The sequence below is a fragment of the Lineus longissimus genome, chromosome 2 (assembly GCF_910592395.1).
Source record: "Lineus longissimus chromosome 2, tnLinLong1.2, whole genome shotgun sequence".
NCBI lineage: Eukaryota > Metazoa > Nemertea > Pilidiophora > Heteronemertea > Lineidae > Lineus > Lineus longissimus.
Window position 1 is genome coordinate 20,081,187 of NC_088309.1, and position 204,228 is coordinate 20,285,414.

General features: G+C 40.6%; 14 protein-coding genes and 1 long non-coding RNA gene across 27 annotated transcripts; 7 read left to right on the plus strand and 8 right to left on the minus strand.

The window, feature by feature from the left end:
• Positions 1-244: 244 nt before the first annotated feature.
• LOC135482772 (probable G-protein coupled receptor B0563.6) lies at positions 245-25,819 on the minus strand. Of its 2 annotated transcripts, none has more exons than XM_064763123.1 (2): positions 25,565-25,819; positions 245-3,542 (listed from the first exon to the last, which is right to left on the minus strand). In XM_064763123.1, the coding sequence occupies exon 2, from the start codon at positions 2,274-2,276 to the stop codon at positions 1,200-1,202; it is 1,077 nt and encodes a 358-aa protein (XP_064619193.1). In that variant the 5' UTR covers positions 2,277-3,542; positions 25,565-25,819; the 3' UTR covers positions 245-1,199. The 2 variants fall into 2 exon arrangements, with proteins under 2 accessions (XP_064619193.1, XP_064619194.1); XM_064763124.1 differs by lacking the exon at positions 25,565-25,819 and adding an exon at positions 14,314-14,442.
• A 3,065-nt stretch (positions 25,820-28,884) lies between these two features.
• Positions 28,885-33,015, minus strand: LOC135482771 (nuclear speckle splicing regulatory protein 1-like). The gene is made up of 6 exons (XM_064763122.1): positions 32,939-33,015; positions 32,626-32,776; positions 31,737-31,874; positions 31,193-31,400; positions 30,729-30,843; positions 28,885-30,396 (listed from the first exon to the last, which is right to left on the minus strand). Exons 1-6 carry the CDS (start codon positions 32,962-32,964, stop codon positions 29,457-29,459), a joined length of 1,578 nt encoding a protein of 525 aa, XP_064619192.1. The 5' UTR covers positions 32,965-33,015; the 3' UTR covers positions 28,885-29,456.
• Positions 33,016-33,019: 4 nt separating this feature from the next.
• LOC135482773 (DNA repair protein complementing XP-A cells homolog) lies at positions 33,020-37,378 on the plus strand. Of its 3 annotated transcripts, none has more exons than XM_064763128.1 (7): positions 33,020-33,154; positions 33,610-33,733; positions 34,676-34,776; positions 35,093-35,198; positions 35,601-35,763; positions 36,251-36,368; positions 37,016-37,378. In XM_064763128.1, the coding sequence occupies exons 2-7, from the start codon at positions 33,621-33,623 to the stop codon at positions 37,165-37,167; spliced, it is 753 nt and encodes a 250-aa protein (XP_064619198.1). In that variant the 5' UTR covers positions 33,020-33,154; positions 33,610-33,620; the 3' UTR covers positions 37,168-37,378. The 3 variants fall into 3 exon arrangements, with proteins under 3 accessions (XP_064619198.1, XP_064619195.1, XP_064619197.1); XM_064763125.1 differs by lacking the exon at positions 33,020-33,154 and adding an exon at positions 33,170-33,373; XM_064763127.1 differs by lacking the exon at positions 33,020-33,154 and adding an exon at positions 33,408-33,492.
• Positions 37,379-41,238: 3,860 nt separating this feature from the next.
• On the plus strand, positions 41,239-43,707 carry LOC135482992 (dopamine D2-like receptor). The gene has a single exon (XM_064763481.1). The coding sequence runs from the start codon at positions 41,239-41,241 to the stop codon at positions 43,705-43,707; it is 2,469 nt and encodes an 822-aa protein (XP_064619551.1).
• Positions 43,708-46,149: 2,442 nt separating this feature from the next.
• LOC135482769 (active breakpoint cluster region-related protein-like) lies at positions 46,150-65,140 on the minus strand. Of its 3 annotated transcripts, none has more exons than XM_064763120.1 (16): positions 63,175-65,140; positions 62,153-62,322; positions 59,512-59,628; positions 58,914-59,099; positions 58,541-58,694; positions 58,081-58,253; positions 57,543-57,738; positions 55,062-55,148; positions 53,709-53,890; positions 53,299-53,437; positions 52,921-52,982; positions 52,420-52,635; positions 51,857-52,122; positions 51,358-51,497; positions 50,785-51,025; positions 46,150-50,331 (listed from the first exon to the last, which is right to left on the minus strand). In XM_064763120.1, the coding sequence occupies exons 1-16, from the start codon at positions 65,018-65,020 to the stop codon at positions 50,121-50,123; spliced, it is 4,386 nt and encodes a 1,461-aa protein (XP_064619190.1). In that variant the 5' UTR covers positions 65,021-65,140; the 3' UTR covers positions 46,150-50,120. The 3 variants fall into 3 exon arrangements, with proteins under 3 accessions (XP_064619190.1, XP_064619189.1, XP_064619191.1); XM_064763119.1 differs by lacking the exon at positions 55,062-55,148 and adding an exon at positions 57,159-57,266; XM_064763121.1 differs by lacking the exon at positions 55,062-55,148.
• A 617-nt stretch (positions 65,141-65,757) lies between these two features.
• LOC135482774 (clathrin heavy chain 1) lies at positions 65,758-89,840 on the minus strand. 4 transcript variants are annotated; one of them, XM_064763130.1, is made up of 28 exons: positions 89,670-89,840; positions 84,740-84,947; positions 84,339-84,488; positions 82,513-82,631; positions 80,919-81,080; positions 80,692-80,805; positions 80,213-80,386; positions 79,668-79,865; positions 79,228-79,521; positions 78,841-79,023; positions 78,541-78,678; positions 78,110-78,202; positions 77,441-77,693; positions 76,969-77,132; positions 76,556-76,681; positions 76,193-76,335; positions 75,755-75,989; positions 75,249-75,517; positions 74,666-74,692; positions 72,999-73,182; positions 72,651-72,843; positions 72,327-72,484; positions 71,823-72,144; positions 71,388-71,506; positions 70,643-71,206; positions 70,299-70,520; positions 69,932-70,007; positions 65,758-69,505 (listed from the first exon to the last, which is right to left on the minus strand). In XM_064763130.1, the coding sequence occupies exons 1-28, from the start codon at positions 89,709-89,711 to the stop codon at positions 69,360-69,362; spliced, it is 5,076 nt and encodes a 1,691-aa protein (XP_064619200.1). In that variant the 5' UTR covers positions 89,712-89,840; the 3' UTR covers positions 65,758-69,359. The 4 variants fall into 4 exon arrangements, with proteins under 4 accessions (XP_064619200.1, XP_064619199.1, XP_064619202.1 ...); XM_064763129.1 differs by having other exon boundaries at positions 82,498-82,631; XM_064763132.1 differs by lacking the exon at positions 74,666-74,692.
• A 1,156-nt stretch (positions 89,841-90,996) lies between these two features.
• LOC135483740 (uncharacterized) lies at positions 90,997-95,170 on the minus strand. Of its 3 annotated transcripts, none has more exons than XM_064764762.1 (5): positions 95,025-95,170; positions 94,270-94,347; positions 93,461-93,583; positions 91,964-93,065; positions 90,997-91,602 (listed from the first exon to the last, which is right to left on the minus strand). In XM_064764762.1, the coding sequence occupies exons 4-5, from the start codon at positions 93,050-93,052 to the stop codon at positions 91,294-91,296; spliced, it is 1,398 nt and encodes a 465-aa protein (XP_064620832.1). In that variant the 5' UTR covers positions 93,053-93,065; positions 93,461-93,583; positions 94,270-94,347; positions 95,025-95,170; the 3' UTR covers positions 90,997-91,293. The 3 variants fall into 3 exon arrangements, with proteins under 3 accessions (XP_064620832.1, XP_064620830.1, XP_064620831.1); XM_064764760.1 differs by lacking the exon at positions 95,025-95,170 and adding an exon at positions 94,448-94,512; XM_064764761.1 differs by lacking the exon at positions 95,025-95,170 and having other exon boundaries at positions 94,270-94,356.
• Positions 95,171-95,418: 248 nt separating this feature from the next.
• LOC135482775 (uncharacterized) lies at positions 95,419-100,762 on the plus strand. Its single transcript, XM_064763133.1, has 3 exons — positions 95,419-95,850; positions 96,305-96,599; positions 96,825-100,762. The coding sequence occupies exons 1-3, from the start codon at positions 95,518-95,520 to the stop codon at positions 99,995-99,997; spliced, it is 3,801 nt and encodes a 1,266-aa protein (XP_064619203.1). The 5' UTR covers positions 95,419-95,517; the 3' UTR covers positions 99,998-100,762.
• Positions 100,569-116,007, minus strand: LOC135482778 (monocarboxylate transporter 14-like). Its single transcript, XM_064763138.1, has 6 exons — positions 115,868-116,007; positions 111,880-112,293; positions 106,463-106,606; positions 105,480-106,232; positions 104,916-105,087; positions 100,569-104,578 (listed from the first exon to the last, which is right to left on the minus strand). Exons 2-6 carry the CDS (start codon positions 112,274-112,276, stop codon positions 104,392-104,394), a joined length of 1,653 nt encoding a protein of 550 aa, XP_064619208.1. The 5' UTR covers positions 112,277-112,293; positions 115,868-116,007; the 3' UTR covers positions 100,569-104,391.
• Positions 114,552-122,795, plus strand: LOC135482776 (monocarboxylate transporter 13-like). Of its 3 annotated transcripts, XM_064763137.1 has the most exons (7): positions 116,003-116,130; positions 117,680-117,941; positions 118,175-118,318; positions 118,537-119,301; positions 119,773-119,941; positions 120,244-120,489; positions 120,852-122,795. In XM_064763137.1, the coding sequence occupies exons 2-7, from the start codon at positions 117,698-117,700 to the stop codon at positions 120,874-120,876; spliced, it is 1,593 nt and encodes a 530-aa protein (XP_064619207.1). In that variant the 5' UTR covers positions 116,003-116,130; positions 117,680-117,697; the 3' UTR covers positions 120,877-122,795. The 3 variants fall into 3 exon arrangements, with proteins under 3 accessions (XP_064619206.1, XP_064619207.1, XP_064619204.1); XM_064763136.1 differs by lacking the exon at positions 116,003-116,130 and adding an exon at positions 114,552-114,641 and having other exon boundaries at positions 120,244-122,795; XM_064763134.1 differs by having other exon boundaries at positions 120,244-122,795.
• A 3,040-nt stretch (positions 122,796-125,835) lies between these two features.
• LOC135482779 (sarcalumenin-like) lies at positions 125,836-173,206 on the minus strand. Its single transcript, XM_064763139.1, has 12 exons — positions 172,880-173,206; positions 171,096-171,207; positions 168,633-168,726; positions 167,487-167,541; positions 156,117-156,257; positions 154,956-155,116; positions 136,170-136,271; positions 134,983-135,125; positions 133,196-133,367; positions 132,588-132,700; positions 132,142-132,226; positions 125,836-128,747 (listed from the first exon to the last, which is right to left on the minus strand). Exons 1-12 carry the CDS (start codon positions 172,992-172,994, stop codon positions 128,694-128,696), a joined length of 1,347 nt encoding a protein of 448 aa, XP_064619209.1. The 5' UTR covers positions 172,995-173,206; the 3' UTR covers positions 125,836-128,693.
• Positions 173,207-173,577: 371 nt separating this feature from the next.
• On the plus strand, positions 173,578-176,938 carry LOC135482781 (uncharacterized). Its single transcript, XM_064763142.1, has 2 exons — positions 173,578-173,678; positions 174,555-176,938. Exons 1-2 carry the CDS (start codon positions 173,578-173,580, stop codon positions 175,228-175,230), a joined length of 777 nt encoding a protein of 258 aa, XP_064619212.1. The 3' UTR covers positions 175,231-176,938.
• Positions 176,939-180,210: 3,272 nt separating this feature from the next.
• LOC135482780 (4-hydroxyphenylpyruvate dioxygenase-like) lies at positions 180,211-186,923 on the minus strand. Its single transcript, XM_064763141.1, has 12 exons — positions 186,891-186,923; positions 186,762-186,788; positions 185,883-185,945; positions 185,425-185,529; positions 184,953-185,081; positions 184,612-184,805; positions 184,204-184,281; positions 183,750-183,912; positions 183,469-183,540; positions 183,111-183,227; positions 182,790-182,912; positions 180,211-182,466 (listed from the first exon to the last, which is right to left on the minus strand). Exons 1-12 carry the CDS (start codon positions 186,891-186,893, stop codon positions 182,392-182,394), a joined length of 1,149 nt encoding a protein of 382 aa, XP_064619211.1. The 5' UTR covers positions 186,894-186,923; the 3' UTR covers positions 180,211-182,391.
• Positions 186,924-188,534: 1,611 nt separating this feature from the next.
• On the plus strand, positions 188,535-194,025 carry LOC135483741 (beta-1,3-glucan-binding protein-like). Its single transcript, XM_064764763.1, has 12 exons — positions 188,535-188,660; positions 189,372-189,473; positions 189,888-190,013; positions 190,209-190,403; positions 190,778-190,893; positions 191,303-191,377; positions 191,567-191,627; positions 191,830-192,012; positions 192,521-192,598; positions 192,773-192,962; positions 193,279-193,420; positions 193,618-194,025. The coding sequence occupies exons 2-12, from the start codon at positions 189,383-189,385 to the stop codon at positions 193,825-193,827; spliced, it is 1,467 nt and encodes a 488-aa protein (XP_064620833.1). The 5' UTR covers positions 188,535-188,660; positions 189,372-189,382; the 3' UTR covers positions 193,828-194,025.
• A 3,410-nt stretch (positions 194,026-197,435) lies between these two features.
• LOC135483742 (uncharacterized) lies at positions 197,436-203,798 on the plus strand. Its single transcript, XR_010446372.1, has 5 exons — positions 197,436-197,525; positions 199,084-199,213; positions 199,721-199,839; positions 200,356-200,477; positions 201,592-203,798. It is a non-coding gene; the product is annotated as an uncharacterized LOC135483742 (long non-coding RNA).
• Positions 203,799-204,228: the final 430 nt, after the last annotated feature.

The window sequence follows — 204,228 nt, forward strand, 5'->3', positions numbered from 1 at the left end:
GCCGAATTTGATTATACCACTTCATCACCGTGCCATTGTCGACTAAGTGGCTGAACGTGGCCTCTCGCAAAGCAATCACTAGCTGCACGGAAGTTTGCTGGGGGGAATTTACAGAATACACTGGAATGAATGGAATGTACGGGGAAATGACGCCAATTATACCTCGAACAGTTAGTCGACTAACCGTTTGAATGCGGGTGGCGTTCACATTTCAAAGACAACAACTTCCATGCCCACTTCCATGTCTGTCTATTATTTTCATTATATCAACTGAGTCTCTTAATATAATCATTGCCGATACTACGTCTACGATAAATGCTAAATAGTCCTCATTTTTATTTCGAAAAACAACCTCGCATGCGTGCCCACCAGCGCGGCGTTTGCCCCTTCATTAAAGGTGGCGTCTCTATACCGATGAAGGCACGCACACCCAGTTCTTATCTGATGCTTTTGGAATTCGCGGCCGGTTGTTGGGTCCCTTGCTTCTTGGTGCTCTCATCGAATTACCTTTGTTTTATCACAATTTGGTTTGGCCGCGCTCACCAAAAGAACAAACATAATGATGTTTGGATCATACATTATATATTGCGATTTTCCTTGGTACATGAATTTGGCCTCTGTTATTGGACATGACATGTGCTTCTGAGGTCAAATAGACTGTTGGAAAGGAAGGAGTAAATAAAGAATGCAAATTTGTGCAATGAGTGGAAACCTTGGTCATGCTTATAACCTTGACACATGAGCATATCAAATCACCGAAATAAATCGACTGGGTGTAATATAAGTTGCTCATAGCAGAACAAGTGCTGATTGCAGTGCTATTTATGAGTATACTAACAACTTGAACAAATTACAAACTGCACCAGCGGGTTTCTCTCCACTCCAATCTCCTAGCAGATCGACTGAAGGGTATGCAGAATGACGTCATAAAAACCTCTAATCTCAGGCATCACTTTTATACGGGTTTCGATACTTTCATAACGGCTGGTGGTATCCGATATACTAGTGTATTAACTTCATCCTAACTACCCGTATTGTCATATACACTGCATTCATGAAGGCACTACCAACTTCTGGTTCTGGTGACATCAGAATCAGGGATTTTGTGACTGATCTGACGTACATTGTATTATTGGTGACTGATGAAAAACCAATTAATTTATGGTAATAGCTACTAACAGTTCCATCAATTGGCTACTTCAGTTTCTCAAATCTACAAGATTCATATTGGAATTAAAAATCTTACTATCGATTTTCTCGTCATGATTGACATTGTTATGGCCGTTGATGACCGATAAACTCTCACTGTTCCCAATTTGTGGGAAGACCGTCCTCTTTGCCTGCTTGCAATGAAAAATCCCAATGAACGTCCGCAGAAAATGGCGGTTTAGCGAACAGTAAAGCACGAAGTTGAGAGCGTAGGAAAGCATGGAAAGACAATGAGTGGCGACCCTGAATGTTTTGTACGATTGATTAGTAAAGTTTGGGTTGATGGCTCCATAAATCCCTTGATACGCAAAGGCAACTGGTATGTTTCCAATCAGGAATAGGAATATGACGGATATCAACATGATCGTGAGTTTTGCTTGCGCGCGTATTCGCTTGTTCTCCCGCGTGTTTTGGAATACCATTTGTCGTCTGCGGATGTCTGACATGCGCACTGAGTGTATCAACATCCCGTTCAGGATCGTCAGCAGAAACAGCGGCGCAAACTGGACAAGCGTCGCTCGAATCCAAGAAAATATTGTATAATTCAAAGAATACGTAAATTCTGTCCTCACCATTTTGGGCTCGTCTGTGATGTAATAAATGAAAAAGTAAGGAAAGTTTAGCCAAAATGAACAGATAACGAAAATCGCTATGATAATCTTTGCGTTCTGGGTGGTGCCCTTTGTTTTCGCCAGGGCGTGGTATTGCATTGCGATGTATCTCTCCGCACTGAGAGCTAACGTTATCCAAACACTGACGCATTCTGTGATATTTGTGATAGTACCGTAGAAGTACACTTCATAAAACATACGAAAATAAGCCGCGTTGTCCAACATGCAGTCCCCGCATCGGCTCATTCCAATGGGGGCTGTAAACAGCAGAGTGCAGAAGTCTGCCATGGCTAACGCTGACATCAGCAAGTACGAGGCGCCTGTGAATTGCTTTCGAGTCAGGACGAATAGATTGAATAAGTTTAAGATAACCCCCACGCTACAGATGACGGGCATGACGTAAACATACCCGACCATCTCGACGTAGAATTCCGTGGATCCATTGTGCGTAGCCATCCTTAAAAAATACTTTCAATTCAGCACAACAGGATGTCAGTAGCCAAATTCCTTCGAATCAGTTTTTTACGCTTAGCGTATTCCTATCATGATAAAGGTGCCCCGGCGTTGGAGCTTGGGTAACAAGTCAACACACAACAACGCAGAAAAATTAAGTCCCGGCCTCCATTAGGGATATCGCGGTAACACCATCAAAAATATAGGTGACAATTATTCTTCTGGCAGGGGAGGCTTAATAGCTCTGCGCCGGACTGAAATATGATGAAAGTAACACACGAAACCACCGCGATATCAGCAGCGTAAAATCCACTGAACGCGACGAAGACAAAGTCAATACAAGTATAAATCCTGGTCTCCGTTAAAAGGAATATTGCGGTCACACCACGCTATCTATCAATGATAGGTAATCCCCCTCATAATTCTTGCACTATTACTAAGCTCCGCGCCTCAATGAAAATAGTGAAAGTCACGAACTTGCGAACGAAAAGTGGGGTAGTATTCCAAACACGACGGGGACATTAGCGTAACGAGTCCATACAGTGATACACAACGACACAAATTAATCCTAGACTCCCGTTCGGAGTAGCGGTCACATCATTAACCTCAGAGAGATGGGTAATGACTAATAAAAAGTCTGCCATGCAATATCTGCGAGGAACGCTGCTATCAGGACCACGTTGTAAGAAGATGAATCTAATTATCTGAAGCAACCTTCATGTTCCGTCCAGTCGGACTAAACTTCCCAACAGAATTCGCATTAGCCGAGTCCTCACAGTCATCTGTCAGTCTAGACAGATCGATGCAGGCAATTTCCTTAATAGATCATCAGCCCGCAAGTTTATCGACGATTAGTGGTTATCCGAATGCGCCAAGATCGTACACTAATGGCCGCCAAGACTTACAGTATTTCCATTATTCCGCTATTTTTTCTCATTAGCTATTGTATTTCCATCAGCTGTTTCTGTATTTCCATCAGCTTTTCTTGTATTTCCATCAGCTTTTCTTGTTTTTCCATTAGGTATTATTGTATTTCCATCAGCTATTATTGTATTTCCCAAAATCCAAATAATATATTTTCATAGAGTCCGCCAACTTACTGATTTTTTACAGTGAAAACCACTACCAGTGTCGTACATGTATTTCTAGAAATCCGCTACAGTATTTCCATAAATCCGACGCTTAGTTATAGTATTACCATTCGCAGGGTGTCCACTGGTAGTCTTCATATAGTTGCAAATATCAAACATGAAGTAGCCGATCCGTATGCTGAAAATATAAAATGATAATAACGTGTTATTTTAAAATGCTGAAGAAGAGGAATAGACAGTATTAAAGTCTTCCACTTTTGATACTGTGACTAAATCAGCATAGATTTTGTTGATCTCGTCTTGGCCGTTACCAGCATGTCTCATCCCAAAGTTTACAAAATAGTTGCAGAATGCGGACTCTTGTATCAGCTCGATAGCATCATATGCTATCATACACTGCTGAATGTAAGTAGCACAAAAATTTACTGGTATATGATAAGACGGATAGCCCAAAGCAGTCAAAATTAGATGGCGTCGTCAGTCTCTTCGTAATCGCATCCTAATTTCCACCTTTAAGCTACACGAAGACGTAGCTCACCCAACACACGTGGGAGTTGCTTCCCGAAGAACCAACCTGGCAAACGTATCAAAAGCTTCCTGTTGCAGAATCCCATTGGTGCTATTAGGGTAGCGAAAAAGCCTTGCCTCAAACCAACGTTCTTTTAGCTGGTCTTAGGGAAGTCTGTCTCAGAGTCAGTCAAAGTACAGTATAGAAGTCTTTGCGGCCTTTAACAATTCTTACCCATACAGAACAAAGGGTTGTTTTATTCATCATTAGTTTAAAATTGAGAAGTCGTCTCGTGAGATCCACTAAGTATCAACACTTCAGTCTGAGATGATACGCAATGTAGGAGATACTTTCCAATATCGACTGCCGTGAGATGTTGGGGAGTGCATCTGAAGTTCAAGCGCGCCGATACAGCGGAAGATGAACTCTGATGAACAACCTCTGCGCGAACTCTCATCAACAGACTTCCCGAGCAACAACTTTACGCGAATGCCTTCCAGTAACGGCAAAATATTACAAATATTGCATACACCGATATCCTTCGTTCAAATTAGTTTCAAGCCCGAAATGTGTTACGGGCAAAAAATATCTCTAACAATCCCAAAACACTAGAGCTGGGAGCTGCAGCCATTTATAGTCAAGGTTGGATACAACAGCCGAACTCCTTTACTTGCGAATGGGATTGACATTTCGAGTGAGCAACAGTTTGCTTAGGAGAAAGTTACCCAATAAATGTTTATCCTAGCATGACTGAAATCTTGAATACACCACAGTTTGCCTCCAGATATCTCGCTGATATCTTGCCGATATGGTGTAAATTTCTTACTTATATTGGTTTCCTGTTCTTGTTTACGCAACACTCAAAAAGACCATTAGCGCGATACGTCGATATAAGTGGCATTTCTCGGAGACAGGGTATGTTGTCTGCCGCGGATGTCTCAATTGTCTATTCGCATTCCCAGAAGCGCAGGCCAGTGGTAATCCACAGTTTACAACTGGAACTGGTGTCACCATCAGCATTACAATGACGGTACCGGTCCCTGGGTGTGTAGTCGAGAATGCTGTTCTCGTCACCATCAGCCTTGCATGGTTGGTTTATGCGACAGGGGAATACCCTGGTCGCTTCGACAACCGCGAGAACTAGCCATTTACATGCTGCTCAGAACTTGATAGAATGGCCAATGTGCTAATCATTGTAATGATTCAGTTAAAGCGCCGCTTATCGGTTTTTGGCAACAAGTGATAAAGATGCATTGGACAGGTTTATGCCTGTTTCGCCTATTCCTGTTTTGCCTATTCCTGTTTCGCCTACAAAATTCCTGTTTCGCCTATTCCTGTTTCGCCTATTCCTGTTTGGCCTATTTCCTCTTTGGCCTATTTCCCGTTTCGCCTATTCCTGTTTCGGCTACTTCCTGTTTCGCCTACTTTCCAGTACCCCTACAATAAATCGACTCTCCCAGGGGGAACCTTGGGGATGCATGTCCATTTTATGGGGAAAATGTGAGGCGACAATTGGATGATGTTAACGATGTGATGACAATTTGACTAATCAAATGCCATCAACTTTGTTAACAGACCATGCCATGACCGTTTTGAAAGAGTCACCTTGAAAGCGGGGACAGTCCGGGACTAATTTGACCATATGACCATACTGACACACAGTAAAAACTAATAGATTAAGTAGAGTAAAGCAGTCGCTTATTTTATAAAAACAGGAATTCATGACTTTTTGATAAAAATACATAATACATGTACTGTACATTCTCATAATTATTTGATCAAAATCAGCTGTAAAACCCATGTCATAGTAAAGAACAATGTAGCTATAGGTATTCTTTCTATTACGAAGCCAGTTACTGACTGAGACAAAAGAAAGAGAATCCACAATATAAAATGCAGGCCTAAGAAACCTTTCTCAAATCTAATGAAAGGGTAAAACTTTCTTACTATTTTATTTCTTGCCTTTTAAAATAAGCTAAAACATAAGCCGATGTAAGCTATGTATAATTTTCCAAAGTTATTCCGAATAATACTGAAATAATTGACATGTCGCTAAATCCATTATTTCAGACTTTATTCGTAATGATAGCCTTTAACACTATAGTAAGGGACGGTTCATATTCCTACTTCTGTGGGGAGGTTAGCAATACATTTGAATAGGCGAAACAGGAATAGGCGAAATAGGAATTAGGCGAAACAGGAAGTAGGCGAATCAGGAATAGGCGAATAAGGAATTAGGCGAAACAGGAATAGGCGGAACAGGAATAGGCGGAACAGGAATACACCACTGGACAGGCACGTAGTCCCTATACGCATTGACGACAATCAAAGCCATTTCGGAAATTCTTCTTAAATTCACATTGCAAATAAATTCATATCATCCATTTGGCCTCATGTCCTAGATCAACATAAGCGTTTCACGCGGCGTTTATCTCACGTGACAATTGTCGTAACGATGTCAGTGTTGCCCATGAGCCAAGACATTGTGCGTGAAACGCGGTTTGAATGGCCTTAATGGAACGAGAAAGGTGTGACATGAACTGCTGCATACTACCCTAATAAACTGGAATTTGTCATTCGAAAATTAAAGAAAATATTTCCCAGATACACACAGAAACGTTATGTGACGGTTAGGAAACTGATAAAACAACTTTGTTTGAATATATTATCTTATTTTGTATACACAGGCGTTCATCTGCTGCGTGATAAAGATCCAAAAGATTACTGATTTCGAGTGCAGAGCGGCGATGATTTAATGGAAACGCCATATATGACACTCCCCAGCGCGGTATTTCAGTTTTTATTAACTCCCAAGTCGGCTATTATCCAATAAGATAAATTGAAATGTTTCCATTTGGTGAACCAGCACATTTCCGCATCACGTGCCGCCTCCATCGGATCGGACATGGTTCATCCCGTGATTGGTTACCGAAAGGTCCTTGTCCTTAGGAATTTTAACAGAGAATGCCATCGGGCAATACTGGCCGATATTGGCATGATTAGACTCCAGTGTACGCAGGGGATGGTCGTGATATATGAATTGTCTCATTAGCTGACGACAGGCAGCGATTCTGCGGGGCATGCAATTCAATCATGAACATAACTTGAGACACAGCTTGGACTCCGGGGACGTCACATGGTGGGTCTGTCAATGAGGGCGACTGATCCCAGCACGTACGTATTTGCTTGATATTTGGGTTCAAAGCAACTCGAGCAGACAAGACCAATAATGGTCGCCACTTGGTGGCTCGCCAATTACCTGCCAAGTGCTTCGTTACAGCTGCTGCATTTCCACGTCCACGTTAAAGGTGATCAATGCAATTCTAAATAACTCTTCCATTGGGCAAATATCACGATTTTCCGTTATCCCTATTGTCATAAGATCCGCGGTCAAGCCTGGAGTACAATTATCGACGTCTGAGACTTGGGGGAAAATGAACAATAAAACTCGATGTGAGAGGGCTATCAGTCATATCTTTGACCTCGACTTCGTGCCATCGAACACAGCAACCGCAAATCGATGACGCATAAAAGTTGATCGTTAAATCGAGATAGAGGCGTTGACTTTGTTTTAAAGAAATCCAGTCGCAATTCATGCCGACTTACCGGCGGTGTGTTGATCCTAAATGTGGACGCACAGCGCCGGTAGATCGGCATGTTCGGTGGGGAGGGGTTCTGCAGAGATACTAAACCATTTTTCTCCACATATTTTGCTATCCTCCGTTAGGAGAGACACTTGTCACCCAGAAATGTAGGACAGCAGGCCGGCTGGACCAGGTGAGCTGGCATTAGACCAAGCAAGAGGCGTCTAAAATTACTCAATTCATATTGTCTTCCACCGTCAGAGACCCAAATATAGGTCTGACAACTTTGAACAGCTATTCTTATCTCAAGTAGGAGCAATCTACTTTATCCTTTTATGAGAATATCGAACCACAATGTTGGCGCTTTGTAAGCACAATTTATTGTCTATTGACACTGTGGGATGACTTTGTGGCCACGTGATCCAATAACTATCATGATGTTTACATTCGCAAACTAGTTATCCCTGGTCATTAAAGATACAGCGTGTCACAAAAAGTCTCTCTGCCTGTTCAACCACCGCAGGGGAACGACCATCCTCAAAAACCAGAGTCTGAGTCGTATCCTCCTCCCCTCGCACACGTTACTGACATGACTGAGCTCGGTCGTTAGTGCTGAGTGTTGGCCTGGGTTCAGGATAGGGAACAGCATTTCCTAAACCATTATAGATGTCTTGCCTTTTCAAAGCTTCAAAGAATAATCTTTCTGTGAGTGCACAGTCTCGTACTGATGATAAAAAAAATACCGATAAAACATGAAGCAAATCAGGAGTCAAATGAGATTCAAACTGAGTCGTCATCATGAAAAGTTGATACATTAATCACAAAAATCCATTAGATCTAGGTGATACAACTAGTGTAAATGGATTTCCGCACATTGCTCTGAGTGTCAAACGTCTGTTTCTGTTAAATAAGACTGATGGTTCATACTTTTTATGTCATTGACGCCAAACACCATGGTGGTTCGATAGTTCTCTCACTTTCAGAAGTAAAAGCTTTTTGAGCTTTTGAAAAAGTTCTTATGATTTTCGACAAACACAAATATGACTCCGTCGGGGTTTTTCGGCGAAATGAAAACCTTAAGACTTTTGCAGAATCATAAAAGCCATGAAGTGTGTTTCTTTTTACCGAACAACTTCGTCATCAATCCAATGGATTAGCCTTATACTTGAGTTTGGTACACTGATTCACGCGGTTCATCAATCAATAACTGAAAATAACATCATGTTTTATATTCTCCTTCTCCTCAGATATTGCATGTACCAGCATGCAGTGTATGCATTATTAGAGTCTTTCGAATAATCATTTACATAATTTATTGGAAAGACTCTGGTAAAATCGTGTACTGTACTTTAAAAAATCAGTAGTTCTTCCAAGGGTATTAATCAAGTCGGCAGATTGCTTTGTATATATACACCAACATCGAAGTAGCTTCTCAGCGTGAAGAGCTGATTTGCCAAGTATATCAGGCCAGATATAGGTGCAATTTAGACTGTTTTATTTCGCGGTCTTGTGAAATTGCAACTTTTTGCTTACTTTAGCGTTTTGACAAACGGTAATTTCAATAATAAATAATCATGACATTGTTGGCCAAATTATCGAGAAAAGAGACGAATTGACCTCACTGGATTATCAAAGGAAAACAACTATACAAGAACACCAATAATGTGAAAAATTTGGTCAGTTGAGTTTCCAATTATCACCAGTGGTAGCCGATAATTGAGGTTATATCAAATATAGATTGCTTGGTAAAAGGAATTGGGGTTACCTCCAGCTTAATTAGATCTCACAATAATTGCCTTAAATGTGTTTAAGAAGCACTTGTGGTAAACAATAAAGAAATACTATCCAATTAACCTGAGAAACTACACGTATGAGTAACTGATACCCGCCAAGGTCCTTTTGTCCGCTGTGCGAAAATTACTTGGCCGATTTCTTCAAAGTTTGTTTTTGCTTAAATCTAACTAAGCTTGGGACTCAAGACTTTATTTCAGTCACCATGGTTACGAAATAAAGTTTTGGTATGTATTCGTGTACATTGACGCAGTGCATTCATATTGACCGACATTTTCCGCTCTGTACCGCTTATTGGTAAAATTTGATGAAATCTTTCAGGTTATTTTTTCATGTATCTCCTCGAATGTGACAGTTTCGTTTTGAAATTCGGAGTAAGGGTAATGTATTATAGGTGCTGTCAGGAGGAAATAATGTTATTTCTCTTGGTGCTGTCAACCTTTTTTCCTTAGAGTGCACATCCTACTCACTTTGTTTACCGGTTTAATGAAAGATCTGTCAAAGAGAAACAAATCACGTCAAATTCTAATCGAAATTGGATCTTGATGAGATCCAGGGTAGAGCACATGTGGTTTTCCTTTGTAGAGGAGTTCGCAATTAGCATTTTGGTGATTTTCAAAGACTTATCGCAGACACAGTATATCTATGGTGACTTGTTGCAAACAAATACGTCGAGGTTCCGCTTTTTACCGTGCAAAAGAAGAAGCCCCACATTGACTAAGCCATTTTTCTCAAAGGCTTTTAAACGGAAATACTTGTATTTGCCTCTCTAGCGATCGGAGTTTACAATTGTATGTCCTCTTTATGGTAGATTTACTAACAAACTGTAGCGATGCTGAATGGTCGTATTTGTTCAGTTCTCTGATTAAAAAAATGGATAAAAAGGCCAACAGCTCCCAATTCATCCATCAAGGAGTCTATAGGCCTGTGGTGTAAATAAACCTCATCCATTTTGCTGAAACCACTTTGCATCATCTCAGGATCCAACAATCTCAACTCACAAAAAGACATCATCCATTAGCCGGATGTCTCCAAGCAATGCCGCGCTCGTTCTGGTGGTGGTAATCACTACAAATCGCCACTTTTAAAACTAAAGCACACATTTAATGGCTACTTCAAACGTTACGATAATTACTGGAGTCTGGGGACGAATTTATTCGCGTCTCCTGATAAAGTAGTAAGAACGCTGTTGTGTCCTGCAGGCAACAATTTTTTATCATGAGGTTAAATCAAGAGGAAATGCATAACTAAAAGAGAACCACTTAATTGTCACTTTCTGAGATATGAACCGTGTAACCAAAAAGGAAGCTGAGTGCTCTATACTCCAAAATCTCAACTATACCGTTAAGATACCTAACTACAATCATCAACCTATATACTCCTGCTCTGATGCCGTAAAGGGAGTCTAGGCAAGATCCAAGGAAACGAGGAAAACATTTTGTGCTGTATAAAATACCCCCTCCCCTCAGCCACGCCCATGCATGCAATTGTGCATTATACTGTCTGCCAAAGATATCAAATTTGACCTATCGTCCTCCCATAAAGACATAACCACTCTTGTCGATAATTTAAGCATAAATCCTGCCATTCTTATCTCGTGTTTAGACAGCTTCAGAATATTGATCAGTTTCATTAAAAAGGGAATTGTTCCGGTCATCGAACCGGGTTACTTCGTACGATTGGATCTTGGCGGCTTCACGGGGCTTGTACTGTCTAAAGATGATGTATCGTTCTCATCAATTACACCTAAAGCTTAAGGAAATCAGAACATCTTTCGCATTCGTAAAGTCGCATTCAACACTGCACCAATCGCCTTTGGATTTTAGCAAGAAAGGTTGAGTTCACTGGCCGCTGTTCAGGGAGATCAATGACAGTGGTTAAAACGCCGGGAATAGTAATGAGACCTTGAAAGAAGAAATGAAATGGCCAGGGCCATTGTGCTCACCTCTTGTGAAGGGAAGATGGATGAAGCATTAGCATGGTTTTAAATGTAAGAAAGAAATGAAGTAATGTTTTACAATGAAATTACATGAGTGACAAAATAATGCGTAAGTTGAATTTAATTGAGGTTACTACAGGTATGACAAAGCAGAGTAGACAATTTTGTGATCTGACCAGTAATTGTCTATTATATCGACCAAGTCAATAGTGGCAGATGGAGTAGGATTGGTGAATACAAGGTCCAATTTGGACTGATAGCTGGTGGTGTTTTTGGACACGTTTTGTCTGAAGTTATATTCCTAGGGCTCTGTAGAGGTTAATTAATCCAGCATTTGCCTAGGCTTAGACTATGACATCCCACTTAGCAGCATTTCAAGGCACCCTGAGGGGAGAGTCCACTATTAACATTTGGGGCCCTGCTGGCCAAACTGAGAATCAGAAAAAGACTGCAGTTTAGTCTAAGAGTATAGGGGTACATTCGTACCAAGTTAGGGATCTGTAGCTAAAGCAGTGACAAAACGTGCCGTCATTGTAAAATGGCGGTGCCATAGGAAAACTTTGACCTCTGTGACCTTGAGAAGTAGGTCAAATCAAAAACCCACATTTATGAAATGTATCCTTGCTAGGAGTACCTACCATAAAAATGTTATGAAAATCAGACCACCATTAAACGAGCAATCAAACATTTTAACTTTGGACATTAAATTTGGCCCCCGGGTGGCCAAACCAAGAATTTTTCAAGATGCCCGCCTGGCACCCATATTGGCTATCACATTTGATAAAAAATCAAGGATTTAGTAGAGAGTACATAGATATACATCCAGATCAAATTTGGTTGCAATCCGATCATTAGTTTTGGAGTAATAGTACTGTGTTTATTTTTCAAGATGGCTGCCTGGCAGCCATATTTGATGTCCGAACGGCCGAAATTTTAGGGGTGGAATAGAGAATCCCCAGATACATGTCCACACTGGTTTAAAACCTTCTAGCTAAAATAGATAGGAAACATGCTACTGTTCAGTGAATCAGCAAACTTTGACCTCTGTGACCTTGAAAAGGAGGTCAAATCAAAAACCCGGAGGATATATGATGCACCTTTGCTAGAAGTACCTACCATATTTTTTTCAAAATTTCCCGACTACTATTAAGGGAGATATTGCATATTTTCACTTTTAACGTTTGGCCCCCTGGTGGCCAAACCATGAAACGAATCGGACCGAAACTTGGTCTCCAAGGTGTCATTACATAAGGGTACATGTGTACCAAGTTTCAACTCAATAGCTCTAACAGTTACGAAACGTGCCCTGCTAACGGACGACGGACGACGACGACGACGACGACGACGACGACGACGACGACGACGACGACGACGACGACGACGACGACGACGACGACGACGACGACGACGACGACGACGACGACGACGACGACGACGACGACGACGACGACGACGGACGACGGACGCCACGGTATGGGATAAGCTCACCTCTGCTAAGAGGTGAGCTAAAAAGGACGTCAAGATGTTGTTGTTTTTTCCGATACATTTTAAGAGAGGCGTGCAAAAGTAGATTAATGTGTTAATGATGTTTTTCCTAGTGCCGAGGTCGTAGACCTTCGGTAAAGCTTTATGTATATTGATGATGTCTCTTTTTTGATTTCTACAGGAAATATAATTCATTTAGTCCATGAATATTTTACATTATCTATTATAAGTGATAAGAATGATAAATAGCCAGCAACAAACTGTGATAATTTCATTATTTTTTTCCCATATTAATCCAAAAGCGTATTCCATTTCGTGACGATGATGAATCGTCGTGACAATTCATTAGTCGATGGAAAGTTCATCAAGTTAACGTAGACATACTATTTTCGCTGCCTTTCTGCAGCCCGGGGGTTGCCCTTCTGCAGCCGGTGGGATTGCCTTTCTGCAGCCGGGGGGGGGTTGCCTTTTGCAACCCGCACAGCCCCATGCCGTTGTTCATTTGCAGCACGGGACTGCACGGGACTTGCTGATCGACATCGAACATGTTGGGTACAGGCAAACACTCTTCGGGTCGATGGGCCGTCGCTGAGGGGAGCACTCCTTGAGGTTCCTCGATCAAAGAACCCCTCCAACGCTATCATGTAGATTGACCTTTCCCACAAATTCCGCCACCAGCAAGATATAATAGGCGACTCGATGGGGAAAGGTTCTGACTGCCACGCTGAGAATGAAATATCCGTCACGTCGCACTGAGAGTTTTTCTTGGGACTTGCCATCTCAAGATGCTGATTGACATGACACGCCAACGTAATGCGCATACACGATCACACGATGTAGGTATCGGAAATATCGCTTACCATGCATACTAAGATTTCTATGCAGCGTTCATGTATACATCTTTTGTTTAAAACGTTGATAGGAACTAGAAATAGCTAACTGTCATGAAGACCAGTCCGTCCTTTCGTTGGAGATAACATCGGCGTGATTATATGTTGCAAATAAACATATCAAAGACAAATGCTGAAGGTCAACTAGCCGTTTATACCAACTAATGCATTATTGACTGACCAGCAAAGCTCGACTTCCTGTAGACGTCTAGGGATATGGACAGCTGCCATAAAAAAAAGTTTTTATCGGTTTCCCGCTGTATCGGGAAAGGCCTGGCATGTACATTGCCATCGCAGGTTTTTTAGCGCCATGCCGCGCCCATCCGGACGCTTTAGTATACGAACGGAAATTATAGCTGTTTTGCCCCTGTACCTATAGTCGCTAAAAATTCGCACATTTTGTCATATTATTCCAACAAAAACGTTTAGTGTCGCTTGTAATCTACAAGACCCTCCCAAATCTCCACCGGGTGACAGGGGTCTGGACTTTACATCAAATAATAATAAAATACGACCCGACATAATCTGTATCTGATGGTAAGGAATATTCGGAGGAGGCCGAATGTGTCGTTGGCACACATCGGGAATGATCGCTTTCTTCGGCCTTTATCCCATATTGAAAGAAACACAAAAAAGAGCTTCACAACAGACCACGTTTCAGATGTCGATTTTGTGGCAGCATAATTCTAAGCGAAAGAGCGGTAGATGATGTCTCTCAAAACAGAGGCAATTCACTATGAATTGGTACTTACCAGTTTGGGCTACATCCGTTGGACAAAAGGGCAAAAACCGAAAGCTTCCACATGAAACACTGAATCGAATGCCTTCAACAATTGACCATAACTGTTCGCGAGCACAAAAATTGATCTGCGGCAATGACACCTCCAGCATCGCCGCTATTCGAGCAATTACATTATTGCATTTGTCTTGTTTACAATAACTAACAATATGATGGTAGGATGGGTATTGTTGATTGACAGGGCAAAGGCGGAGGTGTGATGGCGCATAGACCGTTATAACATGTGTTTTGGTTTGGCAAAGGCAAATATCCATTTGGTAATGCCGGCCATCGTTAGAAACAATCATATTTTTCTTTTGAGTATAGCATGCTGTTAATACCAGACACATTACAGCATGACTATCTGCCATAATCTGCCCATAATCAGACTTACATGTAGTTCGGTACATAAAGGCGGCGAGTCATGAATGTTTGATATATGGCATCAAAGAGGACATGACATCAACTTGTTGTGGACTTGGTTTTTGACTACACCGTCTTCTTGACAGTCTTTAATTACCAAAGCGACACAATGTTTACACTATACTACGATAGCGAGTTGAAATAGTGAGGCTCCGAACGGTGACAGTATCTGACTTTGTTTCGATAGATATGCACTACCTCCTTCGCGTCCCATGATGGTGTGATGCCCACCCATTACGGCAATATACTACGAAATATTACATCAAGTACGAATCGTACTTCCGGATTCTAGTCACACCCATTACGGCAACACTACAAAACGTTACAACGGTACGAAACGTTAGTTGGCTATTAAACCTGCGGAGAAAGACCCACTGTGGGCAAATAGAACATAAGCAGAATTAAGGTTTTTTTTAAATCTGTTCAATCTAAAACTACTTCACAGAGCATTCAGATGCACCTGGCACCAAACAGGAATATCTTGAAAAAGATTCGGCATTTCAGTTCCATTAGGCTAATATCTATCGGGTTGGCAACCTTTCTTACTGTTTTCGTTTCAAGTCCCAGAACTTAAAAAAAAGCAGGTCCACCTCGTCAAAGATTTCCTTTTCATTTTGTTAATCTGACACTGGCACGATAGCCTCGAAGACAAGCGCGTTGTAGATTCACTCGTGTTGCCCTGGACACAAAGACAATCTTCTCAAAGAAACGATAGGAGCGAAGGCATTTCCCTGGAGAGGCAGTGGTTGAATTAACCGCATCATTTGGTTTAGAATGGAAATTCGGTGAGGGAAGTGACAGCATCGTGTGATAGAAGCGGCTGGTTCTTAAAAAATTCATATGAGTAACTGGCTTGCCTGCATGGAGGTATTAAACGGAGAAAGACAAGTCTGTTAGATTCTGGAGAGCCATCGGAGAATCGCATACCTGCATGCATGGCCCATAAAGTAGTTTACCAATTAGATATGGACGTAAGAATTTAGTATTGAGTACACATTAGGTTCGTATATACGTGTTTAAGATAAACATCGAAAGTACATCGGAAAAGTTAGTGAATACATCAATCAAATACAGGTTTCCCTGATGCTGATAAGAAACTCGATTCAAAAATTATAGAAAATTGTGTAAATCTGTAGCCATGTCCGGGGTTTTTCAAATAGACATGGTATATAGATGTATTTTATACATGAAAGTTTAATCTTAGCGTATCCTATAATCATAGAAAATTTCCCCATCTATACATGAACATGATGAAGTACATAAATTGTGAATTTTTTTCGACTGTTAATAACGGTGCACCGTGTATAATTTTGCAAGCAACGGCCAGTGATTTGAAAGGGACATGAACGAATCTGAGGATTACATCACCCTGCATGGTGGCATGGTATGGTCCAAAAGGCACTCTCCCCGTACGGCGGTTCAGCGATTCTGCAGCAATGCTCTGGAATGCCAGAAACGCAACCAGGATTATATCTCTGTAGCATTTGTAAGGCCCCCGCATGGCACCAACCATCAGCCTGAAATATTCGCCGGCTTTAGAAAAATGTGTGTATGATGGTGATACTATACCCAATCCTCATCATTCCTCCTGCAACAGCTTGTAACAGCTGAAAACGGTCATGCGGTATAATTTCCATAATATATACAATCAAAAATTGAAACTCGATCTTCGCAGGATAATGAAATCGGTAACGAACGACAAAAGTGAGCGGAAAATGCGTGGAAATGATCTGTCACTTTGCATTATTTCACCAATGGAAGTCTTAGGATGGCAATATCGTTATGATGAAATGCAAGACGGAAAGAAACATGGTGACAAAAAGCATACTCTATAGCTTTGAGCTTTTGAAAACCCTTGCAAGGTCTGTCAGCCAACATAAACGCGAAAATGATAAGCCCATACGTCATTCCGCATTAGTCTCAAAAGGTTTTTATTTCGCTGAAAATCCTCTGCTTTAGGGTACATTGTAGATACAATCTCCCCGCAAATCATCTCAACACAGCTTCCCCAACCACCCGCCTACCCCACCCCATCAATTTGTTCAGTGACCGCAAATGCGGGTTTTGTCTCCTTTCAATATGACTTGCACTTTACCGTCAACACCAATCCCTATGCACCTATAAAATGTTCCAATGTATGTCTTCTTCAATATCATCTGGCATCTCAATTTCTACCTAATCGAAATTGAAAAACTGGATACGATGATAATGACGGACATTGTTTATGGCAATCACCATCGGGTGACAAGACTCGGATAGAAATGATGGACGTTTATTCCTATCAGCGGGAAATAAAGGCCAACCAATTAATCTTCATTTGCATTATTGGTACATCGTTCATGATTAAACTGTCGCCTCCGATAATATTCGATGTAATTGTCATTTAGGGATGGCTATATGTACAATAGGCTGAGTCATTTAGGAGACGAAGCAAGATTGTTGTTACAAGTACAAACGAGCGAGTGATAGCTATTAGGCGAAGTGAAAAAACAAACATCCTTTTTTATTACGGTTCGGATTAATGTTAGTTTTCGACCTGAATGTCTTGTCTCTTTATGGCCTTAGCTTTAATATAGTAGAAAAGGTTCGAGTGCGCGTCAATCCAAGACATTGGATGGGCAAATGTATTGGTCTTTGGATGCTAGGTCGTCGTGAATTTAAAAAAACAGAGGCAACTAATCACATGAACCTGAATAGAGGTGGCCTGAATATGATAAAGGCGTGAGTTGCAGCATCGACTGCTGTATAGACAGATAAAGAACACCACGGCATTTTCTTCTCAAGCAGATAAGATTTTTACCTTCGGCAAAAACGCCAGCTTCATTTGTTGCTTTTTGCCAATATTGGATCGTGTTCTCCATGACGTCCGTTAACGAGATCGTCATATAAAAAAACAGACACAGTATACCAATATTGGAATTCTCCTCTCTTGTGATCAGCAGGAGCAAAAAACGGCGCAAATGTAGCCTATTATCATGAGACCGACTTGACTCACCAAGATACGGTAATGGGGATAAAGAGAATGGTTTAAACGATTAGTGGCATCTGTGAAATTTGAGATGGTCCCCGAGATATTCATACCGATCGATGTTTCTTCCGTCTGAACGGAAGTCTTGGGAAATCTATACGAGGCACGAAGGACGTTTCCAAGTAATCCCCTGCGGGTAACGCTATTGATCTTGCTGTCCGATTGGTGACAGATGCTGCATTTTCCCTGAAGAAAATGGAGTACATTGTCAATTCGGATGTTACAAATACGGTAATCGTTTGTTTACCATTAACTACCGAAAGTGAGACGTGATTAAAGACATATTGTCCTTCGGATGGAGTCATCATTATCAGTAAAGCATACACTGTCAGCACCATGCACTCTTGCTAGCTCCGTAGTTTTGGAAATAATCTCTGTCTTCTTTTTATAAACGTGAGGATTCACCCTGTTCATTGATCCGTTATTATACGACCACGCACTGATGTGAGAGAAAAAAATCAGACAACATGGAAAATGTCTTAGTCGAATCGTGATGTTCATGTAGTAAACATTGTATACGCAGGCAGCATTCTAACGAGCCTCCGTCGTCTGAAAGCTGAGCAATGTCAATACATTGAGGGTCAAAATGCATTCTAATGACCTATGTCGCATTTGACAAACGCCCGAGAATCCCTCTACCCGGCTTTGTCGGTGCAATTTTCAAAAGTTAACCAGTTATAGCTGATAGACGGGGAGAAACATTTTCGTGAGCATTCCGGTAAATTTTACTCGGGGCAGGCTCGTGATTGCATTTCTCATGGACAGCATTTCAACATGCTTTTCTCTAACGTCTTCAAGATAACGTTATACACCATTCACTTGCTTCAGAAGAGAACGCAAACTGCCCTCGTTAAAATAATCCTATAGTCAGATAAAACATACTTGGAGACAATATCTGACTACTTAATGGAAATTTATTCGGCCATCAGGCGCTCTTCTTTGGAACATGGCATTTGATTACAAAACATATTGATTGATGAGCCTTAATTTCCATGGATTTATACCTAGTTCGGCTCATGCAGGGCCACTGCCTATATCATCATATTTGGTTATCAAATAAAGTAACTGGATTTTCCATCCTATAACAGAATATCCGAACATTCATGTTTTACTGGGAACCACTCTCCAAAGCAGACATGATATTCAATTCAAGCAGTATACGCCTCATCACACTGCGCCGGAGTATGAGCGAAACCAGACACTTTATGGTATTACCAAGGATTGTAATTAGAGATAGATTTACCAGGCCGTAACCTGGCATGGCATAACCAGTCCAGTGGTCACTCCGCCTGTCGATATTTCAAACACGTAGGAGTAAAGAAAGCCTTATATCAGGATGGCCTTGGGTGAAGATCCGTAATGGCAGATTTCATCCTTCAGATCACCCGGACTGATGGCCATGGAGATTCATCAGTTATTGCACGACTGCTGCAGATTAAAGACTCGCATCCTTCTACAAGCGCGTGCTGCAAGAGATATGAAGGGCCTATATAAAGAAAGCCGACGGCTAATTAGAGGCCATTGTAGTACATGTACTTTTAGACTGGCAATAGTCATATCAAAATACCGGTCATAAGTGATAAAATGAAAATCATTGAGTTAGCTTTCGATAGCGCTTATTCCATAATTGCTCACTGGAAGCGCTTATAATATATTTAGTTTGCTCTCAACAAATACTCCATGTTGACCTCCTTCGACATTATTTCAGCCGACCAGTACGCTGGGCTGAATTTTCATCCGTTTCAGAAATCCAACGAGTTCAAAAAGCAGCACAACAAACGCTTATCGGCAATACTAATAGCTTCATCATAAATTCATCATGGATATTTGGATAAAAAAAATGGTAAATGGTTGGTTTGTACGACGAAATGAAATCTGCACCATTGCCACGAACATGTGCCAATAACTGCGCCGTGAATCGGAAACATGATTGCAATTACCAGCGCACGTTCAAAGAATAAATTGGAATGCTGAAAAAATCTTTTGCCATGCTTATTAAACCTCAAATTGAAGCCTCAACGATCTATCGCGAATGAATTCGTCACTGAACGGAATAAATGATCACTTTGGGTGCAGATTTTGTGCCATGTTGTTTAAAAGTGCACCGAAAAATAATTATTTTAAAAATTTGTCGTAATCTCATTTAAAGGGAGACTATATTGGCAGCAGCCAAATTGGTCAGATAAAGGTGATGATGACGATGCAGTTTGAAAGAATAACCTGGGAAATTTGTTTTTTACCCCATTCTTCGTCCATGATTGCTCGGTAATCGATGAATGTGTCCATTGGAAAAGAGATCGGCGTCCTAACCGGTGTTTGTATAAGAGACCATCGAGCAACCGAACCAAATATTAAGGTTGCTTGTGTGCATATCTGAATTAACAGTGTTATTTGGAGAGTTCGTAACCTGATAACCAAGCGATCATCTCAGATCACTCTTTCGAGGTCTATCTATACTCGTGAATGAACCATTTCAACATGACCGAGCCGTGGAAGTGCCAAGACAGACTTCAATTAGGCTGTCTGTCTGTCTTACGTGAGGACTTGCACATGTACTATTGACAACTTTCCGTATAATGATCCGATGATACCCCTGTCTGGTTCGTGGTCATAACGGATCACTCCTCGGACACCTTCCCATCACTCCTCTAGAGAATGAGTGAAAAAGATATCATACCTCTCGTAGGCGCTAGATTTCGAAAGAAAATTTCTAAGCATCTAACCGTGATATTGTATAGTCGCATCAGTTCATCAAGAACTAATACCAATTTCCATCATATTACGTCGAAATAGCTTCGGATATTCTTGAATTGATTGAATCAATTGTCTGCTACACTAATGAACTAACCGCAAACAAACATGCATTAATATATTCCTGTTCTGATTGGATCGTCTGCTAATAAAATTCGACTCTTTCATCTTCGGCCGTGAAATGGAAATCAGACGCGCATCATGACAGAAACATTTAAACATCAATCGTGATACGAAATAACCATTATCATCCCCGATAGTCCACCTACTGGGACTTCACATAATACACAATCAACACTGTCATGACAGGCTTTGTTCGGGCACATCCCGTGCTGTTAATATTTAAACAGTAGCGGTGAAATCACAGTTTCATGTTGTTCTGATTGCCATCTGCGTGTTTATCTTTGTTCAGCAACTTTGAATCATCACCGGTATACATGGGGCCCTCTGCGTGAAAGTGTTTTATACTTGTAATAACCAATGACATGGTAACAGGGTTGCGGATGGCGGATATCAAAGAGGACGGAAAGTTCCGTCCAAACCGGACAACAGGAGACGGTCCAGCCTGACCGCGATTATGAACAATAATAATTCTCGTGAGAGGAAGCTGCGAAGGCACGACTCTAAACATCCGCCGATTATCTCTACATGTATTTGGAGACATCTGTGATTTCTTTGATTGAACCAAGGGTACATTGTATATTGCAAATATTTGTCTTCCGATATTTCTCACTGACAAATATTTGTCATTATGGGACCATGGGCGACTACTCTGCGGACTCATTGGACCGTCCTCGTCCTGAGATCCAATTAGGCCTATAGGATGACTCAAAGGACTGCCCCAGGAGTCTATGGGTGACGGGCATGATAATCATAGAGATGCAAAAAGAAACTTATTTGAAACACTTGTGGTACCATCGATTTTGCATCTTTAAAAAATAAAATTTGTCGGCGTACACTCGATCACAGAGGAGTGGATTTAGCGTTGACGTAGGAGTCCTGCACTCTGGTATAAGGAGGTATACGTATTCTTGAAATGTTCTCAAGTTTCTGGTGTTTGCTTTCCCATTTCCTATTATTATTTGAAGTAGCTGTGGGTTTTGCTAGACGTGTGGATGGGAAGGCAGGGGACATTGGGAATCTGTGGATTGTATATCTTCTCGTCATAGGCGGTGGGTGGAAGGGCACAGGATATAAGGGAATCAATACGGGTTCTGCTAAAGGTGGTGGGCGGAAGGGCAGAGGATGATAGGGAATCTACGGGTTCTGCTAAAGGTGGTGGGCGGAGGGAAGAGGATGATAGGGAATCTACGGATTCTGCTAAAGGTGGTGGGCGGAAGGGAAGAGGATAATAGGGAAGTCTACGGGTTCTGCTAAAGGTGCAGTGGGTGGTGGAAGGGCAGGGAATATTAGAGAATCTACGAGTTCTGTTAAAGGTGGTGGGTGCATAGACGAGCAGAGTTTACACACTACGGATGCTGCTAGAGGTGCCCTTGGTGGAAGGATATGTATATGACCTGATCACTGCAGGTGGGGTTCTATAGATCACCATGGTTTTACAAGAACAACCTAGAAGAATTGCAACCACAGAGAGAAGAAAATTAAATATCACCACTTCGATTTCGCTTACTTCATTGTTACAAATTCAAATCTTATATTCTCAGGTTAAGAATGTCCAAACCGTTAAACGGTTTTTCCTTTCGAACCATCTGCTGTAACCGAAACTGAAAACACTACATAAAAAACAAAAATTCACGTTCATCGATTTCAGTTGTTATCTTGGAGTTCGGAGGTAGTCTCGAAATCGAATGTTCTTAGCAAGAACACATTGAATATTTCTAAAAGGATCAACGTTACTGCGTGATGCAGCATCTGTTGGTTTGAAGTGGATGCTTTAGTTGAACAAAATCTGAAATTGGCTTCGGGTTCTTTCAGCGTGTTTTCAATTGGGACCTACTTTTCTCCTCTCTCATTTGAACCAATTAATTAGTGCTGTGATCGAAGAAGAAGATGCACTAAATGTAGATTGGCCACAGAAGTAACACGATTACAGATATGTATCTACTCTGGGATCAATTTGGAGAAGAATTAGTGCAAAATGCTCTAATCAGAAAACAGCTCTAACCGTTTACAGCAACAACTGGAAGGAAATCCTCGGGACGGGTTGCATGGCAGACCCTGGAGATATCTGCGCATAATTGGTCGAGAGCGGGAGAATGTAATTCATCACGCAACATGAAAGCCTCTCCCAGGCGCTTGTTGCCCTAAACCAATCAGGGCGTGATTGTTTTCGGAAGCTACGGATCGGATGCTGTTAAGACACTCCGAACACGACTCGATCGATGTGAACTCGATTATGGTAAAGTCTGAGGATAAAGGCTCTCGGTGAGTTGATCGATGCCGGTGGTTATGCACTCATGCAGCTGATGATGTTTGTTGTGCCTTAAAGGGAGACTATAGGCAGGAGACAGGTATAGAGATTGAGTTACACGAAGTCGCCGAGAGGTATCACTTGTCTCACACCAAAATTATTCTCGCTTCTGACCTTTTTTGATTTTTTCTCCAGCAGGTGGCTAAATGATCAATGGGATCATGCCTGGTTGAATGCAACGAATGCACTGTTGCCGGAGGGGAAACTGGCTATCTTTAAAGGTGACCATGGCTATAGGAGGACAACTCTGATATAAAACCCTGGGGTACAGTATACCTTAAAGATGCAGTATCAGGCCCATCTGGTTTAGATGCTCTCTGATCGAATAGCGCGCCGAAGACGGAATGGCCAATTTGGCGCATAATTTGGAGGCTACGCCGGACATACTCATATGAGAATGCAGATGAAGACGAAGACAATAATTTAAGGTAATTTGCGGAGATCGTAGCAATGTTGTGACATATTGGAGCAGGAGCAAACTGTCAAACAACCCATCGCGGATTGCCGCCAATGTCCATAACGAAAGCAACACAGTATCCAATAAAGAAAAAAACCAAGCCACAACAGATCTAACGTCATGTTGCTGGGTTTTATTAGTCTATCTCTCGTATAGGTGTTGGTCGCTCTAAATGATGGATGGGACCATACCCGATTAAGTGCAATCATTTGTTAACACTAGTTGTTGATTTATGGTAATTGGCGGAGATATTGCCAAGTCCCACAGGACAGACATCAGTTGCAGCAATAGTGAAATTGTGAAAAGGGACAACATATTATGTATTGCCATATGTTCCCATGCAGGTTGTCTTCGGAATCCAATCAATCAAAAATCTGACCAAGTTCGGTCCGTCGACATTCCCATGAGAATTCCTTCAAAGGCCAGGGCGTGTGATGCATGTATGCAGCAAAATTATATCCGAGGCATGAATTTCATTTTGCTGGCCTACCGAAAGGACTCTTTACCCTAGAGGGCATCTGGGTGTAGTTGTAAGGGATATCAATTGTCCGAAATCTAATATAAACTTACGTGCCAGATTATCTGATGATTTTCGGTCATTGGGTGGTTCTGTCATAATTTTGTAGATGCTGCAGTGTGGTGTCGGGTCACACTACAGATAAAAGATTCGCAACCTCATACGCCATGTACGTGCCATATGCGGGCACGACAACATAATTCGTCAAGGAGGTTGTCATCCGATAGCCTCATTCAAAGGCGAAGCTGCCGTCAACAACCTCATTCACAGGCAAGGCTGTCATCAACAACCTCATTCTCAGATGAGGCATGGGCCAACCATCAGAACACGGCGCAATTGGTAAGAGTACATGTTATTGTACAGCAAAAAATTTTCCGCAATGATTTTTTTCAAATGGACCTCATCCTGTAGCTTTCCCATGTAGGTCTTCTGCAAACTGTAAATTGTCTTTTGTAGTGTCTTCAGCAAACACGTCACCATCTGCCACTGTAAATACCATCGTCTCATCCGAATAATCCCGCAACTTACTATGTACTTTTGAGATGTAAACACCACTTCCCCGATATAAGCTGCCGATAAAATCAATCATTCAACGTAGAGCTGAACAAATGAACTGTGTTTGTTTTCTTGGTGTACTGAATAGGAAACCGACAGCCGACGCAAACCATTTTTTTTCTTTCAAATTGTCATGACTACACCGAGTCCTCCTCAGTCTAGTCACGACCTATACCATTAGGCACACAGCTCAGTTAATTGTCCACGAAGTCATGTCGCAGTCGCAGAACCACATTACATGCGATAGAAAAACGCACGCCGGTTTTATTTTTCACATCATCAGTAGCCTTATGTCATCTGAGTACATGTACCATGCAGACGACACATTGCCAAAAAACAAAACGTTCGGATTTCTAAAAAGACACATTTTCTAAAATCAAGCATTAAAAAGCTCGATCTCGAGGTCATTTACCTCTGTGCGTGGTCCAAGGATTAGGCCGGGAGTCATGGACTTGATATCACAACCCCATTCAAATTTCAATAACATCAACACATTATCCGTTCCGAGGCATGTCTCATCATCAATCTACCCCAGGCTCCGGAGAAGATTTCCCTCTTGACATTTCGCCTCCCATTTTCTCGATGATGCGACTGTTGATGAATTGGATGGTTATCATTGTTATTGATGATGGACCAAAAACACGACATCAATCATAATGGCAATTGTCGCCGGCTGCTGTGTCAAGGTAACTTATTGACTTTGCGTTGTATCGTCTTGTAAAAGCTTTTGCTTTATCTTGTATCATTGCATATCGATTTACATGTATAATGTGTCTGTTTATACTTACGTTTATATCTGTAACATCCGGCATTAAGGAGATAATAATAAATTGAAATTGAAATTGGTTAGCCTCTTGTGATACAATTTGTCCCGGAACCTTTTTAAACATAAACTTGATCCGGCAATGATTTTTTTAAAAAGATAAAAAATGAACGGCAAGTTGACGACGAAAATCGTACAAGTTGCCGCCAGTCGTTCATGAAAATCTTGCTAAACGCTCTTAATACTACAATACTAGAATGAGAATAAAGCTACCTGTTATTGTGATGAGGTTATAATTACCTGATGGCTGTCTCGTCAACGTCCGTTCCGGCTATTCCGTTGTCATTACTTATCCGTTTTTAGAATGTCATCGCTCGGTAAGAACCCCGTCAAGGGATTTATTCTGCTTCCCAGTCGGTGACTACTGGATGACTTGATGAGGAGACAATCCCATTGATAATATTTACACTGGAGTGCGGGTGCCGAGCCTTTTACAAATTAATGTGACAACGCTAAAGTCTGTTCTTGCAGACGAGTATCGTATAAAGATGGAAAAGAAAGAGTGTGAATTTTAAATTTGAAGTGTATCATGAAAATTACGGAACTTTGACACAAATCTAATGATTAATAGTCCGGTATTGGCTTTGAGCTGATGGGTACCCACTCCTTCCGCTGCAAAGAAAATACTACATTGCACTATCCTTGGTATTGCTCTCAAGTTGGAAACTCACAGCGCCGTCACAATGAAAACTCAGGAAGCATATAGATGTATGTGGTATCATATCTCTTCCAGGCACCTGGAGCACCTGTCGCCCGGGACCTGTCGCCAGTATCTTCTACCAGTCGTCTATACCGTCCTCCAAAAACCGTCTGGAGAAACAGTCGCCAGATTGTACCTTGTCTAATCTACACTAAGCGTACACAGACCGTCCTCCAGTCGCCACGAGGAAAAGGTTTTCGCCAGGATGTTTCTCAACGCCTAAAGCCACCGCCCTCGAGCCGTCTTCCAGTCCGTTGGTAAAAATGTCGCCAGAATGGACAATGAATTATCTTCTACACTTACTGTTCTCGAATTGGTCCCTGGAGAAACTGTCGCCAAACTGTATGTTCTATACTAACTATTCTTGCACCGTCTTCCAGTCCCCGGGAGAAACTGTCGCCAGAATGAACCATGTTCCTTCAGCCAAGAGTCTCCTTCAGTCGCCGAGAGAAATGGTCCCAAGAATGTACCATGTCTCCTACAGTCAACCGTCATCGCTCTCAACTTGCCGAGACAAACTGTCGCGAGAATACACCATGTGGCTGTCCCCTTAACGTACATGTACTTAATCTTCTACAGTCGCCACTCTCACGGCCTGTCTTCCAGTTGCCTGAAGAGACTGTCACCACAGTGTACCATGTCCTCTTCAGTCAACCACCACCGTCCTACAGTCGTCGCAAAAGGCTGTCCCCATAACAAACGTACTTCATCTTATATAGCCGTCATCAACGACCTGTCTTCTAGTCGCCCGAAAAGACTGTCGCCAGAATGTATCTTATCTTCTATATCACAACGTTCTCTGATCAAACTTACCGCCACCAGAATACCGTCCACGGGCCGTCCTCCATTTGAGAACATGATGCCCGACTGCTTCTTAGCCTCTTCAGTCACTGCCATCGGGTTGTCTTCCAGTCGCCGAGAGAAACTTTACTGTCCCCCATAATTTTTTAGGTCCAAAGACAGTTTTCAGTCAACCCATTCGGCGAAGACAGAATGCTCCAACGAAGACCACAACGCCAGACGCGTGTTCACAGACGCGCAAGCTTGTCCTCATTCGTTTCAGATTGTGATGATGTGGAATTGGTTTCAATAGTTTGTTTGCAGGGTTTTATCCCCTCTGTCAGAATATGTTGACAAAGTTGTAAGACACTCTTTTGATATTTGTATTTTGCAGTTGTACCAATCAAGCAAGCAAGCAATTAAGCAAGCAAGAGAAGATACGTCTTCATGGATGTGTACGAATATTTGATGGAAATATAAACATTTGAATAATACGATTGCGTCCTTATCAGTGCATACCAAAGACGCCCATTATCGTCATTGGGGCGATAGCACTACCGCCCTCCCTTCACCGGGAGAAAATGCCCCCCGAATGAAGAATATATAGGTCCCTACTGTCTAACGTTCTCGGACCGTCTCCCCGGCAAAAGAATGTACCATATCTCCTTTTGATACCGTCCTCCAGTCGCCGAGAGAAGTTGTCCGCAGAACGTATCATATCTTCTTCAGGCACCGTCCACAGCCTGTCTCCCAGTCGTCTGTCAATAAAATGTGACCTGTTCTATTCATTGGCAAATCAGGCCATTCAGTGTGTACAACATCGGAGACGAATATTTGATTGACCCGGAGCACGGCTGGTAAAGACTAGTCTGGTGTCTCCTCCAGGGTTGCGACGGACGCAACGAAGACGTTTGTTAGTCAGTGGTACATTTTGGCGACAGTTTCTCTAGGGAACTGAACGACAGTTTCAGATGACGGTAAGTGGACATTCTGGAGGACGGTTTAACAACGCAGGTTGTCAAGGGGACTAAAGGACAGCTTACGAATGATAAGCGTGTGTTGTGGATGAATGTACGACATTCTTGTGACAGTTTCTCGAGGGGATTAGGGGACAATTCGAGAATGGTAAGCGTGGAGGATAATATACATTCTGATGACAGTTTTTCGAGGGGACTGGGGATTGCTCGAGGGTGGTGACTATAGGAGATAGGGTACATTCTGTTGACAGTTTCTCCATGCGACTTGAAGACAGGCCGTCGAGCTGACTGAAGGAGTTTTGATTCGTCCTGGAGACTCTTTCTCCAAACAGGAAGGCAGGCCGTCCAGCTGACTGTCGGAGACATGGTACGTTCTGGAAACAGTTTCTCCAGGCGACTGGAAAACAGGTCGTGAAGGTGACTGTAGGAGATATGGTATGTCTGGAGAGAGTTTCTCCAGGTGAATGAAAGACAGGTCGTGGAGTTGACTGTAGGAGACATGGAATGTTCTGGAGACAGTTTCTCCAGGTGAATGGAAGGCAGGTCGTGGAGGTGACCGCAGGAGATGAGGTACATTCTGAAGACGATCTTCCCAGGCCAATGGAAGGCCGTTTTGGGGTGACTATACGATATATGGTACATTCTGAAGACACTCTCTCCATGCAACTGGAAGACAGGCCATGGAGGTGACTGAAGGAGATATGGTACGTTAGAAAAAGGAAGGCTTGAAAGCCAAGCTGGCAACATGGAGATAGAAGTCACTTACAACCTCATAGGTAGTCACACTCACACTTTGATTCAAATTGAGGACCAGAGGAACCAAAAGGGTGCCTTTAACTGACAAAAGACCCTGGTGGATCTTTTGCGGCCAGTAACCGCTCAATTTTACCAGCCACAAGGATTCCGGTAAGTCTTTTGTGGCTCGTAACCAGTACATGTATACCATTGAAGCACCATCGTACACAATGAAGACAAGTTAGGAAATTGACGAGCGAATTTCCTAATCTTCCTGGTGTCTTAGCATCGAGCAAATACTCTTAGCATGATATATCCATGTGCTAAGATTACTGGCACCACAGTCATGAACAAACTACGTATTCATATTTACAAAGTTTTAATTTTTCTTCTGAAAAGTACTCTCTCTTGACCGGCAGTAGAAGAAATAAGGAGGTTAAAACTAACTCAAAACAGACTTCTCTGTTAGCATGATTCCATGAGTTTGTCCCAATCTTAGGGACAAAATGAACAAAATTGAAAGCTCTCCCATGGGAAAAGTAATTTCACCTCAAAATAAGTTCACTAAATTTCGTTACCTAGAACATATGGTACATTGTAAAAGAAACTAAAAGGAGGAAGCTCTAGATTACTGTAGAAATAGCCATCTCCACTAAACTGCGTGGGCAATGTACAGTTTAAATACTTGACCAGCGCATACAAGTATAGCTCAATATAATTATCCTCTTATTTCAAATTCATCAATATATTCAAAGAATTATATATCATAATCGGTCGGGGAATTACATATTTATGGAACAGAATAATGCCAAAACATGGAATGCCATTTGATTTCGAAACCTGAATGTCTTAACTGAAGTAATACACTGAACTGAGTGCCATTCTTCCAAATGTCGTAAAATATTGTAAAAACTGATTCATCTTAAGATTAAGTGAAAATTTAATCAGTGGCATCTTGAGCCCTTGCCTGTTTCCGAGCCAGATATCTCGCCTTTGCATCACTGATACTCTGCCCAGTGTTCCTCTTAGCATACTTTTTCAGAGGATCAGTTTTTGGAGGCTCCTCATGGGAGTTGGATGGAGGTTTTGGCAGTGGACTGTCTTCATCTGAACTATCATCTCGGTCTAAATCTGAAAAGTTTCTTTTTTTCACATCTGTTCTAATGTCATTAGCTTTTCCCTCAGATATGTCCTCACCAGTATCGCCGTCTTTTTCACATTCAGAATCCTTCTTATGCTTTGCCTTGTCCTTATTTCGATGTTTCTCCTCTGGAATTCCATCAGCACCCCTGTGCTTCTCCCCTCGATCTCGATCACTGTCCCTGTGCTTTCCCTCTCTGTCCCTGTGCTTACCCTTTTCATCCCTATCTCTATATACATCCCTACGCATTTCATCACGATCTGAGTGTTTTTCAGAGTCCCTGTATTTTTCTTTCCGTTTTTCCTCCTTATTTCTGTCAACATCTCTATGTTTTTCATCTCGATCCCTGTGTTTTTCATCCCTATCTCTACGTCTTTCATCCCCACCCCTACGTTTATCCTCGCTATCATCTCGGTGTCTCTCATCCGGATATTTTTCATTCCGACCCCTTGATTTCTCATGACTGTCCCTGTGTCTGTCCTCCTTATGCTTATCACCCCTATCTCTATTTCTATCATCCCTGTGCCTGTCCTCCCTATCCCGCGACCTATCAAAGTCCCTGTATTTATCATCCCCATTCCTCTTTTTATCATAGTCTTTGTGTTTTTCCCTCTTTCTATCCGAATCATCTCTGTCCTGGTGTTTCTCCCTCTCTTCATGTCTTCTGCCTTTATCGTCTACACTCCGATCCCTGTGTTTCGATCTATCATCATCTCCTTCAACTTTCACCTTCGTTTCACTGAAAGATTCAAAAAGATGTTATTTTAAAAGTTTCTCTACGAGCAGTTTTCTAACTTTTGGCACAAGGAAACACAAAGGTTATTTTCAATGTTGTTCTACCAGCTGTTTTGTCACTTTTTCCATAAGGAAACAACATGCCCACCCCCTACACTAAGAGATGAACTAGGAGGTCTGGCCTGAACTTTGTACAGAGGTCACCTTCAAGTAAATGGAAATGACAAAGACTAGTGTCCTTTCTAATAGGGTGTCTCACTAATAGGCTGGCTGCTTTTTAAGAATGAGAAGCCCAAACACCAAAAACCTGAAATTCATGTTGCCCAGAATGCGTACCTTTCTTTCGGCTCCTCTTTGACAACAGATGGCACTGGCTCCTCCCCTGTCATCTGTTTCAGCAAATGGCGATGGAATCCACTCATATCCTTCTGGTTCTTCACGTCTAGCTTTTCTGAAAGAAGATCAGACACTGATTTAACATAAGAAGTGAAACGATATGATAAGGCGATACACTGACCACAGACATCATGCAGACATCAACTTTAGCTGTTCTAATATTTTCAGGTGAAAATGTTGTCGGATGTCCTATCTGGAATTTCTCCAACATGTACAGGCAGCATCTGGTGGGTCACACACAGATATCACAGAGCTCATGGTTTAAAACAGGTTAAGGACAGCCAAAGCCTCGGAAATTTGCCAGAATTTAATCAGAAGGCAAGACATCTGAGACTGTTCTTCAGGCAGCATCCAATGCTCAGGGATCCAACACTGGCAACAGGACACTCAGGGTTTCTGCCTACCTTCCATCTCTTGTGCCAGCTTCTCCTTCTCCTCAGCCTCCTTCATCTCTTGCAACTTCTTCTTATAAGCCGAGGTCACGAATGCCTCCTTATCCTTAAATTCATCGCCCTCTTGTTCTCTCTCCTTCTGCACTTTCTTCTGGGTTCTGCGCTCTTGTTCTTTCTTACGCAACTCTGCTGACTTCAATAACTGCTGCATGTACTTAGGCTACAAGATGAAACAATATTCGAATGATAACATTTGGTCGGTTTACAAAGGTGCTACAGGTCACAGGTTATAGTATTGGCGATGATGACGATGAGGATGGTGGAGGAAGCCTTTCTTATTAAAGTTACAAGCTGAGATATTTCCATAAAAGTTGTTGAAGTGTCTTCATTACTTTCAAGATCGCTTAGTTCTGTACAATGTGTTTCAACCCCCTTGATTATCTCCTTTTAAAGTTGTCAGGGCTAAAACTACAGTTAAAAATCTTCAGACTGGATTATTTTAGACATCCCAAAGAAGTGTATAAGACGTCCAGTACTTCATCTCAACCCAACCTACCTTATTTTTATTATCTTTTTGTATCTCCTTAGCTTTGGTGAACTTTGCTGCCTCATCTTGCTTCAGTTTGTCATAGATGTTGTCATATTCATAGACTGATGGATCATCTGCCAAGGCCTTCTCAATCTCAAGCTTTGTCTGAAAATTAATTAATTAGAACCACATTATCAAATATATAGGGGGAAAAAATACAAGTTTATATTAAAGATCTTCCAAAAGGTTTATTTGTTTTTCTATCATTTGCCATTTAAACTTAAATTTCATGGCTCTCTGTACAAATTAAATAACAGTAACTGTAAGTATTTTTCTAATGTTTACCACCGGTTCATAAGAAAGCAGGAACGGACCGAAACGAACCAAAACGGGCCGGAACGGAGTTAAAATTTGCCGAAAAGGAACTTCTGGTGGTTTTAAATGGCATCTATAGGCAAGATTGGGCCCCTGAATTATAAATTATGTTCATATAATGAAGATCAGACTTCTTTTCCATCGTGGTATTGATGATATTGCCTGATTTGGTCGGGGCCGATTCCAGTAGCAGACAGCGCTTATACTGCACAAGAACTGATGACGTCACTTCAGGTCTGCGTGAAAGTAAATTTAGTCCTCATTAAATATTTAGGGGCTATCATGGAAAAGAAGTCTGATCTTCATTATATGAACATAATTTATAATTCAGGGGCCCTATCTTGCCTATAGATGCCATTTAAAACCACTAGAAGCTCCGTTTCGGCAAATTTTAACTCCGTTCCGGCCCGTTTTGGTCCGTTTCGGTCCGTTCCTGCTTTCTTACGCACCCTGTTTACCACCCCTGCTTCTAGTTCGATTGTCATGCATGACAACCATGAACCAGGCATATAATTACATTACCGGTACAGTATTAAATTACCTGCTTCTTGACTCTGGCATCACCAGAAGCCTTTTTCAAAGGCGCCAACTTAGGCTTGCTCTCATCATCACTGTCATCACCAAATATTGAAGGTCGACCTCTGATTGCCGCAGTAGCTTTCGAGTTTTTGTTGGAGATGATCAGTCCATACCTGCAGAGAATAAAATCATTACAGAATTTTAAACAGACCTGATTTTTGACATGATTTTACAAGTTCATATGATACAGCACATATTGTAGAGTGTGTTTATAACATGAGATTGGGTAATTTGACATCATTTGGACATGAAAAGGGGAATTTGAAGCCACTAACTTTTTTCCACCAACTTCGGCCGCCATGTTTCCTTTCGTGATAGAGGATAAACTGCAGCCAATTCTTCTTCATAGTTTCATGCAATGTGGTCTAACTAGACCTTTATGATACAAGTAATTCCTGTCAAAAATAAGTATTGAACTCAATTCAAATAATTTTGGCATTGTTTTGTCCTAAAATTGTAGCAATAGACCAAAATTTGAAGAAATAATAAAGGTGATGGTTTGCTACTCTGTCCATAGAGGTCGCTTTCCATAATTGGGAACTTTTCATTTTTGATGTTTCATAAATACCTCATTTCCTTAGAGTCAAAACAATATATTTGCAAAATCTTTACATTGTTGAATTAATAACATCATCTGTCAAAAAATAACATCCAAAAAATGGAGGAAGACAGTAAAACAAGTGCTCTACAACCTCCTAAAGATTGTTCATGTAAGTGCATGCTTTCTTTGACATGTGCATACACAGGGTGTCTCAAAAAACTGCATTTCTACATAAAACATCAATGTGAAATGCTACCATTGAACTGTTCTTCCTGTCTGTATAGCAAGGTATGCTTATAACACACTTGTCCACGGTATGTGAATAATAGTAGAAAGCGTAGTTTGTCAAGAAGACCCCCAGTATGATTGACAGATTGTTTATCTGTCATTTCAATTCATTTTCAGCTGGTTCAACAATGATAGAGACAGCTCCAAAACTGACAGATGCTCAGAGAGCCCGCATTGAAAGAAATCGACAACATGCTTTGTTGTTAAAACGCTCAAGAGAATTGAAGAAAACTGCAAATAGGTGAGCTTCAGTGTGATGCAAGAGCCGTCTGTCCTCGTATCAATAAATCAGAGGCTTAGGTTCAGAACAGCTTAAAAAAACATCATTTAAACATGAAATGTGTGAGAGTCAATCAAATGTTTTCTACTGGTGGTCCAGAGCATTATACCTCAAGAGATTTTCTGGTCACCATACTCAGATGCCAGGAAAACGTATATCTGACACTTGAATATCCAAAATCTCCTGGGGCAGACCCAAGACCCTTCTCACTTCAAAAGTTTCATCTTCTCTCCCCTCTGGGTTGAGCTGGCCTCCCTGGCTTTCTAAAATATCAGGATCTCAAACCATTTTGTACTGTAGTGAATTGTATTGTTGTATAGTAATTGTAAAACCTTTCTTATGAGTAGCACTGTAATGTGTAATTCTTGGAATTAAGTGTGCGAGATTATTGGAATTGGGTATCAGATAAGATACCTGTGAAAATTCCCACGGTCTACTTTTAATCCTCCATTCTCCCCAGCGTGATCAATTACGTCAGCATTGATGCGGCTCCTCATTGGATGGAGACGCATCAACGTTGCCCCCTGATTGGTGCAGACAAAGCTGCGCGTGAATACAAAACAGCTGTCCGCACGCTCTCGGCAGAGAGAGAGAGAGAGAGAGAGAGAGAAGAGAGCGATAGAGAGTTATTCCAGTCTCCCGAGTATTTTATAATCACGTGCACGAATCGTCATCCCGACGAACTATTTTATCAATTATGACTTTGGTGTGTATAATTTTGTGAAGCAGTGTTAGAATAAAGGATCCGGACGTTAGAAGGCAAATTCAGGACTTATTACGTTAATAACCTGTGCAAATACAACAGTATGGATCAAATTTCAGCTCATCAGAATGGCAGAAATCAAATCTTTGCAAAAAATGCATTTTATATTTATATGTACATGTAATTGTTTCCAATTCTAGGATTGAGCCACCAAGCAAAAAGAACTGCGACTCTGGGGCAGGCTTTGTGGTGGATGATGAGGAGGAGGAACAAGGGCACACAACTATTGTTCATGACCCAGGTCAGAGATGATTTCTATTTAATTAATCGTAACTTTGATTGCTACTTTAGTTAATTCTACTTAAATTGATTCCTTTAATAGCTCGGGTAATATTATGAAAAGCACTTTGAACGATGTAACTACATCAGATTTACAATGGAGTGCTAAAGAAATCGCATCATTAATGGACATTATTATTATCAACATTATTACCACTTCATTTGTACCTAAGAACCTCATGCTTACATTATCATACCCATGAAGTGGTTTTACATACATGTAGATACTGACTGGTTTGATGAATTATAATTTTACACTGTCGCATTTTAAATTTCAGCGCCAATAAATTTTGGGGACCGCCTGATGTGTACAGAGTGTGGAGGAGAAATGCTCAATTCCTATCTATATAAACAGTTCAATTTGGCTGTGTGCGACAAATGCAAGTGAGTGTGTTTTCTTAGCTTGAATACTCATCCTATAAAAGTCCTGTGGATGAAAACGTCCCTGACGACAAGACTACAGTCCTAGGCTTCCTGTAAAGAAGGGTGGAGATGTTTTTCGTAACGAAATAGGGGACTGTCTTGACTCTAATCAGGAGAAAGTATAACAGAACTGGTGTACCACTTTTAACACCTATTTATCGGTAGAATATTCCACCGGGAACTTGACATTGGACATAGATCTCCTGCGTGGCGTAATGTTGGACAAATGAAAAAATGAATGGAAAACTATTGCATAACCATTGGAAACCTTGTCAATTTCCACCAGTGATTGTGCATGCCCATTCAGCTTTCCACCATAATTCACCTGTAGTTAGCGTTTTCACATATTGTGTTCTGTTACAGAGAGGACAATGATGAATATGACCTGATTACCAAAACTGACGCCAAAAAGGAATACCTACTCAAAGATCACCACTTTGAAAAAGATCCGCCATTGAAGTTTATAGAAAAGAAGAATCCGAGACATGACAGATGGGGGACGATGAAACTATATTTAAAAAAACAGGTTTGTGAATATTTTTCATGGATCAGGTAGTTTTCAGGGTTTTCTCTCCTCCTCTGTCTGAGGTCATCCTATCAGCTTGTAGAATGACTTGTCAAAGCAACAGAGAAATTATGTATCATTCTCTGAAGTATAAGAGGTGCATTGCGGCAGGATGCTAGCTTGTGGACGAGCTGACGTTGTCGAAAGAGAGGGAAGGTGTATCATACTCCCAACTTTAAAAGATGGCCAAGCATCCACTCTGTGAAAGAATTTCCTTTATGAAGTTGTCCATGAAGTTGACGTTCTCAGCCCCGTCACTGAAGTTAAGCAATGCCGAGAGCAGTTAATTGGTGGATTGAAAACGGAGAAATATAGTAAATTACATATTGCCGGTAGACTTGTAGAATACTTACCCACATTGCTGGTATACATGTAGAATACTTACCCATATTGCTGGTATACATGTAGAATACTTGCCCAAAATATTAAAGGTTCTGTGTTGTCTTAGGTTATCACCAGGTCTCTCGAGGTGCATGGCGGAGAAGATGGCTTGGAGGAAAAGAAAGAAGAGAGAAAGGAAAAAAGGGAAGAGGGCAAGCAGAAAAAGTTTGACAAGAAAATGAAACGTGAGGTTCCTTTGATACCGTGTTGTCTTGATATTTGGACTGGACTTCATTACTATGGAATCCCTATGACCAAGTATGGATTGATCTCATCCATATATCCATATGACTGATATTGTCACAACTTCCGTCATAACCGTTGGCGTGTAGGTAGCCAATTAAAGACAGCACAGGCTGCTGCCTTCAATCATGATTTATTATTTGGCGTGGTCATCTCTTAGACATCTTGCCAGCAAAGGCTATCTATTATCAAGTGATGTCTTCCTAGTTTTGTGATCAGAGTTTTCTACTTACCAGATGCTTTGCCTGCCAGGGCTGATCAAGTGGCATCTGCCTGATTTGTGATCAGAGTATTCCATCTACTAGATAAGTTCCCATTACGTGGCTGATGAGCTGCATCCACCCAGAGCTCTCTGGTGCTGGGGCAGCAGTGTCTTGCCTTTTTCACAACCAATTAGTCAAAGAGAACGAAAGGTCGGAGCTTGACTGCCAGTGGCTGTACCAGTATGTAAGCCATTGGAGTATTAATATGGAGAACTCATCCTCTGTGCTTTCTCAGCACTTGCATACCTCAATGAGAACTACCAGATCTTCTCTTCTGAGACATTGCTATCTTTTTACAACACTTATCATAACTTTATCTGTTGCAGAGTTGCGAATGACGGTGCGATCAAGTCTTTACAAGAAGGAATCGGCAGCACATGAACATGTCTACGGTGGTGAGGAATACGATGAAGAAGAGGATGTATATACAAAGACCTGTCAGTCATGTGGACACAAGTTATCTTACGAGAAAATGTGAAAAAATAGTTTCAAAGATGACATTGAAAAGAAAGACAATGACTCTCTGATAGAAGTGTACTCCATTTCGCGAAGAAGTGTCACTCTGATTTTTGGTGATTATGCACAGTGTGGTGTAGCGCTGGGCCAAATAGATATACATGTACACGGAAGACAAAATGTAATTAAACATGAAACAAATCAAAATTCCATTTACAATAATTACATGGCTAAAAAAATGTTCATAACAAACAATCAAATGACTCTGAGGTTGTCTATGAAGTTGCCGATCACTGTTGGCGTGCTCTGACGCTTGGTGCAGTGTTCTCTAAAGCTCCTACTGCTGCAGATGTGGCATCAAACAAGACGTTTACAAATGCTAGACGCATACACATACTGGTTGTACCTGAAATGACAACTCCTACACACTGTAATGCTGTACAAGATCTCTGCATAGACGTTTTCAAGCGACATTCTCCGCTGGACGATCAGGCAGTGACACTGTCTTTGGTATGATCTGGCTGTGACATTGTCCTCCGTATGATGAGGTAGAGACATGCCCTCAATCTGTCCGACAGTGACATTGTCTTCAGTATAATTAGGAGGTGACATTCTCCTCTGGACGATCAGGCAGTGACACTGTCTTTAGTAAGATCTGGCTGTGACATTGTCTTCCGTATGATCAGGTAGAGACATGTCTTCAATCTGTCCGTCAGTGAAATTGTCTTTAGTATAATTAGGAAGTGACATTCTCCTCTGGTCGATCAGGCAGTGACACTGTCTTTAGTATGATCTGGCTGTGACATTGTCCTCTGTGTGATCAGGTAGAGACATGTCCCCAATCTATTGGCAGTGACATTGTCTTCAGTATGATTAGGAAGTGACATTCTCCTCAGGACAATCAGGCAGTGACACTGTCTTTAGTGATCTGGCTGTGACATTGTCCTCCGTATGATCAGGTAGAGACATGTCCTCAATCTGTCCGTCAGTGACATTGTCTTCAGTATGATTAGGAAGTGACATTCTCCTGAGGACAATCAGGCAGTGACACTGTCTTTAGTATGATCTGGCTGTTACATTGTCCTCTGTGTGATCAGGTAGAGACATGTCCTCAATCTGTCCATCAGTGATATTGTCTTCAGTTTGATTAGGAAGTGACATTCTCCTCATACCTTCAGGCAGTTACACTGTCTTTAGTATGATCTGGCTGTGACATTGTCCTCTGTATGATCAGGTAGAGACATGTCCTCAATCTATTGGCAGTGACATTGTCCTCAGTCTGATCAGGCACTGACGATGTCTCTCATCGTGATGGCAAGACGGTGGGTGTGCTTTGTCCGATTTGGTCTAGTTGTGAGCGTCTCATCTCTCCCACCATTTTGACAGATTGTTAGGTGCCTGGCAGGCAAGTCGGTCTGGTTGTTACCGTCTCAACTTTCTCACCATGTTGACAAGACGGTGGAGGGGCCAGGCCCACTTTTTACTGCATTGGCAAGATGGCAGAGCTATCAGGCCTGATTCGGTTAGTTGCGACAGTCAACATGTTGAGAAAGGTGAGACAGTCACAACCAGACCGACTTGCCTGCCAGGCATCTGAGTTGGCGTTTGGTGTTGTTGTTGCAACATATCAGAGTTTTTACCTGCCAAAAGAAAGGCTTCCACCTTGTAATCAGATCAGTTCATCAACTGTACTCGGCGAGTGGGCGTGAAGTTTTATAAGCCTTGTTGAACACACCATGGAATGAATTGTGATGTGAACTAAAGCCTCGAGATTTACTGGGTTTGTTCCCATAGCAACCTAGTCTACGAAAGTGTCTCTTTGTTTTGATGGCATAAGGGGATTAGCTCATTTTAGTTAAAATATTATAGTCTGATAGGCCCTAATGACAAAATGGCTCCTGACGTATGTTCCTTGTTTAATGATGATCGCTACTGGTGGATGTTACTGTAAGGTCGCGATGGCTCCTGACGAAGACCTTTGAACAGTCACTGAGGAATCTGTCAGGAACAGTCGCCATCTAATATCTGCCAAGAGTCATTTCGTTGTCAAAACCACAACACAACTCGTCACTATCTGCGTGAAAACGTACGTTGATATCAAAACCATTTAACTTTATGCAATTACCAACACAGCCTATCTGTTTACAACAAGTATCTAGGGCGATATCATACCGGGAAAATCCGTGAATTATTAATCCGACTCATCAAACGCAGAGCCTACTGGGCCTTTCCGATATATAGATTTTCAGCTTGTAGCTAAGTAACCGTTCGATGAGCTCAGCATCGTTGTTCATACCTATGCAACACAAACATTTATGCAAACCAGCTACTTTATGGACCAGATTGATCTCATATGCATTGTTATTCAATGAGATTTGAGATATTTTTGACCAAGAGAATTCGTTCGAGGACGTGATTGTGACACAATACGGGATTAGGAATTTAAGGTAATTATCACAACTGTACGTCTTGCAAATTACAATTTGAAAAGGACACATTGAATTTTGATTTCTATATATGTTTGTGTACTGCAAGATGGCGACCATGTTCATTTTAGTGATGAAGAACTCCAGCACGGAGAACAAATACAGTATATGAAATCCGGTACAGAATTATGGCATACTCGTCAAGCGTACGAAATGACGAAATTACTGTCGTGTCTCCAAACAAGGACTGAGATCAAACGACTCTTAAGAAGATGAAGGCTTATGCTTATAATAAAGACAATAATGTTCAATTACAGATTAATCCAATGCTAATTATGCATGTAACAGATCTGGTATCATTTGGCCTCCTTCTCTCTATTTCCTTTTAGAAACAAAACCCTGTCTCGAGCGATGGTTAAGTTAACCGTCCATATCATCCGGCAGTGAGTTGTACTGTTGAGCTAAAAGTGAAAGGGACAACATGAACTGGGCACTGGAGCGACGGCGGTTTAAGGACTCCATCCGTCAACAGATCTGCTGACGAAAACAGTCTTCTTGGTCAGTTTTACGCAAATGGATTGCAAATGCACTCCATTAGAAACAAACAAAACGGCTGTGACATAAGGACACCCAGGACAAATCGATGTTAACTAGGTACATCTGCGACTAAGATATATTGGTCGTGATTGGAGAAAATCAAGGATATTGCCTGAGGCCCAAGGGCATGTCACAACGGGTAGGCTTCATCGGTTGTGACCCGAGGACACGAAAGATGTTTCGATTGTAAACAGAGGAAAATTGCAGGTCAACTATTTTGATTGTGACAGGAGGACACTAAATATGTATCGATTATGATCCGAAGACAACTGCGGGTCAACTATGTTGATTGTGACGGGAAGGCACACGAGGTGTATCGATTAAACCGATGGGACAAATGCGGTTTAGCTACATTGGTTGTGACCCGAGGACACCTAAGATATATCGATAGTATTCAGAGGACAACTGTGGGTTAGCTACAGTGGTTGTGACCCAAGGGCACGCAAGATATATCGATAGTATTCAGAGGACAAATGTGGGTTGGCTACAGTGGTTGTGACCCGAGGACACCTGAGATATATCGATAGTATTCAGAGGACAACTGTGGGTTAGCTACAGTGGTTGTGACCCAAGGGCACGCAAGATATATCGATAGTATTCAGAGGACAAATGTGGGTTGGCTACAGTGGTTGTGACCCGAGGACACCTGAGATATATCGATAGTATTCAGAGGACAACTGTGGGTTAGCTACAGTGGTTGTGACCCAAGGGCACGCAAGATATATCGATAGGAAACTGATGACATCTACGGTTTGGTTGTGACCCGAGGACACATAGGACGTAAATCGAGGACATGCTGTTTGGCTATTAATGTCGGTTGTGGTCGAGTCATCCAACTTGAACCTATGAAATCTGCGACTCTGCTATAATTTGATGTGATCCAAGTGCATATCCATTTCAAATCGATGACATTGTAGGATGGTTATGCTGGCCCTGTGCCGAGGACACTTCCGACGAATCGAACGTAAGTCGAGGACATTGTTGGTTGGATACTTTGGCTGTGACACCAATACAATGTTGGTTGTCTTGTATTACGAGGGGACACATTCCGACAACTTTGTTCATGAATGATGGCGACGAACGATTCAAGGATGGATGTGACCAATGGGATAGTTGATGACGTTAACGGTACCTGGACCAATGAGTCTGTCGCGGTCTGGCGAATCACACCAACGGAGTATCAGGTCACAGCAACATTGATCACTTGTCTCATCGTCGCAACAGTCATTGGAAACTCCTCAGTCGTGTTATGTTTTATTCTTGAGAAGCCAGTTCGGACATTTAACAACATATTCATCTTGAGTCTGGCCATGGCTGATTTCTTGGTGGGCATGATCATCATGCCTTTGACCCTGACCTATGACATGACGGGTCAATGGAGTTTTGGCGGTCCCGTCTGCCTGATTTTACAGTACATGGATGCGGTGTGCTGTTGTTGTTCCATTCTTAATCTGTGTGCTATAAGCATGGTTCGATACCTGTCCATCACACATCCCGTGAAATACTCCTCGCACGTCAAGACGCCTTCAAGGGCTGGATACATCATAGCCATGGTGTGGGCCTTGGCGCTTGTTTTAAACTTCCCATCGCTGGCTGGGTGGAATGTAGCAGCTCAGTACGAATCGCACTTACCCTTGAAATTTATCATAAAACACGACAAGGGTTACATAATATACACCGTCCTCACAACATACTTTCTGCCTTTGTCTCTAATCATATTCGCCTCCGTCAGTATCATATTGGCGTTGAGAAAGAACCGGAGGAAAATTGGGATCATGGCACCTTCGAGTAAACAAAGCGAGACCAACAAAGACGGATCTGGAATGTCTGTGGACTTGTCAAGCTGCGCCAATGACAGCAGCGTGAGTGGTGCCGCAGCGTCTATCGGAGACAAATCTTGTTTCACAGTCTCTGGCAACATGGAGCGACCTCCACTCTCATCGACATACCCAGGTGCTTCAAACCCGAACCTGCTGTCCCCCAACGTATTTATACAACATAACGCAGCGAGGAACACGAGCAGTAACTTATTGTCTCCTCTTGCGCTAATGTCTCCGGACAACACGCATTCGCCCACGAATTCAACTGGCGAGACGGTTCTGTCTCCAAGCACCCAAACGTCTGTGAGTTCGCGCCAGTCTCCTTGTAGCTCTGGAAAGAATACACCAATTGAAGCGACAGGTTCTGATCGTCGTTCGAGTGAGGGCCAAATGCGGACGCCAGGTGCTCTGACTTCAAACAATTTTGTGCAGTCTCCGCCAAGTTCCTCCGATATTGATTTGGAGGACAATAATGTATTTGCCACGTTAAACGAAGACCAGTATAGTTTGGATGAATTCCTGGATGCTAAAAGTCGCCCGCCTTCTGCGATTGGGGATCAATCGGAAGACAAGCAGGATGGCTCGTCACCTCCTGTAGTCAGAATTATTATGGTTGGGGCAGCCACACTCGGGATAGCTGGTTCGTCGCATTGTAGCTCTCCTTCTACCAGTCACAATGATGACACGGCCGCAGTAGAATCTCCTGTCTTACTTGACGGAATTTCATTCGTCACGAACACTGATAATCCTAAAGAAGATATGATGGTATCGGACATGGACGAAGGGTTGATTCTTCCTTCAGTGTTACAACGTGAAGGAACAGTTGCGTCATCAACTCTGTCAGTGAAGACAGATAGAAGATTTCTCTCACCTCCGCCGAATGTGCTCGACTCATCGGAGCGACCACCGTCACAAGTAGAACAGGGCCGTCCTCCCAGTGTTGTGATTTCAACAGAAACGTCGTCTGCAGCAAAACTAACTCGAGATTGTCCAACATCGTTCCTTCCGGACAAAATAATTTCTGAATCACTCTATGTCCCCAATGACTACCAATTGCGAGAGAAAACACAACTTTCGGAATCTTCTCTCAAAACTAAACAGTCTCCAATCGGGATGTTCCTGTCGCCTCCGAGTTTATTCACGTCTGCTGATCGATCTTCTTCCGCTTGCAGTTCGACCAATGGTAACTTCTTGTCACCAGGGGCAGGAACCAGCCGTTCGCTTTCATCCGACGCGTGTGACTCCGTCTCCGCAGTCCGACTCAGTTTCATCAGCAAGGCAGAGACAATTATTTCAGGGGAATGTAAAACGATGGGTAGCAAGAACAACTTGACAATGAACGCGATGTCCAAAAAATTCAATCGCAAATTAAAAGTGACCACCGATGTCGTGATCGGCGGCAACAGGATGACTGGCCGTGCTGGACACAGAGCGCGTTTCCGTCTACGAGATCTCCGAGAGAGACGGGCGGTGAAATCACTTGCCGTCATCGCGGTATTCTTCACCGTTTGCTGGACTCCGTTTTATGTGATTTATGTTGTGACACAGTTTTGTCCCTCTTGCAAGGTTCCTAGTCACCTGCTGACGTTCACTGTGTGGATGGGTTATAGTAACTCGTGTTTGAATCCCATTCTGTACACAGTCTTTAATTCAGCGTTCAAGGACGCTTTTTTAAGTATTTGGAGGAAGATCAAGACGGCGTGTCGGTTAGGACAATAAAGACGTGTGCAGGGCACACCACAACGAAAGCGGGAAATTGACACGGGTTTTTCTTGATGAAGTATAATTTCCGTCCATTCAAAATTGGTCTTTCGATGACAGAGTCACAACCAGAATGCAGGGACATGCTCACTTTAACCTGACCTTCGGTTTGTAACTTTGTCCTCATCACTTTGACTTGGGTGTATCACATGGAAACCACATAACCTCTGTTCAGCAACCATTTTACTGTGCTATTACTATGGTTTTTCAGCCTCCTTTTAATCTATTTGGAGACCAATAGTTATGCTGATTGCTACTCCTCGTGCCCATTTGTGCAGCCGCCGAGGTTGCGGTACGGGTTGTGACGGAATCGCGGACCATGTTATACCTTGTCTGATTGTGACGCAATTGCGGACTTCCAGTACGTTGAATAAACAAAATTTAAAAAACAAATGCAAAATTTTTATATAGCTCTTTGTAATGTTCAATATTTTTGAAGCGCTTTACATTTATTCCCCAGACCAAGCTGAAACATTTCAGTACAAGACAGATGAGCTGATGATGAGACAAGCTGAGCATTTCAGACTGGTACCCATTTAAAGACTTGGGCGGAGTTTGGCATGTATCAAGACAAAGAGACCTGCCCATGGTCTCACGCTGACAGTGGGGACAGAACCAGGGACCTCTGGAAAACTAGTCAGAGCCTCGAGCCACAAAACAAGCATCGCGGCTCCTTACGTTATGTTGTTGTTGTCCAAGTTTAAGGAAACCTCATCTCTTGTTATTTCCGTCGTTGGAGTTGGTTTGTTCGTGAAAACTTGGACAAACCAAATAGTTTTATTTGGCTTTTAATCCGTTGTGAAATTTCATTGTTTCACTGCAAGTTCTGTGCAAAGCGGATTGATATTTTGTTGTATCGTCTACCTCATGCATTCTATTGATTCGTAAACAGATGCAATTGCATAAAGCCGGCTTTTCAATCATCTTGTATTTTCTTGGTTCCTGTGTCGTCGCTTATTGGAGGAAACTTTAAGACTGATTTTCACCGCCGATTAGTCGGCATGTCAAAAACCCACCGACCGCAGTTAAACTGCCGTTGTAAATTTTATGGAGTGCTTCTCTTTATATCGAATTGAAACATTGACAAGGCCTTATCGGGCGTTACTGGCAGCAGAGAATAGGTATTTCTCCAGTATGAATACAATCGTGTTTATTTACCCGATGACATTGCGCAAAAATCTGAAATGTTTTTCTCCCTTATTAATGCTTGTACCTTCCCTTACGCTGCATGGCACTCACACGAGAGACTGGTTGCGGCGCAAATGGTCTTTCTCCCGTACAGATGCATTTATGTATGTGTCGCATGTTCTTTCCCATGTGGTAAGTTACTTAAAACGGAACAGCCGGTCACGACACTGCATGGTAGCCCTGTCAACATATTAAATGGTTTTTCTCCCGTACGGATATCAACAGATACCGTAGGAGGTTTAGATTCTGTGATGTCGTTTAATCGTACATGAGTTCGTGAGGACCCGAGGACAACGCTTTTTGCTGTTGATATGCAGGCAATTAGGACAGCGTGGTTTCGGTCTCGCTTGTGACCTGGTGTCAGACTCATTAACCGATTGCTGGGTTGACCAGCTAATGGCCTTGGATGGTGTGGCTTTGGATGGTCTTCAAACGATATGTAAAAGACTCATCCTGAACCCCAGACCAACACTCGGCACTGAAGACCGAGCTCAACGTATGCGAGGGGAGAAGGACACGACGGACTTTCGAGGATGGCTACATGTGTGAGGAGCTACCTAGCCCATTCAAATCATACTGAACTTCCACTGCCAGCACTTTTGCCTCCGTAAATTGACGCGCGTTTTCTGGAAGCTGGGCAGTGTCAGTCAGTGAGGGTCAAGATTCAATCCACTAGAAGCTGTACACTTGTAGTGGGGCGGGCTGGGCCAGGTCCGTCTAACACTGAGCTCATGATGACTCCCTCCCCCAGCAAGGGCGGCGCCGTGGCTCTTCTTCATGACTATTTGCCTTGGAGTCCGAGTCTATAGCTGACACCTAGATAAGAGATGCTTTTGACGGTAACAGGTGGGAAAATGAACCCTGCACGCCCTGTGATGTCAGCCAACTGTTCTAAAAAGTGATGACAGTGTGCCTCGCCAATCATGGTTCAGCGCCAATGGGTTATTTTGCAATACCAGGACTCCAGCCAGGGATTTCCATTTGCTCTAATGAGCTAAACTCTGCATGGTTGCAGCGGAATAGGCCTCATCCCTTCCTTCCCAGAGTCAGAACGCAGTGGACTGTCCTGCACATGGAGGGAATTCCTGCTACCTTTCGTCAAATCAGCAATGCAAAATATGGATACATGATCGATGTATTCCTTGGTAGAGGCAATACTGACCAGCCTCTATGTGGTGGCAGAGTCATAATGAAACAAAACTAGCAACTGAATGAGTTATGCTAAATTTTATTTCCTCATCCATCAGCAATTGTATAAAGCATGCACCAGCAAGTAGCTGTTTCCACCAACATGGATGGCAAGGTATTCTGCCAATACTAAATAAATAGTAATAAATGATGTTATAAGCAGCAAATAAGATGGAAGCACTCTGTTACACGTATGCTTGAAAAACCTGATTAAATGACACTAGATTTGTATGATTTCTTCAAGTAGTATTCTGAAGTGATTGAAAAGCTTCTGCATGCATATTCACTATCAAAGACTAGTCATTAACCTGTGAATTACTGTTAAGTTGGTCAGGGGCCATCATGACATGTATTCCCATTACATTGCCGGGGCTACTACCATCCGAAAAATCATGATGGCTCCTGGCTGAGTTTACAGTAGATTATGAAGGTCTGATGGCACTGTTGCAACTTTCTAGATGTCAGCGTCTATTTGTGGCTTTTGACATTCCAATACAAAGCAAACATTGTGGCACCTTCTTAACCCTTCCCCAACCAAACTAGAAGGCTTGGGAACAAGCGTACAGCAACATGCAAAGAACTGCATCAGGACTATGGTGATGATTAAACAACTAGTCACCTCATAACTGCAGTTTCTTGGATTACAATGGACAACATATCTTCACAATGTTCACATGCAAATTATGGTATCAGAGTTCACAATTATGGAAGATTTTCGTACCCCTCACGAACATCACAAAATAAACCAGGTGTTGTAACAGGTGTAGCATCATGTTTGTAATGACCTTATCTATTACAATGCAGCATAAGTTGGGACAGCTCCGAATTGAGTTTACAGTACAGAAAAACAAATGATCTGCATCAGTATCAAGAAGCTACTACAAACCACCAAATTTTCGCAGCTGTTTCATTTTTGCGAATAACCCGGATTCATGAAAATTAAAATATTTTTTTCATTCTCCAACTGTCATGTACATGTAGTTTACTTTATCCCCATAACGCTCTCAGGCCTAACATATCCTTCAGTGTATAATCGCAATATCGGTACATATACTTTAAATACTAAAGACACTTACTCAAAGTACCTTATAAGCAAATGGCACTTGTATGTAACATCGAAAGCAAATTCCTAGCTCAGTGACTGGTTGTTCAAAACAAGATATGTAAACAATGCTGGCTTTAACTCAACTTGACATTATTTCTTTCAATTAACTCCAGTAGACTTAATGCTAAGTTGAGTTAATGTCATCATTAAACACGAAATCTGCTTTGACCAACCGGCCCAGGTTGACAAAAAAACTCCTTGCAACTTGAAGTTAACAGCACGGATGGCATATTTTTTCACTCCAAATGTAATTTTTTGAACTAGCACTTTCACATATAGCTCTTTTAACGATAAAAATAATTCAAAAATCTCCTATTAGTCTGTCATGTTGTCTATGGCCTCTTATTGATCTATCACAGTGAACCTAACATCACTACTAGTATTTAAAGGGACAACTTGGGCTTGAAATATCTGGGTTTTTCATACAAAAATGGCTTCCAGCAGGACCGCAACTTCCCCAAACAGGATCATTGAAAAATAATTAAACTGTAACTGAATAAACAATGCATTGGAGCACGACGTAACTGCTTGCCTGAAATTCACAAGCCATGTCCAAAACTAGCTCGCATCATTAACTGGCGAAAATCATTATTAGAGATCAATATTAGTGTGATACCGGTCCTACATGTGACAGCAAATGGCGACAAGTGAGGGTATTGTCCTCCTGGCCAGGTGAATCCCACGCCAAAGTTGTCCCTTAAAGATGTCTACCACATTTGGTCCCATATGTATTTCTCCTTAGTGGATTTCATAACTTTCACAACACAATGCCCCAAATTCTTTTCTCAAAATCTCAGTTTTAAAAGACTATTGCAACCTAAAGGCCAGCATTAGAATAGCATGTTTCTACCCGAGAAGAGCTATGCCTATAGAAATGCATGAGAATGCAGGCTCAAGGCATTTGACCACAGACTCTAACTATCTACTGTTTTTATCATGGAATCAGCACTCCATTGATAGAGTATGTGTCTTTATAAATGTCCAACTGCAATTGGTTTTCGAATACATTTTCAAAAGTTTGTGCCCTTAAATCTCAGTAACAATGCACATTTCAGACCCAATTTGGCCCAGGTTATGAAACATACATTCAAGAACTACACATGCAAATTGCATCTAAATCCATAAGTTAGGTCAGATATATTCTACGTGAAAAAGAAAAAGCTGTCTCTGCTCTGAATTACACAAATTATTAAAGGATGTTGCCATCTTAGATTCCGATTAGCCTTTCATACTCTACTGTCGGCCTATAAGCTTCAATCTATCTCTTTCTTAGTTACCACAATAAGTTCCCTAACTTCCTGATAGTTCAGCAGATTATCTTTGAAAATAAGCATTGTCAAAAAAGGAAATCAAGAACATGTAGAGTCCAAATTGCGCATTGAGAGGAATGTTCAAGATGTAAGGCATAGAAAAATACATCAATGACAATTCTTAAGCATTAGACATGCATGAGCAAATAACTTTCAAAACTTCCCACCCAAAGCTTTTTATAAAGTATTTACAAATTGAGCAGACAAGGAAGGGAGGGTTAAACTCACACGACACATAGAATATCTTTCATTAGCTACGTTATCCAAAGAGTTGTACCGGTACTTAGGCCACATCAATATAATACCGTACCTTGGATAGCTGACAGACCTATTTCCCCAATGTGAAAAAAAACTGTTTTCATAACAGAAATTGACCACTACCTAGGTCAAATGTTGACACAACATGAAACATATAACAAAAAACTAGTCTTGCTGGAGTTTCGCTGGTCAAATCATCTGTGATGTGTTACAAAGTCAAATATGCTGACACAGTCTTGTTCACAATATATTGCGTATTTAACAGTCTTGGGAGGTTTTTATTTTCATTTTTACCCCTGTCTCCCAAAAAGAAGAATTTCCCTCCTCACCTCCTCAGGAATTAAACTGGTGTGGCTTCAGTGCAAAAATTCATACATAAGAAGAAAAATGCCAATCAGCATCCTGGTAAACAAAATGATGTAGGCAACATCAGGGATTCTTGAATATACGTCTAGAATAATTGTGTACCGGTACATTGCTTTTCAATATCTCTCCCAACAGGGCCCGGTAGTTCAAAACAATATTTTGTCCCTAAGGCTGGTGTTGACTTAACTTGGCTTAACTGAAGGAGATAACATCAAGTTAATTCAATGCCAGCGTTAGTGTCAACATTGTTTTGATCTATTATGCCCTCAAAAGTCGTCAATATAACTTGATGTTATATTTCTGAATATTTTCACAGACTACTCTTTTATTTCTAACGTGTGAACCCATCCTTATTGAGAACCCCCCTGGGTATCACACAACCCATTCGTTGTATTAACACTGAAAAGAGTTAGGATCAATTTACACACATTTTTGGTGTTTGGCAATGCTTAGAAATGGAAGTTTATTTTGACACACCCTGTGTATAAATATAAGAATTCGTCTTTCACTTTAAAGAATGGTAAATAGATCGAAAAGGAAGTGATATATTCTCTGTACTCCTTACTTGTGCAAACACCCCACAGTGAAGTTAATTTAATCACCATGAAGAAAAAGTGCTACCTTATTTTTCCATGACAGATACAGGCGCATGTCAAACTAATAGCCATAGATCGTGATCTTATAACAGACACTTTTCATATCTCAGACTTTCTCTCCAAGGGGCCTACGATTCCTTTCACACCCCCATCAAGCACACACATGTACAGAAACATTAGAACACACACATTCAAAATATTAAGTTTTCTCATATGCAAGGTAGGGTGCATGAGTAACATGGCTAGAGTCAGCACAGTTTGAATCGCTGCCAAGCATAAAATATACTACACGTAATTCAGTGTCAAATTATGTTTTTGTTCACTTGAATAGGCAACAAAATATCACAGTTTTTTATTCTCTCAATATCTTGAGAAGTCATGGTCCTCTAAACGAAGCTCCAAGAAGTATAATAAGATTCCCGACTGGTCGAACACATCCCGCGTTCCCATTGAGAGCAAATCCTCCGGCGTGGCGGCCACATCATTGAAAGCAGGTCTGAGCAGCGTCGGGCCAAAGATCGTGGCCAGGTTCTTCACCGACATTTTGTTCTTATCTTCATTTTTGCTGACACTGAAAAAACAAAGGAGAGACTATTGGTTTAAGAGGAATCGTTCATTCTCATAAACACCCCAACATGGGAAGTTTCCAAAAGATCTCCCTCAACTCTCATTGGAGTTTGACAATAGGAATGATCCCTGGGTTAAGAGGAACCATTTCATACCAAAGACAATGCGATCAATGGCGGACTAACAAAAGGGTAGCCATGTCAATGTACCCCAAAAACGAATCCCGGTGAAAACCCAGACAGGATAATTCTCAGTTCAGATAAGGATTGCAAGTAGATAGATGTACAGGAGAACCTCTCTTACAAATGCTGTCCTGAATTAAGAGGTGTCCTCATTACAGAGGCCAAATTCAACTCAAATGACCAAATATGAGACAAAATGCAGTGTCATTGATAGATAGGGTGTCCTTGATACAGAGGTGTCCGCTTGGGTAGGTTTCATCGTGTATTGTGCTTACCGTAAGAGATGGTCAATAATGAACAAGATGCATCGGTGGTTTGGTTCGGGAAGTGACTTGAACAACGTCAGCATACACCTCTCCTTAGAAACAGGGTCAATCAAGCCTAAACCATCCACAAATCGCCGGTATAACTTATCAGTGAAGAGGGCCTCTGGTAGCTCCCTGAAGTAGAGCTTTAATAGTCCGGTCACAGCATGAATATCTGCCTGAACTAGCTCATCGACTGCCACCTTGCTACCTGAAAAACCAACAGAATCTTAATAAATGTTATCTCCTAATCAATTTCGTTCATGATTTTGAAATTTCTACTAGTACAACCTTGTGACTGACAGAAGTTTTCCAGAGAGGTTTCCCAATTGCTGAGGTCGCATTGAATGGAAATGATCCATCTGGGACCTACAGGTACATATCTGAAGAGATATGCTGTCAAGGTATGCCCCAATGTCTATGAACTCCCACAGTTCCTGTATCTATTGACTGACACAATTCCTTGACTTGCCCAGAGTAAGTTATAGAACATCCAAAGACTACTTAACTTAACAGAGATTCAGAAACAAGCAAGTAACTTACTTTTCTCAAACAGTTTCTTCAACCGTTGTATTTCTGAAGAGACTCCCGAGACACGGTATATCCCCACATCATCAAGGCCCCTCTTCTCAACCGCAGCAACACATGCTGTCACTATTGTGGGAAATTGGCTCCCTTCTCTCCTGCAATGAAAGAAGGTAAATCATGTTATAGCCATTTCAAGTTTCTAGATAGCACTCTCAGTGGCAGCTGCTACTAAGCATATCAAGACAGACCCTGATCATTAAAAAGTGCTGTATAAAAGCCTCTGTTATTATTTATATAATCAAAACTCTACTGCTTATATCTGTTTATGTGGCTTTTGCAGCTGCCATTTTACAAGTATGTTGCCATAATGTCGTGAATTGCTGTGTTACTGCGATATAACATGTAGTTTTAGCCTTGCTTGACTTCAGGGTTATTTCCTGTCAAGAAATGTGCCAGCAGAATTGCCAACAGCAGCTAAAATATTCGATAACCTCCTGATGATAAATATACTCACATCAAAACAGTTTCCAATTTGACTCCAAACACTCCAGTATTCATCCTCGACTGGACTCGCTTCATAGTTTGTTCCCGGCTCACATGTTGTACCGAAAGAAGAATGGATGTTTCTCCCATGGACAAGGTGACCTCCTGGAACTCCTTCTTGAGCCAGTTCTGGTTCAATTCCAGCGCACACTTGCCCAGCAAGCAATCACTCTCCGACATCTGCTTGTAGCAAAGCACGCGCAATGTCTGAGAGCCATCAAGTGAAATCTCAAAAGTCTGTGAAAATAAAGTTCATTATCTTTAAATTTCTTTATCTTCTATAAGGACAAGCCTTCTGAAAAAGGGAGGCCGAAACTTGTATCAGTAAAGTCTATAAAATCAGTGTTCTACTTCTGAATTCCCCATTATAAACTTCTCAACATTTTTAGGAATTCGGTTTCTATCAATAGTAATGGCCACAAATCAGCATGAAAGCCACTGTTTTGCTTGGAAGAACACATACTAATTGAAATTAATGGAAGTGGAGCTATTCTTCTGCAAATAAACCACAGGTGCAGTCAAAGAATGTATTACCTCGTTCCATTTTGGTTCAATGGAGTTGCAGATGAGGTTGGTCTTGGCCTGCATGGAGAAGTTACCATAGGAATCCACCTCCAGGGAGCAGAACGTATCGACCGGGGATACCAGGCCCATCAGCTTCTTGACAGTCACATTGAGCATCCCATGCATGATCTCCTCATCCTGGGCATGCCTCATCAGCAACGTGCCAAGGACATTCACTCGAGGAATCTGGAAAAAAAGCCGAACAAATCAATATGAATTTGACTGTAGTTAATTTTATGTGAGTTTCGTAATGCATTTCCTCAGAAATGCACAGGCTATAGCATTGACAGAGCAGCTCATCCGAGTGCTACCAAAAGGTTTTGAGCAGCCCATCTACCATAAGGTTTCATGATAGACCTGGTTTCAATTGGTACATGTCAGTCAGATGATATACCTCTACCATATTGATATTAGACTATAAATTCAACTTTAACTCTGTCAAGTCCACTGTAATAAACCAAATGTATTTACCTGTCTACAAGAATTGACTAACGATTGCACATCAAACACACTCAAGTTTGGCACTTTTGGGTCTGGAAATAGAAAACATATGATACATGAAAAAGAAAATGAAGTGACCAACCATGTAGACAAAGATAGTCTGAAACCTGCTTGGTAAGAGGGAAGACCTGTAACCAAATTAATGTAAAGGACAGAGTCTATTTGCAAAAACTTTATTGGCTCCAATTGGCCCCAATGGCTCCAAATAGTAACAGAACTTCAGCATGGAAAGGCACTGTCATTTCAACTGACCTTTAAGCAAGCTGTATGAATTTAGAACAGCCCAGCACATAGAATTTCCATTTTAAAATGGTTTTTAAGGGTTTTTACAAGAAGGTTTTCACCAACCTTTAGACTGCACGGATCGAATCGCCTCTCTCCACTCATCCCTCTCATAATCTGAAGACATCAACAATGAATACACCTTGTTCTGTTTGTAGTGAATTCTGAACACAAGTTTGGGGGAGGCGAGGATGAGAGCAGCTTGCTGGAAAGTAGAAGAGAAAAAATTTGAAGAAATTGGAGTGGTTTTTCCAGTTTAGCTTAGCTATAGACTGTCTTCAGTGCACTGTGTTCTGCAGCTAGCCAACTCCTAGATGTGGACTGTATGGTGAAATAGAAATTCACCGCCCCTTTCAAATTAAAGCATTGAAGTGGTACATGGTGAAATTTATATTATATGACGAATACTACGGTATGAACCCACTAAATTGTACGCTCTTCAGGAACTGATTCTTTTTATTCTCTTAAATACTTACCTGTTCGACAAGCTTTTTCCTGATCTTTTCCACCGATTTACCACTGAGACCCCCAAAGAAAGCCTTATCCTTGGAGATGTCTTCTTTCTGCAGCTCCTTCTTTAGGTCATATTTCAGGACGCTGACACGCTTCTTCAGCTGATCGACCTCAAGTTTTCGTTTCTTCTCGAATTCTTGCTCGTCTACAAAGGTAAATAGACACATTTAGAAAAGTGATAAAAACAACTAAATCTTCACTCATATAGTCATATTTACCATGTATACTAGTATGCTTGGGGTGCAGTGGGCTTTCAAGACACAACTGATAGGACCAAGCCTGACTACATAAGAATAAGTACATGTATGGGTAAGTTTTGAAATTTCTTTCCAAACTAAACTTAATCATTGATAAGGAGTCCATATTCTATTACCATAACTGTTGATGGTTTTCAAAATTTAAGGTGTGCCCGAGGTCTGCAATTTGTTGCCACTTGAGTACATGGATATCAAAATTAGTGAAATCCCAAGAAATGGAAATTTCGAAAGAAATAACGAGGAACAGCACTGCATGGAGAAGCTTGGGGAGAAACCGCTGCATAAAATGACAAGTATCACGCAATCTTGAAAACAGTTCAAAAATACCAAGCAAGAAATATCATTCAGTAAGTCACGAAGGACCAAACTCAACTCAAAAGTGACTTGAGAGAGGGCCAATGTTCAGCAACGGCTGACTAACCTCAACCTATAATTAAAGGCAACTGCACCATAACTTCCCCAAATTAACAAAATTAGAATTAGAAAGGTCAGCAGTATAAAATCATAGAGGTTAGGATCTTGGACAGACAACTTGTGTTAGGATTGAGGGTTTTATTAGCCACTGATGACAATACAGAGTTAGGTTCATCAACTGCCCAACTTCAAAAAAGCGTATTTGAAGTTGTGACAAGGATTTGAATCCTAAGAATCATTCAACATGTTCATCACTGACTAGAGTCCAGGGCCCAGTTGCTGAATGGCTTTAGAGACAAATGCCAGCGTCAGCTCAACTAATCGTCATCTCTTTAGTAAATTTAATTTACAAGAGTAGTGTTAACATCGATGCAGCCACCAGGCCCAGAGTTACAATACATAGGACTCTTTTTCTCAGGCCCAGAAAGTGTACGGCAAAAAACGTTGATTTCTACATCAACATTTTATGTTACAGCGTACAGAGACTGCGACTTCCTCCCCCTAGTGTTCCTTTTGTTTCGTTGTGAAAAGGCTGAAAATGTTGAACTGAGTCTTATGGATGGAACTCCACCAACAAAAACAGCATGCAGGGTTAATGTTGTCAGAGATTATTGATAGGTAAATTAAATACTTGAAACGGACTACCTTTCATAGTAGGGGAAATAAATGGTACCGTAGGCATCCACAATGCTGCACTGTTTCGCCACTGCCGGATCATATCAGTGTTGGGTTCTTTTGAAAAGATAATTATGAGTCAATACTTTGAAATCTCATGCTCAGAGGGATCAGAGCTACATGACTATCTATTTTGTTGGCATTATTGGTTCCATATTTCAGGAGAGAACTTTTCAATCCCCAGTCTAAGATTATGAGAAGAATCATATGTTTCTAAAGGGTGCTGCAGACTGGTGATTATTGCACTGATAATTGCAATATTTATTTCTGCGATGAGTGATAAAAAGGTAGCTAGACTAATCAAAAGACTATGGGAAAAATAAGTCATCAATGATGCGACTTGTGATGATATCAAATAGGTTTGATATTATTCTTGCACATCACAGTCAAATATCAAAAGATTCTTCTTTGATAAACCTGCAATGACCAGGTCAACGATAAGGTGACTGCAAGATGGCATGCCCAGTGAGACAGTTCCAAAGAGGACACACTTGTGATGGAAGGAACTTGCAATCACACATGATTAAAGACACACAGTGAATTGAGTAAATTTTAAACCGGAACCACAGTGAGGTAGACACGGCCTTGAAGTTAATACACAAACAAATTAGATGTCAATTAAAAGGAAGCAATGATTAGGGATAGGTGTTCCTAGTGGTGTTCACGAATTCTCCTCACCACGCCTGTAATCCATCCAATACTTCAGCACCTTTCGGGAGACAAGCTTCAGATCCACTTGAAAAGGTCAGTGAAAAATGATATAAGAAACATGGAGAATGCAATGCAGATCAGAGCCTCGTAGCAAAGGACACGCGATATGAGAATGATTCCTTTCTAGGGTGATCCTACCAAGAGTTTCAGTGTTAGAACACATTATGGGTATAAAAGCTTTCAAGGAAATACTAACTGAATGTACTGAAGAATGATGAGATGGCCTATCACACACTGTCATACAAGTGACCACAACCTGATGCTCTTATCCAAAATAAAACCTACTTCCTTTTTCCAAGTTGTAAAATCTGTACGATGCAGTACTGTTAATCAGGGCAGAGGCGGTACATGTCCTTTATTTTTGTATTTTTTTTATTCAAAATTTTTTTATTGAAAATTTATTGAAAATTTAATGCCGAAGTTAACGCTGATATGTACCTAATGCTATTTGATCCACCCAAACATGATAAACGAGATAAATAAGATTTAACGCTAGTGTACTGCTGATGCTGATCAAGAAACTGACCCCAGGAAGAACGAAGCAGAGAAAAAACAATCTCCCATTATACCAATCACTGAAGTTCATATTAGTAGAAAATACTTAAAGCAGCATGCTGTACATGCAATGACAATGATTTCATTTTGAATTCACCTAGCAATGTGCTGTTAATAAAGCTGCTTACTTCATTCAATCTTGAATTCTCAAGGGGACTGACATTCATTCTGTTGGCATGCATCTATTAGTTGAAGTGAAAACATATTTTGGGCATGACAGATTTTTAAACGACTCACTTTTCTCCAGTTCCAGAAATACATTGTATACTCCTTTAATGCATACTTTAAGTTTGATAAGCCAAGTATTCTCCAATAAAGTGTTGATGTATAAAGACAGACAAGTTCGTCTTTCTAGCGGGGTTCCAGAGAGAAATGAAGCGAGTGCATTAGTTTTGCCTCAAAGTAATTTTGTCATGCTCCCTGAGATACCATTAGTTTTTAGGCATGATATTTACAGCATTTCAAAACACCTAGCACTGAGTTCGCCTTGAATTCAGTATGGCACTAAAACTGTATGAAATGATATATGAACATTTCCCATTTATAAGCATCCACAGGACCACCAAAAAAGACCGGAAATAAAGCCATAACTCTAAAAACTACTAACAAATTCAGAGAAAAAATACCTCCAACCATGAAAAGCCTTCCAACCCTTTTGACAAAAACATTTAGGCACACACTGGATATTTCTACAGGGTGCAAATTAAGCCCAATTTGGGATTTAAGGTTGGGAAGGCATCAAGGCTACAAATTTGGGGGATATAGGGTAAAACCCGCCGAAATAAACGAATAGATTATTACAGGTTTCCTCAGATTCAGAACCTCCCTTTCCTGACAGCGCGGAATTAGATCGACTGCGAACGGACGACGATCTCCCTCTGAAGACACTCAGAGATTTACATATATCGACTGAAAAAAATTGTGAGAGTAGACCATAACCTTGAAGAAAATTTACAAAGCTGCAATGTTATAGGTGGCCCGCGTGAGATTTCTGTAGCTGCGCTCTTTTTGCCGCTAATAAAGTTACGTTGGGGTCCTCGGTGCATCAAGAATAGATTACGCTGAAAAATCTAATATATATCTAATATAATATGTACATTTCACAATGATCCTCAGATAATGACAGTATGATAATGATGATGAAGACAAGGATGCTCGTCGAAATGAATTAAACTTTCAACTAACCTTCAGCATGTATGAAGTCGTCCAACTTAATACAAGGAACAGGAATGAACCACTTGACTTCAAAGCCGAACTTGCTGCCCATCTTGGGTTTCGTACAGACAATAACATCATTGAAGAGGAAGACATGTCTTAGCTTGCGATTGCCTTGGACCTGTTCCACTATCAGACTGTTCTTGACCAGGTGACGATCGCAGGACTGCGAGAAAAGAAATCAGAATGATAAATAACCAACAGCAATGAATGACATTGTATACCACTACTTGTTCTTCTGCTTCTCTAGCATTTGCTCCGCATTCGAATATGCTGTCCTCCAGGGAGTATTCCTCCTCCAACTTGGGATGAGTGTTCCTGCATGCCATTATGGTTAGGCATCAACTGAATTCCTTTGCCTGGTGACTCCATCTTCAGTCAGAGGTAGAGTCCACATCGTAAGCTACTGATGTTTCTCAATCGGGGGGGGGGGTCTTTGGCTTGCCCTGGAAGACACCAGGAACAAGGAACTGGCAACCGGCAGTTGATCTATAACAAATATACTTACCTCAACTTTACCATCATTGGTTGGGTCAACCAGATTCTCTATGTTATGATAGGACAGCTTCAGAGCACTTTCTAACACTGGCCTATCAGGATGACTGAGAGGCGTCCACTGCACCAAATCTTCTAGCACCAAACAATTCCTCTGGATTCTCAGTACAGGTTTGTGGAGAAGTTCTGAAATGCCATAAACATTACGTGTAAGCTAAACGCTTTCTTTTCTCTAGTTGAACTCCAGCTTTTCCTTAATATGACAATGACAGCAGACAAAAGCCTTTTAAAAGTGTAGTTTTATGCTTTAGGGCCAGGCTGCTAGTCGACCTCGGCAGTAACGTTGACATTAAGTCCTTCAAGGCCACTTTTGCAAATGAAATTTACTGGAAGAGATAACACTCAGGTGAGCTACTGCAGACATTGATCTCCGACACCCATTATTAAGCAAAACGGCCCTGGATTTGACTTACGTTCCAAACTTTCTGATCCTTGTATGCCCTTGCCCTTGATTGACTTGGCAAGGTCATTGAACTGCTCATTATCCTGGGAACACTTCTGCACGGTAGCTACTGCCTTCTTGTAATTGAGCAAGTATTCCTTATATACTTCAAATTGTTGGACAACCTGTGAGGAGGGGCATTTATTAGCAAAAATCGAATTTCAGAGGGTCTTCGACTGCCAAGCTTTTGAATTTGAAATGTTTACTTCTGAAACTTGATAACAGCCAAACAGCCCAAGTCCAAGAGCGTGCAATCACTTTTTAAAAATTATCACTTCAAGACATGAAAATAAAGATTGTTTGGTTTTTTTGAAAATACATGTACATGAATATCAAACACTTACCAATTCCTTGAAAAGGTTAGCAACCTGAGAATCAGCATTCCATTTTCCCACCAGTGGCTGTAACTGGTCATAAAATGCTTCGTGTATATCATAAATCTCTGGTAAGCGGAAGAATATAACTGAGATGTCTTCTATTGGAAGCACAGGTTGGGAAGTTTTCTCAGCAGCTTGGAGTGACTTCATATACTGGAAGAGCAAAGGAGCCGAGTTTTGTAACTAAAGTCAGTAATGGAAGGAAGTTTGTATCACCACAATTTGTATTTTGTACCAATTATGGCAAAATACAGATTCACAGGTTGTCCTTATAGAGAGGTGTCCGCTAAAGGAAGTCCCACTGTTCTTTTTACACTTCAAAGGAGGAGGAGTGGAACTTACTGGTGATCCGGCACCAATATGTAGTTCAAAGCTCCAGTGAAACAAATGTTACAGAAGGGACATTCAGACCTTATTACTTCAATAACATACTTTTAATGGAAAAGTGACATACTTTTAAAGGAAATGTCACATACTTTTTATGGAAAAGTGACATACTTTTAATGGAAAAGTCACATACTTTTAGTGGAAAAGTGACATACTTTTAATGGAAAAGTACACTAACCTGGCGTAAGATACCCAAGCAGTCGAGATAGAGTTTCTCACTCTCTAGGATGCTGGTGATGACCCACTTTCTCATCTGAAGCTGCTCTGTGTCCGCATCACTCTTCCCTGATGGAGACTAAAATGTAACATCAAAGGATGACATTCTCCGAATTCAAAAAGCTTTACAGAGAGAAAGACGAAAACTCAACAGAAAAGACAGTCTCCATAAATTGACTTCTTACATATGTTTTTCAGGGAACATGGACAATGACTTTATCCAACTGCTTCTGACAAATGTGGATTGGGACCCACTGCACAGTTACAGTTTGATGTCCCAGCTCCACACGTACAACTTCCCACCAATCTGAGAAAGCAGCAGAAGAAGCTGCAGAGAATGGGTTTGAAGCAAGACAGTACAACCAAACTACTTTCAAGAACCAATAAAACAGGATGTTCATCACGAGCAGAAATATTTCATCCATTTCTGAAGCTATCTTGAAGGACAAATGTATCATGAAGAAAGTTTGGCATGTTTGAAGGCAACTTCAAGTCAGTTATTTACACTTTTTCCATTCCCCATCAAGCATGAAAAGGTAATCCAGTTTTCAAGTATTCCATCGGTCAAATTTTCCAGTGCATTCTATCAGTCTGATGGTTCTCAAACATCAGAACTCTACAACAACATTTAGGATAGCTGATGGCATAATATGAGAATTTTGGCAATAAAAGGGTCATATTAGATACAAATAATGGAACAAACATGCAATAAAGTATTTTGAATGGTTAGCAATTGCATAATATGAGAAAACGAGGCATATTCACCCGTGTCAAGGTTTTTGCCGAGATATTTTGCAGCTCTTCAATTGCGTCTAACACAGGAGAAACCCGTCCATTGAAGGTCGATGTCATTCGTTTTGGTTTGTTTTTAGACTTGTCTGCGTAGGACTTGCAAGGGTCGGCGAATGCTCTATAATCCGGTAGTGTTTATATTGGTATATATAGTATATTTTTAGTGCTAAATATAGATCACTGTGTTGTCCAGTGTGGGTGTTCCCACTCATACAGATTCTCTCAGTCACATTGCCAAAATATCATAGCGCAAAGTCAGTTTCTGCTTTCCCTCAAAAACTCACAGTCACACTCAGTTTACGACAGTCTATAAATCACCTAATATGTCTTGTATGATCTCTATGCCCTTGTTTAACCATGGCTAGGAATCCGATAATTAGTAGTCAAAAGTTGCCAAAATATGCTAGTCTTGTTATGACGTCAGTTTTTGTTTTACCCTCTATACTAATAGCTGCACTCAGTTTACATCAGCATTATGTCTTCTCTGATGGCTATGAAATCACTATTTCTTCACAGTGAATCACTTTTTTGTTTCAGACCGCTCTGACTGACGTCACAAGTCCTTTTTTTCTATACCTCACGATGAATTGAATGACGTTGGGTCAATGTTTAAGGGCACCCACTCACTTGATCTCCGTACATAATGATCAGGTCAACCATCCTGTCATCTGATTGGATAATGACGGAGAAATATTTTACAAAATAACCGATCAGCCAAAAATAACACCTCTCGTCACAAAATCAATATTAAACTCTGACTGATATCGCAACCAGGTCAAGATGATCAGCAATCTGAATTCAGCCTACTCAGCTACTGTACTGTGAAATTATCAAGGGCAGTATTCATTACTCTGATATGCAGCTCATACCATCAGTCATAACAATATGACTTCATCCTGACATATTGGCATATTTAGGCCTATACAAACACAGAGTGAGTGGGCTACTGCAAGTCCAACTACTTCTGTCTTTCAGAGGCTTAGTAGTGGATATTCGTACATCTTCAGAAAACGGGAATTCCCAACAGCAAATCTATAGACAAGTGCCGAACAACTTCACCACCGAGACCCTTTTTCATCATTATGATTAAGACCCTTTAGGTGATGCTTTGAAATAATCTCTGTCATGTCAACAAAAATTACAATCTGATCAACAAAGAACCAAAATCAGTCTTATTGTATTGTATTCTGTATCACACTGTTTGTCTCATAATGAAATCAAGATTTCCCAGAAGCTATTTGACCTAAGTATGATACTGCCTTGCCCTGTACCAGAGGCTAAATGTCAAATAATACATTTCATATGTTGGCTAGAATGTACATTCACAGTACAAAGGTGCATTGTTATGGTTTGTGAAATAAAGAGTAATGCCCTAATTTTGTCAGTATATGTCATATCCAGAATGCCTCGGGAATAGGCATAATGAATAGGAAAGACAAATACCCATGGCAATTACTGACAGAGTAACATGGTTGATGTTAACTCTTTCAAATCTAGGAAAAATTTTAGGCAAAATATCCACAATTGTAATTTACAATTCATTGGCAAATGGTGTATATTCAGGGTGACCTCAGTCAGAGTCTGTTCTGATTGTATTTTTCATGTTTCTGGCCAGGGGAAAATTTCTGTTGGAAAAACCAGGTGGCGCCACCAATATGAGTCCGAGATAGTAACCCACCTGTCAAAAGGCCTACAACATCTGATATTCCTACATCCCTCTTGCATTTCCTTGACATTCACAGCTTTCTATATCCAAACCACAGCAACCTTCACAGTGAGACAAAAAAATTGCTCAACTGCAAAACTATTACCTCTTCTCCATCTCTCTCATCCTGACTTGTATAAGACCTCTGCGTCCATCCGGGTCGCTCTACATCTAGGTAGGAATGCCCAGGTACTGGACTAGCGGCACGATGTTCAGGAACGCCTTCTTCAGGAGGCACGCCAAGGAACACACTGTCAGAGCCGATGCTAAAATGACCTGCAAAACAATTGAGCAACTGAAAAAATTCATGACCCAACAAGGTAAGGTTTGGTTGTTTTTTAGAAAGAATTCCTTTAGTGACACCATGGTCAGGGAGTACTGTCCTCCTGAGTCATTCCCCCGTGTACCATGAACGTTTTCAGACCAACTTATGAACTAACGTTGATTAATGATTTTCAGCATGACAGAAGACAACAGCCAAAATTAAAAAATAACCAGGAAGGGGATGTATCACTTTCAATTTGACAGTAACATTCGAAATTACTTCTTGGATGTATTGTATGATCATTCTTCCATTAAGTACCACATCACATGATTTTTCAAACACACAAAAATAATATACAACCAAGGAAGTAGACAATGACAGAGATGACATTATGTGGTCTCTGACCAAGATTTAGACTTTTATTCATTCTTGGTTAACTCAATGTCTCAATGCCAATGGAAACATCATAGTTGAGGCAATGTTTTGTCTGGCATTCTTTCTCAGCCAGTTTTAGTATCAACAATACAAGATAGTACGGAAGGTCTATTTTCATTCACTGGCAGGTAATAATTGTACAAAGTTACATTTACTGAAGGAAAAATTGTTTAAGCTTGGCATGTCTCGAGGCTTTACAAAATACTTCTTTCAAAGAAGTCTTTAGTTTAAACAGATGATGACATATCTTTTTAAGTTTCGATAAGAAAATTGTCAAAAAGAAGATCAATTGCTATTTCCTAGAAAGAATAGAAGATGCTATTTGACCGAGAAATAAGTCATCGCAATGAAATATCACCATATAACATTTGCCTCAGTTTGATTAGAGACACGGTCTCATGAATAAACTTGCAAACCGATATCCTCACCTGTCTGTGTTGGAGATCTCCCCCCTGGACCGGCAGGGGTTGCATCTATACTCAAACGTTGATGAATCGTCCTTTTCACCTTTCTCTCCAGAGTACTGAGGCGAAACTTGACCGCTTTTTCTTCTCGTAGCTTTCTCATCTCGTGTTTACGCTCCAGGATATCTCGTGGGTCCGCATAGATGCTCTCCTCGATCTCAGTAGCATCGGACGACATTTGAATCAGCGGAGGCTTCATGCGAACGAGGTTGTAATAAATGCGATCATCGTCATCACTAGATGAATCCCCCAGCAGATCATTGGTCACATCCAAAACATTGTCATAATCACCATCATCGTCATCACTTGATAATGACGCCAATTCCGCCCGATCATAGTACTCATCTTTTGAAACGCTTGTCCCACCTCCGTCATTCGGATTAGTTTTACCCATTTGTCGAAGAACTTCATCAATGTCTTCATAATCATAAGCAACACGACTGGCTTGGCTGCTCTTGCCTGGTAACTGAATACCAGGTGAATTGTTCTCTTTACGAAAAATCTCAACTTCTTCATAGTTGTGTTGGCGTTGCCATGGTCGCATTGGAACTTTGATACCACGTGAGGGGTCCTTTTTGTCCTTATCCAACCTCTCTAAAGTTCTTTTATTCTCATCAATATCAATTTCAACATAAGACTTATTTGTAAAGCTGCTTGGTCGAGCCTCATCAGGCTTTTTTAATCCTTCTTTCTTATCGAATATTGCAGCGAGTTCTTGATACATCCCAGCTGAGTCAGATGGTGATTTCCCTACTCTGCTATTAACTGGAAGATGGTCAGGTTTAACGGCAAGAAGATTTTCTTGGCTCCCTCGTCTCTCTGACAAAGGTTTGGGAGAACTTCTGTTATCCAAGTCTTCATTGCTACCCTTTTTAAAAGTAGAACAAGGCCCTCTAGACCCTCTCTTTAAAGAACTCGGTAAGTCCTTTGCCCGAGGAATATCATCAAGCCCTTGACTGCCACGACGTTCACCCTGTTGTGCAAGCAATGGATGATCTCGACCAATTTTAGAGCCTTGTCTGTCAGCAGTTGACTTTGGCGACGATTTTGGCGATACTTTTGGCGACGCTTGAGGAGCATCTAACTTTTCTCGACTGTGACTTCTACTTCGTGGAGGAGGAGGAGATGGCGAATCAGAAGTTGTTTTACCATTTGCTGAGGCTTCACCCATACTCTCAAGGAGCTGATCCATCTTTTTCGTACGTCTTGGTTTTGGTGGCACAAGCGGATGATCAGAATTTGTTTGTTGCACTGGCGCATGGCGTTTGGACACTTCAGGGCTTTTTGCTGCATTCATCGATGCCGATCGAGATGGAATCGAAACAGCGTTATTAGAACGGTTAGTAAATGACGCGCTTGGAGCATGTTTGGGTTTGAAAATTTTTTCTTTGTTCTTGCGATAGCCTTCCGGCGATTTTGAATATTTATCATCTTCATCTGATCGCTCACTGTCATTACTCTTTGAACGCCAATGCTCCACATTCTGGACGAGGGGACGTCCTCGAATAAGCTTCGGCCTTGCACTACCGTCATCAGGAACATTCAAATGGTTTTCTTTTTCACCATTTATGGTAGACTGTCTCTCTTTCAGAACACCTTTTAGATATTCCAGCACAAATTTTTCCTTGGCTAACTCATCAGTCAGTCGTTTCACGTATTCTTCTCTTTGACAGATGGCACTTTCAACATCTGTCAAAGAACAGCCATCTTGCTTTCTTGGGGAAGCCTTTCTGAACACTTCCAAATCTGGGGCCGTTTCTTGTGGGAATTGCTCATACCAAGCCCTCGAAAAAGATTCTACCGAATCCATACTTCTTAATATTCATGACACACACATAGATTTCATTTCTGCCCTTTGAAATAAGGAAATATCAACTAAAAATTGGATCGGTTTACAACACGGAAGTGAAATGGTGCATGTTTTCACAACGCCTCGATATCACCTTCATGACGTCATTTGAGGTGTTTCCCATTATTGGTCATGTGCGTAAACAAATTACAGTATTCAGCGCCACCGCGCACGTGGGATTGATCTCCAATGGTGGGAAGTTTAAAAGTCCAAGGGAAATTTATAGGACAGTGCATTTTTCGGATCTGCTTCAGGGGGTAGATTAATGAATTTGGTTCTGCAATTCGGTTATGGGGTTGATCGAACAACAGAGAAGACAATCGCCATTAATTGGGCAGTCCCTTCTCCCAGAGAGGCTGATCCGGACGCAGGCCAAAATTCATTTTTTATAGGGCCTCCAGATCCCAGGACTCGCAGCCTGGACAAGGAGGACATAAAAAATATATTCAGAAACGATTTCCCCACTTCATTCTTTGCAATAGGGTGTGGGCATCCCATCAACGCTATTTTTTCCACATTTTGTTGGGTTGTCTTAGACAAGGTAATCTGTAGATTTCATTCTTGGTGCTCAAATAAACATCCAACACTGAAGATATTGTTCAACTCAGATACTGGCACATCCACTTCACATGACTTAACAGGTCCTGCCAGCTTGGGTGTGTAAAGAGGAAGACCAAAAATAAGAGACAAGACAGTCCTTAACCATACAGGAATTATTTATTTAAACCTGCAGATCATTTTACATGGATTTATATACTTCACTACAATCATACCTGGGGGCTTCTGTATTTATTGTGTGGTGTGGCACTTTCCATCATCAGAATATTCACACGATATACATTTTAAGTCATAATTAAATCTGTAGTCACTTTCATACAATAGACCTAAAGGAATATGAGAATTTATAAAGACTACCACATTCTCGACTGCTATTTCAAATTAAAGGTTAAATCTCAAGGATTTCAGAACTGATGGTGCAAACAATCGAAAAAGATTCAAATTTCATAACTCACTAAAATTTTTGCAAGGGCAAAATGATGGATTCAATGTCAATGTCAACACCAAAATCAGTGCAGCTAAAATATTTGTAGCAGCTTGCATCCATTACCGACAGTAGGTTCTGCTGTTATTTACACCAACAGTCCTGTTATGAGTGAGTGAACAGGACAAAAAATAACTTTAGTAAACAGAGCAAAGATATAAGCAAGACCAACAATGGATTTATATGATACACAGTAAAGACCAGCATTCAGGTGTCAAAAGTGGTTGTCAACTGAAGCAAGGAGGCAGCTACTTTCAGTTGAATTATGCTAGTCTCACAAAACCGGGTTTAATTCCAGAAATGCAAGAAAGGTCCGTGTGGATAGTTCAGCATATGACCAGTACCAAGCAGGGATTGGTGTAATTTGGCGAGTTTCTTCACTACCGGAAAAAAGTCATAACGGTTTCTTCGAAAGTTTAACAAGCCTAAACAGCTGTAGTGAACACTGACATGAACAGATTACTAGCATGTTAGCAATGGCCCGATTTTAAATGGAGAGCCTTTTTGTTCACATAACATCTTTTTTTCTGAAAATATGCTGCCCTATCCAAGGAACCACGATCCATCACAGGATCAGGAGATTTCCCAGCTAGCAAAAGCCAGATATATCCACGACTTTCAACCAATTACTTGGCTAGAAACATCAATGAAACAATCAGGTGAGAACACAGCCATGTATACATGTTCAGCAAACATGAGATGACGTGCACACTGGCTGGACCTTTTCAAAATTATGCCAATGTCTCCTAATCCTGCAGGGTTAAGAGCAGCTCTTTTGTACAAATAAAATCTCTCCTTGAAAGAGAAATAAACACAACAAATCATCATCATATATGGTAACAGCAACTACCTGAAAATCAACATCTTCAAACCCTTATGACTCGGGGTAGAGCAGAGGAAGCATCCCATGAGGAATCGATCATCTTATCCTGGCCGAATTTCAACTATTTTAGTTGGGAGAATTTTTTAATAAATCATGCAATCCATCATGTGTTCAACACATGGTGTTGTATTCCTCTCTTTGCCTCAATGGGTTTTCAAATCTATCCTATGTGTTATCACATCTCGTAAACCAGTATCATCTTGTATCTGAACATGTACAATCTACACACCTGCCTACGACAACTTTACATCCACTCTAGTTACATTCACAATCAACTTCCGGTCAACTTTTACAACCAAACTCAATTCTATAGATTTACACAATCAACTATAGAAGTACATGTTTGTACCATATCCGTGAAATGTCCCCATCATTAAAATAGCAAGTAAACATTGTGAAATTGATCATATGCATGATATACAATGCTCAATACAGCAAAACACTCAGAACATTTTATACTTTTTGATTCCTGCAAAATTTTTAAAGCCGTCCACATGCACACCTTAGGCATGTAAGGTTGTTTGAACTCTCCCCAATACCACAAGCTCCCCTTTCCCGTTCATTGTGTCTTAGCCCTGCTTTTTCATACCAACATTTCATTATACAACCACTGGTTAGGTGAACATAAAAATAAACATATTAAAATAGATACAAATTAGTGACAGTTGTTGTAAATAGAATTCTATGCCGTTTCATGTAATCATCTGCTCTAAATCAATGTTGACATTTAATGTTATGCCCTTCACATATTTGTCTATAGCAGTCATCGATAATCTGTTTGATTTCAGAAGTCAAACCACAATCTATTACGGGGACACTAATCATGGATACTCAAGACTCCCACGCAACTTTTTGACAACTTTTTCAAATGATCAATGATTATTCACTCATACCAAGAATACAAGCATACACTCTTTCATTGTTTTTCTCAGCAAGCACTGGTTGGTACTACATTGTCTTAGTCAATATGAACAAAATTGTGCTCAGCATAATAACCTACTGTACTATATCATGACCAAGGAATATTTCAATTGGACAGGCCTCCTAGTTTTCCAACAATACTGGCACGATATTTGAAGAAGATGCCAAGAAAGCTGCCTGCAGTCTTAAAATACAATGTTTCTATTTACTTTGTAACAATGTAAGAAACAGTTCAAGAACCAGTATATAATTTACAGGAGACCATGGTTCTCTCAGTCTCAGCAATAGTATACTAGGTCATGCTATGCACCAAGCATGGCAAGATCTGACCTGGCACTATACAAGACTTGGAGTGATTGAACTGTTTCTTTCCAATAAATATCTAGATTACAAACTTAGTAACAACACGATGGAACGCTTCACACACTATCTCCAAACAGATTCTTCTTGGTTGTGGCCCTTTTTGTACACAAATATTTCTATGACATTCTAAGTGTACCCTATCTACAAGTAACAACAATCTGCTGAAGACCAAATCTACATGGTGAATACTATGAATAAGTCACTGATGTGACTGCCAGGAAATCGTGGAGCGAGCCAATCATATCACTAATCATCACCAGGTTAACTACAGCACAACCCAAGCAAAAGGTTTATACACAGTCTATCAACTACCAAGGATGATATTGAATTCTTATGTGCTTTTGAGTTAAACAAGCCAAGGTGGGTGATCTTTTCGTCATGTTTCACTCTTAAATAAGTGGCAAAGCGAACGTTCACTGTAACTACAACTGACTTGTTCCACAATTTCATGAAGGCAGTCATGAGAAGGAAAAGCACAAATACAGCACATGTAAACACAATCTGTATAGAGAGCTAAATCATACATAATTTATTCTGTCTTTATTTACCATGACAATAGGAATGACTCATTTATCTTTATGATAATCAATGGAATTGCTAGAGAATATCCAGCTTGTTTTCCACCAATCACAAGCCACCAGGTTGCATCCACTCGAGTTATCCTCAGATCTTGGCGATCAGAAAGGAAATGGCCAGCTTTTCCTGGGTGAGAAGATGAAACATTCATTGACTGAAAGCATTCTACCCAACATCTATCACCCCATACATGGAATAATTTTGTCCGAAGAAATAATTCTATTTCATCCTTCTGCTGTCACACAAGAAACAAGCATCCAGAAATGAAAATTTCTTGAAAATAAACAATTTTTTGAACAGCAGGTCTTTGTAACTTCAAAAGATCTTATGGAACAAAACAAAAGCAAGGAATACTTTGCTCTATCGCAACCATTTGAAAAACAATCGCACAAGTGCCTCAGCAAAAAAGGGTTTACGCCAACAATGAATTCCCTGAGAACTGCATTCTGTTCCTTTCAACCTGGTGCCTCCCGATTGATAAGATTCATTATGAGATGTCTAGTCCTTTGCTATATTTACATGCCCCCATAACCTGGCATTGGCCCAGCGAATCCACCAGGTGCCTGGAATCCAGGTTGTGGAACTTGGTATCCTCCTTGTGGTGGGGCGGCTGGCATCCCTGCCATTCCTTGGCCTTGCGTCAACATTAACTGAGGTTCAGCTAAAATTAGGAAGAGGACTAGGGTCAGATAAACCAGTTTCAGAGGTACAGAAATAATTGTGCGAGACCGAGGGAAAAGAACAATGTATACCAAATTGACAATTTCCTTCTCAAAGAACAAATGCATTTTTAAGTGACTGTCTCGATGTCCTAGTTGTTCAAAACAACTTAGGTCAGTGACTTGGCGCAAACTTTTCACTTGACAATATTGGGTGATATGAATAAAGACTAGCAAATGCTTTTATCTAAAACTCCATGTACATTTACACTAGGCCTTTCTGTACAAAATTGAAGTAAAAGCATTTGCTAGTCTTTATTCATATCACCCATTGTCTCAGTCAGTTGAGCCCATTTGACTAAATGCCAAGTTAAAGTTAAACCAAGTTAGTGACTTTCCATTTCAAATATCCAAGCAGTTGTACGTACCAAAAACAAGTGGCTTCTCCTCTGCTTTCTGTTCTACTTCACAACGGATTGCTTCGGACTGTTCAAGTTTGTCCACCTGAAGAATAAAACAATAACAATAGTAGAAAACATAACAAGCCTTCGTAGGGGAAATTTCTAATCCCAACCAAGTCACTTCGCCATCTCCAGACAAGGGCATGATGCCAAAGGCTCACCCAAGTGCTAAGAACAATACATGAAAGCCTAACCAAAGGAAAGTATTCAATTCAACAATACTATACCTATTTGCAAAAACTTGCTTTGGATTGTTTGACCATTCTGTAGTTTGTAGTGAAACTGGGTTAATCTAGAAAGCTACAACGGACAACAGTATGGTATAAGTACTAACCTTTGAGATGTATTCTCTCATTACTTGAATCATGTAAGGCATGGTGAAGTCCATGATATTATGTCTCCACGCAAGTTCTAAGATTACATCCGGCCTCAATAGATCGTAACAAGCAAAGAGACATGCGGCGAAACACTCGGGATTCTTCTGATCTAAGAACCATGCGATGAGCTCCTCTGCGATATCGATATTCCGGGATTCACACGCGTATTGCATTGCATCCTGAAAGAAAATAAAGGGTAGAGTCCTTCAGAAATCTATTCTTCAATTAATCCTTTGCCTCCATAGCCTTCATGAATATACAGAACAGCAGAGGTTTTTTTAAACGAGGATGATAAACATACCTTGAATAACTTGTCTCTTTTGCACAGATCCACCGATTGTTTCCATCTGTTGTTACCCTTGTATAAGTAGGCAGCAATACGACGGAATTCTATTAACTCATGTGTCTCCATCTTCTGTGCCAGCGCAATATTGTCGAAGTTATTGAATCCATCAATGCTGCTCCGTAAGCCCTGATAATCCTCTTCTTCAATCAGTAAATTGTTCAATGCTTCATTGATAGCTTTATTATTATTGTTTTGCACCGAGCGCAGATAAGGCTTGACAAGCGGAATCTGATTCAGCTTCATGAAGAATGTGACGGCACGAGTGTGGTCCATCCGTGGAGTTAACACCAGCAAGAGGTCATTGAGTAGCAATGGCTTGAAGTCGAGATAGAACTGCAGCGCTTTGTAGTAAAGCTCAATATTGGCAACTTTCGTGATGATATCTTTGAAGTGGTTTTCTTTCCATGCGTCTGTGGGATGGTTCATCATTGTGATTATAGCGTTGTCATATTCTTCGTACTTGTCGTAGAGGAACACCAATTCGGACCATAAGTGTGCCTGCTCAGCAGCGCGGAGGACCTGGAAGCAAGAATTTTACACTTATTAAATTTCCAACAATGAAACTTGCTGTATTAGTGACAAGTTCCTCGAAGGCAACATGCAGGAATGAGCTTCTGTTCAAGTAGATACAAGACTAGGTGGCTCTACAGCAGCCGAGCATTCATTTCTTTGAGAACAATCTTTCCCCATTACTACGTACCTTTGGAATGTTGACTCTCGACCAGAAGAGCTCCAAGTGCTCCCTCATCTTTTGTGGTTTATATTTGGAATAGAGGATGGCTAATTCTGTGAACATGCCCATGTGGGCTCTTTCTAAACCTGAAAATATATAGAAGTTGTCAAGTTAGACAGATCCCAGGTTGATGTCATATCTTATCTTGCATTCAGTGATCTTGAAAACAATTCAGACAACTTCACCTTCAGGCCGATTTTCTATTTGCACCAAACACAAGTCCCAAAGTAAACCCCAATAACGTCTGGTGGTACTCCAAACTTGTTGCCGGCATTTAAAGTATAATGCCATGTGTCACAATTCCATTTCCTCACGCAGCATTTCCATTTTCTGCAAAAGCGTTCTATTGAATGAACAGGACAGGTTCCAACTCTGGTTTATCAAAGTCTAGCTCATACTAACCTAAGGCAGCTTCTAGTAGGAGGATGAGTTCTTCAAAGTAGCCTCTGTCTTGATAATAATTAATAAGCTCTTCTAATTCATCGGCATGGACGACTATGTGAAGTCCACACATCTGGGCCAGGCGGAATTCTTCGTTGTCTACACATGCGAAGCAAACCTCCTTCCACGTTTTTGTACTATTGGCTTTCCTAGCACCATCGACAGCTCCTTGGTATTCGCCAAGATGCACCAGGGTGATGGCTAGTCGGGCAAAGTTGGAGACATTGTTGTATAATAATTTGGCAGCGTCATACATTTTCTGGTCAAAGCAACGGTCGGCCACCTGAAGAAAGAATTGAGAAATGAGTGAACTGGCCAAGACCTCCAGAGCTGGAATTTTCAATTGGAAAATTAAGAAGTCTATGTGTTTAGTACCATGCTATTGGCTTGCATCAGTGGAAAGAAATTTGGGACTTCACTCTCAATGGAAAACCTGTTGTATCACCCAACCCCACATTAACTTACCTGTGTAATATTAGCATGATTAGGCCCAGATATAAATTCTTCCAAGTCGGCCAATCTGTTGGTCTTGGCGTAAGCAAAGATCAGTTCAGTTTCAATGAAGGTTTCCCTGGCCTTCTTGCGAGCCATCTGCAGGTATTTGACTAGATCTTCCCAATTATCTGAAAAATAACACAATACACATAATAGCACACTATCCACAGAAGGGGAAGACGAGCATATATCTGTTGTACTCAGGTGAGGGAGATGACCTCACTTTTGGAATGCAATGCAATACTCAAAACTCTTTCTACTGATATTCGCAAAACTCTGAACACTGTCACTTACTGTTCCTGCTGGCGACATCAACCACTTCCATGTATTGCGATGGGTCGTCAGCCTTGATATAAGAATCAATTGCCTCCTTGACTAAACTGCCGTTCAACTGGGCGCGAGCCAACTGACTCCACACGGCTGGTTCGTTGCAACGCTCGGCAAACTCGTACGCACGGTCTAGATTATTGACATGATCGATCAACACCTGGAAAGAAAATAGAGAAATACAATGTATAAACGGTTTACTAATGTTTCAGGGTTTTGGAGGCTCTGGGGCGTGCAGTGTTGAACAATGGCCAAGAACTCATTGTATGTAAGTCTATGTGAGGTCCTAAGACTATTCCGAACAGTTTTGCTCACCTGGATAGCTGAAGTGTTCACTTCGAACTTCTTGAAGATAGCAAAAGCCTCTTCATACAGCTCGCTGCTGATGGCAATGTTGGCTATATCCGGGGCGTCGTAGTTATCCAGCCTGTTGATATATTCCATCACTCGTGTGCGGTCGGCCTTGATTGCGGTCAGAATCAGCAAGTTCTGAAGATTCCTGCAACGAGAAGGAGTTAGAAATGTGAAAATTTGTCGCAGATAGTTCAAGCAGTGAAACCCAAAGGCACTTTTATGATTGGTCTGCTGAGGGCCAGATGGCAACAATTCTGAAAACTATAAAAACAAGTTGTAAGATCTCAAAAGGTCTTTCATACACGCCAGTGGCTTTTAGCTCGACATTTTCCCTGCCTGGACACTGTGCCTGTTGGTTAGTCTTAGACTGGAGCAAATGAAGCGACAAAATAAGACTAACAGATTTTATTCATTTTGTCCTCGGGCAAAAGTTCCAAGTTGACTCCACTGACCAGTCCAAAAGGGACTGAAACCATGCGGGTACGACATGTTGAAAAGGATATTGGTTCAAAACATATGGCTTGGCTGGATTATCATGAGCAGCCATTAGACAACAATTGAATCTTTAGAATGGGGCATGCAGGAAGGCCTATCAGAGGCAATGAAAATGCCACTGATACCGCCACCAAGCATTCAAACCATTTGCAGAGGAATGAAGTGACAGTGAAACTGCCTAGTCATCAAATTAATTCAACTGAAGATGATTTAGCATGATTTTATTCAAACCTTTCAGTCCATCATTTAAGGTGCGCCCTCATAACTTGTCTCTTTGCGCTTAAAACTTGTGCGCATTCAGATTACTGGAAGTGATACGTAGCTATGCTGTCTGGCACTGGTTGTGGCATGAGACAAGGTAAGAATCTGTCATTCAAAGAAGTAATTCTGAACCCTCACTTTCTGCTGACTACAAGCAAACTTAACCACAATTTGGGCCGTCGTGTAATCAAGGATTCAGGTGGGGGGTAAAAAGAACTAAACAGCGTATTTACAAAAAGATTGTTAAGAGTAAGATGCCAACAGTGTTAATTACTGTTAATAATGCATAACAAAAAGCAAGAAACGGGGCAATATGATAGATAATCATGAATATTGATTGAACAAACTTAGGTTCGGGATGTATTAGTAATGAAAACCATTTCAAGGAAACACACATCGTGACCCACTTGGAGAGGGAAATTGGTCTCATTATCATCGAACTACACAGCAAGAGAGGAAGCATGGTTACCCAAGAGAACTACTCGAAACATCACTCATCAATGTGGCCAAATAACGAGACTGTAGTGTGCATTCACCTCAAATATTGGACGCTAGCACTCATCACTTTTCAGAGATTGTCAGAAAAAGTGAAAGGTTTGATTTTAATGCCAACTTCATACATGTAATTTTTTTTTACCAGGATACTCTGTATAAGAAAAATTGGCAACAAGAGACTCAAGACAGGTTGACTAAAGAAAACAAACGTGATACTGTCAAGACATTTCAATGGTCTCCTTTCTTTCGTTCTAGTTAGTAGAGAACACCAGCGCTGCAATGCTATCTTCAGTGATCACACCCAAAGAACCAACCAGCCTAGGTGTACATGTATGGAAAGCACTAAAATGCTAATGCAAATAGAAAAGATGACTTGCTTGTTTTGGCCGAGATCAGAACCAGAACTGAAAGAAAAATACGGCCAGATAACCCCCAGCAGCGGTGGTATTATATAGATTCATAGAGATAGGAGAGTGGTAATCAGAGCTAGAATTTTGCCACTTCTCATGAACTAAGCCCATGTTGAAGTCCCGTCAATAAAATCAGGTCAACTGCACGGTGGAAACAACATGTATTCCATTATCCCACCAAATACTTAACTTGTATCTCGGTTCCTAACATAAGTAGCATGGACAGACGAACAGCAAAAAGCATCAAGCAAAATGAAATGTATTCCAACTACACCTTCTCCCTAACATGTAACTTCCAATCAACATGAGAGGCAACACCAACATTTTCTGTGTAAAGTGAAAAACTTCTCAATGGAAGTACCTCAAATTATGTAGCTCTTTTTAACCAAAAGTACAGAAAATGAAAGGCTGGGTGTCTCAAACTAAATGATCATTTAACACTTCAGATTCGATGTTAACTATTGTCAATGGCTGGCAAAGCATTTGACTCGAAGTACATCAAGTCACCTCAAAAGGAAGAGAGGATGATATGCATCTCCACTGAACTTACCTGTGATCACTGAAGACTGAATTCTCCAAGACGATCTTCTCGAGGAGCTCGATGAGTTCATTTGGTAAGTCTGCCGTCATGAAGGCCTTGACAGTGACTGATATGTCTTCGGGGTCCTGGGTCTCGGAGAGGGCGGTCTGGACCACTTGGTCAATCAGAGGACGCCTGTACTCGTTGTCTTCCTTCAGAACATTGGCCCACAGGTCAGGGTCTCTCCTGCGTACCAGGTAACGAGCTTCACTCTTGAACAACGAGTTCTCGTTGCAAACCTGAAGACCAATCATGAAACTTTATAAAAGAGTTCATTTTCAAGGCAGGATATGTATGTGATTACATCAATGTTATTTACCTATAAAAGTGCGACCACCTTCTGTTATAGTGTTCTTATTTGAAGAGTTCTTTGGTAGTATAATCGAAACCGCTGAGGCCGGAGCAGAATCTTGACATACCAATTAATCTGTTACCCTGTAGCCAAGGCCCACTGAAAAACACCAAAGCTAACTTACGTTAATGAGCTCCAAGTCACAGAGACCTCTCTCATAAGCGACACAAGCAAGATGAGGATCTCTTTTCTCGCAATATTTTCCCACCACTTTGCTGTCATAGTACATGTTCTCTCTTAGGAATCTCTCAGGGTTGTTATTGCTGTCGATATAGATCTTGGCGAGGGCGTTGTGAGTGGCTGGTTCATTGCAGCCTTCATGGATACGAGTTTCCAACCACGGCAAGAGCAACTTCAATCTGAAAAGAGATGAACAGGGAATGAATACGATTCTAAGAGATGCACCAGTCTGGTGAAATAAGGTTTATTGTCAGGTCTGATCCAGCAGTTTCAGTGAACTTATGGAGAGAACTTATACTGTCCTCAATATCACAGATGACAAATCCTGTATCAAGTTTTCACATTGACATGAAGCCAGTAAAGTGTTCTGCTCAGGGCTTACCTATTTCTCTTTTCTACCTCAGCGACCAGCTCATCAGTGGAGAACTGTCCCTTGACCACCATGATCAACTGTTTGATTACATCTTCTGTGCAGTCGACATCCAGAAGGCCGCCAATCACAACAGGCAGACGCGACGGGTTCACCTAAAATTGCAATGCAGAATCGGTCAAAATCAGCAGGCCATGCAGAGTCAGGCATACCATTTGATAATAATTCTTTTCTTAGCACTTACAATTATAAGAAAGAAGCTGCAGCCAAACTAAACGATAGTAATCTCTGCATTTTCTTAAGGTTCAGTTATGTTTGAGAGGAAATTGGTTTGAATGTACCTCAATACTTTACCTCAGTAACATATTAACTCACCTTCTGCACATAAATCTCTATGTACTTCTGTAGGTTGTTTCTGTACAGGTAGAGGACAAGATCATGCACGAAGTCGTATCTGTCGCACACAATAATCAGAGGAAGCTGATCAGTCAACTTGGCTTCCTGCAAGTAGAATAAGCGCCAACAAATTATGATCTATTTGCAAGTATTGAGTGTGGCAGGATGTATTAGGAAAACTGCAAGGGTCTTTACTCAGCAGGATTAACAAAGCATTCTTTGGTTGTATGTTGTGTTGCGAAGCAGTGACATACCACACAATGCCAGCACTTGTCTAACAAACAAGGTCAATCTTGGAGACACTCTGCAATGCTGCACAATCAAATGGGCAACGCATGGAAAAAGAGCATCTCCGTCAGATGAATTCGATGAATACAGGAAAGAAATAATACCTTGAGGAAATTTTTCACTCTCTGTGGATCGTAACAGTTACTCTCGCGGCAGATTCTCTCCACCTCCTTGATCTGGCCAGTCTTACATGCTGACTGGATGTATTTGAAGTGAACCTCAGGATCCTGGCTGAAGTTAACAATCGAGCCAAGGAAGTAGAAAAGTCCTGAAAAAGACGGAATGATAAATTGAGAAATCCATATCTCAAAAGACCTGAAGTTGTAGCGTAGTTTTCTTTGAAGCAAAAGTGTACAGAACATGAACTTGCTCCCCAGTGCATTACAACTTGGTTCAACAAAATGCCAATCCAGGTCAATCACTTCCGTCTACTACATCAAGTTACTGACTAAATTCAAAAGACATGAACGTCAAGAACCTTAGAATTCAAGTGCATGCACTCTCCTGTGACTTCGTTTTACGAATGAACCAGCAGCAGAGTTCAGATATTCTGTAAGTCAACATGCAATCGCTTACCTTCGTAACTTTTGAACGATTCGAAAATCTCAGTAAGTTGAGTAGTTCCCAACTGCTCATGATACTTGGTGGCAATCTGTACACACACTTGTAAGTTCTGTCTGATGTTGGCCTGCAACATTGCTTTGAGGCATTCAAGAGAATCCTCTACAGATAACGAGCCAAAGTAATTGACAAGCCATTCTGGATTGAGTAAATGGGTGTGGACGACAGCTCTCTTGATGTCGTACAAGTCAGTGTAGTGCTCCAACGCCTGCAAGAAGATCAAATATCATTTCAGGATCACCGGGCTGATAACATGTAACGACTGATAAGATATTATGACTGTTTTTAACGTGAATGTATGTTGATTTGCGAAGCAATGACATACTGAACAATGCCAACACTTGTCTAAATAACAAGGTTATTCTTGGAGATGATCAAGAGTGATTAACAATCAAATGTTAAACACTCAGAGAAGAGCTTCTCCAGAGCCCAACTAAGAGTGATCCCAAGAATTCAAAACAAACAGCCAAGTGGGGGAATGGTCACTCCTTCAAGTACTAAGCAAAGATGATGGAAAATGCCTCTCGATTCCTAAACATCATGACATAAAAACAGCGATCAAGTACGATATATGATACTCTAAACTGCTTTAGTTCATATCATATTGTACTAAATAGAACTTACCCTTTGTAGAAGACCAGCCTTCTCACAGAGCTGGGCGATGTGGGCACGATCGTAATGAGTAAACATCTGATTGCCAAGAATAGCATCAGCAACCTACAAGGAAAAGACATGGTCATGTTATTTATCTATAAATGATTAAAATTAGTGTTCGGTGAAAGAGACAATCACAGGCTTGTAAATAAACAAATCGTTATCAAAATTGTATGTTATGTTGCGAAGCAGTGACATACCACACAATGCCAGCACTTGTCTAACAAACAAGGTTATTCTTGGAGAGCTCTGCAATGATGAACAACCAGATGTTCAACACTTTGAAAGCAAGCACCTCCTAACAAATATATTGCTGCTTTTACTTTTAGGGCAACAATTTCACTAGTGTGGCCAAATCATCTTGACTTATGTCTGCATCAACGATTCTGTTATGAACCTACCTGCGGTGCTGACATGAGGTTCATTTCTAGGAGCCTGGTCTGCAGCGGTGCGTCGCAAGGTCGGTTGTTCTTGAGGGCATCCAGTAGGAATGAAGTACATTGCTGCACCATGTTTGATTCCATAAACACATCCACGATCTAAAACGGAAACGTCGGGTTACTTCACAAGAGAAATGTTTTTTTTACTATTTGAACAGTGTACTGAACTTGTTTTCAGGTGGCATTTGATCTGAAACAGAAACATTGATATGAAAAGCTTCACCTAATAATAAACGTAACATAATAATAAATGTAACATACCTGATTGATATCTGCCATTGGTTCATCATCAGCTACCAACATCTGGGCGAACTGCGCCCCCTGGTCTGGATTGATGCGCATGATATTACGCAGGAGGAAGATATAGTCGGGAGTGTAGCCAACTTTCTTGGCATACAGAACAATCTTCTGGAATTGACCAGTCTCGGCAAAGCATTGGATGACCTGAAAGAAAAATGAAAAACATTCAAAACATACATTACATGGCTCAGAGAACTGTTTCAAAACTTCACACAACATCTAACTGATCAGTAATCAGGAAATGCAACTGCTGAGTTTCAATGGCACCAGAACAGGAAGATATAATCTCTTCTTGAAGACTTCTATAGCCCCTAACAAACCTGAACCTAGCATGAAACTACTACCTACTTTATTTGGTACATTAGCGCGGAGGTAAACAGACAGAGCAAGGGTTGGGTCGGCCTGTTTGACCAAGTCACCCAGTTCTTCGCTACATTCCAGCTTCTCCTCCTTGAGCCACTTCTCCAGTAGTTGCTTCCTGCCCTGTTGAAGGACCGGCCGGCAGAGTTCCAGAGATTCATATTTGTTCAACTGGCCCTGGTCCAACAGGATACCAAAGTACTGCAGTAGTGGTGACGTCTGGCCAGGCTGAGCTGGAACCTGTTGGAACCTCTGAATTGTCTGGGGAGTACGAAGAATACCCTGAAAAGAAAACGAAGATTGCAATGATTTATTCATCAGAACTTGCTGAATGATGAAACACAGCCCATTAGTGCCAGAACAGGTACAGATAGCACATATAAAATCATGATTTTCATCCAGATATGGAACTAGAAGATGGTTTGTACCTTGGGAGCACCAGCTGCCACCTTTGCTGCCTCTGAATACTGTCCATTCTGGAACAGATTGTTGAATTTCCTGACAAAGAGATCCTCGGCACCAGGCAGATTGTTACGAGATGCCATACGCAATGCCAAATCGGAATTCTGGAGAGTGTTGGTTATGTACTGGATGATATTGTCCTCCTCTACACACACAGACAGAACCTGGAGAAAGAATAGTACAGGAAGGATGAAACAGGCAATATCAAATATTTGGTAAGGATTTATGCGAATAGACATGTCAGCAAGTCACCCTCGCATGTTCTCGGCCCTTTTCAGTTAGTCTTTGTAACCAACATTGATCTTGGAACTTGGATGGAGGTGTCATCTTACAACATGTCTCCCCAGTTTGACAGCACGTAAGATAGGGTAAGGTAATAAGGTACTGGTCAATGCATCATAATCACTCTACTAGTGGAACACACTGTAGTAGTAGTTACCAGCTGAATGTTATCGCAAGGCATTAAAACCACTGCGGACAGATCACCAACTCAGCCTTTGCAGTTTCCTACCTGTCCTTTCCTATTGACTCCAATGATTCCAGATGTGGCATCATGAGGAGCTGTGACGAATATGGTGTCACCGCTGATTCTGTTCATGTAGATGCACGTGCCAGATTCGATATCGTAGAGATGGATGTAGCCATACTTTGTGATCAGGAAAACCACATCATGCTTTTGGCTCATCTGGAAAAAAAACAGTGCGTTACAAATGCTAGACACTATAGATAAAGCCTTATTGTTTCTGAAAAAGAACCGACTCCAGATGCTTTACATTATTGTTTGGGAGGCTGGGGGCTATCAAAGAATTAACTCTGTTCTTCCATATCTTCTTTACATTTTCTCGATTCAAACTTGGCAGTCAGATGCCCCAATGCTCTGTGGTCAAAAGAATTTACATTGGTGGTGTGAAATTTCATACGAGAACCAACTTCTTTTCTAGTCCTTCCACACTGCATAAATGAGAAGAAGACAAGTGAGGAAAAACGAACCTGCATCGCAACAGGGAAATCATTCTGTGCCTCCGGCGGGAAGAAAACGTCCACTGCCTTTTTCTGATATGGGCTGTTACCTGCGGCTGGTTGGCCAACCTCGATAATATGGAGCTGAAAGAGACATAGACACTTTTAGATTAATTTCTACTGAAGGACAGAAGATATTACCAAGATAGTACACCTCCAAAATTATTGATGCAACAGACCACAACAAACTAACTCACCTTTCCTCCTTGTGCTCCTCTGACAGCGAAGCAGAACAGTGTCGACTCCGACTGATTTCCGATCATTTTGAAAACACCGAATGCTGCAGCATGTCCCTCAATCGGCTGGCTCACTTTGCGCTCAACAGAATACAACTGCATCGCTCCTACAACACGATTTTGCTAAAAAAGAAAACATTACTCCACCTATCAACATGTGCTCTGACAAATTTTAGCCAAATATAACGTACAGGGCAGGGGAGGGGCATCTAAAAAGAACCAAAAATCCTCAAAATCAACATTCATTTACGTCATAGCACTAGCAGCGATATTTTGTGATTTCCCAAAGCATAGGTTGTTTCACTTCAGCTTCTAAATCTAAATTCCACTTGACGAGCTTCAAATCCTTATGATCACCATCTTTTGCTGAATCAGTCATCATTTGCCCTTTTCCGCTCGTCTAATTTGATGCTCCTAGCCATTGCTGCAAGTTGAGTTGGCGTTACGACCCAAAAGTGGTGTGGACAGAAACAGGTGCCGTTCTACTGCTGGCCATCTAATATCAAAATGCTTTATTGACTATGGTGCCTCACTACTTCTATCCAACAGAATCATGTGATAAAAATTCGGTATATGCGCTCAGAAAATCGAACAAAATTGTGTATTTGGTTCAGGTGGAAAAGGGGGCGATTCCTGAAAGCGAAAAGTGTTACAAAGCACGCTAGAAACTACAAGACAACACACTAACAGTTAGGCCATAACCTCCATGCCTTTCGAAGTAAGGATCCTTAATACCTTGAGACTGAGAGGGAAAGAACACTGAACATAGATTGAGTTCTTTAGGTTAGGAAACATCAAGCTGAGGAGTTGAAGATGTAAGCTGAAGGTTGTTCATGCTTCATGAAGGAAACACCTTTGAATTTGTTTATCGGGCTCCCGTAAACATGGTTTCCATTCAAACACAAAATTATTTTATTCACAAGTGATGTTGTTCATGCAACTAGTCGCCGTGGCATATTACAGAATCAAGTAAATGGAACAGTTGAATACATAATAACCTGTCATCCCTCCTATTTCCCTCAACAACTGTAGTTTTAGATTAGCAAAACCGCTAATGAAAAAAACCTTTCTTTGGTTTGAATGGGAACCTTGGTAAAATACCTTCACCTCAAAGCACAATGAAGTCAAAATTCTGCCCCCATGAACTTGAGAAAACGATTGATTTGTCCAGAACATGTTTAAAGAAAGTGTCTATTTGGGGATGTGGTTTTTAAGATTATAGGTATCAAACCACATAGTACAAGTGAGAAGTGGGGAAAATGTATGAAGCCAGTGCAGCTTTCTCCCAAATCACCACCAACACTGCAACAGTACCACTGAACACCACCTGATGGCAATCACAAGAGACTGCTGCAATGACGACGAAACACTGTCAATATGACAACTAGACTCAGTTGGTTTTTATATAATTTCGCACAATGCACTCGATTGCGAAATCCTCCTCTTAGATGTGAGTTACTATGTTTCAGGCTGGCACAAACCATGCACAAACATGGAGGGAGTGGGCCAACTGGGTCTAGAATAATACAACAGCGTTTACCTGAGCCTGCCCTACCTGCGCTGATATACCTATCAGCAGGAGCCACTGGCCGCTCCCATCAGTTCGGTAGTTGATGATTTGACAGCCAGAGAGGCTGGAGTGGCGGTCAAAAACCTTCAGTGGCTGAGAATCACCTGAAATTGAAAAAGTGTTTAGTTCTAGGGATATACATTTCAAGTCAGGAAGCTTGGTTCAAACTTTAACTTACTGTTGTTCACGTCACAGTCATGCTTTGGCATCTGCACCATGAACGCTACCAATAATACATAAGGTGGCTGGCTATATTCAACATATATCAACAATACTACCCTCCCTTTTTTTCAACCTTTTCTCTAAGGCAACTTCTCTAACGCATCACAATTCTAAATCTTACGTCCTCCATGCCGATGCGAATATGATCAACCAAAGCATTTTTCAGAAAACTGTGCAAGACGAGGCCTTGTGAGGATTTCTTCAGAGAAGCAATAACCTCATGCACTTCAACTTCAAGATGCAAGAAAATAAGCAGACTTTCCCAGACAAAACAAGGCTGAGAGGAAAATTAGGGGCGTCACAGATCTAAAGATATTGTCAAACAATTCTCAAGTTCGGAACACAGAAACCTCATGCTGAATACGACATCCCACAACCGGTGTCAACAATTCTTCTTTCACGATGGCCAACATGTTTTAAAGCATGCAAAGAAGTGTAGCAGAAGCCTTAACAAAGATAAAGCCCAAACATTCTAATAAATATTCTACAAAACACATAGCAAAGTAAAATGCAGGAAAACCAAGCCCAGATTTTGAATGCCAATCATTGAGCCTCAAGAGTCAGATCTGCATCTCACCACATATGCTAAAAGTTACAGCCCAATGTGAAAAAGAAGGGTTCTTCAAAGATTTGAGTTAGAATGACATATGTCATAAAAGAGACACTGCAAACACCAACTACAGGAATTCTGCTGCAAACCTCTGTTGTAATCAAAAGTTCCAACATTCAGCGTATCAGGTGTCCCCTTCACCGCCACCTCCTTAATTTCATCATGAAAACTAGTAAGGTATACAGCCACAGCAATCAGAAACCCTGGACAAGGACTAAGGCCAATGGCATTTTTTTCAAATTTAAAAACCTAATTTGAGTTTAATTTAATAATAATTAAAGGAACTTTTGAATGATTTTTTTAGTTCGTATCATTAGTCTCACTTGGAGCTTGCCAGTCATTGGCAACAAACACTCTTCTGGTTACAACACTGATTGAGTCTTTTCGACCTTAGTCTTTTTCCAAGGGAAAATGCCCTAAAACCACCACAGGTTTTCATAAAACATCTCAATACAAAGCCTTGCCAGTATAACTAGCTTTAAATACTAACTTGCTCCTGTCAGGGAAAAGAAACAACATTGCAATGAACCACACAAACAGTGACAGAAACAATGCCAGGAAAATCAGTTCCCAGTTATTTAGTGATCCACATTAACCTTTGCATTGTTTTTTCATCATGGAGAACATTGTTTAGATATTAGTCAGGTATGAAGTATCAAAAGGCAGTGACTTGGCATAAACCCATAAGGCATATGCTTAACCCGGCCACAACACCTAAATGATGATGATGATGAAACAATTTTGTTATAAATTATAACCTTTTTTTGTTCTGTATACATTTTGTTATGTACTGTTGAAGTTTATACTACAACAACCTGACTTTGACTGCAAGTGGCCATCCCACATCCTGTGAACACTGAGGTCAAGATGTCCTTGGCTCTCATATTCTGCTCATATCTTTCTCAGACTGTCAACCATTAAACTTGCCACATTACATATCATTAGCCATGGATTCGTCACCAAATTTCATAAGTCTCACCTTCCATGCTCCAGTGGTAGCATGCATTATCTGTCACCAATGCAACGGTGTTGACAGAGATCCATTTCCAGAATGTGACGTCATCGGTCATCGTATGAGCCTTCATCTTGCTCTTCATCTCAAGGTTGAAGATCTGTAGGGTTTTGCCAGCTGAAAAGGCACACATGACATCATATATCGACCATAAGACAAGTTGAACTGAAGTTTGAAGTTTTAGAATTTGGCATGCTCCTCAATATGCACCATAACTTCTCATACAACAGGAGCTGGAAGCGACAGTCACTCTGTCCACATATCCTGCTGTACAATGGGAACTTTCATTGTGGGACATTGTAATTCATTTGGAGTTAGACATGAAGGAGTGGAATGCCCATTTTATTCATCTTATTCTTTTAACTTACCTTTCAATGCAATGACTTTGCTGGCAGGGTTCATAATGGCTGAATCGGCAGAGATTGGGCGCCTGACGGGATTGGCTGTGTCGTTCATGTCAATAATGACCACCTGCGCAGTCTCTCCAACCTTCTCACGCACACAGATGAACTTGTCAGACTCCATGGTGAGAGTGCTGAAGCCAATGTTGGCAGCATTGATGCCAACATTTTGGAGCTGAAAATAGAAAGAGCAAGAAAACGTTCTTAATTTTACCAGATTACTAAATCTTTTATGTCAAATCATTAGGATACCTCAATATTCAATTTAAAACTTCTTTGAATATTGAGCTGAAGAACCAGAACAAAGGGAGAAACCAACAAGGAACGACTCCAGGATCTGCAATCAACATAGTACAAGTACATGTAGGTCTTTTGTGCTACATGCCTCCTATGTCAATGACACAGTCACAAGGCCACATAGTTTTGTAAAGTGCAGTGACACCATGGCCATTGATGATTGTCAAGGGTAAACTTCCTCGCTGACTGTTAAGAGATACTCAGATAACTTCTTCCCTGCACTAACAAGTGACTGAACAAGTAAATGGCTGTATAATGAGTATAATGTTCATGGAGGAAACATGGGAAAAGAATACTTGGAAGGAAGTGGCCCAAGGAAGTAGACGCTTGGTCTGGCATCGAGGTTACAACCAGTTGAATTGGATGGAAGTAGCAGTTTACAATTTCCTACAATGTTGGACAGAACGGGCATTTGTAAGGATAGGCCTTAATTTCCCATTTGGAAAAAGAGGCCAACTCGGAATCAGAACCGAGACTGTGCCAGGCTTTTTTGATGACATGAAGCCATTCCAATCCGACCTCAGTTACACACAACCATTGTGTACATTTGGTATGACAACCAATCGTTATCATGCAAATGGCCAGCCAGATCAATATACTGTGATGAACGCACAAGCCAACTTAAGAGAAGGGATTGAGAGGCGCTTTCATCTATCACTGACACAACTATAGATTACAGTTACAATAATGGACCAAGAACAAGATTTTATTCATGACTCATGGTCATACTCATGGCTCTTCTTAAGCACATTTTGGTGCAAACTTGTACAACACAAGAAGTACAATTTGTGGTTTTTGCATTTTTAAATGAGGCATGTAATATCATTAGCAAAATTGATCCAAAGTTTTCAGGTTTTAAATAATACGTTGTGCCCCCCCCCCCCCCGACCAAAATGCTTTAGAACAGTCAATAGTATCATAGTTTGGCAAATCTCTCAGATCGACCAAATAAGTGAAGCTGTCAAATCAATAGAAGATCAACCAGTAGTGCAACTACTACACCAGAGCATGATGATTCATTCCCACGCAGTTAATAATGCACACCATACTGCATAAGGCGCTACACTGGTTGAGAAATCAATATATAAACTATGTTTAGGGGCAGTTGTGTGACACTACATGTATTAGGCTGATATTGTGTACATGCACAATATTTGAGATGCGTCACACAGTTGCATACCAGAAGCCAGAGATAGAAGGACGCTGGAAACTTCTATTATTAATATTAGCTTCTCACTAAGAAATGTACTGTGACTGTCAACAAGATGGAGGGCAAGTTCACCACAGTTTCATGAATGAATAGAACTTCTTAAATCCATATCACTGCAAGCTAGAAGTTAGACATCACAAAAATTCTGTCGATTGTTTCTTAATCTTATGCAATCTACTGCTGCAACGCTCACAGAAATTCCTCCAATCCAAGTGCAATGTTCGAGTTACACACAACAATTATTGATTTTTCAACAGCCTTGATCTGGAGATGTGGGCTTAATAAAGAGACAGCATGCAAGGTAACTGTGATACAGAACCCCATACAGCTAATCACAATGTGTTGTGCGTGGGCTACATAAGAAGTGTCTGTCATAATGTTTACAGCAAAGTACATAGTACGTATAAGTATTGCTTGTACAGTAGAACCTCTCTATTAAGGACACCTTCTGGACTGGCAAGTGCTGTCCTTAATAGAGAGGTGTCCTGATTAGAGAGGTCAAATTGAATAGAAAATACCAATTTGGGACAAAAACTAGTGTCATAAATGGAGAGGTTGTCCTTAATAGAGAGGTGTCCGCTAAGGGAGGTTCCACTGTATCATGTATTGTTACCACAACAAATCTATTATTTTCATAAGTCATGGCACAGTCATGTACTCTGAAATAGTGAAAAATGTCTTTCAAGCTTGTCCTTTTCATAAAACACAAAGACTACAATTTAGGGGCCCATCCACTCAGTCAGTGATGGGATGAAAATGTAACTTTTCTTGCAATGCAGTCTTTGAGAATAGCCAAGCAAAAGGGAGAAATAAAATTTATTGTAAACTTGGAAGTATTCAATATGATATTTCTGATTACAAGTATACAATTGTTCAGATCATGTGTTTACATACATTGTACAATACAATGGTTGGTGGTTGCTCATTTTCATTTTTTCAGTAACAGTTTAGTGGCCTAGTATGCAGTTATGACCTACCAACACTTGGTGCCAATAATGATGAAGCACTTAACTAAAAACATGGTACAAGGCTGTACCAGGAAACCATGTGGTACGTACTATTACTAGGACAAAATTGCAGGTGATTCAACAAATGGGTGATACCGTTTCATTTTTATTGAATATACATTGTGTTTAGTTTCATCATAATTTTATCAAGTTCAGAGAAGAGGAGCCACAAATGACGAACACGCGCAGGGTAATTTTAAAATCCAATTTAGCAAAATAGTTCATTGTCATTGATTCAAGTGAAGTCATGAATTATACAGCAACCACAGGTTTTCAGCAATGTCATTTACAACATGTGGGATCATCACTGAGTAAAGCACTGAGTAAAACAACATACGTGTAGTTGTGTGCAGTTTCAGTTAGCTCTGATGAACATCCTTAAAGTGAAATGTATAAAAATATATTTTGCTCTGCTTACTGAATAAGGCCAGTGACAGGGTTGAGGAGCCCAGAGAGGAAAGTCAGTATTCTATCCAGTATGTACTGAAGGCCATTTCATTTACCCTTTGGCACACTTGAATTGTAAAGTAATTCAGAAGCACATTGAGTTTAACATTAAACATCCAACAGGTACATGTCGGCATTGATCAACGAAATCCATGAAGAAGGCACTACCAGCTGATCATCAGGTGATCTGTAATTTACCCAAGCCCATGACACAGCATACAGGTGGTTGAAAACTCAATCAGACTGTTGTGGGCTTGGTGATGTAGGCTTCAGAATGATTACATGCTGATGTAGGCCATTGTGGATGATAACATATTTCAAGTCCATGATGCCAGAACCAGGAACATAGTAGACAAGACAAGACCAAGCATCAGCCAAAGATCGTTATACCTAAGTTATAGCTAATCAATATCAAAGGCTTGACTTTATTTTTGTCTCAGGAATTAGATTAGAACGATTACATCCAATCTAATAAAGAGTAACAGATTTTATTTGTTCATTTTATCCAACATGTATATAGGTCAAGATATCAAATAGCCAACAAGACCGACTTTAGATTTGCTTTTAGGTTAAAATGGTATCAATAGTGGGTGGTTCCTATTAGTCTGAAAAAAAGTGTGAGCCAAACTGTATAGTGTATATCAACTTTGTTTAAATGAAATGGAAAACGGACCACGCAGCAGCCAACAGGGAGCATGCTCGATGTCAAAAGATGTTTGGTTGGCCATTAAAATTGGGCAGATCCCTGCAAGGTTTTATACCAAAACTCATGAATGTCTACTTGTCTACAGGGCAACTAATTTACTGAAGTAACTTGTCCATCCAATAGCAAATTGGTTGTCCAGGGCAAGCAATGTCCACGAATGCACCAAGTGGAAAAATCAGACCATGATGACAATAATAAAGAATCTGGGAACACCCCTGATCAAAAGGTTGTCACAGACAAAGCGGGAAAGACAAGAAACGATGCCTCCCACTGCCTTGCATTGTCGACTGTGAAGACCTAGGGCCGAATTCATAAAGGGCGTTTAAGGGTTAGACGCGTGTAACTTCTCTCTAATCAGTTTCAGGGTCTATTCATATTCTGTGAAGATTTACATGAAGGACCTGAATCTGTCTATTCAGAAGTTAATCGCTGTTTTAAGCTAAACGCCCTTTATGAATTTGGCCCCTAATGTTCAGAGCCTCATCGCCATTTTCCGGCAAGGGGTCAGCAGCAACGGCGTCATTTTACTTGTATTCCTCTAGTATAAATTTAAATAATAGACTAGGCCCTCACACCAGGTGGGGGAAACCACTGCTGGCCACAACGAACAAGCAGCAAACAAAAGACTGCATGGTCGCACACCACATGATCTCTTGTTCGCTGTGCCTGTATTTAGGTGTATTGGGCCCGCAATGACTTTCTTCACCCGGTGTAAAAGGGTCTAAAACCTTGCTCGGCTGTAGAGAACTTGTCAACTGTGACTTTCGAAAGTCGGCCAGCACCATCCCATCCCAGTGGGTTAATTGAACAAATGCTAATGCTGTCAGTGCATCCGACAGTACACACAGACTCTGTCACGATGACTTGGCTTCTCTGGATTCTGCTGTTCTGGCGTAGAGTCCCGAATCTGATGAGATGACATGTCCGAATGGATGTCATGAGTGTAATGTGGGGGAACAGGCTGTCCTACTCCAAAAAATCAAAAATGAAAGAACAACCTGCAGAATCACAGCCCCTTTAGAACTCATTATTTACTTACTAGAAAAAGGGAAATCATTCTTCGTAAAACAGACATTACAAAGGAGTACTAGTGAAGGGAATGGCCAGCAGTACATTATTTTATTACCAGAATTGGGGATATGGACAGTGAAAATATTCGGGGTTTTAGTCAGCCATTTTTAGGGGCGTGTATGCAAAGAGGGCACTGGTGTCGCTTCATCACGTACTCACCTGTAGATGCTCCTGAAACCTAATCGGTAACAACTGTGTCATTTTATGTCTCTTGATATATTCTTCTCGGTGTTCTTGGGGGTTTTATAGGCGAAAACTGAACAGTACCGGTGCCCGGTAGATTTTTATTACGGACTTATGAACCTCCAACTCGACCAAGATGGCGGCCACCGGCAGAGGAAGATGAAATATAGTCCGGCGAATTAATGCGCGCTACGTTGCAAATCAGAAATAATAGGAAATCTCTCATTTCGGGAATAATTTATTTGAGAAATAATACAAGTCAAATTACCTAAATGATCCCTGCCCAAAAAAAATGTATTCTTTCAAAACATTATTTTTCTTTGGTGAAAACCTGTCTGCACTAGATATATTTAGACCTGGTCACAACATGACATTTTGGTATTCATTCACAAATTTATGAATGTCATAGGTCATTTCCAGGAAATTTGCTAGGAAAAATGTTGGAAAATATTCGTGAATAGTAATCCAAGGAATCAGTCAATGGCTTTACGTCATCAAACGTGCTGTGCAAAGGCATTCCCTCATGTGGATCGGAATAGATATGACTAATGGTCATGCGCCCCAAAGTTAGACTCCCTGGGCAGCCCATTGCGTCACCCTTGTCCTTAGGGTGAGGAACGAGGCCGGTCGCATCCGGAGTGTACCCAAAGTCTGTCCTCCACTACAATAAAATAATAATTATGTGATCTACCACATGCCCGTTGTGCCATGGTCGCATTACTGAGGACATCGAGACCGCAAAACCTTAATAAATATATAGAATATATATATATAATGTGTAAAAGGAAGGAATTGAATGACACTAAAATGTAACTTCATTCACACTTGTACCATGGTATTTCCACTGCTGTAAAACGGTCAGGGGCCGTTGCGATTGCCATGACTTCTTACGTTCCTGTCCTTGGTGTCGTGACGGCTCTTGGCAGAGTTTGCAGCATGTTATTTGAAATTCTTATTCTGTACATACATGTATAGTTTTTTACTCTGTAGTCAATAAAATAATTGAATTTGTCATGCATGGAGTTCAGTATACAAGCGATTGGAGACGTCTCCGGAGATCCCGCCTGCCCCGTCGAAATAGGCCAGGGCGTGTCTTCACCTTCGGCCAGCAAATTGCAGAAGTGCAGGGTAAATCTACCAGCACAATTTAGACCTTAGCATAAGTCGAGAAGTCCTCTGTCTCTGTATTTAAACAAATTTATACATCACCCAGTCAATTGAAATGAACGTTTATTTATTTTCCTACAACTGTAATATGCATACAATTTTTATTACGACTACTTCAGCAAAATATGCTTTGTCTCGTGATAGTGTCACATCTATATTATCGGCGTCTTCACGTTACCTTAAGCGAATTCGCCTAATGTCAATTCGCCTTATTGTCATTTCGCCGGATATGTGATGGCCTCTCGACACACATACGAGTGTGCTGAATACGACCTATCTATACCAGTATGAAAAGTTGCCCAGTGCGAATACCATGGCATCATTGGAACCTCCCATCGCACTCTGTTAGTCTACAGTGTCAAAGGAACTTGTTCAGACAGAACAAATGGAGTCACCCAATTAAAGTCTTTGCAGCTTCTTTCAGCTTTTAATTTTAAACAATGCAACTCTCCTGCCCGCTGCCCCGGCGAATCTGAGCCATGTGCGCAGAATTCTGCATAATTGTATGCCAACCAATCAAGTTTGGAGCAGTCATTTTTCTCTGCACATATCCTATTTGTTGTCCAGGTGACCTGCGTTCGAGACGTCTGACTTTCTCTTGTGTGACATTTCTTATAAACATCTGTCGTCTGGGCTCGTGAAGATATTTTTGGCGGATCCTCAAGGAGACACCCTTTTCGATTCTCGCGTTGGTTGGCGTTGTAGGTTGTGACTTGCTAATGTGTCTGTCCTCATCTTGAAGCTGCAAAAACAGTTATATTGATAAAGTGGTATTACCTCTGGTTGTGACTTTGTCCTCGAGACCAATTTGGGATGGTCCAAGGTCTTTCCGAGACAAAAATGGTCACTATGTAGGTTCTAGGCATATTGAATGAACAGAAAGGAGGTACATTTTCACAGCCCAGAAAAATTCTTTTTGAGGAAAGCATGATTTTATTTGCATGGCGTGAAAAGGACTATCGCGCAACTCTTTTATGTTTTAAGTCGTCGCTTATACATTGGTCATGACAGACGTCAATAAATCCCCGCCCGTCATCATGCCAGTGCGTGCAAGGGATATCACTTTCGACCAGAACTCTATGCTCGTGAAACCAATCATTTACCTTGGTTTGAATCGTTGTTCCGGCCGAATAAGAGAAGGTGCGACTCCTCTGCAGCAACTCCCCAACTGCCCTCAGGACATCTTCGCGCTTCCTTCCGTCCGGAGTAACCCGCAAACGACGAGAACTTGTAGCCGGTTTGCTATCAAAATCCTGTTTTGTATGAACTTCACTAATGAATCTCTCCCCGTCTTTTTGAGGGCCTTTTTTGTCTTCTTCTTCAAATAAAATATCATCTTGCAATGTTACTTTTTCAATCTTCTTGTCTTTCTCGGTCTTCGTGAGGCCGTGATTGTTGTCTGCTCCACCGCTTTCTCCGCAATCTACCTCAACCTGATGCGCTTCGGGTTCATCGGCAAATTGAATATCAACGGCTATACCTTCGTTGTGGCTTCTCTTTTCCGTCTCCTCCTCTTTTTTCAGCAATGTGTCTACTGACAAGGATAATTGTCGTCCGCGACGACGCGCACTCTTCCTCGCCGATCGTTGACGCCGGAGATACTCCCGCTGTCTGAATGAAAGACTGGGGTCAAAGGTCATATGCTCCTTCCTATATTGTTCTTTACATTCATTGGTTGTTCTCATGAAAGTAATGTTCTTCTCATGAATCAAACGATCCACGGACTGAGCAGGAGTGAGCGGTTTCTCTCTGTTTGGTAGCACCAACGCCATCAATCCGTGCATTAAATTCTCTTCAGGAGACGATCCATCGAATACGTCACCGCAACCTGTTCCTTCCCGCGACAACCGAGGAAGATGGGTGTCTGTATCATGAAACAAATCAGGGAACGCTCGTAATAATGTCAAAATCAATTGTCTGGGAGCATTTTCTAAACCAAGTCGGCGCAACTTCGGCAAATCAACTGCGTCTAACTGTATTGTCCTTGTCCCGACTCTTGTCCGCAACTCTTCCCTGATGCTCCTTTTCTCCATGTCGAATTGTCTCTCCACATTCAGTCTCTGATAATCGAGTTTCTTTATAATGTCTTCCAGTTTTCGTTGATCTTTGTAAATCTTTTCCTTCGTAGCGACAGATGTCTCGCTGATCAGCGGGTAGCATTCAACGACCCGTTTTGTCCGATTCCAGGCCATTTGGGCAGGGTTTCTGAAACATATGATCAGAAAGGTGAAGTGAATATCTCGACAATCTAGCCCGCAATATTTATTCCCGTTAATAGGCGGGCCGCGTGTGCAAAACAGTAATTGGCGATTATAGATGGGCCTGGAAGTGTCATTTTCTCCCCGGGCCATGCAAATATTCCTCGCTCGTTACTTATATGGGTACGAGGAGAGGAGCGTGCAACTGACCCTATTTTCGATAAGGATATTTCATATAGAATAGTCCATTTTTGTGGGCAGTTAAAAATGTACTCACAAACCGATAGCCTATTATGACTGCTGATTATAGTTGTACAAAACTTAGATTCTATGGTGTTTGGTCATAAATCCAAATTTTTCAGAGCCAACAAAAATACAGTGCAAGATGAAAAAACTACCCACCTGTGTCTTTTTGGTCCAAATTGTTTCCAGTCCACCTCAGAGATTTCAATAAGCGGGCTTTACTCCAACACTGTTGTGTCTAGTTCAGTGCAACTCTTTTTGAAGTCGGTTATAAATCTCAACCTACATATAAATAAGAACACCCACTTATTTCATAATTCTATGAATTCGATCGAAGATGGCTAATAATGTCATAATCAAGCTAATTTCAGCAAGTGTTTAGTTTACAGTATGACAAAGCCGCTGAAACTAAGACGTCATCTGCGGTCCGCAAAAGAAGTAAAAAAACCCGGAATCACTCCCCCGCCTTGCAGCACTGACATTTGAGAAAATTAGCCTGCTTGTTGCTCTGCTGTCTATAACGGTTATCTGTGATATTTCGGTCACAAACGCGACCCTTTTTCTGATCTTTGCCATTCGGCTTTTGCTTTTAGGTTAATATAGCAAACATTTAGCGCTACATAATCTTGATTCGTAGAAAATGCTATAAGTTAGATTATGGAAGTTTACGCCTTAACATATAATTGACGTCGTCGGCAGTTTACAAAATAGAAAATGTTGTCCTTTATAAACAGTTACACTACCACAAGAATCCGGAGAGTCAACATATATCAGACATCAAACCTGAATAACCTTTTTTGCTCATGTCTGATAATCATAATACCTCACACCGAAAACATTAATTTACTCAATTATGTCTATTTGAATGTGCTAAATTACACCCTCCTGTTTGTCTTTCATTATATGTTCACTCAACCCATCAAACCAATTCTCTTCAAAAATATATTTCTGATGTAAAGTTTACTTACCTCATTCTTAAAGCTGTAGAAAAACTTTGATTCTTTCTCTGACCATAAGAATGATGTCGGACTCTCTGCAGTTGCTCTCTAAAATATAAGAGAAGATACGATAAGATAATGACTGATTGCTTTACAATTATCGGAAGAAAACGCCCCAATTATGTATACATGTAGTTCTTAGTGAGACCTTTATGTTTATTCCTTTATCATACCGCCACGTCAAGCTTTCTGTTACCACATTGTCGAGAATGCTAGAGTTCCCAAGTGAATTTTACCAAGATTTTAATGTTTAAGCATTTAGTGGCACATCTTTTCATCTGACCCTAAAAGGAGGTCCGGACATCACACAACTCTCACAATAATGACAATAAGGACATAGAAAATATAGGTGTAATATAAACATGAAAGAAAAATGATAACCCAAAATATTAAGTGCCTTCATTATCCCTGTTATTTACCAAGAAACAGTCTTATAGGTGCCATCTTCCAACTAAACATGTCATGGGCCGGTTAGAATAAATGCACAATTGCGTGACAAATTTGTACCATTTTACTTCAGCTTGTATACAGTGTTTACATGCAACTGTTCATGTTCTTTTGGTAAAGATTTTTTTAAAGAACAAACACGTCTTGCGCCTTCTGATGGTCAATGATCTTTATTTCGTCTGCCCATGCAGAAATCTCAAGAATGAAGCTGGAAATTTGATATAACATTCCAAACATTGAATGATCAAGTTCAGTTAGGAATTTCATTATCAAATTACTATTCAAACACGTTGAATATTCCTTTCGTCATAGAATCATCCTTAGTCCTACTTGTTCTTCATTATTCGATCGCCTATTAACAGACAGGTTCCACAACCTTTACGAAGAGCTACGAAGTACGAAGTGTAGACCTATGTGTAAGTGTGTAAATGAACATTATCGACGACTTTAAAAAAAGCGAGAGAACATTCATGCTCCTGCATTACATGTGTCCGGCATGCATAAAACTAAAATTTATCATATTTTCAAACCGGAATTTGAAAATGATAGAAACATCCACCACTTCTAATTATTCATGCTATTAAAATGATGTGTGCGCACATGTTTGTATCTTTATTCATTATATATCATCCGGGAACGCCTGTATATATTGCAAAATGGCGGTGATAACGATTGCCTGTAGTCGCATTTTATAGAAATTGAAACATTCAGCGAAAACACAGGAATTTTGCTACTTGATTGTGTTGGAACTGGTTGCCGAAGAGAACAGTTATGGTGGACGCTCCCAAGGAAAGCGCCAATGGTGATGTGCCCATGGTGGACGCTCCCAAGGAAAGCGCCAATGGTGATGTGCCCATGGTGGACGCTCCCAAGGAAAGCGCCAATGGTGATGTGCCCATGGTGGACGCTCCCAAGGAAAGCGCCAATGGTGATGTGCCCAAACCGGTGCCAAAACCGGTGCCAAAACCGGTGCCAAAACCGGTGCCAAAACCGGTGCCAAAATCGGGGCCAAAATCGGGGCCAAAATCGGGGCCAAAACTTAAACGTTCACGCGCCTTCCAGGTCGTTTCAGTTATTATAATAGGTGTAATTTTCCTGACAATGGTAAATATCAGGCATCTTATTCCCATATTACCCCCCCCCCCCTCCCGATATCATGAAGGTGGCTGGTAACGGTAGTTATGCAAAGGCTATGCTATCTGCATGTTAAAACGTCGCTCTAGACTCCCTGAGCAGCCTATCGCGTCATCCTAATTGGTCTCCTTACGAGGCTGGTCCACTGCGTCCGGGGTGTACTCTATGTCTGTCCTCATGGCAATAACCACTTTGTTTAATCAAACAAATCCAGTTTGTGTCCCTTTATGATGGAAGCAATATCTTTCCATACGTACGTGTCCAAAACGCCAGTCAGCTCGTCCTATCTCACGCAATGGCTACTGTTTGTGTTTATAGGTCTAACATAGTTGTTCAGTGTTCAATCCCGGTTCACTACGAGAAGCACAAAAATGATTATGTTAGTTTTTCCAGTTAAAGACATCGTTGACAACACTTTTTACAGGGAACAGCAGTGGCATTGACAGGACTCACTCTGGAGAATCTTCAGCATGTAACCAATTCAAGCCAACCGATTACAAGCCTGGTGTTCTGTGGGCGAGGCGGAGGCGTCCTTGCGGGGACACTTATTGCCGGGCTGCATGCCTGTGCCTGTGGGGAACGATTCCGCGCACTTATAACTGGAGCTGTATTGTTTCCCACGGCTGTGGCCACAGCGGCTATTCCGTGGTCCCCCATCATCTACAGTACTATATTGATACATTTCTCGCAAGGACTTGGAATAGGATACGTGAAAACAAGTAAGAATCTATAGTATAGCTCATCGTTATTTAAATCTGTTTCAGTGTCAGAATACTTGTAGCTCATCGAAAATTTGCGTCCGTGAAAGAACATTACAATCCAAAACGTAAATGTGGAGTCAACAAACTGTTGGAAATGAGAATCGGGTTTGAGAGTTACAGAGCAGTATCTTAGCTGAGAACCAAACTGCATCCATAAAGTTAACCATTTCTTTGTTCTTTCAGGTTGTATAATGCTGCTTACACGCCAGTGGGGCTACCTCTCTCCCTCTGTCCTGGGCGTTCTCCTGACATTCTTCAACGGAGGATGCATATTGGCCACACTTTCGACTCTCGTCTTATTACGAGAAAACAACTTTGGTGAGGTCTACAGCAATGCAAGTGCCGCTGGGATTTACGGCTACAACATAACGAGTGACCTCACCAATGGAACAAGTAACACCACCAACGCAAACATGACACACCTATTCCCTACGATCGGAATTGGCACTTTATTTGATGCCAACAATTACACTGATGGCGCCTCCAACGAAACCAGTGATACCGATAATGATGCTTACAACGCAACAAATGGCATCGCTAATATAACGAGTGACATCACTAATATAACGAGTGACATCATTAATATAACGAGTGACATCACTAATATAACGAGTGACATCACTAATAACATTACCAAGGCAAACATGACACACCTCTTCCCCAACAGAACAAGTGGCGTCTTCAACAGAACGAGTATCGACCACAACACAACGAGTGCAGGACACAACAGATTGAGCATCATCTTCAACAAAATCAGTGCCTTTTGCAACAGAATGAGTTCAGCTCCCAACATAACGAGTAAAATCCCCAATAGAACGAGTGTCATCCTGGAAGGTTTGAGAGACATCTTCAACAGAATAAGTGCCCTTCCCAACACAACGAGTTACATCCACAACAAATTGAGTGACATCTTCAACAGAATGAATGCCACACTAAATACAACGAGTGACATCGATAACGGGACGAGTCACATCCCCAACAGAAAGAGTGACATCCACAAAGGAATGGAAGATACCTTAAACAAAGGAAGTGTCATCCCCAACAGAAAGAGTGACATCCACAAAGGAGTGGAAGATACCTTTAACAGAGGAAGTGTCATCCCCAACAGAAAGAGAGACATCCACAAACGATTGGAAGATACCTTTAACAGAGGAAGTGTCATCCCCAACAGAAAGAGTGACATCCACAAAGGAGTGGAAGATACCTTTAACAGAGGAAGTGTCATCCCCAACAGAAAGAGAGACATCCACAAACGATTGGAAGATACCTTTAACAGAGGAAGTGTCATCCCCAACAGAAAGAGTGACATCCACAAACGATTGGAAGATACCTTTAACAGAGGAAGTGTCATCCCCAACAGAAAGAGTGACATCCACAAAGGAGTGGAAGATACCTTTAACAGAGGAAGTGTCATCCCCAACAGAAAGAGAGACATCCACAAACGATTGGAAGATACCTTTAACAGAGGAAGTGTCATCCCCAACAGAAAGAGAGACATCCACAAAGGAATAAAAGATACCTTTAGAATGGGAGCTAACCATAAAACATTGAGTGACATCTTCAATAGAATAAGTGCCATCCCGAATAGAATGAGTGACTCAAACATCGAATTTAGTGATAGCCACGACAGAATGAGTGCCATCACCAAAAGAATGAGCATTATTCCCCCCAAAACGAGTGCCATTTACAACAGATTGAGTAACATTCTCAGCAGAAAGAGCGCCATCCCCGACAAAACGAGTCCCATTCACAATAGATTGAGTGATATATCCAACCGAAAAGGCACCATCCCCAAGAGGCTGAATGCGATCCCAAAAAGAAAGATCTCCAATCACAACATAACGAGAACCATCCCAAATGGAAAGAGCGAAATTCCCAAAAAAACGAGTTCAGTTAACCCCAACAGAACGGGCATACAACCCAACAAAACGAATCCCAATCACTATGGAGTGGCCAATGGTTTCAACAGAACGAGTGTCATCCCCAACAGATTGAATGCAATCGTCAACAAAACGAGTGTCAAAAGCAACGGAACGAACTCAAACAAAACTAATGACATCGCAAAGAGATTCTGTGAAATCTTCAAGAAAATGGGTGAAATCCAGAACCAAATAAGTGACAACTTCAACGCAACACATGGCGTCACTAGTATATTGATTTACCTTTTTAATAGAATGGATAGAATGAATGTGGTCACCAACAAAACGAACACCATCGCTAACAGAACGAGCGCTGTTAACAACAGAACGACTGCCATCCGCAACAGAACAAGTGACATGACAAACGGAACAAGTGACATCCCCAATATCTTCAACAGAATGAGTGACATCTCAAACATAACAAGTGAGGTGACCAACAGAACGAGCGACATTAACAATATAACAGGTGATATGGCCAACATGACAAGTGACATGACCAACAGAACAAGTGATTTCACCAATGGCACAAGTGACATGATAAACAGCACAAGCAGAGAAAACATAACCGACCATTCGTCTGCAACTTCATCTTCTTCTTCTCCTGCAAAATATATTAGTATTTCACACATTGTTGAAGAAGTCCATAAACTTATCAAATTAACAGGGTTTGATCTATCGAATCTTCGTCTGCTGTACATTGCCCCAGCAATACTGATGATCGTGGCGGCCATCTTTACGATATTGTGTTTCCCAGTACTAAGTAAGATACCGACCACAATAGTTACTCCGATTGAAGTCAACACGTCCTTCCGCATAAAAGTATGCTACTTTGTCTTCCTGTATTTCAGTGTAGGCTACGTCAATTTCTACTTTTTTCAAGGACTGGAGGCCTCATTTGGAGGACAGGGGTTGACATTCGTGCAGTTAGCAGCCGGTTGGACTCGAGTGCAAGGTTTGGGTTTAATGTTGGCATTTTGGAGCGCCAATGCGTCCGCTTGCTTTGGGGCGGTCATATTGGTAAAGTTCCTTTCAGCAACGACTATCAATATTACCGGGCTTCTTCTAATGGGTTGTGGTACCATCGAAATCATTTACGGCGCAGCTTATACTGTAGTCTTCCTAGCTGGGGTTTGTCAGTTAGGAATAGGTCTCGGATTATTCAACACCTGTATCATCGTGTGGGCAGACTATTACACCCGTATGGACCCACGATACGTCTCGACATGGGTGGGGTTACTTTCAGTCGGGGAGATTTTTCTGCCGGGCGCAATCGGTTTTTTCTTTGAGGCATACTCTCCTTTAATGTTTCAATTTCTCATCGTTGCCATCATATTTAACGCTGTCGGTTATGCATTTATAGAATTGGTGGGATGCGTCAATAGCCCAACTACCCCAATTTGGCAGCACATCGGTCTCCGAGAATTCCCGACAAACTAAGCCAGACGTTCGCCGGTCTGTCCTATAGCCACAGCTTGAAGCCAACACTGCGCGATAGGCTAATGCGGTCATTCCCAGGAAAAAAACATTTACTGTAAACGGGCCACTTTTAAGACAATTTTATCTAGAGGCTGATAAATGTAGATTCCATTAGCCATGTGCAATATAGTGAGGTAACTGGCATTTCTACATGGGAACGTAACACTAAATTGATATCGGTTAATCATGTGCCCTGTTGGTACATGTACATGTATATCCCAAAGCCGAATTTACAGTAATCAAGCATTTTTGATGAACCAACTGTATGGAAGAAAGGTACTGTATAGGACGGATAAAAGGCCTCTGATTTACCCAACATGGTTTTAGTTATCGATATTTTTTTGATTCTAAACTATAACAATGTAACTGCAATGCGGACCAGACACTGACGTGAGTACATGTATTTGCATATGACGTGTAATTTCCTCGAAAAGAGTAAAACCGACATCACTATTTGATCCTACTAATTTTTTTGCCATAATTTTGTTTGAAGCAATTACAACTGGGAAGGAAGATAAACGCAAGATCGCTATAAACAATATCAAGATAATTTCTTTTATTTACAGATACAATACTATGCACATAAAGTGGTCTAAAACGACTAGCTGTACAAGATACAAGAGTCTCTTTTAGGAAAAGGGCTGAGATCCTAATCGCTTATCAAAACCAATATGATTACTTACGATACCGGTATATATGCACATCACATGTGCATTTGCGAACAGAGTCGGGGTCAAAAGCTTAATATATTACAGCTGAATCGAATACAGTTAAAAAACACATCGTCATTGAAATTTACAACGACGTTCAAATACTTTTGTTGTGCACCTATAAGATGCATAGTGCTTAAGGTATAGCGAATAAATGCCTCGATGGAACGGGAGCGGGTACAATTGAAAACATTGTAAATATTCAAAAGCATTGTAAAACTTCTCAAGTTATGAGGGGCGGATATTTCAAGATATCTCACTGCACTTTTTACGAAAGTGGCAAACTTTTCAAATATTATCACCTAATCTGTGTCTCTCCGTCAAAAAAAACCATAGAACAAATTAGCAAGTGAAAATTCTAAGTTTCGGATGGGGGCAGGCTTTTGCTCAAATTTTACAATGTTTTTGATTGAAGAATGACACGATCCCTAACATCAACGGTACGACCATAAGCATCTCGAGATCCTGAGTTACGAGTCCCTCCATCGACTCTCCGCAAAAAGGGCTCTCTTCCAAAAAACCTGCGTACGATTTACTTAGCTGATGTTTGCATTCGGATCTAAATACTGGGCCTGTTGTGGACTGAGTTCAAACACCATTTTAGCTCTGTAATTATAGGCCGGGACTGGAAAATATACAACGAATTGGCTTAACTTAATTCAGCCTATACTGGATGGTGAAACTTTGGCCACAGTGGTCCAAAAAAGAACCCCAGGTCCACATACCCGAAAACCAAGAAAGAATGAATGTGAGTATTTAAAACAAGAGCGAGTTTTCGCCAAGACATGGTATATCGGGGACTTGTAAACTCAAGAACACGAGATGCTCGGAACCGTGCTGTGGTTTTATTCTCCCGGGAGTTATGGAGGAATGTCTCGAGATAAGGCCGGGTCGGTCCAAATTAAGTTCACGTGCTTTGAGAGGTATATGTAAGAGATGCGCCGTCGTCAACGAATTGTTTGAGCACACTTTCGAAATGTTACCTCTTCGTAGCAAAATCCTTCAAATCTATCCTGGGAAAGGGTAAATACACACCTCAAAATGTATTTGGTGGAAAACCCAGCACATAGGCGTTGGAAGAACATTATAAATCAATTCAAAGCAAAATTCATTGACTTGTTTATACACTGCAGTGCATAACGGTGTAGAAGTTTGAAATAACCTGGAGTAAAATGTCTCTGAAACAAAGGATTCTATTTTGTTCTCTTGACGACGGCAATGGCCTCTACAGAACCAAACACAATGATCTGTCAGAAAAACAATGGTCTGATACTCTCATTTCAGGGGGACAATTTCTACTTCTACACCGGCATATACCAAAATGCATGACCCTGAATTCTGGTCCCCATGCAAACACGTTTGATTTCGACGATACATACATATCCTGAATAAAAATATATAAAGCCATGTGGCACCTAATGTATGGCGACGAACTCTCACGAACAACACACACACAGTAACGAGTAACAGAGTAAACAGTAACATGGAACCAGCTGACCTGGCAGTTGGACCAGGTCTTACTTTAAATCAAATTTACATCATTCCTTTCTCACACTGATAGAATTACAATGGCAAAACATTATTCCAAATAAAAAATATGTACACTTTGACTCATACTAAAATGGTTTTCAATAAACGGACAGTCTCCAAACCAGCAAAATAGCAAAAAAATATAGTGCTGGAATGTTGATCTCGTTCATGTCTTGGTCAGTGAAAAATGACCTCTGGGTACTAAGTATGACCACACCCCTTTTTAGATGCAGCTCCATACACCCTAAACAATCTGGTCCAAGGTGCTAGTCTCGGTAAGCTAAATAAGCGAAATTCGCCGAAACCTGAGATACATGTACCACGAATGAGACCAATGCGATTTAAGAAAACATGCATTGATAAAGGCATGACCCTGTTTCTAAGCAATTATCTAGTTATGATATTTTAGCCATTCTCTCAGATAAAATCACATTAATCGTGTTTGGCATGTCATAGAACCTCATCGACTAGTTATTGGTTGCCCAGGATTTTTTGACACTTGTTGTGACATACTGTATAAAGTCTTCAGGTGCCGTTCCGTCTTGGAAATAGCGGGTCCACATTTTAGATGTAGCCCTCAATAAATATGGCTGTCTGTCAGCATCATAATAAACAAGTTGTTTTACCCATATTTCATCCATCAAATATCTGGCGTGGCATTGCCATCCAGATCTCACACTTGTGGTACCAAGCCCTAGTTTCTAATTGCAAAATTATCTTTCTTCACCCTCATTAAAGTATATTGTACATAGCCTAAAATGTATATGATTATTTCGAACATTGTATTGCAGTTGCAGCATTAAACTCGATGAGTTATGCACAAAGTAAATACAGAAGCTATGAGATAGATGGTAAAGCACCAAAAGATCTAGAAGTAACAACAGCATGGGAGCCAAGATATTTTATGTAAATGTATTAATCCAACTGCAGACTGCCACTTTTAAACCACCATGCTGCTGAAGGCTGAGATCAGAAACTAACCATACGGACAGTTTAATTCTTTACCGTATTGGCTAGTCATACATGTAATTAATAGATTGACTTACAGGCCAGAACAGATCTGCCAGAAGCTTTGTGGCTAGTGAAATAGAAGGGATGAAAGCACTCTTAACCTCGTTGAAGATTCACGGGATCTGCTGATAACACACATTCAACATAATTACCTGAACTCATACATCATATTTACACATCTATATACATATTATTTACATATTATTTACAGTCTCACTCAACAGATCATCATCTCGTTAAAACAATATAAAAACTCATTAAGCAGACCATGGCAGATATATCTGAGAGGAATCAAAACGGTTTGACTCCTCAGATCATATACTTGAACCATTGAAATGGTTCAATCAGATCTCACAACCATTTAAAGGGTTCAATCAGATCTCACGAACAACAGAAAAGGATATTGATAATTACAAATCTGGTACAAATATCAGATCTAACAAAAAATATATTTTCCATGAACCTATGTATCCCAAAACATCGTCAAGAAATCTTAGATCTGGTAGTTTCACTGTGATGTCAACCATATATACAGAATACCATAATGACGAAACGAACTAAAGTGACTTTGGCAATAAAATGCCACAATCATATCCACACCAGCACTCGCAGAATGAGCAGAAAATGCAATTTTTTTGGTATTGACGTTTGGACTGCATGAGCACGAGGCTAACATGTCGCTACATGTTTACTGTACCATGTTTGCTGTTATTACCCAATAAAGAGATCATTCACTTCAACTTTTCTCTTTGGTAAAATATATGAATAAAGTGATGTTAGCACAAATACGTGCATATCTGATGAGAGCGTGTTGTGGAGAACACTCGCAAGTGCCTCTAACTATACCCTTAATGAAATAATAAAAGTCTTATCAGAAAAATCACAGAAGCCTTCCTTTGATCACAGCATTGAGTATGCAGCGACCAGCACCACGTAGCTTATCAAGGGGCAAAGCAATACTTCCTCAGGAACAGTTTATGGAAGGAGACATCATGGCCTAGTGTTTAAGGGTTTGACCTCATAAGGTTTCCTGTCTCTTTGAGCACTTCCTGGTTGCGCCCCCTGATCCAATGTGCGTTTCACGCAAAGCCAAAGTAATGATGTTCAAGTTTCCATCACATCACCGGTTATGATATTGCTGCCAAACAGCATATTGGGCTGAGTTCCAAAGTCGTACTGGCTCCCAAATGCATGGACTCGATGGAGGTTGGCCTTGGAATCAAAGAGTGCTCTTCTCACCGTAAGCAAAGAATTTTGTGTGACACTGTTTCCAGATGACTTCGTCCTTTCACTGAAAGAGAACAGGGAGAGTTCAGTACAAGGGCAATGGTTTAATTCTTGAGTGTTGTTTTTCATGGTTTCCAAGAAAACGGTTCGGATTAATCGATCAAATTGTCATTTCTATGGCACAATTGTCCAGCCAAACAGGAACCTTATTGGTTTAACCCGAGATGTTGCCCGTCGCAAGAAGATGAGAAATTTTATGGTTACTCAAAGAGGAAGTTTCTAAATTGGTTGTGGATATACTGGTAACATTTCGTTTAGCCCACGTTTAGCCTAAAACAGCCAGCCCGTCTGTCAATACAAATGTAGCCAAAGAGCCCACCATTAGCCAAGTAAAGTCTTACTCATTGTTAGTATAAAGAAGGTTGCTGTTCATCCATCCACTTTCTTCATCGGTCTCGTACGTCAGTGGCAATCTCTTCAGGGCTGGAAGTAGGATGACCTTGCTCAAGATGATAGCAGTGCCACCAAGGTAGAAGGAATAGGAATACGTCCCCGTCGCATCGCAGAGCCAACCTGAAATCAAGAGGGGAGATATCGATGAAGAGAACTTGAGGAGATATCTACGAAGATGTCAGCGATAAACAACAACTGCTCCATATCCTATGTATACATATACATATGCACGATTTTCCGATTTTTTGGCGACTCCTCCCAATGTCCGCATGCATTCATAACCAAGCTGCGTACGTAAATAAAACTTCGACCGATTTGGGCTTAAATTAGCGATTCAATCTTTGGTATTTGTGTTTCAAATGTGGGATAGATACATACATTATAAACCACAGGTTCTTGCCAAGAGGCAATAATCTAATCTGCCACGAGGACATCCTGATCCCTGGTTTGACTTCTAAGCTTTTACTCTCATGGTATCCTTTTAGTGTACATGTACTTTCCTGACAACGTACCTGCTACTGGTGCCCCGACAAGTTGTCCTATACCCTCAAATGAGATGAGGTAGCCGAGTCCATGAGCAAACCTTTCCACCCCGAGAAACTGGATGAGGATATCTGGAGTCAGCGGTCCAACTGAGGCAGAAAAGAAGCCGAACAACACTGATATGACAATCAGACCACTGTAGGTGTGTACCAGCGGGACAGCTTCAATCGGTATGCCAACAAGCATGACTGATAGTATGTATATAACAAGGACATTCACTCTGGGATTCAGGGCGGAGAACCCCCAGAATAGTCTTCCTACGAAGTTTGCTAGTCCGATGCAGGAATATAGGATGGCCGAGTTGTCGTCGCTCACCCCTTCATACTTGGCGTAGACAGCCAGATGCATGTAAACGATGCCAAATCCAAATGCCTGCATCAGAGAACTAAAGCATATCAACACAAAACGGTAGTTTTTGAAAAAGGAACAGCCCAGTGTTTCGTAGAGGGACTTCTTTTCTTTGTCAGCATCATCTATAGTCTTCTGTGGTTTTGGTTTCATAATCAGTGAGGTTACCAACAGGTTTAGCGTGATCCCGGCCATGATCAACAAAGAACCTCTCCAGCCATATTCCTCATCCAAATAGCGAATAAGTGGTGGGTAAACCACTGTGCCAAATCCTGTTCCAGTGGCTGCCAAACCTAATGCCATGGTACGATGCCTGTCGAAATACCCGCCCAAAACGGACATACAGGGCAAAAATGAAAGGCCGATTCCACATCCTGAAATGATAAAGCAATAGTGTTCAGAATACATTAAACTATGATCTTCTAAAAAGCTGATAGTCGCAATCAAACATCATCACGAACAGTTTAAAATACCACAGAACCATACCACTCCTACCAAATTCTTGTCGAACAGTTTGTTTGCCTGAAATTGGACTTTCAGAAATTGGGTGGACTATTTGAAAAAGGGAGTCAACCCAAAGCTCGTACACTATTTAATTACCTACCTGCAACAACTCCAAATGTGGCATAAAGTTGATATATGTTAGTAGCCATGGCACTTGCGATGAGACCAGCGACAGATAAGAGACAGCCTATTATCATTAGCACACGATTATCGAACTTCTTCATCAGCACGCCTGCGAGGGGACCTACAACCAAAAGAAAACTATGTAAGATGATGATTTGATGCTTGGGGCATGACCATTAATACCCCATCCAATTCTGTACTGTGAATTATTGATTGAATAAAAAGAGTATGAAAGTCAGAGTGTCCGCGTCGGACCACTCATCCTCTGAAGAGGCAACAACAAACTTGGGTTCGAGCTGCAAGCGTTAGTGCAGAGGTACAATGTAGGTGCAAACAATAAAACTGCTAGCTGCATTAAAGGGATTTGAAAGACGGAAACAGGCTGAACTTGCTATAAAATTGAAATTAGCAAAATGTTGGTAAATTTAGTCAAATGAAGGCTGAACACTGAAATTTGGGAATAGGCGACATAGAAATGTGATGAAAGTAGCTTTCCACCATGTGTTGATGGTGATTCGATATTGAAATGGTCAAGGAATCCTGGATGTTCGTGATGTCATAGTGCCACTGCCACACCAGACCAAATGGTGGCAGTGGAGGTTTTCTTGGTCGTCGTCTTCTTTGCATGTTCCACCACCATGCAACTAAATGAATAAAGGGCACTTATCCTGGTAACAGCTTGGGCAGCTGCTTTGGCGGCGAAGAGGAGAAAGTTCTCCACTCCTACTTACGATCCAACCATGTTCTTCGTTCTGTAAAACAACGCTTCCTAAAGGTCCCTTGGACACTTAAATTCAACCAAGTTGTCCATTCTTTAAGGATAGTCCATAATTTATCATAAGGCCGAGGCCGATCCTAAGTAAGCATGATACCATCTTTTCGGTGTGCTTGTTCAAGTAAGGTAGGAACCCAAACGCCTGAACGAGGTCGTCGAACAGTCGCTGGGCAGTTTCTCCAGGGCCATTTTTCCTTTCCCTGTTAATGAAGAAAGAGTTAAAGGTGCTGCTGCCTGAAGAGGGATACAATGATTAGTTAAAGAATGCTTTTTGTCCTCACTAGTTCCGCTACACGTTTGCCGACTGGATAGAGTAATGATTCTCTGTTCTTCTCAGCTTCTCACAAGGACTAGGCAGTCCTGGTAACTTTTTAAAACAATTATAATGCCTTTTTTTCATCATCATAAAGTGAATGTAAGGCATTAGCCACCTGTCGATGTTTGTGACCCTTCTTTAGTTAATTAGCTAATCGGACCTACTAACTTTCGAAGAAGCGCATGACAGGCTGCTTGTCCATAAACAACCTTGCCAACACCTACAGTTATACAGCACTGACAGATGGCCACCAATTTGAAACAGGAATTTTATGGGTTTTTTGCTTGATTTGCACATCAGAAATATTTCAGGGAAATGCAGCCATTGATTTCATAGACTTTCGATTTGGAAAGTCAATGCAAGTTTCTTGATGTTTCTTATTTCCATGTTGCTCTATTTCTTCACAGACTTTGCCAACAGGACAAATAGGCCTATAGGTGTGAATGGGAAGGATGGGAGAGACCCATGGCCCGGTCAGAATGTTCAGACCAAAGTTTGGGTCATGGCACAACATCCACTCCATTCCCGATCAATAGCTTTTTAATTGCTTTACCAGTTTTGCTGCACATGTGAAGCTGCTTGCGCCCTCATCATACTTATGCAACTTTGATCGCCCATTCGGAGCATCTTTTGACCACTGCCTTTGTTAGACCAACGTCTCTCTTCAATGATGGGATTACTCCTTCATATAATTCCCATCATCTCTGAGGCTAACACTGGGTGTGGCCAAAGTGATCTGACTCAATGCATCTGCAGGATGAGGTCGTCTATCATGGGGGACAGGACGACCATTTGCCAGACAAAAGTAGCAAATTTGCCAAGGGACTCCTCACTCAGCTACGGTCATCTGTGGTTGGTAAGCGAAAAGGTATTGGAATATATTCCCCAGTATTTGGTCCTTCCCCAATCAAAAATCTCAAATTGTGATTTTCAAGTGATGTTTGATGACCAAAGCTGAATGGGAAATACATCGTTTATAAAACTTGAAAAATTCACTTTTGATTATATAAGAAACATGAAATATACCGGTAACCTCACATATCTCATCTTCGTTGATTGAAGGCGAAAAAAACCGGGTGATCCTCTGGCAAATGGAAGCATTAACGGCAACACCAGTTCACCAAGCTAAGAAGGAGGTTGGCTAATGAGAATGACTTAAGCTCGTCAACAGATTGGCAACTAGTCTTGTTCTACTGTCAGACTCTATTGGGTAGATTCAGAAATAAAAGCACGGACCAAGAACTAACAGCTGGCTATATTTCACTGAGCAACAACCATCCAAATTATTGGATGAAAGCAGCGCACAGTAGGTAATAGCTACATGCAATACCACCTTAAAAGCTTGGTGTACCGTTGATTTATAGGGATTCATCATTTCTTTTGCAGCGTTTCACAATCTTTATAAATATCAAGAGTGAACTAAGCAGAATGCTTGTCATCATGGTACCCTTTAAACAATTCCAGTGCGATTGGTAACTGACAGTTCGATCACTCTAAGAATTAACCAGATTTCCATGGCCAAACTAGTGCCAACTTGTAAAGGTAAAAAACGTGCACAACAAGGGGTTCATAGATATAGGTACATGCCTTTAGTGTAATTAATAACGCCAAAAATGTATATCTTCAGATTCAGATATTCATCATTAGTACCCGTTGTCATTTTCCATTTCTGTAAACTAAGTTCTTATAAAATATTTTTAAGGACTTGAGATTTTTGTTCCGATTTCTGCCACAGACGTTTTGTGGAAGGGTGTCAGAAGGTCCACTGTTCAAACTCGTATTTCATGCACATCATCCGAGCTTTTACATTACCTTATCCTGGCCATAAAGGGGTACGCCGTTCGTAATTATTGGTGGTCCACAAAAATAGCAGTCGCACGCACTGCCGCAGTGTAGTTAATATGCATATTTACGAATTTGCTGAAACTTTATATTCATAGTTGTATATCTGTCCTTAGAGTATATAGGTTGGTTACTCTAAGATCTGTCTACTCGACGGCATTGTTAAAATTTATATTCAGTATGCATTCACACAATTTGAAGTTTTTCATTTCAATTTCACATTTCAAATATTCAACGATCGGCGTACGCCTTTAAGCATGCCCCTCTGGCACTGGCTTATGCTTCGCAATTCAATGTGCATAAAAGGATGGCGTGAACTTCCAATGACAAACATTCTACCTCGTTCAAACTGATTCTTTTATGGGAGTTTGTGATAACCCTACCAGGCCTTGAAGACTAAGGATGTACCATATGTTGCATAATTTAGTCAGTCATATCTGAGGCTCCTTCTTAAGAACAAAACTGAAATAACGGCAAATTTGTGTCTCTGGGATAATCTGCATCCGTTGCAAATAACAAAAACCTCCAGTCTAGTAACTCAATAGCGAGTTAAACAATTTATCCTGATGACTGATGCCAGATCAGGCGGCCTTGCAATGCATTACATATACATGTAGTAGATTCATCATCATCATCATCATCATCATCATCATCATCATCAAATCAGGGTTCACGGCCATTGCATGAATCTATCATCGTTTTCGTAATGAGGCCTGGTAGGGTTATACTATAGTTTATATCATTAAGAGCTGGTATTTACTGGACTGAGAGACTGAAATGTTGCCAAAGTGGTCATGGCATACGAAGATATTTTGCTGGCAGCTCTACAGAATGAGTCCCAAAGTTAATCTTCCATAATCTCATCGGCTCATATTGTGACCTGAACTCCAATAGGTTGAGTACTGGCAAGAATAGAGCTCGCCAGCTCGCCTTCGCCTTATGTTTGGTACTGGTAAACACCCTTCGTTTTTAAATGTGGTTCACAAAACGAACTCAGAACTTGTTTTTACACTATCCATTCTAGAACCGGCAATAGCATCTAGCACAAGTTTCCTTCTCAAACACAACTTTCGAAATAGTCAAATTTGACAAAAAAAGGAATTACAAATATATACCGAATTGATGGGTGAATGTACGTGTATACCGAGAGATTACGTAGATGCCTTTTTGACCCATCCTGTATGGAGCTCTAACTACCTGCAATTCGTAACTTATTGAAATATCTGACCTTCAGTTCATCTATCCAGACCACACCCACGAGTAGTAATGCCATGTGACTTACTACCCTAGATGGGCTTGAGGATGTTTTCCCTTAAACTGTGTTTGAGAATCGAAGTTCATTCCTCTATGGTTGTGCCATTATATATATAAAGCTAGTTCTCGAGTCACCTTTGGTGGAAAAGTCAAGTCCAGCCCAAGATTTCTCCCATGAGCATTGCGCCGCGCACATTAATGATGTTTTTAGTGGGCATACAAGTCAGTGATTCCAGAAAAGCCAGAAATCACAAATTGCCCCAACGGCTGTCAATGTCCACCAATTTACAAATGGCATATTTTTTGTTTTATTAGTTTTTAAAAAGGATCTGATCCCCTATTTAAAACTTAAAACTTTGCACATGCAGGCGAGGTGTAGTTTAGAGGAGATAATGTACATGTAGTTGTTTTATTTTTGTATCAACATGTTCTTTCTTCATCCATTGGCCAAGTTGTTTCTATTATACGGTCTCATTATGCAGTGTGATATAAGGGTTATTAGCACTTCGTCCCTTGCGAATGGAAATTGTATGTAATCGTCGCTGTCGTCATAGCAACAGCGGAAAATGACCGCTATATCGGTCATCAGTTCATGTGTTGCCTGATATATATATTAGTTCCTCTATATAATCTTAAAAGTTTCTTATTGAAAGACTCTGGTAATATATAACATCATCACTGGAAGTCAAGTATATCAGGCCACCTCATCAATTTAAAGGATGTGTAACGAACATCACGCTTATATATAGCTCGGCGCAAAAACGGCAATAGTTGTTCCAGGTTATCTGCACTGATTTTATCCCCATGTAATACACTTCCAAAGGTGACTCGAACAGGCTTATCTGTGAAGAGATAGAGAGATAAGTTTGCGTTTTATCGAAAATTAAACAGATGGGAGGCGAATCGTACGAGGTTATGATGAGCGCTTTTCGGCAAGGGTAGCAAATGATGTGAGGGGCTAAAAGCATTCTTTCCGATATTCAATATAAGCCTATTAGGCCTAACTTCGACCATTACACCTCTCGTCTGCCCTTGGATACATTTGGCGCCATTTTGCGTTGTTGAAAGAGTGAGTCGCGGCAGACGAAAAAGTGTCTGGTCGAAATGACACATCAACTAATCCTACAAATATGGGCCTAACGTGATGATTAATATGCATTCATACAGTTCAAGTGAATAGCAAACAGTATCATCTTAGACTTCTTACCTATGAAGCAGAGGCACGCCGAGTTGATGGAGCCAATCCATGACGTAGGTCCTTTCCCTTGCTGGAACACCTCAAGAAAGATGACGTAGTACACGCCGACGGTCCAGCAGATTCCAAACATCAGGAGATGGGACAACAGTGCTGCAACCATCACAATCCAGGAGTAGCAATCTTCAATACTCTGGGGTGCTTCCCCGTCGGCACTTCCTTTTGAGACTGTGCCGTCCCGTGGCCCCTCAAAGAAGCTTGGTCGCCTGGCATATTGCTTGCCGTCACCGCCCTTGCGTTTGTCTTCTGGCGACTTCTTTGCTTTTCTTTCTGGAATTGTTGTTGTCTTCACCTCTGTTGATATGCTCACCTTCCTTTCGTTCGTCTGGTTATATTCTTGGTTGGTCATGATAAGGTTAGGAGTTTCTAGAAAAGAAAAAGATAGACTTATGAGACAAGTTTATAAAAATGCGAAGAGCTCCATCTTCACTATCAAAATAGCAAGTTAAACATTTAATTATGAACACAGATCACGAAAAATTTTCAACTGAAAAGATTTTGGTGAAATCATTATAAATTTCGTTATAGCCGAAGTCAGCGATAACGACTCACAAATGTACCTTGGAGAAACATGACTCGCGCGTCACCAACACCAGACTGATACCTCGCAGTTATCCCCAAGCCGATGGTATACAAGTGATAATATGATGACACGGAAACACTATAATTGTCGCCAAAGCAGGGATCGGTTCCTTTTACTGAGCCACGCCGTATACAGTTGTCATGTGTGTGTGTGTGGGGGGGGGGGGGGGGTAGGGAGGGGGTAAGTCATGCCTGCATGGATTGTCGATCTTTTCCTGGCTATTTCGATGCTTGAAAAGTATAGGCTAACTTACCACCAATAGTTCACCGCAGTTGAAAGTGTTTGAGAAGAAGGCCTACTTCTATATACACTGATGTTGCACTGTCGTCTGCTATTGTTTGATAGGGCGATCATCTGATGATGCACCATATCCTAATTGGTCACATGGCATTTCTGTCAGTTTCCTCCCAGTACAAAGGTCAATATTGCATGGCAGTGGAGAATATCGCGCTGTATTTGCCACATGAGGTATTGTTTCTGACGCCTTATCTTCTGATATACATACGTACACTCTCGATAAGAGCAAAAATAGTGCAAAGTGCCAAGTGCTATAATACGGTTTATCCCGAGTTCAGGGTTTTTCTCACTATACTTCGTAACTTTGCTGTTAGAGGGCAACACCCCTTCTCAATTTTTATATAATTCGTTGCGATTGCCTACCTTTTTTGCCTATTTATGCCATTTTGTGTACCTTTTTTTCCGGTACCTTTTTTCCGGTACCTTTATTTCCAGTACTTTTATTTCCTGTACTTTTATTTCCTGTACCTTTATTTCCGTACCTTTTTTCCTCTACCTTTTTTTCCTCTACCTTTTTTACCGTATACCAAAATAAACATACACTCTGGCATTCCCATAGTCAAAGCTTATTATTGGTAGACACAAATTGGGGGGGGACTAATTTAAAACGTGTGATTGGAAATTAGGTGAAGTTATCATCATTATACCAGTCGGTCAGCACACCCGATTTTTAAAAACGCATATTCCCGACAACGATTTTTTCCATCCTCGCCATTACTGCTGATATTGAATGCATACGTCCAAAGCTTAGGCTTGCCTCCTATACTTTCACTTACAATTTAGACTATGCAAGTACAATAGGAAATGATTTTTTTAAAGTTGGTAATCAGGCACATTGGTTTATTTATTCATGGTTTTATGTCTATAATACGGTCGCCTTAAAGTTCATATAAAGGCCGGGGTATATAGGCTGTACGAGTCAGCATTAGCATTATGGTCATGACGACCAATACTTATAAAATCATATGATATATCAGCCTTGGTCATATAATGAACTCTTGAGTGATTTAGAGGCCTATGTTTTATTTTGAGGAAAGAATGAAACACCTATGATATGGGTTGACCATTGTTACACGGAGCAATTTCATGCCGAGATCATGGGGGAAAACAATAGGCCATTAAAATGCAATGTAAAATTTCTCAGCTTATTATTCATTACGTTTTATCATAGATATCAATAGAATAAGTAATCTTGTTGCCGATAATACAATGAATTACACGTTCAAGCCAATGTATACACTGTTGGTGATAAATAGTCATAGCAATTAACACATTATTTGTTAATTGTTCCAAGGCTATTACGGCCACACTGCACTCAAACACTGCAGCCATAAGTCATAATTAGACATTATCTGTTTATGATACATGATATATCAATTTATCATCCAAGGGACTAATAACTGGCATGCAGAATCATGATACAATATTCACAATATGATGACCACATACATTTGTGTCACCAGACAATTATTTTACATCCGTATTAGGTGCAAGCCCCATGTAGAGCTTTAGAGTTACCAACTTGCACGTTTATAAAATGTCATCATTGTTCGGTGTTAAATATTTTCTAGTCACGCTAAACCATACGGTTACTACAAACTGGCTACATTGAACATCTCACTTTGTGTTTACTATTCATTTAAATTTTTTCATCAGATCCGCTCAGTCATGCAGTCTAATTGTCACCCTAAGAAATGTATGACCTACATTTCATTTTAGTGATTTTAGTGAATCCCGTAGCGCACGAATACGAACAATTATCTCCAAACATATTTATATCTATACATGAACCATACCAGCAGGAGCAACCCACATGATGATTAACAAATAAATGGTAAGTCTAAAACAGTGTTTCATTTCGTATTGTTCGAACACTCACTTGGCGAACGTGAGTGGTGAGGAGCACGTTGATGACCATGGTAAAGTAGCTGTTTTTCAGTATATCGGGGGGGGGGGGCATGGACCACAAAAACGAGAAATGGAATAATAGAATAGTACAAATAGCTCAAGGGCCAGAGTATACCAGTCATAGTTCAGATATGTACGTTGAATCATGAAGCTATAACATTATATATGTACAATGGTCACAAATGCTGTCGCAGGCTTCCTGTGGTTTATCACAACAGCCGCATGCATGGACGATTTAAATAGTGTAGAGGATTAATACACTATATCATCAAGTATAGTATGTATCTAAACAGGGTGCGATCTTGTTTTTCTTGGACTTTGGTCAAACACAACTCAATTTGTACGACTTGTGTATAGTCATGAGGCGATTGGGTTTGATGCTTTCTCCATCGAAAAAAGTGTTCGGCACTCCAGTAAATCCATGCTTAAAATGGCTTTTCGTCGAGTCGTATAGGCCTTTAAATGTACGAACCTTTAAAAATATTTTTCGGAACAGTGCCAGAAAAAGTCCAATAACTCGATATTTTAGCTGAAAAGAGCCTCCGCTCCCCGGTCTGCTGGCAGTCGGGGAGAGAGTTAACAGTAATTGTTATACGAATCCCTTCAGATAAGAGGCGGTTTGTTGGAGCGGCCAGAGTGAGATGGTCGATGATCGGTTATATTTATCGTTTAATCATTTCTAAAATATAACCGACGTTAGTCCATCCATGGAAGCTAAAGAGAACGACCAGTTAAGAACCAGAATGCGCCGGGAAATGACAAAGGAATGCAGTGATGTTGAATTTAAAAGAAAGATCCTTTATCTTCTACAACAACAATTGCGTGAGCTGCCCCATTTTGTCGATGTGGAGCGAATTAAATGTTGCTTCCCCACAGTACCATAAAATGTATGGTACTGGTAGTCCTTCGAGTCTTTCTTGCCGATACCAGCTATATGCATGTACAGCGAGACGAACAGCTGACTGTATAGTTTTCAAAATGGACGCCATTTAAGCATAACATTAAGACCCGTTTCGGGCTGAAGGGATGTTGGTGAAATACATTAACTGCTCTAGCATCCAATTAACCCAACACCAGTACATCAGCTAATGTATCTTAGGAATACAGCTGCTAACTTCTACAGTATTATTTTCATGCAATAGCAAGACTTACCTCAATTTTCAAGCGAGAAACGCAGCCTTCCCTCTGTATGATACGAAGCTTCAACAATCCGTCTACCGATACAGCATTATGCAGGAGCTCCTATTGATTATCTTACAAAAGCGCCAGCCCAACCAGTTCCAACCGGTTTCGCGCTATAATGTTTAATGCGCCAGCGCTATATATACATGTATGAAGCAGACGATATTTCACGGACGTAGGAGTAGGGCAGGAAAGTCGTGTGCTAGGCCAGTTATTTCTCTCAAATTAATTAAGTATGTTATGGATAACATTTTTCGCATTCAATGGTAATGTTGGCCTAATTTCGAATGGATTGAATTGATATCAGGTTCAACGACTCGGGACTGCAAATTTGGAACGCGGGGTCCAATATTTTGGATCTCCAGGGTTTTGGTTCAGCCTCAGCCATGGTCATGGGGATTCTTGTCTTTCAGGCAGAATTAAGATGTGAATATCCTGCATGCACTGAATGTGGTTTTTTTGCGATGGTATACATGTGTATTTCTGCAGTTATGTAGGACTATAATGCATCCGTGATGGAACATGGTCAACGTGACCAGAAATCAAGAACCATTAATGCAACCTATGGAACGGCATTGGGGATTGAACGTATCACGTCACATCACTCTTTTATCCGCTTGCCATTGCATGTCTCCAGAAGAAAGCGGGGGGGGGGGGGTTAATGTGCAGGGCTGGAGAAGCGAACATTAACCCCTGATTTCCTCAGGATGCATTGCATGGTGACTGTAATGTTGTCTTTGCAAATTACAAAAGTACATTTCTGGCAAAAATTTAGGTTATCAATTGTTTCATAGAAAAGAGATAGAGTGGCCAGCTGCTGAAGTCAGAAATGACGCTATATACACATAGCAATTAAAAACAAGATGATTTGGCAGATTTGAAACTAATGTATTCATCGAACGATACTTGCTGACAATCACTGCTCGTGCTGAGAGTTATGATGGCCTATATAGCTCTCATTATCTGTTTTTTAGGACGAGTCCAACCAGCTATTTTAACTGTATAATAGTTAAGCATGCCTGGTGTAAAAAATGGACAATGACATTTTCACACGCAAGTGAATTATTGTTTTTCAGAGACCTCATGTATAGGCCTTTGTCGGACAAACCCTACTAACTGCTATAGCTAGCTCAGTGCCAGCTAAACTGATCTAGAGCAAGTATGTAGGGCCTACAAATATATCCCATTGCTAGATTTTTATACATTCTTGCTACAGTATTATACTATACAATCATATATGTACATACACACACAGTAGTGGTGTGCCTTGCCATGCTAACATGCTACGGCGTTTGCTGGTCTCTGGTCTTGGATTAGGTCTGAGCTTTAGGTCTGATTCATCGGCGATCGCTTACATTTTCCTTAACTCTGATCGGGCTACTACGAATTGCATCGGTGCAAACTACATGTACTAACATTTTCCACTTTTTCTGTATTAGCCTTCACTCTTAAAAGTTTTTTAGCTTCTCAAAAACCTTCACAAAAACCGTATTTCTAATATTGTGCATGTGCACTCTATACCATATTATTGTGTTGATTCGGGATCGCAAATCCTCTGCCGAGACGCCATCGTCAACGCACGTAATGGTCTGTATAATCTAGGTAGTTTTGTCATATCCTATGCCGTTGTTACTTTTTCAACGGACTTGAGTATCAGAATGATGTCCCTCAAACCTGAACAGGCGGATCAGCTCAAAGGTCTTCGTCATGTTCAGCCTATAGTTTACCTACCACGCGCGGAAAATATCAAGCAGTGGTTAATAATTTTTTTCCGTGTTTCAGAGATAAAGTGAGAATGCGATGGGAGAAGATGAAGAGACCGAGCCTGGCCAACATGGACATGACGGAAACGAGAGCGAACTGTCCGTGGAGACACCCTACTCCTGGGCCGTCATGGTTGCTACCTTCATCGGCCAAGTCATGATCTATGGCATTTCCTGGACAGTCGGAGTATACTTTGTCATATTCCTTGACGTCTTCCAGCAGGGGAAGGGGGCAACGTCTTGGGTAGGCTCAATAAATACAGCGTGTACATATTTGGCTGGTAAGTATTATACGGATCATTTGCTTACCCTCAGCCTCAAAATAAAAGGAACTTTTTTCAAGCTCAAGTTAAGCTAGGGGTCAAAGTGCGAATAACGAACAAGATAACTTTTACAACCATTCTTTATTTGGCATTTGTCATTAATACGCATCAGCGTCCACAACTACTTGTCGGTAGTTCATTTAATGAATAATTATTCTCGGCGTAATCTATTGAATTATTTCCATCATAAGGACCAATCTCTAGTGTGTTGATGAAGAAGACGGGAGTGCGATGGATGATGGTGATAGGCGCGGTCATTGCTGCAGGCGGCTTATTGGCCAGTTCCTTTGTCACCGAGCTTTATCATCTCTACCTCACATTCGGAGTGATTACAGGTAAACAGCTATTCAGTGGAATCCACAATCAATCCTTCAAGTGCCCCGAGTTGCGGAAATCTCGAATTAAAGGAAACTTGTCATAAAGAGCTAAGGAAAATTGGGAGTTTTGAATGGCCCGGTAAAAAACAAAGGCGGGATCTAAACAGTTTCCAGGACACCAAAACGGTGGCACGGTACTTTATTTTCTCATCTAAATACCCTTTTTCTTTTTTTAGGTTTTGGCCTGGGTCTTGCCTATGTGCCTTGCATCTCAGCTGTAGGATTTTACTTTGATACGCACAGAACTATTGCAATAGGGATATCCGCTTCAGGGGTGGGGATAGGGACATTTGTTTATCCTCCTTTAATCCGTCTCCTGGAGGATTCCTTCGGTTGGAGAGGGTCGCTCCTTGTTCTATCTGGAGTAACACTGAATCTAGCTGTGGTTGGTGCATTCATCCGCCCAATTCAAATAAAACAGACTGATAAAAACAAAAACGAAGTTGATGAGGAAAAGATAGGGATATTGGAAATGTTGGATATCACCATCTTCAAGAACAGTCGTTACTTGTTGCTCTGTCTCAATAATCTGTTGCTCATGTTCGGTATAGGTATTGTATACGTCCATCTCTCAGCATATGCAGAACTTCAAGGAGTCAAAGGAACAGCAAGTGCAATGTTGTTCTCAGCGATAGGAATTGCCAACTTTTTAGGAAGGATTTTCTTTGGCTTCGCTGGACATCATCCAAAAGTTAACGTCGTCCTAGCGTACATCCTTGCTGCTTGTATATACGGCGTCTCAGTCGAGTGTCTCCCAGTGATAACAGAATACCCAGCTATGGTTGCGATAGCAGTGATCTTCGGTTTCTTCACAGGATCATTTGGGACGTATTTGCCCGACATCCTCATTACGTTCCTCTGCCTCCACCGTATGCCATGTGGTTATGGGTACCTTCTAATATTTGAAGGCATTGGACAACTCCTCGGCGCACCCGTCGCTGGTAAGTGACATATCCATTTTGACTCTGTTATCGAAGTTTTTTACTCTGTGATCCGAGTGTTTAGTGGCTGAGAAAGCTGCACCAAGAGAATGTAAATGGACTAGTCCAGAAAGGCGAGATCACCCACCTAGAGTGCATCTGCGAGGCTTGAAGTTGCAGCAGGGTAGGCTATTTTAATGACTCGGATTCCTTCTTACTGATACTTATAGCGAAGGGGATGCTCTAATAAGTGCTATGAAAATGTATTGTAAAACCTTCTGGTAAGTTTGCAGGTCAGCAGTGACCTATTCCTTGATGAGCTTCTTCGGTTGTCATAAGATAGGCCATCAAATTGTTGAGTGTTTTATTGACTGAAAAACACTAAATATACTTAATGACAACCACATTAGCACTGTATACCTTTATCCGAGGTCTGCATTGAGTAAGGAAGTGATGAAGCAAGTTTGTTACCGAAACATCTCAATTTTCTAGGTATCTTGTACGACTCCACCGGAACGTACATCTACTCATTCTACCTTGGAGGGACCTGCATTCTAGTCAGTGCTCTCATCCTCTTCCCAGCCTGGCGATGGATTAAGCCGAAGTACTTATCTGATGTCGACAATCTCAGTCGGTCGCCATCATTATCGGATGAAGAGTTGTAAGTTGCTTCTGGTTGACCTTATGAATACATTTCTGTTTACTTTGGTGAGAATAGACCTGGTGAACCAGGTTTCTCTCACTGAAATAGTAGTCGGCCTTGAGGGACAACCTGGGTTCAGGAGCTGCGCTGGTCAAGGTGACCTCCTCCTAGTGAGGGGGAAAGCGTAGTTGACATGGATTTCTTAAATTATAACTCTGATAGAAAATTTTCTGGTCAATAGTCAGAACGCCTCTCTCATCTCTCCGGTGACTATATTTCTTCGATCTTCTCGTCATAAAGAAATATTTATATCTTTTCAGCGGATCCCAGGTTGCTGCAATTGGTGAAATGGATGATCTGCAGAATGGTGGCTCTCTACCAAAGATTAATCTGTCGGCTGGCAGCATCCATTCACATTCAAAATCTCAGCGAAGTTTAAACCAATCTCAGTACAGTCTTCACAGATTCGGCGTCATCAACAGAGAAACGTTGTTGAAAAGAAGGACTAGTTCAGCGCAGTGTCTCTGTCAGCATCCTGTCTTGGAAGGGGCTGGTGGTTCAAACAGGTATTTAAGTGCTGTTCCTGCCAGATTAGAGTTATACAGACCCTCATCTGCTCGGTCACTTCAATCAGCTCGCCCGATGATCAAAAACAGGGAGGGTAATCTCAAAGTCCCTGTCACGCCAGAAGGGAGCCATAAAGGCTCGAAATCGTTAATATTTTCAGGCTCAATGAGGACACTGATGTAGAATTGCATTTTTAGCCGAAAATGTGATATCAAAATGGAGTTTTCTCAGCTGCTGTGACCGGCCTTGAGGACAGTGTTTCTCATTTAGGTCAAAACTAGAATCTCATGTAGTTGGAATCTCTTCAGCTTACAAATAATCTGTAAGTCTTATATATTTTTGTTCAAACCTTTCTTTTTAGAGGTATTTTGCGAGGGATGATCTGAGGTAACCTTGGTAGCATTTTTATATTAGAACTAATCTCAACACTTTAAATTGCTCATACTCCAGCTGATGCTATAGTACTGGTAGAACGGAACACGAAATTTCAATTATTTCGTCTCTTACTTAGACAAAATAGAGACAAAATAGAGATATAACATTATAGTTTTCTCTGCTCCCACACATTTCAAGTGTGACGTTGTCTGAGGAATGTATAGTTTCTCTGAGATGGTGTTTCTCAGAAGCAAGGTGACATATACTAGATGTTTAGTCCAAAACTCGGGCAGTGACAGTGCCTTTTGTTTTCAAGAGAGGTGATCGTCAGGAGCCTGGACACACATATAGAATCTCCGAAAGTTTACAAGTTATCTGTATTAAATCCTATATACATTTATGTTCAAATCTCTCGTAGTGCTTTTATATTAGATCTATCTATACGAATCACTTTTCAACATGTTATATATTTATACATGATACTTGCAATAGCACCTAACTAAATACCAGATGTGCAAATGCAACTTGGTGTTATTTAAGATTATTAGCTGTATTCATATTAAGTTTTGTAACATGTACTATGCAACTGGTATTGGCCTGGTTAACAGAATACAAAATGTCAAATGCATCACACACGTGTGTACCACGACTAGAAAGTAGTATATCCCTGCAGCATTTTGCTAACACCAGAGTCTTTCAAGACTCAGCTTACGCCAAGACTAAATAAACGCTTGTCTTTATGAAATTAAATTATATTCCCATACTTTTTTGCCGACATGCACAATTGTACTAAATCCTGCACAATTTACATGTTGAAAGTCATGATATACTGAACAAGTTTTAGATGGTAATGGTGGTAACTACAGCAGGCCAACAATCAATTTTGGTCGATGCTTCTTCCAATATATAACATTGCGGTGTATTTTTATAGCATACGCTTATTTCCTATTTGAATGTCATTGAATATATTCACAAGGATGCATAACAATAGCCGTGATATTCAGTATGTATTGCAACATACATACATGTAGATGTATAACGAAACAGCTGTTGCAGAAGTATTGTGCGAAGTCTTGGTGGTTAATCATGAAGCAAATCAATCTTTCCACATCGTTGGTTGCAATAATGATTAGTAGCCTAGCTATAGGATCTGGACAGGAGTAATCCACGTTGATGAAAACCCAGAGTCCGCAAAATGTGCTATTCAACACTGAAGATATTTCAGGAAGAAGATGTGGTGTAGAACTCATTTAGGCTGCATTAGTAAGCAATTTAGGCAGTGTTTACGAACTATAACTGGGCATAGAAATGATTATGACCATCTGCTATGTCAGAATTGGCCTCCCTGTATCAGCAGCCAGTTTTAGGGGGTACCCCTTTCACTTAACAAGTACAAATGACAACCATATAGATCCTATTGTTTCATGGTTTTGAATACAAAAATCTGTTCCAAAGATATAATTTTTAAGGGAAATTCACACCTTTGAATTTACCAAGACTTTTACAATTTTAAAATGCATGTGATATAAATTTTTTATCATGAATATTTATTTATACACAGTTGATAAATGATTCTGTACATGCATGTATATAAAAATCAGATGCTGCTGCAGAAAGTACTATTTGAGAATCCAGAAGCCATAATGATTATATGAGCTGAATTGCATCACAATAAGAGTTGCCAAAACAAAAAATTATGAATTCTAGATAGGAAAAGTTCACAGGGTAAACAACGAGCGGACCATGTTATATAGATCTGTCTTGTATGACGCAGTGAACACCACACAAATATTTTGAGAATAGAAATTTCTGCAGAAAAATCAGGGTTAATGTTTTAGGTGTTTGGTCAGTGTTAGCAATTATTTTCAGAATCTGTCTCTTTCCTCAATATATATATTATACACATTGCAATAAATGAATACTGAACTCACGAGAACGTTTTTTGTAATCTTCGTATGAACAATTTGAAGGACATATCGATCAAAAGCCGCACTCTATACAGTATACACTGAGTAGCCAAGTCTCTATACTTCACCCCGTGGGGCTCCATCCTCCATATATGATATATATAGTTGTGCTCGACACTTGCATGCAGTCCAGTTCTGGTGACAGATGTTTGAGTTGAGGATTGAAGAACTCTTACCGTTATTGAACTGATGCCCAGAACAGGACTGGACTACCCTTGACTATATCTGCTTTCACTAGACTTAGGTGACCAGGCATGCAAGGAGTGGTCAAAGCTTAAGATCGGCCAGGGTCTTGGCAGACCATCGAAGCTTTCCCCCATTGGAAACACGTGTGATACACGTGCAGGCTTCATACTCGCACAGCGCCAAAATTAAAAAAATCAGCGTATTAGGAACGAAATCAGCGCCTCAAGTGTCATGATTGGTGAAGGCTTGGGCCAATCTCGCAATGAGAGTGTCATGATTGGTGCAACCTTGGGCAAATCTCGCAATGAGAGTAGGCCTACTCCACTTCATTTGCCTTGCGGAAGGAACCAACCGTAAGAGGCCGAGTATGCTGCTAGTATCACTCAGCAACAGTTACTAATTGCCCTTGACTAATGGCGAGGCTAGGAGATTGAGCTTGGGCGTGGCTTTGTGCGTTGATTTCAACACTCCGATATGATTTTGGATTTTGTTGTCAACAGGGATCACGAAGAGTTATTTTCGATAAACACCAGTCTTTTTAAATCGCTGTAAAAACCGCAATATACATGTGCATGTATTATCAAAATTAATATTGATGTTTTCCTCATCGTCATCACTGTACTGCGAATTGTAATCGACGAGCATGTGAAAGGAAGGTATAAAAATGGGACAGTTGTTCGGAATGCAAGAAGGGCGGCACCTGCAGGTCAGATAACTGCCGAATCTTCTCATAAAACGCCTATAAATGCTTTGAAGGTAAAACCGAATCAGCGTAAGAAAGAACCACCACTATATGCTTTTCGAAATCATGGCGTATCATTGATAGCCTGAACACAGATTCGTTTCGCTAGCCTGCAGCATCCTGAGTTTGCTTTTTGCAAAAACATCTCCCGGGCGCCGGGCCGAATGTCAAATTTACATGCACCCGCTGAAATTGTCACATAGTCAGTAGGTCATGTGGGACAGGCTTGGCAACAATGATCACCATTGACGACGCTTGGAGAATGATCGAATGATTGTGACTTTGTCCTCAAAACACCATCGCCACAGATTGTGCCGTGCAACAATAGCAATTAGGATGATTTATGTAAAGTCTGATCTGGTGACTAGCTAGACCCCTTATTATCGCCTATAGCGCTCTAACTGCTATCACATTCCCTACATTCTAGTTTAGTGGTGGTGACTTTGTCCTCAAGACCAATTTCGGCAAAACACCATCGCCACAGATTGTGCCGTGCAACATAGCAATTAGGACGATTTGTGTAAAGCCTGATCTGGAGACTAGCTAGACCCCTTATTATCGCCTATAGCGCTCTAACTGCTATCACATTCCCGACATTCTAGTTCAGTGGTTGTGACTTTGTCCTCAAGACCAATTTCGGCAAAAGAGAATCGCCTCAGATTGGAATATTTTGCCGTGCATCATAGCAATTACAACACTGGATAAGGCCAGGATAGGATGATGCATCACCTAGTGACCATCAGCTTCACCCCCTTGTTCTTGCCTATAGTCCTCCTTAAAGTGATAATACTGTTAAGACACTTTATATATCCGATTGGGTCAATTCACAAAATTGCATAAGTTCATGCAGTGTGTCATTTATCGAAAATTGGTAATCGAGATAATTGATGTAATTTCTATCAATCTTGTCTCCTCAGGATGTTTCCCTTTCAGGTTGTGACAGGAGTCTTTCAGCAACGCACATCACATCATACAGTATTGCAACTACAGTATAATTTCAACACCCGCTGAAATTGTCACATAGTCAGTAGGTCATGTGGGACAGGCTTGGCAACGATGATCACCATTGATGACGCTTGGAGAATGATTGTGACTTTGTCCTCAAAACACCATCGCCACAGATTGTGCCGTGCAACATAGCAATTAGAAATATTTGTGTTAAGCCTGATCTGGAGACTAGCTTGACTCCTTATTATTGCCTATAGTGCGCCAACTCCTTTCACATCCCCTACATTCTGGTTTAGTGGTTGTGACTTTGTCCTCAAGACCAATTTCGGCAAAAGAGAATCGCCTCAGATTGGAATATTTTGCCGTGCATCATAGCAATTACAAGACTGGATAAGGCCAGGATAGGATGATGCATCACCCAGTGACCATCAGCTTCACCCCCTTGTTCTTGCCTATAGTCCTCCTTAAAGTGATACTGTTAAGACACTATATATATCCGATTGGGTCAATTCACAAAATTGCATAGTTCATGCAGTGTGTCATTTATCGAAAATTGGTAATCGAGATAATTGATGTAATTTCTATCAATCTTGTCTCCTCAGGATGTTTCCCTTTCAGGTTGTGACAGGAGTCTTTCAGCAACGCACATCAGATCATACAGTATTGCAACTACAGTAGAACCTCTACATTAATGACACCCTTGCTCTCCTTAGACTTGATCAGAGGTAAAATTGAAAAAAAACCCAACCCAATTCCAGAACAAAAGGAGTGTCCTTAGAGAGAGTGTCCCGTTAACAATGGTGTCTCCCGAGGTTGGACTGTAGTTTTAGCTGCAAGTAAAGTTAGAAAAGTGCCCTTCAAATGTGATTTAATTTTTTTGAAAGAAGCAGGACTACTATTGTCACCATGTGTGTTGGTGCAAGTGCGTATTGTGTGTGATATTCTGCCAGGTGTCCAGGGCAATGTTCAGTGTGGGGTAGGAATGTGCTGCAGGGTGTCATTTTGATTCAAGAAATAATAAGAATTGTCCTGCCTGAATTCTGAATGCCCTGATTCCTGTCGCCTTTGAAATCTCCTCTACAAAACACAAAATACTCAATAAACAATAAACAAATGCCAAAATCAAATAATAGGAAAAAAGTCACTTTATTTCCGAGAGCTTTGTAGTAAGCGTCACTTCATTACAACACTACAAGTAACATGCATAGAATTACAAATGTTTCAATAACGTTGAAATATATATGTCAATTTCACCAGAAATCTCAAATATATCTGATGTTTGCTGCCATATGAAGGTGACCAAGTTGTGATATGAAGCAAAGAACCCGGTATTGAAATACCTTGATGATAAGCCATTTGTCGGAATGAGCAACGTCCAGCGGATCATCTGGATACTGGATGTGCTGCCATCTAGGAATCAAGTAGCAAACTGGTACTTGTGGCTTTCAACCAGGGAAGGGGTTAACGTTCCACAAGGAAGTTTTCTCAATTAATTTCAGACTCTTTTGATAATCAATGTTGGAGACAAAGTTGTATCAGTTAATAAATAAGTTTACAATTAATGGTCTAATCATTAACGTCGGCAACAAAAATGCACGAACATCGTTAAGTTAAAGGACTATCACATGACTTTTCAAACACCGTTCACAAGTCCAAAGCAAGTTAAACATGGACGCATTGCCAATTATGAGCTTGTTTCAGAGTTAATCAAAACGAAGTTTTATAACAATCGTTCTAATACCATTTACAGGATAGGTCCATATGAAAATTTAATACGTCAAAGGGGGCGCACCAATAAAGGAAAAAATTAATTAAGGGCCCAGTTGGCTGAATTTTAAATGATAAGATGCGTTACTTGTAGAAAACCTGATGAAAATCATAGTGTTATTTTAATCTTGAGACAATCATTCACTTCCTTACAACTTTAGTAGCATGTGCATTATTATGCATCAAGTTTGTTCTAATAACAATGAAAATAACACATGATGAAATCTCAGTTGAACATTAAGCAAGAAAGTCAGCAGTTTGTTACAAGACAATGAGAGACGTGCGAGATATTTGATGTGACATGGCCCTATTTCAGCCCCCCAGAGCTGGTCAGCGGCATGCTCCAACCGGCTGGATTAATTAGCCATAAATCACCGACTGACTAACCACTGTTTTATGTGCTTGAGAGAAGCAGTAGGTAGTACAATTTCATACCCCATCTTCAAATTCAAAATCAGCAGAGGAGGGAAGAGAGCATGATAATAGGTTCCTGATTAAACAAACAACAGCAGAAAGATGAGGAAGTGTTATTATGCACCAGCATTTAAATGTAGATCTGTAGCTATACAACAATCCAAAGTTGGTTTTGCAAGATAAAAGAGATAAAATGAGGATGCCCTGGACAAGAGTTTCAATTTGGCCTATGCAAAAGAGGTTGGTGTAGGGTACATTGAGCATGGTGCCACAGTGAAACAATGTCCGATTGTGATCAGAAGGTGCCAACTGGTACACTCTCTGAAATGATTGAGTGTAGCCCAATAAAGTGCCCTCCTCCCAATGGTTTCGACAGAATGGTCCTGGATTACGCAGGGGAATAAAGGTAAATCACTTTGAAAATGTTGTACATAATAAAGCACCTTACAAGAACCTAGACATTTTTAACGGTAGTTTGAAGTTTAAGTCAAAGAAACAACGGAGTTAAAAGATACAGATTCACGTACAAACAGAGACAACACTTCATAAAATGTGAGCATATTCAGTCAACAATAGCCCGATACTTTTATCATTAAACTAGACCTGAACTCTCACTTTTCCTCAGATGGGGCTTCACAACCCAACAGACAAATCACATGCCTCTTTCTTACAGTTTGGGCATTAGAGACAAGTAAAAGTTGTTGGTTTACAACAAGCCCATAGGAATAACTTTAAAAACCAAACTTGTGCAGAGGGCTGTGTATTATTCAGTGGACATTCATTCTTGCACAACCTTGTTAAAACTCATTTTAGTTGAGGGCGATGACTTTCGTTGCCGATAACTGTAAATATAGGCAGCAAACATGGCCTTATTTGTCATTTGATATAACTACCTAAGGTTTGATACTTGCATTGATACTTGCATCAAAGGCCTTCATTCATTGAGCTTATCAGCAAATATAGGTAGGGAGCATGCCTGTTTTATTTCCCATTGGATTTTGATTAGCTTATGAGTTTTGATACATGCCTTTAAGTAGACCGACGGAAATTGTGCTAAATTAATGCAAGTAACTTAGTTCATATATGTAGTACACTTACACACCAACTATCACTACAGAGAATGGATAAATTTCAAATAGCTGCCTTAAAGAATTAGTCACCTCAACCATAAACACCACAAACTCACCTAAATTAGAAAAATAGACTTCCATCAACTATATCACCCAACCTTTTTATTCAAACAAAGCAGTTTAACGTTTTCGATGCACCAAGGATGCTCACATGTATGACAATCGCACGTGTAATTACTGTAATTATAGTATAGACACTGATATGAATGAATCTAAATGCATTTTTTCAACCAGTGCTTTCACTTTTAGTGTAACTAGCAGCACAATTGTCTGTCATTATGACCATTCCAAATTGAGATATTTACTTTCTGCCTGAAAAATTCTCGACACTATACTAAAATCACTTTACTGTAAGCCCTCTCATTCAAATGGCCACAAAACCAACTTTATAACCATAACACGTAACGTAACAATGACACCAAATTAAATGGAAAAGCAAAGTTGTCAGTTCCAAAAATAACAACTCTCAAGGTCACAATTTTTTTTTGGTTTTGGTTTACAATGTACAGTATGTTGAATGTCACTCGATGCAAGAAACTTGGAGGTTTATAGTATGGAATATCATTCGTTGACTATGCTACTGCAGACTGTCCTTCGCTCCAGTTTTGGTTAATGCGTAGATATCTCCGCCTACCTCATGTATTCTAGGAGGACTCTGCTGCATGCTGGGAAGTTTAAAGATCGTGATCGGCAACGCTCTGCTTGAGGTAATCTCCGTACAGTGATTGCTACAAATAAGACGGAGAGAATGTAAGAATATCACGAAAGATGTCGAGAATCAGAAAAACTCTCAATCATATCATCGGATTACTCCAACTTGGGCTCTAATGTGAGTACGGTCACACATATGCCCAATAGATAAGCCTTTCTTATAGGAACCCCTCAATCGGTGAAACGGCGTCAAGACGGTACTTGGTGTCCCCAAAATAGCAATTTTCAACAGGTCAGGGCCATATTTAGGTGTTCTGCCCCTCCCCCTCCTCCCCTCAAGAAAGCCTACTGCCCCTTAGGACCAAGAAGTTAAATACTGCCACACCCGCCCTATCGGTATTACAAGTATCACATAATGAGCCCTATCATGCAATGAAGAGACCCTCTTTACCATCTGCATCATTGAGATACTCCTCTTGATCACTTTATAATAGAAATCACGGCAGACATGTATAATACGATTAGGCCAGGAAATCACTGGGGAGTTAATTTGGTAGAAGGCAGAGGCTAAACATGGCAACTGTAATCTGATTTCCTCGTTCTGGCTTTACAAGCTGAGAGGATGGGTTTGAAATGTCAAGACATGTCTAAATGGGTCTTCGAAAAGTACATTTAACCCACAGATCAAAGCTCGACAGTGAAAAATCAGTAATTCTTTCTATTTCAAGTTCTGTCCAAAGTGGTATTAATTCAATACAATAGATTGTCCTATTTTCCGATGTTGCTAGGGTGAACCGGAAAAACTGCCCAGACCATTGGGCCACACCAATTTAGTATCTTAGATAGTTATATGTGTGACCAGCTGGAATAGTCCAGTATAATTGTAAATATGTTTGGATGGTGGTTCAAAACGCCTTGTTCTTGCAATCATTCTCATTTGTCCGTAAAAATAGTTTAGAAATAAATCATTATATTCTGACCATTACCACAATCATTCTGGTAAAATTCCTGTTCATGAATGCATAATTATAACTTTTTATTTTATCAGCACTAATCTCATCCTTCTCCGGGGTCTCCCTAGTGTCTTGGGGTATCACTCTGTGATCAATTTATTGGGACAATTGGTCCAAGCTCTTGTAGACGTTTGTGGCTTGGGGAGGATCTTGTCTGACCCTTTAAAGTAACCAAAAATCATTAACAGTTCTGGTTATTGGGGTTTTCGGGGATAAAATAATGTGCGCAAACTTTTCGCGCTGTTTTTGTTGAATTTACCGCCAAAAACGGTCACGTGTGATGATGTGTGACGTCATCGCGTCATATGTTCATCGCAGCGTAAAATAAAATTTCAACCGTCCGGATTCACGTCACTCGACGTCCGTAATCTTTTCCCAATTTCAATGGCAATTTTATAAGGTAAGGTGTGAAAACATGTCTAATCCATGTATGAAGGATCATAGAAACCCTAGATTCAGTAATCTGAAGGAAACAAAGTTTAGTTTGCTGTTAAATTGTGATTTCGTAACGAACAAAAACAAAGTCGATGAAAGTGACATGACGCCATCTTGAAAATTTGTAAATTTCGGAATCTTTCACAAAGTTTTCAATAGTTTGGATGCCTCCAACGTTCATCTTTGTTAGCGACTAGAGTATTTATGTGTGTCCCTTGTTTTTCCGGTATTTGGAGAAAAATTACTTTAGAAAAGAAGATTCTTCGGCGATGTAAAATTTGTGTACAGGTGTCATGTACATTGTTCCGTGTACATTTTCCCGCCCTTTTTGTTTGGCGTTGTTGTCCAGTCGATCTTCAGTTTGAAGTGAAATATTTTGGAATCATTTGATAAATATTTTCATCCCTGTTGTGACTGATAGTATAGTAATTCCAGAAATATGATTCAGCACTGTGGTATTTTGTTTCAATCAAAACATTGTCAACCTTGAGGAAGAGTATAGTTTTATACACCATAGTTGAAGACGACTTTCATTTATCACAACCTTACCTGGCCATCTGTGAATGGAGACTATTACTATTATTTAGATTTTCAACTTCAAGATCGTCTGTGTAGAGAATTAGGCTGAATATCAGTTATTCTGAGATGTTTGCTAGATGTGGAGACGAAGTCACATCCACTCCATCAAATTTAGAAGAAGACATAGTCACATCCTTGTGAAATTAAAAAGTGAAATATGTTATCCTTTTTGAGGACAATGTCACATCCTTGTCCTGATGTGATTGTCTTGTATGGAAGGTGAATTAATTGTTTCAGAGTTGGGTAGAATATTGTAAAGCTGTTCATGATGATTATGACCTTTCCGGGCCTGCTAGCATAAATTGGTTTGGGATCTATGTTCTCACTATTTGGGAAATCTTGCTTTGTATTGTAAAGGGAATTTAATTGTACTTTGAGAAAATTTGGTCTTCTTGGGCTCGGAGATTTCATCACATCATGGCTGCTACTACCCGTGTTATCCGTCCTTTGTAAATATGTTGTTTCCGTCCAATATCTTACTCCGTCCTTAAATTGTTTCAGACCACTAATTTACCTTACTCAGGCATCAACCTCTAAATAGTGACATACCAATTCCGACACCAGTATGGGAAGGCTGCCCGGAATATAAATTAACATAGCTGAGGTATTAATCAGAAACTGTTAAAATGCTTTAATTAAGGGTCGTGTCACAGAGTTCAACTCTGTAGTCTTGATCATAAACCATGATCATTTTGTGGATACTAATAATTCATGATATATAGTATTGCCACTGTTGTGAGATGTAAATCCTGGGCTTAGCAATCCTTTTGCCAGCTTGTCGAGTTACAAAGCAACCTGATGTAATTGTACCCTAGTGTAGAGTATAAATTCGAGCTAAGCAATATCATTGCCGGCGGTAACGAGTTTTAAGACACTCGCTTTAGATTCAGAGTAACAAAGCATGTTGATGAACAGTTTGTTGAGAGCACAGTACAGTGTTCTGTCCAACATAGATGTCAATTTGGGAGCACAGTATAGTGCTCTGATCCTGACTGGTTGTGAGACCTGAAAGGTTGATTAGTATCTTAAGAGTTATCTTTGTATTTGCAGGTTTTCCATCTTGCCTGAATATCTGTCATTGCCCTTTAGTTTTAGCTTTAGTTTTAGCTTTAGCTTTGGCTTTGGTCTTCATTCTTGACTCGTTGGTTTGTAATATGACTTTGGTCTGACTTCAGTCCTTAGCCTTGCTGTAGTGTTACATTGCCTTTGGCAAACCATATCTTGCCATTTTAGAGACAGAGTATTAATAAATCACCATCCTAGAATAGAAATGACTATTGTTTATTCTGTGCTAGAAGACTCTTATGAACCTGGTCACATATGATTTAAAACATTTATTTGCCTTCATCCCGCGAAGAAATATTTGCCTCCTCCCCAATATTCAATGTACTGTATTAAATTTGGGCGGCTTTGGGGTACATGAAGCCTTGTGATTGACTCATACCTTCCTACTCTTGACATGGCTCTGGACGTAGTCCCTCTGTTCTATAAATGATCTCTTCTGCTTCCGGGACAAAGTAGGAACTCTCCTAAAGTACAATCATATACATGATTAAATATTCCATACAGTGTGCCTTTAAAGGCCTAGTCCGTTTGTTAAAAAATTGGAAAGTTTCTAATTGTGTAAATACCCACTAAATATAAATTTCGACAATGCTGTTTTTCAGACAGATATACAGATACCATAACTACCAAGTTTCAGGGAATTTGCATGCACCATAACTGCACGACAGCAAAGTTTGCATTTTACACTAGCTTGACAGTGCATACGTGAAAACCACGAAAAGAAAATGCTTGCAATTGCAAAGATTTCACTCTTTACAGTACTTGAATAATTGGGCAATTTTTGAAAAGATTTCAGAGTCAGAAATTTCTGTTACATTGTCTTACCTTGATGAGAACTTGGCAATGATGAGCAGTAGTAATGAGAAAACAACAAACACGCCGAGAACTTGGGGATGATAATCTTGTGGCACAGCAGAGAAGAAACCTCGAACTGGAGCCTGAAAAAGTAATGAACTTTACTACATGTAACAGGAATCATTCTAAAAGAATACTGCAGTATAAGTCACATCATTTTAAAACTTCTTACTGAGTCAATTTTGACATGTTTGAATATTCATGAAAGTGGAGGGATCAATCAATTAGTGGAACCACTTTTTTGGCTGTTTTCATTGTATTATGGATTTTTATTCTTTCAAACATCGCAATTTAGCTCAGATTAAATGTTCATCACATGATACATTTTAAACTTTGAATGTTTTGGGTACATTTTCTGGATTTTTATTCTTTTAAATATTGAATACAAGGTAATTTCCTGGATTTTTATTCTTTCAGATACCAGTTTGACTTTGAATACGAGGTCATCAGAGGATACCTTTTGAATATTGAATGTTTGTGTACATTTTCTGCAGCATCCCACAACTACTCTCTACTAACACTTCAGTGGTGGCCATTTGTAGTTTCTGATAACCACTGGCATCCTCTTGTCAACCTACCATGTATAAATGCAGTGTTTCCTGCCCATTCTTTCCAAGGACATCAATGAGCACTTTCTTCGAGGCGGCGCTCGACAGGAAGTAGATGAAGAGCAGCAACGGCATCAGGACGCCCAGAATTCCAAGGAAGAATCCTCGACACTTCGCTTTCAAGTTGTACGAGGAATTCTCACTGGAAACAATAAAGTGAAGGGTTAATTCAATTGAAGTGAAAAGTGAAGGTTTTCGATAAAACTCAAGTAGTTATTTTCAATCATGATCTGTGCAGAGCTCCTCGAGTCCAAACATAATACACCGATAAATGCCTAGTATATAAGAACTCGATCTAATGCCCTTTCCCTCTCCCCTTCGTATCATTGTTAGGATTATGAAACATATTGAAGTTTATTGAGGATCCCTTAGTTCTCATGGGACAAGGATCAGACTAACTAATCATCATCAATGAATTTAGTCATTTAGAATCAAGGGTGACACTGATCTTCATAATTACAGATAATTCTTATCATGGAACTGTAGAATTGAAGTTTTCTGGACATCTTCTTCATACTCATCTACTATATTTTTTAACCAAAAGATGGGTCATCTCGAGCAAAGAGTGTTTTCTGAGAAGAGCGTTTCTTTCCAAAATGATAATGGGATAAAATCCGAACATTCCAGAAGATGATCTGGTCATTATAGCCTAGTTGATTATTCACGTCTGCTCCAGAAAGAAATTTGATTTTCTTCCCCAGACAGAATATTCTAATGCAAGATGAGGGTACATGACCGTTCTGCCATCTATAGGCAGACACTAAAACTGCCAATTACCAATACATTCTTGCGACATGATATATAAATAAATCTCTGGAATTCCACGACTTAGGCCCAACAAATTTGTTGCTTGGCGTACAGGGATAGGTTGGGAAGTTATATGCCCGCATGAAAAACTTGGAAAGATTTGCAGGTTCTTGACCAAAGCAAAATGAAAAGGGTAATGCCTGGATGATTGAACGCTTGCTCAATGAGTTGATGGCTAACGCTAAACCAAAGGCAACAGGGTCCGCACAGATGTTTCCTCCAATAATGATATAACCTCAAGGAAACCGATTTTATATACTTTGCCCACAAATTGTGAACTAGTTATTTTTTAACAGCATTGATCTTCTAAACATGCGGATTCAGGTCTATAAATCCATAAAATACATGTTCATGTTGGCATGAGAATCTATTCTTGCTCAACAGAAGACAAAAACATACACCTTTATACATCCTTCGTCTAAAAGTACTTGTGTCTCCCAAACTGCCCTTAGGATACAGTCCTTTTTGGTCTTTCCTAACGAAGCTACACTAATTCCCGGCAGGGACTGTCTGGGTCTAGTCATATTGACTCACTTGCCAGTATGATTAACGAATCGAATCGTCTCAACCACGCAGGTCTAATAATGATATAATCAAAGACCATTGAATTCACACTGTCCTCGCTCGAAAAAAACTACAGCACCACACTCTGATGCTCATGCCACCAAGCAGCATGACAGTTAGCTTTATTTACGCAGCTCAAACAATAAAACAAATTTCAATGATGGGTGCAAAGGAGAATTTTGCATTCTTAGAATACCAACGCTCAACACTTCAGAAAATTCAGAAATGGCACACCTTCCAGGAATCTGGGTAGGTCTCACAAAAAGGTCTGGAGCTTCTGCCATGGGCTACAATTTGGCTAGACTTGTACCAGCTTCCAGGTTGCGCATGACCACCCCTCCCCCCAAACAAGTTGAAATTAGGTCCCTTTAATAGTTCATGCACACCTGTCTTGCTGTAGTTTCCTATCGATGATCTCGGCTATCTTTTCGCAGTCCTTCTCGAGGGCATTGAGCGTGTTCTGTATCGTCTGGTTGATCGTCTTCTCAATATCCTTGCAGACCTCCTCAATCTGATTGACACACCGAGACTGAAACAAATCGACAAAATTAAGATTTGCTATAATGCAGAATATTTTTCAAAAATATACCTGAACAACAACAAATGGATCAACCTAAACAACACTTGAAATCTTAATGCAGTCATGGGACATAGTATTCGATGATCACGACGGTGCATGTGCACGGTGACTCGGCGGTATTTCGCAAAGTGTCGCACAAAATACCTGAGGATAAAAACCTATTGGGACTGTATGTTTACGGAAAGCAGATGGCATAAACTTTTAAGTTGGCATTGATTTTAGGACCAAGTAGTAATAATTGCAGATCACAGGTGAAATCCAACCAACTGAGGATGAATATTGAAAATGACATTACCATGGAAAAGCAAATCATCGCCAATTTTAATTGTATTTGTTTTCTTCTTAAAACTTCGTACCACTATTTGCACTGTTTTCATCGGTGGTATAAATCTCATGACTCTATCTTCAGGGATTTCCAAAAAGTTAACCAACCCCTTTAAAAGCTACAACGCAGTTCTATATGACACCTGACAACGTTATGATAGATCCACCTACATAAAGGTTATTAACCTTGGCTGCCCATGTAATGTCATCGTGTCTATTATCATTATCAAAGGGCAACACTCCCAATACGAATGCTTCAAACATAAGTGCAAACCACTAATACCGTTTTTCGAAATAAGCTAGATCTGAGAATGTCTGCAAAGAGGAGAATGTAAGGTCAAGTTCAACAGAGACTGAACATGCCATCGCTTTCACAAAAAATACTGGTGAAGGATACTCAGCTTCATACATTACTTCAGATAGAGCAGAAGGAGGTAACACCCTGCTGTTTTCAACGAGGAGGTCACTCACAGTCTTGACAAGCCTGCCCTTCAAAACTAACTCCTTGCAGTGCATTTCCACTTACAGAGGAACCGGGAAATGTTCAGACTTTTAGATTTTTTTATTTTATACAAATAAGTTTTCTATAAATCTAAGCTGAAGCATGAATGTTTTTGGGAACTGGCATTCTTCGAAATGACCAAGTTGACAGGATTAATTGATACCTACCTTTGAAGTTGGTGATGGGATGTAGATGGTTGGCATGTCGAAGCCCGTCCGATTCAAACCAGGACGCTTACACAACTCCTGCACAATCTGCATCATCACTCGCTACAAAGATAAAATGTACACGAAAATGATTAATCATACTGGCAAGAAACGAACTTAGAAAGCTGGAACAGACTGGACTCATGGGGAAAAAAGAGTCTTAAGCCAATGGAACTCACCAAACTGATGAAAATATATTACCAGAAAACAGTCATTTCTTGAATTTTACATCTATACAGTACACACTGATTGAAATTGCAAAGCGAGATGACTTTCAATTTATTGTCATGACCATCACATACATGTACAAACTAACATATAATTATGCAGACACATTTTTGTTTGGGCTCCTGAGGAAAAATTATGAGATTCCTCACTTCAGAATATCATTGAATCCATACACACAGGATGCATACATACAGGTTTTATTCATTTGCAAACATTTTACCAATTGTTTGTGGATTCTTTTGAATGTTATATCTAAATCGCCCTTTTAGACAAATACCAATCCAGCAATAATGAGCGCCCTTTATTGACTTAAAGGCAGGTGATTAGCTACATTCAGAAATCAAGGAGTGTCATTTTCTTCAGGTGAATAATTGATACCTGACCGCATATTGACCACACATTACACAATCTATTTCTTTTGTTTTCTGGCCATCTCGTGGATGTTGCGTCATCATTTCACTGATAAATCACACAAAGTGGTGGTGGCTGTTTCAGCGAACAACTACAGGGTCACAAGATCCAAATAAAATTCCCAGACTGATATGCTTGTTCTCTTCTGAATATAACAAACCATTCAGATGATTCTAACATATCTCATGATCTCTTTCCTGACATGAGAGGTCCGCTCATTCCTATAGGCATAAAGATTATTCTAATCAGTTCCGCGAAAAATGGGTCGATAAATTTGTGTAAATGTACTGCACACTCATCTGTCCTATACAGCTAGGCCAACTTGGATTGTAAGAGAGCCATTTGCATTGTATAAGGTGTGCTGGAACTGAAATATCAAAATTTCGTATCGAAAGGTGGATGTGCCATTAAGCTAGATTTGATAGATTAGTATCATCTATGGAAAATCAGGGGTCAATGTGCGCTTCTCTGGTCCTGCACACAAATCCCCTCCGATATTTCCTCTCCGTGGCTGAATAAAGGCATACAATTCCTTTAAAGTTCACAGACCTAGTGGTTCGACTATATAATCAATGATCAATCCGGCAATTTATCCTAAGGAAATCCATGTCTCCGATTCCCTCAGGATGTTTTAGCCTACTACTGAGAATTTGACTCAGGCAGTTTTATATCTAACTTAGGCAATTTGATTTAAGAAAGCCATGACTTAGGAATGTCAACAAGTCCAATGTTGCTAAAACTGCCTAAGTCACATTTGTTTGATTCAGGCATAAGGTAAATCTGCCTAAAGCTTGACTTAGGCAGCTATTCCATTGACATTCCTACACACCAGGAGATGTGACATTGAGTTAAGCACTTTTACCACAGGTGACTATGATGGTAAAGAGCTGACTTTGGCGCAAATATCAATTTGGCCAAAAAATGACTCGGGCATTTATTTCATGAGGGTGACATGGATGATTGAGGACGTCAGACATGTTAATCATCGCCAGACGGTAATCCTTGTCATACCATACATCGATATTCCTAATTCAGGAATTTATAGCCCGGGCCGAATTATTTTGGGCGGGCCAACTATATTTGAAGAGCAGAGGGAGAATTCTGTCTCAAGGAACTATCAACAGAACTCCAATTCCACGCAGTGGAACCTCCAATTAAAAGCAGACACCACTGAAGCTGGACACCCATTCTTATTCAGGACAGCAATGGTCCAAAGATGATTAATGGTCTGGTTTTAACCGAAAAATTTCTGACATCCTTGCTGTCCGACATGATGAAAATCATATTTACAGAAGAAAAAAAACCAGCCAATGTGTTTAGCCTGTTTTTAATAAGCCGCATATTGCAAGCAGTTGCCCAATCAGTTTGTCATTCTGATGATGATGCAAACCATTGTTGGGAAACATGTGATGAGCAATAAAAACTCTGATGAGCAATTTATAAATCTAGTTCTTTATCAAAAACAATGAACACAAGGCCAGCAATACTAACCTAATGGGGCTGTTGAAAAATTGCCAAATATATTTGCCAATGTGATGACAGATACTTTCAATTTGAATCCACCGCCTGAAAAGCTATTATCATTGAAATCATTCCATATGCTCTCATTGACAGCAGTGCTGAACAGAGCTTTTTTTTAGTCATAATCAGTAGGCTAATCAATGCTCAACCAGGATGGTTACTGGTAGCATCAAATTCCGCTCCTTTGCATCAATCAGAAAAAAGGGGCTTTCTCCAGACTCTTGTTGTCCTTAATTGCAAGGATGGAGTTCGAGATACCTGCTAGCTGATGAGGCCTAGTGAAATCTCTCAAGACTCTTCTATCTGTCAATCTCATTTGACAGCTGGGATTGACCTAATATCCAATGAGGCATGCAAGAGGGCAGACCAGGGCTCGTGTAGAGGGTTAAACCTTTGAAGGTTCATTAAATATGATGAAATATGCGGTTTAGAAGAACTAGAGCTGGCAGAAGACTAGTTCCACTGATTAATTAACTGGTCTAGACGTTCACAGCTGATTCAGTTTTCTCGATCAAGACAGTGTTGCCCTCTATCTGCAGACGAACATAATTGAGCTAATGTCAACACCCTTGTCGACTGTTCATGTGCCAGAGGTACAAGCCATGATTGCATAGACCATTGATTGACGAAGGCAGAAATATGCCTTGAACAAGCTTTGGCAAAGAATGCCTATATATAAAGCTTATCACAATGACGTACATACAGCATATCAAAGATTGGCCTATGTAACGAGCAACAAACAATGAAAACTACTTGTACTTTAAAGGCCTACGCTGTCATTAAAATAGAAATTTGTCAATTGAAATTGCCAATCGCGTCAATATGTACTCAATTTGAATTTCAACCTTGCCGTGGCGTAGACAGATATACTGATACTGTGAAAACGAATTTGCAGGCACGACAACTGCACTATGGCATTGCGTATAACTGCATTCTATTTTCCTCAGCCACGAGTATATACAAACAGTGTACCCCTTTAATAATTAGGTTTAAATAGCTGTTAGATCCGCGGGTATTACTGAAAGACTGACTGACGAGGGGAGATCCACTGTTAGCATGGGAATTAATTCCAGACACCAGTCTGCCAAGGAAAATCAATCAGATAAATGAGGTAAAGGCTCTGCTGGAGGTATTAGTGCTGTAAGGGACCAAGGGCCTAATCACGAGTGACCATTAAGGCAACACACTGCATGACTCTTGTGCCGACAGTTCAGCCATTTGAACAACAGGCTTGACGTGGCTATAACCATGCAAGCATAGAGAGTTATGGCAAAGAATTGCTATAACTCTCTAACGCAGTGTTTCTTATCTGGTTCCAATATTTTTGAAGCGAGACATATCAATCAATGTCATCAGACCAATTTCAAGCAAATTTATGATGAAGTATGACATTGGATTTTAACTTCAAAAGAATTTCCTGAAATATCTTCCAGGTATGCACTGAAGTCAATCCTCTCAAGGCAGACATTGAAATTAGAAGGATATAAACCCATACACCTCATTAAACTATATTTTGACCCAAGTTATAAGGGCACCTGATTAGGACCCCCCCTCCAGATGACATAGTCTCTTTAATGATCTCGGTCATTAGCATCCAGGCCCAATCTCGATGATCGAAGAAGATGAGATGTTCTGCTGTATCACTCGGCACTAAGACCTGGAGTTCTCCATACAATATGTTCTTGCCGCCAGCAGTCCGGTTATTGTCAAGTTGCAGCAACCTAGTCCTCCTCAACTTAAATGATGGCTGTGATGCAATATAGATCACTCTACCATGCAGATCTGTTAAGACAGACCATGCAACTGTTGCTGTTGCTGCCTCAGTCTCCGAGCGAGACCTTGGATCAGACAAATGGGGGAAAAAACTCTAAGAATACATTATTAATCTTTGGTAGGATTCTCAGTGGCACACAGTGATGGCTTCTTCCATTTTCACAGTGATGAGGACAACTGGTATCACACTGATCAATTTTTGCTTCAAAACTTCAAGGAAAAGAGAGGCAACCAAAACCTAAAGGCCTGTACAGTGTTTTCGTTCAGAAATTGAAAATTGTGCACTCGAATTTGAAAATTTCTATTTGTGTAAGGTCGCATTGAATAAAAATTTCAACAATGTCAATATACAGATACTATAAATAACAAATTTCAGCAAATTTGCATGCATAAAATATTGCACCATGGCGTTGTGTATTTCTATTTACCTGAGCCACCAGTAAATACACTGAACACGAGCAGCCTATCCCTTTAGTGTCATAAGATTTTATCATATGATGTGGGGTTTTTTTTCACAAGGAATTGCCAATATGTCTGCATTTATAATTAAAAGGTAGGACTGGAGAGAGAAGAGAAGAGACTACGCAGCAGGGGAAGTATCGGGTCAAAGCTACACACCATATTTGTTGAATTATTAATCGCTAAGGTGTTGGTTACAACAAAGGCTTAAGCATAGAAATTACACATTAATCCATTAGAACGAAGCGATGTTGAATGTACTTTTACAGATTGTGTTCCCTTTTAAAGATGAAATGTCGCACAGAAGTCATGATCTTGAATACAAATGATGTCACATGCTCCTTTTCTTCTTGAAATATTCATTAAATCTGGTAGAAAACATTATGGTAAATTCACGATAACTGGCTCTTTCTGGTTAGTCGACTATTATGATGCAGACGACGTCTTGCTAATGGGCGTCATTGCAGGCCGCCAAGTACAGTATCTGTAATTCAGGCAGCTCCTTTTTTACTTGATTGGGATATGGACCAGCCAACTCCAGCGCAGGAAAAAACCAAAAAAACTTTAGAGAGAGCAAGGCAATGCTAGTTGGCAAGGGACAGCCCGCACACACCAAGGTGCAATCGACTCGCAGCATTTGCTGGACAAAAATTAGACAAGAATTTAAGGCAGTCTCTGGCAAGAACAATTAAGTCAAAGAGTCTACAATAAGTGCTTATATCAGACATGTGAAATTGGCCAAGACAATACACAAGGGATCCTGCGGGGTTACCAAACCAAAGTTTCTGCAGATTTCTCCCAACTCTCTGACCTGTTGCAGAGCACTACATCATACATGGCTGGTCAGGAACTGATGACAGCATCATTATGATGCAGACAGAGTCTGTAGCCAACATGAGCCATCACTTTCCAAGCAAAGGGATCATCTCAAAATTGGTGAGAAAGACAATAGTATTTCACCTGTGGGGAATTGGTTGACATTTACCAGCCTTCAGTCCTTTCCGGCCAACTTTTTAATACATCTTGGACTGGCATTTTTTCAAAGCAAGTACAGAAATGTCTATAGGTCTGTCCTGGTATGTAAATACACACCAGACATATCAACTGTCGGACACCCTGTTCAAATGATTGCAAAAGGGTTATAGCATGTAATTGTCCATGCCCTCAGGAGAGAAACACATGGTATATTCTGTTGTTGATATCAGATAACTTGGCATTTTGTTTTGTTTTTTATGATTTTGACTTTTTCATGTTCTCAATCTCCCTCTCAATCAATGCTCTTTTTCTTCGATCTTCGTTATATTGTCAAGACCCGAAAGCATTTTTATATACCGCAACGGTTGGTGCTAACTGAGTCCATTTGGCCACCTCACTCCTGACTTTGGCTGTCCACGTTTTGTTTGCCCTGGCACAGGCACCAAGGCTGACGCAATGCAGAGTTATGCATCCTGCCCTAGGACACTACTGTAACTTAACAGTAATGATCCTCCCACAAGTCAAACCCATGACCTCATGACTATGAACCGAGCACTCTATCCACTTGGCCAATCATTGTTAAGACGGTCCCTCAGTCTGCACCTTGAGAATCAACAGTTTCTCCACCATCTCATGATTCATCAGACAATCCCCACCGAGCCCGACATCAATGAATGTTGTCTATCTTCCAAGAAGATATGAGCAAACCAGGCATGGTCAGACACAATGGATGGCAAAACGACCATTACTCACTGTGCTGTGCAAAAATTGGTGAGGACCAAAATCGTTTAAGTCTCATGACAAAGAGCCTGTTTCTAAAATGATGTTCTTTCCTATCCAGAAGGTTGCCTCAGACAACTTTAGAGCAATTTTGCTGTCTGCATTTTATCAAAGAAGGGGAGGACAAGGATGTTTTATCAAGGGCCTAGGTCAACTTAGCACACTCCCACACCATATTGACATCTCCTAACAAGGGAAGTGGAAGGGCAGGACAAGGATGCTTTATCAAGGGCCTAGGGCTTAGGCAAACTCAGCATGCATCCCAAAATATATTGACATCTCCAAACTATAGAAGTAAGTGAAAGGTTGAACTGATTCCTTATGCACACAAGCGACAACTGTGATATTTATTACCAATTGGTAATGAACTGTTTCATTTATACAAATTGGTAATAATGAACTGTTTCAATACCAAGGGGTAATGAACTGTCTGTTGATCAACATCACCAAGAAGAATATCAGGTTCAGCAGACGACAGGAAATCCTAGAGAGGGAGAGGGTGGAAACCCTATGAGCCTTAGTGATATCAGACAGGAAGGAATCAATATCAGCCCATCAATATGAATGCACTCCCTCTAATTAACTGAAGAAACTATCGGGTGGGCAATAGTAAAACACACCAAACTTTCCCATTTTATGATATCTCCGAAGGAATGTGTGTTTTTGTCTATATGAGGAAGGCAGAGAAGTTCTTGCTTCATAGACACCTTACTACACCAAGGACTGCTACGATCAAATGGACGTATTGTCTAATACAAAATATCATGTTGAGCAACATGTACAGTGAAAAAGATACTTTAATCAGCGAGCATGAGATTGACTATTAGTCATCGCGATCATAATGTCGACTTGATAAACTCATTAATTCTTGTCATTAAAGTCGAACACATGACCGTAAGTATTGATTAATTTGAAATTTATTTAACAAATTATGTTCAGCTTGATTAAAGGTATAAAGTCAAATATACATGAAGTCCATCTTAAAATCAGTGTGAAACGATTAATAAATGATTTAACGAAATTATGAAATGTAATTTGCAATGAATTAAGATATGAATGAGTAATCGCCTGGTGTTACATTTCAAGGCCAATTATGAATATCGACCTAGTAAAATTGGTATTTGACAGTTATAGAAGTATGGCAGTAAAGATAAGGTCACACTATCACACATTTCATGAACAGGGAAGATGAAACCTGTTGGGTACTAGAAGGAAGTATAATTGATGATGAGATCATGGGACTTGAATGATTTCAAAAGACAGTAATAAGCATTTCACAGAAAATATAATTCCCATTTAAACTTGACCTTTCAAAACTGATTCTTGAGGACATTGAGGTTAATTGAAATACCATCATAATATCAACCAAAACCTTCCAACTACTCCCACGCCTTTCCGTCTGGCAATCTCAGAATAAATCTGTCCACAATGGAAGGACATATCATGTCCAAATGATTAGACAGACCCCTATATACAAAGCACTATGAGTACATGGTAGATGGTGGCACGAAAATGAAATTTATGATAGTCAATGGTATTAAAATTTTCATTAGGATTGCCACGAAAACTTAAATAGATTGCCAATGGTCACCATATTGGTCAGCCTTGATAGAGAGGTTTTACTACTCAGCTCAACATAAAATGTCAACCTTTAATATCGGGCTTCTGCGGTTGACTTGCCCTTTCGAGATAGGATAGCTTCTATAACATCTTCACACTCGGAGAGCATCAGAACAAAACCCTTTGGAGATTTTTTCTGATTGGTTCACCGCGGCTGCCATCCAACCGGAGAGTAGAATGATGACGATCAGGGTATGAAATGAAGCCGGCTATCGAACTGAGTACTTCCCAAATTACGTGACGAGGTTTGATACGACAATCTCGTCAAGTCATTCGTACTTTAGCTGATAACCATTTAAGCTGCCATTCGTGTTTCTTCCAGACACTCATTGGCGTCAGAGGCTGATGTGACATTGACCAACTGGTCAATACAGAAGCAGTTGTTGCTGGTGTCAATGGAATGGCCATTACCACTGAACACAAACCTGGGCTATCTGTCTAGACGGACTGAACCAAACTGATTTGCTTAAGTAGCCATTTGATGTGTAATTGAACATGTAATGGTACCCTGTAATAATCATAGTCCCTTTAGCAAAGCCTCCTTTTTTCTGGAGCAAAAAGTACAGTAGTCTATCAGACAAAGTGACGGAAACGAACAAGACGGAGATAATTTTTACACAGGATCAGACACCAGACATCGTTCTTTCATGGGAATTGACGCATGACAAAAACAACAAGCGGTCTCTTCTATCCGATTCAAAGATATGATGATCCAATTAAAAGCAGTATGGCTATAGTTCGTTTCACAAGAAAATGGCTCTGCACAAAAAAAGTCTCAATTAGGTGAGAAGATTTAAAGTATAAGTGCATCAACATCACCCTGAACTTATCTCAACGAAACCAACACACAATGTACCAAACCAACCTTCATCAGTATGATTTCTTACATCCGGGGTAATTTATCATGTCATATTCAAGGCTTTTAGATTGTCCACTGCAAAATTTATGGTGCAAGAGTACATATTTCATTAAAAAAGATTCCGAAATTACATTTTTTAAAACACTTTTGAAAGATTAATGAGTAGGTGTTTCCAAGATGGCATTGACATTCACTGCTCAAGGATGATCAAGTAGACCAAAGGGCGATGCTGCGATGAAAACGATACCTAGATTTAATTTCTTTCATCACATGGTCTTAACAGGGATTCTGATTGGTTGGAATTACAATAAAACTTGTCCTCGATGACGTTACCCAACTTCACAAAAACTGCACTTGTAAAGTTATGCTCTATGTATCATTTTGAAATAAAGCATAAAGCCATTTCCAGTGTCGATACAGTATATTTTGCCATCGCTAGAGCTGGTCACTTGGTAAGATATTTCGTCTAATTTACAGAATACTACGCTGTGCCCTCCCCACTGAAACAAGTTTTGCCTTGTTGAGGACATGCATGAGGCTGATACTCTTGACTACTCTCCCAAAGACAAATCTGACTTTTGTTGAGTGTGGTGTAAATCAAGAGCATGAAGGGGTTAAATTCCGAAATCTCAATTAATCAAAATTAACTTGATTGTCATCAGTACCATTTCAATCAGTCAACACATGACTAATTCCTTATTTTCATGATGTGAAACCAAAGACCCTACCACTAAATATATCATAAACCCATGTTCATACCTCCAAGAAAGGTTTTTTCAGTACATACTCTCTACTGCCATATCTAAATACCACCAACTACCCTATTTGGCTAGCCTTTAATTTCAGTGCAATTCAACTCCTGCTAAAGACACCCAGACCAGACCAATAACTCCCAACCGATTCTGAGAACAGAAATAGGCTTTTTTACAGCGGTTGCTATGACGACAGACAGGTTCAAAATCGTCTGGACCCAAATGCAAGAGAGTGTCACAGGCTGTCATTTATGCTAACAAATCACAAGTACATTATCAGCGAATGTAAACAAATCTGATTTTTCTTGATTTAATAATCTTGGATGTGAGAAGAGCAGGTTTCCCTTGGACAGGAAGATGGAAAATATCTGGGCTAAATACAGCCTGTTGGATCAGACACGGAGAGTCTGCAAGAGTAATGGTTGCTACATAATTTATTCACTTAAATCAAATATGGCAACATTCACCACTGCATTAATTTGTTAGGACAGCGCTTACATAAAAATAGCCTAGCAATTAGAATATGCCCAAAACGTTTTTAAATGAGATATTTGTAATGACCAAAATGAATGGCGAGCTAAAAAAGGTAAGATGACAACATTTTAAGAGGAGTTAAATGATTGGAGAAACTACTTCTACGTATTTTGATGACCATCCAAATAAATAAGTAAAATAAATTAGTCTCATACTTCCTGAATTCAGGCAAGAGCACCTTACTCTAAACTTTATTATCTTTTTTGCAAAACAAGGAATTTTATAATCGATCATCAATGAATTATGTTACGTGCCATTTTTGAGAAAATAATCTTTCACCATTACTTTCAAAAAGACACCATAAGGGTGATCCCATACATGGTTACAAACAGGAGTATGCATAAACAAGAGGTTTTACTGGGTAATGGCACTAAATCTGTCCCCTTTTTTCATTTCCTTGCTAGAGAAGGCGGGGCTACATCTGATCAACGAATGAGAAGCTTTCTTTCCCGCAAGCCTACGGTTACCGTAGAGACATACAACTTTTGAAAGAAGTTTGTATAATCTGGGTGATGACTTAATCTAATCAGCATAAACGGTCACAAATGAGACTGTCCATAAACAAGAGGTTTTAACTGCCATAAAATCAGCATTTTTTTGTCTTTGTTTCCTTGCTGGGGTAGGTGCTTTCACATACCTGACCATCAACCATTGAGAAGGATTCCTGCACGCATATGGCTACCGTCGAGACAGACAACTTTTAAAAGCACATCTGTATATTCAGAATGATAACTTCATTAAAAAATGATAAATAGTCCTAGAGAAGAGAATCCATAGACAAGAGATTTTACTGCAAAACCACCATAAATTTGTCTGCTACTTTTTCTTGGTTTCACATCTTCACTGCAGAAGGCAATCTACATCTCCCATGACAATAGGACACCGTGTGCACCGCCACATCTGATCAACCAGTGAGAAGGATTTTTTCTCGCAAGCCTACGGTTTCCGTAGAGACAGACAAGGAGGCCCATCCCTACTGGGGTTTCCGTCAGCAGCCAGCATCTCAATGTGTCAATAAAGACGGAGACGGCAAGTGGGGATGATAAAAATCGAATGGTCTGGCGGCGGGGCCAATAATTCTGGCTTTGATATGAGACAGTGAGGTTGAGGTACACGTCACCTCTGATGAGAATAATTCATTGGATTATCGAAGCTAAATATGTAGACTTAGTTTGACCTCTTCTTTATGCAACAGAGTGTAAACCATTTTAAATCTTGCAGTTTATAACAATCTGCCCGCAACATGAATAACACTGTGCTTAGTCACAACTGACACCTCTGGACCCAAGACCATGTTGAGGTGCGGGATCAAGATGAAAAGTTGGTTATGTTGATGTAGAATGCATTTTGCAGATGCATGCTGAAGAAGATCTGCTGAAGTTGTGTCAAATTTGAATTATGAAGTGATTACATACCAGCTCCTGGATAGTGATTCAACAACACATTCCATTGAGTTGTATGGGAGTAATTGCAACTTTTTGGTTTTCAGCGAAAGCCCCCCAATTTGTGAAACTGTGAGTGAATTGAATCAGGCCAATTTTCAATAGCAAAGAGGGTCTATGAGTTATATATGTTACATATTAAACTGCATGTGAGAGGAGTATGTCATACATTTACTGCATATCAAAGGAAATCTCGAAGCAAGTGCCAATTGAGTGTGTACATCGTCTCAATGGACAGACAGGCAGACGTCAATGACAATACCTCTTCATCCATGATGGTGGCCAAGGGCTTGAAGCCAAAGGCCAGGGAAACACGCAAAATAAAATATGAACTTAATTAAATTTTGCCAATGAGATAAATGTCCATGGAAATATTATTGGCAGTAAAATGTCAGAATACTTTCATTCAAACAAAAATCAGGCTTTTCAGAAGGCTCTCATTCCTACACAGGGCGTATCAAAATAAATGAATTGCCTAGAGCAGTTCCAGTGGTTCTGATAACAAACTATTACTCCCCCACAGGTGGGATACTTTCTCAGCTTCGAAAAAAGAACCCCTTTTCGATAGTCTTATAATAACAAATATAAAATAACAACACAAAAGGCGCTAAAGATTCCATCTACTTGCCTGCATCGCTGCTCGCGTTTGCTAAAAATTGCATTTCTGGCCCAATAAAATTCCGATCATGTGGCAAATGGAGTGTTGACTGTTGTTATGGGTCATATCAGACAACTCACCACGAAGGAATGATATGATCAAGTAAACTTAGCTTCAACGAACGCAACAAGACCTGTATTGCTAGATAGTGATTTTTATACACATGATGGTATTACAAATACACCTTCTAACTCAACAAACTTTGTCTCATGATATCACAATTGAAAGAAAAAGATTTTCCACAAAACAATTGAATTGAACCATCGCTAGGGGCTACAAGATAGAGAAAGAAAATCTCCACAAATAATTTTCAGACTGTAGGGCGAGGAGTGTTTATATTTATCACACACAGACTATTGACAATCCCACCTCGAGTTGAAGCAAGTAAAAGAATGACAAATGCATTATTCTCACCACAGCTCATGTCTTGCTTTGAGCAGCAAAGTGAGCAAATCCTAAGCCTACTTAGAAGATTCTGCAAAAATACACCCATGGCTGCCATGGTTACCATAGAACACAATCAAAAATATAACCTCGATATAAGGTCACCGCAGGTTCAATCATTAAGACTGTTACTGTTTGGCTGTTACAAAAAAGATGCAAGCAGTAAAAAAACCTTATTTGAAATATGGCAGATTTTGTGTAACTCTGAACACATCTACACCTCTCAGTAAAACATGAGAGGGCAGACACTTGTGCATGCCTCCAGGGATAACTATATCAAAACCTGTCCTTCCAATTTTTGGCAAAGTACAAGATATAATCCCCATCCCTCAGTACCATGTGTGCAACCATTTCTCTTGTGACCATTAGACATGTTAGATCGAAACAAATGTGGAGAGCATGCTAATGACACTGATTCAAACAGCAGTTGGCTGCATGCCACTCAAAAATACAACAGTACGTCAATTATCATAATCTAATGTGGTGGCGTAGCGGTTAAGATAACCGACTCCTAATTCAAGGGTCATGGGTTTGAACCAAGGTATAATTGCAGCTTTTGTATTTTACAAGTTGAGGTGTAGTGTAAACGCTAAAACAAGAAGCTCCCAGAAACCCATCTGTGGAGACAAAAGTAATGTCAGTCATTGACTTCAGACAGACATTGGTCAGTAAATAAACAAAATATAAAAGTTGCCATTAAATTACTTTTATCTATAGCCTTACACCAGACATTTAATGCCTCAAAGATTTTATTAAGCAGTCTTCCTTGCTTTGACTGAAATGTCAAGCCGCGGCCAAAAATATTCTTCACAGAGGAAAGGTGTGGACAATCCAACATCCAGACATGGCATATGAAGTTATTGGTAGATACGGCTTGGCAATCCATCAATGACGATTGTTCATTTATATATGAATGGTGTACTGAATGAACAGACATGTATTGATTTTCGATAAATATTTATAACCCAAAGACGAGGGCGTACTATATTGCCTGCCATTTTGTTTGCCCCTCAGGAAAGTGAGCGAGAATTTGACCCTTGGAGCTGTAAGTCCACTCTGACAGTAACAAATATGAAAGGTGAACACTATACATTTCAGGGATTTGTTTTTCAGGGACTGAAATGAAACGATGCAATGTTGGGGTGTAGAACCATTGAAAGTAACACTAACAGGCAGGGATAGGTGGAAAATTCAATTCCAATCGATTTGGGATAGTTCAAAGCACAAACATGTATGTAGTTAGTAGTTATTGAGTGTGAAGACTCAATACTGTATGATTTGAGTATGTCTGTCTCAAACTTTGTATCATTTCAGCCTTTTACTCAGATCTTTTAAAGCTGGATAAGGTCTCAACAGCTTTAAGTAGAAAAGTGTGCAAGAGACCATACCTGTTGAACGAAATCGGTCATGAAACGTTTATAAAACCGTGGCGTTTTGAACGGCCCAGTAGATTCATTCATCGAATCTTAGCACAGCAGTGGAACAGCTACTCAAAATCTACCATGTGTGGTACGGAAGATTCTGTAGATTTTGTTACATAACATTTCATTCACAGCGCTAGTCAGACTTTTTCGTCTGCATCAAACTACAGGACCTCTTTGGACGTCAATAGTTGATGACTCTTATCCGTATAGTGGTTCCAAATCGATGGCACTAATATCATTGTTAGTTTGTACTGCCACCAGTAATTCAACGCACTACTCCTTAAAACCTCCTCTGGCCTGGGGACGGCTTGGCAGAGCTGTTACAAAATTAAGCCAATAGAAATTTATCTGTACATGGTTCGCCAAGAAATATTATGTCGGCCTCATTGCCGGTATGTAACTCTTTGTAACAGCTCGATCAACACGCCAAGAATTACACAGCATTATACATGTTTGCGACACCAACAATCTGACCCAGGAAGTAGACACAAGTTCATCAGAACTATTAGTAAAAATATGAAATATATACTGATAACTGCTTAGTGTTTATTTTTGTTGAGTTTTTTAATGAACTACTTGTGGGAAATGAAGATCGTGAAAACTATTTGACTGCAAAAAATCAGGAGAAATGTCAAAACAAAAAAAATTGTGAAATCAAATGTATAATGTGTGCAGTGACGTCACAACATTGTAGCTACATTGTAACACTGGCAGAGAGAATATGCTTGAATATTATGTCTGCTTTGAAGATAGATATATTTGATATATTTGATCACAAATTCATTCATCCATAGATAGATCTATAATTGGGATCGAAGTATAGAAACATATTCTCTTTTAATCCCCTCATGGGTTTTACACAAGTAAAACTACAAAACATTACAAAATTGCATTAAATTGCACATACATGTCTCCACACCTGCAAGCCATTACACTCCCCCTCAGCCTATCAGCATAATAGCATAATCCTCAGCGACAACCAGCTGGAAGATAGTTTATTATACAGCTGTGTAGGCCGAGGCCTAAATGAAATGCTGCACACAATTACTCATTAACATAGAATCCATTGAAGTGCACAAATACTTGGCCTCGACCTACTCAATACGATACCAATACGCCCTCTATCAGATATTCATTTGGGAAAAATCACTGTATCCCCCAAAACCCTCTATTGTTAAGCGTCAGGCAAACAAGCGATTTAAGACATTTATAATCACTGGACTATGTGACAAAATAATCTCTCATCTGTGGGTTAAACCAGAAATAGCGGGGTGCTGCAATCAGCGATTCTTGCCACAGGCACTGGCAATGACCACAGCAAACAAGCAACACAGATTGCAGCGATTTTAAATCGCTCATTTGTCAGGCACTTTACAAGAACACTCTGTAACTTGAACGAGATGTCTGAATTGGTCATAATGTTTCGCCTCTTGATACCAATCTAACTTGTTGTGTAGTACCCCTATGAAAAATTTATTGGCGGGTCAGAAGGCCAATGTGGCAAAAGTACATGTACTGTATCGTACTTTCTGGCTTTACAGGGTTAATGTTCGATATTAAGTGGGCGAGACATGGCGTATCTATTATGAAAATCAATCTATTAACAAACAATCTGCCACATTTTTTCACAGTGGGGGTTATATTTCCAGGAAGGCCTCTAATTGTCTTCAATAATCTATATCTCTCTACCATCAGGGCACTGGGTATGACATTCTGCCCCTGTCAGGTCAGTGGTAATATAAATTCCAAACATGACATACATGTTGATTGGCTGGGTTTACACCTCACATCCTCAAATCATGAAATAATAGGAAGTGGCACTTCCCGCCTCTCAACAATAGAAATTTGACATTTCCTGATAATATTGCACATACTGTCAGCAGGGTATATGTTCCAAAGTCTGTTTCTGTCACCAACACAACCTTTTTGGATCTTGCAGAAGTTTGCTGAAATCTCAAATGGATGCACCAATCAAGTTGAGCAAGGCTGACAAAAGACCAAAGATAAGCCATTTTGTCTGATAGCCTTGACCTGGCCGCTCCCTGGTCTAGAGGTCACCAGGATATCACCAAGAGTCAGTCTTTCGTTTGGTTTGGAAAGTGGTTCCACTGCATGAGATCTTATCAGAATCATCTCCTTCCCAGGGCAAAATATGTGAGCAATTTATACTTGAGGACGAGATTGATTGACAGACGTGGTCCCTGAACTCAACAATACATACTGAAGTACACACCGATTCCAGGCATTCAATTAAGGAGGGCTTACTCTTCAGGATGGTCTCTAAGGAATCAGCAAATGGCAAATTGCATGAGGCTAGTCCTTATAACATTCTGGACTTCCAGAGGTAACTGTAGCCTCAGTTATACACACCTCTAAAATGTCATTTACCCACTTAAAGTGATTGGGACACTGCATATAATAAGTTTCAACTCAAAATATTGTGGTTTTTGAATGAGGAACCAAAATGCTACACTTGCCTAGACCATCAGACTGTGTGCTTTTTAATAGTAACAGAGACCCTAATCTTCAATCAAATATCTGCCACAACTGCAAGAATCCCATATTTCATACATTTTGCTGTCAGCCAACAATGGTTTTTGAGCAGATTGGCACGATAGTGGATGAGAAAGGCGCATTGTTGGTTTCAAGTATTTGCATGACATACTTGTTTAAGCAACACTGTGTACCCCTGAAGGTTAACTATGAACTGTGTCAACATCATCAGGTGCTATATGAAGAGTAACATCTCAAGATATGACACTTGGTAAAATACATGCAACAATTAAAGCAAACTTCATACGAGCAGTCGGTATCAAAGGAATTGATCATCATCAAGTCACATGCAAGTTTCTGAATGGAACCTTTTTAAAGGCCCTATTGTCCACATGTTCATCAGGCTGTATCTCGCTAACTAATCTGCACGGGACTTATAAACAGGAAATGAGAAGGTTCATTTTCACCGCCAGAGAAATGTTGGTTGTGCCAAATCCCCTTTAAAGGAATATATTCACATGAGTCACTGACGAACCTCACACCCTATTCATTGAATCCCCCTGGTGCCTGTAACAGCAGTTGCCTTGTAGAAAGTGTGACAATCTGTACATTTGTATGGACATCCAGCATTAAATTTCTACCAGACTCTTGTCTAAAACAAGATGGCAGCTGGTGTGGATTCCATGAACAGTGTAAACTGTGGTCAAAAAGTTAACGAATCTTCATGTCTCTATATTAAGGCTTCCTTGGGATAGCCTCTTCACAGGCCGAGTGGTATTATACTCATAGTCGGGTGCTTGGTGCCCAGAAAAACAGTCAACTCCAACACCAAAGTTATTTTAGTTCTACCAAGTTTTGGATGGTTACAGCTAGTTACATGGTTCTAGCTGGCTATTACAGGAACTGGCTAGCAGATAAGAGTAAAATTGACTCAAATATGTATAAAGGTATCGCAAGAGTTTACTCAGCTTGAACAATAATGTCAATAAGCAGGTTCACAGACTTCAGATTATGTACGAGAAGCCAATCATGGCCACACCCACTGATCAAGGGTCTCCTGCTGACAACAGACACTGAGATCATAACTATGTCAATAATGCATGACAGCCACAGACGAAGTTATCGATATAACTGGCGCAGTCATGTTGCCATCCTAGTGAATCACGTTCATTTGACTTCGAAACAGGCTTTATGATGTCACACACTTATAAATAATGATGTGGTAGACCCGGGCATCCAATTAACAACGGGAATATATAATGTCAGTACATTCATCAATTAGTACATGGCATTGAACTAGAAGTATGTCACTTAATACAACATAAGAGCTCATGACCTTTTTACTTGACCCAATCACCTTTTAGTAGGCTGTTGCTGTTAACCAATTTTTGATTGGGTGTGCATAAAGAAGGAAGGTTTTTTCAATGATTCATTGTTTCGATATCACCACGATATATCACCCAAATGATTGCAAAATCCAGGCCAGAAGGCGTCTTTAATTCTGTACGGTATTCTTGAAACATTCAATGTAAATATCAAATGCGCCATGAGATCAGAGGGCCCTATAAATTCCTACAACTTGACTTTTGATTGATAACGACCGACATCTTGTGGCGATGTGTGGAGTATTTATGTTTCTTTATAGCTTCTGTACAAAAGGTAACCATATAAAATTGATTGGCCTTTTTTTATACTAAAACAGAGATTTTTTATGAATGTCTGTGATACGTTTGATTTTATTTGCTGAAAAATAAAAATGCCGACCTAAGTGAACATGAGTCACACTCTTCCTGTCTAGAGTGGTCAATGGTATCCAGTTGAATACATACAGTGTTTACATACACACATACTAGCAGTACATGTACAATGTACACACATACACATACTGGCAGTACACTCAATGTACACGACAACACTACACCGAAGGAAATTAGTGCCTGCCTGGCCACTATGCATGCCTGCCATCCCACTTGTCCGTGCTAACTTTGCGCATTTGGCAAATCACTGGTCAAGTCTGCTTCTGAGCAGTTCATCCTCCCTAAGCAGGCCTTTGGGCCATTTCTAAAATACATTCACACACTGATGGAGACTGTGCATTTTAGGAATGATACAAACCCGGCATACAAAGGCCTGCTGTAGGAGGATGGATAGCAGGAATTACTGATTTGCTGGGTGAACACTTTAGTACTACATCCAGTAAGCAAAAGAAAGAACTCCAATCTTGGAATTCCTATCTTAACCTGATGAACCAAACTATTACATTGAGGAATGTCTACTTGTTGCGATGAATACGATGTAGGAGAACTTCCTTGTAGGTTTTATGGATAACTTTATCCTTTTAGATAAACTACGATGAAAAGTTTGATCCACATACCTGTCGGTCACTCTCATGGCCCGCCTCATCAGCTTTGCTTAAGTAGAACCTCATTCGTTCAGCATGTTTCTCATTCAGGGTCTCGACCAGATTGAGGGTACGCTTGCAGAGGGCTTGGCCAATGGGATCAAAGAAAACAAAGATGAGATCCGCTAGGTCACCTGAAATAAGGAGGAACTGGCCACCTGTTAAAACTGTATTAGATACAGAATCCAGCGCCCTTTTTATCAGAGCAAGTTTTGTCACTAAAATGCTGACGTTGACTTGGGATTTAGTCTGAAGGACTTTTAATACCCGAAGGAGAAACCGCCAAGTTATTAAGCCAGCATTAAAAGACAAAGACTGTTTTGTCCTGTATGTAACCAGGTCCAGAGCAAATTAGCACTTTGATATTTTTTCACAGGATTAACAGCAAACAAATTTGCAATCATCAAATTATTAAAACAAAAATATTGGATCCATCATACTAGTCATCCAATCTACGCGTGCTCTGCAGTCGCTTCATCAATGGCAATTAGACAGATTAACTTCCTATTTAGTGCAAACACATTTCCGACAATTGGAACTTTTTTCAACCATGAATACACCATTCACATAAATTTGAAAAACAATTTTTAAAATTTTGTGTCAATTGGCTGGGCGTAGTACCTGTCATGATATTCTTTCAAAAGAACTATCTGATTACACAACAATAGAATCAAAATATTTGGCAATACAGAGGCGTTCAGATTTTGTAAGTTTTTATTACAATTGAACACAAATAAATCTCAACAATACTATACATATGTGCATTGGAGGCACCCATAAAAAAAGTGGAACTTGCTGGATAAATTTTCAGTAACATGTCACAATCACAAAATAATATGATGCTGGTACTGGGGCACAATAATAGGCAATACAAGATTTATACGTTTTTTAAGTATTCTGCAAAAAATTTATTCCAGACATCGCCAATGGGTGTTTGCTCCCACACAGTTTGAGGAGATCTTGTGACACAAGTATGACTCACTTAACTGTGAGGATATTTCTAGTCTACTTCTGCTGGTTTTTTTCTATTCTTTATCACCTTTTTTATTTTGTGATAATCTGGGCTTCATGACGAGTGAGTTGTTTTATAGATCACCACCAAGACCTGAACCCCGTCTGCATCTTCAAACTTACCTAACCAACCAATCGCGTCGTTGACATCAAATGGGTATTTCATGTCTCCATCGACAAGGCCAGGCGAGTCAACAAAAGTCACCAGGCTGAATTTCTTTTGTTTCGATGTAGATAGTTCTGTCGACATGTAGTCAGTAACACCTTGAAAGAGAGAGGAATATTTTCATGAGACACTGACTGAAACAAATGTTTGTTGAGACCTCTGAAACAATTCATGTTCAATGAGAGCGAAATTTCAAAGAAATTGGCTGAGACCGAATAGGAGGATATACACCCATGTTACATGAGCATTCGATCCTTTCTGAATGACCAAACCGATTCCCAAAAAATCAAAAACCTGTAAAACACATCATGTATCCTCGCTAGGAGTACCTACCATAAAATTCTTATCAAAAATAAGTCACTTGTAAGCCAGATATCACATTTCTTAGGATTTAACTTTTGGCCCCCTGGTGGCCAATTAAAGAATCAGATTTGACCGTAATTCTGTGTCATAGGTCACCTGACCTAAGGGGTTCTATGTACAAATTTTTCAAGTACATAGCCCTAGCGGTTAGGAAACATGCCACTAATTTTGAAACAGGATACAGACGACGACAAACACTGTGGTATTGTATAGACTCCCCCAGGGTGAGCCAAAAATGTTATTACACCACTGTGCCCAAATGTACATTGTTAGATTGAGCCCCTATAAAAAGAGATCAGTCTATAGACCTACTGTCGTCATCTCATCTCTCAATTTAAAAACTGAGACCATTACAGCCGTGATCTAAATCAAAACGATATTATAATGTGCACTCTAAACTAGATAATGTTACACCCATGTCTATCTTTTTAAATGCATGTCTCAGCCAGTAAATGTTGGAGGATTAATATCCTGCACTAGTATTACATCTCATTTTAAATAATGAGTTTAAAATCACATCTATTGGGTCCATCTTTAGACGTCATGTCTACTAGCAATGAAGTCTGCCAATAAAAACAGAAGAAAAAATGTTCCTGAATAATGTACTTTGATGCTAATTGGAAGAATATGGTTGAAACCATTAATGGTATGATGATTCGCACTATATCCCCAGACAAGACCCTGTCTATTCATAATGCTCAGACATCATGTAATTAGAATAATCTACATGCAAATTTACTCAGAACCGCTACATGTACGCGCCATTTGATATGCTCTACAGAAACCAATAAATTTGTCGCAGACACCAGACATTTCCTTAAACATTTTTGATATTATAATATTTGGGAGAATTCATGTTATATCTTCACTGCAGAAGCATAGACGCAGTTCAAATACAATCTGATAGAAATCAGCGCTTACATTGCTGGCACTGGCGTTTCATATGGTCAGAAACAGGAGCTAAAAGCGGTGTCTGCAACAGCTAAAATCTACCGCCGTAGACTAGACACAAGATCCACAGCTGATGGCCCGACTGATCAATTGACAACACGCTAAAAATAGACAAGCCGCCAGTAACGCTCGTTCAATAGCATTCTGGAAGCTGCTACGTTGGAGATAATTTCCTCGCGATAAAGTAAGAACGCATGAAACATTCAAATATCTATTGCATAACATATGAATATTCTGTAATATGTATTGTTAGGTGGGAATTTCTGTCAGCGCCCAAATCCCTGCATTGTAGGAGATTCCAGACTAATGCTATTACATGAGCACGTCCCTGGAAACTTGGCTAGACACAGCGACAATAAGAATAATGTGTACCCTGGCCAGACATACGAATTACAGCATAGTGGAGCTGGAATTTCTCAATCGTGGAGTTGAAGTGATAATATGAGACGAACACTACCCTCAACCATTCATCAGGACATATCCATGACCTGACGTCAGAAAAACCAACTGCCAGACTATCAGATTCCTAAACAATCAATGCCAGACATTTTATTCTTATATAGAATAGATTCTCCACATTTAAAAGGAGCTCTCTACTTTGATGAATATGAACACAACATTATATCTCGGCATGGGCGACAGTGATCCAGAAAACAGAGCATATACAGAGTGACCCCTCCCCCTCGCCGATCCTCGAATACTGGGGTACATTGTATGCGTCTCCCCTCACACACATCACACATCACACCTGGAGTAGACCAATGGCTATTTGCAGGAGGAGGGGGACAAATCGACTTGGCCCAATCAAAAACAGCTTTTACACTATACCTTTCTTAGCAAGGCGGTCACTATTCAAAAACAATATCTTCATCTACATGTGAACACACACCCTCATTGACTAAAATTTCTTAGGGGCGCACCGCACCCTACAGAGTTTCTAGTTGATAAATGATCTTGTAAGACCTTTGTAAGAAATGTTGCAGAATTGGCGCAGTGGCCAATTGAATCCACCAGGAGGTGCAGTGAGTGCCTTTTCAGGGCTCATAGTTTTTACACCAGAAAAACAACAAACAAGACGAAAGGATGACTGCGTAAGCAATCACCTTTCGCGAGATCCACGTGCTTGCATGTGATATAATTTGCTGGCTCCGTTTAGTTGGCTCCTGTGACGTCATAACCTGTAGTTTTGGTGTTCAGAAAAAGTATGTGACTTACTACCCCATTTACAGGAATCCATCAAAAGTCCACTCCCTTCATGCCGACTTACCGGCAGTGAAAGTCAATCCTAAAGTCTCTTCCTTTCACCCCGACCCAATAGGGCAGGAAATCTGTCAGACGCACACTCATAAACGGGTGGCCAATGAAACAAAGTAACTGAATGACGGCCTGAATTGATATTGCCAACCTCACTTTATGATCAGGTTACCTTTCTTCTATACAACAGGCACAGTGCATTTGTGTCAGGTCAGCATTCCTGGAACCGTTACTCACTGTACACCTGGTCTTCCACTACGATGGCTTTCAGTGCATGTCTCGTGCAACAACCACAAGTGTATGTTAGTGTTTTCGTGACATGGACGTGTGGGAAAGGAAGGGAATGCATGGAGACTACCAATAATTTAGTAACGGCCATTCTGACGGCCAAGCAGGGGGGGATTTATCGGCGGTGAAGGATGGATATATGCACAACGACGGCAGATCAGTACGACTCCCTTATTTGCATTTAAGACTATCTATTTGCTTCCTAATTCATTTCTGCCGACATACACTGTTTGAATCAGAAAACCCAAAATGGCCACAGTCCTGAGGAGGTCTCCCTATTAACAAATGTGAGACTAATGCTGAAACAAATGAACACTCGTCTGCATGCTTAATCAGGTTGGTATGTCTGTTGCCTCCATCATCGATCCTGCCCCAGGCACCAATGATTTCCCTGGCGAAATTCTCCAGTTGACCATTCATGAATAACTTGCCGATGAATGCCCGAAACTAAGTCCAGGAACGAAGGACAGACGTGTCTCAGACAAGCAGCAGGCGATACAACAATGAACACCGACAAAAATGTTGAATAATTCAACGAATAAAATAGATGTTCACTTTTCCATGAAGATAGTATCCAAGAAGTATATCAAGTCAGCACTTTACTAGTAAAAAAAATCCTTGTGCTGCGCATATTTAGTTTTGCTTGCACTATACATTGTAGAAACCGATCGAAATCTGTTTTGTGAAAATCTGTACTGGTCAATTTCATGACAAATTCAGCTGTATTTCATGACAAAATCTGCTGCGTCTTGAACACGTGGCGTGTCTGTCCCAATAGTACATGAGAATTCATTTTTGAAACTCGCCCAAATGCAAGAGGTAGCTTGCTTTTAGTCAATCAATAAATTGACAAGATACATACAGAAACAGTATGCATAGTCTCCCTTTCAAATCAAACGGAGGAAATCAGTCACATGACCCCGAGTGACTGATGATTCTACTCATCATTATACTTGCGTCAAAGTATCGATGTAGTCGAGCCTCCCACACTCACTCACAAACCGATGGTTCAATAATTCACAGTGATGACGCCAGCAGCCATGTTAATGTCGTCCAGTCTGTCTGATCTTCCCCACTGCGGGTGGTACGGTTTTTAAGCAGACTTCCATGGGGCACGAAGGCTAAAAGTGTGATCAGAATCTACGAGGTATGATGCACTTCCACCAATAGAGAGGGTTCAGATGAACATCCAAGTCCGACTGAGCTTTGTGACTGGATTACAGTCAATTCGAGATACACTATCAGTTGAACTAATTTAAAGAACAATCTCACACTGATGAACCACTTTTATTTGTGTAAGATAGGAACAGAGGGTTGGCCTCACGATTTAGCTTAAAGCCACCCCCCTTTCTCCATACCATACAGCATGGCTGTTTCGTCTTTTTGATACAGAAGGACAAAATATCTGCTGAAGAATACGATGAGATCTATTGCAGGCCTGCACTTATGATATCATTAGATATTGGAGCAACATTTTTCTGGAACAACATTTACTCATGATTCTTGATGCACAGTTGGTCTCTGATACACAAATTCATCTTTCATATCTAGATTAATCAAACAGGCTTTTGGTTTTATCAGATATTGGCAAATGTTCTTCTTCTCGAAGCCAAAACCTCTCCATTGCTAAATAGAATAACGTAACGAGAGCTAAATCAGGGATGCAGACAAATCATCAGAGAAATGGTCCGTCTCATCTGTATGTATCTGGGTTCCAAATGGCTCTTTTTCTCATAACATTATTAGGAAAATTCATAAGAAAACATAACCATCCTTGGGCTCGACTTCTTAGCTCTCATGCCCTTGGGAGACATATGGGACTTGAAATTGGTACTTAAGTTGGTCTGTGATCACATAGAAGTGATCAGGCCAAAATGTTGTCACAATGGACAGCTTCTTTCTGTCATGTCTGATATTTGAGCCATCGACTGGTCAGCATTTATCAAAAATAGACCTCTGTCGAGGGCAATGCTGATTTTTCTCACCCCTGGTTGGAATGTGATATTGCCGAGGCTGGATAACATTCCCAGAGACAGAAAAATTTAAACTGCCCATGAAAAAGGGCTATATTGTTTTTTAACCAAAAGTGACCATCGCAAATTTTAGACCCACCACTGCAGATATCTAGTTCACGATTTTCACTCAGTGCGCATCCTTCCAACCCATGTGCTGTCCATAAGTCATGATGTCGCCTGCATACGTGTCGTCACTGGGCAACACTGATCAGCAGTTTTTTATTGGCCGGTCACATGGCATCGTTTGTCCAACGAGGTGCACAGATTCTCGATGGTCTTGTAGTAAACTGTATTGTCATGACTACAACTGTATTCTTGGCCACAGATCTTATAGGTTGCATCCTGATATTCAGCTGACCATAAGATCAGGAAGCATACCATTCCTATCAATCAATCCTGTTCAATATGTCCGACCTTTTCACCTCAAAGCTGTCTACAGCAGCTGAACGGTATAGTGAAAGCGTGTCTACCCAATCTACACATAACGGAAACATTCTCCATTAGGTGGCTTTGTCCCTGTCTGGTGCCCCTTTCAAGCACCATCTGTCAAGTTCCTCCATCAAAGGGTCGTCTCAGGAAATAAAGATAAAAATATCCCTTTCGCGATCAGAACAGCCGGGTTCACCTCAGGACATGCACTTTTGTAAGTGTTCAGGTCTTTTTAAAAAACTAGATTAATTAAAGTTGAATGAATGAAAAGTATTTATAGGCGGCGCCTTTCCAAGTTGTAATTGATAATACAGCTTCCAATTCAAAAGACAACCCAAATATTTGAACGCTTCTCTGAGTTATTTCGAGTTATTTGTTATCTCGTATTCAAACGACAGCATGCTGCCATCAGTGAAATCTAAGTACATGTATGTCCAGATGGTCCAAAAAAGAGAGATGGAGGATGTGACCCCATGTTAAATTTGCATGCCGTAAAAGATGTTTTTATTGAACATAAACAAAAGAAATTTAAATGTCAAAAGAGTTTGCCTCGATCAGTTGCTATTTACCTTGACGACAACCTTTAATTGCAATCAAAATTTCTGTTTCGTATGTTTGATTAAAACATCTTTGAACTGCATGCATAATTTATCTTAATCAGGGTATATTTTCTGTCTCCCCACAGAACTACATTAATGGGATTAACCGGTCTTGCTGCCAGACTGAATATTTCACACATTGCTGTTTGCACCCAACAACTAGGCCAAAAGCACTCACTATAACCAGAGCTTATAGGCATCTTAACAAAATAATTTTACGTCTAAAGTTATTGATTTAATTACAAAAAATGCCCCTTTTTACGGCTAGCCACTTACATAAACTCTGTCCCGCTTATTGAAATCCTGGCTGAACCTCTCTCTTCTACTTCATGGTACTTGCGTATAACAGACTATTTCAATCTAATAAAAGCATCATCATGCTGCTTTTGATGAAGAAAATATATCACTATAATTTTAGCCCATGATCAGCCAGGAGTAATGTACTTTTCGACATTTTATGCTCTGAATCCAAATACCCATGATGGATGCGTCTGTCTGCTCCTAATTATGTCAAAATTCTTCCTGCCACTGGAGCAAAATGGGGAAAAATGCTACCAGACTTGAAATCTTCCGATCAATAATTCTGTCTGCCGATGTAGGTGAGCTAGCTACTCCACAAGCGGAACAGCCAGCCAAATATCCCGCCCAGGGCATTTTATTGGACATAGGAAGCAACATGTAGTCTGTCAGCGACATGTGCATTAGGGCAAGCAGAAAGAGATTTGTTTCTTGTTGCAACACTACAAAATGACTGCACCGCATGCACACCAAAAGCTCTTAAATTTCTCCTGTGAGAACCAAAAGAGGATTCGAAGAACATACTGATATAGTGATATCCTTTTGTACCATCAAGCTGACTCAACAAATTACGCTGTCTTTTAAACACATGTCTACCTTTTGGTAACCCGACTTGATCAAAATAAACAACTTGTAGGCCCAATACCCTTTTAGTATTAACAACAAGATGATCAAAATAAACTTCTTCTCTGCTCAATACTCTTTGGTAGGAAGAAGAAGACCCAAAATAAACATCTACAGTAGAACATCTCTATTAAGGACACCCTCAGGACTGACAGTTACTGTCCTTAATAGAGAGGTGTCCAGATAAGAGAGGTCAAATAGAATATAACATACAATCATGTATCACTTTGGGACCAAAACTAGTGTACTTGATTTGAGATGGTGTCCTTGATATAGAAGTGTCCACTAAGAGAGGTTCCACTGTAGTTCGCTCAACACCCTTTGGCTCAATAAGATGACTGAAGTAAGCATCTTCTTCACTGAATGTTCTGATGAAGGAACAAGATGACCCAAATAAATATCTTGTTTATTAATTGATCCATACCCTTTGGTAGGTGATCCAAATAAACATAGATCTTCGTAGGAAGCAAAATAGCAAATTAAGCACACTTCTATAGTTCACATCCATGATTCAGTCTTGTTTGTAGATATTTCTTTATACACACTGCTAACCTCCTGCCAGAAAAGGGCTTCATTCCAGCTAGAGATGACTGCCATAATCAATAAATTCTAACATGTTTCCACCAGACACCCGACTGGACCATACTCGCTAGAGAGGGATCTTAGATCAGAGCACCCATTTTGAATCGGGGAACTGGTATTGATCTGAAGGTATTGGTTATCTCACCAAACACTGGAAGGGTGGAGCAAAAATGTAGGCCGCAGCTTAGGCACCTTGCCAAAGTTCGGGGGAGGGGGTGAAATGACAGCGCCACCTGGGTGTGCTTTGGTGGTGCTCATCTGCTGACTCATTGAAATCACTAAATACTACTTAGTGGAAATCTAAATTTCAATGAAGGAAATAAGGTATTTTGTACAATACGACAGCAATATAAACATGCATCAAAATCAAAGTGCGAAATCAAGAACACAAAACACTCATAGAATAAACCACAATCATCAATCGAGCCTACAGCATATTTACAATTCTTTGATACATGTAATCACGATCAAGTATTTTTCAATCGCTAGACGATGTCATGAAAGTTGCTTGGTATGAAATGACAACACACTGATTTGATATGAAATGACAATAATTTGATGCTATGATGATAATGAAGAGAGACGGCAGAAAAAGCAGCCGAAAAGTTATAAGGACACAAACAGTTCATTAGTTGTTGCCATCTCTCATCAGTTTCAAATTTCAAGGAGTCTGCAGTCGTTTAAATTTGTCGAGTCCTTCACCAGACGACTTCTACCCAGAATCCCAAGTTTTGTGGTCCTACTCCGTTAACTTGAAGATTTCCTCAGATTTTGATAAGTTGCAAAAAAATCAACTGGCAGTAATTTTGTCTTCCAGGCCAATATGATGATCGTTGATAGTATGCACCTAGTCCACAGTACCGTATTTCAATAACAGTGACTAAGGACCAAGCACACGAAATTTCACACATGGATGTTCTATGAATGTCTTGGGATGCTGATGCTGCTGCAAATGAAAGTTTTTTAAGAACAAACATACTGACTGTACAATGTCCACATCTTGCTTAAAACCTCACAGACGCAACGTCAAATTCAAATACTGACAAAACATACCAAAATGATGTTATCCTTCCTAACTTTTTTCAGTTACAATGATACATGTATTTGAATGACACTGGCTTGATGGTTCCAACATTGTGACTTCAAATGTCTAGGCCTAACTACGGCTACTAATTAGCAAGACATTCTTATCCTACTTAGCTTCATGTCAAAACCACACACAAGAACATAGGCCTAAAATTACCCTCCCCCCCCCCCCCCCCAAATTACTCAAGGTTAAATCTGCATGGCGCCCCATTACTGCAGGACGAAAAACCTTTAGATTAAAACATTCAAGTGGCACTCTTCTGTACCATTACCAACAACTCCCCAACCCTAAACAAGTATCTGGAGTGTCCCCTGTGCTGTCGTTGTTTTTCCACAACATCTTCTGCCCTTCACTTGGCAGCTACCAAATCAAGAAAACCGGTATGCTACCAGTGAAAAGCACCAGACATAGGGGACAGTAGCATGCACTCACCACCAGACCTACAATGGAGCAGACACATGCGGAATAGAAACTAGGGAATACCACCACCCAAACTTGGCTCCAAAGAGAAATTGATGCCCAAGCAATCACTCCAATCACCCCCCTGGAATCGTCTACTCCAATTTAAAAAGTAAAACCGTTGGATTTCGACATGTTTTATTGGCAATGTTTAAGCCATTGTTTTAGAAAAGGTGTCAGCTTCTATGACTCCAAAATCTTACCTACTTCTTAACTCTGTAACTGCAGTTGAAGAATGTATGCCAACAGTCTGCCCTTCACTGGCAGCTACCTGTTGAGAAACGGTAGAGCACCAGCGACAAGAGCAGATCGTCAACATCGATTTATATCATTCATAATCAAGCAGGCAGTTTGTATGCCCCCTGACTTCACAGTCTGACTTGGATGAAATTCTTCGACAAATGCTGCATGCAACTGCACTGCAAGAGTGCATGGAACTGAAATGTAATATGACAATGCATGCAGTTGTTTCTTTCATGATTCGGTTGAAACTTAATATACTTTCGAGAAGTGTTTTCAATTACATGAAAACTGTACATCAACACATGCATGCAAATTAACAAGCTTGTTACCTTGTGCCAAGGCCAACATACATGTACACATCAGGCAGGCCTATGAGGGGAATTACATGCCTAGACAGAGCCCAAAGTTTCACGTCATTCTAATCTTGCAAAATACTCCTTTATGAAAGAAACGTCCATCCTTCACACCAAGTTTCATTTGATCATCAGAAGTCCCCGTTTTCAACTACATGTACTCCATCCATTATCAGCAGACCCTGTCGAACATATTGCATGCTGGTGAGGCAAATCGACTCCTTCTCTCTTTCGAGCAATGTTGATGGAGATCTAGCATAACAGCTCTTCACCAGGCAGCTTTGTTTACAAGTAAAGGCTACCAAATGAAGAACCGTTAAAACAGACCAAGTTTATCATATATGCAGTAGTCCTTGAAGATAATCTTCCATACAAATAGTAGAGGACCTGTGGTGCAGACACTACTGAATGGTTGTGGTCAATCACGCAATGCATTTCACCTGGGGTTGCCGAGGCTGGTCCACGCAGAGAATAAGACTGTTTCCAGTTTTCACGTTGCATTACGGTAGAGTCCTCAGTGTCGATGACAAAATACTTGCTTTCCAATGTGGAATATGTATAGCTTTGTCCCGTAACTCGGGCAGTTGCATTGTCATCCAAAAGTCACGAGCAACAGGAATGTTGGGGAGGAAGTTTTTATGCTTATTTACAACAGGACAAAGTGAGGTAATCAAGAAATGCTAGAAAGAAAAGTAAATGCCCGAGTCTGTTTCTGCAAATTACACTACAGGTACCCCATGTTATCATGATTATGGCAGAATACAGGTGGGTGGTAGAACGTATTAACATGAAAGTATGCAAAACCTGCCGGATATTGCAAACTTGAAGCAGCTGTAGCCTGCCAGACTGATTGAAGTACCTGTTCCCAGTGTTAACACTTTAGGGTCACAACAACAACCCTGAGAAAGTGCATCAGAAAGAGAAAATTGGTCAAACATTTTGTGCTGAATCAATCAAGCCTGCATGTCATAATATATTGATGAAAATAATCTCCTTGCTCCTGTTGCTACAGGGTCATCATACATGTACAATTTACAAATGACGTGGGACACAGTTGAGGAAGAGATTTAAATGATTATGAAAAGAGAAACAATACAACATTTTAATACAGTTTTTTTAGCAAGACGAATCACACAAGGCATTTATAAGGGGAGAATTAAGCAAATGTCATAAAGCAAGGAGAAAACTACATAAAAGTAAAACCACACCTGGATTATACAGATTTCCTAAGTATACATTGTACACAATGCACCTAGAGTTTTTTTTTAACTCAAGGTGCATTTTTCAAGTATAAAAAGTTTTTAAAGTCTAAAACTACCACAATACCATAACCATATCCCCATACATATGGTATGGTAGGAAAAATCCACAAAAAAAACCTGCTAGTTTTATAAATTATCTGGGAACTGCTGACTCAGTAACAGTCTAACATATTATGTTGTCAATTTCTCGGAAAGTACTGCATTCCAATCCAATTCATCCAACAAGTCTCACTTGGCTGGCATACCAAAAATTTTACAGAGGAATTTTTTTTCTCTGATAACAATAAGGTAGAATTTCTGAACATGCAATCTTTAGAATTCGACCAATGATGCAGTCATGCTGCTGTTGATAGTGAGAACTTCTCTGAATTAGCGACTGTTTTTTAGTAAAATTATACTTTAGAGACATTTCACAACAAAATTTTAGCCCATACGTCCACTTCTCTTAATAGTTTTTACTCCAGTCAACGCAAGTCGCCACCGACCGCTGCGTCGATAGATCTTGATTAAACTCGGCTTACCTTTGATCTGTCTGAGCGGCTCAAAATGAGGGTAGAGATGAAGCGTGGCATTGCCCTGAAAAGAGAACACTTGACTCAGAACACCATGTCTGTCTCATTCAGAATCAGATCAACTACTTGATCACGACTGCAAGGTATACATTCAGTGTTAATAAGAAGGGCATATGGCTGCATAAGAAATTGTGCAGCAATTTTAGCAGGTTGCAAAATTCAATCAAACATAATGACGGTAAGTTATAACCAATCAATGTCAACTTTTAAAAATCTTACCAATTGCAAAGTTTTTATTTTCTCATTTCAATTTAAAAGATCCAAACACCCTTTGCAAATTTACAATGTAGCATGTAGCATGCATCCTAATGAGTGATCCTAACAGTGACCATAGGAACACAGTAACTCATGGTGATAGAGAATGTTCCCACAAAATTTAACGAAACTGCAGAGGCGACACAAACAGCAGAATAAAGGCCAGACAGAGAACTGGGCACGAGACTGGGAATGAATGAGTGAAAAATCAATAATCGGTGCTCTGTTCCAAGGCAGAGGATGTACTTGGTAACCTGGCTACATACCATTAGCAACAGACTGCTGTCTGGCACACTCTACAAGTGGTATATATGAGAGGTAAGATTGTCTCTATGAGACGTTCACTTTTTTAAACTTCGGAGCTGGATAAGGTGTTTCATTTAAAAGTAGTCCCTAAAAATGGCATCTTGAAGTTGTTCTATGTACATGTTATACAGTCACATTAGCAATTACAGGGCCGACCATTTTTACAGTAATTTTTTCCCTTTCCGTGAACAAGGCACTGATCTCTTTCCACGTTGGCCTACTAGTACTGGGAATGCATGTAAATTATGTGTAATCATACACCTGTAACCAATTTCAATGCACTTGCAGTATTTTTCCCACTTCAGTCCAGAGGCCCTCAGATGTTCAAGTATGAGCCAAACATCACTGTATGTTTACAAAGCCTAGATATTGCAGTAAAATAAATATGGCAAGGTTCAAATTCCTTTGAATTGAAGAAGTCCTTGACTGCAGCTTTGTATTTGTAATATATCCCAGGTTATATTTCCTTTCCGATAGTTACCAGTTAAATGAAGTCATGACATCATCTGCACTAGACATGCAATGGCAACTTACTGTAAGGGTCTCCCTCTTTCGACCACTCGTGACAAAGGTGAACCCCTGGGTTTCAATGGCCACACCTGTTCGCTGTACATGTTCCTCTATATACCTAAGTGATAAAAATGTTATAAAAATAATTTAAAGAAAGCACAAAGTTTTAAAAACAGACATCTTCTAAGGGAAAACATTGTTGTATCAAAAGAAGACACTGAAAAGAACGGAAAATTAAGTCTGATATGGCAGGGACTTTGTTGCAAAACATCACACCAATTACAATAATGAGTTTTACAATTAACAATAAAGACTCGATAGTAAACTGTAAATATCATATGCAACACAAACACGATTTTTTTTAATGGATGGAATGTCCTACAGGTGGGTAAATTCATTCATTCACGGAGCTGCAACTAACCAATGCAGGAAAAACCCAGTAAAATTTTGTACAATTCGTGCATTCATGTAGTGCATTGGTATCTACATCAAGCAAAAGAGGGCACCGCAAGACAGTCATCGCAGTTTCGACAACCGCTTCATCGGTCCTCGATCGTCGCAAGTAAAGTGTGTTATTGCATTGACGAAAGCTGGAAAATGTTCTTCCTCAAAAGAAAACCACTGAAAGAAATAGGAAAATTTATGTGCAAAAAACCTGTGCACGTTCACACTTGACTGAATACTCATCCAGACAACAGGGAGAAGTGTGTGACATCAATAGGCCACGAAAATCATGTCAGGTAAATCACATTTATCACAAGCATCAATTTTTTTCAGGCAAGCAATGAATTTTCTTGTATTTTATCACACAGCTTTCATCAAGAGACAGTGCGTCGGGAGAAAAAATGTTCAGTATTTATTCTCCCAGTCAGTTTGACTTGTGCGTTTTTTCAGGAGGTAGTGTGTGTGGTCATTGATTGACAATTGAATGACAAACGAACTGATTTTAAAATCAATCTATTCTAAATCAATCAATGATCAGACTTACCGCTGACATAGTCATCCGAACTCATTTCTAAACAACATTGGCCTGATTGTGAACACCGCACTAAATGACCTTCATCACAACATTTTAACCAAAATTATCCAGAATAATCATTCTTTTATTAGGAAGGATGTGTTGAGGGAAAAAAAGTGGCATGAATATGTCAATCAACCCATCATGATTCTGCCCAGTTCCATTCAATACAATACATGCTGCAAAAACTCTGCTATTGATACAAAAGAATTGTATGTCTCACATAAAACATGCATAGACTAACTGGGTGAATCATGTAATTTCACAAATTGTAGTCTGGAACTGTTTCATGCGGTTACAGGAAAATTCGTCCCCGGATAATTCGTCCCCGGAAAATTCGTCCCCGCAAATTCGTCCCCGGATAATTCGTCCCCAAGGAAAATTCGTCCCCGGAAAATTCATCCCCGAGGATAATTCGTCCCCGAGGATAATTCGTCCCCGGAAAATTTGTCCCCGAGGATAATTCGTCCCTGGAAAGTTCGTCCCCAAGGATAATTCGTCCCCAGAATATTTTACAAAGTTGAAAGTTTCTGACTTTACTTTCTAAGACTCTTAAGTCTTGTCGAATGGACTGTAGTAATAACTACTACTTTCGATTTTTCTCATTCAGTGTAACATCTCGCTTTACTACCATACTAGCTAGTTACCAACCCCACTATTTATATAGGAGGTAGAGTTAGGCAGGCGAAATATTTTATTGAAGAGTTTAGAGCTTTTCTTTCATTCTGACCAGTAAAAATACTTATTTGAAAAAAAAAAATTATTTCACCTGCCTACCCCTACCTACTATGAAAGGAGTGGAGTAGGTAACTAGCTAGTAGGGTAGTATTAAGTGGTAAAGAGAGATATAATGAATGAGAAAAGTCGAAAGTAGTAAGTAGTAGTTATTCCTAGAAAGTAATGTCAGAAACTTTCAACTTTTGTTCAATTTTCCAGGGACGAATTATCTTCGAGGACGAATTTCCCAGGGACGAATTATCCTAGGGGACATATTTTCCGGGAACGAAATTTTCCTCGGGGACGAATTTTCCAGGGACGAATTATCCTCTGGGACGAATTCTCCAGGGACGAATTATCCTCGGGGACGAATTATCCGGGGACGAATTTTCCTCGGGGACGAATTTTCTGGGGACGAATTTTCCTAGGGGACGAATTTTCCGGGGACGAGTTTTCCGGGGACGAATTTTCCGGGGACGAATTTTCCTAGAGCCGTTTCATGCATGGAAACGGGATGTTAGAACATATTTTTCTCCCATTGAATTTGTACTTTGGAGCCTGTCAAGCAGCAACCTGTATAATGGTGAGGCTCACATGTACATCTTGGACTATGTTCCAAAACAGCCCCAAAAATCCACTAAGTCTACATTACATTTTTACAGAGATATGTGATAAAAGGCAGGCATCATAGGGAGGGTGTGGCATACTTTGAAATAAAGCAATGATAACAGAGATCATAAAGTGCAACCTACCAATTGATGAAAGAGCTTTTCCCAGCTGAATGATTTCCAATCAACAGTACAGATATTTTCTTCCTCGGCGCCAACAAGCTTAGATCAAGATTCTCAGCTATTCGAATTAAACCTGAAAAGAAACAACCCCACAATTTATGTACTTCTTATTTTCTTATAATCTTTCCTCTCAAAGAGAAAACCCCCACAACAATACTTATAATATATTTTTTTGATGTGCACTAACAGCTTGAAAGTGGCCCAAAAATCTCCATGATTCTTTCCAGCTTTACTCTCCAGACCAACGTCTCTTAACCTGGCTGTTATCTCAGTCTGACACCTCAAAGTCTCCAGTGAGATGATGGTGGTTGCTTCACTTCTGTCTACATTATAGGAAGATGTTGCATCAAAGATTCCCTCTTACGTCTTGCCAGATTCTTCAGTGGGCTTGTTTCACGAGCATCTTTCTTCCCTGCAGATCTACGAGGTCAACTCCAATATGTTGCTTTGCTTCCCGTCAGCAGTCACAGATTCTGAACAGTGGTTGTCCTTCCAGGAATCAAACCTACAACTTCCTGAATCAGAGCCCAGCGCTATTTAACCATAATGTTATCTCCCTATTAACCGGCTTTGCACTGCAGGCAATTTGAATCATTACATGTACACTATACAAATTTCAAACCTTAGTCATCACAGTCCTGATGCAGACAACAAAGAATGGCATAGGATGGATCCATTATTTCGACCTTTGACATGACCTCTGCTCCAATCTGATGTGTATGCTGTACAATATGGTCACTTGTTTACTTACCCAAGCAGCATTGCACACATTTAACCCATGATCAGAACATTCCATGAGTGTTATGCAAAGTCAGGAGATTTGTACCGGCAGATGTATTATGCAGTAGTGAATAACGTAGTTCAAACATCAACGTGTGAAATAGGGAATACTCAAAACACCAACACAAATTGAAACAATACTTCATTTTTTTACTTTTTGAAAACGTGACAATTTCATAATGTATGAAAATATGCCATGATGAAACATGTGACAAAATGGGTGTCGGCCTAACCTCAATCATCATTATATGTGTGGTATGCTTGGGCTTTTGTCTAATATTACTGAGAGTGCTGGTTATAAATTTCTCCCACTAAGGCCTACGTCATGACGTCAATTTTAAATCAAAAGTGGCGATATCACGCTCAATTTTCTGACGACCTCACCGGTGATGTTATTCTATACTATAACTATAGCTTGGCTTTCATAAGTTTCAAGTCGGTTTCTTCATCAATCAAAAGTTTTAAATTGAATATCCAGATTTCATTACAGAACCATGAAAAACTATGACCTAGGCTACAAGACTCAAGAGGATTGAAAATCATGAGCACATCAACTAAATCCACCCCCTAAGGCAAGTCTAACTGGACCAGATCACACCTAGCCCGCATGATCAGATGGTTTTGTTCGTCATCATCGACCTCGACGACCTTCGATCAGCTGTGTCATTGTACAGTGTCAGTGTACTTTGTGTGTCGCCGGCCGGTCATTTCGATCAGTAGAAGCATGCCGACACAATCTACATTAGATTTCTCTACAAAAGCAGCTCCAAATCAACTCAAAGGGCAACAGGCCGCGATGAAAATTCATACAAAACATGTCCAGACCTGAAGCAGACTCCCCGTCTGTCTGAAGACGAATCGTTACGTAACTTTTTCAATCTCTTGGCTCGCAGAGCCAGAGACACTGGCCCAGACAGAAGTGAATCGTTTCAAAATACGGTTATTTTCTACATAATTTTACTCACCATTGTCAGGATCAGCATACAAGGTATGACATTCTTTCAATATTCGTTCATTTACTGTCAACGTGGCAGAATCTGCAGTATTTGCAGCAGTTCGAGCTCTGACTTTTCCAGACATTCTTCCAGCGAGACGTCAACAGCCGAAATGGGCGAGTTGAAGTGAGACCCGAAAGACCCGGTGCTGGGAGTTGCAAAATTAGATGAAATTAACACAGCCTATTCGCAAATTTCATAAATCCAAACGAAGCGAGTAATTTTGAGTTATAACATCAAACCCCCACAATGAATTCTCGATTGAAAATGACACTTGAAACAAACAGGTGTTGCGACCACAGATAAAAATATCCAGCTTAAAGTCCAAATTCCCCTTCGAACCTAAATACCTCGTGAAGCGCCATCTTTCGTCATCAGCTGATGGCAATTCGCCGGGTTTGAGCCAATCAGAACGTCGCTTTCTGATCATTCCCGGAAGTCGTGGTATGCAGGCGACAGGTTTAAATGACGTTAGTCTAAACTATAACAATGGTAATAAGGCATATAGTGTTGTAAATACAATGCTGAACCTCAAGTAGTACATGTAAACAACTGCCAGAATAAGTTTGATGTAATATGAATTAATTTCAAAAGGCGAAATCTTGGTTTTCAACATGTGAAAATCTTAATGTCATCACAACCTCCTCCGCCTGATCAATATTTACAACATGGCTTCCCTTGTTGCAGATTATGGTTCTGGCTCGGAATCAGAACTTGACTCAGATGATGAACGTCACCGTCATGATAGTGCTTTTGCTCTTACCAAATCGTGAGTCAGCGGCTAGACGTATGCGTACCCGTCAATATCAAAATCAACTGAATCTTACAATGAATATAAACAACGATTGAACGAAACTCAAAACGCGAAAATGGAGAGTGAACACGGACGCACACTACGCATGCACTGCATGCATCATGCATGCTATGATAACCTCGTACATAATGCATGCTATGATAACCTCGTACATTGTCATAGGACATATAGCAGCAGTGAACTGCTCATAGCCATATAGTCATACCTATCATGCTACTTGTACCAGCAGTACCAGTCCCACTAACATTGTGCGATATTGTATCGCCACCACTCGTCCTCTGCATATATCGCCATTGATATGCATGCTATGATAACCTCGTACATTGTCATAGGACATATAGCAGCAGTGAACTGCTCATAGCCATATAGTCATACCTATCATGCTACTTGTACCAGCAGAACCAGTCCCACTAACATTGTGCGATATTGTATCGCCACCACTCGTCCTCTGCATATATCGCCATTGATATTCATTGGCCCCCTATAGTGCACAATCTTCTCGCGACATGGCCATACAATATCTTGCAATGTTACCACTGCTGAAAATAGACATCTTCACACGGCCAGTCTGGGGTGATTGTTCAAAGCCAAAATAAACCTAAAGACACATAAACCTACAGACACATCAATTATTTATTCATGGACAATAGAACACATTTATATGGCCTGAGTGGGCCATAGCCATGGGGGACTTATGCCCTTTTCTCTTGCCACTAACTGATGAAGAGAGCGGATCTGATTTTCTCCTATTATGCATTGCGAAAGTCCTCCGACATCTTTTCCTAACCATGCTAACAGTTTTTGAAAGAAAAATCCTTTCTAACATTGCAGGCCTTCTGAAGAGGAAACGAAAGTGAAAAGAATTTCAACTGAAGGCGAAAATCTCCTTATTGGAAGTGGAGGTTGTAGCAGTGATACTTCAGAGGAGGAAACTGATAAATGTCCCAATCAAACTCAGACAGACAGTACCTCTAAACTTCCAAACCCGTTAGCCATGAGAATACCACTGCCAGCACCATCACTGGGGAAAAAGAAATCAAAGAAAGTTGATGTAAAGTACTCTGTGTTTGCAAATCCGTTCTTGGAGGCGGAGACAGCGAAACATTCTATTCTAGAAAAACATGTGAAAATGACTGAGGATGCAATACAGGATCAGAAATCAGGAAAACCAAAGAAACAAATGTGCTATAAATTCAAAAAGGGAAAATGTCAATTTGGTTCCAAGTGTAAATATTCACATGATTTAGACAGTGTACCTGGAGTGATGCACGGAGATGCTGCCGAGATTGAAACTGCTGGACATGCGCAGACTGGTCAAGCTAATACATATTATGGAAACCCACCACAGACTTTCACACCAGTTTTGGAGGACGATGATAGTTACATGAGTCAGGCAAAGAAGAAGCGAAAGTTTGGAGTGACTGACACACTTCAACCCCCGAAAAAGGCACAAAAACTCCTTGAAAATCAGAGAGCCAATGAAAGACCTTGGACAATGAAAAGGTGAACTTGAAAATGAGAACTTTTTCAAAAAGTGTCTAAATCATATGAGTCTCATATCAAAATCGGTTAAAGAATGTGTTCTTAATAATGGTTTTTGTAAGAACAGGAATAGAGGGATTCCAGGCTTTAAAAAAATCAAAGGCTCTGTCATGTGGCTAGTGATTAGAAAATCCAACATCCATGTATCCATGTATTGGGTCAATGCAATGCTTCTGGCATGTCTAAATGTGACTGGCCACAAAACGTTCATTGGCTTTATGCAATATACAATACAAGATAACTTTTGTCCTTTACATATATGTTTCAGTTAGCAACGTCCAAATTAGGTATTTCTGTAATAATTATTTCTACTTTTGGCCTAAAATCAGGTTGTGTAACTGATGCTGAGTTCATTTTGATATAAGCAGGTAATGCTTCAGTTATTACCCAACCTTGGTAGAAATGCATTGAAAGAATTTGTAAAGGGCACCACTTTGAAGACCACTTGAGCAAAACGGCCTTTTTGCAACAGAAAATCTGAACAAAAGATGTGGGGTAACAAGGCAAGATGGTAAGAGATAAGTTGGGGAGGGCAAGAGGCCTTGGTGCCGTGGATTTTGTCCATAGTCCTCTTAAAATTAGTAATTCTTCACATTCTAGTTTTGTTGCCTCAGCCTGAAAATGGAATGAATCTCAGTTGGATCTCGATTGGTGTGGTTATTGTAATGTACTTCAATGTAAGAAAATACATAACAAACAAAACTGTCCCCGTGACCCAGATTCAGCTCTTGTGGAATTAACTTTTTATAACATTCTTGTTAAATTGCATCAAGTAAGGTTATATTACCTTGAATGACGTGCTAATAAATGCAACAGTTTTTCTAGTTCTGCACGCCACCTGCTCTGAAATTGTTGAAACAAAGGTAATCCTACTGAAAATGTTTCATTTGGTTGTTATGTCATGTATGTGTAGATGATACTGTACTTTATCATTCATATTGTTAAATGAGAATTTTGTTGTTTGTGGCATTTCTCACTTCATCAAAGATCATGATGACATATTGCCCCAACTTGGATACCTCGGAGTGGGCGGTACTTCCGACTATATGTTGAAACAATTGGTGAAGCTGCTTTTCTGGATGATGATAACATTATGACTGGAAGTGCCTCCAACTATATTTACCTGTTTGTGTCTCACTATGTGCTTCCAGGCTGACTAGAGAGCTTGTACGTTGACGCCACATTTGTTTGGCAGTCCACAATTGGTATGGCAGTACACCATGCCGGTGTTGGTATAAAGTGTGTCAAGTGCGGAAAGTTGCCTCACTGCCAAGAGACTGTCAAGATAGCCAATTTTTATGTGATGACGTCATCCAACAGGCTCTTCAAACCAGCTGCACGTATTTTGTTGTATCAAGCCATCAAAATTGATCTCATAAAACTGTTCACTTGGGGGTTACACTTGGACTTTACACTAAGAGGTACAGAACAATTAAGAGAACAGCCCACCACCAGGTAACCTCATGTCCTACTGTACCAGTACTATTAAATGGGGACATTAAATTTCAACTTGCTTCATTTAGGCATTGTTAAAGGTTTATAGGGCATTCAAGTCGTATATTGTATGGGTTTGTTTCAGAAATGTTACATTGTTAAAATGCTTCAGACATTTTATCCTCTTATGCACATGCTTACCAAGGCAGCTGTAATGCATTTCATGAGAAAAATTCAAATAAATAAGAGCATACTCTTCATATGAATTCTGTCAAATCTTTGAAGTCTGGGAATGTTGCATGACAGAGCAGAGATAGCTGCCAGTTTGGGATTGCTCAAACAAGAAAATTGAGGACATCAAGCGCAGCAATGAGAGGTGCTTGTGGCTCGCAGATAAGCCAACGTTGTCGCAGGAGAATGATTTGACATTGCCATTATAGGGCACACCTATACCGACCAGACTGTCTTCATGTGAATGAGTTTAGGACATCAGGCACGGTTGTTCACACACGGTAATCAGAGGTGCTTGTGGCTTGAGGAGACATTCTTCATGTGAATGAGTTTAGGACATCAGACAGGGTAATCAGAGGTGCTTGTGGCTTGAGGAGACAGTCTTCATGTGAATGAGTTTAGGACATCAGACACGGTAATCAGAGGTGCTTGTGGCTTGAGGAGACAGTCTTCATGTGAATGAGTTTAGGACATCAGGCACGGTAATCAGAGGTGCTTGTGGCTTGAGGAGACAGTCTTCATGTGAATGAGTTTAGGACATCAGGCACGATAATCGGAGGTGCTTGTGGCTTGAGGAGACAGTATTCATGTGAATGAGTTTAGGACATCAGGCACGGTAATCAGGTGCTTGTGTCTTCATGTGAATGAGTTTAGGACATCAGGCACGGTAATCAGAGGTGCTTGTGGCTTGAGGAGACAGTATTCATGTGAATGAGTTTAGGACATCAGGCACGATACTCAGAGGTGCTTGTGGCTTGAGGAGACAGTCTTCATGTGAATGAGTTTAGGACATCAGGCATGGTAATCAGAGGTGCTTGTGGCTTGAGGAGACATTCTTCATGTGAATGAGTTTAGAACATCAGGCACGGTAATCAGAGGTGCTTGTGGCTTGAGGAGACATTCTTCATGTGAATGAGTTTAGAACATCAGGCACGGTAATCAGAGTAGCTTGTGGCTTGAGGAGACAGTCTTCATGTGAATGAGTTTAGGACATCAGGCACGGTAATCAGAGGTGCTTGTGGCTTGAGGAGACAGTCTTCATGTGAATGAGTTTAGGACATCAGGCACGGTAACCAGAGGTGCTTGTGGCTTGAGGAGACAGTCTTCATGTGAATGAGTTTAGGACATCAGGCACGGTAATCAGAGGTGCTTGTGGCTTGAGGAGACAGTCTTCATGTGAATGAGTTTAGGACATCAGGCACGGTAATCAGAGGTGCTTGTGGCTTGAGGAGACATTCTTCATGTGAATGAGTTTAGAACATCAGGCACGGTAATCGGAGGTGCTTGTGGCTTGAGGAGACAGTCTTCATGTGAATGAGTTTAGGACATCAGGCACGATAATCAGAGGTGCTTGTGGCTTGAGGAGACAGTCTTCATGTGAATGAGTTTAGAACATCAGGCACAGTAATCAGGTGCTTGTGGCTTGAGGAGACAGTCTTCATGTGAATGAGTTTAGGACATCAGGCACGGTAATCAGAGGTGCTTGTGGCTTGAGGAGACAGTCTTCATGTGAATGAGTTTAGGACATCAGGCACGGTAATCAGAGGTGCTTGTGGCTTGAGGAGACAGTATTCATGTGAATGAGTTTAGAACACCAGGCACGGTAATCAGAGGTGCTTGTGGCTTGAGGAGACAGTCTTCATGTGAATGAGTTTAGGACATCAGGCACGGTAATCAGAGGTGCTTGTGGCTTGAGGAGACAGTCTTCATGTGAATGAGTTTAGAACATCAGGCACGGTAATCAGAGGTGCTTGTGGCTTGAGGAGACAGTCTTCATGTGAATGAGTTTAGGACATCAGGCACGGTAATCAGAGGTGCTTGTGGCTTGAGGAGACAGTATTCATGTGAATGAGTTTAGGACATCAAGCACAGTAATCAGAGATGCTTGTGGCTCGAGGACAAGCCAACTCCGTCAAAGAAAATAATATGACACTGCTGGTATAAGGCACAGCAGAGGACATCAAGCACAGTGATCAGAGCGGACAAGCCAACTTTATCGAAAGGAGAATGATTTAACACTTCTAGTAAAAGACACAACCATACCGACTGGACCCAAGGATATTCTTTATGGTTCACCACTGCCAATCACTCGTAGGAGGGTAACTTCCCAAACAACGCCATCATAATCTCTGAATGAGGTTCTGGCTCTTGTCCATTGGTTGTGCTGTACATATACATTCATACTGTCATTTCAAGGACATTAATGACGCAATTTCTCTTGAGTTCCCATGCATGCTTGTGCCACAGACTTGGGATTAAGCCTGTGGTTGTGACAATCATTCCACCGTAGCTAATAATGGCATTTGTTTGTGACATTCCACCTTATCACCGCTGGGTGTTCTCATGACATCAAGGTTCTCTTGGTGTGATGAAATCCAACAATGGTTGTGAATGGATGTACTTTCTGGTTGTGATGCCACCTTGTCTGCCTTTTTGCATTGGTTTTGTAGTGAAATATGTTGTCATGACGCCCATTGACAAAAACTGTTGTATGTGGATGTGATACCAACAGGTGAAGCTGTATTGACAAAGAGAGCCTCACTATTGTATGTGGATGTGTCATAATCAAGCCTGGATTTTAATTTGTTGCCATATTGGGGAATGGCTAAGTCTTCATTCGTATTTGTCAGCTTGCTCTGGTTTTCATCCAGTGTCATTCTGGAGACAATGTCGTGCAAACACCCTCTCCTCTTTGTCCCTCTGTCCTTATGATATTGACTTTGGTTGTGATAAACAGCAGTACATTTACTACTGTCCTGTAAGTTTTAAAACTGTCCCAAGATACGGCGCCATAGGTCTATGTCTGTGTGATGCGATTAAGAGGTTACATTTACCCATGTTGCAAGTGATAGGCTTCAATAGGCTTTTCATCAATTGTCAGGTGACTGGTGTGGGGTACGGTTGTGCCAGACTCATACTCAGTATTTGTTCAGAATGGTTTATTTGAACAAAATAATTGGAAAATACCCCATGAAATATGGCGGTGGATCACACACGATAATATGTAGGAGGGTGAAATCAGATAGCTCCTTCGATGTTGGAGACAGGCAAATCATACTTCTTTTATACGGAGTCATAAAAGACGAACTAACCCTGTTTTAAGAGAGGCAAGGATGGTTCAGTTTTGGACGTTCAGGTTTTATTAGTCCAACATGTAGATCTATGCCAAATACATGAAGAGAACACAACAGAGGGAGTTAGGATGGGATATAACATACAATCTAATTGAACTGCACTGCAGTACAATTGATGGAGGAACAAGGAGACAAGTTTTACCCAATCCACATAAAATTTATTGAGCAATAATCAAACAATATAATGACCGTACACTGACAGGAAAAGTCTCAAACTCCATGCAGTTTGATATACATCTATAAAAGCATTAATTAAGCAGTTCGTTGAATGCAATTTGTATCCTTCAGGAATCTTCCATGGTCGGAAAGTAAGTACAGAAGTAACCAAAATAAACTCGTAATAATCTATTGGAATCATAATTTCATCAAATTCACTGTAAGTAGAACATAACAGAATTGAGTGTCACCCATTTCAAATCACATGAACAGGATCTAAACACTAATCTGCTCCGGTTGGTAAAATGAAATTTCTTTGGTAACAACCAAAAACTGATCAATCTATCAATTTTGATCAGAAAGAAAAAAATAAACTCACAATTATTATAAAATCTAATACTCTAAAAGGACAATACTTTCATCCATTCAACTGCACTCTAAAAACCTTTACTAAGTATGATTTACAGCATTGCCGTCATGTAGACAGATACACAAATACCATTAATACCAAGTTACAGCATATGCATAAAAACTGCCCAAATGCATCGTGTATATTCCTGGACCACCAGTAATTACGAACGGCGTACACCTTCAAAATGAGTCTCTAAGCAGAAGTGAGGTACGTCAGATTATCGCACACAAAGTAACCATTTGGGGTCTTTCTTATCAGACAGTACAACAAAACCATTTATGCTTGTGAGAGGAATGTATTTAATGTTGAATCAAAGATGACATAAGTCTCAGAACTGTGCATACTTGCCACCTGAAAATGACCAATTTCACTCCTGAACTTCTGCCTATAGTCCCCCTATAAACCAAAGCATGCAACAGTCACAACAGTCAAACTGTGCAGAAAATTACATTTGAAGGCACACAATAATACATATACTGTGATGTCGTAGTTATACGATCTTCCCTTGTGGGCCCAGAACTATGATCTACCACAATTTGCCTGGGAATAGCCTATAATCGGATAACTGTGTTACGCAGTATTACACCAAGTGAACTGTTATTGAATTAACATATTTTTGCCGGAAATATTACTAAACATTTGAAAGAATTTCCAGTGGACTTCTCTTGCATCCTAATCAGTCTCTGGTAAATCTTTATTCAATAACAGTTCAAACTTTCAGATATTTTTGCACATTTTACCAAGAGTTTTCACCTAACATTATCTTGCAATTTTAATCCCACCACCTAGCTGCCTGTGAGGCGTAAAATTAAAAAGGCATAAACATTCAGAAAAACTTTCATTGAAATCCCACCACCTAGCTGCCTGTTAGGTGTGAAATTAAATAGGCATAAACATTCAGAAAAACTTTCATTGAAATCCCACCACCAAGCTGCCTGTGAGGTGTGAAATTAAAAAGGCATAAATATTCAGAAAACTTTCATTGATAAATTCTGGCAAGAGTTGGTAGTCAAGAGAATATATCATGCTACATGACTGTGTAATGCTCTATCAAGAATGATGGAAACCCTTCCACACCCATGTCACAAAGAAAATCGCTCAGTAAAATCTTAACCCAATCATCGCCCTTCAGGCAAGGACCTGAAATAACAGAATATTTTAGTGGAAGGCTTTGACAATTTTCCAATACAATTCTTGACAACATCGGCAAGATGAAAGAGGATTTACTAGCATCAACGAAATATCTTTTTAAATGCAACATGACTAGTTTTAAAAAGTATACGAACAGATACATTTTCTCAGTCGTGTTAAAATGTACAAGTAGGCTCAAATGCTGGTCAGCTTAAAATCCTCTTTAACGTGTATAAGGGATGGTACAAGGAGATCAATGAATCATAGAAAAATATAACCATAGGGGCATTGACAGACAAGAGCAAAAGGATCGCCCTCGTTCAAGTGTGAATATTATGTTCATTATTATTGTTATTATCACTGGTCAAACCTTCAAATGGTGCACAAAAAAGAGAGAGTCAAACTGGTGGAATGTTTCGAACACTAAAATTCAACTCCAATGCATTAATATTTAAATTTCAGCTGTAAACGCGACATGCGGACTATCGCCTTGTAAAAATGAGCAAATTCACCAACTTTTAATCATGTCAAAATTTCATGGCTTATTGCATTGGTGCAAAGTAGTACCAGTGGCATTTCTTGGCATTTTACATGTAAAATATTGGTATCACACCTCTGTAGGTACTATCTACAGGTTTCCTCTCTCAGCCTGATCTGCCTCAATCGCTTCAAACAACGATTTGAAATTACCAGCTCCGAAGCCCTGGAAAAAGAAAATTAAGAGTAAGTTATCATTACATCACCTCCTATCATTAATATGGACACTTAATGCGTCCCTGTACCACTACAGCCTGGTGACTCTCTACTGAAACAATCTTTTATGTCAAGGATGCTTGGGAAAGGATGCTTTCTAAACTTAAATTTTTGCAAAGTACATGTTATGACCAAACCAGGGACAGAACATGGGTAACAGGAATGGGAGGTGTAGTATGCAACTATGGCCTCCCAGTCAACCAAGGCGCTAATGAAGTGAAATTAGTCTCCTTCCCACCAATAACTATCAAGATAGTTTTCTTTTTTACAAACCTGATGATTACGTCTTTGGATAACCTCCAAGAAAAGAGTAGGACGATCTTGCATATTTTTTGTGAAAATCTGCAGCAGGTAGCCATTTTCATCAAAGTCTATCAGGATATGCAGTTTCTCGATCTGAAAAAGACCAAACAAGAAGTAAGTCCATAGACAATATTCAAGATTCACACTTCCCGAACATCCATGCTTCTTTACACAACGCCTCAACTTTCAAAGGGCTTCTCAAATGATGTCATTTACAACTTCCCTCGCCCCAATTTAATAGGTAACCTTGCCCAAACAAAACTCCAGACTGAGACTTGCTATTGTGCTTACCATGTCCAAATCTTCTTCAACTGTTATTTTGGCCGTTTTCAATCTTTCTCTCAGGTTGGTGTAGTACCTCTTGGGGATTTGCAAGAAGTGCTGGCCTCTCTCACGGAGTTTAATAATCTGAAAACATGGTTGATTATGAAGACATGCCTTCACCAATAAATAGGGCTACGATCAAACGACGTAAATAATTCAGTTGTAGCACTGTTGTTATCAAATAGTTATGGATATTTTGACACGGTCATCACAATTCACCAGGCAAAAAAGGGCCAGATTTCACTCAGCTTCCTCCTCTCCATCTATTTCAAATAACTGGATTCGCCAAACAACATTGACAATATTATATGTTTAGAGAACTTACTGATTCAATAATGTTATTTGTCCTCATGGCAATGTGCTGAACACCAGCACTCCCATAGTAGTCGACATACTCCTGTAAATAGATTTTGACATAGTTCTAACATGACCATTATTTATAAGGCTCGCATACATATTTTGGGTATAACCCACTATATCTGAAGACCCCAATTTTTCACAAATATATAGTCTCCACAATTATAAAAATTACCATAAAAAGTGTAAAGCCCACAGACACTTTTTTCATTGACACAGTATTTGTCTCAACTGCATTAGTTTCTGTACCTGAATTTGACTTTTCCTTCGCCCAGGAGCAGGCTCATTTATAGGCATCTTAATGGTTTCTTCATAGTTGGTGACAACGATCGACCGCAGAGCAGAATATTCTGTGTGCAGTTGTGAATCATCTACTGACCAAAACCGATGGAACACAAGATTTTTCTCATACCTGTGGAAAAAGCGTTTGAAATGGTTATGATGAACTGGTAATCAGTGTTAAGAGTATGAAGATGTTTTTTTTTCACAGGGTAGAGCTGGATCATTCCATTGGGTATGTTGTGCTATTCTGCAGTGTCTGTTCGAAAGTCGGTAATAATTTAACTAACCCTGGATTGATGCAGTGGCTTCAAATTGATCTCAGAGAAATTTTGGTTCCTTTATACCCTGTTCTACATACTACAAATTCAAGAATGACATCTCAAGCTGGAACCCTGAACAATAACTGATAATCTGTACATACCAATCAGCCGCATTTGTCATTTCATTGTCAGGTTGGTTTCCAACAAGATGGTCAATATGCAGAAGGCCAATGCTTGGGCTGAAATTATAAGATTTGAAATACCTGCTTGATGGACTTTGGGGAGGTAGATTTAAAATTCACTGAAACAGCAGATGCTAAATGAAGTTACTTATGGCACAGGTAAATGTGTCTGGCCGGTAGAATATGGGTTTGAATCTGGGTTTGAATCTCTTCAGAGACAAATCATTCTTTTCACAACAGAATCTGAAAATGCCATGAAGCATAATTTGGCAACTTATGTCTACATGGATTGTAATGTTTACACAAAGGTAAAACACAATTGCCAACTTGAATTATTCTGACATCTGGTAATGCACTGGGTGTTAGAGGAGTGTTTTCAAAACTTACAGTAGTTTGAGGAGAGGATCATGGGACATTGGTTCTTTGTATCCAGGCAGGAACAACCCACTGTAATTTCTGCGGTCGATAAACGTATGTGTCGTATCGCCATACGTCTCAATCATGGCAAAAACGACTGTTCCATTCTCATCCGATTCTTCCCATGGTTCCTTCACAGTCTTTGCACCACGATCTTTTGCGCGCTGCAAGAAAGTCAACTTTTAATAGAACATAATGCAGGTGTAAAGTAGTAACACTCTTCCATGATGAATGATATTGTGTTCAGATTCTTTCAAATATTCTGCTTCTAAAGTGAACAATTATGACTTTGTCCAAGGAGGCCAACTTACCTGAAAGATTGCATGCAAGTCGTCAACTTCAAAGGCAACATCCTTCACACCATCTCCATGCATTGCGAGATGTTTATTCATATCCTCTGGTTGATTAGGCTCAAGGGGAGATTGGAAGACAAACACAATCTGAAAGGCAAGAATAATTGCAGCTCTGAAATCGCAATGCTATCTTTGTTCTCTACAAATGTCCTAGGTGTTAAGGCGGGAAATGTAGACTTGATCAGGGAGGATGGAATGTATCTTGCTTCAGACCCTTTTTCTTGGGGCTGTATTAGGGGTAAATTGCAGAGAATGTAGTATGATGTATCAAAAGATGAAATCAGTGATGACAGAAAAAGGTTCTGACCTGCCCAGGTTTCTAGTGAGATGACTTTGATTTTGTGTGTGAGCTGTCAGCAGCTAATGTAATGATTCATTTAGCATTAACTATTTCCCAATTGTCAATGCCAATACCTTACAATGCACATACCTCATTCTGTTTGACTGCATGTGCGACAACCTTCCTACTACCAGTCTCTAAACCCATGTAGGCGTATGGCTCGAAGCCCATCCTGGTACAGTAATAAGAGGCCGCCTGCAACGAGAAACTCAAACATCACACAGAGAAATTACACCATTTAGAGAGGGTTTGGTTCCAAAATATCTCCAATCATTGGTAAGAGTAAAGACAGGTAAATAAAGACAATAAATATGGAGATTTCAAAGCACTTTGGAAGAAAGGCATGTTGTCAGAAACTAAAATAGTTTTGCTCATTTTCAAAGAAACCTTAAAACGAGTCCTGTATAAGTGTCAAGTCACGGTCGCGCTGTGATATTTTGCTGGCACCAAGACAATGACAAGACAGAATTTTTTGATTCCCCAGGGGGAACATGCTGGCAAAATCAAACCAAGACAATAATTTTAAAGATTTGAGTTTGAATACATACTTGTTTGGCATTGCCAACCCAAAACGTCACATGGCCGAAGCCAATGAAACGACCTTTATCAGGCTGAAAGAAGGAACAAGAAATACTATAACATATCATGAGGTCATTTATTAACAACTTACGAGTGTCAAAGGCCTACTCTGTTCATTAAATAATCGAAAACTGTCGTAGAATTTGAAAATTTCCATGTGTAACTATGGAGACTGACAAATACTATGAATGTGAAGTTTTAGCAAATTTGAGTGCATCTGCATAATATCGATATTGATAAATCACGGATCTGCACTACGGCAAGTAGGCCTAGCCAAATTTGTTTCTGCAGGTAATGTTGCTCGACATTGTATTGTATCGCCACCTTGGGAGCGTAATATTGCCATTTTCGTTATGACGCTATTCCCATTAAAAAGTGGCGATATTACGCATATTCTTACCACGACATGGCGATATCGATACGCACGGTTACGGTAGACTTATCTATTTACCAAGGCAAAAGCCACAACTTATCAGAAAGCCTTCTTTTTCAAAACAGAATTATCATCATGTCACTATGACTATAGTAGTTCACCCCCAGTATAGTATCTAGTTTATCAATATGGCATGTTGCCATGTAGATGTACACCATCACTTGAAAGAAAGGATAAGAAATAGACACCTGGTCATGGATGCAAATGACTTATGAGAAATGACAGAAGCCAGGTCCAGGTAGGAGAAGGTCAAACATGTCATGGTCAAATGAACATACATTAATACATTGGATTAGGCCTACACACAACATTACTATTGTAATACTATTGTCAATACAATACTGAATACATATAACCATACTGAATCACACGAACAGAAACATTCAATGCAGATTTCTTTCAGCTGTCAACTTACTTTCTCTCCTTTATCAGTGTATGTAGTCTGGAAACATAACATAGAACAAACGTTAATTCATCAGAGTTATTTAATGAACGGAAATCGACTAAAATACGCAGTTAAAATTAAGATATCGCCAAAACTCACCATTTTGTTTCACTGGTTTACACGTTGGCGACCTAATTCTGAAATGACCTCCAATTGGCTGAAATGTGCCGAGCCCCCAAATGACAACCAATCAGAAATGATGTCACTTGGGCCACACACCTAAGGTCTCGTTACGGAGTTTTTCCCAAATGTACGCGATGATGACGTGCCCCATTAACACATTAACAGTGCGTAACAAAACATCTATTTTAAAATGCATTTCCAAAGTGATTGCATGAGGACAACCCATTTGTGTCGTATATCACCGATTCCCCTGATTCTGCAGGATGTTAAATCGGGCATTTTTTTTCTTTAAATAAATCATAAGCGTCCCATTTGCTCCTAGCTCTGTTGACCATCCCAAATGGCAATATTGCCAATTGGGCCGGACAATCACGGAAAACCCCAAATATTATACATTTCTTCCTGAATAATTCTACCTGTAACCATTCTCCCATAAAAGACAGTTGCTTACGCTACAAAAAAATCAAAAAAAAATCGAGGGTAAACAATGGACTTTTGAGATAATGTTGAATTTTGCACAAATCAGCGAAAAACGCACCAACTGGCACTGGACGGCATTTCAATAGACAACACGGGGCCGACGCACATCCCGAGTTCAGTGTTCACATACGCCGCCTATTGAGTAGTGCTCTAGGTTTCAGAAACTTCAAAAAACATGTCTTTGCCAAAACAACTGCTGAATCAACACTGGCGTTCTGTGAGGACCGAGAAATCAATGATTTTGGGAACTACGGTTACGGGTTGGCCGCGCATGAATACAAAAAGGCCCTAATGAGACCTAAGTAAATTAGCGTGGTTTAGATTTAATACGTCTACACTTACGTTTACGTGTGCTTACACGTTCACTGAATATACTTTTCACGGGTTTTCGAGTCTCCAGGTGATCCAGGGGCGGGAAAAAATCTCATCAAAAGTCCTGGTGTATTCATATGGTCAATTTCAACAATATTTACATGAATTAGGTGGCGTGTGTCTGGTGCGCCCCCTTTGAATCTGCACTGATCTCTGAATACAGGATTGATATTTGATTCTTGATGCCCTCTTAAAGTGAATCTCCTAATGATTCAGTTATCTTTACGAGATAAGACTCCAGATAATGTGTATACAAAAATAGTTTATACAATTGGACTGCGGGGCAATAGTTGGGGTTGACCAAAGATCGCGGAATACCAAATATTTCAATGTCAAACATATTCCATAATCATACTGATAACCTTTTATATGGTGATAATTAGGCAATTGACAGGACTAGCTTTAGCTTTATGCCAAGTATATACAGGAATTCCTCACCTATACCCTCCACACGATACCATCTTCACAAAAAATTGTTTTCATGGATGCAACTGCAGCGGGCTTATTATTTTATTGACTTTTGGGAGAGACGATATTTTATGTACCGGTAAAAGATAATGAAGTCAATAAAGATCCTTGCGATTGACGCATAGAATTTGTGCATCTGTAGGATTCAAGTTTACCACGTCCTGTAAATGCATATTACCTAATTAAGCCATGTTATGCCATGTATTGTTTTACGTTCTCGGCCAAGACAGATAACCATATTGCACAACAACAAAAGCATATCGCACAACGACCATTTTCATTCAGAGGACACCATGGAGGTCTCGAAGATTGGATTGATTCTTGCAATATCAGTTTTATACCACTGTTCTGTGACAGCTGGTTTCAACATTCCAACTCCTGCTCTAAGTTTGATATCTGGTGGTGGGTTACAAATTTCAATTCCAGGTAAGTTTAAGGCCTACGATGTTCGTTAAAACTCTGAAATTTGTAGAAAAGTTCCAACTGCGTAATCATAAATTATTGAATGTAAATTTTTACATTGATGTTGTTTTGACAGATAAACAAATACAACATTCGAAGTTTCAGGAAAGTTGCCGCATTGTGTACAACTACATTTCTGTTTGTGATGGTCAGTCTGGCTCTAGGAAAACTCGTCCCTTAGGAATATTTGTCAGCGGAAAATTCGTCCCCGAGGATAATTCGTCCCTGGAAAGTTCGTCGCCGAGGATAATTCGTCCCCGGAAAATTCAACAAAAGTTGAAAGTTTTCTGGGGACAAATTGAAAGTTGAAAGTTTTCTTGGGACAAATTATCCTCGGGGACGAACTTTCCAGGGACGAATTATCCTCGGGGACGAATTTTCCAGCGACGAATTTTCCGGGGGCGACTTTTCCTAGGGGACGAATTATCCTCGGGGACGAATTTTTCGGGGACGAATTTTCGGGGACGAATTTGCGGGACGAATTTTCCGAGGACAAATTTACCGGGGACGAATTTTCCGAGGACAAATTTACCGGGGACGAATTTTCCTGTAACCGGTCAGTCTATATCGTTAACAAGACCAATTAAATGTTCGATTGATGAGGGGCGTATCACTTATATAATGGCCCTTTTATTTTCACTTTATATCGCAGCTATGTCTCATTTTCTTCCGTAGATGTGCCTGGTATGAGCATGTGTGCTGTCCACTACAGCATCAATAAACCTTTAACTGGAGTTGGAGCAGGAGATTTCAACTTTGATATCACAACAAAAACAGGTGAGCAGTTCATCTGTTCTTCGATATCAAGGGTGGAAAGCGTCTAACAGTTGAACCTCACTAGCAGTCGGTGCTTGTCCCGAATTGGTTAGTTTCATTGAATTTGACCTCTGTTATCAGTAAACCTCCCAATTAAGGACAGCAATTAATAGTCCCAAGGATATCCTTAATAGAGAGGTTCTACTATATCTGGTTATTGTGTCAAAGAAGATTATATTCAGCAACTTGACGTCTTTGTGACAGCATCCCGACTTTCATGGCTTTATTCCCCTCTATTAAATGTTCAGCCTGAGTGGAGGTCAAGATGCAACAACGGCCACCATAGACAAACCGACCAATGTGCTGGTTTCTCTGAAGCAGGGTGGATTCTGAGGCCAACAATTAACAGACGAAAAAACTTTTTTCTCCGTTTAGGGGGTGCATGGGTACATCAGAATCGATTTGCATCTGTTTCATCCAAGGATATTGTGTATTACTGGATTTATAGCATAAAGGATGGTGCTGGTTATCAGGTGGTGGACTTGAAATGGCATCCCACAAGTAAGTTTGATGTGTTTGTTTACGACCCAGGTGGTCTTTCTAACAGATGCGGATTTATATTTCTAACAATGCTAGCTAAACATGCAAAATTTTAAAAATCAACCACAAGGGTGTCTTTGGAAATTAGTAAAGAGGTCAAGTTATTACAAAACATCTAATGTTATTGGTTAAACTGATCTTATATGCTTTTTTAAGTCGCTGCCACGGTACCCACACCAACGGTAGGAAGTAGCTCCTCCAGTAGCAGCAGTGGCTCCGCCAGTAGTAGCAGTAGTAGTGGATCCAGCAGTAGTGGCAGTAGCAGTAGTGGCAGCAGCAGTAGTGGCAGCAGCAGTAGTGGATCGATTAGCAGCAGCAGTGGATCGAGTTCCAGTGTTAGCAGCAGTGGTGGTGGGTCTCACAGCAGCTACACACTCCCTTCACAGCATTCATACTTTTGGTCCCAAATATACGTTTCTAAAGACATTGACCTTGCTCTGTGATCAGGACATATCTCCATTAAGAACAACATTTGTCAGTCAAAGGGGGTCTTCAATAAAGCAGATGTGCTGTAGTAGAGATACCAGCATTAGCATATTCCACATGTAGGCCTACTTTTCCTCCTGCTCCAGTGGAAAATTGTACCAGTTGCTTAAGACCTGGCTTTTGGACCATAGGATATGCCTTTACCCACAAGCAGTATCTTAAAATGTTATTGCAAAGGCTTTGGAGAATAGGTAACTCTCACGAACATAGTCTGTGATGACTGTATTTTATCTTTCTAGCCAGTGATATCATTGCCCGTAACTGCACCACGTACCCCTGCCTGATATTTGCCGACGAGTTCGACACACTGAATCTGGACATCTGGGAACATGAAATTACCATGGGTGGTGGAGGTGTAAGTAAACAGCATAAGCAAACTCAATTGAAATAGAAAAGGAAATGATAATGTTGCAAAACCTTTCTCACTGATCGCAAACCAAGGGCTTTGATTTTTTATTTACCTAGCTGGTTATCATTTTTCAGCACTCAAAATTTTATCCTTCATTGATTGTATAGAATTTTGGCTTGAACACAGGTAAAAGAGGTTTAAAGCTACATGTACAAGATTGTAGCCTACTATGCACCTTTTTTCATTGGCAATTTTGCATTTCTAAACTAACCTCTCTAAGAATGGTGAATCACACCAGGGTGTTCAATATCCATCTGATATCTGGTACCCACACTACAGCATTTCTCAACCTCTCTAATAATAAAGTGATATATCCTGCAGTTCCCACTTCTATTGTTTCATCTTTGCCTTTCAGAATTGGGAATTCCAATACTACACAAACAACAGGAGTAACAGTTATGTCAGAGATGGGAATCTCTACCTGAAACCAGTGAGTCATATTTTAGAGACTGATTTGAACAAAGAGCCGATTTCACTCCTTTGAATGCTTGGACATTTTTCTAACAAAAGGACTTGGAAAAGTTCTTAAAAATGATAGGATGTACAACACAGCAACATTAACATGAGTTGCCAATTTCTGAAATAGTTCGGAGTAACCAATTCCCTTTTCCTGCTTCAGACACTGACTTCAGACAAAATTGGAGAGGGCACCTTGAGATCAGGGACACTCGATCTTTGGGGTAGGTTGCATTTCGAGCGCTTAGAAAGCACTAATGCTGTAACCCTTGAAATTTCAAGTTGTTTTAAAAGAAAGGACTACAACTTATTATTTTCAACCATACATGTATTTTGATTTGGGTTTGAGGGAACATTTCAAACATTCAGGACACTCAAATCATTTAAAAATTAAATAAACACCTCAGTCTTTCCTTCAATCTAAAGGTGCAGCTCCTCCCAATTTGTGCACTGGCAACGCCTTCTACGGCTGTATGCGATCAGCCGGAGGTGGAAACATCCTCAACCCCATCCAGTCTGCGAGGATAAGGAGCATAGGGTCATTCAGTTTTAGATATGGCAAGGTTGAGATAGAAGCGAAGATGCCTACCGGAGATTGGATTTGGCCAGGTAAGCATCAAGCTGAACTTCCCAAACATAACTAACAAAGGAGTCTGTCACACTTTGAAATAGTCAAGAACACACTTGCAAGTGCCACAAATACTTCAATAGTGAGTTTCGGCATCACTAACGAACTACAAATTCTTTGTAAAGGAACAGATTAAATTCACAAAGACAAATAACTCGTCTTTGCAAATTGGATTTAGTGAGATATGCAGAACCTTCATTCAGGCAAGAGTTGCCAATTATGGAAGATTGCAGTTTTATACAGAAAGATCATGGACATGAAATTTTCAGTCAAAGCATTTACTAGTCTTTACATGTTCCCATATCGCCCGATGACTGTCTGAAGTGCCACAGCCGACCTTGCTTCATGGAGGCTTTTATACTACAGGAAAACATTTAAAATCCAACAGGCCTGGGCTTTCTACACGTAGATACCGGTGGCAGTAGGCTCTACAGCTTTTATGATTGTCTCAAGAAAGTCCCTATGAATTCTATATTTTGTTCATTGCAGCAATTTGGTTGTTGCCCAAAAGAGAAGTTTATGGGAAGTGGCCAGCATCTGGTGAAATAGATATGGTGGAGGCTAGAGGTAAGATGCCTTTTCAGCATTCGCTAAAAGAGAACAAGAAATCCGACCTCACACCTTTTCATCTTTAGCATTAAAGGTACATTTTATTGCCAGTTGTGATAACTCCCGAACTAGTAAAGGAATACCATATACATGCCTTTACCCGTCCTTTACACGTATCACATATTTATCCAGGTAATGGAAACCTGAAAGATTCGAATGGGAAATCAGTTGGCGCAGACCAAGTAGGCAGTACGATGCACTGGGGGCCGTACTGGCCGCAGAATGCCTGGCCAAGGACCCACGCCTCAAAGAACCTCAATGCTGGCACTTATGGATCAGGCTTCCACAAGTATGGATTGGAGTGGGATGAAACTGACATCAGGTAGAGCAATCCCTTGAAATCAAATTTGTGAAAGTTCCTTCTCAAATCGTAAACACTGTACACTGGAGAGCAACCAATCATTCGGGTCCAGGCACAAATACTTCGGAGCACCTCTGCTGTTTTAGAATGGTACCAGATGAAAGACTAGTTTTCTAACACTGGTACCTCAGTACTAAATGTTTTACAACATCAGGACATCTGCAGCTGACAGCTTTAAAACCACACCAGCAGCCACAGACCTTCCAACCCTACATCAAACAAATCAATTGCTATTTATGCCTTTGCACCAAAATCTGACCAATTGGTATTTCTTCAGATTCTTCCTTGACGGTGAAGAAATCCTGAAGGTCGACCCAGGGGCAAATGGATTTTGGTCTTTTGGAGAATTCGACACAGGCCTCCCTGGAAATGACAACCCATGGCAAGGAGCATCAAAGATGGCGCCATTTGACCAAGAGGTAAGAAGAAAATAATATTTAAGGCTTTTCAATCAAAAATTGCCCAGAATTATTTGAAATATGAACTCAATGCAACTAGTTAAATATTCTGTCAAAAGTGCAAAGAGGGTATGACGTAAATCCGCTACACAGTGCTAACGGGATTTCAACAGAAGACTAGCAAAATAGTACCGACTTCGCCATCTTTCTATTTTCAGTTTTACTTCATCATGAACGTAGCAGTTGGCGGCACAAACTTCTTCTCTGATAGTTTTGTCAATTCTCCCTACCCCAAACCATGGAGGAATGATGCCTCAAATGCCATGGGCGATTTCTGGAATGCCAAGAATAGCTGGTACCCTACATGGAATGGAGAAGATGCAGCCATGCAGGTCAACTATGTACGGGTTTGGAAAATGAAGCCTTAGGAAGTAAACCCACCCTGGTCGGTCAACCAGTCTCTCAGCCGAAAGATGAGTCAACCTGCGGTCTCACGCTTTCGGAGGGGGAGAAAAGCAGCCGCAGTGCGATCTAGGGACCAAATGACACTCGGACAGACCCTTGATTAGGACATCATGAAACTGATTCAGATTATTCACCAATATTACTGCACTGACCAAAAGTAACCGATGTTGCCAAGCAAAATACAATTAAAAGAAAGCTTGTTCATTACTAAGCCACTTCATCTATGTCCTTTTACTTTTGACCATCACTTTTTCAGAATGCTGCAATATTTTTATTAATAGATTAGATTAGACCTTGCACTGATACTGCACTCCTGTATCATCACAATCACTTGTTGAGTTGGACATCACATGAGATGTTACTTTTGACCCGGACTGAATCTGAATGCTGCTGCAATATTTTTTAATTCATCTTGGATGTCTATCCACAAGGAATCCATACTCAAGTGGAAACAGTCATCCACTTGCCGAACAAAAATCACCAGAGCGACTGAAGCATCAAATCTGCATAATAAAATGATGTTATTACGTTTTTAAAGTGGTTTCTTGACTGAGTTGCAGAGTTTTTAGTTGCAGATTTTTCATGGCCAAGTTACAAACTCCGATAGTGGGGATTGAACCACACAACAGCAAGGCGTCTTGTATAAGGTAGCCAACACACACGGGTACAAACACCCTTCAAACACTAAGTGATTGATTAGCAAATAGTACACATCGATCTCGCATTTACTCATCTAAGTTTTGATTACAAATATCTTACAAGATTATACAACCATGGGGTGTTGCTATCCTGACGCCAAACTTCACAGGTTTCATTAGAAGTTATTAGCCTCCTTCGTTTAGTCGAGGCTCAGATGAGATATGAAGTGATAATTATGGAGCCAAATATTTAGATGCACCGCCAGGACTGGACGAATGACCCTTGTCAAGACTTATGTGGACAAGAAGGACCCTTGTCAGGACTTTTAAGTAGGCAGGACAATAGGTGCTTGACAAACTAGACTTATATGAATATCCACGCGGACAGGACGACAGACTTCGACTTATGTGGACAAGAAGATATCGTGTTGAATCACAAGCCAACTGAATACCTCCAGCAATCCAATTGATGATATTGTCATGATGGTCCTAGAGGTGGGAGAGTCCGACGACGAAAGCCTCATCGGTTTTTAAATTGGTGAGGTGGTATATGGCGAGTGGCACCCCGTCACTTAATCAGGTAATCAGAGTCCGGAGGCATAGCAGGAAATGTATGAAGTGATGGGCTGCCCATTGAAGGAGCCGCCCGACAAAAGTGGGGACGCATGCAAACCCAAGTCTTTCCCCGTGCCCACTTTTAAATCTCTAAACTCATTTCTACATCGCTTCGTGTAGGAGTTGAGCCGGCCGGGTAGCGGACCACACTGTTCTTGCAAGTCCGGTACGTTACTCGCGACAGGGAACGCAGAAGAAGAAGAGGTGTGCGTTAAAAATACTTTATTTTACTTTCAGATTACTTTGTAACTTCTCAAGTCTACCACTACCGATATTAACGACACGGCGCAGATGCTACCGATAAGACGACACGATGCTACTGCTACCGATTAGCGATGTGACAAAGTTGTTACCGATACATCCAGCGCAACTGATACCGATAATGACGACCGACATTACTATGACTGGTAATAACAACCGGGCACAACTATAATTACCGGTGATGACGATCCGGCATTACTTTAACTGAAAATGACCTCAAACGATGCTATCCGTCATTGGCATGAAGACCTCACCCAATCCATTTTCGACGGTAATGACCATGATTTTAGGGTTTGGGTCTGGGGTGTGAATTTGTTTGGTCCATTTTGCCTCAATCTCGCCTGTCTGCCACCGCCGTGGCTTCGCGGGTTATTGATAATTGGATCCCCAATTCCACACCAATGAAGATATCAGTCTCTAAACTGTCCAGCAAAGTTTCCAGCAGAAACAGTTGTCATTCTTAATCAGTCCAGAAGCCATTCAGTTCCTTGTGACATATAAAAAAATATCAACAATATCGAGAGACGGCCCCTGGCCCTGGCTATCCGAGATCAAGGAAACTAGCACCAATATCAAACTTACGTTTTTTTTAAACCGTGGACAAGACGTAAAATCTGTCTTACTATACAAGCTAGCGAAACGTGGAGAACCTGGAAGCCAACTCCAGATTTTGCGCATCCTAAACCCCACATCTTAAGGAATCGCTCCTCCGATCCTGCACTCAAATGCTCTGATTGGGGGCCCTTGTTTTTTCGGCCAATACGGAGGAAATGTTAGGCATGTCTCAGGTGTTTGTTACACTCCGGACACAGTGGACCGGCTTTGCGCTGTCGCCCGGAAGACGATCAGGATGACGAAATGGACAGCATAGGAGTCGAGGCCGGATATGTCTTGTTTCCTCAGGACTCTGTCTCTATTGTTGACTTATGGAGAAGAACTGGGCGGGCTCGGAGAGAATTATTCAAGAACGAGCGCCATTCGTTGCAAACACAGTCAATATTTGAATGGACAAGGCTCAGGCGTGTCATGCATGTCATGAAAGACATTGTCACAACCATTCTCCAAGCGTCGTCAATGGTGATCGTTCCTAAAAAATCATTGATTTCTTGGTCCTCACAGTACGCCAGTGTTGATTTAGCAGTTGTTTTGGCAAATACATGTTTTTTGGTGTTTCTGAAACCTGGAGCGCTGCTCAATAGGCGGCTAACAAGAAACTACGCAATTTACTGTTGTTGCCAACGTATGTGTACACTGAACTTGGGATGTGCGTCGGCCACATGTTGACTGTTGAAATGCCGTCCAGTGCCAGTTGGTGCGTTTTTCGCCGATTTGTGCAAAATTCAACATATCTCGAATGTTCAATGGTTGACCCTCTTTTTGGGGGATTTTTTTGTAGCGTAAGCACTGTCTTTCACGGGAGAATGGTTACTGTAAGAATTATCCAGGAAGAAATGTATAATATTTGGGGTTTTCCGTGATTGTCCGGCCCAATTGGCAATATTGCCATTTGGGATGGTCAGCAGAGCTAGGAGCAAATGGGACGCTTATGATTTATTCAAAGAAAATAAAATGCCCGATTTAACATCCTGCAGAATCAGGGGAATCGGGCGTTTCCAGTGATATACGACGCAAATGGGTTGTCCTCATGCAATCACATTGGAAACGCTTTTTAAAATAAATATTACGTCCAGCTGTCAGGTCAGGGGCAGGTCATCATCGCGTACATTCGGGAAAAACTCCCAAACGAGACCCTCTGTGAGAGAATTTCAGCGGGTGCATGTAAAATTCGACAGACGGACCGAAGACCGGGAGATGCGTCACAACCAACTATTCGTCCCGCTATTCATTGATGAATGACGGTGAAAGATGCTCTCAACATTTTTTTGGAATATCCTAAATTCGGAAAGGTGACAGAGAAAAATTACCAGGGAATATAATTTAATTTAGGGTCTAAGTAATTTACAGGATTTTTTAAATTGCCGCCGAAAAATTGCTCCGCACGTTTGCACCATCCGCCTGATAATATTAATGACGTAAGCAGACGATCCTCTGACCCACGACCACGAGGGGAGTTTTTCTGTTTCGAAACTTCTCCGGTTAATTATCTAATTTCACTTTATTTCGTGCATAAAGACAACTTTTGATTGGTAAGTTCATAGATTAGGTATGTTAGCTCATCCATATTCCGATGTTTTTGCGTTTCATGCGTTATCGGTGAAATGATAAAGGAATTTTGTGCGATTGGCAAACATTTTGATGGCGGCGTTCCGGCCGCACGTGCGCGGCGATTTTTTTCATAAAAAAAAATACGATTCTGTGTTCTATGATACTCACCAAAGTGCCGGAGCCAGGTATTCTTGTTCTGTGTGTAATTCTGCATCTGGCAAACTGAATTACGTGGAGATTTTTACCATTTTTGATGGTGAAAATCATGTTGAAACTGACCATTTCGAATACATGATTCGGCGTCCGTTTTGCATGCACTGCGAAGCATGCAGCACGTTTGGTGTGTGCATGAATAGCATGCATTGACTCTGTGGATGTGTGACATTTGATTTTCTCGGGAACAGGGCCTAGCAGGGGAGAATGGGGAAAAAGAACAGATTCTAGCGGGTGGGGGACTGCAGACGCTACAGGAAGCGTGTTTTTCTCTTCAGGTTTGATATAAAAAGCAGTGTTCTAACCCCGAGTTTCCAGCATGTCTACTAGTACGTGGTAGGCCTATAGCCTACTCGCCTAGGGAAATAGACAACCTGCAAAAATAAATTGCGGCCATTTTGAAAAGACCCTGTTCACAGACAAGGTATACCTTGGCATAAAAGCAAAAAATATACAAGCTTATTCAAGTCAATTTACTTGAGTTGAAGTGGTCTGTGTCTTCCGATTTTCATGATATTTTAAAAGCTTTTGGTGATGATTTGAACATTACTTTAATGTCATTGTAGACTTACGCTGCCTGTGAAAAGGGTCTTTTCAGAATTCTTAAATTTATTTTCGCATACGGTCTATTTTGCCGGTAACTGAACTGTTCTACTCTCTCCCCTGACTCCCTCACCCTAAAAGCCTGTGCCTGCCCCCAAAATGTTGGCCCAATTTGGCAGGAAGGGGGCTGTACTATAAATTGGAGGAAGCAGGAGCCAAATTGTCTCCCCTCAAGGGTCCGGACACCAAAAATGTTTTTTTCATGCAAACTTCGGGCAATTGTCAAACTGGCAGAGAGAGAATTGCTCTTGAACCCCCCCCCCCCCCCTCCCATACCAGCGTGAATAAAGTTTGGCAATTTAATTGATTCAAAATTGGACTCCTGCCTCCTTCCCATGGGTCCCCAAAGACAGACTTTGTACACTACAGGGTAATGAAACTTTTCTAAGTGGTACCTTGAGGACATCTACAGTTGTGTGCAAAGACGACACTAGTTACAACTTAAATAACATGAAGAAGTGTACCCATAGAGTTGATGGATATATATGGAGAAACTTCTGGATGTTGTACTTTATATTCAGCGTTCGCTCTGGACTAGGAGGGTTTATTCTTCAGAAAGTATTCCATCTTCTTTCAAGGGAGATGCTGAATTTTTTAGTGCCCCACCAATTTGGTTTATTGTCCTAGTGACTCCATCTTTGGCCATCTGGCTTCTGGATGTGATTGGTCAGATGCATTTTATTTTTAATATTCACCTTGTAACTTTGAATTGTTTTATTGCAGACCGCGTCATCATAAATGTTTTTCCTTGTGTGGCGAAAAGTGCTGAGCTATGGATTCACTTCACCTCAACGCCATCCCCAATTTCTAGGAAGGATCAATTCATATTGTGAACATTATAGAGGTAAAAATTGTAAGTGTCCGTTTCCTTGTTGAAATATTCCACAGGCCTAAATTTCTGTGGGCTGCGAAAATGTACTCCCTACTTTAATGTTCTTTCAATAATACGCCAAGGCTGTGAGTTCCAGCCTCCTTACCATCATCTGTCTGCTGATGCCTTAAACAATATCGCAAAGAATGATATACATTCGAATTGCACTTTTTTGCAAGGACAGATTCCAAGGTCATGCCTGACCAGACCATGAAATCTGTGTTCTGTCCAAAGAGACTGAAAGAAGCAGGTGTTTTCCAGTTGCAAATGCAGAATGGGAAGAGACTTGGAGATGGTACTTTACCAGCAAGACAGGATCACATCCATGGCCAAACTAAGATGGTCAGTTGGTATGTGAGATTTTATTTCCATACTAATAGGACAGGTACACAGCCCTTTGCTTGGCTATTACCCTATGGGACCCACCCCTGTCGCAGAAAATTATATTGTCCTATTCCTTGTTATCAACAAAATGGTTTACTTCTGCAGGATCAACATTGAAGGCAAACAGGCAACAGAGCTGAAGAGAGCGACTGGCCAGGATGGTGCTGGCAAGCTGCGACAACGTGTACAACTGTTGGGGGAGAAACTGGAGCCAAGCATATCTGGTATGGTATTGCATAGGTTTTCATTCGCAACTCGGGAGAACTTTGTGAACCATATGACATGAATGTCTTCGCCCAAGTTGATGGAAAGACCATGCTCCTAATCCATTGTGGAACATATTTAGGTCACAATATATCTTCATTTCAAGTTTATGGAAAAACCATGCTCCTCATCCATTGTGGAAGATAAGGTCACAATGCATCTTAATTTCTTCTGGTTCTTTCCCATACGTGGTTATTTGGACCCCATAGTAGGGAGTCCTGGGGATTCTGCTCCCTCGATTCAAAAGACTTTCTTCACTCCAGGTTCTCGATGCATAACCATATACCAGTAAGATGTTTGGGGAGTCTCAACTTGAGGGAATTTAGGTCTTTACCTGTCCCAGGTTCTAGTTGACCATAAACCATGTAAGAAGGTCACAAACTAAGGGGAATTCATGTCGTCACATTCTGGGTCTGTTTGCTGTCGAAAATGACAAAAAATAGTTTTATTTAATGAGAACTGTACTCCTTTTCCAGGCCGCGCTGTAGACCATCCATGTATAGTTGACCAGAGGGACGCGTAATGACGTTACGGAGCGGGAGCCGCAAGATTGGGGCAAGAGATGGCGTGGTAACCATGGACAGCGCCAAAGGGAGAGGTAAGAATGACAGAGAGAGGACAGTATCATACCAACATTCTGACAGCAGACTTACACGCAAGGGTACGGCGGTCTTTGGAGCACCGTTTTCAGACTTGATGCAAATGGCTTGAGCAGAAGAACGAAGCTGGCAATGCTGGCTTGGGACTGGTGTGCCGAAAAGAATCTCCCTGGAAAACGGTGGTCCTATTCCAGCTCCTTCATCTGATGGCACAGATGGAAAAGAGAAAAGCTACCACACCATTGTCCTCCTGGTAATCAAGCCAAGATCAGTTCACCTGCTGAGAGTTGCAACTCCAACACCTGTTCCTTTAACCCTTTAGCCCCTGCGGGTCTACAAATTTTTTTTCCAGCATCTCCTTGAAGATTTTCATGTATTCCTATAGTGTATAGGCTTGGCAAAAGTGATACCAAGAGTTGAAAATGAAGTACTACAAGTGATATTTATTTTGAAGCTAACAATAGTACCTATGATATGATATCATAAATTTTTCATTTTAACCCCCTGGTATCGACAGCACTTACCCTCTCAGCAATTTAGTGAAAATTCATAAAAAGGCTCTATAGTAAACAATAGAATCATAAGAAGTTCCTACCTAATCAAAAAATCCATAAAGAAACCCTAATGTACGATAATCCAACATAATATCGATCGAAAAACAAACCCGGCAGTCTCCTGTGCATGAATACATGAATGGGGTCAGGAGGCTGACTCGCAACTCGCTATAGCCCTGTATTACTTGGTAAAATGTACAGCAACCCACCTAGGAACGACTTTTATTATGAAGATTATACTCCAAGCATCGCCCTGCGGTGTTACTTTACTTCTCGGCTGCTTGGATATCGTAGGGCGGGAGTTTTAAACACTGGCGGCTATGGGCGGCACAGGAGCTAAAGGGTTCATAGAAATTTTAACATTCTAAATAGTTGTTAGCCAGCAGTGTTGGCAAGTTCCTGGTGGATAAGGCTCAAGAGTGAACTGCAATCACCGTACGATGTCCTTGTGCATTTGACACCCCCCTGTTAGTAAGCCAGAGGCCTTTCATGGAGCTGTTTCTAAAAACTGTCTTTGTAGAAGTCATTAAAATCAAAAGAACTATTGTCTTATTTTCAGCACCTCGACGGGAAAACCACTGGTAATTGAAGCTGGTAGAGTGCTGTGACATCTCTCGTAAACAAGCTGGGTTATGGACAAGGATCACGTCAACCAAGTTCAAATGTCTTGAACACGATAGGGCCCCTTCCATTCTGACTGGAAAAGACATCTATCATCTGTGGTTTGTGCATGATCATTAGGGTATGCACAGTTTCTTTGCTGGGATAAATGGAAAGCAGCGGAATTCAACGATGGTGTGACAGCATTTCCTGTCCTTGCCAAGTACCTAAATATTTGATGACATCAATCCGTCGTATATTGCAATGTCCACAATCATTTTATTGTCATCTTTTAATGGCTGTTGTTAATTGGAAGTTTAAGATTGAATAGTAAAGCGTATTTGATGAGACCGGCATTTGGGATTAAAGTCCCTGTCCCTGATCGAGAGTGGCTCAATCATCAATTGCGTGCAGACCACTTGGCTTTACAGTGTGCCTGGGTTAAACTAGTGCAAGAGGAGATCATTGAAATCACTTGACAGAAAACTGTGCTGAACATCTTTTTCCTTTGCTCACAGTCCTTATCATGATTTGAGCTTTGGTTTACCAGTTACATCCTCAGATGGAACATAACATGCAGGACATTGTGAACATGGAGAATATAAAGAAGAACTTAGTGCTCCGGAAAATACCTGAAGATTTACTTTTTAGCTCAGCGGGGGAGCTTATACGATACCGTGGCGTCAGCGGAGCACGTTTCGTCACCGCTCGGACAAGATGGCTAAAACTTGGTGTGATGGTAGCTTTGGGCAATATGCCTGGACATATTTTTCTTTTTCGCGATATGACCTACTTTCTGGCCTCCAGGCGGCCATCTTGGAAATTGCTTTTTTGCCTTTTTGAAGCTAATGGTTGTATGTAGAGTGACGAAATTTTTATGGTGGGTGTATCTAATAAGGTTAAATGACATATCACCCAGGTTTTTGATTTGACCTACAGGTTTTTCTGCCTTTGAGGGCAAATCTGCATACCAGTAATTATATGCAGACTTAAGTTTTGCTTTGAAGCAATATCAGTGTTCAGGTCTTGTCTGCCTCGCTGACATATCTGCATACCAGTAGTTATGTGCAGACTTGGCTCTTTCTTTGGAGCAGTACAGTTGTAAGATAAATCCTGTTTGTAATTTTATAAATTAGTTGCTCATTAAGGGCTTACGAAGGTTTTGATGCCTTGCTGGCATATCTGCATACTAGTATGTGCAGATTCATTTCTTGCTTTGAAGCAATATTGTTGCTACACTCCTAAAGCGGTGGCAATGTTCAGGTCTTTTCTGCCTCGCGGGCAAATCTGCATACCAGTAATTATGTGCAGACTTGGCTCTTCCTGAGATTGTAGGACTGGGTCCATTGAATGTAACAAAAATAATCGATGCCTATTTGCAAATGAAATGAAGAGTCTGCATTTTGGTGCAACTCCATATAACTGTCAGGTGATTTCGCTCTGAACTTGTGACACTCTGATTGGTCTGAAATAATCATAATCCCGCCCCTCTGGGAAAATTTTGCAGCCAGATTGCACCATTTCCTGTTACCGTCTGAGAGATGGCGATGTCAGGGGCGCATGACGGTGGTTAAACCTATTGCGAATGGGCAACACAATTGGGTGTAGGATATTCGGAAACCATTGCACACTCCTGAATCTGCGGTGGGTTGGTACCCCACGCTACGTAAGGAGTAGGTTGACGGGTAAAACTTGGTCCACGTGAATGGGTCGTGCCTTAAAAATGATGAGAAGTTGCGAATTGACGCCCTGTGAAGTGTCCCTCGACCAGCTAGTGCTAATCCGGTCACTGTCTCCAGGTCACCATGCCTCGGTCAATGAGCGGGCGAAGCACCCAATGGCTCCGTCAGGAGTACATCGTCAACTTCAGCCCGTAGTCAAACCGGTACACGCACAAATATCTTAGTTGAGAGTGGGGGACATCAGTAAAGTGCTTCTCATCGGGGTAATACAGTACCACTGTATACAATGACCCCATTTTTTGTTGGATTCATTTCCACTGAGAAGTGGTCGATAATGAGAATTTCAGGCCAGTCTGATTATCACCAGTACAGAGGGCAATTATCTAATAGTTTTGTGGCTTTCCCTCAAACTGTATACTCTTTCATGTCAATTGTAAATTAGTGTTGCTTGGTGGTGTTCAGGGTCTTTTTGTCGAACAGGCATATCTGCATACCAGTAGTTATGTGCAGACTTGGCTCTTTCTTTGGAGCAGTACAGTTGTAAGATAAATCCTGTTTGTAATTTTATAAATTAGTTGCTCATTAAGGGCTTACGAAGGTTTTGATGCCTTGCTGGCATATCTGCATACCAGTATGTGCAGATTCATTTCTTGCTTTGAAGCAATATTGTTGCTACACTCCTAAAGCGGTGGCAATGTTCAGGTCTTTTCTGCCTCGCAGGCAAATCTGCATACCAGTAATTATGTGCAGACTTGGCTCTTCCTGAGATTGTAAGACTGGGTCCATTGAATGCAACAAAAATAATCGATGCCTATTCACAAATGAAATGAAGAGTCTGCATTTGGTGCAACTCCATATAACTGTCAGGTGATTCCGCTCTGAACTTGTGACACTCTGATTGGTCTGAAATAATC

What these genes read in the sequence shown, in the direction of transcription:
- LOC135482772 (XM_064763123.1), bottom strand. Translation starts at nt 2,276, where the DNA reads ATGGCTACGCACAATGGATCCACGGAATTCTACGTCGAGATGGTCGGG.
- LOC135482771 (XM_064763122.1), bottom strand. Translation starts at nt 32,964, where the DNA reads ATGGCGGCCGAAGTTGGTGGAAAAAA. An exon ending in GCTGGCACAAGAGATGGAAG is followed by an intron (nt 30,844 to 31,192) that starts GTAGGCAGAAAC and finishes ATCTTCTTTCAG; the next exon opens with AAAAGCTAGACGTGAAGAAC. An exon ending in AAAGAGGAGCCGAAAGAAAG is followed by an intron (nt 30,397 to 30,728) that starts GTACGCATTCTG and finishes TGAATCTTTCAG; the next exon opens with TGAAACGAAGGTGAAAGTTG.
- LOC135482773 (XM_064763125.1), top strand. Translation starts at nt 33,322, where the DNA reads ATGGAGGAAGACAGTAAAACAAGTGCTCTACAACCTCCTAAAGATTGT. An exon ending in AACTATATTTAAAAAAACAG is followed by an intron (nt 35,764 to 36,250) that starts GTTTGTGAATAT and finishes GTGTTGTCTTAG; the next exon opens with GTTATCACCAGGTCTCTCGA. An exon ending in GTTTGACAAGAAAATGAAAC is followed by an intron (nt 36,369 to 37,015) that starts GTGAGGTTCCTT and finishes TATCTGTTGCAG; the next exon opens with AGTTGCGAATGACGGTGCGA.
- LOC135482992 (XM_064763481.1), top strand. Translation starts at nt 41,239, where the DNA reads ATGGCGACGAACGATTCAAGGATGGATGTGACCAATGGGATAGTTGAT.
- LOC135482769 (XM_064763119.1), bottom strand. Translation starts at nt 65,020, where the DNA reads ATGGATTCGGTAGAATCTTTTTCGAGGGCTTGGTATGAGCAATTCCCA. An exon ending in GCTTGGGTATCTTACGCCAG is followed by an intron (nt 59,100 to 59,511) that starts GTTAGTGTACTT and finishes TTGCTCTTCCAG; the next exon opens with TATATGAAGTCACTCCAAGC. An exon ending in CTAACCTTTTCAAGGAATTG is followed by an intron (nt 58,695 to 58,913) that starts GTAAGTGTTTGA and finishes CCCTCCTCACAG; the next exon opens with GTTGTCCAACAATTTGAAGT.
- LOC135482774 (XM_064763129.1), bottom strand. Translation starts at nt 89,711, where the DNA reads ATGACACAGTTGTTACCGATTAGGTTTCAGGAGCATCTACAG. An exon ending in GTGACTTGGAGCTCATTAAC is followed by an intron (nt 75,518 to 75,754) that starts GTAAGTTAGCTT and finishes ATTGGTCTTCAG; the next exon opens with GTTTGCAACGAGAACTCGTT. An exon ending in TGAACACTTCAGCTATCCAG is followed by an intron (nt 72,844 to 72,998) that starts GTGAGCAAAACT and finishes TTTTCTTTCCAG; the next exon opens with GTGTTGATCGATCATGTCAA.
- LOC135483740 (XM_064764762.1), bottom strand. Translation starts at nt 93,052, where the DNA reads ATGGCCTGGAATCGGACAAAACGGGTCGTTGAATGCTACCCGCTGATC. An exon ending in GAACAACGATTCAAACCAAG is followed by an intron (nt 91,603 to 91,963) that starts GTAAATGATTGG and finishes CTGTTTTTGCAG; the next exon opens with CTTCAAGATGAGGACAGACA.
- LOC135482775 (XM_064763133.1), top strand. Translation starts at nt 95,518, where the DNA reads ATGGTGGACGCTCCCAAGGAAAGCGCCAATGGTGATGTGCCCATGGTG. An exon ending in GTGTAATTTTCCTGACAATG is followed by an intron (nt 95,851 to 96,304) that starts GTAAATATCAGG and finishes CACTTTTTACAG; the next exon opens with GGAACAGCAGTGGCATTGAC. An exon ending in AATAGGATACGTGAAAACAA is followed by an intron (nt 96,600 to 96,824) that starts GTAAGAATCTAT and finishes TTGTTCTTTCAG; the next exon opens with GTTGTATAATGCTGCTTACA.
- LOC135482778 (XM_064763138.1), bottom strand. Translation starts at nt 112,276, where the DNA reads ATGACCAACCAAGAATATAACCAGACGAACGAAAGGAAGGTGAGCATA. An exon ending in CACATTTGGAGTTGTTGCAG is followed by an intron (nt 106,233 to 106,462) that starts GTAGGTAATTAA and finishes TTATCATTTCAG; the next exon opens with GATGTGGAATCGGCCTTTCA. An exon ending in CTTCTTTATACTAACAATGA is followed by an intron (nt 104,579 to 104,915) that starts GTAAGACTTTAC and finishes GTTCTCTTTCAG; the next exon opens with TGAAAGGACGAAGTCATCTG.
- LOC135482776 (XM_064763136.1), top strand. Translation starts at nt 117,698, where the DNA reads ATGGGAGAAGATGAAGAGACCGAGCCTGGCCAACATGGACATGACGGA. An exon ending in AGCGTGTACATATTTGGCTG is followed by an intron (nt 117,942 to 118,174) that starts GTAAGTATTATA and finishes TTCCATCATAAG; the next exon opens with GACCAATCTCTAGTGTGTTG. An exon ending in CACATTCGGAGTGATTACAG is followed by an intron (nt 118,319 to 118,536) that starts GTAAACAGCTAT and finishes TTCTTTTTTTAG; the next exon opens with GTTTTGGCCTGGGTCTTGCC.
- LOC135482779 (XM_064763139.1), bottom strand. Translation starts at nt 172,994, where the DNA reads ATGTCTGGAAAAGTCAGAGCTCGAACTGCTGCAAATACTGCAGATTCT. An exon ending in AGGAAACTACAGCAAGACAG is followed by an intron (nt 133,368 to 134,982) that starts GTGTGCATGAAC and finishes TATTGTTTCCAG; the next exon opens with TGAGAATTCCTCGTACAACT. An exon ending in ATTGCCAAGTTCTCATCAAG is followed by an intron (nt 132,227 to 132,587) that starts GTAAGACAATGT and finishes ATTGTACTTTAG; the next exon opens with GAGAGTTCCTACTTTGTCCC.
- LOC135482781 (XM_064763142.1), top strand. Translation starts at nt 173,578, where the DNA reads ATGGCTTCCCTTGTTGCAGATTATGGTTCTGGCTCGGAATCAGAACTT. An exon ending in GCTTTTGCTCTTACCAAATC is followed by an intron (nt 173,679 to 174,554) that starts GTGAGTCAGCGG and finishes CTAACATTGCAG; the next exon opens with GCCTTCTGAAGAGGAAACGA.
- LOC135482780 (XM_064763141.1), bottom strand. An exon ending in GATCCTCTCCTCAAACTACT is followed by an intron (nt 184,282 to 184,611) that starts GTAAGTTTTGAA and finishes TTATAATTTCAG; the next exon opens with CCCAAGCATTGGCCTTCTGC. An exon ending in TTGAAGAAGATTTGGACATG is followed by an intron (nt 182,913 to 183,110) that starts GTAAGCACAATA and finishes GGTCTTTTTCAG; the next exon opens with ATCGAGAAACTGCATATCCT.
- LOC135483741 (XM_064764763.1), top strand. Translation starts at nt 189,383, where the DNA reads ATGAGCATGTGTGCTGTCCACTACAGCATCAATAAACCTTTAACTGGA. An exon ending in CAGTGTTAGCAGCAGTGGTG is followed by an intron (nt 190,404 to 190,777) that starts GTGGGTCTCACA and finishes TTATCTTTCTAG; the next exon opens with CCAGTGATATCATTGCCCGT. An exon ending in CGGAGATTGGATTTGGCCAG is followed by an intron (nt 192,013 to 192,520) that starts GTAAGCATCAAG and finishes TGTTCATTGCAG; the next exon opens with CAATTTGGTTGTTGCCCAAA.